The sequence below is a fragment of the Salvelinus fontinalis genome, chromosome 32 (assembly GCF_029448725.1).
Source record: "Salvelinus fontinalis isolate EN_2023a chromosome 32, ASM2944872v1, whole genome shotgun sequence".
Lineage (NCBI taxonomy): Eukaryota > Metazoa > Chordata > Actinopteri > Salmoniformes > Salmonidae > Salvelinus > Salvelinus fontinalis.
In genome coordinates, this window is record NC_074696.1 from 36,151,949 (window position 1) to 36,430,854 (window position 278,906).

Consider the following 278,906-nt stretch of genomic DNA (forward strand, 5'->3'; position numbering starts at 1 on the left):
TTTGGTCTGATGAGTCCAAATTTGATATTTTTGGTTACAACCGCTGTGTCTTTGTGAGACGCAGAGTAGGTGAACGGATGATCTCCACATGTGTGGTTCCCACTGTGAAGCATGGAGGAGGAGGTGTGATGATGCTTTTCTGGTGACACTGTCTGTGATTTATTTAGAATTCAAGGCACACTTAACCAGCATTGCTACCACAGCACTCTGTAGCGATACTCCATCCCATCTGGTTTGGGCTTAGTGTAGTGGGACTATCATTTGTTTTTCAACAGGATACACATAGGCCTATGCAGTGGGCACCCCCAACCCCCCCCCCCCCGACGCGCGGCTCCAACTGCACGTTGACGCCTCGGGAACGACCTGGAAGACGAGGCGCAGGGCGATCCGGAGGAACCTCCCGCACCTCAGACTCCTGGAGCGGACCAGCCTCCACCGGCCTGAGGAGAGACACATGGAACGAGGGGTTAGTAAGGTAATGGGGGGAAGCTGTAACCTATAACAAACCTCGTTCACTCTCCTCGGGACTTTAAATGGCCCCACAAACCACGGACTCAGCTTCCGGCAGGGCAGGTTTCGGGTCGAGAGCCAGACCCGGTCCCCCGGTGCGAACACACTGAGGTGGCAGTCTGCGTTCTTTTTTTGCCGCAGCACGGCACGCTGAAGGTGAACACGGACAGCTTCCCATGTCTCCTCCGCACGCCTGAACCAGTCATCCACCGCAGGATCCTTGGTCTGACTCTGATGCCAAGGCACCAGAACCGGCTGGTACCCCAGTACGCACTGGAAGGGAGAGAGGTTAGTGGAGGAGTGGCTAAGCGAGTTCTGTGCCATCTCGGCCCAGGGCATGAACGCCGCCCACTCCCCCGGCCGGTCCTGGCAATAAGACCGCAGAAACATGCCCACATCCTGGTTTACTCTCTCCACTTGTCCATTACTCTCGGGGTGAAACCCTGAAGTAAGGCTGACCGAGACCCCCAGACGTTCCATGAACGCCTTCCAGACCCTAGACGTGAACTGGGGACCTCGATCAGACACTATATCCTCAGGCACCCCGTAGTGCCAGAAGACATGCGTAAACAAGGCCTCCGCAGTCTGTAGGGCCGTAGGGAGACCGGGCAGAGGAAGGAGACGACAGGACTTGTGTGAGGAAGACAATACAAAAACCAATGGAAAATGAAAGGTGGATCGGCGATGGCTAGAAGGCCGGTGACGTCGACCCCCGAATGCCGCCCGAACAAGGAGAATTATATTTATTCAGCATGCGCAAGGGAACCACACCTGCAAAGCCTGTTATGCACCTTCATAAGTAAACCTTGAATAGCCAACAACTACTGAGAAGTGCGTGGGAAAGGCGTAATTTCCTAAATCTAAATCAGCCCCTAGGTGAAGATTAAGGGTATGAATAAATCACACTATTTCAAGTGGACCATGTCCAGTGAATCGTGTTTTTTTTACTTGGTCTTTTTTACATACATTCAAATTGCTTTCTTTTATAAAAATCCAAATAGCTAATTCACATGGTTAATTTAGCTTAGAACCATACCTTGCGCTGTCAGATTCTGATGTTCAAAGCATGTTCATGTGAAGTTTCTAAAACGTGTTTAAGAAAAAATCTAATAATTTTAGCCAAGTCTGATGTCCTGTGAAATGTTATGTCAAGAATTTGATTCTGATTGTATACTTGGAGATGAATGACAGCCATATTTTGTGAGGGATTCAAAAGAGGAAATGGTTCAGGTTGCAACCACATGCCCATTTTTTAAACTCCGATCTTTGGCACCCTCATGAGGTCTATTGTGCACTGTGCAGTGCAGAAAGAGATGACAGCTTCTGTATCTTTTATTGATGAGTAAGTGTAGAGCCGGGATTCAATCCGATGTCGGGTTACAGGCATTGAAGCTTTTAAAGGCAATTCCCGATAGAGCCGACATAGTGTTTATGGTGAATGGGATCTCCGCGAACACAGGAACATTGACTTAAAAATCCGCAATGCCTAGGACCTGCGATCAATTGGAATCCCGGCCTAAGAGTTTTTATGCAGACGCATTTTTGGTGTAGTGAGTCAACCACAGAGAAATTGCATTCAATAATAATGAAATTAGGAAATCTGAAATTAGGAAATCTCTCATAAGTGATTGCATGGACCCAAATAACAATTTAAACGTTACTAACAGGTCAAATAGGACAAACATATCAATAACCAATGAATAGTAAAAGTAATCAAATGTAACAATATCTAATCACTGACTAGGAAACGGTTCTAACAACCAATAATTATACAGTTCAAAACTGTACTGCTCACAAGTGTGTTGACAAGCAACATGAACACTCAGTCAGGTTATTTTGTAAGCAATCCAAAACAATAACACAAAAGCGAGGCCACATTGACTAAAAACAATAGAGTGATCAAACACCGGGTAGTGCTGAATGGATTTTCCGTTCAGACAAGTATAAAGGCGTGTTCAATAGGTTAAAGACTCGATTCAAGCCATAGTGCTGATATTACAGCGTGATTGACATTTAAAGGCACTGTTTCCGCATTCAAAGAGACTGCATTAACGTTAAACGCTGCATAAGTCGGCTCAGTCGGAAATTGCCTTTCAATTTCAACCGTATACAATTTCAAACACATATTTTGCGCTATAGATTGAATCGAGCCCTAGGATGCAGATCTGTATTCCCAAAACAAAATACGCCCACTATGAATACATTCAGTAGATCAAAGACATGACTTCCCCAAAAATGTGTCAAATGAACCTGAAGCCATTTGCCTCCTCATTGTAGGCCTTTCTTTAACAAAACTTTTTTTTAAATGTATTTATTTAACCTTTATTTAACTAGGCAAGTCAGTTAAGAGCAAATTCTTATTTACAATGACGGCCTACCAAAAGGCTGGGACGGGGGCTGGGATTAAAAATAAAAAATGTATAAATATATGAAATTTAAATATAGGACAAACACACATCACAACAAGAGAGACAACACAACACTACATAGAGACAGACCTAAGACAACAACATCACAGGGCAGCAACACATGGCAACACAGCATGGTAGCAACACAACATGGTACAAAGATTATTGGGCACAGACAACTTCACAAAGGGCGAGAAGGTAGAGACAACAATACATCACGCAAAGCAGCCACAACTGTCAGTAAGAGTGTCCATGATTGAGTCGTTGAATGAAGAGATTGAGATAAAACTGTCCAGTTTGAGTGTTTGTTGCAGCTCGTTCCAGTCGCTAGCTGCAGCGAACTGAAAAGACGAGCGACCCAGGGATGTGTTAGCTTTGGGGAACTTGGGAAGTGTTCAGAACAAGGTTAAGGGTAGAGAAATCTTGCTGGACACTAAGAAAGCTTTGTTATAGAGCATTTAACACAAAATCCGGGGAGGGGCCAGCTGAGTATAAGACTGTATCATCTGCATATAAATGCATGAGAGAGCTTCCTACTACCTGAGCTATGTTGTTGATAGCCCCCAGACTCCGAATCCTTGTGGTTTTTGGCAGGCTGGGGGTTCAAACCCCGGTTGAGTCATACCAAAGACTCTAAAAATGGGACCTGATACGCCTCTGCTTGGCACTCAGCATTAAGGAGATCAAATCAGATCAAACTTTATTTGTCACATGCACCAAATACAACACGTGTAGACCTTACAGTGAAATGCTTACTTACAAGCCCTTTACAGTGCAGTTCAAGAAAGAGTTAAGAAAATGTTTACCAAATAAAGGGTATATACAGGGGTACCAGTACTGAGTCAATATGCGGGGGTACAAGTTAGTCGAGGTAATTTGTACATGGAGGTAGGGTTGAAGGTGGGTCTGTTCGACCAGCCTTTTCCTGTAGTCCCCGATCAGCTCCTTTGTCTTGCTCACATTGAGGGAGAGGTTGTTGTCCTGGCACCACACTGCCAGGTCTCTAACCTCCTCCTTATAGGCTGTCTCATCATTGTCGGTGATCAGTCCTACCACTGTTGTGTCGTCAGCAAACGTAATGATAGTGTTGGAGTGGTGTTTGGCCATGCAGTCGTAGGTGAACAGGGAGTACAGGAGGGGACTAAGTACACACCTCTGCGGGGCCCCAGTGTTGAGGAACAGCATGGCAGACATGTTGTTGCCTACCCTTACCACCTGGGAGCTGATCCAGGATCCAGTTGCAGAGGGAGGTGTTTAGTCCCAGGGTCCTTAGCTTAGTGATTAGCTTCGTGGGCACTATGGTGTTGAACGCTGTACTGTAGTTAATGAACAGCATTCTCACATAGGTGTTCCTTTTGTCCAGATGGGAAAGAGCAGTGTGGAGTGCGATAGAGATTGCATCATATGTGGCTTTGTTTGGCCGTTATGCAAATTGGAGTGGGTCTAGGGTATCCGGGAGGATGCTGTTGATGTGAGCTATGACCAGCCTTTCAAAGCACTTCATGGATACCGACGTGAGTGCTATGGGGCGGTAATCATTTAGGCAGGTTACCTTCGCTTCCTTGGGCACAGGGACTATGGTGGTCTGCTTGAAACATGTAGGTATCACAGACTCGGTCAGGGAGAGGTTGAAAATGTCAGTGAAGACACTTGCCAGTTGATCCACGCATGCTTTGAGTACACATCCTGGTAATCCGTCGGGCCCCGTGGCTTTGTGAATGTTGACCGGTTTAAAGGTCTTGCTCACATCGGCTACCGAGAGCGTTATTACACAGTCGTCCAGAACAGTTGGTGCTCTCATGCACGCTTCAGTGTTGCTTGCCTTGAAGTGAGCATAAAAGGCATTTAGCTCATCTAGTAGGCTCGCGTCACTGGGCAGCTCGCGTCTAGTTTTCCCTTTGTAGTCCGTAATAGTTTTCAAGCCCTGCCACATCCAACGAGCATCAGAGTTGGTGTAGTAGGATTCAATCTTAATCCTGTATTGCCAATTTGCTTGTTTGATGGTTCGTCTGAGGCCATAGCGGGATTTCTTATAAGCATACGGATTAGTGTCCAACTTCTTGAAAGCGGCAGCTCTAGCCTTTAGCTCGATGCAGATGTTGCCTGTAATTCATGGCTTCTGGTTGGGATATGTACGTACGGTCACTGTGAGGGTGACGTTGTCGATGCACTTATGGATGAAGCCGATGACTGAGCTGGTATACTCCTCAATGCCATTGGATGAATCCAGGAACATATTCCATTCTGTGCTAGCATAACAGTCCTGTAGCGTAGCATCCGCATCATCTGACCACTTCCGTATTGAATTGTGATTGGGATGTAAGGCCCTGCGCATCCTGTCCAGGGGTGTACTTGGAGGACTACATCAAGCTGCCTCTCACTACAGGGCCCTTCTGACTCAGACAAGGCTTGCTTGTTCAAGGTTCTTACTTTCCCCTGCTTCCTCATATTTACAATACTCAGCTAACACAAGGTCTTTTCCCCAACAAATAGCTCCAATGCTAAACCAAATGTGATTTTTATTAAGTAAATGTTTACATCCCATCAGTAAACTTACTAAACCTTCACATAAAGCTTTGTTTGGGCATAGCCTGCCCTGCTTGTGGTTAACAATTTATCGTCACCGAGGTACGTTTATTTGCTCCAAATAAAGTATTTTTGTAGGGGGCGCTGAATGTCCATACTCTGTAGTACGCTTTCCATACTCTGTAGTAAATGTGCTCTTCTGGTCAGTTTCTCTTCAAGACAGTTTTATGCATCACTAGCACATTCAAAATACTTTTGTCCATTCAAAATACTTTTGTCCTCAGGAAAAAAAATGACAATCTGTTATTAAAATAAGATTAGCGGTTTCTCTTTTACTGCTGTCCTCCGCTCAACTCAAAAGGAGTTTAATGAAAGCAGTTTCTGTCAGGCCTGACGCAGAGTGCTACCTGGCACTGTTGGCACTTCAATCGAGATTCCATAGTGACTCCATTCTTCCTGCATTGCAGGCACCTCTTTATTACCTTTTTTACAACACCCTTTTTCTTGACAGCGATAGGCGTTTTGACAGGGACAGGTACGTGTGTAGTTCTCATCCTCAATTGTCCATTTCTCACCTGTTCTAATAGCTCAACAGACACCCCACAAATCTGGTTTGTAAGCTCTTCTATGAATGCTTGGTGGGTCATGGGTGCAGTCCCATCCTTCTTGCACAGCTCATTGAGAAGATATTTTCCCTCCTGTAAATCCATCATATTTCTAAACTTCAGCTGACCTAGGAGGATGACCATTCCAATGAAATTATAAAACTTGGTTGTACCAACGCTTTTCCTCTTTTCTCCCTTTCCGTGTTATGTTGTTTGTCTGAATCAGCTTGTTTGTTTGTGTGGAGGCAGAGGGTTCTGACAGTGTTCACACTGAAAAACAGTTTGAATAAGTCCAGAGGAGTGCTGTCAGGTGAGGGGTCTTCTGGTTAAACTCCTGGCTGCTTGGCTGGCAGGAATGTCAAATCGGCAGGAGCCTCATCAGGGTTTTTCTCAGTTTTCCACGGCTGTTTTGACAGGCTTGTTATGTCTGTTGAAGTACACTACCGGTCAAAAGTTTTAGAACAGCTACTCATTCAAGGGTTTTTCTTTATTTTTCAAATGTTTACATTGTAGAATAATAGTGAAGGCATCAAAACTATGAAATAACACATATGGAATCATATAGTAACCAAAAAAGTGTTAAACAAATCAAAATATATTTTATACTTGAGATTCTTCAAATAGCCACCCTTTGCCCTGATGACAGCTTTGCACACTCTTGGCCTTCATGGTCAAATTGCTGCAACAACAAAAAAACACTACTAAAGGACACCAATAACAAGAACTGACTTGCTTCGGTCAAGAAACATGAGCAATGGATATTATACCGGTGGAAATTTGTCCTTTGGTCGGGAGTCCGAATTGGACATTTTTGGTTCCAACCGCTGGGTCTTTGTGAGACGCGGTGTGGGTGGACGGATGATCTCCGCATGTGTATTTCCCACCGTAAAGCATGGAGGAGGTGGTGTTATGGTTCATTGCTGGTGACACTGTCTGTGATTTATTTAGAATTCAAGGCATACTTAACCAGCATGGCTAACACAGCATTCTGCAGCGATACACCATCCCAGCTGGTTTGGGCTTACACCTACAGGCTGTGTAAGGGCTATTTTACCAAGAAAAAGAGTGATGAAGTGCTGCATCAGATGACCTGGCCTCCACAATCCCTGCCTATATCTTCTGGGTTCCTGCATGAACACCACTAACCACGCTATGATCCAACTAGTGGTCAGTATGCACTACTACACCCTCTCTCACATGAACGATAACATTGTTTTCAGTTGGAAAGACGCTAAATGGCTCAGACATTAATTGGAAATATGGCAAGTTGAAACAAAAATACCCAAGATACCTGAGTCTACAATGGCAGACTCTTAATGTAGAGTACAGATAGTGAGAAGTTACATTCAAGACTGAAGCATTTGTGCCCTCTAGTGATCGACTTTATACTATACCCGCTCTTTCCATGACAAACTGACCAGGTAAATTCAGGTGAAAGCTATGATCCCTTACTGATGTCACTTGTTCAATCCACTTCAATCAGTGTAGATGAAGGGAAGGAGACAGGTCAACGAAAGACTTTCACTCATTGAGGCAATTGAGACATGGATTGTGTATGTGTGCCATTCAGAGGGTGACTGGGCAAGACAACAGATTTAAGTGCCTTTGAATGGAGTATGGTGGTAGGTGTATAAAGAATGGTCCACCACTGTGGGAAGCGTGAACATGGGCCAGCATCACTGTGGACACCTTGTAGAGTTCATGTCCCGACAAATTGAGTCTGTTCTGAGCAACTCAATATTAGGAAGGTGTTCTTAATGTTTTGTAAACTCAGTGTATGTAGGCCTACATATTTTTTTTTTAACAGTGGCCTCCTAAAGCAGACAACAAAGATTTTTAGAATTAATGTCTGGGATACTTTTCAAATATAAAATCAAAAACGTTCTGAAAATTGTACCTCAAGGATAGTCGGCACATCTGGCACATCCTCAAGGATGATAGCAGCATCCTGGACATCAAGGATGACTGGCAGCAGTGGCACATCCAACTGGACCTCATCCAGTACATTTGATTCTAAAATTAGGAACAGGAATACAAACAATCAATTGTTGGGACGTAAAACGTAGCAAGCTAGCTAGTAACGTCACTACTAGGAAAAGTGCATCACTTAGCAACAATTATTAAAGTTAACGTTAGCTTGCAAGTCTGGATTACAGAAATACACAGCATCTCACAAATTACATTTTCAAAGTTTAAAACTCCACATACCCTCTTCGAAGTCGCACAAAAACAACCCACAAATGAATTTGAACCACCTGGCGACACAGTAGGCCGCCGACGTCCTCGCACTCTCTCCATCAATCTTGAAAAGCACCCAGGCATTTGAATCAGAGAGGTGTGGGAGGCTGCCTTAATCGACAACCACGTCTTCGGCGCCCAGAGAACAGTGGATTAACTGCCTTGCTCAGGGGAAGAACGGCACTCTTGTTCACAACGTTGACATCAGCAAACCGCCAACCCATGTGACGCGGCATTCATCCTTGAAGAGCACACTTCTTCAGCGTGCCAGTAGCCATTGAAGGTGAGTATTTTCCCACTGAAGTCAGTTACGATGCCGAACTGGAGTCAGGTCAAGACCCTGGTGAGAACGACGAGCATGCAGATGGGCTTCACTGCAACGGTTTCTTACAGTTTGTGCAGAAATTCTTCAGTTGTGCAATCCCACAGTTTCTTCAGCTATTCGGGTGTCTGATCTCAGATGATACCGTAGGTGAAGAAGACAGATGTGGAGGTCCTGGGCGGGTATGGTTACACGTGGTCTGCTGTTGTGAGGCCGGTTGGATGTACTGCCAAATTCTCTAAAACAACATTGGTAGAGAAATTAACAATCAATTATTTGGCAGCAGCTCTGGTGGACATTCCAGCAGTCAGCACACCAACTGCACATTCCAGCAGTAAGCACACCAACTGCACGCTCCATCAAAACCTGAGAAAAAACTGTGCCGTTGTGTGACAAAACTGCACATTTTAGAGTGGCCTGTTATTGTCCCCAGCACAATGTGCACTTGTGTAATGATCATGCTGTTTAATCAGTTTATTAATATACCACACCTATCAGGGGGATGGATTATCTTGGCAAAGGAGAAATGCTCACTAACAGGGATTTAAACAAATTTAGCACAAAATGAGAACTTTTTGTGCATATGAAACATTTCTGGAATATTTCATTTCAGCTTATGAAACATGGGAGCAACACTTTACATGTTGTGTTTATATTTTTGTTCAGTATAATATGATGATTTTGAGTGAGAGAATGGTATATGAATAACACCCATTGCCTCCTTCATAAAGAAGGATCTTCTCATTTGACCTATAACCATAATTATCTCTTGATTAAACTATTCAAATCTACAGTAATTCAGATAATTACATCACCCTTTCTCATATATTCTATGTATCCAATCAAAGCTGTAAATTATTGTGACATAAGTGCAGTGCTACATTTCTACCCTTTTGATGGCTATGTTGTCTAGGTGATCCATGAATTCCTCATTGTTTCTTTTAAATGTACTACACATGGTTCAATTAAAAAGCAAAATATATGGACCATAAGTGCGTGGCAAAAATTAATACACATTTTTTGTTTTTTGTGCATTTCTTTAATTATACTTTTAGACAAAACAAGTTAGTAGCAATGGATTTTTTTTTTTCTTGTTGCAGTTTTTCGAAGTACAGAGGAACCAATACACATGAATGTGTCATTGGAGGACTGTTATATTTGTAATGACAATAAATATTCTAATTTATTGAGGTTGATTTGATGCAGACGTGAGAGTAAATACCAGTGAACACAGACCTCCAGAAACTGATCGACACTCTCATCCTAGACAGTGTCACCCCTCTTCAGCTACATAGCATTGCAGTGTATTGGAAATACATTTGAAAATACTTTTAAGTATGCATTTGTCTGGTATCAGTATAGACGGATTGGCGTTTAACTTGAATTTGGAAATAACACTTTTTCTACATACATAGGCATACGTATTCTCTCACACACACAAAACGTATTCACTGCTTTCCTTCAGAATGGATCAAATAGGCAGAGGAATGCTTTCATATACAGAACCAGTTAAACGATATAGTCTTTCGTTGACCTGTTTCCTTCCCTTCATCTACACTGATTGAAGTGGATTGAACAAGTGACATCAGTAAGGGATCATAGCTTTCACCTGGATTTACCTGGTCAGTGGAATTTACCTGTCATGGAATAAGTGGGTATAGTATAAAGTCGACCACTAGAGGGCACAAATGCGTCAGTCTTGAATGTAACTTCTCACTATCTGTACTCTACATTAAGAGTCTGCCATTGTAGACTCAGGTATCTTGGGTATTTTTGTTTCAAATTTGCCATATTTCCCATTAATGTCTGAGGAATTTACCGTCTTTCCAACTGAAACCAATGTTAGCGTTCATGTGAGAGAGGGTGTAGTAGTGCATACTGACCACTAGTTGGATCATAGCGGGGTTAGTGGTGTTCATGCAGGAACCCAGAGGATATAGGCATTCTCCATCACAGTAGAAGGCTTTTTATCCTTTAATTAGGCAAGTCAGTTAAGAACAAATTCTTACTTACAATGACGGCCTTCCCGGGTAACAGTGGGTTACCTCTCATGTTCAGGGGCAGAATGACAGATGTTTACCTTGTCAACTCGGGGATTGGATCCAGCATCTTTCGATTACTGGCCCAACACTAACCACTAGGCTACCTGCCGCCCCAGATTCCCGCCCCTGTCTTCATTTAAAAAGGTATCTGTGAACAACAGAGGCACATCTGTATTCACAGTCATGTGAAATCCATAGATTAGGGCCTAAAGAATGTATTTGAATTGACTGATTGCCTTATATGAACTTTAACTCAGTCAAATCGTTGAAATTGTTGCATGTTGCATTCATTTTTATGTTCAGTGTAGATACATACTATTTATCTGCTTATTGCCAGATTATTGCTTTCAACTGCTGGTTGCAAGGTATATCTTTTGGAACAATGGTAGTGAAGTTTATTAAAAAGATGTAGAATAGATGGGCCACCACAGGTGTCACAGATATACACAGGTCTTGACCACCATGTTGCGATGCTTCTTTAGGATCACATTGTTGTTGTCGTCGTAGAAGAGTCTAGAGATGGGACTGAGCTTGGTGGGTGCGCAGCACACTTTGGGAATCTCACCCGGCTTCAGAAGGTGAACCTGCCATGAAAAAGTTCAATCAGATTTATTCATACATACACTTTGACATAATCAATGATAATAATATCCTGTTTATAAAAGAGGTATAAATTATTATTATGCAGATGCTTCAGTGCTCTCCAACCTCAGTGGGCTGTGGCTTCACCCCCCTTGTCTGAATGTGGTCAATATGTTTTAACCCCGGGTTGTCTGTGCTCCACAAGTCTTTATAGCCCACTGAGCCAAAGCCTAGACTTTCAGAAGTTCAACAACAACTTCCATGAACAAGCTAAAACATTTCAATGGGCCAATGACCTAGCTAGTGACTTTAAAAAAACATTTGCTATTTTTGTTTTATATTATTCCAACAACATAGAATAGAATTACAATGATGACCAGGAATTTTATAGGATTCTAATGTTAACCATAGGGTTCCAAACTCATTTCTATGACAACACAGTGTTTAAAATTGTAAACAGCAATTTTCTAAAATATGTGTTGCCAAGAGACATCTGACCAATAAAACATATCGGCGTTCTATTTATTGAACGTTTTCTGTTCGAAAACAAGAACTTCAATTTGCTGTTTAACAACAACAAATTGACTGATTTGTGAGACCTGAGATTGAAAAATCGACTGGAAAATGCCTGGGTGCTTTTCAAGATTGATGGAGAGAGTGCGAGGACGTCGGCAGCCTACTGCGTCGACAGGTTGTTTAAATTCATTTGTGGGTTGTTTTTGTTGTCTTTTTCCGTTTCGCAGGGTTCGCGATCGTCGGGAGGTGGACAGCGACAGCGACTTCGAAGAGGGTACGTGGAGTTTTAAACTTCTTATTTTACCACTTTCAACATTGAAAATGTAATTTGTGAAATGTTGTGTATTTCTGTAATACAGACTTGCAAGCTAACGTTAACTTTAATAATTGTTGCTAAGCAAAGCACTGTTGGACTTTTACTAGTAGTGACGTTACTAGCTAGCTTGATAGGTTTTACGTCCTGACAATTGATTGTTTGTATTCCTGTTCCTAATTTTAGAATCAAATGTACTGGATGAGGTCCAGTTGGATGTGCCACTGCTGCCAGTCATCCTTGATGTCCAGGATGCTGCTATCATCCTTGAGGATGTGCCAGATGTGCCGACTATCCTTGAGGTACAATTTTCAGAACGTTTTTGGTTTTATGTTTGAAAAGAATCCCAGATATTAATTCTAAAAAATCTTTGTTGACTGCTTTAGGAGGCCACTGGTAATTGGCAGTTGATACCGATTAGGTTCAGCTCCCTGTACTGTGGGCCTGTTGTGATCAGAGTAAGAGACCCACACACACACACATCGCTGTTACAATGTTAGCTGTTTCTAACCTGAATGTATTGTAATGTCACCCCACTCCTGTGCAGAACAATGCCGGTCCGGTGGCTAAAGCTTGGAGAACTTTCCAGTTCATCAGCCCCATTATCACCTACATGCGTGGGGGATCCCAGGTATGTGTCTTTGTAACTACCTAGTCCTAATCTACATTGTCAGAGTCATGTGATCTTGATGGAAATGTGTTACAGCGATGGCTGATGTTGTTTCTCTCCACAGCAGGTGGTGGTGAGGATGCACCATGTGAGTAGGGTTCGAGGCCTGGAGACTCAACTGGTGTGGGCCATCTCCAGGGAGACAGCCATACTTAGTCCAGAGGGCATCGCCTACTGTGCCACCAAGGTGCAGTCCGTCACTTGGATCCAGGTAAGATGTAAATACTACTGAAATAGTATTAAGATTAGGCTTTTCTTCACTTATTCCATTTGGCCTTAACATATCGTCTCTCTCTGTCAGTATGTGGCTGGCAGGGTGACCCAGTATGCTTCTCACCTCCGCCATGAGACGTCTGTGGACGTGACGCTTGGCTGCTACCAGGTAAATAAACCTTTTCCAAAATGATTGGCCATTTTTCCATTAGATATGCTCTGTTTACCAATAACGTGTGTGTGTGGTAAACAAGTGTGTTGTGTGTGTTTTTGGAGCAGCAGACTGACGTCTCGGTGGTGTACGCCACTCTCCACATGGGGCTGGATGGGCTGCTCACCTCCTCGGCGTGGTCGGAGGCTGCCTCCGTCTCTACGCCCACCAATCAGCAGTTCACTGAGCCAGAGCCTGAGGGCCACAACTGCTATGAGGTCAGATGTTACACACACACCTACAGTGCACATTCTATTGACTAGTAGCATTAAGATCCTTCCATTGACCCATTGTTTGTCATGTCATTGCATTGGTCACTGATGTTGAATGTTTGTTCTGTTGTTGTAGGGCTGGGAGGAGGACCTGCTGCCTGAGGAGAGGGAGGTTCCTCTGCTAAAGTGAGTTCCTCTAAATGTCTGTGTAGTCTGGGCTTGTCAGATGCTGAAGGATAGTGGTCACCATGCTGTTATCCCCATTGACTCTAATGGTTGACATGCTCCATTCCCTCCCTCCCACAGCCTCTACCTTACCACCAAGAGAGTGGAGGACATCGCCCTGAGGCTCGTCTCCCTGCGCCAGGCCTTCACTGTGAGTGGACCTCCTTTTTCCTTTTCTCTCTGTGTCTTCTTGTTCTGTCTGTCTCACCCTAACTCTTCCCTCTTCTCTAGACCCTGCTTGGTTCCACCCTTAGCAGGAACTATCTGTTTGTGGCGGGAAAGGTCCTAATGGGCGCACTGGTTCAGGCACACCACATGGTAGCTCACTAACTCATTATTCATCCTAGGGAAAGAGAGCGTCCTCAGTGGGAAATGTGTTCTGTTCACTAACATCAATGCTCTTTGCTTTGTGATAGGACGAGGCCGAATTCGTCCGTGCCTATAACGACTTTGTGGACTACCTGAGTGACCCCTCCAAGCAGATTGACATTGAGAGGGAGCTGGCTGAGGCAAAGGTGAGTTCATTAACTCTTTCAAGTCTCACCTTGAGTTCTTCCTCATGCATGTCTTTTATACATCACAGTAGCTGATCTATTTGAAATCATTCCTATTTTCTCCAAACGTGTTTTCTTGTCCTAGATCCATCATGTTAACCTGATAGATGTCCTCTTTGAACTGGTGATGTTTGGGATGATGACAGCTCAGAAGTCCCTGATGGTGGTAAGTAGCATCTCACTGGTACATGTTTTGATGTCTCTCTATTTGTAATTTCACTTCAATTTCTCTTCTCTCCTCCTCCTGTTTCCTTTAGCACCCTGGTGGGTTCATGGAGCGTCTGTACGCTCTACTGAACTCCTTCCTGCCCGTAGCTGCCAGCATTGAGCCAAAGGCCGAGAGATACCTGCTGCTGCTCAATGTAAGATTCAAGAGTTTACTTCCCTATTCCTAGTTTTCTTCCTCTTTACTTTTTCATGAATAACAGGGTTTCAATGCCGTTTTACGTGGAGTAACTCTCATTGTCTCTCTGCTCTTGATAAGCTAGTAACTCAGAGCCATTTTCTATGTGTTGTGTGGTGTTCTCTTCAGGGCGGGCTGATGGCTCTGCTAGATGACATGTTTGGGCAGCAGCTGGCCTGGTACTTTAACCCAGTGTCTCTGGTCACTGAGCTCTCCAGCCTCCTGGAGTACCACCTGGAGAACCTCATGGCCAGCATGTAGTCCTACTGCAGAGATCTGAAACACCACACTTCTTTCTCTCTCTCAGGAATTGAGGACTTGAAGTGCTTCGTTGAACCCTGATTAGTTAACACCCATTGAATTAATGTATTCTCTTGTTTTCTCTCCCACAGGATTCTGGTGACACTTTGCCACCACACAGGGGTCTAGACACAAATGCACTACATTACTTTGCACTGAATTTTACATTTTTAAATAAAATAACTAGTAGTTCAAAAGCATTTGTCTCTGTCTTTTCATTTACTTGATTATTTCATCACTATTTCCTCTTCCTGGAGTTATGAGGCTAATATTACATTATTACATGAACAATTATGCTTTATTCTTTGCATATGGAAATGAAAAACAAAGTTTAGGTGATTTACAGGTACTACTGGCCCACACTTTATGGCTTTGAATTGTGATGTGTGATTCTGTACTATTTAAAAATATGTAGGCCTACATACACTGAGTTTACAAAACATTAAGAACACCTTCCTAATATTGAGTTGCACCCCCTGTTGCTCAGAACAGACTCAATTTGTCGGGACATGAACTCTACAAGGTGTCCACAGGGATGCTGGCCCATGTTCACTCCAATGATTCCCACAGTGGTGGGCCATTCTTTATACACCTACTACCATACCCCATTCAAAGGCACTTAAATCTGTTGTCCTGCCCATTCACCTTCTGAATGGCATACATACACAATTCATGTCTCAATTGTCTCAATGCTTAAAAATCTTTCGTTGACCTGTCTCCTTCCCTTCATCTACACTGATTTGAAGTGGATTGAACAAGTGACATCAGTAAGGGATCATAGCTTTCACCTGAATTTACCTGGTCAGTTTGTCATGGAAAGAGCGGGTATAGTATAAAGTCGACCACTAGAGGGCACAAATGCTTCTGTCTTGAATGTAACTTCTCACTATCTGTACTCTACATTAAGAGTCTGCCATTGTAAACTCAGGTATCTTGGGTATTTTTGTTTCAACTTGCCATATTTCCAATTAATGTCTGAGCCATTTAGCGTCTTTCCAACTGAAAACAATGTTAGCGTTCATGTGAGAGAAGGTGTAGTAGTGCATACTGACCACTAGTTGGATCATAGCGGGGTTAGTGGTGTTCATGCAGGAACCCAGAGGATATAGGCATTCTCCATCACAGTAGAAGGCTTTTTATCCTTTAACTAGGCAAGTCAGTTAAGAACAAATTCTTACTTACAATGACGGCCTTCCCGGGTAGCAGTGGGTTACCTCTCATGTTCAGGGGCAGAATGACAGATTTTTACCTTGTCAGCTCGGGGATTGGATCCAGCATCTTTCGATTACTGGCCCAACACTAACCACTAGGCTACCTGCCGCCCCAGATTCCCGCCCCTGTCTTCATTTAAAAAGGTATCTGTGAACAACAGAGGCACATCTGTATTCACAGTCATGTGAAATCCATAGATTAGGGCCTAAAGAATGTATTTGAATTGACTGATTGCCTTATATGAACTTTAACTCAGTCAAATCGTTGAAATTGTTGCATGTTGCATTCATTTTTATGTTCAGTGTAGATACATACTATTTATCTGCTTATTGCCAGATTATTGCTTTCAACTGCTGGTTGCAAGGTATATCTTTTGGAACAATGGTAGTGAAGTTTACTAAAATGATGTAGAATAGATGGGCCACCACAGGTGTCACAGTCATACACAGGTCTTGACCACCATGTTTTCATGCTTCTTTAGGATCACATTGTTGTTGTTGTCGTAGAAGAGTACAGAGATGGGACTGAGCTTGGTGGGTGCGCAGCACACTTTGGGAATCTCACCCGGCTTCAAAAGGTGAACCTGCCATTAAAAATTCAATCAGATTTATTCATACATACACTTTGACATAATCAATGATAATAATATCCTGTTTATAAAAGAGGTATAAATTATTATTATGCAGATCCTACAGTGCTCTCCAACCTCAGTGGGCTGTGGCTTAACCCCCCTTGTCTGAATGTGGTCAATATGTTTTAATCCCGGGTTGTCTGTGCTCCACAAGTCTTTATAGCCCACTGAGCCAAAGCCTAGACTTTCAGAAGTTCAACAACAACTTCCATGAACAAGCTAAAACATTTCAATGGGCCAATGACCTAGCTAGTGACTTTAAAAAAACATTTGCTATTTTTGTTTTATATTATTCCAACAACATAGAATAGAATTACAATGATGACCAGGAATTTTATAGGATTCTAATGTTAACCATAGGGTTCCAAACTCATTTCTATGACAACACAGTGTTTAAAATTGTAAACAGCAATTTTCTAAAATATGTGTTGCCAAGAGACATCTGACCAATAAAACATATCGGCGTTCTATTTATTGAACGTTTTCTGTTCGAAAACAAGAACTTCAATTTGCTGTTTAACAACAACAAATTGACTGATTTGTGAGACCTGAGATTGAAAAATCGACTGGAAAATGCCTGGGTGCTTTTCAAGATTGATGGAGAGAGTGCGAGGACGTCGGCAGCCTACTGCGTCGACAGGTTGTTTAAATTCATTTGTGGGTTGTTTTTGTTGTCTTTTTCCGTTTCGCAGGGTTCGCGATCGTCGGGAGGTGGACAGCGACAGCGACTTCGAAGAGGGTACGTGGAGTTTTAAACTTCTTATTTTACCACTTTCAACATTGAAAATGTAATTTGTGAAATGTTGTGTATTTCTGTAATACAGACTTGCAAGCTAACGTTAACTTTAATAATTGTTGCTAAGCGAAGCACTGTTGGACTTTTACTAGTAGTGACGTTACTAGCTAGCTTGATAGGTTTTACGTCCTGACAATTGATTGTTTGTATTCCTGTTCCTAATTTTAGAATCAAATGTACTGGATGAGGTCCAGTTGGATGTGCCACTGCTGCCAGTCATCCTTGATGTCCAGGATGCTGCTATCATCCTTGAGGATGTGCCAGATGTGCCGACTATCCTTGAGGTACAATTTTCAGAACGTTTTTGGTTTTATGTTTGAAAAGAATCCCAGATATTAATTCTAAAAAATCTTTGTTGACTGCTTTAGGAGGCCACTGGTAATTGGCAGTTGATACCGATTAGGTTCAGCTCCCTGTACTGTGGGCCTGTTGTGATCAGAGTAAGAGACCCACACACACACACATCGCTGTTACAATGTTAGCTGTTTCTAACCTGAATGTATTGTAATGTCACCCCACTCCTGTGCAGAACAATGCCGGTCCGGTGGCTAAAGCTTGGAGAACTTTCCAGTTCATCAGCCCCATTATCACCTACATGCGTGGGGGATCCCAGGTATGTGTCTTTGTAACTACCTAGTCCTAATCTACATTGTCAGAGTCATGTGATCTTGATGGAAATGTGTTACAGCGATGGCTGATGTTGTTTCTCTCCACAGCAGGTGGTGGTGAGGATGCACCATGTGAGTAGGGTTCGAGGCCTGGAGACTCAACTGGTGTGGGCCATCTCCAGGGAGACAGCCATACTTAGTCCAGAGGGCATCGCCTACTGTGCCACCAAGGTGCAGTCCGTCACTTGGATCCAGGTAAGATGTAAATACTACTGAAATAGTATTAAGATTAGGCTTTTCTTCACTTATTCCATTTGGCCTTAACATATCGTCTCTCTCTGTCAGTATGTGGCTGGCAGGGTGACCCAGTATGCTTCTCACCTCCGCCATGAGACGTCTGTGGACGTGACGCTTGGCTGCTACCAGGTAAATAAACCTTTTCCAAAATGATTGGCCATTTTTCCATTAGATATGCTCTGTTTACCAATAACGTGTGTGTGTGGTAAACAAGTGTGTTGTGTGTGTTTTTGGAGCAGCAGACTGACGTCTCGGTGGTGTACGCCACTCTCCACATGGGGCTGGATGGGCTGCTCACCTCCTCGGCGTGGTCGGAGGCTGCCTCCGTCTCTACGCCCACCAATCAGCAGTTCACTGAGCCAGAGCCTGAGGGCCACAACTGCTATGAGGTCAGATGTTACACACACACCTACAGTGCACATTCTATTGACTAGTAGCATTAAGATCCTTCCATTGACCCATTGTTTGTCATGTCATTGCATTGGTCACTGATGTTGAATGTTTGTTCTGTTGTTGTAGGGCTGGGAGGAGGACCTGCTGCCTGAGGAGAGGGAGGTTCCTCTGCTAAAGTGAGTTCCTCTAAATGTCTGTGTAGTCTGGGCTTGTCAGATGCTGAAGGATAGTGGTCACCATGCTGTTATCCCCATTGACTCTAATGGTTGACATGCTCCATTCCCTCCCTCCCACAGCCTCTACCTTACCACCAAGAGAGTGGAGGACATCGCCCTGAGGCTCGTCTCCCTGCGCCAGGCCTTCACTGTGAGTGGACCTCCTTTTTCCTTTTCTCTCTGTGTCTTCTTGTTCTGTCTGTCTCACCCTAACTCTTCCCTCTTCTCTAGACCCTGCTTGGTTCCACCCTTAGCAGGAACTATCTGTTTGTGGCGGGAAAGGTCCTAATGGGCGCACTGGTTCAGGCACACCACATGGTAGCTCACTAACTCATTATTCATTCTAGGGAAAGAGAGCGTCCTCAGTGGGAAATGTGTTCTGTTCACTAACATCAATGCTCTTTGCTTTGTGATAGGACGAGGCCGAATTCGTCCGTGCCTATAACGACTTTGTGGACTACCTGAGTGACCCCTCCAAGCAGATTGACATTGAGAGGGAGCTGGCTGAGGCAAAGGTGAGTTCATTAACTCTTTCAAGTCTCACCTTGAGTTCTTCCTCATGCATGTCTTTTATACATCACAGTAGCTGATCTATTTGAAATCATTCCTATTTTCTCCAAACGTGTTTTCTTGTCCTAGATCCATCATGTTAACCTGATAGATGTCCTCTTTGAACTGGTGATGTTTGGGATGATGACAGCTCAGAAGTCCCTGATGGTGGTAAGTAGCATCTCACTGGTACATGTTTTGATGTCTCTCTATTTGTAATTTCACTTCAATTTCTCTTCTCTCCTCCTCCTGTTTCCTTTAGCACCCTGGTGGGTTCATGGAGCGTCTGTACGCTCTACTGAACTCCTTCCTGCCCGTAGCTGCCAGCATTGAGCCAAAGGCCGAGAGATACCTGCTGCTGCTCAATGTAAGATTCAAGAGTTTACTTCCCTATTCCTAGTTTTCTTCCTCTTTACTTTTTCATGAATAACAGGGTTTCAATGCTGTTTTACGTGGAGTAACTCTCATTGTCTCTCTGCTCTTGATAAGCTAGTAACTCAGAGCCATTTTCTATGTGTTGTGTGGTGTTCTCTTCAGGGCGGGCTGATGGCTCTGCTAGATGACATGTTTGGGCAGCAGCTGGCCTGGTACTTTAACCCAGTGTCTCTGGTCACTGAGCTCTCCAGCCTCCTGGAGTACCACCTGGAGAACCTCATGGCCAGCATGTAGTCCTACTGCAGAGATCTGAAACACCACACTTCTTTCTCTCTCTCAGGAATTGAGGACTTGAAGTGCTTCGTTGAACCCTGATTAGTTAACACCCATTGAATTAATGTATTCTCTTGTTTTCTCTCCCACAGGATTCTGGTGACACTTTGCCACCACACAGGGGTCTAGACACAAATGCACTACATTACTTTGCACTGAATTTTACATTTTTAAATAAAATAACTAGTAGTTCAAAAGCATTTGTCTCTGTCTTTTCATTTACTTGATTATTTCATCACTATTTCCTCTTCCTGGAGTTATGAGGCTAATATTACATTATTACATGAACAATTATGCTTTATTCTTTGCATATGGAAATGAAAAACAAAGTTTAGGTGATTTACAGGTACTACTGGCCCACACTTTATGGCTTTGAATTGTGATGTGTGATTCTGTACTATTTAAAAATATGTAGGCCTACATACACTGAGTTTACAAAACATTAAGAACACCTTCCTAATATTGAGTTGCACCCCCTGTTGCTCAGAACAGACTCAATTTGTCGGGACATGAACTCTACAAGGTGTCCACAGGGATGCTGGCCCATGTTCACTCCAATGATTCCCACAGTGGTGGGCCATTCTTTATACACCTACTACCATACCCCATTCAAAGGCACTTAAATCTGTTGTCCTGCCCATTCACCTTCTGAATGGCATACATACACAATTCATGTCTCAATTGTCTCAATGCTTAAAAATCTTTCGTTGACCTGTCTCCTTCCCTTCATCTACACTGATTGAAGTGGATTGAACAAGTGACATCAGTAAGGGATCATAGCTTTCACCTGAATTTACCTGGTCAGTTTGTCATGGAAAGAGCGGGTATAGTATAAAGTCGACCACTAGAGGGCACAAATGCTTCTGTCTTGAATGTAACTTCTCACTATCTGTACTCTACATTAAGAGTCTGCCATTGTAAACTCAGGTATCTTGGGTATTTTTGTTTCAACTTGCCATATTTCCAATTAATGTCTGAGCCATTTAGCGTCTTTCCAACTGAAAACAATGTTAGCGTTCATGTGAGAGAAGGTGTAGTAGTGCATACTGACCACTAGTTGGATCATAGCGGGGTTAGTGGTGTTCATGCAGGAACCCAGAGGATATAGGCATTCTCCATCACAGTAGAAGGCTTTTTATCCTTTAACTAGGCAAGTCAGTTAAGAACAAATTCTTACTTACAATGACGGCCTTCCCGGGTAGCAGTGGGTTACCTCTCATGTTCAGGGGCAGAATGACAGATTTTTACCTTGTCAGCTCGGGGATTGGATCCAGCATCTTTCGATTACTGGCCCAACACTAACCACTAGGCTACCTGCCGCCCCAGATTCCCGCCCCTGTCTTCATTTAAAAAGGTATCTGTGAACAACAGAGGCACATCTGTATTCACAGTCATGTGAAATCCATAGATTAGGGCCTAAAGAATGTATTTGAATTGACTGATTGCCTTATATGAACTTTAACTCAGTCAAATCGTTGAAATTGTTGCATGTTGCATTAATTTTTATGTTCAGTGTAGATACATACTATTTATCTGCTTATTGCCAGATTATTGCTTTCAACTGCTGGTTGCAAGGTATATCTTTTGGAACAATGGTAGTGAAGTTTACTAAAATGATGTAGAATAGATGGGCCACCACAGGTGTCACAGTCATACACAGGTCTTGACCACCATGTTTTCATGCTTCTTTAGGATCACATTGTTGTTGTTGTCGTAGAAGAGTACAGAGATGGGACTGAGCTTGGTGGGTGCGCAGCACACTTTGGGAATCTCACCCGGCTTCAAAAGGTGAACCTGCCATTAAAAATTCAATCAGATTTATTCATACATACACTTTGACATAATCAATGATAATAATATCCTGTTTATAAAAGAGGTATAAATTATTATTATGCAGATCCTACAGTGCTCTCCAACCTCAGTGGGCTGTGGCTTAACCCCCCTTGTCTGAATGTGGTCAATATGTTTTAATCCCGGGTTGTCTGTGCTCCACAAGTCTTTATAGCCCACTGAGCCAAAGCCTAGACTTTCAGAAGTTCAACAACAACTTCCATGAACAAGCTAAAACATTTCAATGGGCCAATGACCTAGCTAGTGACTTTAAAAAAACATTTGCTATTTTTGTTTTATATTATTCCAACAACATAGAATAGAATTACAATGATGACCAGGAATTTTATAGGATTCTAATGTTAACCATAGGGTTCCAAACTCATTTCTATGACAACACAGTGTTTAAAATTGTAAACAGCAATTTTCTAAAATATGTGTTGCCAAGAGACATCTGACCAATAAAACATATCGGCGTTCTATTTATTGAACGTTTTCTGTTCGAAAACAAGAACTTCAATTTGCTGTTTAACAACAACAAATTGACTGATTTGTGAGACCTGAGATTGAAAAATCGACTGGAAAATGCCTGGGTGCTTTTCAAGATTGATGGAGAGAGTGCGAGGACGTCGGCAGCCTACTGCGTCGACAGGTTGTTTAAATTCATTTGTGGGTTGTTTTTGTTGTCTTTTTCCGTTTCGCAGGGTTCGCGATCGTCGGGAGGTGGACAGCGACAGCGACTTCGAAGAGGGTACGTGGAGTTTTAAACTTCTTATTTTACCACTTTCAACATTGAAAATGTAATTTGTGAAATGTTGTGTATTTCTGTAATACAGACTTGCAAGCTAACGTTAACTTTAATAATTGTTGCTAAGCGAAGCACTGTTGGACTTTTACTAGTAGTGACGTTACTAGCTAGCTTGATAGGTTTTACGTCCTGACAATTGATTGTTTGTATTCCTGTTCCTAATTTTAGAATCAAATGTACTGGATGAGGTCCAGTTGGATGTGCCACTGCTGCCAGTCATCCTTGATGTCCAGGATGCTGCTATCATCCTTGAGGATGTGCCAGATGTGCCGACTATCCTTGAGGTACAATTTTCAGAACGTTTTTGGTTTTATGTTTGAAAAGAATCCCAGATATTAATTCTAAAAAATCTTTGTTGACTGCTTTAGGAGGCCACTGGTAATTGGCAGTTGATACCGATTAGGTTCAGCTCCCTGTACTGTGGGCCTGTTGTGATCAGAGTAAGAGACCCACACACACACACATCGCTGTTACAATGTTAGCTGTTTCTAACCTGAATGTATTGTAATGTCACCCCACTCCTGTGCAGAACAATGCCGGTCCGGTGGCTAAAGCTTGGAGAACTTTCCAGTTCATCAGCCCCATTATCACCTACATGCGTGGGGGATCCCAGGTATGTGTCTTTGTAACTACCTAGTCCTAATCTACATTGTCAGAGTCATGTGATCTTGATGGAAATGTGTTACAGCGATGGCTGATGTTGTTTCTCTCCACAGCAGGTGGTGGTGAGGATGCACCATGTGAGTAGGGTTCGAGGCCTGGAGACTCAACTGGTGTGGGCCATCTCCAGGGAGACAGCCATACTTAGTCCAGAGGGCATCGCCTACTGTGCCACCAAGGTGCAGTCCGTCACTTGGATCCAGGTAAGATGTAAATACTACTGAAATAGTATTAAGATTAGGCTTTTCTTCACTTATTCCATTTGGCCTTAACATATCGTCTCTCTCTGTCAGTATGTGGCTGGCAGGGTGACCCAGTATGCTTCTCACCTCCGCCATGAGACGTCTGTGGACGTGACGCTTGGCTGCTACCAGGTAAATAAACCTTTTCCAAAATGATTGGCCATTTTTCCATTAGATATGCTCTGTTTACCAATAACGTGTGTGTGTGGTAAACAAGTGTGTTGTGTGTGTTTTTGGAGCAGCAGACTGACGTCTCGGTGGTGTACGCCACTCTCCACATGGGGCTGGATGGGCTGCTCACCTCCTCGGCGTGGTCGGAGGCTGCCTCCGTCTCTACGCCCACCAATCAGCAGTTCACTGAGCCAGAGCCTGAGGGCCACAACTGCTATGAGGTCAGATGTTACACACACACCTACAGTGCACATTCTATTGACTAGTAGCATTAAGATCCTTCCATTGACCCATTGTTTGTCATGTCATTGCATTGGTCACTGATGTTGAATGTTTGTTCTGTTGTTGTAGGGCTGGGAGGAGGACCTGCTGCCTGAGGAGAGGGAGGTTCCTCTGCTAAAGTGAGTTCCTCTAAATGTCTGTGTAGTCTGGGCTTGTCAGATGCTGAAGGATAGTGGTCACCATGCTGTTATCCCCATTGACTCTAATGGTTGACATGCTCCATTCCCTCCCTCCCACAGCCTCTACCTTACCACCAAGAGAGTGGAGGACATCACCCTGAGGCTCGTCTCCCTGCGCCAGGCCTTCACTGTGAGTGGACCTCCTTTTTCCTTTTCTCTCTGTGTCTTCTTGTTCTGTCTGTCTCACCCTAACTCTTCCCTCTTCTCTAGACCCTGCTTGGTTCCACCCTTAGCAGGAACTATCTGTTTGTGGCGGGAAAGGTCCTAATGGGCGCACTGGTTCAGGCACACCACATGGTAGCTCACTAACTCATTATTCATTCTAGGGAAAGAGAGCGTCCTCAGTGGGAAATGTGTTCTGTTCACTAACATCAATGCTCTTTGCTTTGTGATAGGACGAGGCCGAATTCGTCCGTGCCTATAACGACTTTGTGGACTACCTGAGTGACCCCTCCAAGCAGATTGACATTGAGAGGGAGCTGGCTGAGGCAAAGGTGAGTTCATTAACTCTTTCAAGTCTCACCTTGAGTTCTTCCTCATGCATGTCTTTTATACATCACAGTAGCTGATCTATTTGAAATCATTCCTATTTTCTCCAAACGTGTTTTCTTGTCCTAGATCCATCATGTTAACCTGATAGATGTCCTCTTTGAACTGGTGATGTTTGGGATGATGACAGCTCAGAAGTCCCTGATGGTGGTAAGTAGCATCTCACTGGTACATGTTTTGATGTCTCTCTATTTGTAATTTCACTTCAATTTCTCTTCTCTCCTCCTCCTGTTTCCTTTAGCACCCTGGTGGGTTCATGGAGCGTCTGTACGCTCTACTGAACTCCTTCCTGCCCGTAGCTGCCAGCATTGAGCCAAAGGCCGAGAGATACCTGCTGCTGCTCAATGTAAGATTCAAGAGTTTACTTCCCTATTCCTAGTTTTCTTCCTCTTTACTTTTTCATGAATAACAGGGTTTCAATGCCGTTTTACGTGGAGTAACTCTCATTGTCTCTCTGCTCTTGATAAGCTAGTAACTCAGAGCCATTTTCTATGTGTTGTGTGGTGTTCTCTTCAGGGCGGGCTGATGGCTCTGCTAGATGACATGTTTGGGCAGCAGCTGGCCTGGTACTTTAACCCAGTGTCTCTGGTCACTGAGCTCTCCAGCCTCCTGGAGTACCACCTGGAGAACCTCATGGCCAGCATGTAGTCCTACTGCAGAGATCTGAAACACCACACTTCTTTCTCTCTCTCAGGAATTGAGGACTTGAAGTGCTTCGTTGAACCCTGATTAGTTAACACCCATTGAATTAATGTATTCTCTTGTTTTCTCTCCCACAGGATTCTGGTGACACTTTGCCACCACACAGGGGTCTAGACACAAATGCACTACATTACTTTGCACTGAATTTTACATTTTTAAATAAAATAACTAGTAGTTCAAAAGCATTTGTCTCTGTCTTTTCATTTACTTGATTATTTCATCACTATTTCCTCTTCCTGGAGTTATGAGGCTAATATTACATTATTACATGAACAATTATGCTTTATTCTTTGCATATGGAAATGAAAAACAAAGTTTAGGTGATTTACAGGTACTACTGGCCCACACTTTATGGCTTTGAATTGTGATGTGTGATTCTGTACTATTTAAAAATATGTAGGCCTACATACACTGAGTTTACAAAACATTAAGAACACCTTCCTAATATTGAGTTGCACCCCCTGTTGCTCAGAACAGACTCAATTTGTCGGGACATGAACTCTACAAGGTGTCCACAGGGATGCTGGCCCATGTTCACTCCAATGATTCCCACAGTGGTGGGCCATTCTTTATACACCTACTACCATACCCCATTCAAAGGCACTTAAATCTGTTGTCCTGCCCATTCACCTTCTGAATGGCATACATACACAATTCATGTCTCAATTGTCTCAATGCTTAAAAATCTTTCGTTGACCTGTCTCCTTCCCTTCATCTACACTGATTGAAGTGGATTGAACAAGTGACATCAGTAAGGGATCATAGCTTTTACCTGGTCAGTTTGTCATGGAAAGAGCGGGTATAGTATAAAGTCGATCACTAGAGGGCACAAATGCTTTAGTCTTGAATGTAACTTCTCACTATCTGTACTCTACATTAAGAGTCTGCCATTGTAGACTCAGGTATCTTGGGTATTTTTGTTTCAATTTGCCATATTTCCCATTAATGTCTGAGGAATTTAGCGTCTTTCCAACTGAAAACAATGTTAGCGTTCATGTGAGAGAAGGTGTAGTAGTGCATACTGACCACTAGTTGGATCATAGCGGGCTTAGTGGTGTTGATGCAGGAACCCAGAGCGTATAGGCATTCTCCATCACAGTAGAAGGCACAGTAACCCGTAGGAGCCAGGACCCAGTCTTAACGGAGGGAAATACTATAGAAATGAAATGACAAGATTAGATGAATGACTAGAACAGACTATATTTCAATCAGAAATACTTTAAAAAACATGCAAAGAACATACACTAAAATGCACATACTACACAAATGCCTTGCTTCCCTTCAAAATACAAACTGTGTGTTACAGCAAATAAGGTGACACAATGTTAGCTCATGATATTATCTATTCAGTTACAATGAGTAGTTAAGGGAGACAGAAGCTCACCATCCAGCCTAGGTCACCAAAGCTCACATATATTTAATGTCTCTTACAAGCCAGACGCCCACTGTTGACGTGACTATGATCTGAAAGGGGCCAAAAAATATGTTATGAGGCAGGACAGGCTGTAAACCACACTTTGGATGCATTGGACTTAAAATAAAGACACAATTAAGGCAATGATGAGCATAACCATGCTAATGCAATAATTTTCGCATTAACACTTTTTGGCTGAAAAAAGTTAGGCCCAATCAATATATCCACATCACCAATTAACTATCATGGTCCAAACACACCAAGACAGTCGGAGAGAGCACGACTCAGGAGACTGAAAAGATTTGTCATGGGTCTACATAGGTCTAAAAGTGTCATGGGTCTAAAAGTTCTACAGCTGCACCATCGAGAGCATCCTGACCGATTGCATCACCCCCTGCTCGGCATCTGACCGCAAGGCGCTACAGAGGGTAGTGCGTACGGCCCAGTACATCACTGGGGCCAAGCTTCCTGACATCCAGGACCTATATACTAGGAGGTGTCAGAGGAAGTCCCAAAATATTGTCAAAGACTCCAGTCACCCAAGTCATAGACTGTTCTCTCTGCTACCGCACGGTAAGCGGTACCGGAGCGCCAAGTCTAGGACCAAAAGGCTTCTTAACAGCTTCTACCCCCAAGCCATAAGACTCCTGAACATCTTGTCAAATGGCTTCCCAGACTATTCACATTGCCCCCCCCCCACCCCCACCACTGCCAGTCTGTTTATCATCTATGCATAGTCACTTTAATTAACTCTACCTACATGTACATACTACCTCAACTAACCGGTGCCCCCGCACATTGACTCTATATACAGGGGGGTGCCAGTGCATTGTTATTTTTTACTGCTCCTCTTTAAATACTTGTTACTTTTATCTCTTATTCTTATCTGCATTTTTTGAAACTGCACTGTCGGTTAGGGGCTCGTAAGTAAGCATTTCACTGCAAGATCTACACCTGTTGTATTCGGCGCATGTGACTAATGTCGTGTCTTTGCTATCATTAAATTGAAGACTTATAGTTCATATCAAAGATTCCTGTAATTAGGGCTTACGCGATCAACTGATTAATAACGTAACTAATTAACTATGAATTTGGGGCACCAGGGAATGTATTCAGATTACAAAGTTATAATTTCCCAATATAACCTTTCAGATATTTTCAAATCTGATCAATAGTCTTCTGATTAATGATTTATTTTACCTCACGTTAGTCTCATTCCAAACGTCGTAAATTGTTGGTTATCTGCACGAACCCAGTCTTCACTATGAGTCATCGATACATCAATTGTCTTAAATCATTTATTTATTACTAACTAAGTAATTGACAGAAATGCATAAACAAATAAACAAACTTAAAATGGTTACATGAAATGATAGGAGAAATATGCCCGGCATGGCGGCTTGTTAGACGAAGGGGAAATGTGGGGGGGGGGGGGGGGGGGGTCGACTAAGAAGCCACTACAGAGTTCATAATTATAACAATTGACATGCTAATCCTTTACACATGAACGCTCACTCATTCGGGAACAACTGCAATCAATATATATATATTTACGCTCAGTGTGTCGTCTTGATCGCTGGAGAAAAGTTAGTTTCTGTTGGAGAGTTTCGTCCGTCTTTCTGTCTTGGTTATTGTGGATAGTTCAGAGTAACATTCGCTATAGAATGGATGTTTCGGCGGTTGTTGTTCTTCGCGTTCAATGATACCGAATTCCTAGCTGCAGACTAGTAGTCAATATCAAAGACTTCTTATTCGTCTAAGAGTTTAACCACGTGGTATGGTTAAAGATTCAGCAATTGTCCACAACCTTTGTCCCCTCCTAATGGAGAAAAAACATGGTCTAGTGATAATTTCTCAGAGTTGGGTTTTTATTAGGATTGCAGAAAGGGGCTGTCCCAGGATGTCTGACCCAACTGGGCTCAGGGGCGGGTCCTCGGATTTAGTTCAAATCAAAAGGAATTGTATTTTTCTTAATTAAACAGTCCAACATCATATTACACAATTATACAAACAGTATCATACTCACTCATTCATCTTACAACAATTAGATGTAAACCTCATATCTGAGGCTATTATATACACAGCGGTATGGTAATGTAGCCACACACTCTCCCATGAGTTTCCCAAGTTGTGACAAACGGACCAGTTAATAGCTGGAATCTTCACCGATCTTTTATACTTTTTCCGGAAAATGAAATCTGTTCGTACCTCAAGTTCTGTGAGGTGGAAGAAATCCCTTTGTCCTGAAAGTTTACCCTCTCTCTAATACTGTTTGGCCATGAGGAGATTCTCAGGAATTTACGACGTCTCGCTGTGACCACAGCATGGGTTGAAGGAGGAAAGGGGGAGGCAGGGAGTGGCAGGGGGAGGGGGATGGGCTTTATGTACCTAAACAGGCAACGTCATGACACTAATAAAATTTGATTTGATAAACGGACGTGAAAGTCACACTGCTTTGACTGTTGTTTCTGTTAAGGCTCTCATCAAAGAGACGTACAGTGGGGAGAAGAAGTATTTGAGCTGAAAGTCCGTATTGCCCAGCGACAGCCCCGAAACCTGAAGGATCTGGAGAAGGTCTGTATGGAGGAGTGGGCCAAAATCCCTGCTGCGGTGTGTGCAAACCTGGTCAAGAACTACAGGAAACATATGATCTCTCTAATTGCAAACAAAGGTTTCTGTACCAAATATTAAGTTCTGCTTTTCTGATGTATCAAATACTTATGTCATGCAATAAAATGCAAATGAATTACTTAAAAATCATACAATGTGTTTTTCTGGATTTTTGTTTTAGATTCTGTCTCTCACAGTTGAAGTGTACCTATGATAAAAATTACAGACCTCTACATGCTTTGTAAGTAGGAAAACCTGCAAAATTGGCAGTGTATCAAATACTTGTTCTCCCCACTGTACATAGTCCTCCTCCCCAGTAGACAATTTTTTTGGACAACAAGTGCTTGAAATGAGGAGCCAAGCCATGTGTGCACACAGCTGGACTTTGTTGCCCCGCATGCAAAGGTCTTGACTATTGCACTGTCCGGGAACATCGCTGAGAACAGCACACCTAAGAGTAAAATAAAAAAAAGATTGAAATCAAACACTTATTATTTGTTTCTAGCCTGTGTGTATCACAGAGAGAGAATATGAAATCAAACAAAATATGTTCCTAAAAATAATTTAATGTTACAGGTGATAGTTTATAAACCATGCCACACAGCCATGCCTCCACTACAGTGGAAAGAAAGAGTAGTAAGACTCCTCTTTGGGAACGCAAGTAACGACGGACTGTCTTGAGGTGGTGAATGTGGTAATTGTAGAATATTGTCTAGGTGGTGATGTAGATGACGATGACTTTTCCACATAGTTCAATAGAGTCGGAGCTGTAAGAAAATAAGTGTCCAAGTCTGATGAATGACTAGCTAGCATGCTAACGGTAGCTAGCATTAGTCATGAAACATTGTCACTAACAACTCTAGTGAACGTCCTTTAACTAAATGTAAACTTTCAGCTAACGTTAGCAAACTGTCATTTACTTTTAAAATGTTCACTGTCCAACTCTGTTTGCCGCAAGTTTACTAACGTTAGCTAGCTAGCACTATATTGCCAGGTGTGATTCTGTGGAAAAACTGACTCAGACATCTAGATAACATTAGCTAACAACAACATAGCAAACGTTAATTTGACCGAATAATTCTGTAATGTTAAAGTTCATTTACCCAAGCACGAAGAGACGGAATAATCTAGCTAAATAATTAACGTTAGCAACTAAGTATGGTTGTAGTATTCCTCTCTACATGTTACCAGGGGTAGGACCTACCTGCTTTTCATTTGTGGAGTGCCGTCCTGTGTGCAGTGTTGCCAACTCCTCAGTAAGGAAAGTAGCTATTGGCTGTCCTAAAAGTCGCAAAATGACATAATCACCTAATTTGCATAATTGGCCATGTGCATGTAATTGTGATGGACGCTGTAGGAGAGGAATAACATTGTGGGAGAGACAAAAAGTGAGTAAAAAACACCCTAAATATATGTTTAGAACTACAAATGAGCATGCTGCAGAGAGTGGCACACACAGCAAATAAGAACCACATATTTGAGGCAATACTCCTCCTTCAGCACTTTATGGACCTCATTGTTAATCCCCGTCATAACAGAGGCATTGTCAGTCCCTATCCCCAGGAGTTTCTCTTTTTAAGATGACACTTCGAGGAAAGCCACAACAGCACGGGCTATGGATTTGGCATCTCCTCCCTCCAACTCAACAAGCCCCAGAAATGTTGATACAATTGTCTGCTTGGTGTCACTAAAGTACCTTATCACAACCCCCCAGGTACTTAGAAACACTTACATCTGTGGACTCATCGAGGAGGCTGAAACGCTAGTCACCCACATCTGCGACCATCTTTTTCAGAAAGTATGGTGCTAGAACACCATTAATAATTTCTGTGCACTTTGAAGTGGGTAGCAGCAGTGGAGTCTGACAAAGCAGCTCTACATGCTTCTCCAATGTGATTACATGCCGGCATGGAACAGTGTTCAGCGATAGCTAATGGTGGCCTCACCCTTTTTTCAGTCAATTTTATTAACCACAAATGGCAGCTTGTTTTGGGTGGAACTTTGCCTGTTGAGTATGTTTTTGATTTGTCATGTGTTTTTTTACAGCACTAAGGTGCATAAGTGACTAAGGCTGTGTGAGTCAAATGCAGTGATTTTACATTTACATCCCGCCCTGAATGTAAGCCAGGGCAGGATCAGCCAGCAGCGGCTTCCCGCATGCGCGATTAATTTGCATTCTGGACGTGGAGGGGTGAACATCTCCTGCTTTGACTGCAGCTGGGAGGGACTGCTGCACGAGGACTGGGCTGCCTGCGAGTGCTTTGGGAAGGGGGGGGGGGGGGGGGGGGCACGGTAGCATCCGCTGCTCGTTGAAAAGAGTAAGAACTATACATGCTATCACGTCAGTCTCCAATAACACCTGAAAAAGTTGCTAGATTTGTCACTAGTCGATTTTTTGAAAATGTGTTGCTAGAGGGGTCTGAATACTCGTTAAATATATATAAGTCACAAAGTTGGCAACACTGCCTGTGTGATGCTCTAGCAGCATGGCTCTTCAGAGCTGCTTCGCCCATGGCGTGAACTTTTATTGATTTGCTGCAGGCTCTGCATCGGGCCATATGGATGTCCTGCGGTTCTTTAACTTCTTATGGCTGCAGGGGCAGTATTGAGTAGCTTGGATGAAAGGTGCACAGAGGTGCCCAGAGTAAACGGCCTGCTCCTCAGTCATAGTTGCTCATATTTGCATATTATTAGTAGTATTGGATAGAAAACACTCAGAAGTTTCTAAAACTGTTTGAATTGTGTCTGTGAGTATAACAGAACTCATATGGCGGGCAAAAACCTGAGAAGTTCCACTTCCTGTTTGGATTTTTTCTGAGGTGGCAGATTTTCAACCAAGCTCTCATTGAAATTAAAGCGAGATATTGATGAGTTTTCACTTCCTACGGCTTCCACTAGATGTCAATAGAACTTTGTCTGATGACTAACGTGAAGGGGGGCCGAAGGAGACAGGAATTAGTCACCACTGCCATGAGCTGACCATGCTTTGACCACGCGCGTTCACATGATAGGCAGCTCCGTTCCATCGCTCAACTGAAGTCAATCTAATTCTCCGGTTGGAATGTTATTCAAGATGTATGTTAACAACATTCTAAAGATTGATTCAGTACATCGTTTGACATGTTTCTACTGACTGTTATGGAAATTTTGGACATATCGTCACGTTATAGTGGACCCGCTTTGTGACTTTGGAATTGTTTACCAAACGCGCTAACCAAAGTAGCTAATTGGACATAAATAACGGACATTATCAAACAAATCAAGCATTTATTGTGGACCTGAGATTCCTAGGACTGCATTCTGATGAAGTTCATCAAAGGTAAGGAAACATTTATCATGTATTTTCTGGATTCTGTTGACTCCAACATGGCGGCTAATTTGGCTATTGTTCTGAGCGCCGTCGCAGATTATTGCATGATTTGTTTTTCCTGTAAAGTTTTTTTTAAATCTGACACCGCGGTTGCATTAGGGAGAGGTATATCTATAATTCCATGTGTATAACTTGTATTATCATCTACATTTATGATGAGTATTTCTGTTAAAACGATGTGGCTATGCAAAATCACTTGATGATAGTGAATGTAACACGCCAATGTAAACCCAGATTTTTTTATATAAATATGAACTTTATCAAACAAAACATGCATGTATTGTGTAACATGAAGTCCTATGAGTGTCATCTGATGAAGATCATCAAAGGTTAGTGATTAATTTTATCTCTATATCTGCTTTTTGTGACTGCTATATTTCGCTGGAAAAATGGCTGTGCTTATTGTGGTTTGGTGGTGACCTAACATAATCGTTTGTAGGGCTTTCGCTGAAAAGCATATTTGAAATCGGACACTTTGGTGGGATTAACAACAAGATCACCTTTAAAATTATATAAGACACATGTATGTTTGAGGAATTTTAATTATGAGATTTCTGTTGTTTGAATTTGGCGCCCTGCACTTTCACTGGCTGTTGTCATATCGATCCCGTTAGCGGGATGCAGCCATAAAAAGTTAACAAGACCGTTTTTGGTGAGCCAAGAGTCGAGGAATTTACATTTTTCAGGCATAGCGTATATCCCACCCCACTGTATCGGAGACAGGTAGAAAAGTTCTCTCTACAAGATAATAAGTATCCCATGTACAGTTTATTTATTTTATTTGGGCTATGGAGGGTGCGGAGTAAAAAGCCAGCAGCAGACCATGCAACACAGTCCCCCTCCAAAACTGACCATATTTGGTTAGTAAAGACCTGACTGAGTATTTCCCACCCCAATTTATGAGACCAGTAGTAAAGTGCGTTACAAGTATCCCATATAATGTACCATGTATTGCACTGCAGGGAATGGAATAAGGAGGCACCAGCAGCACACTTTATTAAACCCATTTAATACAGAGACCAATAACATTTTGCAGTATCTATTGAGTAATTCCAATAACATGTGTTTTATCAAAAGTGTATTTCTTTAAATATAGCCTACACGACATACCAGTCAGTGTTTGTGTTAACTTTTTAAAGAAATGGTATGAATTCAACAAATTATCAACTTATTTTTTCCGAAGGTGGTAGCAATGTTTTGGGAAAAACGTTCTACTGCACTGGAGTGCAAAAACATAAATAAATCGATATTCCCCAAGTATAACATGTCTTTTCAGGGGACTCTTATTTTGGAAAAAAGAAAACCGCACTTGTGCTGCCAGCATAATATCCTGCTGCTAGGAGAACGGTCATCTTGATTTCTTTGTTCCTATTTCTGTTTTCTTCGTGTGGCTTTCCTGCAGACTAGACGCGTTGTGGCATATTGCTGCCTTTCAGTTTGGAAAGTGCATTGCACATTTGTAAAATATTACATACAAGAAAAATGGGGGGGGGGGGGGGGATTGTACCACCATCTAACAGCACTTATGCACACACAATACCACTATCCCCAACACACCTCACCACCCCTTCCCACTACTTTGGCCCCAACAGATCCTACACCCTTCTCTCAAAACCACCTCTAGCTCTTCTGCACTAAAATCTCTGATACCCAAAAACTTCTCTACTGCTGCTCCTGCTACCAATTCAATCTTCTGGGATTTCCTTTCCATCTGTGTGGTACAATTAATGACCATAGCAATAAACACCAAGAAGCCAACCTTACTAAAACACAAACTGTTCCGGTCACTCTGTACCAGTGATGGCTGTACCCATACCCTCCTGCACACTTCTCACACCTCAGAATCTCCCTCCTAGCATGACTTCATCAGACAAACGTTCTGCGTCAAAACTGAAAAGGACAGACAGGGTCTCCTCTGACTCACGATCGCCACCGGGTCTTGCGTAGCACCAAACGGCGTGCATCAGACACCGGGGATTCCCAAAGGCTTACTACAAGCTTCACTCCGTTGATCTACGTGCAAGCGTGCACGTGGATAGAGTGGTATTTTGGAGTAGAACCTTTTGGTAAAACAAAATAACCATTACTACACAGTAGAAAAGGGAAACTCAACAAATAATATACAAGGTTGGTTCATCGTAGAAGTTTCTTGTAATAACTCCTCTTGCATGAAGTACATTTAAAAAAAAATATGACAGTAAAACAGAGGGAGAAAAGCTGGGTTATTTTGAGGTTGATTCTTTCACATCTGAAAATACATTGTTAGTCATTGTAGCCTCACCACATCATGAGCCATAGGGTTGCAATATGTTTAAACTCCACATCATTGACCAGTACAGTACATTTTAAAACACCTTCACTTGACTCAAATTGAGCTATTACATAAGAGTGGAAAAAGTCAGGCCATGTAATCTGATAAAGATAATTAAACGGAAGGCAATGACACAATAGAATACCAGAACACAATATTGCTGAAGCACAAGTTAATAACACAAGTTATTTACAAATAGTACATCCCAAAAACCATATATTTAACCTTTTCCCTATTGACAAATTTATGGCCTGATATCCATTATCTTGGAAAAACAACACAAAAGTTTTACTCCTATCAAAAGTCAAAATAGAAAATGAGCAGCATTTTGTTCAAATGCACAAACATTTGCAATAAGGCACAGGTCTAACAGCACTCCTCATCTGTGATGGATAGGATATAGCTGCACAAGTCTTACAGCTTTACTCAAGAGTCAGAAGACTGATACTCAACTGGGGCCATTCCCTCAAGGTTGTGCCAATCATGAAAGCAATTTCTGTCTGGAATGACACAGAGTGGTACGCCACACTCATTGCACTTCCAGGGAGTGTCTTTGGAGTGTCCCGATTTCTTGCAGAGTTCGCAGCGCTTTCGTCCTGCAGAGCTTCTCTTGCTTTTGTCTGCCACAGGCTTGATCGGGACAGGTGTATGTCCAGTGTTCGTCGGCTTGGACTGAGTCTCAATGGACACCTCGCAGAGCTGGGCCACGAGCGCTTGTGTGAATTCTTTGTGGGTCATGGGCTGCATCTTGTTCACTTTACACAGATCCTTGTGAATGATGTAGCTGTTAGTAGTTGCTATGTCCACAAAATGGTAGAACAATGTTCGGTACCACTTCATTGTTTTGCGGTGGGCTGAGAAGTAAGTAATCAGTTGGTCAGATAAGTCAACACCTCCCATGTTTTTATTGTATTCTAGAATTGGGGTGGGTACTGGAATTGACTCATGAGACCATTTGCCATCCTTATTCTTGCGTTTCCTTTTTATTGTCTCCCCTCCATACGCTTGATGAATGGTGGTACCCATCGACACTTCCCGGGCATCCTTCCACTTCACAAAGAGCAGGGAGCCCTCCCTTATCCACCGTAAAGATCCTCTTGGGGATTTCTTGGTCAGCGCATTTTCTTCTGATCTTGGGAAGCCCAATCTGCCTTCCCTCATGGTACCACACGCTCCCATTTTCATATCAAATAAGTCCTTGAATAATTTTGGGCTGGAGAAGTAGTTGTCAAGGTACACATGGTAACCTGCGCCAAGAACAGAGGGCCTTACGAGGGACATCACTGAATCGTGACAAATTCCAAAGCCAACGGGAAACGTGTTCTTGCCGATATACACAGCATAGTCCACTGTATAGCCATTGCTGGAGTCCGCTAACACAAAAATCTTAAAGCCAAATTTAGTGGGCTTTGACTTGATATATTCAATCAACCCATTTCTTGCTTTTGATGCCACCATCCTTTCATCTACAGCCAGGTTTCTATGTGGGTGGAAACAGGACATGCAGGCATGACGAATGTCATTCATTAGTGGTTTGAGCCGAAATAGCCTATCATATTCAGGTGTGCCCTTTTTACTGTCATTGACAGCGTCCTCATCAGGATCACTCATGTGAATGTTCCATGATATGATTCTGTATCTATCCCTGTTCATCACAGTAGCTGGAAACGGAATCGAGAAAATTGAGTTTGTTATCCAGTAATCACTGATAGCTTTTGTCTTAACCAGAGCAGTAAAGAAGACCAATCCAATGAATTTGTAAAACTCCTTCACAGTTATATCTATCCACTTAAACTTTTTGCCCCTACCAATGTTTCTAGCCGCTTGTCTATTTGTATTGTCGCAGAGGGTTCTGACCGTGACTTTTGTAAAAAACATTTGAAATAAGTCTAACGGTGAGTACATGGCTGAGGGATCTACTTGAGGTCCAGGAGGTCTGCTTGGACAAAATCTCAAAGGTTGAGGACCCTCATCAGGGTGTTTTTCCGTTTTCCATGGCTGATCTGACTCGGTTGTTCTGTGTGGTAAGTGAGAGGTTTTTCTTGGGGTTGAGAGACGTGGTACTTTGGACTTTAATGAGGGTGAGGCCGGCACTCTTTTACGTGGAGAATAGGTCTTTGTTGACAAATTCACTGACGGGCTACGCTGCTGGTCTGGCTGCAAGGTGCTCAGCAGTGGGGCTTCATCTTCATCAGTTTTAACACTATGAAAATAAACATTAGTAATTATCAATTCAGCAAACATGTTTTGCACAACACTTCCAATTGAGCGACAGCTATGCCATCGGTATTGGACTTATATTCACTTTAAAACTTGAAGGTTAAAAAAGACAAGAACTAGCTACACAGTGCCTATAGAAAGTCTACACCCACTAACTTTTTTCAGATTTTGTTGTGTCAGTGCCTCAGAGATTCATGCATTTAAATAGGGATTTTTCCCACTTATCTACACACAATATTCCACACTTAAGGGAACTTTTCTTTGGGGGGGGGGGGGGGATACAAAATATCATATTTGGAGAAGTCTCCACCCCCCTAAGTCAATACTTGGTGGAAGTACTTTTGGCAGCAGTTACAGCTGTGAGTCTGTTGGGAAAGGTCTCTACCAACTTTGCGCACCTAGATTTGGCAATGTATTATTTTTTAGAAAACTGTTCAAGCTCTGTCAAGGTCCTTTGGAGCATTGGTGGACAGCAAATTTTCGATTTGATTTAGGTCGGGGCTCTGACTGGGACACTCAAGGACATTTACCTTTTTATTCCTGAGCCACTCCACTGTAACTTTGGCTGTGTGCTTCAAGTCATTGTCGTGATGAAAGGTAAACTTCCGCTTTCTTGCTGAGGGCAGCAGGATTTCCTCAAGGACTTTTCTTGCTCCATTCATTTTCCTGGTGAGTAACATCCCCACAACATGATGCTGCCACCACCATGCTTCACAGTAGGGATGGTGACGTAAGGCTTTGCATTTTTTTGCACAAGTTCAATTTTAGTTTCGTCAGACAACAAAACTTTTTGCCACATGGCAACAGAAACTCCAGTGTTTTTTGCATACTTCAAATGGTATTCAATGCTTTCTTGAGTAATGGCTTCCTTCTTGTCACCCTACATGCCAGATTTGTGGGGTGCTTGGGATATTGTTGTCACATGATACATGTAAGATGGCGCCGACAGATATGGCAGCTCTGCTTCTAGCTCCTAAGCAACTTTGCAGTATTTAGTTTTGTGTTATTTTTTACAATATTATCCCAGATTTTTTTTTGTTATCCAAAACTTTTTTCCAGCTGTATGTAATATCAGAGCGGTGGTAACTCACCAGCATTACGACCAAGAATACGACTTTCCCGAATTGGATGCTTGGTTCGTACTAGAGGTTGACCGATTATGATTTTTCAACGCCGATACCGATTATTGGAGGGCCAAAAAAAGCTTATAACGATTAAAATCGGCCTATTATAAATAAAATATATATATATTAAAAAAAATATATTTGTAATAATGACAATTACAACAATACTGAATGAACACTTATTTTAACTTAATATAATACATCAATAAAATCTATTTAGCCTCAAATAAATGAAACATGTTCAATATGGTTTAAATAATGCAAAAACAAAGTGTTGAAGTAAAAGTGCAATATGTGCCATGTAAAAAAGCTAACGTTTAAGATCCTTGCTCAGAACATTAGAACATATTAAAGCTGGTGGTTCCTTTTAACATGAGTCTTCAATATTCCCAGGTAAGAAGTTTTAGGTTGTAGTTGTTATAGGAATTATAGGATTATTTCTCTCTATACGATTTGTATTTCATATACCTTTGACTATTGGATGTTCTTATAGGCACTTTAGTATTGCAAGTGTAACAGTATAGCTTCCGTCCCTCTCCTTGCCCCAACCTGGGCTCGAACCAGGAACACATCGACAACAGCCACCCTCGAAGCAGCATTACCCATGCAGAGCAAGGGGAACAACCACTCCAAGTCTCAGAGCGAGTGACGTTTGAAACGCTATTAGAGCGCACCCTGCTAACTAGCTAGCCATTTCACATCGGTTACACCAGCCTAATCTCGGGAGTTGATGGGCTTGAAGTCAAACAGCTCAATGCTTGAAGCACAGCGAAGAGCTGCTGGCAAAACACACAAAAGTGCTGTTTGAATGAATGCTTACGAGCCTGCTGCTGCCTACCACCGCTCAGTCAGACTGCTCTATCAAATCATAGACTTAATTATAACATAATAACACACAGAAATACGAGCCTTAGGTCATTAATATGGTCGAATCCGGAAACTATCATCTCGAAAACAAGACCTTTATTCTTTCAGTGAAATACGGAACCGTTACGTATTTTATCTAACGGGTGGCATCCATAAATCTAAATATTCCTGTTACATTGCACAACCTTCAATGTTATGTCATAACTACGTAAAATTCTGGCAAATTAGGCGGCCCAAATTGTTGCATATACACTGACTCTGCGTGCAATGAACGCAAGAGAAGTGACACAATTTCACCTGGTTAATATTGCCTGCTAACGTGGATTTCTTTCAGCAAAACATGCAGGTTTAAAAATATATACTTCTGTGTATTGATTTTAAGAAAGGCATTGATGTTTATGGTTAGGTACACATTGGAGCAAGACAGTCCTTTTTCGCGAATACGCACCGCATCGATTATATGCAACGCAGGACACGCTAGATAAACTAGCAATATCATCAACCATGTGTAGTTAACTAGTGATTATGATTGATTGATTGTTTTTTACAAAATAAGTTTAATGCTAGCTAGCAACTTGGCTTCTTACTGCATTCGCGTAACAGGCAGTCTCCTCGTGGAGTGCAATGTAATCAGGTGGTTAGAGCGTTGGACTAGTTAACTCTAAGGTTGCAAGATTGAATCCCGAGCTGACAAGGTAAAAAGCTGTCATTCTGCCCCTGAACAAGGCAGTTAACCCACCGTTCCTAGGCCGTCATTGAAATTAAGAATGTGTTCTTAACCTGTTGGGGATGGGGGCGCTGTTGAGACTATTTATGCTAATTGGGTAATTTTTGAAACGGCTTCCCACAAAATCCTTGATCGTACAATATGCATATTATTATTATTATTGAATAGAAAACAGTCTATAGTTTCTATAGGAGTTGAAATTTTGTCTCTAAGTGGAACAGAGCCCATTCTACAGCAATTTCCCTGACATGGAGTCAGATTTCAGAAATGTTGGCCACTGTTCTGAAGTCAGTTAAAAGGGCACTGTTATTGCTATGACTATACGGACACTTCTTACGTCTTCCCCTGGATGCCTTTACGTGATGACGATTCCAATGGGGTCGATTGCGCGTTCACAGGCCCTACAAATGAAAAAACCCTGTAGCTAGCAAGTCTTTTCTTGCTGCGTAACGCGCGTGGAGGACACCGACCCCCTCCTGTTCCAAGCGTTAGTTTAGCCTGTTATATTTCTCCGGTCATCTTTTCACTCGTTATAGGAGTTAAAAACATCATAAGGTAGTTAATTTAAAGCGTTTTATAGCAATTTATATCCGTTTAGTGCGATTTTGGGACATTTATTTTTGAAACGATGTGAATAGTTGGGCACGCTTTTCAGTTCATCCCGAATGCAGTTGGCATTTCCACATGGCAAGAGGACAGCTTTCCACCAAAAGACGATTACTCCCAAGAAAGGATCCTTTGCCCAAGATACTGATGGAAGAACAGCTCAAGGTAGGACATTTTTATTATGATAAATCGTGTTTCTGTCGAAACATTTTAGTGGCTTAGGACGCCATGTTTTTTGACGTAGCTTCGCTTGGCGCAAACTGTATTGAAAAGTAAGGATAAATTAAAAAATGTAATTCCGCAATTGTATTAAGAATTAAATTGTCTATCAATCCCTGTCCACCCTATATTTTTTAGTCACGTTTATGAGTATTTATGTATAAGAGTAGATCACTGTCTAAGTGGCGCAAGGACATATTCTGACCAGCTGAGTTACATTTCACATTGTCTAACCATGATTTTGGTGGCTAAATATAAACGTTTTCGATCAAACTCTATATGCATTGTGTAATATGATGTTACAGGAGTGTCATCTGAAGAATTCTGAGAAGGTTAGTGAAAAAATTAATATATTTTTGGCGATGTTGACGTTATCGCTCACTTTGGCTAGAATCAATGCTGGGCTGCTATGTGCTATGTGCTATGCTAATATAACGATTTATTGTGTTTTCGCTGTAAGACACTTAGAAAATCTGAAATATTGTCTGTTTTCACAGGATCTGTGTCTTTCGATTCGTGTATGCTGTGTATTTTTACGAAATGTTTGATGATTAGTAAGTAGGTAAACACGTTGCGCTAAGTAGTTTTTCTAGTCCATTTGTGACGGTGGGTGCAATTGTAACCTATGCCATCTACCTGAAATATGCACTTTTTTCTAACAAAACCTATCCCATACCATAAATATGTTATCAGACTGTCATCTGATGAGTTTTTTTGTTGGTTAGGGGCTATAAATATCTTAGTTTAGCCGAATTGGTGATGGCTACTGGTGTTGGTGGACAAATAAAAGATGGTGGATTATGCTAATGTGTTTTTAGGTAATAGATGTACATCTTTACATATTGTGTCTTCCCTGTAAAACATTTTAAAAATCGGACATGTTGACTGGATTCACAAGATCTGTGTCTTTCATTAGCTGTATTGGACTTTAATGTGTGAAAGTTAAATATTTAAAAAAAATATTTTTTTTGAATTTCGCGGCACTGGTTTTTCAGTGGGGGGGGGGGGGGGGGGGGGTGCCGCTAGCGCCACGCTGATCCTAGACAGGTTAACTGACTTGCCTAGTTAAATAAAGGTGTAAAAAACAAAATATCGGCCAAATCGGCGTCCAAAAATACAGATTTCCGATTGTTATGAAAACTTGAAAATCCGCTCTAATTAAATCGGCCATTCCGATTAATCGGTCGACCTCTAGTTCATACCCCCCATGGCAATTGAACTTATTTCAGAGGCTGCTCCAAAACACAGCCGGTGGAGAAGAGGAATTCGGAGTGGACTTCTAGTCGACTCAAGAGGCGCGCTGGACAATATACAGTTGAAGTCGGAAGTTTACATACACTTAGGTTAGAGTCATTAAAACTTGTTTTTCAACCACTCCACAAATTTCTTGTTAACAAACTTATAGTTTTGGCAAGTCGGTTAGGACATCTACTTTATGCATGACAAGACATTTTTTCCAACAATTGTTAAGACAGATTATTTCACTTATAATTCACTGTATCACAATTCCAGTGGGTCAGAAGTTTACATAAAGTTTACTGTGCCTTTAAACAACTTGGAAATTTCCAGAAAATGTCATGGCTTTAGAAACTTCTGATAAATTATGTCAATTAGCCTTAGTCAATTGGAGGTGTACCTGTGGTTGTATTTCAATGCCTACCTTCAACCTCCGTGCCTCTTTGCTTGACATCATAAGAAAATCAAATTGTAGACCTCCACAAGTCTGGTTCATCCTTGGGAGCAATTTCCAAACACCTTAAGGTACCACGTTCATAAACACCATGGGACCACGCAGCCGTCATACAGCTTAGGAAGGAGATACGTTCTGTCTCCTAGAGATGAACGTACTTTGGTGTGAAAAGTGCAAATCAATCCCAGAACAAGAGCAAAGGACCTTGTGAAGATGCTGGAGGAAACAGGTACAAAAGTATCTATATCCACAGTAAAACAAGTCCTATATCGACATAACCTGCAAGGCCGCTCAGCAAGGAAGAAGCCACTGCTCAAACCGCCATAAGAAAGCCAGACAACGGTTTGCAACTTGCACATGGGGACAAAGATCGTACTTTTTGGAGAAATGTCCTCTGCTCTGATGAAACAAAAATTGAACTGTTTGGCCATAATGACCATCGTTATGTTTGGAGGAAAAAGGGGGAGGCTTGCAAGCCGAAGAACACCATCCAACCATGAAGTACGGGGGTGGCAGCATCATGTTGTGGGGGTGCTTTGCAGCAGGAGGGACTGATGCTCTTCAAAAAATAGATGGCATCATGAGGCAGGAAAATTATGTGGATATATTGAAGCAACATCACAAGACATCAGTCAGGAAGTTAAAGCTTGGTTGCAAATGGATCTTCCAAATGGACAATGACCCCAAGCTTACTTCCAAAGTTGTGGCAAAATGGCTTAAGGACAACAAAGTCAAGGTATTGGAGTGGCCATCACAAAGCACTGACCTCAATCCTATTGAAAATTTGTGGTCAGAACTTAAAAAGCGTGTGCGAGCAAGGAGTCCTACAAACCTGACTCAGTTACACCAGCTCTGTCAGGAGGAATGGGCCAAAATTCACCCAACCTATTGTGGGAAGCTTGTGGAAGGCTACCTGAAACGTTTGACCCAGGTTAAACCATTTAAATGCAATGCTACCAAATAGTAATTGAGTATGTAAACTTCTGACCCACTGGGAATGTGATGAAAGAAATAAACGCTGAAATAAATAATTCTCTCTACTATTATTCTGACATTTCACATTCTTAAAATAAAGTGATGATCCTAACTGACCTAAGACAGGGAATTTTTACTAGGATTAAATGTCAGAAATTGTGAAAAACTTAGTTCAAATCTATTTGGCTAAGGTGTATGTAAACTTTGACTTCAACTGTATACCGTGTGACGATAGAAAAACATCTATCGTTTAGTTTGTTGTGTCGCAAATCACACTTTACGCTAATATTTTGTCAATTGGACATCGCTTTTCGTTCACGTGTGGAAGGAAATTTGCAACAGAAACAAACATGGAGGAGAGTAAACGTGGCACGTAGACCGTACCTAAAAGAGGGGCTACTTCGGTCGCATGGATGTGGTTTGGGTATGTTAAGTCTTACACGGACCAGAAAACCGTCCTCTGCAAAATATGCCGCAGGCCGGTCGCGACAACAGGCTCAAAACACCACTAACCTCTTTTACCACCTATGCAAGAATCATGTGAAACAGTACGGCGAGAGTCTACAGATGAGACCCCAAAAGTACAGTCAAGAGCTCAAAATAAACCCCCGACTCAGACGTTGCATGAGGCTTTTGCCCGCGGCACACCATATAGCAAAGAATCACGAAGATAGGAGATAACAGCTGGCGTTACAACTTACATCTGCAAAGACATGGCGGGGGTTTCGTGAGTTGGTGCTAACACTCGACCCAAGGTACCAAATTAAAATAGCTTTTATTTGTTGAATATAATTCAAAATGTAATAAGAAATAGGCCTTTACACATGGTAATTTTATATAAAACTATTTATTCATTGAATTTACAAAAAATTTGTATATCGTGATACGTGCCGTTATCGTGACATGGAATGACCTATATCGGGATATGAGATTTCGCCATATCGCCCAGGCCTAGCGCACACCATCCACCACTTCCGAGTCTATTACTCGCTAATGTTCAGTCTCTGGATAATAAAGTAGACGAGCTCAGTGTGAGGATCTCCTTCCAGGGGACAGTACTGTCCCAATCTATTCAGGCAGCTGGGTTCTCTGTACATTGCGCAGACAGGAATAAAGAACTCACCGGAAAGAAGAAAGGCAGGGGGTGTATGTTTCATGATTAACTACTCATGGTGTGTTTGTGACAACATACAGTCCTTTTGTTCACCCGACCTAGAATACCTCACAATCAAATGCCGACCATATTACCTCCCAAGAGAATTATCTTTGGTTATAGTCACAGCCGTGTATATTCCCCCTCAAGTTGATACCACGACAGCCCTCAAAGAACTCCACTGGACTTTATGCAAACTGGAAACCATATATCCTGAGGCAGCATTTATTGTAGCTGGGGATTTTAACAAAGCAAATTTGAGGAAAACACTACCGAAGTTCTACCAACACATTGACTGTAGTATTCGCTCTGGAAAAACTGCTACTCAACTTTTTTTAAATGCCTACCAAGGCCCTCCCCCGCCCTCCCTTTGGTAAATCTGATCACGACTCCATTTTACTCATCCCTTCCTATAGGCAGAAACTCAGAGGAAGTACCCGTGCTAAGGTCTATTCAACGCTGGTCTGACCAATCGGAATCCATGCATCAAGATTGTTTTGATCACGTGGACTGGGATTTGTTCTGGGTAGCCTCCGAGAATAACATCGACAGATACGAATAACATCCACAGATACGGTGACTGAGTTCCTCAGGAAGTGTATAGGTGACTGGGTACAATGTGACTATTAGAACCTACCCAAACCAGAAACCATGGATAGATGGCAGCATTCGCGTAAAATTGAAAGCGCGAACCACCGCATTTAACCATGTCAAGGTGACTGGGAATATGGCCGAATACAAACAGTGTAGTTATTCCCTTCGTAAGGCAATCAAACAGGCAAAACGTCAGTACAGAGACAAAGTGGAGTCGTAATTCAACGGCTCAGACACGAGACATATGTGGCAGGGTCTACAGACAATCATTGACTACAAAGGGGAAACCCGCCATGTTGCGAACACCGAAGTCTTGCTTCCGGACAAGCTAAACACCTTCGCCCGCTATGAGGATAACGCCGTGCAACCGCCCGCTAACAAGGACTGTGGGCTCTCCTTCTCGGTGGCCGACGTGAGTAGGACATTTAAGCGTATTAACCCTCGCAAGGCTGCCGGCCCAGACGGCATCCCAAGCCTCGTCTTCAGAGCATGCGCAGACCAGCTGGCTGGAGTGTTTACTAGTGATGCACGACATATCGGTGAACATATCGGAATTGGATGATATTAGCTAAAAATGCCAACATCGGTATCGGCCCGATGTCTAGTTTAACGCTGATGTGAAAAACCGATGTCAAAGCTGACATGCATACCTATATAAACTAGGTACATGACTAATGATGCCACGTAAAATGTAGCGCTACATGTGCAACACAGCCTTCCTAACCTAGCCCACAATGTCTTCTGTGTGGATCGAGCAGTCAACAAGTCAAGCAGTCATTTGAAAGAGTAAGAAAATTGCATCAAGACAACTCAAAGGAGAAATCCATTAATGACAAGATAATGGAAATCATTGCCCTTTCTCTGTCATGGGTGATGTTGGCCGTAGCGACTGTTCGACCACCGGTACACACTAACGTTACCAAGTGCGCTATTGTTCAGATGTTGCCCTACCGGAGTTACACAGTAAAAGCGTCACTGCTATTAGCTTCACAACATACTATGGAACGCCGTTTGGATCTTTGCGTGTCAAAAAAGATACCACTATTTGACGCGATAAATACGCTTTTAAATTTGACATATCAAATAACACTTCTATTATAGAATGTTGTGTGTTCTGAATTTGCACGTGCAAGCCAAGCCAAACGCCACCACTAATATCAGTAACACTGTCAAAGCTGTACAAAAAGAAAGAGTCTACAAACAAGCAAACACTGGCTATGTGTTTACAATACCGTGTTGGTAATAAAGCATTATTTGTTCGATCGCAATTTCTGGGGTAGCTAACTAGCTTAAGCTTGGTACCTAGATAGCACCAATACAACCAGACTGAAAACAATGACCAGTAGAAACTGCAGTCATTTTCACTATTCTTAGCAATGATTTAGGAATCCTTTTAAGTATAAGCTAGGTAGTCACTTGTTGTTCGCCTTTTGAAATTGAACAGCCAGCTACTTAACCCTGTTGCCCGAAGCTAACCTTATAAGCGGCCAGCTAGCTTCATCTGGCTAGTGAGGCTCGACCTGACCGGATTGTGTTGTGAAGCTAGCCAATAAGGATTAGGCACAATAGTGGAATTTACGGTTTGCCTTTAAAATAAAAGTACCTATTTGAAAGTGATGCAGAAGGTTACAATTGTTGGAATCACGCCATATTTTGACTAGATAATGTTAAACAGGGTTGGAATGTGAAGCAATGAAATGGGGTATCAGTCTACTTGGTGACACCCACAGAACACAACTGAAGAGTTTACGCAAATATTAGAGTTGTAGCTCTAATCGTGGGACTGTGACTGTGTGAAATCACCTACCCAGTTAGCCTTTTCTATGTATTGACATTCATATCGCACTGTACAGCTTTACCTAAGGTTTGAGGATCAATGAAATGGGGTATCAGTCTGCTCAACAGCCAATATATTTTTTCCTCTTCAGAGTTATCAGACTCCAAAACATCCATGCAGTTTTTCCTCGGGAATAGTGTTCAATACACATAGGTTGACAATGTGGCTCAATTCACAGTTGTTTCACAGTCCCGCAATAACAGCTACAATGCTGATGTTCTCGGTGTCACTGAGTAGACTGATACCCATGTCAGTGATCCACAAACCATAGGTAAGGCTGTACAGTGAAATAAGTTTGCCCACAACGCAATTCTAAAGTATAATACATCCAGTGTGATTTCAACAGGTTGTCAAATTAGAAATTACTGTCTTTTGTTGATTTTATATAACATTTCAACCTCGTTTAGCATGAAATTATGGCATGATTCTACTATTTGTATTCATTTGCATCACTGTCAATTACATACTTTTATTTTGAAGGCTAACCAAAGGCCACTATTGTGGATAATCCTTATTGTGGCTAGCTTCACATAGATGGGTCCCATCACCATTAATCAAATAAGAACTGTCTTATAAATTAGGGTTATTTTAGATGATGACACCTAGCTATACAGTTAGCTAGCTAACTATAGCTACTGAAACAGATGTCGTTTTGCTATGTTTTTCGGGAAGAACATTGTTTGCATCCATGAGCTAGCTAGCTTTTTTTATGACCAGCACAGTAGGCACGCGAAACAACTTTACCAGCATCATAGCATACATATCGATGAATCGTTGTGACAAATGAAACACGAGTGATTGTGTAATCAATGTGTAATAACTATGTAAAAAAATATTGAACACGTTCAATTATTGTGACGTGCAGTCATATTCAGGTCCTGATTGGTCAACACGCTTATTTGACACGACAAATAGTGTTATTTGACGTGTATCTTTTTTGACATGCAAAGACCCAAACGGCGTTATATAGAAATGAAACGACTGAACAACGAAACAGCACAGCAAATACGTGAAAGAAATAGGTTTTGATGATCTTTTACTGGTAATGGGGACATATGTAAATGCCAACAAAATAACATTTTGGTCAGTGTTGTGTGTGTGTAACCTTTATTTAACTAGGCAAGTCAGTTGAGAACTGATTAGGACGACGGATGTGATACAGCCTGGATTCTAACCAGAGACTGTAGTGATGCCTCTTGCACTAAGATGCAGGGCCTTAGACCACTGCATCCATGTGTGTGTTTTAACTATTTAACTGTACTAGAATGCATAAAAAGGCTGCTAAAATGTTAAATATTGGTTATCGGTACCGTTTTTTTGGGGCAAGGAAAATATTGGATATCGGTATCGGACAAAAATGTCATATCGGTGCACCACTAGTGTTTACGTACATATTCAATCTCTTCCCTATTCCAGTCCGCTGTCCCCACTTGCTTCAAGATGTCCACCATTGTTCCTGTACCCAAGAAAGCAACGGTAACTGAACTAAATGACTATTGCCCCATAGCACTCGCTTATGTCATCATGAATTGCTTTGAGAGGCTAGTTTAGGATCATATCACCTCTACCATACACCCTAGACCCACTTCAATTTGCTTACCGCCCCAATAGAGCCACAGACGATGCAATCGCCATCGCACTGGACAAGAGGACTACCTACGTAAGAATGCTGTTCATTGACTATAGCTCAGCATTCAACACCAAAGTATGCTCCAAGCTCATTATTAAGCTCCGGGCCCTGGGTTTGAACCCCGTCCTGTGCAACTGGGTCCTGAACTTCCAGACAGGCCACCCCCAGGTGGTGAAGGTAGGAAACAACGCCTCCACTTCGCTGATCCTCAACACAGGGGCCCCACAAGGGTGTGTGATTAGCCCCCTCCTGTACTCCCTGTTTACCCATGACTGCGTGGCCACGCACGCCTCCAACTCAATAATCAAGTTTGCAGACGACACAAAAGTAGTAGGCCTGATTACCAACAATGACGAGACAGCCTACAGGGAGGAGGTGAGGGCCCTGGCAGAGTGGGGCAAGGAAAATAATCTCAACATCAACAAAACAAAGGAGCTGATCGTGGACTTCAGGAAAAAGCAGAGGGAGCACCCCCCTATCCCCATCGACGGGACCGCAGTGGAGAAGGTGGAAAGTTCCTCTGCGTACACATCACAGACAGACTGAATGGTCCACCCACACAGACAGTGTGGTGAAGAAGATGCAACAGCACCTCTACAAATCACGAGGTTGAAGAAATTTGGCTAGGCCCCTAAAACTTTTACAGATGCACAATTGATAGCATCCTGTCAGGCTGAATCACCGCCTGGTACGGCAACTGCACCACCCGCAACGGATGGTGCAGTCTGCCCAACGCATCACCAGGGGCAAACTACCTGTCCTCCAGGACACCTACAGCACCAGATGTCACAGGAAGGCCAAAAAGATCATCAAGGACATCAACCACCCGAGCCACAGCCTGCTCACCCCGCTATCATCCAGAAGGTGAGGTTAGTACAGATGTATCAAAGCTGGGACCGAGAGACTGAAAAACAGCTTCTATCTCAAGGCCATCAGACTGTTAAACAGCCTTCACTTGTCGGCTTCCACCCGGTTATGCAACCCTGCACCTTAGAGGCTGCTGCCCTATATACATAGAGTTGGAATCACTGGCCACTTTAATAAATGGAACACTAGTCACTTTAATATGTTTACGTATTGCTTTACTCATCTCATATGTATATACTGTATTCTATTCTACTGTATTTTAGTCAATGCCACTGGCATTGCTCAATATAATATTTATATATTTCTTAATTACGTTATATTACTTTTAGATGTGTGTATTGTGAGATACTACTGCACTATTGGAGCTAAGAACACAAGCATTTCGCTACACCCGCAATAACATTTGCAAAATATGTGTATGTGACCAACAAAATTTGATTTGACATGCACACTGTGACCAATCTTGGCCATAAAAGCCTGTAGCTCTTTCAAAGTTGCCGTTGGACTCTTGGTAGTCTCTCTGATCAGTTTCCTACTTGCTCTGTCATCCATTTTGGAGGCATGGCCTGATCTACGCAGGGTCTTGGTGGTGCCACACACCTTCCATTTATTAATAATCGTTTTGATCGTGCTCCAAGTGATATTCAAGGAACCTGTGCCTTTCCACCACTTTGTCCTGGAGTTCTATTAAAAGCTCCTTGGTGCTCATGGTTGAGTGTTTGTTTTGCAATTCACTACCCAGCAGAAGGAACATACAGGAACTCCTGAAATAATGTGAATCCCTACAATTTAACACAGGTGGAGGCCAGTTAACTTGGTGTGTGATTTTGAAGGTGATTGGTTACGCCCAAGAAAATGTAGGATTACTATGACAAGGGGGGGACACTTATCATACTAAGCTATTTCAGTCTTTTGTTTTTTATAGATTAAAAAAATATATATATGAATATATGTTTCACTTGGAAGTTGTGGGGTGGGATGTGTAGATCAATGGGAACACTATTTTAATGTATTTTAATTCCAGGCTATTCGGCAACAAACTGTGAAATGTTGAAAGGGGGTGTAGACTTTCTATAGGCATATTGGCTCTACGACATCTAAGGCTGAATATGGTCTCAGATTTGTTAGGCTTCATTTACACAGGCAGGACATTTCAGATTTTTGGTTGTAAGTGCCGAGAATAGACATTTTACTCCTACTCTTATGGGTAAAAATAAAAACTATGCATGAAGTCTCTTTAGTCATAAGAGTCACACCTAGTCTACAGATACTTAGGACACCTCATGACCTGTCCTAACAAGTTAAGAGTTACCAGCAGGTGTCTTGATAATAGAAAAATACAGCGAGTCAAATATCGATGACTGCAGCTAAATGACTATAGCGGAAACACTGAAGGATTATGAAAGTTTGTAAATACCTTGATGTCCTTGTTGACTGTGAACCTTTGCATGGTAACCATGGTTCTTCTGGAGAATCAGAACACTTTACCCCGCTCTCAGATTGGCTTTCTTTCCTTGGTGTGACTCTGGGTGGTGTGTCGCCTGCTGATTCATTTGAGTCCTCTTCCCAATCAAGACTATGAAGATAAATATGAACATGTTTACAATAATGCAATTCACTAAGTCAACACTATTACTTAGGACTAGACAACAGAACACAATTAATTTACCATCTCCTACTGCTGTCGTCTACATGGTTCCACATTCACACATCAACATTTCATGTCACTTCAATGCGGCCGACACCCACCGTCTAACATCAATCTGTTAGGTTTACAAACTGAGAAATATGTCTGTCAAATAGTTTCTAAAAAATTTAATAAAAAATCTGAGAAATGAGAATTCATTTTTCAAGTATGTCATTTTGATTTCAGATCTTTTTAATGGAGTGGCTGCGGATCTGACTTTTCTGGACCTTTCCTCCCGACTGCTAAAGCTCCCGAAGCCTCTGCGCATGTGCAGGATCCTCTACTCCACTAGGCAAAAGATGTGCTTTGATTTAACCTAAACTAACTAAATACAGGTAGACTATGCTACAGTTTATTAAGATCATCTGGTTGATATGCAGATGCTGCATGTTTCACCAGAAAAAAAAGAATAATCATCCTTCGCAAATCACGATTGAATGAGAGAAATTAGCGAGGTTCTCTACGTATAGCGCAGAGAATATGTGCAAAGTAGAGAATCCTGCACATGCGCAAAAGCCCCAGCCGCCGGGAAGCGGGGTCCAGAAAAGTCAGATCCGCAGTCTGTCTTCTTTTAAAATGGGGCTCCCGAGTGGCGTAGCGGTTTAAGGCACTGCATCTCAGCGCTAGAGGCGTCACTACAGACCCTGGTTAAATTCCAGGCTGTATCACAACCGGCCGTGATTGGGAGTCCCATAGGGCATAAATAAATAGACTCCAGCGATGTTTTTACTTTTCCTGTTAAAGCGATATTCCAGGTATAAATACACCAAAGTACACACACTAAAGTACAAAACATATATTTGAGCAAAATATACACTACCATTCAAAAGTTTGGGGTCACTTAGAAATATCCTTGTTTTTTAAAGAAAAGTAAATTTTCCCCCCAATTGAAATAACATCAAATTGATCAGAAATACAGTGTAGACATTGTTAATGTTGTAAATGACTATTGTAGATAGAAACATCAGATTTTTTATGGAATAACTTCAGTCAAGTTTTAGACCCCATCATAGCACTGAGGCTGCACTTGAAGGTGGTAAATTACCTTTTAATGGCGTCAGACCGAGGCTCTGCATCTGTCCTCGTGCTCCTGGACCTTAGTGCTGCTTTTGATACCATCGATCACCACATTCTTTTGGAGAGATTGGAAACCCAAATTGGTCTACACGGACAAGTTCTGGCCTGGTTTAGATCTTATCTGTCGGAAAGATATCAGTTTGTCTCTGTGGATAGTTTATCCTCTGACAAATCAACTGTAAATTTCAGTGTTCCTCAAGGCTCTGTTTTAAGACCACTATTGTTTTCACTATATATTTTACCTCTTGGTGATGTCATTCAGAAACATGTTAACTTTCACTGCTTTGCGGACGACACACTGCTGTACATTTCGATGAAACATGGTGAAGCCCCAAAATTGCCCTCCCTGGAAGCCTGTGTTTCAGACATAAGGAAGTGGATGGTGGCAAATGCTCTACTTTTAAACTCGGACAAAACAGAGATGCAAGTTCTAGGTCCCAAGAAACAAAGAGATCTTCTGTTGAATCTGACAATTAATCTTGATGGTTGTACAGTCGTCTCAAATAAAACTGTGAAGGACCTCGGCGTTACTCTGGACCCTGATCTCTCTTTTGACGAACATATCAAGACTGTTTCAAGGACAGCTTTTTTCCTTCTACGTAACAATGCAAAAATCTGAAACTTTCTGTCCAAAAAATGTTACAGAAAAATGTATCCATGCTTTTGTCACTTCTAGGTTAGACTACTGCAATGCGCTGCTTTCCGGCTACCCGGATAAAGCTGTAAATAAACCTCAGTTAGTGCTAAACACGGCTGCTAGAATCCTGACTAGAGCCCAAAAAATGTGATCATATTACTCCATTGCTAGTCTCTCTACACTGGCTTCCTGTTAAGGCAAGGGCTGATTAAGGTTGTACTGCTAACCTACAAAGCATTACATGGGCTTACTCCTACCCATCTTTCCGATTTTGGTCCTGCCGTACATACCTACAGGTACGCTACGGTCACAAGACGCAGGCCTCCTTACTGTCCCTAGAATTTCTAAGTAAACAGCTGGAGGCAGGGCTTTCTCCTATAGAGCTCCATTTTTATGGAATGGTCTGCCTATCCATGTGAGAGACGCAGACTCGTTCTCGACCTTTCAAGTCTTTATTGAAGACTCATATCTTCAGTAGGTCCTATGATTGAGTGTTGTCTGGCCCAGGAGTGTGAAGGTGAACGGAAAGGCACTGGAGCAAAGAACCGCCATTACTGTCTCTGCCTGGCCGGTTCCCCTCTCTCCATTGGGATTCTCTGCCTCAAACCATATTACAGGGGCTGAGTCACTGGCTTACGGGTGCTCTTCCATGCTGTCCCTAGGAGGGGTGCGTCACTGATAAGATCTTCCTGTCCGGGTTGGCGCCCACCCCCTTGGGTGCCGTGGGGGACATCTTCGTGGGCTTTATTCAGCCTCGTCTCAGGATGGTAAGTTGGTGGTTGAAGATATCCCTCTAGTGGTGTGGGGGCTGTGCTTTGGCAAAGTGGGTGGGGTTATATCCTGCCTGTTTGGCCCTGTCCGTGGGTATGATCGGATGGGGCCACAGTGTCTCCCGACCCCTCCTGTCTCAGCCTCCAGTATTTATGCTGCAATAGTTTATGTGTCGGGGGGCTAGGGTCAGTCTGTTATATCTGGAGTATTTCTCCTGTCTTATTCGGTGTCCTGTGTGAATTTAAGTTCGCTCTCTCTCTAATTTTCTCTTTTTTTCTCTCTCGGAGGACCTGAGCCCTAGGGTAATGCCTCAGGACTACATGGCCTGATGATTCCTTGCTGTCCCCAGTCCACCTGGTCGTGCTGCTGCTCCAGTTTCAACTGTTCTGCCTGCGGCTATGGAACCCTGACCTGTTCACCGGACGTGCCACCTGTCCCAGACCTGTTGTTTTCAACTCTAGAGACCGCAGGAGGGGTAGAGATAATCAGAATAATCGGCTATGAAAAGCCAACTGACATTTACTCCTGAGGTGCTGACCTGTTGCACCCTCTACAACCACTGTGATTATTATTATTTGACCCTGCTGGTCATCTATGAACATTTTAACATCTTGGCCATGTTCTGTTATAATCTCCACCCGGCACAGCCAGAAGAGGACTGGCCACCCCTCATAGCCTGGTTCCTCTCTAGGTTTCTTCCTAGGTTCCGGCCTTTCTAGGGAGTTTTTCCTAGCCACCGTGCTTCTACACCTGCATATTGCTTGCTGTTTGGGGTTTTAGGCTGGGTTTCTGTACATAACTTTGTGACATCAGCTGATGTAAGAAGAGCTTTATAAATACGTTTGATTGATTGATTGATTGATTGGGAAGGTGTGTGCAAAATTCCTGTATAATTGCCAACCATCCTTTAGTGACAATGTAAAAAAAACATTGCCTGACAAATTGGCTAACGCTACCAAGCTATATAGATTGCTATACACACAACGACTCAAACATAAATGGTTGACTGTTGGAATTCTCTCTCCAGGTCTTCCAAGGGAAGCAAATCTCCCTTTGATGTACAGTACCAGCAAAAGATTGGACACACCTACTCAAGATGGTTTGTCGTTTCCAATGTGAACAGATTAATCCTAGTGGGCAGAACGGGCAAGGAGGTGGGCAGAGTCAAGCACGAGATAGCGAGATCCTATTGGCGCGTTCTAACAAACGTTTGCATATTTCTGTTAGGGAACGCCTACTCTGAAGTGCGCAATAACTCAATTTGCCTTTGCGCGTCTCTAAACAATGGCAAAGGGTCAAATCTACTAAACATAGTCCACACTGTTCGTAACAGATTATAGTTTTGGGAACAGAAAACTGTATTGGCATCAAATGTTTAATCGATTAGACAATGTGCAGAATGTCGGCGGCCTTATCGATCTTCTCCCACTGGCTTCCAGTGGAAATGCCAAGCGGATTCTTTCACATGTATAGATCGGGTAAAATCTCTCATTGTTCTCTCTGTGGTAAAATGGTTCTGACTGTTTCGGTGAGATTTCGGCCCCCGGGTGTGTTGACTGGGTACATACAGTATGCGCTCTGGGAGTGATTATTCCTACTTACGCGTCCTCGTGTGGATCCACCCCCTCCTGATAGTCGAAGCTGAAGTCTTCGTCTGCAAGGTAACTATCATCAGACCAATTGCTTCCCTCCTCGCTGCTATCGAAGTCCTCCATCTCGGTGTCGCTTTCCATCGTATAATCAATCAATTTCAGCTATATTGTTGTGGCCAGAGCTACGGTCTAAAACGTAGTCACAAATTCTCTGCTACTACACTATCACGTTAACAACGTGCCGCTTCTTCTTTGCGTGAGTTTTCGGCAGACGACACGGCTTCTTCTATGATATAATGGCAGTCCGCAAACAAGGCGTATGCCGACACCTACTGTGCTGGAGTGTGTGGTCAATCACGGTTTACAACATTTCTAAATCCTCCTACCTAACTCAGAAGTATAAAATAAAAAACAGCCCTACTAACTTCTAATAGACCCTCCCCCAAATCCCTTCCAACATCAATCTTTCCCTCTCTTCAACACACTTACAACAATATTGCACATGCTCCACTGTTTCAATCCACCATACACTCCAGACAAAACACATTAACATGCTTGCCAACCAGATGTAATGACAAGTTTAATGTACAATGTCCTAATCGAGCAAACACCACCTCTTCCTTCCTAATCGGACCTTTGAATATTGGTCCACTGACCTTTCTTTGGAGGGCATATAAATGCCTGCCCTTGGGCTCAGAGTCCCATCTCTTCTGCCACACATCTATCAAAATGGCTCTGATTTTACATTTGGCCTCACTTCTACACAGTGGAACATTCATGTAAATTATATCTTGTTTCAAAGCTATTTTGGCCAAATGGTCTACAACTTCATTCCCTTCCACACCTGAATGTGCTGGGACCCAGCAGAATCTCACTACTACACCCAGTCTCTCAATTCTCCATAATAAAATGAATACCTCCAATAGTAGGTAACTGCTATTAGATTTACCAGATGATAAACTATGCAAATAGGACAGAGAATCTGAGCATACTATAATTCTAACATGTTGTACATCCTCCACCCACTGGAGGGAAACTACTATCACCAACAGTTCAACTGAGTATACTGAAAGTTAATCTGTTGGTCTTCTACATATATTAACATCAATTCAAGGAATGTAAATGACTGCTCTTATGCGCCCACTATCTGGAAAAGCAGTAAAAAAAACATAACTTCTACCAATGTAATTGTCAGCCTGTTTCCTTATATCACTGACTTCTGACCATCTTTATTTTCCTCTACCGAGGTTAGATCAACAACAGGATCTGGGAGTAACCATGGAGGAACGTCCCCTATCACCACAGAAGGGCCATCTTCCAACTCCCTCAAACCACTCTCATCAGCAAGCTTTCCAACTGTCCAACCAAAACCACTGTCTTGCCTACTAGTATATTCCCAACAGTCATCTAGAACAGTAGCAGTGGGATGCACAACCTCACAGCCTTTCAACCTAACCCATTAAGCTAATGACAATTTTTTTATGCCGTACAGTACCAGTCAAAAGTTTCATTCCAGGGTTTTTCTTTATTTTTACTATTTTCTACATTGTAGATTAATAGTGAAGATATCAAAACTATGAAATAACACACATGGAGTCATGTCGTAACCAAAAAAGTGTTAAATAAATCAAAATATATTTTATATTTGAATTTCTTCAAAGTAGCCACCCTTTGACTTGATGACAGCTTTGCACACTTTTGGCATTCTACAATGTAGAAAATAGTACATGTAAAGAAAAACCCTTGAATGAGTAGGTGTGTCCAAACATGACTGGTACTGTATATCCAAAGGCATCTCACCTGCCTCCACTAGTAAGGCACATACAGATGTTGATTTAAATGCACTAATACATATCCTTAAAGCTATATACTGGATACTGGATGATGCCTCTGAAGCCATGTCTTTGCCGTTGTTCCATAAACCATACACTCAAAATCAATTGTCATCCTGATCAGAGAACTATAAATATCCATCAACGATTGTCTGTCAGCACCCCATTCATAACCAGAGACCGAGCGTATAACATTCCCCACCTCCTTACACTTTGTTTCAACATTTATAACATGATCTTTCCATGTATATCGCTCATTGAACCATAGACCCAAGTATTTGTACTCAGAAAGCCTCCCCATAGGCTGTCCATACAGAAACAACTGTATATTATCAGCAACTTTCTTCTTTGAGAAGAACATACAAGAAGACTTCGCCACAGACAATTTAAAACCCCAGTCAATTAACCATCTTTCAACATACACTATAGCTTGTTGAATAGATTTAATCACATGACATTCCTTCCCCTCTTCCAAATAGCTCCATAGGGAAGCCCCAATACCCCTACCTACATTCGAAAACACATCATTAATCATAATGTTGAACAAAATAGGACGGATAGCAATGCCTTGAGGAATAACATTGTCAACTCCATAGGCATCAGATAAAATGGGTTCTATTTTAACTCGAAAAGAGCGATTTCAATAAGAAGGCCAAAACCCAGTTATATAATCTCACACCAACACCAAGTCTTTCCATCTTAATCAGTAGACCTTCTCTCGACATAGTGTCATAAGCCTTTTCAATGGCAAAAAAAAGACAGTAACCATTCATTATTTTCTTAAACACTGTTTCCCATGCTTGTTCAATGAACCATAAACAATTAATAAACATGCACCTGTGGAACGGTCTATAAGACACTAACAGCTATTATGAAAACTTAGGACACTAAAGAGGCCTTTCTACTGACTCTGGGAAAAACACCAAAAGAAAGATGCCTAGGGTCCCTGCTCATCTGCGTGAACGTGCCTTAGGCATGCTGCAAGGAGGCATGAGGACTGCAGATGTGGCCAGGGCAATAAATTGCAATGTCCGAACTGTTAGACACCTACGACAGCCCTACAGGGAGACAGGACGGACAGCTGATCGTCCTCACAGTAGCAGACCATGTGTAACAACTCCCGCACAGGATCGGTACATCCGAACATCACACCTGCGGGACAGGTACAGGATGACAACAACAACTGCCCGAGTTACACCAGGAACGCACAATCCCTCCCTCCATCTGTGCTCAGACTGTCCGCAATAGGCTGAGAGAGGCTGGACTGAGGGCTTGTAAGCCTGTTATAAGGCAGGCCCTCACCAGACATCACCGGCAACAATGTCGCCTATGGGCACAAACCCACCGTCGCTGGACCAGACAAAACTGGCAAAAAGTGCTCTTCACTGACGAGTCATGGTTTTGTCTCACCAGGGGTGATGGTCGGATTTGCTTTTATCGTAGAAGGAATGAGTGTTACACGGAGGCCTGTACTCTGGAGTGGGATCGATTTGGAGGAGGAGGGTCCGTCATGGTGTGGGGCGGTTTGTCGCAGCATCATCAGACTGAGCCTGTTGTCATTGCAGGCAATCTCAACGCTGTGCGTTACAGGGAAGACATCCTCCTCCCTCATGTGGTACCCTTCCTACAGGCTCATCCTCACATGACCCTCCAGCATGACAATGCCACCAGCCATACTACTCGTTCTGTGCATGATTTCCTGCAAGACAGGAATGTCAGTGTTCTGCCATGGCCAGCGAAGAGCCCGGATCTCAATCCCATTGAGCACGTCTGAGACCTGTTGGATCGGAGGGTGAGGGCTAGGTCCATTCCTCCCAGAAATGTCTGGGAACTTGCAGGTGCCTTGGTGGAAGAGTGGGTAACATCTCACAGCAAGAACTGGAAAATCTGGTGCAGTCCATGAGGAGGAGATGCACTGCAGTACTTAATGCAGCTGGTGGCCACACCAGATACTGACTGTTACTTTTGATTTTGATCTTCCCTTTGTTCAGGGACACATTATTCAATTTCTATTAGTTACATGTCTGTGGAACTTGTTCAGTTTACGTCTGAGTTGTTGAATCTTATGTTAATACAAATATTTACACGTTAAGTTTGCTGAAAATAAATGCAGTTGACAGTGAGAGGACGTTTCTTTTTTTGCTGAGTTTACATCAACCGGCCTCTCTAAAGACAACTCTCCAACAGACTTTAAGAAATGATTGTAGCATCAATGTTCATGGTACACCAAATCAGGAAATGATCACTTCCAACAGTAGAATCATTAATTCCATTACCTTCACACATAGATGTAATATAGTTAGAAGCCAGTGTGAGGTGTGAAGCCATGTTACTTGAACACATATCACATCAGGTTTGATCTCTGAATCAATTGCATATTTCTTAAACTCCTAACCGTTAGCAGTAAGTCTTCTGGCATTCCACTGAAGGATAACAAAAACCATAACTCTAATTATCATCATTAGTATTATTAGGAGTCAACATATCAACAATCATGGCGACAGTAACGTGTTACTCCTAAAAAATATGTTGCTGCTTCAACAATGATCTTCAACTTGGCTGTTCTCTCCACCAACGCAGTCCGGTTGATAACCTTTCCAATGAAGGCTATAAAGTCAAGCCTTCTTTCAACACCTGTACCTTTTCTGCCGTAGAGTCTTTCACTCCCAATAACTTTTCTGATGCTGGTGCTACTACTTTTATCTTCTGCGACTTCTTTTCCATCAGTGCTATTGTTAATTACAATAGCAAAGAAACCAACCTTTCTAAAACACAAACTGTTTGGACCACTCAGTCCTGCCTACTCCTAACTCATATTCATGTGTAGCTACCTCAAATTGTAGGCCTATGTATTCTTTATTTCAAGAATTATAAAGACTTTGTGTTTCTTTATTCATGGAAAAACTGAGTAAAACAATAGTATTTAATGATTTAATGTATCAATCTTTATTTAATTTCAAACATCTGGCTAGGGCAAGGGTTCTTAAACCTTTTCAGCCTGGGACCCAAATTAGAAATGCTGTGTTTTCCTGGGACCCAAGCTTAGGAAAATATGCAACTATACATAAATATAGGTACATTTCATTGCCATTATGCTTAAAATAAATGCAATACAGACAAAAACAAATAACAATTAAATTAAATATCCATATAAATATATATTAATGTTTATTTTCCCCATTAAAAACACTCTTATATATCTGTCTAGGTTGGAACTGTTGCTGTTAAAATACAATACATATTTTTTTTATTCTGAACTGGAAAAAACTGATTGATCACATCACACAGATGTAGACCAGAAAACACACACAGTCCTGATGAGGGCGTGTCTATTCTTGACTATATTGACTATCCGTTTTTGACACTGTTTCTGTACTTGTTTTGTAAGTATGTCAGAGTTGAGAACCCTGACTCACATAGGTATGTGGTGCCAAACTGGACCAGAACATATAAAGTTACAGCTTTCTCAGTCAGGCAGGAGACCGCTTCCTGTTGTAGATGAGCAACCCAGAACTGTGTGAGTGTGTTTGGCTCAAAAAGCATCTTGCTCCAATCAGTTTATTCCAGTTAAGAATACAAATTATTATTGTATTTCAACAATCATTTCTACAGTAAGATGTACAGTAGGCCAGATTTTTTCATCTTCATCTGTACTGTTACTAGGGTTGCAATATCAGTAACTAGCTTGCTTTGGCAAATGTTAGCTATTAGCTGTGTACAAGGCCAGGGGATTGTTTGAAAGAGAAACTCACATCTACTACTATGAGAGTTAGTTAGTACTCCCTTATTTGTGCTTATCATCGCCTGTTATAAAATGACAACAATGCCTTGCTAGCTGACTTTCCTTTCCACTGTTGAAGCACTGTTTCCTGAAGCATTCTGTCCGGTTCTGATAGAACTCCATGGGTTTACCATCATGCTGTGGATGTTTGGTCAGGACGTGTCGTTTTATTAATTTGTTCATTATGAGAGACTCATTACTAAGCACTTCCACACACGAAACACATTGTGGGCGCTCCTCGTTATAAGTTTGTATGAAAGAGAGAGAAACTCTCATGAAACTCGTTTCATGACAATTGAGCTGTCAGAACTTGTGGCTAACATGACTCAATTTGATGACAGCGGCAGGTGGGAATGTCAAGTGCAGTGTTGTAAGGAAAGTAGCTATTATTGGCTGTCCTAAAAGTCGCTAAATGACGTTATCACCTAATTTGCATAATTGGCCCTGTGCATGTAATTGTGATGGACGCTGTGGGAGAGAGGAATAACGTCGTGGGAGAGACAAAAAGTGAGTAAAAAACACCCTAAATCTGTTTAGAACTACAAATGAACTCAGGCACACACACAGTGGACAAGGTGAATAAGTGACTGAGGCTGTGTGAGTCAAATGCAGTGATTTATTTTTGTGCAGTGATTTATTTTAGACAAAGAACATTTTACATTTACATCCCGCCCTGAATGTAAGCCAGGGCGGGATCAGCCAGCGGCGGCTTCCCGCATGCACGATTCATTTGCAGTCTGGATGCGGAGGGGTGAACATCTCCTGCTCTGGGCCGCCTGTGAGTGCTTTGGGGTGGAGGTGGGGCCCTCGGCAGCACCTGCTGCTCGTTGAGCTTTCACGTCAGTCTCCAATAACACCAGAAAAAGTCGCTAGATGATGTTTTGAAAATGTGTAGCTAGAGGGGTCTGAATACTTGCTAAATAAAGCGAAAAAATCGCTAAATTGGCAACACTGCGTGTGTCGCGGAGTGATCTTCAAGAAAAAGATCCGGATAAACCGGGAAGCACACGGACATCTCCCTCATATGCGCACCGCTAACAAACTGATGAGACCGCAGCTAAGCAGAGAGCGCACTAAACAGAGAGCGCAGAAGCACTTGGCCAAATCAATTCCAGTAATTCATGAAATAATTATAAATTTACTCTGACACGTCGCGACCCACCATATGTTAAGGCTGGGCTAGGGTTATTGTATGAAATCTGGTGGTTTGGGGAAATTAAGTTTTACAAAGAGTGATAGTGTCAACAAGAGTGTCCATGATTGTGTCTTTGAATGTGAGATGGAGATGATAAAACTGTACAGTTTTGAATGTTTTTTTGCAGCTTGTTCCAGTCGCTAGCTGCAGCGAACTGAAAAGACGTGGGACCCCGGAATGTGTGTGCTTTGAGAACCTTTATCAGAATGTGACTGGCAGAACGGGTGCTGTATGTGTAGGATGAGGGTTGTAGTAGGTATCTCCTACCTACTCCTGAGGTGCTGACCTGTTTCACCCTCTACAACCACTTTGATTATTATTATTTGACCCTGCTGGTCATCTATGAATGTTTGAACATCTTGGCCATGTACTGTTATAATCTCCACCCGGCACAGCCAGAAGACTGGCCACCCCTCAGAGCCTGGTTCCTCTCTAGGTTTCTTCCTAGGTTCCTGCCTTTCTAGGGAGTTGTTCCTAGCCACCATGCTTCTACATCTGCATTGCTTGCTGCTTTGGGTTTTAGGCTGTGTAGCACTTTGTGACATCGGCTGATGTAAGAAGGGCTTTATAAATACATTTGATTGATTGCTTGATTCTGACTTTACACATTGCACTCTTTTAGAGGTAGTTAGCAAACCAGGCCAAAGACCCCTCAGAGACACCAATACTCCTTGACCAACCCACAAGAATGGAATGGTCTACCATATCAAAAGCTTTGACCTAGTCAATAAAGATAGCAGCACAACATTCCTTAGAGTCAATGGCAGTTGTGACATCATTTAGGATCTTTAAAGTTGCAGTGACACATCCAGAACCAGAGCGGAAACCAGATTGCATATCAGAGAGAATACTATAGACACCAAGAAAGCCAGCCAGTTTTTTATTGAGTTTTTCCAACACTTTAGATAAACAGGGCAAGATAGAAATTGGCAAATAACAGTTAGGATCAAAGCTTTATCTCCCCTTTAAATAAAGGACGCACTGTGGCTGCCTTCGAAACACTGGGAACCTCCCCAGAGAGGAGAGAGAGGCTCGGTGGTGACATGGGCTGCAACCTTAAAGAAGAAAGGATCTAAACCATCTGACCCAGATGTTTTTATTAGGGTGAAGTTTAAGAAGCTCCTTTTGCACCTCAGACTCAGTGACCGCCTGCAGGGAGAAGCTGTGTAGCGGGGCGAGAGAAAAAGAGGGAGGAGCATCAGGACTAGTCGCATCACACCGAACCCAAACTGACTACGTGCGTGCTCTATCGTGCATACATTTATTTTGTCCCCCCACACCAAACGCGATCACGACACGCAGGTTAAAATATCAAAACAAACTATGAACCAATGACATTAATTTGGGGACAGGTCGAAAAGCATTAAAACATGTATGGCAATTTAGCTAGTTAGCTTGCACTTGTTAGCTAATTTGTCCTATTTATCTAGCTTGCTGTTGCTAGCTAATTTCTCCTGGGATATAAACATTGAGTTGTTATTTTACCTGAACTGCACAAGGTCCTCTACAAATTAATCCACACATAAAACGGCCAACCGAATCGTTTCTAGTCATCTCTCCTCCTTCCAGGCTTTTTCATCGTTGAACTTATATGGTGATCGGCATCTAAACTTTCATAGTATTACCACAACTACCGGGAAAACAGTTTGTCTTTCAATTACCCATGTGGTTATAACCAATGAGGAGATGGCACGTGGGTACTTGCTTCTATAAACCAATGAGGAGATGGGAAAGGCAGGACTTTCAGCGCGATCTGCGGCAGAAATAGAAAGGAGTTCTATTTTAGCCCTTGTCAACGCAGACGCTCGCGAGCAGTGTGGGTGCAATAATTGAATAACATGGATTTCTACATTTATTTTGCGACGCTCGTGCACGTGACGTGTCCGGTCTGGTCAGCATGTTAGAAGGGCTGGGAGATGAGGGAAGTGTTGGATGGACAAGGAGGCGTGGCTGAGTCTTAATGATGTGGTGGTTAATGAGCTCAAGCATATGCTCCTTGTCAGTAACAACCACACTGCTCTTCATGATGTTGCTAATACTGAAGCCATGTGCTCTAAGCTCACTGAAACTCTTTGGGGACAGGAGAACATCTGGCCATAGTGATGCTATATTCTGGGAGCATGGCGGTCACCCTCAACAGCTCACACTCTCCCGGCCTCAAAGCCTTTATGACTGGGGCAGCTGTGTGTGTCTGACTAGAGAACTGAACATGTGAGTGAGGAAGCAGACTTCACACAGGACTTTGCACAACGTTCAAATGGGGAACTCGTCGCAAGGATATCGCAATGGCTTTTATGCATGATCAATGTATTTACGATTGATATGTACTGTATAATAATAATAATAAATAAATAATTGATAAATGAAATATAAAAAGTGGTACTTCTTATATAGAATTTATGTAACTTCAGCCAATCCCTCTGGGTGAAGGGGTACAGAGATAGAACAGGGACAGTTTGATAAGTATTTGGGATAAGTACTTTCCCCACATTTTATTATGTTACAGACTTATTCTGAAATGGATGAAATAAAACATTTTCCTTATCAATCTACACACAATATATTACCCTATAATGACAAAGCGAAAACAGGTTTTTAGACATTTTTGACAATTTCTTAAAAATAAAAAACAGAAATACCTTATTTACATAAGTATTCAGACCGTATGCTATGAGACTCATCCTTGAGATGTTTCTACAACTAAATTGGAGTCCACCTGTGGTAAATTCAATTGATTGGACGTGATTTGGAAAAACACACCAGTCTATATAAGGTCCCACAGTTGACAGTGCATGTCAGAGCAAAAACCAAGCCATGAGGTCGAAGGAATTGTACGTAGAGCTCCGAGACAGGATTATGTCAAGGCACAGATCTGGGGAAGGGTACCAAAACATTTCTGCAGCATTGAAGTTCCCTAAGAACACAGTGGCCTCCATCATTCTTAAATGGAATGGAAGAAGTGTGGAGACTTCCTAGAGCTGGCTTCCCGGCCAAACTGAGCAATTGGGGGGAAAAGGGCCTTGGTCAGGGAGGTGACCAAGAACCCGATGGTCACTCTGACAGAGAGATCCTCGATGAAAACTTGCTCCAGAGCACTCAAGACCTCAGACTGGGGCGAAGGTTCACCTTCAAACAGGACAACGACCCTAAGCACACAGCCAAGACAACACAGGAGTGGCTTTGGGAGAAGTCTCTGAATGTCCTTGAGTGGCCCAGCCAGAGCCCGGAAGTGCCCCAGATTGTATGCATTGACAGGCTCTCCCAGCATTACAACATACAGTATGATGAGTACATTTTGCAGGATATCCTACCTTACTGTACTCAAACACCTTTCGAGGAACACATTTGTTACAGATGTACTGTAGCCTAAGTCATAGGCTATGTAACTATACAAAACATATGAACCATTATCTGCAGTGTTGGATCTTTGCGCTGTAGTTTTTTTCATTACATTCTTGTAAAGCTGACAAAAATGATTACAGTGATATATCCTCAGTAACAGTTTGGAACTTTAGTCCATCAAACCTGTGATTCTACCAACACACGCAATGCTATGGGAAACCAACGCCCTCATTGAGTGAATATTTCAGCTGCCTCTCTCACAAGGACCCATTTGCTTATTCACTGAGAGAGAGAAGCAGCATTTTACTAGAATAGGAAAAATAAAGAGCAGTGGAAACACTTTGAACACAACCCATGTGTGTTTTCACCTGAGTACACCATAGCGAAACATTTTGCAACAGAAAATGTATTGTGTTTTTTAGACATATTTTACCTCCCAGTTTTACGTTATTTTTTTACGTTATTTTGCTTTCTGAAAATGAACCTGCTTTTAGCCTACATGACTGACAGTGAATAAATCTAATCCAAATGCAATGCAAACTGTAGAACACCAAGTGAGAGATGAAACTGTAATGATTGTGTTCAGTTGGTCATAAAAGACACACATGGTTGGAGAGATCATAAGTAAAACTAATTATACTGAACAAAAATATAAACGCAACATGCAACAATTTCAAAGATTTTACTGAGTTATAGATCATAAGGAAATCAGTCAATTTAAATAAATAAACTAGGCCCTAATCTATGGATTTCACAACTGGGCAGGGGCGCAGCCATGGGAGGGCATAGGCCCACCCACTGGGGAACCAGGTCCAGCCAATCAGAATGAGTTTTCCCCACAAAAGGGCTTTATTACAGACAGAAATAAAGAAGAAGCTGGATGTGGAGGACCTGGGCTGGCGTGGTTACACGTGGTCTATGGTTGTGAGGCCGGTTGGACGTATTGCCGGATTTTCTAAATCAACGTTGGAGGTGGCTTATGGTAGAGAAATGAACATTCAATTCTCTGGCAACAGTTCTGGTGGACCTTCTTGCAGTCAGCAAGCCAATTGCACGCTGCCTCAACTTGAGACATCTGTGGCATTGTGTCGTGACAAAACTGCACCTTTTAGAGTGGCCTTTTACACAGGTGCACCTGTGTAATGATCATGCTGTTTAATCAGCTTCTTGATATGCCACACCTGTCAGGTGGATGGATTATCTTGGCAAAGGAGAAATACTCACTAACAGGGATGTAAAGAAATTTGTGTGCAAAATTTGAGAGAAATAACCTTTTTGTGTGAAAGGAACATTTCTGGAATCTTTTTTATTTCAGCTCATGAAACATGGTACCAAAACTTTACATGTTGCGGTTATATTTTTTTCAGTCTATATACCAGATACATTATTTGCATTATTACTTGCTGTTTCCCAAAGGCCATATCCTTTGATACTGGTAAATATCCATTTGGTCGCTTTCAAATGTTCATTGGTCCTGCTACATGTTCTACAAGACAGCTGAGCTTAAGTCCTTTGTAACAAGATTGAACATGATTGTTGTTATTTCTGTAGGTAATATGCTAATAAGTTATTTATACATGTTTTTGAAGTTCATGTGAGTCAATTAAATACATGTAAAACTTGCAGACTGATTTTCTTTTTTATTAGGCTATGGTTAAACGACAGGTTAAGATATATGTTCTACTAGAGTCGGCTATGTATTTACAGAATATTTGTCAATTCATTCAAAGTCTAAATGTTCAATGGATAAATGGTTGTTTAGAGCTTGAGTTTGGTCTTTTTTTTATTTTCTTGTTTAATTTTATGAAAATATAATATTGCTGTGTGTTTATCTGGTTTTAACGTGGAACTATTTTATCCATATAAGACTAATTGCCTTAAAATTACACATGTAAAAAATGTTTTTTGTGCATTTGTAATAGGTGTAATATTTTGTTCTTGTGTATCAGAACTGGATCCGTAACCACAGGAGCGTTGTGCACACTGGCACCAAAAATAAGTTGCACACCAGTAAAAGACTGACAGCCTACAATATCTTTTGGAGTGACTTCATGCAACAAGGAGGTTTGTGTTTATATCCTAAAAATGTCAAATGTTTACGAAAAGTTAACGTTCACTCAAATGACGACCACATTGAATATGAATATATTTTTTCACATTGCACATAATTGCATTGTAGTGCAGGTATTATTAATGTAGCCTACTTCAATCTCTCATGTTGCATGCCAGGAAGTCTGCAACAGATTGCAGGGAGATGGGCCACCATTTCTGAAGATAAGAGGAATTAAGAAAGGAGGCAGAGCAGTGCAACAATAGTCTGGAGTTTGATAAGGTCAGACCAATGAAAATAAAAAGACAAATGAATGTAAAAGGAATAATGAAATCAATGCATTCAAGGTGAGAAAGTGTACGACGACATATGAGACGACATATGGTGGGACTCGCATCAGGCACTGTGCAGTGAAATATTATAAAGGTCCATAGATACTTTCAATTCATTATATTTGTTCTATACACCCCATGTTTTGAAGAAAGAAGAAATACATCCATTAACTTCTGCAACCTCTCTCTTTACAACCCCAATATATTGTCTAATTCGCATTGGCTTCTATCAAGATCATGCAGCTTGAGAAATTGGGGGTGGAATCATCCATCCTTCTCTCCAACCCCCATGGACCTGGACAAGCTGGTGCATGAAATTGGTAGTAAAAGGGGAAAGGAGTTCCTGGAGGCTCAAGCGGTCATCAGGAGCTTCAGCCAACATTTGACTGGTACAGTATTTGTTTTAATTGTCTTGGAATATGCCCAACATGTACAGGATACAATACAACCCACTGGAAATGTATTTAAAGATCTTTAGATCCTCTACAAAACATTTAGTATGTTTACCTCTTTCTCGTGAAGGAGCACACATCCATTCTAGTATCGCTTATACTTCACACAGACACCATTTTGAACACCAACATTTATTGCCGTGTACTGTACATACTTGTTCAGTCTCATCCCTCCCCTGCTAATTTCTTTGTGAATTGATATTAGCAGTTGGTTGATTCTAAACTTTTCCTTCACCCAATGGGACGATTGACAGATGCGCCTGTGTTCTTGTTGGCAACACCAGTAATCAGTAATAAAAACAAAATACTAGTTGAAAGAAAAACCTGGTGACACAAGGGGGGAAATTAAGTAACTCTTGTCTAGCTGTTCAATGAACTAAAGATTGTTAGGAACTGTTAGTAAAAACAAAATACAAGTTTAAAGAAAAACTTGGTTAGCAAAGGTATATTTTTGAAGGAACACGTGTCTAGCGACCTGTTCACTTAATGTTATTACAGAAGTTAGTATTTTTATTCTGTCATTTGTATTGACTAAGCACCTGTAAAATACTGTAGAGCATTCGGGGGGTGGCCCCAAGCAGGACTAAAACTTAGGTCCAGCGACTCCCAACCCCTTAGCCATTACGCCAAATGTTCCTTAACAAGATCGCAAGGTGTTACCCCTTTAGCCTGCATTTGCACAGGCACAAAGCAGGGATGGGGGAGGCAGGACAGAACAGTTTTATAAAAAGTAATAGAACCGTAAAATATTGCTTGCATGTTTTATTAAATCATTGTTGCAAAATACAAGAGCAATCAGTCTTTTTACACAAGTATTTTCTCTTCAATGGTATAAGTATACATTTTAAAATGCAAACATGGCAGCATAGATACATTTTATGCACATGGTAGTGGGGAAGAGCATTGGATGATAAGTCCATATTTGTTTAAATGAATGCCGGTAGTTCTTTTATTAGCATGATACTTTCTTGCATGTTCATTAATGGGGACAAAGAAAAAACATGATACAAGGAGGAGAGATCTACTGCGATATCATGGTGGAGCAATAACCAATAATGGAGAGCGAAGAGTTGGATAGCAAAGACGGGGAGATGGCTGTTCAGATAATTGATGGAAATCAGGCAAAAACAAAGATTCCACAGGAGGGGAAATTGGTGCAACAAGCAAGACCAGAGAACGCCAGGAGGAATAGCAATAGGGAGAATGAGCTGAGGCAGATAAAAATGTTTCAGCCACCAGAGGGCAGAGGTGAGGAAATTGTGCATGGCGATTAGTGCTAAAGAGAAGGATGTAGAGAGATCAAGCCCAAACTGCAGAAATACTACCTCACCCACAACATTCATTGCTTTCAAACAAAAACTATCAAACCATTTGTTACACCTTGGTGCACACTTTCTTATTAGTCTGGTTGTGCTGCAACAGTGTTTTTACATCGAAGTACATTGCTGACAACAGCAATAATAGTTTAAATAATAAGGGTCATTATAAACATTCATTACAATTCATGAGGAAATACAGCAGTGTGGTGAGGGGCATTCCAGTTTAAGTACCACATTTACTGAAATCAGAAAAGGCAAACTGAGAAAACGAATACCGATATTCAAATACACAGAAAACAAAGAATATCCTTTCACACAAATATGACTAGTTTGATTACATCTATTAAAAAAAATCTGATTTTAGGCCACCATAAGTAAATGGTTGTCTCAGATAAACATTCGTAGCTATCCTACAAAAAGTCTATAATATTGGCAACAAAATAATAGGTGCAGTAATTGCATTTTAAGAAACATTGTATTGCTCGTCTTCTGTGCACATAAATCCAACCTGTTTTAGAACACATACTGTAGTGAGTGCAGATTTACGCTTAATTCTTCAGCTTTCTTCAGAAACGGTTTCCTTAATTTCGCCAAAATAAAGCAGATTAACATTTACATACTAAAAATGACGCTTTTTAGTTGTTTTTTTAAACATGAAGTTAAATACTTTCACAAAATAAAATCTGTGTGCTTGTTTTTAAAAAGGTCAAAAAATAAATACAAATAAACTTGAGGCACTTCAAAGGTTTAGGCTTTGCTAAAATAATTGTGAAGGCTAGTTAGCAATCGTTAGCATAATAGATAGCCAATTTAAGATGTTGACATCCTAGGAACCCAGGGCATTATGCATACTCAATGTACTGTGTGTATAGTACAGGTATGTTTGTAACTTTGCATCTGAAAAACTGGGTTAGTAGTGCTATAAAACAGCATTCGTGAACTGATTTTCAAATGATAAAGTAATCCCTTTTTCCTTGTTGATAAACAAAATCAATAAATCATATATTGTACAGAAAACAAAAGACGTATCCTTTGATGTACAAGCTAGTTCAACCTGTTGATGTTTCAATCAGAACAAAAATAAAATACCATTGAGGTAGCAGTTTACGTGTTCCTTGGTTTTATCTTTTGCCAAAATTGTGAAACTTGAAGACTGACAACATGATTTGTGTTTTCATTTCAGCTTCCAACAACTCCATGATAAATGTAAACCAATTGACTGCAGTGTAGTCCATCAGTGGGCCAACAGGGACGAGTCTGAGTAACTTGCAATGACTCATGATGATCACATACACTACCTGTCAAAAGTTTTAGAACACCTACTCATTCAAGGGTTTTTCTTTATTTTTACTATTTTCTACATTGTAGAATAATAGTGAAGACATCAACACTAAAGTGTTAAACAACATTTTAGATTCTTCAAAGTAACCACCCTTTTCCTTGATGACAGCTTTGCATACTTTTGGTATTCTCTCAACCAGCTTCATGAGGTTGTCACCTGGAATGCATTTAAATTAACAGGTGTGCCTTATTAAAAGTTAATTTGTGGAATTTCTTTCCTTAATGCGTTTAAGCCAATCACTTGTTGTGACAAGGTAGGGGGTTATACAGAAGATAGCCCTATTTGGTAAAAGACCAAATCCATATTATGGCAAGAACAGCTCAAATAAGCAAAGAGAAACGACAGTCCATAATTACTTTAAGACATGTAGGTCAGTCAATTACGGAAAATGTCAAGAACTGAATGTTTCTTCAAGTGCAGTCGCAAAAACCCATCAAGGGCCATCATGAAACTGTCTCCCATGAGGACCGCCACAGGAATGGAAGACCCAGTTACCTCTGCTGCAGAGGATAAGTTCATTAGAGTTACCAGCCTCAGAAATTGCAGCCCAAATAAATGCTTCACAGTCACAAGTAACAGACATCTCAACATCAAGAATTCAGAGGAGACTGTGTGAATCAGGCCTTCATGGTCAAATTGAAAAACCACTACTAAAGGACATCAATAAGAAGAATACTTGCTTGGGCCAAGAAACACGAGCAATGGACATTAGACTGGTGGAAACGTGTCCTTTGGTCTGAAGTCTAAATTGGAGATTTTTGGTTCCAACTGCTGTGTCTTTGTAAGACGCGGTGTGGGTGAACGGATGATCTCCGCATGTGTATTTTCCACCATAAAGCATGGAGGAGGAGGTGTTATAATGTGGGGGGGCTTTGATGGTGACACTGTCAGTGATTTATTTACAAATCAAGGCACACTAAATCAGCATGGCTGCCACAGCATTCTGCAGCGATACGCCATCCCATCTGGTTTGGACTTAGTGGGACTATCATTTGTTTTTCAACATGACAATGACCCAACACACCTCCAGGCTGTGTAAGGGTTATTTGACCAAGAACGAGAGTGATAGAGTGCTGCATCAGATGACCTGGTCTCCACAATCCCCCGACCTAAACCAAATTGAGATGGTTTGGGATGAGTCGGGCTGCAGAGTGAAGGAAAAGCAGCCAACACGTGCTCAGCATATCTGGGAACTCCTTCAAGACTGTGAAGCTGATTGAGAGAATGCCAAGAGTGTGCATCAAGGCAAAGGGTGGCTACTTTGAAGAATCTCAAATATAAAATATATAACACTTTTTTGATTCCATATGTGTCATTTCATAGTTTTGATGTCTTCACTCTTATTCTACAATGTAGAAAATAGTAAAAATAAAAACCTTTGAATGAGTAGGTGTTCTAAAACTTATGACCGGTAGTGTACATTGATTTAACTTAATCTCAAACAAATGTTCAACGAAATCCATCCTGCGAAAATACCTTGCCATCAAATGCAACTACTTTATAAGCCTAATGGCTCATAATAGATTTTCAGAAGATTACCTGGTAGCTCAGTTGGTAGAGCATGGAGCTTGCAATGCCAGAATTGTGGGTTTGATTACCGGGACCATCCGTACGTAAAATGTATGCACCCATGACTAAGTCACTGGATAAAAGCGTCTGGTAAATGGCATATATAATGAAATAGAGAAGGTTTTCAGAGATAGAGATCAACTAAAATCATGCTGATGATGCTTGTTGCAATTGACTCGAGACCAAAAAGATTGTTACCATGCTGTTAAGAGTTTGGGGTGTTTGTTTGTGCTTTTTTTTTCTTGTGCTCATCTTCATCATCCCCTAGGAATAGCAGGGGGAACATTCCGAGAATGCATCCGATTGTGACTCCAATGCCTTTTCCCTGAGAATAATGCATGTTTATTAGGTTATCATAACTCTTTGAACATGGATAACTAGTAACCCAGCCATCCTCTAAATATCTCAATTTATATATGGCCAGTTTCTCATAACCAGATTAAGATTTTTAGTCCAGTACTAGGCCAGCCCATAAAGATCATTTCTAAACACTCACCACGTGGGAGCTAACCCTGGTCTGCCACATGTCTGCCTGCTTGGGGGTCAAGTCAGGAACCTGCATCCCTAGCCTGGAAGCTAGGATTTCCACGTATCCTGCAAGACTGCCCACAGAAGGACAATATAAGAAACCCAGATGGTAGTCATGTACATTTTTTTTATTACCCTTCCATTTCAAGGTCAAATTTTCACAGAAAATAAATTCACACACTAATTTCATAATCATACCAGTCTACCCAGTAACGTGTGATCCCCACCCCTGAAGTACTTGCACGGCTTTGATAGTTCCATCACAGTCTAAATATTAGACCTAACGGAGGAGTGGCTGGTCCTCTTACCCAAGTCCAGCCAGGTCTGAAACCAAGTTCCCAAGAGCTGCAGCTGTAACAGAAGGGGAATAACAGAGGTTTATGCATAGTCTTTCAACCAAATGATTCTCAAAACCAGTTCAATCTTTTTCAATACAACTGCTCCTGTTCTTCTGATCTCTGTTTAAACATGCTGAGAGGCTGTTGACACTTTTTTTTTTTTTTTTTTTTTTTTTTAAGTTCAGCCACTGTCTCTACAGTTTGCAATTAGATCAGTGTACTGAATTGTATTATCACTCCGTTTCATTAGCATCAGGGAGCTCTCAAAAGTCAGCCACAATATTGACCAGCCCAAGGAACTACTTAGACCTGGCTGCTTTAAACCCTGACAGCACGTGAAAACGCAGCTTGTGCATCACACTGGGATAAGGAGCAACCATAAATTGCACTGTGGTGAGGATGTGTAGTGGCACTATATAATAGCACTTGGTAAATTATGGATGAGATGAGCCAATTTCAAGCACAATGCATTCAACTAGATCGATGTGTATTAACATGAGCCAGCATTAGACAGCGCTGACTATGAGAATTGGATTTGGCAAGAATCTATATGTTCTTGTACTCACTGATTAAACCGTTATTTCTTGGATAGTGGTGATAATGCAAAAGTGAACCCCAAGGTGCTAGAGTGGTCCAGGAATTCGGTTCCACACACTAGTGTTGCATCATGAAATTTGTTTTGGTGTACTGAAAAGTATAAGCAGAATGTGAGTATCTCAGTCTAACGAATCCAAAGCCTTGCAAAAGCAGTTGTCTGGGACTGATCAGATGTGCTCAGTGGTCAATCAGTTAAATACAGATTAATTTGGCATGAGGGAAACATATTAGTCTACTCTAAACAAAGGTATACTGCCTAAACAAAAGCATCCCACAATTCTCGGGAGATTCTTTATCCCAATTGGAATAGCTGCCGTAGCCATCAATGGAAAAAGCAGACATCAAATAAACAAAAGTATTTGTCATTTGAAGAATTCCAGTCAGGGACAGTAGCCTACATGCTTCCAAAAAAGTAGTCTACAAAATCCATCAGGCCCCATAGTGGAGGGTAAAATGAATGCCATCTACTGTCACAGGATGTGGAATTTACTAGACTGGATATACCATCATCACCTTCCAAATCAGATGGTAACCCAATATGTACTTTTGGTTTCACTCTGAAATCAGGATAGGGGTATCTTTTGATGTGGTATCCATAGCACATGGATACCACATCTAGACTGTTTATTTTGCTCTTTTGTTTATACTGTAAGATAACTGACCCCTGTAAGGCTGTTTTTTTACATTTTATTTCACCTTTATTTAACTAGGCAAGTCAGTTAAAAACAAATTCTTATTTACAATGACGGCCAAATCCGGACGATGCTGGGCCAATTGTGTGCCACCCTTTGGGACTCCCAATCATGGCCGGATGTGATACAGCCTGGATTCGAACCAGGAACAGAAGTGACGCCTCTTGCACTGAGATGCAATGCCTTACACCGCTGCACCACTCAGAATGTTGAAGTATTCCAAGTCGACCAATGTCCATTGAGGGAGCTGCTGCTACATTTGAATGTTTCAGATCACAATCAATCTTACCTGCCATGGTCGATAGTCCAAAGGTGACCCCTATAGACAACTCAATCTGGGTTCCCTAAAAGTCAAAAGCAGAAATATTACATTGACAATTGTTTCTTGGCGTTAGATATTCATGTTGACTTTCAAAAACAAAACAAAATCTCAATGCTCCCATTTATCCTCCCATAGACCATCTACAATGTGAAATACAAAATACATTTCAAATGCTAATTTAAAACTAAACAATATGTAAATTCAACCACCTAAAAAAGTCATACCACTTACTGCCGCAATCATGATGGCATTGTCCAGGAAGCCAAAACCAATGAAGGGGATTGCATTGTGTAGGAGCACTGAAAGCAAAATTGTAAATAATATTAAAAATAAAAATATTCTTATAGTTTGCTGCTAAAATCAATCTGTCTTGGGATTTGTCTCCATCATGTGAATAGGAATGTTCCTGTTGAGTGATGCGAGTGACTGACACTACCCTGTCACTAAGTGACTCCCACATGCTTGTTTGGGCCTGCGTGTACTGTATGTTTATGGGGGCAATGTACTACTGACAATTTCTATACTGTCAGACAACTTGGCAAAAACTAGCTCAGTACCACTGTTCGAATGCTGACACTGACTGTCATTTTCAATGGCTGACTCAAATATTTCCCTACACACACACACTATATTGTTGGTTATTTTAAGATAAATAGCACTAGGGTAGAGCGACTGGGAAACAGAGCTGATAAGACAATTAGAGACTCTTTTCCAAGGTGTATAATGTGGCTACGGAAGGGTAGACCTCTTTGATCCCACTGTGAAAACTTTTGAGCTATAATTATCTCTATGGTACAAAAACCATTTTATTCATAATTTTAGTGACAGCTTTTATCTTACCGTATCTGATCTGAGCTTGAGTAAGCGGTGAAGTCTCTTGCGTCTCTGAAAGGCAAGAACATCAAAAACAAACAATTATTTGCAAAATTATGTGCACTTGGAGATCTTTCAGATCCTAATTCACCCTAATTTTTTCTTCCCAAAAAGCTTGGCACAGAGGTGTTTCTGCCAACTTTCCAGCATATTATTCACTGTATAGGCCTAACGTTGAATGAACAACTCCGCTCTAGCCAAGAGGTGCCAATATTCAATGGTCTTGGGAGAAACAAATTCTTGGGTAGGATATTCAGTAAATGTGTTTAGAAGTTATTGTACTACTAGTCAGTCAACTGTTTTGTGGGAGTGAATGTGGACAGGAATGCACGTCTCCCATTACTCTTATCATATACCGGTAGTCCCCTCCCCATTCATTAGCAGTAGTCAGGTTCTGGAACCGGTTAAGGGAACAGAAAATAAAAATTATTAGAGTAACAGAATCAAAACCGTAAACGAAAGTCCCGTCCCCCAAAGGCTTAGACTTTCAGGTTAAAAAGGAACGACATAAACCAGGTACTTTTTGGGGGTTCCAACCGGTTCAGAACTTTATTTTGCTGGTCGGAACAGTGGAACAGAAACAAAAAAATAACGGTTCTGTTCATAATGAAGCGATTGAAAAATTATTTCGGTTCCAACCCCTGGTTGTGATAGTAGTAGCATGGGTCCAGAATGGAAAGGTGATTATTTCCATGTCTCATAAAAAGAGATTGAGTTTGCATTTGGTCACTAGAGCAGGTTGCACTCTGGGACAGTGGCCAGGTGCATCCTGCGTGAATTATGGGAGACAAATGCCTTTAGCCCCAATTGGGTCCTTCATTAAGAGTTCAGTTTTAAAAACAAACACACAAACCCCAGCACAGCGCTAAGCAGATTCACAACTCTATATGTGACCATGGTTGGAATAGGTCAAAGATGCTCCCTTGAGACAGAGGGGTTGGGGCGCTATTTCTGGAGGGGTAACCCAAGACTAGGGTGAGGTGACCCCCAACTGAAGCAGTTAAATGGGAATGGAAATACAATTGATGTCATGAAATAGCCTACTTATTAAATCAAAAGCAGCAGGCCAAACTGCTCATGAGTGCACAGCTGCTCATAAAAGAGAACAGGTTTTCAGTGTGGACTATAGAACCCACAAACTTATGTTGTGACTGAAAGAAAAGTGCTTGAGGGACAGTGAAAAATGAGACGTAAAAGGCTCTGGACATTCATCTTTCTAAAACCAATAATAAACATGTTGGTAGTGACTGAGGAAACAATACCATCTGGCACAACAAAGGCTTATGGTTTGATTTCATTTCTGTTGACTCATGGGGGAAAAAGACTGGGAGGATGGGAAAATATCCCAAAACTTCTATGACTCCAAAATTGATATCTGTGCAATCTGCAGCCAGTAGATATTCCATGAGAAATAGCATAAGGCTACATGTCATCTGCCACTCCAATGTCCTCCACTTCATTCATTTGAGGAATCAGTGAGACCTAGACAACATAATTTTAGAGCGATATCAACACTGCATCATTCTAAATGACCTTTCTGAAAAACTGGCACAGCAGGCAGCAGTGCTGCGATGATGGGTTTTTTCCCTCAGAGCTTAGCTGGAGTGGTGCATCTGCCTCTGCCTAATTACAGAGCTGTCTATTCATCTCGTCTGTGGCAATCGTCACCATCTGCCGGCTGTCACAGTTCTGAGGAACTGGCACTTCTCCAGCAGCCAAAACATCAGATAAGAGTAGCTGTACCTGCTGCTAGGAACCAAATTGGAGAAGAGGTGTGTTTGTGTCTAGTCTCTGTTGGCCAATTTATTCTCCATAAAATTAGTGAAAGTAAATATATCCTAAATTAAATTGGAGGGGAAGAAAATATGGAAATATGTGCCAACATGTTTTGTTTGCCAGTGAACAATGGGCAATGCAGCCAGATGCCATAGAGATTGTAAAATTACTACATAGATCAAAAGCCAGAAATCTGCTAAAACGATTTGACTGAAATTGGCGTTGCAGACAAGACTTTTGATTGCTTTTTAATGGCTTCTAAGGGAGAGAAACTGCATTTATTCAACATACTTCTGACCACTCCAACTTGTAAACCAACTTATTATTGCTATATTGGCATAAAATGCTGAGACATGGTCTTGCCATTACAGATTTGGTGCTGGGTGGACAGTCAATCATCCCTTGATCTGTTCATTATGATGCTTGGCACAGTTGCATTCTTGTTTGGATAACAGGTTTATCATTTCAAAGAGCCGATTACTACAACGCCATACTGCCTTGATATTCAATGCAATTTCTGTGTTAAAAGCTGTTTAAGCTGATGTCGTAATCACAAGGCTTACAACTAGTGACAAGATTGTCAAAAAAATACTTTAAAGTTATTTGAATCACTAAGCGACTCTCGATTTCTTGTTGAACATGAAGACAGAGTGACATGGAACAAGGCAGCAGTATCTGACATTCACATCTCATGACAGGTGACTACAGTGCATTCGGAAAGTATTCAGACCCCTCCCTTTTCCACATTTTGTTACTTTACAGCCTTATTCTAAATTACTTTTCTTTCTTTTTCTTTTTTTAATACACACAATACCCCAAGATGGCGTAGCAGTGGGATGTCTGTTCTGATTGTCTTGTCCCGTGTATATATCGTTTTTCTTCGTATACATTTTTTATATTTTTAATCTCAATTTCCATCTACGGACTGAAAATACTCTCCTGCAACCCACCTCATCCAATGTGGTATGGATCTGCTATTTTTTTTTATAGTTTAGAACCGGAACCCCCTTCAGGAGCTAGCCAGCTAACTAGCTACTAGTCAGTTATCCACTGCTAGCGGTCATCACCGTTAACTCAGACATCTGCCAGCCTCAGCCCGGTCAATTCCTGCCAGTCTGCACAGCACGATATCAACCCAGAGCATATCGGACTGCTTTTCTCTACCACATCCCCGGATTCCTACCGCAAGCTCTGAACCTTTACTCTGGATCATCACAGCTAGCTAGCTGCTATCCGAGTGGCTACTCCTGGCTAATGTCTCTGTCCCGAAGCAAGCACCAGTTAGCCTCGAGCTAGGCCCATCTCCCAACGACCCGAAGAGATCCATCAGACAATTCCTGGGCTTCAATAACTCTTTTGCAAATTGGCCTGGACCCCTTGCTGCCGACACGGAGCCCCGCCGATCCATCACGACTGGTCTGCCGACGTAACTGTCCGAGGGGGTTTCAACAGGCTCTCCCGTTGCGACGTCCCCGAGGCCCATCTGCTAGATGTCAATCGCCGTGCCTCCAGCTCGCCTAGCTACTCACTGGACCCTATGATCACTCGGCTACACATGCCTCCCCCTAATGTCAATATGACTTCTCTATTGCTGTTTTGGTTAGTGATTTTTGTCTTATTTCACTGTAAAGCCTCTAGCCCTGCTCAATATGCCTAAGCTAGCCCTTTTGTTCCACCCCCCACACATGCTGTGACCTCACCTGGCTTAAATGGTGCCTCTAGAGACAAAACCTCTCGTCACTCAATGCCTAGGCTTACCTCCACTGTACTCACTAGAGGTCGACCGATTATGATTTTTCAACGCCGATACCGATTAATCGGCCGATTTAAAAAATATATATTTGTAATAATGACAATTACAACAATACTGAATGAACACTTATTTTAACTTAATATAATACATCAATAAAATCAATTTAGCCTCAAATAAAATGAAACATGTTCAATTTGGTTTAATAATGCAAAAACAAAGTGTTGGAGAAGTAAAAGTCTTCAATATTCCCAGGTAAGAAGTTTTAGGTTGTAGTTATTATAGGAATTATAGGACAATTTCTCTCTATACGATTTGTATTTCATATACCTTTGACAATTGGATGTTCTTATAGGCACTTTAGTATTGCAAGTGTAACAGTATAGCTTCCGTCCCTCTCCTCGCCCTAACCTGGGCTCGAACCAGTACCCTCGAAGCAGCGTTACCCATCGCTCCACAAATGTGGCGGCCCTTGCAGAGCAAGGAGAACAACCACTCCAAGTCTCAGAGCGAGTGACGTTTGAAACGCTATTAGCGCGCACTCCGCTAACTAGCTAGCCATTTCACATCGGTTACACCAGCCTAATCTCGGAAGTTGATGGGCTTAAAGTCATAAACAGCTCAATGCTTGAAGAACAGCGACGAGCTGCTGGCAAAACGCACGAAAGTGCTGTTTGAATAAATGCTTTCGAGCCTGCTGGTGCCTACCATCGCTCAGTCAGACTGCTCTATCAAATCATAGACTTAATTATAACATAATAACACATAGAAATACGAGCCTTAGGTCATTAATATGGTCGAATCCGGAAACTATCATCTCGAAAACAAGACCTTTATTCTTTCAGTGAAATACGGAACCATTCCGTATTTTATCTATCGGGTGGCATCCATAAGTCTAAATATTTCTGTTACATTGCACAACCTTCAATGTTATGTCATAATTACGTAAAATTCTGGCAAATTAGGCGGCCCAAATTTTTGCATATACACTGACTCTGCGTGCAATGAACGCAAGAGAAGTGACACAATTTCACCTAGTTAATATTGCCTGCTAACGTGGATTTCTTTCAGCAAAATATGCAGGTTTAAAAATATATACTTCTGTGTATTGATTATAAGAAAGGCTTTGATGTTTATGGTTAGGTACACATTGGAGCAAGACAGTCCTTTTTCACGAATACGCACCGCAACGATTATATGCAACGCAGGACACGCTAGATAAACTAGCAATATCATCAACCATGTGTAGTTAACTAGTGATTATGATTGATTGATTGTTTTTTACAAGATCATTTTAATGCTAGCTAGCAAATTGGCTTCTTACTGCATTCGCCTAACAGGCAGTCTCCTCGTGGAGTGCAATGTAATCAGGTGGTTAGAGCGTTGGACTAGTTAACTAAGGTTGCAAGATTGAATCCCCGAGCTGACAAGGTAAAAAGCTGTCATTCTACCCCTGAACAAGGCAGTTAACCTACCGTTCCTAGGTCGTCATTGATAGCAAAACGACAATCTGTTTCAGTAACTATCATTAGCTATATAGCTAGGTGTCATCTAAAATAACCCTAATTTATAAAACAGTTCTTATTTGATTGACAATAAGGATTAGCCACAATAGTGAACTCTGCGGTTAGCCTTCAAAATAAAGGTATGGGATAATTCTATTTGTATTCATTTGCTTCACTGTCAATGACATACTTTTATCTTGAAAGCAAACCGCAAATTCCACTATTGTCCCTAATCCTTATTATGGCTAGCTTCACAACACATAACCCGGTCCGGTCGAGCCTCACTAGCCAGATGAAGCTAGCTAGCTGCTTATAAGGTTAGCTTAGGGCAAAAGGGTTAAGTAGCTGGCTAGCTATTTATTTTCATGAACTGAAGTTCAAGTTCAATAGGCCAACAACAAGTTGCAACCTAGCTAATACTTACAAGGATTCCTAAATCATTGCTAAAACTAATGAAAATGACTGCAGTTTCTACTGGTCATTGTTTTCAGGCTGGTTGTATTGGTGCTAGCTAGGTACCACGCTAAAGCTAGCTAGCTACTCCAGAAATTGCAGTCGAACAAATGATGCTTTATTACCAACGCGGTATCGTAAAAACATAGTTCGTGGCCGGTGTTTGCAGAGTTTTTTGTACAGCTTTGACAGTGCTACTATATCTTTTTTGACACGCAAAGACCCAAACAGCATTCCATAGTATGTATGCCGTGAAGCTAATAGCAGTGACGCTATTACTGTAACTCCGGTAGGGCAACATCTGAAAAAATTGTGTACCGGTGCTCGACCAGTCGGCAAAGGCCAATATCACCCACGACAGAGAACGGTTGATTGTCAAGGGCAATGAATTCTATTATCTTGGCTTTAATGGATTTCGCCTTTAAGTTGTCTTGCAGAAATGTTCTTAACTCTTTCAAATGACTGCTCGATCCACACAGCAGACAGTGTGTGGGCTAGGTTAGGAATGCTGTGTTGCACATGTAGCGCAAAATTTTACTTGGTGTCATTACGTCATGTACCTACGTTATATAGGTATGCACGGTAGCTTTGACATCGGTTTTTAATATTGCCGTTAAACTAGACATTGGGCCGAAACCGATGTTGGCATTTTTGTCTAATATCGGCCGATTCCGATATGTTCATCGATATATCATGCATCCCTAGTAGAAATGGTAAGATAAATTGGCATTCCACATGAGAAAGTTTGCCGACTACTCATGTAGCATATTACCGGTATCTTCAGGAGAGTAATGTCAGAATCTGCAAAAGCCAGCAGGGGCGGGAGGAGAATAGTTGGGTTCAGGTTAAGTTTTTTTTCCTCTTCTGCTTATCTAGATCTCTGACACCCTCGAGGCATCAAACCGTAAGCTTAAAGCATCAGACAAGCTCAATGGATATAGTTGATTTTATTAAAAGACATAGGGTGTGTCAATGTGGAAAAATAGAGTAAATTTTTTTTGTGCAATCAATTGGTTGAAAGAATAGGCAACTCTCGGTCAAACAAGTTTTTTTTAAAGTCGGGGACAGCCTTGGTATTGTAGTCAAAAGTTTGGTATATTGGCCCAAATTCTTATCACGCAATAATTACTCCAAGCTTGTTGGATGCATTTGCTTTTTATTTTGGTTGTGACACTGTGGAGCTGGCGGAGAGATATGGCTCAGAAAACATACCTCAATCCAGGCATGAGAAATGCATTGTATTCTGAATAGTCACAATATACCAAATATTACACAGAGAAGTACCGGCAATCTTCTCTGTTTAACAGTTGGGGTACGTTTTCCAAGCCATATCTCACGCAGGCTCTGCGGCATCTTAATCTAAATCTGGAATCCTATTCATCCACAGTGCAGCTGTAAACAAGTCGACTGAATCTATTCTGGTTATAGAAATGGGAGAAGGGGCAGGTTACAGGCAACGCCTTGGAAATTGGTATGAATCATAAAAGTGGCCTCCACGCTGGTGTCTCCTAACCCCACCCAAACGCCTTATGAAAATGTTGCTTTCTATTTGAAAAGGAGGAACACGCCCACCATGATTATATATTTTTTAAGCAAGCTTAAAAAGATTACCGTTTTGACTTCAATGGCCTTCTTTTAACCTTGCTTTAAATAAAACAAATGTTCAATTATGGGCCAGCGTTGCGCCTATTCCTTTTCAATGATTGCATTTTTTTGGCTGCACCCCTACTCACTCTGGTTGGGCGCCCTCCACTTATTTCTACTCATCTCTGTAAGATATGGCCTATAATTTATCTGAAACAATATCAATTAGTGACCCTTGAAATTGGACATAACTTGATTACAATAACTGTTTTTATCTTACCTTGTGCTATAGCTATGGACTCAAAGCTCTGTAGTTCTTTGAGTAAACATGTTCTTTCTTTGGGGTGAAGGCTGTAGATGAATTCTTTTGCTCTTTTTGGAGAGTTCAGGTGCTCCCGCTGCTCGTTGAGTCCGAGCGTTCCCATCCAACAGCTTTGCACGTGGGACACCTTCAAAACCTTTCCGGCAGTGACACTTTCCAGCACTGCCCTTGATGAGACTGTGTATCCTAGAGTTCTCTGAAGACAAAGCTTGAACATTGTGGCAAAAGGGGCAAATGTGTTGTTCGTACAAATAAAAAATGTGGGTGTATCCCAAAAGCCTTCAAATAGAATGGATAGGTTCTCCCCCAGTTTGACATTGAACAGCACTGCCAACCAGCCAATTCGAAAAACTAGCTAGTTTACTGTAGTAACGTAAGTAGCCAACATTGAACGAGTTAGCGTAATCATTTGAGAGCAGTCAAACTAGCCAAACCACACTAGCAAGTAAAGTTAAACTAGCTAACTATTATTGCCAAGTTGCAACGTTACTTTGTAGATAAAGTAATGCCCATGCAAAGTGAAAGTCCACTCTTCTATTATTTTGGAAATAGTAATGTAGTTAGCAAACTGCAGTCGACTCCTCTTGCATTTCTGGAATAATATATTACTAAATGTGACTGGCAAGACAGAGCAGTTCGCGAAAGGAAAACAATAGCTAGCTAGCCAACTTAAGCTAATTGCACAAAACCGCATGTCAAAGACTCTGGCATGCCTGCTAATATGAGTCGACGACCCGTAAGAAAATAATGTGGCGTTTGCGGGTCCACTCTGGCTTGAGAAATAAGCAATTTCACTGCAAACGTCCGTGCAATTCCTCAGAAAGTCTTGATATGGCCCAAAAAACTGATCTCAATGTTATGAGCCGAGTCGTCGACTGGAAGCCTTCCTCGATTACTTCCACTTGCGACCCATGTAGTTTTTCTCCCAAATACTGTATGGTTTCTCTTCTCGTGTTCTTCCTCGATCATCATTTACTACATTGAGCTGACATTTTCACATATCATAGGTATATTCATCTAGCTAGATTAATTATTCTTGCTACCACGTCTCCAGAGATATTTGTTGGTCCAAGTTTCATCATGACTGAGCTCCGCCTCGAGTAGTAGTAAACTACATCTCCCAAAATGCAACACAAAACGTATCAAATATAAAATAAAAATGTCCAATGTACATACATTCGGCTAGATGGGCAATCAAATATCCAACAACTAGTGAATCATCCCATGCTGTCTGTTTGTAAAGCAACGTTTATAAAAATGCTGTAATGTTACCACCTTGTGGTTTAAAACAGGATGCGCTACTCAAATTATTTCGAGGCATTATTACATTCGTAGCCATGTGTGATCAGAAGTACCTTTGTTTTGCCAAATAATGTGTTTTAATGGCTGCATTGTCAAGTATCTATGTGAGGATTCAGCATTTGGTTTGTAAGGTTTGAGTTTGGTTTGTGTGTTGTAGGCAGAGTTGGAAAATGTCGATCCCTTATCCCTGGTAGTTCCTCCTAGGTACTTGTCAAAACAGCTCAAAGTTCATCACTGCTCATCATGTCATGCTGTGATGAAAAGGGTGCATTCACTACAGTGTTTGAAGGTGTTATTGGGTACTTACTGACCAAACCACTATTAAAGCTGATCTAACAAATGGCTAAATGAAGTTTTACTTTTCATTAAAAAGCTAACTAAACCAATAATCAAAGTCCTTCATTGCTGAAAGAAACAAAGCACAGCTTCAATTCCTGATTAGGACAAGTGATACTTTCAGTAGTTTCAAGTTACCTTTCTTGATAATAATTAATATTGAAAATAACATTGTAAACGTTAGTTTCTCTGGAAGCTGTTGCCATTTTTAAATAATGTAATTTTTGTTCTGTTTTAAAACTGCAATAGAGTGGATAAAAGCCCCTTTATGCTTGATCCGACCTGGTATGGGGGTGTGACGCAAGAGCCAATCATCTGGAGGCATGCAGAGACCAAATCAAGCACTGTACCGCATCGACAGACGCCTCTAAAAATGTTAACAATGAGGGCTTCGTGTTGACATGATTGGTTGACGGTAGGTGGGACGATACGTCCTGTATAAACACAAACTCACTTCCTTGACAATAGCTCTGCTCCGCTAAGCGCAAGAAGTGAGGGGGTGCAATTTTTGTTGTTGTTGTTGCCCGAGTTACAGACACTATATCGGTCCACTAACACTCTTAAAGTGAACTGACAGCATTTTATATTAAAATCTGTTCACACCCCCAGGAAGAATGACACCTTTAAAAAAAAAATCTGACAAGCAAGCACGTAGATATGGTCATTTTCATAAATTCTTAGAATGTTTGGGAATTACGTATAGTAAGGCATTTGTGAAAATTCTACAGCAATAGAGCGGGAAAGCGGCCGTGCGTTTGTTCAATTAATAGACAGTTCAGTAAATAAAACATCTGTCTCGTCCAGGAGTCTACGCAGACCGGTCCACCATAGCAAATCAGAGCTACAGTAGGCATTTACGTAAACAAGCCATTTGCCACACAGGCCTGCCATCATTCACTTTGAACTGGACTGTGTTTACAGCCAGTTGCAACAACACAACCTTTAGATTAGAATGCATTCACCAGAAGCCACAAATACACCTGAATGGATTTCTGAAAATATGTAAATACCACGGGAGTCCTCTTAGATTTAGGAACTTTACAGTCTTACTGATCAAACAACCATGAAAGGGTAGTCTCTCGCTAAGTTATGTACATCAACAACAAGATAAGGGACATTAGCTAAACTATCTCAAACGTTCAGCTAGTTGCCCGTCAAAATTGCAGTGATAAACGATGGGGAATTGTAGCCTACTCATCCGTCTGCAGCTGCCTGCCAATGCATTAATTATTGTCCCAACCAAGCGCCCACGCCGTCTAAAGTTGGCTAACTTGCTAACTACTTCCAGACACAAATGAAAGAACGCCTCACTCTGACCATTTTAATCGCCCTAGTAGAGCTGGTTAGGCTGTTTACATGTTATCTAAAGCGTTCATGACTAACTTACTTTTCTTGCCTATGTTTACTGACACCGGTCATATCTAGCAGGTGTTGGGCGTTCGTAAATTCAGTTATTCTGCGCTCTGACACACGCAGACGAGAGCGCTCTGAAAATCAGTGTAGATAGCCTGAGTGAATTTGCGAATGCAAGAGATGTACTAACTGGATAACAGTTGTTCAAGTTCTTGCTAGCTAACCAAATGACATCTGCATCTCTAGCCATGTGCAGCCACCGAAAAACGATATGAGGGGAATAAGTCAGTCACTCACCCACCCACTCCTCCAATGACATGACATCCTCCTAGCAGCTAGCTATCTAGCTAGGCTCCGTGTTTTTAGCTTGGTACATAAATTTATACACTAGCCTATTAGCCACGGTAATGACTGACCTGTGATCATTGCCCTTGCTAGTTTGATTGACATTCCCAGCCTTCGTTACATTCGTCCGTTTTTGTCCAAAATATTGAGTCATTGAAACTGAGTGCATCCCGAATGGAGGTAGCAAACAATGTACCAGGCCAGCTGTGATTTACAACCCGATAGCAATATTTTGTGGACTATCAAGAAATGTATTGGTGAATTATATTAATCTGGCAGTCAACTCCATCCATCTATTCTGCCAACTATGCCTAAGTGTACATCATGGAATGTTGAGGAAAATATAACCTATTTTTAAAACCTCTTAAAGTTGGTTTTATAGCATAAACTGGGAATTTGATAATTTTTACTGATATTATGGTTGTCTGTTTCATATCTGCAAAGTAGTTAAAACCCAGTGCACTGCTTTTGTAAGGGGAAAAAACGGCACATTTTTTAGTTTTAAAATAGTTTTTATTCATATTTTTCAGGGGCAGCACCCCTACTCCCCGCGGCTATGGCTACAACTATTTGAAGTGAGCTAGTTGAAATGCAGAGATCACTTAATTAACACATGGTCTGATCAAAACATGGTGCAATTTCAGTTCCAAGGTATGACTCAAACATCTGTTGAAATCGAGTAAAGTAGAGTCAAAACACTAGTTTGAATACAACATCTTTTCTAAGGGAACGTGTATTTTTATTACATGTACAATAACGTACACAATTTAACCAAGGTCACACAAGAGACCAGTAGTAATGATAAGAGGTATATCAGTGATTACAGTAGCACGTCACGTTTTAATTAAACCTCTTCTTAGCGCGGAGCTCTTGGCGCTGCGTAACCCCTCTCGGCTCCTAGCTTACCTTCTTTCAGCAAAACAGCAAACACACGACCAACGGCATCCCTACAAAACACGAGGAATGTGGGTCTCACACTGAACTGCACCTCTTGGGACACCCAACCACCTAGGCACACTCAGTCATTGCAATTACACCTCTGCAGCTAGCCCAAAGACAAACAAGAAAGGAAACAAATCTAAAAAGAGAAAATAAATGACATCCCTGATATTGAGAAAATTGTTTTTAACTTAAATATATATATAATATATTTCTCTCTATATTCTGATCAGTCCCCATTAGAGTCTGTGTCATCATTAATATAGTCTTCCTCTATAGGCGTTTCCCTGTTCTGTGTCCCCCACTCATCCTCGTCATACTCAATACTGTCATTATCCTCCAGTAGTTCATTCTCAGGCTCAGCTCCACCTGCGGCTGCTTCGTCCTCTGCCCCGCCGGGCTCTGCAAACTGGCCCAGATCCTCACCTGGAGCCACGTAGCCGTTGTTGTTGGAGAAGGGTGCCTTGTCCCGGACCTCCTCCTCAATGTATACCTTCTGGTGGCACATGGGACATGTGTCCTGAATGTAGAGCCACTTACGGAGGCAGAGTGCGTGGAAGTAGTGTTGGCATGGGGTGATGCGCGCAGACGTGGCAAACTCCTGGTAGCATATAGCGCAGACGTCCTCAATGGCGCGCAGCTGGTCGCCCTTCACCTCCGGCAGGGAGTTTATCTTCTTGACGGCCGTACGGCGGTTGATGAAGGTCTTCCAGCCGTTCTTGGCCTGCAGGTAGATGTTGAAGTAGGCGTGGAGGCACATCATGCAGGCGCGGATCTTGCTGCCCGCCTCGAACATCATGGTGTAGGCGCCGTTTCCAAACATGATGACGCCAAAGACAAACTCAATGACGCTGCCCATGGAGCGCACGTAGTAAACGTAGTCATCCAGCTTCTCCCACAACACGTTGTAGTAGCCATCCACCATAAAGAGGCCGTAGACCGTCAGCGACACCACCACCTTGAGGCAGAGCTCCACGCAGAAGGCAGTGACGGCGAACAGCCAGGTGTTGAGGGCATAGTAGTGCCACAGGGCGTAGCTGAGCACAACAGGCAGCACAAAGAGACAGAGCGACACCAGCAGGACCGGAAAGTGGCGGCGGAAGGAAGAGACGTGCGAGGCACTCAGCGACATGAGCACGGGGTCCGTCATGCCATGGATGAAGTGCAGGATTGCAGTCAGCAGAAGGCACATGTTGCGGCTGAGCCGCACCAGCCGTTCCTCAGGGTCCAGGCCACTGAGGCCCGTTTGCAGGGCCAGGATGAAGAAGAGAACGGGTGCCACGAAGCCCAGCCGCTTGTCCTCCTCCTCAGTGGAGCCGATGAATGCTAGGATGCTGAGGCCCAGGTAGTGCGCGATGGAGGAGATGACGGCGCTCATGCCCAACACTGTCAGCATAGAGTCACAGCCGCTGATGATGAGGTTGCTGAACAGGTCCCAGAAAACGTCCCACGTCAGGTAGCTGTGGTCGCCGCTCTCGTGCCGCACCACCTTGACCACGTAGACCAGGATGATGGCCTGCACTGTCATGCGTGTGAACCAGAAGACACGCAGCACGTCCGGGAAGCGGATCCTCTTCCAGGTGTCCTCCACCAGAAGCTGCAGCCCGTAGATGCGGTACATGTGACGCACCAGCAGGTAGACGTAGCGGCAGGAGTAGTAGAACCACTTGAGCTTAAGGGCCAGGCACACAGCTGTGTTCAGAGCCAGAGCCAGGCCAGAGGCCACCGCTACCAGTTGCCGTACGTCCACGGGAAGCTCGATTATGAGCCCCAACAGCGGAATCATGATATCCAGGACCATAAGAGCAGCAAACACAGACTGAAGGTTTAGCAGCACCACATAGCCCATGCCAAAAAGGAGTTGCACCACGGCCATGCCCAGCCATAGGGTGGGCCCATTTCGTGGTAGGAGTCTGAAGCCCAGCGCTGATTTGTAGTAGGCGCTGTAGAAGTCTATGTGAGATGTGGCGTGGTAGTTGATAAGAACGGCCGCCACTCCCAGGAGCACAGCGAAGAATAGTGTGTAGACCTTGAATAGGGCCTTCTGTGATAACACCAGGACCACACTGGAGACCGTGATACCTGAAAGAAATTGAAACCAGTGTCAACATACAAATTGTTTCTGCACTGCATGCAACAACAATGTTTTACCTTCATGCCATCACGAGAAATAAACCCCCTACTGTATAACAAGTATTGATTTATGATAAGGTTTAGAACTACAGTTAGCTGGAGAAGAATCAGTCATTTGGCAGTATCTTACTGTTTAGGCAAACTATTTGCCAGAAAATACCGACCCTACCGTTAATCTTCGATGTATCAGTGTGGATAAAGGTCTAATGGAGTACAGTGGCATATCCCATCAATACATCGGTATGTTTTCCGACCCATATCTCACACCGGCTCCATGGTGTCTTAATTAATGTAACCATGATTGCGTTCCTACCACAGTGCAGCTCAGTGTAAACAATCACAACGGTAGGGTCGGTATCTTCTGGCAAGGCAAACTAAAAATGTGTCTGAAAAACATTACATAGGTCTAAATGACATGTTTGCAAGGAGAGAGTAGTATGGTACACTACATGATCAAAAGGTATGTGGACACCTACTCGAACATCTCATTCCAAAATCATGGGCATTAATATGGAGTTGGTCCCCCTTTAGCTGCTATAACAGACTCCAGTCTTCTGGGAAGGCTTTCCAATAGAAGTTGGAACATTGCTGTGGAGACTTGCTTCCATTCAGCTACAAGATGATTAGTGAGGTCAGGCATTGATATAGGGCGATTAGGACGGCTCGCAGTCGGCGTTTCAATTCATCCCAAAGGTATTCGATGGGGTTGAGGCCAGGGCTCTGTGCAGGCCAGTCAAGTTCTTCCACACAGATCTCGACAAACCATTTCTATACGGACCTCGCTTTGTGCATGAGGCATTGTCATGCTGAAACATGAAAGGGTCTTCCCAAAACTTTTGCCACAAGTTTGATAGCACACAATAATTTAGAATGTCATTGTATGCTGTAGCGTTAAGATTTCCCTTCACTGGAACTAAGTGGCCTAGCCTGAACCATGAAAAACTGCCCCAGACTATTATTCCTACTCTACCAAACTTCACAGCTGGCACTATGCGCATTGGGGCAGGTAGCGTTCTCCTGGCATCCGACAAACCCATATTTGTCCATGGGACTGCCAGATTGTGAAGGGTGATTCATTACTCCAGAGAACGCATTTCCACTGCTCCAATGGCGGCGAGCATTACAGCACTCCAGTCGACACTTGGCAATGCGGCTGCTCGGCCTAGAAACCCATTTAATGAAGCTCCCAATGAACAGTTATTGTGCTCACGTTGCTTCCAGAGGCAGTTTGGAACTCAGTAGTGAGTGTTGCAACCGAGGATAGACAATTTTTACAATAACAGAACTTACAGTTGACCAGGCAGCTCTAGCAGGGCAGAAATTCAAAGAACTGACTTGATGGAAAGGTGGCATACTATGACGGTGCCACGTTTTAAGTCACTGAGCTCTTCAGTAAGGCCATTCTACTGCCAATGTTAGTCTATTATGGAATGCCGTTTTGGTCTTTACGTGTCAAAAAAGATACCCAATAAGCTTGTTGACCAATCAGGACCTGGATATGACTGCATGTCATAATAATTTAACACTTTCATTAATTTTGTACATAGTTATTACACAGTGGTTACACTATCACTCGTATTTCATGTCACAACGATTCATCGATATGTATGCTATGATGCTGGTAAAGTTGTCTCGCGCACCTGCCCTTCCCCAAGCTCTGGACAGTGCTGGTCGTAAAAAAGCTAGCTAGCTGATGGATGCAAACAATGTTCTTCCCCAAAAACACAGCAAAACGACAATCTGTTTCAGTAGCCATATAGCTAGCTAGCTAACTATATAGCTAGGTGTCATCTAAAATGACCCTAATTTATAAGACAGTTCTTATTTGATTAATGGTGGTCGGACCCATCTATGTGAAGCTAGCCACAATAGTGGACTTTGCGGTTAGCCTTCAGAATAAAAGTATGTAATTGACAGTGATGCAATTGAATAGAAATAGATTTATGTCATAATTGAATAGATCATGCTAAACGAGTTTGGAATGTTATATAAAATCAAAATACACTTTGTTAATTTGACAAACAAAATCACACGGGATGTATTATACTTTAGAACTGCATTGGGGGCATACTTATTTCACTGGTACAGCATTACCTATGGATTGTGGATCAATGACATGGGGTATCAGTCTACTCAGTGACACCCAGAGAACATTAGCGTCGTAGCTCTTATTGCAGGACTCTGACACAACTCAATTGAGGCACATTTATTGTCAACCTATGTGTATTGAACACTATTCCAGAGGAAAAACAATACTGCGTTGATGTTTTGAAGTCTGATAACTCTGAGGAGGACATTGGGAAAAAATATTGGGTGTTGAGTAGACTGATACCCCATTTCATTGATCCCCAATCCTTAGGTAAAGCTGTACAGTGCAATATGAATGTCAATACACACAATAGGCTGACTGGGGGCTGATTTCACACACTCAGTCTCGCGATAAGAGCTACAACGCTAATATTTGCGTAAACTCTGCACAGTTGTGTTCTGTGGGTGTCACCAAGTAGACTGATACCCCATTTCATTGCTTCACATTCCAACCTTGTTTAACATCATCTAGTCTAAATATGGCATGATTCCACCAATTGTAACCTTCTGCATCACTTTCAAAAGAGGTACTTTTATTTTGAAGGCAAACCGCAAATTCCACTAATGTGCCTAATCTTTATTGTGGCTATCTTCACAGCACCTAACCCGGCCTGGTCGAGCCTCACTAGCCAGATGAAGCTAGCTGGCTGCTTATTACGTTAACTTTGGGCGGTCGAACAAATAATGCCTTATTACCAAAGCGGTATTGTAAACACATTGTTCGTGGCCAGTGTGTGTTTGTTTGCAGACTTTTTTAGTACAGTTTGACAGTGCTACTGATAGTAAAATTAAAATTTGCAAATTCAGAACACACAACATAATTCTGTTATTTGACAAAGCTTATTTAACGCGTCAACTAGTGTTATGACATGCATCTAAAGACCCAAGCGGCGTTCCATAGTCTACGGAGATTGCATGCATGTGTGCTCAATTTTATACACCTGTCAGCAACGGGTATGGCTGAAATAGCTAAATCCACTAATTTGAAGGGGTGTCCACATACTTTTCTATATATAGTGTAACTTGTATACTAGGTAGGTAGGCTGTTTGTCACGCAAACATTGTGTTGGAATTGAGGGCAGTAAGTATGCCTCAAAAAGGCGCATTGAGTTCCGCAAGCTAGTTAGACGTTTGTTTGACATCTAAACATGTTTGTCTGACAGTATTGACAGGCCAAAATGAAGGCCACACCGTTAACTATTTGTCCTTTATGGACACAGCAGGTTTAGCCTATTCTTCACAAGTTTACTAAATACTGGGCCATAAGTAAAATATCTTAAAACACCTGGCTGGCATTCATTTGTCTGATAGACAGGCATTTAACCAAAATATTAGTTAACACGTTACTTAGTTGGCTAGCTAACTGTACTAGGAAGCATACAATTCGTTGAGGTAGTTGTTAGCTACCTAGCTGGCTAACAACTGCGCAAAACAAGGTCTTCAAGTTGTTATCGCTGGTAAATCGGCTTTGGAAGGAGTGAGTGGACTGTAGTCGAGGCCCTTCGCCATTGACGTGACGCGGCTCATCCACCCTGATGTGTACAATAGTAACTAGCTAGCTATCAAGAGGGTGGTAGTTGCTCGCATGTAGGGGTCCAAAACGAATAATTATCTTACCCATGACTCGGATTAAAATCTTCCCCGCTGTCCCGGCCCATCCTGACCCAGGATCATAGTAAGAGTTAAAAATGGCGTCGATAATAAAGATGCAAGGGACGCGAAGTGCCACATCCAGCACGGTCAAGGCTTGTTGGCCGATCCGGACATTAGCTGATGCCATGGCTTACGATGTAAGTCCTTGGAGGACTCTGTCACTCCGTTTTAGAGTTTAAAAACCCCAGCTTCTGGCTTCTTTCGGTTTCAACTTCCCACACGTTATTTAACCGGGTCCGTACAATCCGCCATCTTCACCTGTTGCTATTCAAAGAACGCGGAAGTTGCTACTCTTTTTGAACCCCCTCGGACACAGATAGAACGAGACACATATTTCACCGGATGTACACATGTGAAGCATCCGGTTGGCGTTTCCTTTCCTTACCAAATATGGTGGTGAGAAGAAGCCCAGTGGCCGGCTGTGGGAAAAGATGGAGCAAGATGGATTTGGCCGACTTGTAGCAAATGTTCTCATATATGAAACATTTGATCTCGATACAGTTTTCTGTTTTCAAAACTATAATATGTTAAGAACAGAGTGGACGAAGTGTTGTAGATTTTACCCTTTGCCAAAGTTTCTTAAAGTTGCGTTTTTTAGAAGGGGTGCAAAGGGCGAATTGAGTTATTGCACACGCGAACGTCACAGAGTAGGCGTTCCCTAACGGAAATATGCAAATAAGTCATAAAACGCGGCAATAGGCTTTCGCTAGCTCGTGCTTGGCTCTGCCCACATCATTGCTTGTTCTTCCACACTAGGATTCATTTCTCCCAATTGAAACGACAGGCCGTGGCCTATCTTGAGTTATTTATAAAAAATCTTTGCCTCGGACGTGAAAAGGTGTGGCCTGTGACGTTGTCGACGTGCCGTATGGCACTTTGAAGACAACAGGGAACTCGGGGAGAAAGGAGGTCAAATCATAACGTCAGTGATATTCAGGGCTGAAGTGGGTTAACTGAACAAGGCAGTTAACCCACTGTTCCTTGGCCGTCATTGTAAATAAGAATTTGTTATTAACTTATTTGCCTAGTTTTAAAAAATCTAACCACAAGTTGGAGATTTCCGAGTTCCCAGATGTTTTGAATGAGATATTACAGCTGTTGAATATCTGGCTTTCAGCAGCTTTCAGTAAATCACTAATAACATTTTAATGTATGTTTTTGCAATCGATGATGGTTCACTTCCAACTCTCCCTGTAACATAATTAAATACATGAGGGGGTTCTTGCTCAATCTAAACACACACAGATCAGTCAAATGACACCTAGCATGTTGATTCATATAGGGGCCGATTTAGACTTAGGAAATGTACGCCTTTCCTACGCACCTCTCAGTATTTGGTATTCAGACTACCTTATCCAGTCACATAATGTGCTTTGCAGGTGTGGCTACCTTGCGTGCTCTGATCAATTTCATTCAACTACTGAAAACCCTCCCACTTGCTGGCCAACAGATTTTCTCGTGGAGTTTTCATTCAATAGGGGTTTCATCACATTTATCTTAAACCATCCCTTTAAATACATTGTACCTTATAGTAAAAATATTGTCGACAGGCTCACTAGAATATTTTGAGAGAACTGGGTTCATATTAGGGATCAATGAAAGAAAGCCATCCATCTATATGCATGTTCGTCTGTTTCATCAGATTTAAAAATACTCATCTTGTAGATTATTTAGGTTTAGGAAAGTATTTATGAATCATAAAAAACAGGTTTGGAGGGCCTGTTGCGAAATTAAAGAAAACAGTGGTTTGATTCATTCTAAAAATGGCCACATTCAGTTCTTCAACCCATGGTTATGTTGGAAGGTTAGTGTACATGGAATTACAATAGAGAGAATAGTGTACAATAGTAGGCTATACCCTTGTCTATTGCCTGCACCAACCATGGAACTGTGTGATTGATAACACAGCCAAGTATTGCGCCATGTGTTGGGTTGAAACTGTTACAGCTTGGTCTTCACTCCATAGCGATTTAATTAGCCTTTGTCTTTTTTTATATTATCAACTGTTACTAATGATCCTCGGCAACAACCACACAGCCATGACAGCGTTTACAGAGGAAGCAAATTAAGGTAAATGAAACAATGTAATTAAATGTAATGATAGTGTAAACTTTACCAACAGAAGGGAACTAACAGTAAATTGGCAGTTGAATATGTGTGGTTATTAGGCCTACTGATGGTCAATACTGATAGCGGCTAATATTTAACATATAAGAAATGAGAGTGCCCATCCCTGCAAGTTAAAAGGCCGTACAATTTAAATTCTGCATAATGGCACAGCATTTCATAAACTTTACTGTGGGAAAGTTGATATGCGTCAGTTTGCTGCCATGTGACTGTTTCACATTCGTGTCCAGCGATTATAAGGTCAAATAGATCTTAAACAAGTGTAATTTATATTTACAATTCACTTACCCAAACGGATTACTCATTTCTTATCAAGTTGTAAATTACAGTGCATGGAGAATGATGTTATTTCTCTTGGAAAAAGTTAAGTATTCTGAACAAAAATGTAAATGCAACAATTTCAACGATTTTACTGAATTACAGTTCATACTGTAGGAATTACTGTAAGGAAATCACTCAACTGAAATAAATAAATTAGACCCTTATCTATTGATTTCACATGACTGGGCAGGGGCACAACCACAGGTGGGCCTGGGAGGATATAGACCCACCCATTTGGGAGCCAGTCCACCCACTGGGGAGCCAAGCCCAGCAAATCCGAATGAAATTTTCCCCACAAAAGGGCTTTATTACACAGAGAAATACTCCTCTGTTTCATCAGCTGTCCAAGTGGCTGGTCTCAGACTATCGTGCAGGTTAATAAGCCGGATGTGGAGGTTCTGGGCTGGCGTCGTTACACGTGGTCTATGATTGTGAGGCCAGGTGGATGTACTGCCAAATTCTCTAAAACAACATTGGAGGCGGTTTATGGTAGAGAAATTAACATTACATTCTCTGGCAACAGCTCTAGTGGACATTCCTGCAGTAAGCATGCCAATTGCATGCTCCCTCAAAACTTAAGACATCTGTGGCATTGTGTTGTGTGACAAAACTGCACATTTTAGAGTGTCCTTTTATTATCCCCAGCACAAGGTACACCTGTGTAATGATCACAGTGTTTAATCATATGCCATATCTGTCAGGTGGATGGATTATCTGGGAAAAGGTGAAATGCTCACTAACAGGGATGTCAACAAATTTGTGCACAACATTTGAGAGGAATATGTTTTTTGTGCTAATTGCACATTTCTGGGAACTTTTATTTCAAATCATGAAACATGGGACCAACACTTTACATGTTGTGTTTATATTTTTTTTCAGTATAGATGCTTTTTCCACTTGGAACCGGTAGGTTCACTAGACCTTATTCATGGTTTCCTCGTGTTATAAAGGTGGTGGAATTATTAGGGAATTAAGTCAAGGTTAGAATATGCCGTATCTGTAGACACACCTCCGCCACACCTTAATTTATTCAATCTCCACCCCAAACGACTAGCGGATGAATAGCATGCTATTCTCAGAATACGCATAGAGAGAAAAGTGCATAAAAAGGGAATTACATTTAATTTACAACCATTTAACCCTGGTCGTAATTCCCCCCATACTGATTTGAGGGATGACTTAAATTCCTCATGGAAAAAAGTGTATTTAATTATGAGTATCATATTTTTGGTTTGACTCCAATTGAAAGAACTTTCTTATGCCATGCTAACTTAATTCTCCATACAAAGTTTGCGATAAAGCATTTTCTAGGACTTCACTGATTGACACCAGCAAGTGCTATTATGAGCGGTTGGAACCTGTTGGAAGATGGTGTAAACAAACTACTTTTGAAGAGTAGCATGAAATGCTCTTCCCTAGGGGAAAAGGGCATTTTCAAATGAGGTCAAGGAAAATGTATTTCAGGAAATGTAATCAGCTTCCGGTAAAGAACACTTTAATAGTGTTGTTGTAAATGGTGTTTGCGCTTTCCACCGAATCCTCATTCCTTGCAGCAGCCATGACCTCAAGCACTTGTCTGGAACAGAAAGGTAAAGAAGGGATTGATATCACAAAAATCAGATATCATCCTGAACAACAACCATACATTCAGTTATCACAGGGTTAATCAAATCAATGCAGCTGGTAATGCTCAGATTAGCATGAATGAATGAATGAATAAATCTAGTTTCAGTCATCACTATAACATACTGTATGCCAGGGTTCCCCACTTTTATTTGGCCCCCAAACTTTTCTGAACAAAAAAAATAGCTATTTCATTTTTTACATTTTCATTGAACATAAGACTGTACAAACACCAGGAAATCAGCTCCAAGTGATTTTAATTTAGAAAATCTGTTACCAATTATTCCCACGCATAATAGAGACATGATCGTATACAAATGTACGTGTTGTGCTTCTTGCCGTCAATTTGACAACTTAATTTTAATTATGTTCCGGCCCCCGTCCTTCAAATTGGCCCGCGGCTGAAGTTGATGATCCCTGCTCTAGAGCATTATCAGATATCTTTCCCATTTTATGTGCGCAACGTAAGTGTAAAACGTAATGCCAAATCGCAGACATCCAATGTCCCACAATCCTCCTCGCCGCCGAAACTGACAGCAAAAACAGTTTAGAATTATAGTGACAGGAGACATAAAATGGCCACTGCTTACCTTACTCACAATCAAAAAGTCTTGAGGCACCTTGAATCACGGTGTATTTTTTAGGTACGCCAATGTTGTTGTCGTTGGGATGATGTTCAAAGCTCGTATCGACTGCATGGAACCAACTAGAACTACAATAGCTTGCTAGGTAGGTCACCCTCTGTTTTCCCGTGGGATTAACGTTACACTCGCTGACATGCTATCCAGCTGCTGGACAAACAAAATTAGCTAGCTAGTCGTTAGCCAACTAGTTAACTATCTGTTCAAATTGGTGCTCTGTAACGTTACGCTGATAGTGTGTTTAACGTTAGTATACACACCTGACTGAGTGTAGTAGCCTGTTATTGTTGACACTAACCGAGGTACTACCCCTACGTATTTGGTTTACAGAGATAAATACCGCTTTTACGCGTGCATGTGAAGGGCACGCTTCGAGAAGGAAATGGTCAAAGCCACTATGATGCAGGAGAGGAGGAAATCTGGTCTAACCAACAACCGCAGCCTTACCTCTTCTCTGACTCTCCAGGAGGAACTTCCTATGAAAGATATGAAATGTACAAGGTAGCTAACTAAATTAGGATGTGCGTTGCGGATACATACAACTGATTCTCAAATATACCCCCAGCATGTTATTGCACCTCGTGAAAGTGACAGGCACGTTTTAATTTTCGTCAAAAACAACTCTATATTGAAGGAGTGCCTTTGATTTGACTGCACATGCGCAGTTCGGTGCGAGAGACCGTTAGACCCAAGGATGTGTTTCTGTGCATGAGTTTGCTTGCCAACGTCCCCATGACATTGCCTACCAGCGTGAACTTGGATTTCTGTTGGAGAAGTAGTGTCTTTGTGATCTTCATACGGTACGATCTTTGCTTATACTTTTTTTATTTTTTAAGTAAGATCTTCACAAGTGCCTCGTATAGTACCATACTATGTTTTCTGCCGAAGGTCTGGACCTTATGGCACAGGAGGTAATGTGCTTGCTCTAATTACTGGGCTGCTGATTCAATCCTCTTTGCTGTTGACCCTCAAATGCTGCAATAGTGAAGCCATGCATTGTCTGTTTCTGATTTATTGTATTGTTTTTGCAGGTCCCTGAATGGTGTCTAGATCACTGGCATCCCTCAGAGACGGCCATGTATTCTACTTTGCCAAGAGGGAGCAGTGGAAGAACCTGCGAGAACAGAGCTGGGACAGAGAGGTAGGTGAGGCTACAGTCCTTTTTCCATAAATGGAATTCTGTCCATTCTCATATGTTCTTGTGAAAGTAAAATTTTCTGTGCTAAACAAAGCATCAAAGTTAAAGAATGCATGGTTTGATGTTCACAATTTTTAAAAACATTTACATTTTAGTCATTTAGCAGAAGCTCTTATACAGCGCGATTTAGTGCATTCATATATCTTTGTATTTGCTGACAAGCACACTCACCAATAACCTACATCTTCCAAAAAGGGCCTGAGTGGGAAGTCTGGGAATGTTTGATTTTATGCAATTTTCTTTCAAGGCATAATCAGGCTCTTGGCATATTTTCTTTTTAAGTTCTTCAATTACTTTCTTCCTGTTGGATTAGAAATATGACAGATTAACAATGTTCATATTAATTAAATAACCCAATGAATCAATTGAGTATACTCATGTCAGACTGCCTTATTAATCAATCTACATGAATTGTTGAAATTTGCACTGTTGGTGGTGTCATCTCGATTCAGGTCCAGGAGCTGCAGGGAGTGACCCCTGCCATTGGGCCCAAGTCGGAGGCCCTACCCCCAGCCCGCAAGGACGGCGACCTGCCCCCTCTGTGGTGGCAGTACGTCACCCGCCCCAGGGAGCGCCCCGTCTAAGAGCCCCCGGATGACACTACCTGGTGATAACGCCATAACAGCACATGGCAGCTCACCACAGTACCTTCTACCACACAACAGCATGCAGATTCACCTCCTTGTGAATTACTGTCCCTCTAAAGATATTGATATAATGGAGTAGTTTTGGAAGAGGTTGCAGTATGCTTTGTCAGAAGGTATTCCACCCTGCCTGAATTTACAGTAATTATTTAGTTGTAAAAGCAGGTGACTTTCAAATGTACTGTAGCTGTTATTTTCCTGTACAAGGACATCTGTTTAAATAAATGAGTATAATTATTGGGAAATGCTTGATGTCTCTTGATATGCATTGTGCCGTATCTTGAGCAAGTGATACCGATTTTATGATCTCCATTCATTGTCAGGAAATCGTACTACAACAAATAAGACATTTAGAAAGCAGAAAATCAAAAACACTTTTAGAACCTTTTTCAACAGACTTACATTCTGCTACATCTTTATTTTTAGCTGAAACAACTGTTACATAGAAAATAGGAGACAGAATTCAGGAACTGAACAATTATCTTAGAACGCCAGTGGTACAGAAAGAGGTCAACTCTGTCCAAACATGTCTCTAGGTCATCAACAGACTTGAGTACTAAAGTGTATGTCAATCTATCCCAATCTGCGTCCCAATGCTCCTTCCTTTCATTGCCTCTTTTCCCTCTTGTCAATGGACTTCAAGATGAACAGTTTACATCATATTACTTTTACCTGTCATATATAGGCTAAGACCTCTTGCATCTGGCCATGAAGGAAATGAAACTGTTGCAGACCATTGGGACAAAACCTTGTATTTACAAGGAGTGAGTCTTTTACCATGACCAAAAACAAACTTATTACTTCTAACCATTTAGCATACATAAGATTTGGCAATGTATCGCTACATCAACGGGGGAACTACAGTATATTACAGCTAAGTTTTACATGGACTATCAGACCATTGTATAGAATAATTGAGTCAGGAGCTATACAGGATTTTTAGCGTCATGTGCATATTGTTGCATCGGCCACACTTTATTTTCCCCTGTTACCTATCTTTAGTTTCCCCTGTCTTGAATGGAAAAATAATCAGGCTTCAGTCATTATGCAGAAAGTCCAACTGCTCTTAAATGGGGGAAATGTGTTGGGATAAATAGGTTCAGTATAAAAACGAGCTTTGACACTTAAGAGTAAAAAATTGAAAATAACATGCATTACTCTATTTAGTTTAATGGGTTGTCTTGAAATTATGTTTGACAGTACCCCTGAGCTACAACTTACACACCACTAACTAAAGTATGGCGTTCGTGAAAAATAGTGGAAAAAAGAACGTTTTGGATGTCTATACATATTAGGCATTGTCATCTTGTGAAATACTTTAGGTAGTCGCTATAGTGAATTCTGACTTCATTCAGCTGACGGTGCTGAACACAAGCTAACACAAACTTGACTTTGTAACCTTTCCAACTCTTTTTTAAACATTTACTAATACTATTAGTTTATTGTGTTTGAATGAGTTGTAGTTACCAGTGATCACCACTAGAATAGCTTTCACAGAGTACTAGTATTTTCACAGCAGGACGAGCACTTTTAACGATTTCCATTTACATTTGCGTATGAATCCTCTGTATGACATTTAGCACAGCATCACTTATATTGAAATAAATGATCAATCTCAGCGTAATGGGAACTTCTCTAATAATAGAGAAAAACATTAAATTAAATAAGACTTCTATTCTATAGCCACCAATCAATGAGTGCTTCCACTGACAACTGAGTTGCATTCAAGGTAGAAACCTGTGCAACATATTACTATTGACAAATGATGTAACACCCATTGACAACCACTGAGTAGATTGTTAAGGATTGCAGGTCCTTGTGTCCTTTGTTGACTAAGAAGCTTCCTATTGACAGTGGGATGTATTTAAACATTTTTGTTCTCATTCTTTTGGAGTCTAATTTATTGGGGTGCAATTAATTGCGGTAGAACATGCAAATTTATACATTTTTCATTGGTAAAAGAAAATAGAAAATATTTGATATTACAGAAAAGTAAAATACCGCTTTCCATTGTGGTTATTTTCTTATGTACTCCTTTTCTGCACACAATCTTACCTTGTATGTATTTCTATACCTTCTATGTGTTTTCACAGAAATGATTAATCCTATTCAGTAAAATAAAGTCATTTAAGTTAATTCAGCTCGAAGCCTTTTGGCACCTTTCATGACAATGTACGGGCAAAAGGAGAAAGTACGAAGAGGAGCATCGAACGCAAAACATACAAACGCATCAAAATATAAATATGTACATACAAATAAAAGATTTTATATTTTTCGTAATTTGAAAATAGTCAAAGCAGTTGTCAGTCCGTTCCCTCCTTTCGTGCATATTTTCACACATCTAGACTCCCACCCTTTTCTTAAACCTATAGGGTGAAGACACTGAGTTACTGTATGTAGGTGATTGAATCTGCTCCATTGAGGGGAAGCCCGACCTCGCACTCTCACACTATTCGCGGCGCCGACCGGTCGTTGGACATCGTCTTCTTCAGTTTGACCCCTCGCCGTATGGCCAAGAGCACATCTTCCCCCTCACCGCAGCCAGGCTCCTCCTCCTGAACCTCTGGCAGGGCCTCACGGTCCCACTCTGACAGCCTACTACCAGGCTGAGGTGGGGGAGTGGGTGGATCGGAGGAGGCCTGAGCATCCCAGGGTGCCTTGGGAGACACCAAGCCGTTGTCCCCCGCTGAAGAGAGTGGGCTCAGCGGTCCCGCTCCCTCGCTCTCTCCTCTGAAGAACAACCTGGGGTGCTCGGGAACAGTGGGCGTCTTGACAGGGATCATGGGGGTCTTGATGGGGATGGGGCCCAGACCCAGGCCTCCGGAGGACCGCCGCAGGTTGGGCTTGGAGGACGGCGTGCGGCGGATGGTGGCCACCCCGGGGGTGACAATACTGCCGGGGGAGGGGGCCGTGGGGGGGATGCCCGCTGTGGAGGCCGGCCGCTTGGCCTGGAACATGCGGCGGTAGGACTGGCTGATGTCACTGTTGCGGGGGATGGTGGAGGACTTGTTGAAGTCGGGCTGGTCCGTCTCTTGGTCGCCACCCACGGAGAAGTAGTCGTAGTCGGACACTGGTGGGACGAGATGATATGTGGATGAGGATCATTGTCACTTACACTTTTAACACGCAGTACACTTCAAATGCACATTTTTCATCCGTATAGACGCTGATAACAAAATGCTATTAGACAGAGGTTCAGATCCTGAAGTCAAAACATGACTATTACCTACTATTGCTCACTATAATTCAAAGTGAGTGGATCCCTATCAAATATCCCATACATTGACTTTATACTGTATATATTAAGAACTGATGTTGATTACCCCTAACATGAGGTGGGAGACACACACATACACACTACAGTACCTTGTGAGGGTATGGTGTCCTCAGAGCAGCAGGGTGTGGTGTTCTGGGTGCTGTAGCCACTGGAGCACTGCAGGGAGTCCCTGCTGGAGTGCTGGATATCCAGCTGCAACCCGCGGGCCAGAGCCAGGGCCAGCTCCTCATGGGCCACCGCCTCCTCCTGCTGACACACATACATTAAGACATATAGCTTATACATACCTATGCAATATGGGCCCTATTCAGACTTGAGATAAGTTGCCTTAAAGGACAATTCCGCCACTTTTCAACCTCATGTTCATAATTTCCAACACCATACCACTGTCTACATGTCTGAAAACAGCGTGTTTCTATGATCTGTGGTTAAAAAGATAAGATGAAAGGTACTAAAAAAATGCTTCTCTATGATTTTCTAGCCAGAGGGACGGTATTTTTTGATCCCACGTCACCGCAAATCTCATAGTGTCAAATGTTCTAACTTTTAATGATGTCATCGGGTAGAACTTTTTAACTTCAAACTTAGAAATATGCCATTTTCACATATGTAGACAATGGTATTTTGCAGGAGATAACATAGACTTAATTAAGTAAAAAAACATTTTTTAAAGTACAGTAAGTCCATGTTTTATTGACTTAAGTCCATGTTAAATCTACTTATCTTATGTCAGAATTCAACCCTATATAAATTCACATAACAGCAAGCATACAGCAATATACAGTGCATTTGGAAAGTATTCAGAGCCCCTGACTTATCCACATTTTGTTACGTTACAGCCTTATTAGAGCATGTCAGAGCAAAAACCGAGACGGGATTGTGTCGAGGCACAGATCTGGGGAAGGGTATCAAAAAATGTCTGCAGCAATGAAGGTCCACAAGAACACAGTGGCCTCCATCATTCTTAAATGGAAGAAGTTTGTAACCACCAAGACTCTTCCTAGAGCTGGCCGCCCAGCCAAACTGAGCAATCGGGGGAAAGGGCCTTGGTCAGGGAGGTGACCAAGAACCCGATGGTCACTCTGACAGAGCTCCAGAGTTCCTCTGTGGAGATGGGAGAACCTTCCAGAAGGACAACCATCTCTCTGCAGCACTCCACCAATCAGGCCGTCATGGTAGACTGGCCAGACATAAGCCACTTCTCAGTAAAAGGCACATGACAGCCCGCTTGGAGTTTGCCAAAAGGCACCTACTCTCAGACCATGAGAAACAAGATTCTCTGGTCTGATGAAACCAAGATTGAACTCTCTGGCCCGAATGCCAAGCGTCATCTCTGAAGGAAACCTGGCACCATCCCTACGGTGAAGCATGGTGTTGGCAGCATCATGCTGCGGGGATGTTTTACAGCGGCAGGGACTGGGAGACTAGTCAGGATTGAGGGAAAAATGAACTGAGCAAAGTACAGAGAAATCATTGATGAAAACCTGCTCCAGAACGCTAAAGACCTCAAACTGGGGGCGAAGGTTCACCTTCCAACAGGACAATGACACTAAGCACACAGCCAAGACGATGCAGGTGTGGCTTCGGGACAAGTCTCTGAATGTCCTTGAGTGGCCCAACCAGAGCCTGGACTTGAACCCGATCAAACATCTCTGGAGAGACCTGAAAATAGCTGCGCAGCGACTCTTCCCATCCAACCTGACAAAGCTTGAGAAGATTTGTAGAGAAGAATGGGAGCAACTCCCCAAATACAGGTGTGCCAAGCTTGTAGCTTCATACCCAAGAAGACTCAAGGCTGTAATCACTGCCAAATGTGCTTCAACAAAGTACTGAGTAAAGGGTCTGAATACTTATGTAAATGTGATATATCTGTTTTTTATTTTTAATACATTTGCAAAAATGTCTAAAAACCTGTTTTTGCTTTGTCATTATGGAGTATTGTGTGTAGATTGATGAGGGGGAAAAAACAATATAATCCATTTTAGAATAAGGTTGTAACGTAACAAAATGTGGAAAAAGTCAAGGGGTCTGAAAACTTTCTGAATGCACTGTATATACTAAAAGCATATTTCACACCATACAGACAACTGCATTTAACAGTACAATAGACCTGGGTTAAATTCTACGTGAATACTATGTAAATATATTTTTTAAACTTAAGCTGTGCTTGATTGAGTTTTTCCTATAGTATACAGTAAATAAAATAAATATTTGACATGTATAGAGCCCAGGTCTGTCGTACAATATAAACACATACATCGCATTCTAATGAAACATGGTCATATATACTGTACATCTCTACATTTGGGGTATTGGTATTAGTATCCACACGTTTCTGAAATTATGGGTGTAGCTATATCTTTGTATATTTTACCTTGGCTGTTATGACTGCATTGGTTCCCTTGGCTCTCTGGGGCTCGTCCCCTGGTGTGGTGGCCTGGGGGCTGCTGGGATTTGGAGTCTCCCTCTTCTCCTTGGTCCTCCTCAGGGTGTTCACCATGGGCTGGTCGTAGGGCCCTGGCTTGGCCCAGTCCTGCACAACATAGAAAGACAAAGCTCTTGAGCAAAGCCCACAAAGAATAGCTCTGCTCTGTTGTGTTCATTAAGCAGGAAACTGAAGAAAAAGGACAAACTGATTGTATAGCATTCATGCCTTTATGAATGACATATGACTTTATGCTGTATGACTGACTCCACATATAAATACTTGCATAATGTAACCAGAGTGTTTGCAATCTCCCTGTGATTTGAAAAGTGTATCAGTGTTTGATCACCCACAGGGGAGACTGGAAGAGGAGAAAAAGAAGGAGGAAGAGGAGGAGGCGGTTGATGACAGAATGGACGCACCTTCCAGGTGGGGACCTTGGAGGAGGGGATCATGCCCGGCCCCAGGGCGCAATAGGGGGGGTAGTCCACCAGGAGGGCAGAACTTGGTCTCGACCATGCCCACACGGGGGAGGTGGGAGAGTAGGAGGGCGAGGCGAGGGGGGTGGAAGGGGAGGATGGAGGGAGGTCGGGGTAGACCTCCTGCATGCCCCCGCCTGACAGATAGAGGGCAGTGGAGGGCCCGTGATGTTGATGATCGTGCCCGTTTGACAGCTGAATGTGAGTGGAGGACAAAGTGACACAACAATGAGAAATGATAATTCAAAAGGGCGGCTGCTGGGAATGAAACAATAAGGTGAAAATAATGCACACGACTGAAATCAGATGGAATCTAATTATAATATCAAATCATGGTAGCAGACACCTGTGTCATGTTCAGTAGGCACATTTTGAACCAAAGTGAAACGGAGGAGGTAGGCTACTACCTGAACTTAAGAATGCTCCCGTATTTAAGGCCAACTGAACATGACCCTGTTGTCTATGTGACAGGAATGAGGGAGGTTTGATCAACCACCAAAACAGTGTACTTAATAATACTGCTCATGTTTAGGGGAGAATGTACGTATCTGAGTGTCTAAGCGTGTGTGTGTTCACCTGTTCCACCCTAGTGCTGGAGCAGGTCTCCTTAGAGGAGGCAGGTGAGGAGGAGGAGGAGGAGGAGCAGCTGCCCTCACTGACAGGCTGGCAAGTCTCGGAGACGGCCGAGGATGAAGAGCCAGAGGTCTACAGCAAAGCCGTGCAGCAGGACAGAGAGGGACACACACACACACACAAATATATAAAGAAGCAGTTCAAAACAGAGCAGCCACGAAAAGACGGTAAAAAAGACAAGATGCACAGACGGAAGGACAGAGAAAAAAAGAACAGAAGAAAAACGTTATGGATTTGCAACCTCGATAAGAAGGAAAACACATACTGTATCATATAAAAACTATAAGCACTACAGCAAAGCATGAAAGTAATGCATATAAGTGTGACTTGTTACACACTAAACAGCTAGCAGTACGCAGATGCAGAGATTATTATTACTAATAAAATCCATTGCATAGTCATAGGTGCTTAGCAATGTTCCCTCCAAGCTGAGCACAGTAGTCCCGAGACTGCAGCGCAGCTTCCCCAGGACTAATGCACAGAAGAAATCTTTGCCCACGGAGAGAAGCACGTGACTGAACTACACTGAACTTTTCCCCTGTTAGTTAACACTATCAACGTTTCCCTTTGCTGTGGCAATTGTGATCGAATCAACGTAATATTTGCCACTTTCAATAAAACATACCGAAACAAAACGAACTATGCAAGAGATGTTGTTGTAGGCAGAACACATCGGAGTAGGGTTCTATTACATTGACGGCATAACCTATCAGAGCTGCAGTAGACCTATATGCAAATAGACCATTGCCATACAGTTGAAGTTGGAAGTTTACATACACTTAGGTTGGATTCATTAACACTAGTTTTTCAACCACTCCACACATTTCTTGTTAACAAACTATAGTTTTGGCAAGTCGTTAGGACATCTACTTTGTGCATGACACAAGTCATTTTTCCAACAATTGTTTACAGACAGATTATTTCACTTATAATTCACTGTATCACAATTCCAGTGGATCAGAAGTTTACATACACTAAGTTGACTGTGCCTTTTAACAGCTTGGAAAATTCCAGAAAATGATGTTATGGCTTTAGAAGCTTCTGATAGGCTAATTGACATAATTTGAGCCACTTGGAGGTGTACCTGTGGAAGTATGTCACGGTCGTTAAAAGAAGAGGACCAAGGTGCAGCGTTGTGAGCGTACATTTTCCTTTTATTTAATAAAAATGACGCCGAACAAAACAATAAACACTACAAAAACAAACCGTGAAGGCAGAGTGCCATCAAACAAAGTCAACTTCCCACAAAGACAGGTGGAAAAAAGGGCTACCTAAGTATGGTTCTCAATCAGAGACAACGATAGACAGCTGCCTCTGATTGAGAACCACACACGGCCAAACACAAAGAAATAGAAAACATAGAAATAAAGAAACTAGAATGCCCACCCTAGTCACAGGGCGTGACAAAGAATTTCAAGGTCTACCTTCAAACTCAGTGCCTCTTTGCTTGACATCATCGGAAAATCAAAAGAAATCAGTCAAGACCTCAGAAAACAAATTGTAGACCTCCCATCTTTGGGAGCAATTACCAAACGCCTGAAGGTACCACGATCATATGTACAAACAATAGAACGCAAGTATAAACACCATGGGACCACGCAGCTGTCATACCGCTCAGGAAGGAGACGCGTTCTGTCTCCTAGAGATGAACGTACTTTGGTGCGAAAAGTGCAAATCAATCCCAGAACAACAGCAAAGGACCCTGTGAAGATGCTGGAGGAAACAGGTACAAAACTATCTATATTCACAGTAAAATAAGTCCTGTATCAAAATAACCTGAAAGGCCGCTGCTCCAAAACCACCATAAAAAAAGCCAGACTACTGTTTGCAATTGCTAAATGGGGACAAAGATCATACTTTTTGGAGAAATGTCCTCTGGTCTGATGAAACAAAAATAGAACAGTTTGGCCATAATGACCATCGTTATGTTTGGAGGAAAAAGGGGGAGGCTTACAAGCCAAAGAACACCATCCCAACCGTGAAGCACGGGGGTGGCAGCATCATGTTGTGGGGGTGCTTTGCTGCAGGAGGGACTGGTGCGCTTCACAAAATAGATGGCATCATGAGGAAGTAAAATAATGTGGATTTTTGAAGCAACATCTCAAAACAACAGTCAGGAAGTTAAAGCTTGGTCACAAATGGGTCTTCCAAATGGAAAATGACCCCAAGCATACTTCCAAAGTTGTGGCAAAATGGCTTAAGGACAACAAAGTCAAGGTATTGGAGTGGCCATCACAAAGGCCTGACCTCAATCCTATTGAACATTTTTGGTCAGAACTGAAAAAGCGTGTGCGAGCAAGGAGACCTACAAACCTGACTCAGTTACACCATCTCTGTCAGGAGGAATGGGCCAAAATTCACCCAATTTATTGTGTCAAGCTTGTGGAAGGCTACCCGAAACGTTTGACCCAAGTTAAACAATTTAAAGGCAATGCTACCAAATACTAATTGAGTGTATGTAAACTTCTGACCCACTGGGAATGTGAAGAAATAAATAAAAACTGAAATAAATAATTCTCTCTACTATTATTCTGACATTTCACATTCTTAAAATAAAGTGGTGATCCTAACTGACCTAAGACAGAGAATTTTTACTAGGATTAAATGTCAAGAATTGTGAAAAACTGAGTTTAAATGTATTTGGATAAGGTGTATGTAACGGTCCTGACCTGTTTTATGTTGTTTTTGTATGTGTTTATGGTCAGGGCATGTGTTTTGGGTGGGCAGTCTATGTTATCTGTTTCTATGTTGGTTTTGGTTGCCTGGTATGGCTCTTGATTAGAGGCAGGTGTTTTGCGTTTCGTGTTGCCGTCGTATTCTAATAAAAGATGGCTTATTTCCCGAATGCTGCATTTTGGTCCACTGATCCTTCTCTCCTCTCCTCATCTGAGGAAGAGGAGAACGACAGCCCTTACAGAATCACCCACCAAACTAGGACCAAGCGGCAAGGGAGTGCTCAACAGAGCAACAAGGACTCCTGGACTTGGGAGGAGATCCTGGACGGTAGAGGACCTTGGGCTCAGCCAGGGGAATATCGCCGTCCCAAGGAGGAGTTGGAAGCAGCGAAGGCTGAGAGGCGCTGGTATGAGGAGGCAGCGCGGCGACGCGGTTGGGAGCCCGTGAGTCAGACCCAAAAATTTCTTGGGGGGGGGCACACGAGGAGTGTGGCAAAGCCGGGTAGGATACCCGAGCCAACTCCCCGTGCTTACCGTGGAGGTAGAAGGCGTCGTACTGGTAAGACACCGTGTTATGCGGTAAAGCGCACGGTGTCCCCAGTACGCGTGCTTAGCCCAGTGCGGGCTATTCCACCTTGCCGCACTGGGAGGGCTAAGTTGGGCATCGAGCCGGATGTCATGAAGCCGGCCTAACGTATCTGGCCTCCAGTACGTCTCCTCGGGCCGGCGTACATGGCACCAGCCTTACAGGTGGTGTCCCCGGTTCGCCTGCATAGCCCAGTGCGGGCTATTCCACCTCGCCGCACTGGCAGGGCTACGGGGACCATTCAACCTGGTAGGGTTGGGGAGGCTCGGTGCTCAAGAGCACGTGTCCTCCTTCACGGTCCGGTAGACCCGGTGCCACCTCCATGTACCAGTCCTCCGGGGGCAGGCCCCCGTACCAGGCTGTCTCTCCGGGTTCTCTCTCCAGCTGTTTCCTCCTCTCCAGCGCAGCCAGTGCCTAGACCATGCACCAGGCTGTCTCTCCTTCTCCTCCCTACAGAGCCGTCCTGCCATGACCAGCCAGAGCCGTCCTGCCATGACCAGCCAGAGCCGTCCTGCCATGACCAGCCAGAGCCGTCCTGCCATGACCAGCCAGAGCCGTCCTGCCATGACCAGCCAGAGCCGTCCTGCCATGACCTGCCAGAGCCGTCCTGCCATGACCTGCCAGAGCCGTCCTGCCATGACCTGCCAGAGCCGTCCAGCCAGGACCTGCCAGAGCCGTCCAGCCAGGACCTGCCAAAGCCGTCCAGCCAGGGCCTGCCAGAGCCGTCCAGCCAGGGCCTGCCAGAGCCGTCCAGCCAGGACCTGCCAGAGCCGTCCAGCCAGGACCTGCCAGAGCCGTCCAGCCAGGACCTGCCAGAGCCGTCCAGCCAGGACCTGCCAGAGCCGTCCAGCCAGGACCTGCCAGAGCCGTCCAGCCAGGACCTGCCAGAGTCCCTCAGCCAGGACCTGCCAGAGTCCCTCAGCCAGGACCTGCCAGAGTCCCTCAGCCAGGACCTGCCAGAGTCCCTCAGCCAGGACCTGCCAGAGTCCCTCAGCCAGGACCTGCCAGAGTCCCTCAGCCAGGATCTGCCAGAGTATCTCAGCCGGGACCTGCCCCTTGTCCCGGTGCTGCCCCTTATCCCGGTGCTGCCCCTTATCCCGGTGCTGCCCCTTATCCCGGTGCTGCCCCTTATCCCGGTGCTGCCCCTTATCCCGGTGCTGCCCCTTATCCCGGTGCTGCCCCTTATCCTGGTGCTGCCCCTTGTCCCGGTGCTGCCCCTTGTCCCGGTGCTACCCCTTGTCCCGGTGCTGCCCCTTGTCCCGGTGCTGCCCCTTCTCCCGGTGCTGGCCGTTCATTTAGGGGATGTTAGTTTTAGGGTGGTCATTGGGAGGGGAAGACAGAAGCGGGGAGTGACTATGGTGGTGTGGGGACAGCGTCCAGAGCCGGAGCCACCACCGTGGTCAACTGCCCACCCAGACCCTCCCCTGGACTTTGTGCTGGTGCGCCCGGCGTTCGCACCTTGAGGGGGGGGTTCTGTAACGGTCCTGACCTGTTTTATGTTGTTTTTGTATGTGTTTATGGTCAGGGCGTGTGTTTTGGGTGGGCAGTCTATGTTATCTGTTTCTATGTTGGTTTTGGTTGCCTGGTATGGCTCTTGATTAGAGGCAGGTGTTTTGCGTTTTCTTCTAATTAAGAGTCATATTTAGGTAGGGTGTTCTCACTGTTTGTTGGTGGGTGATTGTCTTCCGTATCTGTGTTATGTTTTGCACCATACGGGACTGTTCGGTTGTTCGTTCGTTTATTTTGATGTAGTCTGTTTCCTGTCCGTAAGTGTTACGTTTAGTTATGTAAGTTTATGTTCAGGTTTCGTCTACTTCGTTTTCTTGTTTTGTATTTTTGAAAGTGTTTTGTTTTTCGTGTTGCCATCATCGTTTTCAAATAAAGAGATGGCTTATTTCCCTAATGCTGCATTTTGGTCTGATGATCCTTCTCTCCTCTCCTCGTCCGAGGATGAACTGTATACGGATCTGTGCCATTCACTTTGAACCGGACTGTGTTTACAGCATGAGCGGTCGTGAGTAGATGCGCTTGTTTTAAGATCAAAGCGAGAGCTGCATGTAGCCATGTGCACATTTTGTTCATATCCTTGCTAGTTAGTGAGTTATTAGCCCAGTTATATATCATTTGTAGTCAGCAATAGGGGAGTGATTGCTTCTTACAAGCACACAAAACATGTACATTTCTAGACAACTTTGAAAAGCAAGTCAGGTAAAGAGCTTCTATTTGTCTTAAAGGGGCAGTGTTGTATTTTGAGACAGGCTTGAATAAACTAAGTAGCCAATAGGCAGAGGGTAGCGTAAATTGTCAGATTTTCTGTAATAATGGTATAAAAATAATAATGCATTTTTTTGTAAAGTGGTATCTTGCATCAAATACAACAACATTTTCAGTCACCTTGTCTGAAGGGCAATTGGATAAACAGGTTAATGTCAAGCCCTGCATGATTTTTTTCAAAAGTCTCGTGGAATGTAGACCTACACTGAACACCACACATTGGCTGCTACTGTAGGATGAATGATAGAACAGCTATTTCCATGTTAAAATGTTATGGGATGCATTTTTTCCATTGTTTTTGATGGTAGGCCACTCTGGTAGGCCTACATTATAATTAAATAGCCACAGTATTCGACTTGGCCACTGTTAAAACTGTCACTTAAAACAACAACTGTACTTTTCAGCCATTAAAAGCCTTCCACATTAGCACAGCATTTGAATGGTAATTAGAACTACATAGGGCATTGTTTGAGTTGAGCAGCTACAAAGCAGGCATATCTCCAGTCACCTGAGACCACACAAGCCTTACCTTGTATTCAAGCAACACTGTAGTTATCATACATGTATACAGTACATAAGGCCTTTACATGATCTATGTACAGTGATTCTGTGGCAGGGGGCTGGAAGACGACAAATGGAGTGGGAACCTAATGAAGAGATTGAAGAGAGAGGTGTGTGTGTGTGTGTGTGTGTGTGTGTGTGTGTGTGTGTGTGTGTGTGTGTGTGTGTGTGTGTGTGTGTGTGTGTGTGTGTGTGTGTGTGTGTGTGTGTGTAATCAATCAGACCCAGCTGTCTGTTGGGCTAGCTCCCAGCTGCTCACCCCTGTGGCTCTACTGGTCTAATGTAATGTAATGGGGGTGTGACTGAGGATGACTCATCGAGATCTATCTGCACAGTCTCCGACAGCGACGCCACCACTGCTGTCTCTAATGATCCCCGTTACCTAGCAACCTGGGAGGATTCTTTCTGACCAGTAACAAAGCCCAGGTGGAGAGAGTGAAGTGTCGGTTGGAATACAATGTCTCTGTTACCGTGTGTGTGTGTGCATATGTTTTAGTTTATATGTTACTTCTTCACAGTGTGTTTAGGGTTTCTGTAATATGTCTGTTTGAGGGGTGTAGATAAAGCACTTATAACACCAAAAGGAGGGCCGAACCCACCCCCATTCACATCGACGGGGCTGAAGTGGAATGGGTCGAGAGTTTCAAGTTCCTTGGTGTCCACCTCACCAACAAACTATCATGGTCCAAACACACCAAGAAAGTCATGAAGAGGGCACGACAACGCCTATCCCCCCTCAGGAGACTGAAAAGATTTGGCATGGGTCCCCAGATCCTCAAAATGTTCTACAGCTGCACCATCGAGAGCCTCCTGACCGGTTGCGTCACCGCTTGGTATGGCAACTGCTCCGCATCCGACAGCAAGGTTCTACAGAGGGTAGTGCGTACGGCCGAGTACATCACTGGGGTTAAGCTTCCTGACATCCAGGACCTATATTCTAGGCGATGTCAGATGAAGGCCCAAAAAATTGTCAAAGACACTAGTCACCAGTCATAGACTGTTCTCTCTGCTATCGCACGGCAAACGGTACCGGAGTGTCAAGTCTAGGTCCAAAAGGCTCCTTAACAGCTTCTACCCCCAAGCCATAAGACTGCTGAACAATTAATCAAATGGCCACCCGGACTATTTACATTGACACCCCGCCCCTTTGTTTTTACACTGCTGCTACTCGCTGTTTATTATCTATGCATGGTCATTTTACCCCTACCTACATGTACAAATGACCTCGACTAACCTGTACCCCCGCACATTGACTCGGTACCGGTACCCCCTGTATATAGCCTCGTTATTGTTATTTTATTGTGTTACTTAAAAATAGAAAATATTGAGTAAATATTTTCTTTACTCTATTTCTTGAACTGCATTGTTGGTTAAGGGCTTGTAAGTAAGCATTTCACAGTACGTTCTATACCTGTAGACAAATACAATTTGATTTGATTTGAATATGATCAGAGCCATAAATATTGTCACCACAAGTTCCTGTTCTCAGGCTCGTCTCTCTGTAGTACCTGTGGGTTGGTGTCAGAGGGCATGGGCGAGGGAGACTTGGACTGGTAGGCATCCTGGGAGATGAAGCCAGAGTCATGGGAGGAGACACTGGAGAGGCGGGCGGGCCCTTGCTGAGGGAGGGCGGAGCTCCGGTAGCGGTAGTGGGAGGTGGGGGAGTGGCAGTGAGAGCCGCTGGAGCGAGAGTCGCTGCTGTTGACGCTGTTCAGACTACTGCGAGAGATGAGGAGAGAATACAGTCATTTGGTTACTACGGATATTGGTAACTGGTTCTCAACTGTCTTAACTAAGTAAATAGATAAATATTGATTCAAAGCAATATTTACAGCTTTCCGTTTTTTTATGGGTTTACAAACCAGCTAAAATGTATCCAACCTTCCAGGAGAGCCAATGGTTTTCTACTGAAAGACTGTTACTAGGCACATTGCAGCTACAGTTTGAATATGTTACAGCGCCAGCCACAAGCAGAGGTTGCTAATAAGCTTGCCTGGAAAACAAATTGGATGGTCTCTCTGGCCCTAGTACCTCACACAACAGGCCTCCTCGGAAATCATTGAGACAGTTAACTCGTTCATTTCGGAGAGGCCACTGCGGCCTCACATTTGTAAACATCCCAATTATGGCAATAAGGCAAAGCTGCAGTTCCAGCTCCAATCCATCAGATGACGGAGGAGGACTGATGCTAGGCTGATGCGTCACTCCCAGTCACTACTATCAGCTGAGAGGTTTTTAGTGTAGTGGTGATTATTGGGCATGCTCACTAACCTGCACATGCTGGACTTCCTGGATGCTATGGTGCTGGGGGAGGAAGGAGGGGTATGGTAGGACCAGCTGCTCTCAGATCCCTTCAGGTCCAGAATGACCTGGGAGGAAAAACGTCACAACAAGACAATTTATAAACCAAACATCTTGTAAAAAAAGCAATTGGCAGCCCTATTTCTAGAGGGAAATAGATGTATTTACCATTGTACCTCCAATCATGTGAATCAGTAACACAGAGACACTTACAGTTATCCAGAACACGAGTGTAACATGCAAAAAGAGGACTATTAGCCCTGTCCTGAGGGTGCGGACCGAAGCACTGACCTGCTCGCTGGCGGGGGGCAGCTTGTGCGGGTCCATGGTCAGAGCCTTCAGGTCATCAGTGAGGGTCTGCAGGTGAGTGATCTCCCCCAACATGGACATCTCCTCTTCCTGATGAACAAGAAAGGAGGGTTGGTGTAAGGGCTTGTGCTAACTTATAATTGTGGTATACACTTCAAATTTGAGCTTGTTCTCCATCGACTCAATAGTTCTACTTTTAGACTTCAGTGAATTGAAGCAGGTCATCCCTCTAATGGGATTTTTCTGAATCTCTTTGGAGAGCAACATTCAATGGCAATAGAACAACTTAGAATATGTTACATTAATCACGTTCACAGGTGCAGAGGCGCAGTAAACTGACCAGCATGGACTAGTGCAGATTGTGTATACTTACAGAATAAACATTTACTAACAAATGCAACACTTGGGTACACATACACCTTCATAAAAAAAAATCAAAATAGTTCACTTTAAAAGGATGAGATGGTTGTTTGGACCCTCGAAGTGCACTGTATATTAACACCCATAACAAAGACGCTATTGGTTGGAACTCATTTGTTAGAACAACATGATTGGTTAGAATGTGTTGAAACAATTGTGTTCGCAGATTCTACTTAATTTCTACATATTTTCTTCGGCCCAGCAAACCCTAACAAATGACCTGTGTTTGACAACACAGGCTGTTGGTGTGGACTCACCACAACGGGCCTCAGCATGGAGACGAAGGTGCAGAAGCGGCTCCTCTCCTCCACCAGGGCCTTCCTGACCGCCTGCTTCTCCGTCTCCTCCAATAGCAGGTACTTATCACTGACGTCCTGCATGGCATTGTCCAGCTGGGGCTGGATGTCCCCCCGGCCTGCGGCACACACACACACACACACACACACACACACACACACACACACACACACACACACACACACACACACACACACACACACACACACACACACACACACACACACACACACACACACACACACACACACACACACACAGCACCTTTGTTAGTTTGATCCTAATTTAGGGTTAAGACAAGGTCTATCTGAGTACACAGCAACATAAACTATTTTCAGTCTCAAGCCAGATGTTTATGACCGAATGAATTCTGAGGTGAAAACAAGACGAAAAGTCACCAATGTCTCTTAAAGATGTGTTTTAATTGAATTGTTGTGGTTTTCAGTTGTCACCATCATCCTTAGATATATAGTTATATAGATATAACTATCACCACAGTCCCAACCATCTTTGTAATTCCAATTCCAACCAATCCCTTGTACTACTTCACGCTTAATCTTTTGATCACTAATTTATATCTATGAGCACAATCCTCACAGTGCTATCTCAAGCACCAATCAAATCATGCTGTGGAACCGGTTGGTGTTTACATCAGGGTCACACCCTCACAATATTACACAAGCTCAGCATTCAGGAACACAGTGAAGAACCACAGCCCTAGGCAAGGTACACGGAGTTAAAGCAGGATATTGCCCCCCCCCCCCCCCCCCCATTGAAATGCACTTATGTAATCGCAAAACAGTGCATTGTTCTGGGTTTGGGCATTTTACCCTCTCAAAATCAACCACTTGTATCAAAACTGTCTTTGGTTTTACTGACATTCTAAAATCTAGATGAGTCATATCAATGAATTAAAAAAGTGTTGGAACTCTCTTTCTTATTGGTCTATTAACTAATGTACAACGCACAATCAAAGTAGATTAAGTATCATGGTGTGCTAAAAGAATACAACTGTTGTCTGATCTGATAGAGAAACGTTCAGTAATCTCCTCTGTAGGTTTTAGGGACGTAAACATGCAATTAAAGTTTTACATTTCTCAGAAGAGCCAGTACTATTTATGTGGTTAAGGCTAGATAGATGGAGGCCCTTCTTATTTTCCAGGGAAAGCACTGCAACGGAATTCCTTAAAGAGACATAGAACCAACATTTGGATCACATTCGGCATGTTGATGCTCTCCATTGCTCTCATTACACTCATAGGAATGCACTGGGGGAGTTTTCCTGCACTATATAATAGGCTAGGGAGACTATTGGACCAGAGTGCTCTGACCACATTTGAGGTTCCTCAGGGGTCAGTTCTCGGTCCTGTTTGTTTTGTCTTACGGGTGAGTTTGAAGGTGGAAATCAAACTATTTTGACGGTCAGGATAATATGGTCTTGTATACAATCATAACAGGAATTTTATGCAACTAAAACAGACTGGTTCATGAGGCAGATGTCTCGTTTTTCATGTGTATGGTGAATGCATGTCAGGGAGTACCATTCATAATGTTTTAGCATTCTATCACATCGAAAATAACAACATTGGAAACCACTACAAACATGAATGATATACATCTAAAATCTACAAATTCTGTAAACAGGTATATCACAATACAAGCTGTACTTGGTTTCATAACAGGCAGAATATGGTGAGGGTGAGACAGGAGTCAGATCAGAACATTACTCTAAACAACAAGAGGTTGAAAACTGCTCACAAGTCTATATCATATCAGAGCTGTCAGAGAAGAGGCCCTGATTGTTGGCTGTGACTGTGGGATACAGAAATGGCTCCTTTAAAAGTGGTTTCAGTGGAAATCTACAGGTAACTTCCAAAATAAAGCAAACACTTGAGTAAATGAGGGATACAAAGTATATTGAAAGCAGGTGCTTCCAAACAGGTGTGGTTCCTGAGGTAATTAAGCATTTAACATCCCATCATGCTTAGGGTGTATAAAAATGCTCAGTTGCCCATTATTTTGGCTACCATGGCTAGAAGAAGAGATCTCAGAGACTTTGAAAGAGAGGTCTCAAAGGAGCATAAGGTAAGGTGTGTGTGTGTCTGTGTCTGTGTCTGTGTCTGTGTGTGTGTGTGTGTGTGTGTGTGTGAGTGTGTCGGTGTGTGTGTGAGTGTGTCGGTGTGTGTCGGTGTGTGTCGGTGTGTGTCGGTGTGTCGGTGTGTGTGTGTGTGTCGGTGTGTGTGTGTGTGTGTGTCGGTGTGTGTCGGTGTGTGTGTGTCGGTGTGTGTGTGTGTGTGTGTGTCGGTGTGCAGCAGGAAATATGTCCGGAATTTTCCAAAGGTCTTCTGGATTTCAATTAGATGTAAACACACCACCACCAAAGTACTGTACAATATAAACACTGCTCACTATGTAAGATGGTGAGCGAAGGACAGTTTTGAGAATGTGTGTGTGTGTGTGTGTGTGTGTGTGTGTGTGTGTGTGTGTGTGTGTGTGTGTGTGTGTGTGTGTGTGTGTGTGTGTGTATGTGTGTGTGTATGTGTGTGTGTGTGTGTGTGTGTGTGTGTATGTGTGTGTGTGTGTATGTGTGTGTGTGTGTATGTGTGTGTGTGTGTGTGTGTGTGTGTGTGTGTGTGTGTGTCTCAGTCACCAGATCTCAACCCAATTGAACACTTATGCAATATTCTGGAGCTGCGCCTTAGACAGTTTTTCCACTACCATCAACAAAACCCCAAATGATGGAATTTCTCATGAAAGAACGTTGTCACATCCCTCCAATAGAGTTCCAGACACTTGTAGAATCTTTGCCAATGTGCATTGAAGCTGTTCAGGAGGCTTGTGGTGGCTCAACGCCCTATTAAGACACTATGTTGGTGTTTCCTTTATTTTGGCAGTTACCTGTATATTGGAGCCAAACAGATAATGAATTCCACAATTATTTAGTGATGCTGCCCCAGTCCTGATCTCCCCTGATGATACAAAATTAAGCTGCAGTGAAAAGCCAAAGGGAGTCAGTGAGGTATATTTGGAAGCAGACCAAACTCATGACACAGTGAGGGTAGTGGGTGGGGGGAGGGGACCTCAGGGGAGACCGGAAGAAGAAGAGAAGCAGGGACGAGGAACTATTTTGGGCATTCAGGAGATTTTTAACCCTTGAGTGAGGAATGTGACCTCACAATATGAAACAGACCAGTAGACAATGTGACAGGGGATGGGGACGAGACCACACACAGGTGGGAAAGGTCAACGGCGGTCAACAGGTCAACAGAGAACCGTGACACAAAGGGAGCTACAGGGGGCAGCGACTTACCGAACACGTCAGCTGGAAAGAACAGGGGCGTGATCGGATGCAACAATGGCAGTTGGAGTAGAAAGGAAAAATCTCAGTCAGTTTAGACCCAGGAAAAGGACACCTGTTCTTGAATAGCTACAGGTTGCAGAATTCTCACATATCCTTATAAACTTATGCATTGCAGAATATATTAGACTTTGGCCCAAAATCGTGAAGATATAAAGTCTGTAATAAAATCCAATGGATTGTTATTTGCACAATATAGTCCCTCCTTAAATCCAGACAGATAACTTCCCCAAAATAACTGTCTCTTCTGCCTCTCATCCCATAACTATTCTGACCCTTTGCCCTGTCACCTGGGACAGTATGAGATGTGTCTTGGTAGAATTCACTTTTGTCTCTTCCCGCCACCACCAAATCGGATTTACCTTCAAAGTCAAAGTCAAAGTCACAGAGAGCCTGGTTCCAGTCATAAGCAGTCCAAACCAGACACCAGTCATCCTCAGAGTCACCATAAGCAGTCTAAACCAGACACCAGGCATCCTCAGAGTCACCATAAGCAGTCCAAACCAGACACCAGGCATCCTCAGAGTCACCATAAGCAGTCTAAACCAGACACCAGGCATCCTCAGAGTCACCATAAGCAGTCTAAACCAGACACCAGGCATCCTCAGAGTCACCATAAGCAGTCTAAACCAGACACCAGGCATCCTCAGAGTCACCATAAGCAGTCTAAACCAGACACCAGGCATCCTCAGAGTCATCATAAGCAGTCCAAACCAGACACCAGGCATCCTCAGACTCACCATAAGCAGTCTAAACCAGACACCAGGCATCCTCAGAGTCACCATAAGCAGTCTAAACCAGACACCAGGCATCCTCAGAGTCACCATAAGCAGTCTAAACCAGACACCAGGCATCCTCAGAGTCACCATAAGCAGTCCAAACCAGACACCAGGCATCCTCAGTCACCATAAGCAGTCTAAACCAGACACCAGGCATCCTCAGTCACCATAAGCAGTCCAAACCAGACACTAGGCATCCTCAGTCACCATAAGCAGTCCAAACCAGACACTAGGCATCCTCAGTCACCCTACCTTTCTTTGCCTTCTTCTGCAGCTTGAGAGTGTCGGAGGATTTCTTTTTGATCTCCTGACGGGCTTTCTTGTACTCTGCGGAAGGAAGGGAAACACAGTGGACACAACGTGTCACACATTGCCATTGTCAGTGCTTTGAAGTGCGGCGAACAACCGAAACGAGGGCGACTCCTGAAAAGGAATAACATCTCATTGATCTTTGTTCTGAGGGACTCGCTTCCCGTCGTAACATCAGTATGATAAGTGGTGGCTGGAATCAAACCCTGCAACGAGGGACTGCTCTTTTTTTCTCTACGGGGGAGAACTGAACTCCCATGTTGGGTATTATTGAGCGGAGAGGGGGATTGGGTTTGAAGTGGTTAGCCGAAGCACATAAAAGCACTGTTGAACTACAGACTAAGTAAAGTAATTCCTTTAAACACAAGGGAGTATGAAGTGCGATATCTAGCTAACCAGAGTGCTACTGCAGTAGATGGAGGTGATGAGTGTATGCAAATTATACTGTACGACTGCAGGCAATAATGGGGTGAAGGAGTAGAGTGTAGTGTGGAGAGGTTTGAGAAAGTGTTTGTGGTAGAGGTAGTTTACTGTGTGTGTGTGTGTGTGTCTGTGTGTGTAGCCCCTACCTTTGGCGTGGTCCTTGTCCAGCGTGTTGGCCACTCTCTTCCACTCCTCCATCTGGTCTTGCAGAGGGTTAATCAAGCAGTCGATGAAAACCCTTGGGTGGGGATTACAATTCAAATCAAACAGAGTGGAGAATAACGATCTGTAGCAGAGATAATGTACACAATACATTTTTGGGGTTGTGTTCCTCTAGGCGTGTGGTGTGTGTAGATACTGTAGGCAATTTAATCTCCTCATTTCACTCTGCTTATCTTATTTCACTCTCTGCACAATATGAGCTAATGGGCGCATTCAGACAGATAGAAGGATGGAATAGAGAGAGAAAAGGCAGAATGGAGAGGCGGAGATGACGGCGACTCACATAGAGAACTGCCTGAGCTTGGCCTCGATGCTCCGGTGCCTCATACACATCCTGGTGAGGGCTGAACCGATGTCTCTGGTGCCGCCTGAAACCAGACCAACAACACAAGCTGTCAGACAGAGACTGTTGAAGAGGGATCTCATCTCACGTTATGTTTTATAACGATTTGCTATTCCCTAGACAAATGATTGAAGGTTGTTGTCGTTATTGAACAGGTTCACAAATGTATCCATGAGCAAAATCACAAACATTCTGAGGATTCGTAGAAGTGCTTTCATATTAAACTATGATATCACCATTTATTTCAAGCCTAGTCAGTGATAATATGAATATTTACTGCCGATTCCATTGTCAATCGCTTTGTGTTACAGTTTCAAAGAACTGATCAAATCAAATCAAATTGTATTTGTCACATACACATGGTTAGCAGATGTTAATGCGAGTGTAGCGAAATGCTTGTGCTTCTAGTACCGACAATGCAGTAATAACCAACGAGTAATCTAACCAAACAATTCCACAACTACTACCTTATACACACAAGTGTAAAGGGATAAAGAATATGTACATAAAGATACATGAATGAGTGATGGTACAGAACGGCATAGGCAAGATGCAGTAGATGGTATCGAGTACAGTATATACATATGAGATGAGTAATGTAGGGTATGTAAACATAAAAGTGGCATAGTTTAAAGTGGCTAGTGATACATGTATTACACAAAGATGGCGAGAGAAGTAAGAGCGCAACAGTGAAAACCGCAGTAAGCAAAATACTACAAGTATCTCATATGCTGTGTCCCTGAGGACAACATCTATGACTCATAGTGTCCTTATATGTAAATGAACAGGATAGTTAGTTTCACAGTGTAGGGCTGAAGCAACAGAGGTCCTTTTGACAGGGGTCAAAAGACAGGCAGAGCACATCACTATCCTTACCAGCAGCATACCACCCTGCATACCACTGCAGGCTTGCTTCTGAAGCTAAGCAGGGTTGGTCCTGGTCAGTCCCTGGATGGGAGACCAGATGCTGCTGGAAGTGGTGTTGGAGGGCCAGTAGGAGGCACTCTTTCCTCTGGTCTAAAAAATATCCCAATGCCCCAGGGCAGTGATTGGGGACACTGCCCTGTGTAGGGTGCCGTCTTTCGGATGGGACGTTAAACGGGTGTCCTGACTCTCTGAGGTCATTAAAGATCCCATGGCACTTATCGTAAGAGTAGGGGTGTTAACCCCGGTGTCCTGGCTAAATTCCCAATCTGGCCCTCAAACCATCATGGTCACCTAATAATCCCCAGTTTACAATTGGCTCATTCATCCCCCTCCTCTCCCCTGTAACTATTCCCCAGGTCGTTGCTGCAAATGAGAACGTGTTCTCAGTCAACTTACCTGGTAAAATAACGGTAAAAAAAAAATTAAAAAATAAATAAAAACAATAAAAAAAATCACTTAGCTAACATGGTGGTTTCTCAAAATGCTACTGCTTTTAACACACCCGTCCCATTTGGCCTGGTCTGTCTAAGTCTAGGACTATCAGGAGGAGCTTGCTGGGGGAAGAGGTAGGACACTGTTTATTGCGTCACTCACTGACACACACACAGAGCCCTAATCACTTAAGTGTGACCGTTCGTGTTTTTTGTGAAATGCAAACAAAGCCTATGACCTCACCTCTCCGGATAAAAAGGAGCGAGTAGAGGAGGAGGGTGTGAAGTGTTGAAAAATTCCTTGCAAGAAGAAAAAGTAATGTCATCTTCCACAAAGCCCCTCTGGTTTCCCGTGACATTAAAAAAGAAAAACACCTCTTCCCGACCCCCCTGTACTGACTGACTAGGACTCAACAGTAGCAGACTAGTAGTAGCTAATAGCTATACAGGCACCATGGGACAGATGGCCGCTCTCTCCCCCAGACAGAGACTCCCTCCTGGGTTATTGTTCCATAGACTTCAGGCCTTACCCAGGCTGCTCTATGGGAGGAGGAAGTTCTTCAAAAACATCCCATTATAACAAGTGGGTGTGTGATTCAATGGTGCAGTGGACAATGGAACGGCCAGATACACTGTAGCTAATTTATTGAGTTCTGTATTGTATTGCTGCACTTGCTGATGGACATCATTTCAAATCGTGGGCAATGCAGAAAAGAGCTTGTGCATTTAGTCATTACTGTAACAGAAATTCATTTTTCAACAGTATTTTACCCAATTCAGTACATGCTCTTATGATGTTTCTCAAACCAAATTCATTTCATACTCGAAATACATTTCATCGGACTGTCACTGATCGCCTAGGAAGTACCGTGATATATTTCAATATCCATAGCTGGGGTTTAAGTCGATGAATTATTAAAATACCATTCATGTCAGTTCATCCAACCATGAATTGGTGCTCACAATCATTAGTGGCCATGGTTCACATTCTAAGCTCTTTTCCACATCTTCCTCATCTATCATTCAGTAGGTTTCTGTGTATTGGTTGTCTGACTGTCGTCACCCTGTTTGCATGACCACTCCATCATCCATCTACTATTGCATTAACAGAACTGTAATAATGTGCTATGGTATGATATTTCCATATGTTATTGTATGGTGTGGTATTTCCATCTGCCGAGATTGGCCATGTAAAGCTATTAAAAATGAATGGGGGAGTTACATGTTTTAAGGGAGTTGGGGTATTGTGTTACTGTAATGAACACGAGGTGAGACAGAGAGCTGGTTTCAAGCGCAGGGCGCAGCAGGTGTTTATTGCAAAGGACCACAGGAGGAGGCAGGTAGCTGGGTCCAGGAGCAGGCAGAAGGTCATACACAGGGGGTCCAAAAGGGCAACAGTACAGACAGGGAAAAGGCTAGTAACCTAGTCCAGGAGATCAGGCAATAGGTAGATAACAGGAAATCTGATAGGCTAAAGTACAGGCAGGGAATAGGGAAAAGGCGTTGTTAGTGAGGCAGGCAAAAACTATCATACACGGGAGAAGTAAATCACGGGAAAAACAGAGCTCCGAAAGACATGTGTCACAAAACAAACAATACCTCACGGTGATGGGGTGCAAAGAACAGAACTAAAGTGTGAGATAATGACATACAGGTGTGTGAACAGGTGATTAGAATTCAGGTGATTGGGATCTGGAGAGTGAGCTGCATTAAGGGGATCTGGGTGTTTGAGAGTGTGACCTGCTTTCAGGGGATCTACGTGTTTGAGAGTGTGAACTGCGTTCAGGGGATCTACGTGTTTGAGAGTGTGAACTGCGTTCAGGGGATCTACGTGTTTGAGGGTGTGAACTGCCTTCAGGGGATCTACGTGTTTGAGAGTGTGAACTGCGTTCAGGGGATCTACGTGTTTGAGAGTGTGAACTGCGTTCAGGGGATCTACGTGTTTGAGAGTGTGAACTGCGTTCAGGGGATCTACGTGTTTGAGAGTGTGAACTGCGTTCAGGGGATCTACGTGTTTGAGAGTGTGAACTGCGTTCAGGGGATCTACGTGTTTGAGAGTGTGAACTGCGTTCAGGGGATCTACGTGTTTGAGAGTGTGAACTGCTTTCAGGGGATCTACGTGTTTGAGAGTGTGAACTGCGTTCAGGGGATCTACGTGTTTGAGAGTGTGAACTGCGTTCAGGGGATCTACGTGTTTGAGAGTGTGAACTGCGTTCAGGGGATCTACGTGTTTGAGAGTGTGAACTGCGTTCAGGGGATCTACGTGTTTGAGAGTGTGAACTGCGTTCAGGGGATCTACGTGTTTGAGGGTGTGAACTGCGTTCAGGGGATCTACGTGTTTGAGAGTGTGAACTGCGTTCAGGGGATCTACGTGTTTGAGAGTGTGAACTGCGTTCAGGGGATCTACGTGTTTGAGGGTGTGAACTGCGTTCAGGGGATCTACGTGTTTGAGAGTGTGAACTGCGTTCAGGGGATCTACGTGTTTGAGAGTGTGAACTGCATTCAGGGGATCTACGTGTTTGAGAGTGTGACCTGCATTCAGGGGATCTACGTGTTTGAGAGTGTGACCTGCATTCAGGGGATCTACGTGTTTGAGAGTGTGAACTGCGTTCAGGGGATCTACGTGTTTGAGAGTGTGAACTGCGTTCAGGGGATCTACGTGTTTGAGAGTGTGACCTGCATTCAGGGGATCTACGTGTTTGAGAGTGTGACCTGCATTCAGGGGATCTACGTGTTTGAGAGTGTGACCTGCATTCAGGGGATCTACGTGTTTGAGAGTGTGAACTGCGTTCAGGGGATCTACGTGTTTGAGAGTGTGAACTGCGTTCAGGGGATCTATGTGTTTGAGAGTGTGAACTGCGTTCAGGGGATCTACGTGTTTGAGAGTGTGACCTGCATTCAGGGGATCTACGTGTTTAAGAGTGTGAACTGCGTTCAGGGGATCTACGTGTTTGAGAGTGTGAACTGCGTTCAGGGGATCTACGTGTTTGAGAGTGTGAACTGCGTTCAGGGGATCTACGTGTTTGAGGGTGTGAGTTGGAAGCAGATGTTACAGTTACAGTATTATGTAAAGATAGGATCTTAATTTGATCCCCCTGTTGCAGGAGAACTTTTAAAACATGTAGTGTATTTGAGGTTTAAACCACTTCTGAAGTTTGTAATTTCCACTTACGAAAAAATGGATCAACGCCTATAAAAATGTCCATGAATTATAATCCACATAATAATTCACATTTCTTGTTGCTGCAGGATTATTTTCCTGCTGTAGCAAACTGGCTCAAATTAATTAATATATGTTTTTCCTAACGTAAGCTCTTCAGTGCCTTGTCAATATGACAGGTCTCCAGCGAAAGGCCAGACAGCAACGAAGGGGAAAATACAATTTTTCCACCCCAGGATGCTCGAGGGTTGCCATGGAGACCGCGGCAGTAAACATACATCTCTCTCAATCTCTCTCTCTCACTCCTTATCGCTCTCCTACATACAGAACAAATGTATCGGACTTCCTCTGCTGAATGGCATTCATCTGTAATAAAGCTCCAGCTCCTCCCTAATGCATATTACAATTCAACTCTTTCTCAACACTGTCCTTTGCTCACCATCTTACATAGTGAGCAGTGTTTATATTGTACAGTACTTTGGTGGTGGTGTGTTTACATCTAATTGAAATCCAGAAGACCTTTGGAAAATTCCGGACATATTTCCTGCTCCACGCACACAAAACACACACACACATGGGCATGCAGGCACACACACACCCCCCCCATCTCCTCACATCCCCACCACACACGCAACATACTGTCTCCTACTCCTAGTATGTGAAGTCCCGCCCCTACACTGCCAGTCTCGGAAAAATCTCCTGACCCCCAAATCTATAAATAACCTGGTTGGTTGGCGCGGGGGCTCTGGTTGCCAGGATCCCTCCTGAATAGCTGATGTATGGAATAGCACTCCTTATTAATAGCTGTGACATGGGGGCCCTGTGGCATGGTGAGCACTGCATTGCAGCAACACCTTCCCTCTTTCTCACCCTCTCTCACCCCCCCTCCCCCTTCCATCTCCCCTTCTCTCACCTTCTGTGAGTTACCTCTTCTCTCCTCCTCTCTCCTCTCCTCCTCTTTGATGCAGGAGGAAGATTGCCTCTGATGTCTCTATCTGTCAGTCTGGTCGTTGTGGTATGACAGAGCATTTCAATAGAAACATATAGACATAGCCTAAACATATAGACATAGCCTATTCCTATTGAAGACAACTAGTAACTGTCTATGCTGATGTATCATTTGTAGATGACAAATTATTCACTGAATGCTAATGAACTTGATCGACAGACACTAACAACAAACTTAAAACACAAAGCTTTTTTTATGAGCTTTGTCATTAAATATCTACAAGGGTTTGGATCTAGTTGCGGAACAATCGGCCCAGAATAGTTTGAAAGGGACCTACAGAAAGCATGACTCCAATATACTACAAACCAGAAAGGAACCTACATAGCTAGCTACAGCATAGGCTCTCAGAGTGCTTGAAATATACAGAGCAATGGAAGCTGGTAGCGTTTGTGTGAAATGGCACCCTATGTTCTATATAGTGCACTACTTTTGACCAGAGCCCTGTAGAAAGTAGTGCACTATATAGAGAATAGGGTGCCATTTAGGATGTAGTTTAGTGCTGCCACGCTGTGCTGACTTTGCAGGCTGGCCAACGCCCTCTGGCCAAACAGGCCACATCTGACACACACGTATTGATCACAGCAGAGTTGGTGGCATTTTAATGACAATCAGCCTGATCGATTCACCTCTTTGTCCAGACCAGAGCCAACAGTTTAGTGTGTTTACCAACCTGTGTCGCCATAATTCTGTCTGGTCTAGACAAGACAGCCAAATGTAGATGTCAATGTATGTTTTTGGCCCAGGGACCACAGTTGTTTAGCGTGACAGTTAGCTAACTGTGTCCGTAAAGATATGTATAGAGGTTCAGAACTTTTGTGAAACAGCAGAGTTATAAATATATGACAAATCAAAACTGGACGGTCTTCAGAGATAGATGGGAGGGGTTGAGGGTAGCTGAAGGATGGGATTAAAAACAAACAAAAGATAACTATTGTAAAAGGCATTGTGTCCGTAAAATGTATATAGTATGTATAGTTGGAAGTAGAAGCCTAAGTGTTGTTGTCCATTAGTTTACTACAATTAGGGGATGGGTGGTAGGGTGAGGGGAAAAAAGAAAAATAATTTAACAAAATCTACATAGTATGTCACTGACTACTATATCAAGATCAGTGGGACAATCAGAGGGAGTGATGCTTTACGGCACATCCTTCTTCGAGCTATTTTGAATGTTGTTCTATCTGCTGTGCATTTACTTAGGTTACTCTGAAAGCCCATTCAACCACCTGCCTCTATATGTCAGTGCATCCGCCTCCTCCTGAGTAGCTAACAGGGACGGAGCTGTTCTTTCCCTCTCCCACTGACGCTCACACAACGTGACAGGGCATGAGGAATGTGTAGTGTCTCTCGAGGATGCTGTGGTGTGGAGTGTGTGTGTGTGTGTGTGTGTGGCCTGGGACGGGCAAGGCAGGACCGCAGGCATGAAGACTCACCACACTGCTACTGGTAGTCAGACGCCCACTCAGGGAGGGAAATACAAACTGGAGATGAGAAACAGTCGTGTAGACTTTGTTTTGTCTGTGGTTTGTTTTGAATGGATTGTTGTGGGTGTACAAGTGGGAAGGCCCTGATGGGAGGGAAACTGAAACTGAGACTAAATTAACCCTAGCTCGGTTGAGCACCAGACTTAAGCTACCAACAACTCAGCTTTTCTTGATCGTGAAACACAACACTGCCTATATATCTGCTTAGATACAGCAGTGTCCTACAATGGCCCTTTCATAAGACGGGAGTCTGGGAAGGCAGGCGGAACTGTCCCTGTCCCTCTGTGTTAGCCTGTGTTAACGTGTGACGCTACGCTAGTGCTAGCGCCATCCCAGCCACAGCGCCGCAGGGGACTTTAGCGGAGGCAGAGAACTGGGACGGGGTATTGGAGCAGATGAGGACATGGCCGAGGCTGAGAGATGGGGCCAGACGAAGCCATAGACCCCATGCTTACAATGGAAATGATGAGGATGGTACAACGTGGCAGTGGTTTCATTCAGTGCACCACCATGAAGCTAACTCTTTTAGATTTTATGTGTCTGGGCTTTGACTTTGTTTTTTAAATCGAGGCAATTTGTCATGAGGCCTATTGTAGGCAGGGAAATGGATAGAGCACTGTGGTACTAATCCCTTCCTCCACAAAATCTGACATTTTATTAACTTTATTAAGAAAGTAAGGAGTATAAGCCGCTGCCTTGAAATAGAGAAAAGTCACCCAAGGTCCGATGTTCTTGGCTAAACAGAACTATTTTTCCAAAAGAAGCTCACATTTGAGGAAAAGGTTGTGGTTAGTTTGCAAATTCTACTGCAAAATCGCCAGCGACACCACTATCTTAACAGTCGTGACAACCTGTGAAGTCAACAAAAACACTTAATTGTCATCATGTCACAATTACTGCTGAGGAAGCTCTGATTGGCTGAGAGACGATGGCCAGGTCCAATCATGACACGGTGGAATATCTGAAAGCTGTCAATATCAAATCCCTCTGACAGTCTTGGATGGTGTTACGTCAGTTCGTTACAGCCGTCAAGGTCATCTTAACTCCTTTTTAAAATTCCTCACCCGTTGTGTTCCTCATCAAAACAGTGAGGGCGGAAACTAATGAACCGCACATTCCGAATAGCTTCAAGGGTGGGGGTACAGTCTTCACATTCCTCCAAGATTCTTTAAATAAGATCCCAAAGAACCCCCTAACCTCCTTCCCTCCCACTCATCCTATCACCCCATTAGCCCAGTTTATTGCCCTGTAGAGCCCTGTCAATCTTCATACCATAGCAGGTGGTGTCTGTATGACTGTGCAGACTCCACAAGATATAGTCTGCAGTGCAGTCTGTATCAGACCTGGGTTCAAATAATATAAATATTATTTCAAATATTTAAGCTGAGCTTGATTGAGCTCACCTGGCACAAGGGAACCAATGGTACTTAGCAAAATTGCAATCCCTGCCCGCAGGTTCAATCAAATCCTAAACGTATTTGAAAAGAAAACAAATATTAGGCTATTTGAACCCAGGTTTTGGTGTCTATGCAACTGTGCAGACTATCAGATTGAAGAAGGCTCTCCCTTCTATATTAGGTACATTGGCACCTGGTGGTCCTGTAGCTGCCTGGGGCTGGGGGAGGCATGGAGACTGGACTACTGACAGCTGAGAGTAGGGGTGGTAGACAGGACGGCTATAGGAATGCAGGCAGACATAAAGCCCTAGAGTAAGGGTAGGGCTGGCTGGGCCAAGGAGTTCGAGAGACATCACAGCCTCTTGGTATTTCCTCATAAGGGCTTTTGAGGATGGCTCTATTACTAAGAGACGACTGGGAGAGAGAACGTGCCTCGCAAACTGTGAGGGTAAGACAAACTGTGAGGGCACGGCTTGTGAAAACCAAAGCAGGCCACATGGAAGACTGTGGGACTAATATGAAATTCAACTGATGTTAAGTGCAGCAGTTAGGGTGTGGTTTCAAATAACATTCAGTTTGACAGGATTCTGTTTTCTTTTTCTTAACTGCAGTATAACTGGTCAACCAATCAAGACAACTTTATGTATTAATCCAGTACATCCCTCCCATCATTGTATTCCACTCCAGGGTTGTATTAATTACACATCAAATAGAAGAAAACGGACTGAAACAGGGAGGGACTACCTGAACTTGCATAATAAGACTAGTTTTTGCTTTCTGTTGCAAAACGTTTTGCTACGGTGTGGCCTGATGAATATGACCCAGTTCTTGTCACTAGTCTCTAACCAAAATCAATTCCCTCATTGAAGCAGTAATCTGTAGCTAAAGCCACCAGTGAGGACAGGAAAACACTTTTCCACTGGCAGCCTCAGTCACTACTACCCATTGGCATTACACTCATGGCTCTGTTTCCTGTGTGTGTACTGCAGCTGAATGCTAAAAGAATAAGCCCCAGAGTATCCATCACACACACACACACACACACACACACACACACACACACACACACACACACACACACACACACACACACACACACACACACACACACACACACCTCTCTCTTCAATCTCTTCATTAGGTTCCCACTCCATTTGTCGTCTTCCAGCCCCCTGCCACAGAGGCTTAGTTCTCTTCTTTTCATCCCTCAGTCTTTGACACACATATCTGGGTCCGGGTCTGGGATTATTCACCGGACTTAATGAGCGACAATGTGACACCGTCTAGTCCTAGTTGCGAGATGACCCGGACCGCGGCACAAAGACATCTAGGGCTAAAATAAATGTGGTCCTAATCCCCATTTTACTCAAGTCTTTTATGGCCTACCCACATAACCTGGCCAAATCTGAACAAGAAGGGACACCGTTATGATAAAAAGACTATGTTGAGCTATAGTCAGATAAAAGTTAATGGGCAGGAGAAAACAGAGCCGTGATGAAATGAAGGTCAAAATAAAGATTCTACAACCTTGACGACCAGGGAGTAATAGGGGTTTGAAAAAAGAGCTCTTAAAACGTAGGTTGTTCTTTTTACAACCGAGACAATTCCACTGTACTGTACCTAGCCTTCGTAATCAGCTGTGATTAGCATAGTTATTTGGTGAGGCGCCGCTCGCTTTGTTACCCACCTTATCTCCCCATTCGAGGGGCTGGTGCATGGCGCGCTTATTTTGGGTAGGCGGTTAATTGGTGTTTATTCACTTTGAAACGCGAGTGAGGTGGTGGGGATACCGGCGGGACCGCTTCCCGTACCCCACTCGCCTTTAATTATCTTTCATTTATTGAAAAAACATTGAGGTAATTCTTAGAGAGGTAGAAACGAAAAGGCCCTCCGACACAATTAAGACAACAGCCAACTCGTTTCACGCCAAAAATTATCCCAATGGAAACGATTCTATTAGAGGATCCTTTGAATGTGTCACTGTCCTCGTCCTCCTACTTCCCTCCTTCATCCTCTAGTGCAGCAAGATATCATCCTGTCTGTTTCATTCATTCCGTTGGGGCTTTGAAATTAGACAGAGAAGCAGGATGAAGGAGGATGTAGGTCACATCCTGCTATCCAGCGCTCTCTCTCTCTCTCTCTCTCTCTCTCTCTCTCTCTCTCTCTCTCTCCTCTCTCTCTCTCTCTCTCTCTCTCTCTCCTCTCTCTCTCTCTCTCTCTCTCTCTCTCTCTCTCTCTCTCTCTCTCTCTCTCTCTCTCTCTCTCTCTCTCTCTCTCTCTCTCTCTCTCTCTCTCTCTCTCTCTCTCTCTCTCTCTCTCTCTCTCCTCTCTCTCTCTCTCTCTCTCTCTCTCTCTCTCTCTCTCTCTCTCTCTCTCTCTCTCTCTCTCTCTCTCTCTCTCTCTCTCTCTCTCTCTCTCTCTCTCTCTCTCTCTCAACCAATCAGCACTGATAGATTCCTAATCAGTTTCTGCGCTATCGTCATGTTTTTGCCCATACACATGCATGTACGCATGTATGTCTGATATGGAAATATCAGGCTGGCGCATCGGGGTTGATCGTGCATCGGTATCGTGCCCTCGGGGTAGCATGGATTTAACGAGGCCCAATTTCCGGAGCGGGACTGAACTCTTCCGACCGGCTGTCTTCTGGATCCCTGGCTAGCCTCGAAAAGCAAAACGCCTACTAAACAAACCAGCCATGAATTCATCATATCAGACCAGAGAGAGAGAGAGGGGTGTTTGTATTCAAGTTATTTTATGTCTATTAAGAGAATTGGGCCACAGCCTAAGTGTGCGTGGTCTGCATGGTTGAAGCCTGTTGAGGCCATGCTCTATAACACTTTCATAAACAGTGGATAAAACTTGGAAATGAAGAACATTGGGAGGATGAAAGTGCAACATCTACGCCTTGATAGGCACAGCTACTCCCAGGATCAAATGAACTCAGTTACTCCTCTTTAGAAGTACCCAATTCATCCTACTACAGCGTTTCGGGAAGCAACAGAAAATGTTTCCGATATGTAGACCCATCAAATAAGAAAACTAAATGCGTACAAAGTAAATCAACTGATTTCTGAATTCCCAGCAACCCGAGAAAGCACTTGGATAATACTAATGCACACTGTGATTCATATTACCGTTCCATCATGTTTACCACACAGAGCCTACTTCGGGCACAGCACCACTCTCTGTTTGGGCCTCCGCTGCCTAACCTATGGCTTTGATCTGACGATAGCATCTATCGTAGCTATCTATCTATCTAGTATATATTGGATCTAGGGCAATCTCCATTATCTATAGAATGATGCTCTCTCTAGCTAGCTGCCTGAAGGTTAGCAAACATGTGAGTGGCACTGTTTGTGGAAATTGTGTTGGACGAGGTATGTGTTGTTTGTGCACCAAGTACCACAAAAGCAGTAATGGATGTATTATGATGTACTGTGGTGTGCAACAAAGCACTGAGAAAAGGTTGTCAGACAACCCTACCCCCTTCCATACAGTAACTGTGTCTCTCCCTGAGGTACTCTCATTTTAAAATGCTATACTGCAGTGTTCTAGGAACATTGTATATTTTGGATAATGTGAGACAACAACAGTGCATTTATGGAAATGGTACACCGTGAGAATTAACACAAACACTACTGAGTTTACTGTAAACTGTCCCAATGCGGGATTCGAATCCCACATCTTCTAAATGGAACATAAAGTTTCTGAGGCAGAAGAGGGTAGCCGCTCTCTTTTACACTCCACCCAAGCACTATGTTCTGTTGCTACCAACATTGGATAGCCGAGCATCCGGTTCATGTTCAATGACAACATGTTTTGGCAAAAAAGATAGGTGAAACTGGGAGTCGATCAAGAGATCAGTGACCTATCAACTTTGTTTTAACCTAAATTCAACATTATTTTTTATTGTTAATCCCGCAACTCAAAAGTCACAACCAGCGAAACGAGAAGGCCAACATGTCCACTTGTGCTTTGTGAGTCTTTGTGAGTCAGTCTTGCAGCGTGATATGAGTGTGAATTATTGAAGAGCTGTTCAACCTTTACTAGATGCTCTGCTCCCCTGGCGACCACTAAACTCTCCCTGGCATCTCCTCTCCATGTGGGCTCTCACAGTTGGACTCCACCAGTAGACTGCTGATTTGTGTGACGACATGCTTCAGACAATGAACAATAGTGTATAAACAAGTACAGTAGTATTTCATAACGTGGGCTTCACATTTCATGACAATGACAAGTGCCCTTTGGTGATTGTAAGATCTTGTAGAGAGTTGAGAGCATCCTGTCGGGTTGTATCACCGCCCACAACCGCAAGGCTCTCCAGAGGGTGGTGCGGTATGCACAACCCGTCACCGGGGGCGAATGACCTGCCCTCCAGGACACCTACAGCACCAGATGTCACAGGAAGGCCAAAAATATAATCAAGGACAATAACCACCCGATCCACTGCCTGTTCACCCCGCTACCATCCGGAAGTCAAGGTCAGTACAGGTGCATCAAAGCTGGGAGCGAGGGACTGAAAAACAGCTTCTATCTCAAGGCCATTAGACTGTGAAACAGCCATCACTAGCACAGAGTGGCTGCTGCCTACAAATGTCAAGTTTTTCAAGTTTTCATAACAATCGGTAATCGGTATTTTTGGACATCGATTTGCCGTTTTATTTTTTTACACCTTTATTTAACTAGGCAAGTCAGTTAAGAACACATTCTTATTTTCAATGACGGCCGGCGGTGGGTTCAGGGGCAGAATGACAGATTTTTACCTTGTCAGCTCGGGGATTCGTTTTTGCAACCTTCTGGTTACTAGTCCAACGCTTTAACCACCTGCCTTACATTGCACTCCACGAGGAGCCTGCATGGCAGGCTGACTACTTGTTACGCGAGGGCAGCAAGAAGCCGAGGTAAGTTGCTAGCTAACATTAAACTTATAAAAAACAATCAATCTTAACATAATCACTAGTTAACTACACATGGTTGATGATATTACTAGTTTCTCTAGCGTGTCCTGCGTTGCATATAATCGATGCGGTGCCTGTTAATTTCTCATTGAATCACAGCCTACTTCGACAAACGGGTGATTTAACAAGCGCATTTGCGAAAAAAGCACTGTTGTTGCGCCAATGTACCTAACCATAAACATCAACGCCTTTCTTAAAATCAATACACAAGTATATATTTTTAAACCTGCATATTTAGTTAATATTGCCTGCTAACATGAATTTCTTATAACTAGGGAAATTGTGTCATTTCTCTTGCGTTCCGTTCAAGCAGTCAGGGTATATGCAGCAGTTTGGGCCGCCTGGCTCATTGCGAACTGTGTGAAGTCCATTTATTCCTAACAAAGGCCGTAATTAATTTGCCAGAATTGTACATAATTATAACATAACATTGAAGGTTGTACAATGTAACAGCAATATTTAGACTTAGGGATGCCATCCGTTAGATAAAATACGGAACGGTTCTGAAAGAATAAACGTTTTGTTTTTGAAATGATAGTTTCCGGATTCTACCATTTTAATGACCTAAGGCTCGTATTTCTGTGCGTTATTATGTTATAATTAAGTCCATGATCTGATAGAGCAGTCTGACTGAGCGATGGTAGGCACCAGCAGGCTCGTAAGCATTCATTCAAACAGCACTTTCGTGCGTTTTGCCAGCAGCTCTTCGCAATGCTTCAAGCATTGCGCTGTTTATGACTTCAAGCCTATCAACTCTCGAGATTAGGCTGGTGTAACCGATGTGAAATGGCTAGCTAGTTAGCGGGGTGCTCGCTAATAGCATTTCAAACGTCACTCGCTCTGAGACTTGGAGTAGTTGTTCCCCTTGCTCTGCATGGGTAACGCTGCTTCGAGGGTGGCTGTTGTCGATGTGTTCCTGGTTCGAGTCAAGGTAGGGGCGAGGAGAGGGACGGAAGCTATACTGTTACACTGGCAATACTAAAGTGCCTATAAGAACATCCAATAGTCAAAGGTATATGAAATACAAATCGTATAGAGAGAAATAGTCCTATAATAACTACAACCTAAAACTTCTTACCTAGGAATATTGAAGGCTCATGTTAAAAGGAACCACCAGCTTTCATATGTTCTCATGTTCTGAGCAAGGAACTTAAACGTTAGCTTTTTTACATGGCACAAATTGCACTTTTACTTTCTTCTCCAACACTTTGTTTTTGTATTATTTAAACCAAATTGAACATGTTTCATTATTTATTTGAGGCTAAATTGATTTTATTGATGTATTATATTAAGTTAAAATAAGTGTTCATTCAGTATTGTTGTAATTGTCATTATTACAAATAAATAAATAAAAATCGGTTGTTGTGGAATTGTTAGATTACTGTTACATATTACTGCACGGTTGGAAATAGAAGCACAAGCATTTCGCTACAATCGCAATAACATCTGCTAATCATGTGTATGTGACAAATAAAATCAGATTTTTTATTTGATTTTTAGGAGGTTGTTACCATGGAGCTCCTCATACATCTATACCTCTAACCACAGATCAAGGATCAGATTCCCCTACACCAACCTTAACCATTAGGAACCAAAATACAATATCTGACCCTGGACCGGTTCTATCACCAACTTCTACCATCTACTCCATTGTGGCTACAACTACCGGGCTATACTGGGCCTTGGTAACAGACCAACATTTTAAAATTTACATTTTAGTCATTTAGCAGATGCTCTTATTCTATCTTAAGATAGCTAAGTGAGACAACCACATCACATTCATAGTAAATACATTTTTATAGTAGATATCAACAGACGCAAGGTCGGTAAATTATGCTGTTTGATTCACACTAACGAGCAGAGGCGAGCAGGGCTTCATAACTAATTAAACGGGGGTGGGGGGGGGTGATGTGAAGTACATGAAAGAACACAGACACTCACCTGCTGGGTGATCCTAGTTAATAATTCAAACATGTACTCTGGCTGTACGGTCAGCTGGGGGAGAACATAGCCAAACACGCTACAGGAGAAAGGGCAATGTGGATAGTTGGATGCAGGTGTTCAGCTATTTTCACTATTGGCTTGGTAACAAAAAATTACATTCGCTGTTTTATTACATAGATTGAGCGTGCTTCGCCAGCTACCCAAATCACACACTGCTTGCATGGAAATTAGATAGCAAAATGTTTGAGAATGCCACAATTGAGGGTGTTGAATGATAACAACTGGATTGGACTAAATGCATGCATGGATGAGAGAGAGAGAGAAAGTGTGTGAGAGAGAGAGTGCGAAAAGGAGTCGTTATACCACCTTCTTACAGTATATCATATGGTGCCATAAGCTATGGGTTTATGTCAACACTTCTATCTTTCATACAGGCTACAACTGACCACTTCACACATCACAGGCAGTCTGAGAATACTTGTCATTTATGCCTCAGATCCTTCTACTAGCCTAGCCAACCATGTAAATTGCATCATACACAGCACTGAATCTGCGGGAGGCATTTCATGTATGCATCTAGAGAAGCAGAGCACATTCCCTCCCCTCCAAACATACTGACAGTTGATCAAGTGCACAGTGACGTCAGGAACTCCGCCAGCTGTTGCTATGCTACAGACCACATCAGCCTGCTTGTAATTATATTATTACACACTCAATTAATGTCCGTATAATCTATATGGAGGGGGACAGGTGGGGCTTGTTGCCCTATCAACTCTGCCAGACCACACACATTGGAACACATTCGACTTTCCTTTCCTCATCTCCTTTCCTTTGTGGCCTCCGACATGTGAATGCATGGAATATGATTTTGCCTATGATTCATTCACCTATGAAGTCCTTTCAGACCAGTAGGTGTGAAGGATGGGAGATGACGGAAGGAGGATATTTGAGACAATTCGGAACAAGTCCTTTCAGATCAGTGGCACTGAAGGAGAGGGGATGAGGTTAGGAAGATATGAGATTGTTGGAACGTGGCCACTGAGTTGAGAGTAGAGTAGATACATAGCGGTCTTGTGTTTCCCAGAGTACCTTATGGGACATGGGATCAGGGGGAAAGATCCAGCAATGACACTATAGGGCAGTTTAGGCACGCAACAGGAAGAGACCTGGCCACACCATTGCCACAAACCGACTTTTCAGTGAACTGCAGGGAGAATAGACTTTTAGGTCGAGTGCAACGCCTAGGATTGATCCCTCAACCATGACTTAATTATATAATGGAATCTACTGAGGTTTCTCTAATTGAATCATTTATGACCTTGTGGCAAACAACTCATGTAAAATTATTCGGGAAGAAACATATCCTTTGCTGTAGATTTCACCCACGGGGTAGCGGTGGGTGGGTCGGGAGTAGAGCTTCATAGAGCTACAAAGGTTTGAGGTGAAGCTGTGGGCTTAGAAAGAGAGACTGCAGGGACTACAGGGAGGTTTACATTGAGGGTGAGCTGCTAGGTTGAATGTTGTTAAAATTGGACAGTGGCCAAAACTGGCAGGTAAGTCTCTGTCTAACAGGCTTAGCTACTAAGGAAAGTAGATTCAGCAAAAGCAACCCAAAAATTGAATTCATCAACATAATGTGATTTACTAAACTCAGCAAAAGTCCCTTTTTCAGGACCCTGTCTTTCAAAGATAATTTGTAAAAATCCAAATAACTCCACAGATCTTCATTGTAAAGGGTTTAAATACTGTTTCCCATGCTTGTTCAATGAACGATAAACAATTAATGAACATGCACCTGTGGAACAGCTGTTAAGACACTAACAGCTTACAGACAGTAGGCAATTAAGGTCACAGTTATGAAAAATCAGGACTGGCAAAAACCCTAAAGAGGCCTTTCTACTGACTCCGAAAAACACCAAAAGAAAGATGCCCAGGGTCCCTGCTCATCTGCATGAACGTGCCTTAGGCATGCTGCAAGGAGGCATGAGGACTGCAGATGTGGCCAGGGCAATAAATTGCAATGTCCGTATTGTGAGACGCCTAAGACAGTGCTACAGGGAGATAGGAGGTACAGCTGATCGTCCTCGCAATGGCAGACCACGTGTAACAAAACCTGCACAGGATTGGTACATCCGAACATCACACCTGCGGGACAGGTACAGGATGGCAACAACAACTGCCCGAGTTACACCAGGAACGCACAATCCCTCTATCAGTGCTCAGACTGTCCGCAATAGGCTGAGAGAGGCTGGACTGAGGGCTTGTAGGCTTGTTGTAGGACAGGTCCTCACCAGACATCACCGGCAACAACGTCGCCTATGAGCACAAACCCACCCTCGATGGACCAGACAGGACTGGCAAAAAGTGCTCTTCACTGACGAGTCGCGGTTTTGTCTCACCAGGGGTGATGGTCGGATTCGCGTTTATCATCGAAGGAATGAGCGTTACACCGAGGCCTGTACTCTGAAGCGGAATCGATTTGGAAGTGGAGGGTCCATCATGGTCTGGGGCAGTGTGTCACAGCATCATCGGACTGAGCTTGTTGTTATTGCAGGCAATCTCAACGATGTGCGTTACAGGGAAGACATCCTCCTCCATCATGTGGTACCCTTCCTGCCATGACGCTCCAGCATGACAATGCTACCAGCCATACTACTCGTTCTGTGCGTGATTTCCTGCAAGACAGGAATGTCAGTGTTCTGCCATGGCCAGCGAAGAGCCCGGATCCCATTGAGCACGTCTGAGACCTGTTGGATCGGAGGGTGAGGGCTAGGGCCATTCCCCCCAGAAATGTCCGGGAACTTGAAGGTGCCTTGGTGGAAGAGTGGGGTAACATCTCACAGCAAGAACTGGCAAATCTGGTGCAGTCCATGAGGTGGAGATGCACTGTAGTACTTAATGCAGCTGGTGGCCACACCAGATACTGCCTGTTACTTTTGATTTTGACCCCCCCCCCCCCCCCCCCCCCCCCTTGTTCAGGGACACATTATTCCATTTCTGTTAGTCACATGTCTGTGGAACTTGTTCAGTTTATGTCTCAGTTGTTGAATCTTGTTATGTTCATACAAATATTTACACATGTTAAGTTCGATGCAAATAAAAGCAGTTGACAGTGAGAGGACGTTTCTTTTTTTGCTGAGTTTAGTATGTGATTTACCAGGTCAAGATTTTCACTGATATTTTCAATAGCGCCTAAATAAAACGAACAAAAACAAAGCACAAAGCTAAAACATGAAGTTGCCTCTACTTACATTTTACCTTTAGGTCTCCGGCATTCCCTTAGTAAGCCTTTGATATTATAGTAAACCCTTTGGAAAATAATTGGTTCTACCTTTGCACTAGCACAAACAATTCAACAAATCTACCCCTTTACAGTGAAAATTTGAAAACACTGGAAATCTCTTGAGATTATAAGAACGCATTGTCTTGCACGATGCAGTAAATTTGATCTCTCTCTTTTGCAGAGATGAGATCATAAAAGCAGAAGCTATAAAAGGAGTCCATCTGTACAGTTGACGGCACCGAGGCCTTTCCCACTGACTGGCATGCCTGTCCTTCTGTCTGTGTGGGGACCCCTCACTGTGCATCCTCCGGTAATCTGCCCACTTGCATGTCCTCCAGGGGACATAAACAAAAAGGCCTTGGCCGGCCACATCAAATCAGCTTATGGGCCGGTGTTGAAACTGTGGGCCACCAATTGATCTACATAATAACTACATATCATCTGTCTGAAGGTTTTATGTATGTTGTAGTACATTTTACAATCATCAATTAGGGCCTAGCATATGGTTTGATGTGGATATTCACATTTTCATATTCTCAGTAGGCCTTGTTTTTCAATTACCATTTTTAACGGTTTTCTCTAAACCTAAGGCGGTGGAACTCCATTCCCTTCAAATTGAACCAATGCGTGTGACGTTAATGCAAGTCCTGCTGCAACAGTCATTTCTCCACACCCCCTGATCTTACAGTATATATCTAAGTGAATCCTCAAACCCTTTCACCTCTGTCACTAAAATTCTAAAAAGTGGCAATAATGGATATTAACTGAAAATGATCTTATGTAGTTTCTTGCAATAGCCCTCTGTGACTTGAAAGAATATTTATCTCAAAACTGTGATTCCTAAAAGAATTGTCCCGAGATTTGGTCAACTCTAAAATCCTAAATGAATCAGGAATGAGCAGGGTCAGCTATACAATAAGGACCCCTTATTCATGTCCTTATTACATGTAGTGCAACAAGACCACTCATGGTCTGGGAAGTTCTCCAGCTTTGATAGATTTAAACAAACAATATTGAAATCACCATGGTCACAATCCTAAACTGTCTGCCTGATAGAATATTAATTTGGATTCAAATATGTTACTTTTATTTACGTTTTAGAGCCACAAAGCAATTCAATTGCTACTGTGTATACCACTTGAATGAAGAAGAAAAATGACATTTTTGTCTGCGTAAAACATCAACTCTGTCAGATTTATGTCTAACGTCAACTTCGTCAGAGTGCTGAAAGATTTGATTAAATGGTTGTGTTTTTATTGGGGATTTTCAAATGAATAATTGGTGAATAATTTCCCATATTATACAAATGTTTGTATTGAACTTTTATTTTTTGAGTAAAAAAATTATGTTTTCCGTATCTGTTGTCAACTCTAAGAGATAATGTTTGCTTTATAAATGTTGTTTCATGTTCTAAATGTAATTAGCCCTGGAACATTTAAGAGTGCTATAAAATAAAAATATGTTTGGAGATTTCTATTACTTATTTCAATAATCTCATTTTAGAATGAAACAATCAAGGCCTTTAAACACTTGTTGGACCATTATTGTCCAAATGAAATGCCTTTCATGGTGTCTGAAGAAGTTGACAAAAATCCAGTTAGTTGCGTTTGATGAAAAATGTATAATAATTAGGAGGTTGTTCCTTTGCATGGTGTGATAGACCAAAGTATAAGCTATCAAAATATATAATTGAACATTTTGTTAATATTAAGACTAATATTTGTGGGGAAAAAGTTGAGATTGTCCCGTCTTTCAAGAATCTCTAAGCTCTAAAACAGCAACATATTCTCTTAGCCTCAGGGCAAAATGTGTAAAATAGCATGAAATAAGCTATAATACTTCACAGTTTTCTCTCTGCCCCATGGGGGGCCTTGCTTGGACCTTGCAGGGAGCCTTGCAGGGAGCCTTGCGAAAGTGAGCTACGCCACTGTCTTTGTGTTGTCTTGGCCACTCCTATAGTCTTTTTCACATGTATGAGCTGGCAAGGCAGCACAAACAGATCTGGGACCAGGCTAGCCTTTTTTACCTGCATGATCTAAACCTCTCAAAGGCAACACAGAATGGTTACTGACATCTGGCGCGGCTCCTGCCACAACACCCCGAGCACTTCAGGAAAGGAATCCTTCCTGGCAGTGGGGCGCCATGGCAACCACACCCACACAGTACATAGCAAATAGGTGGATATAGAAATAGAGCAGGCAAATGTCCATTAAATAACACAAAGGGCTTATCACATGATCTGGTGCAAACAATCATCACCTTTACAAACCTCGATGTTCAGATCCATTGGAAATTGAAATCACATTTCCATCACACTGAACAAGGGCTCATCAACATAAACAAAGTCCTATGTCAGGTGTCATAACACACTTATGTCATACACTGCACCTCATAATGGTCTACTCCTATTGCTTATGCTGCTTCCCACTGCTGAGCTACTAGGTAGTCCTGCAGCATGGCTCCAGAGGTGGGACCAGCCCTCCTGATTTCCATACTTGTTGCCATGAGCACCGGTCTGGCTGTGACTAGCTGCTGTGTGGATGGACAGGACAGGAGCCAAGCAGATATGGCCACCCGTTCGTGACGGCCTCTTTGAGACGCAGATAAATATGAAAATGAGGTGGGGGCATAGCGTAGCTTACTAAAGGAGTGTTTATCCTGGATTAAGGATAAAGGATAGAGGTGTGGACTTGAGTAGTGTGACTGTTTAAACTGGTAGTTTAGACAATCTGGGCTGGGCACTGACAATTGTAGGCCTATCCTTTAGGAACCTTATAGTTACTCAAAGGCTGTGTGACTGCGTAAGTGGATAACAGGTAATACGCATTGGAACAAATTACCCTGTAAGACGCATAAAGCACAAACAAAGGGCACAAAGAAGACAAACATTAGTGGCCCTGTGTGTCCCATAAACAAAGCCGTGACTGGATGTTGTGTTGGGCCCTGACCGTACGTGGTCATAATACGGCCTGTCTCACACCACATCCAGGCAGTCAGACCGAGTAATAAAAAAGGAGGGCAAAGCTCTGCTATTTTAGGTGTACTCCACTTTAGATTGAAAAATGGCCCTCCCTACACTCAGTCAATCTCCCCCGCCTAGGGACTCACACACAAAGACAGCCAATGGCTAATCACGGTGCTGTGGCGCATCTATGGAACCTGCCATAATGACGTTTTCATGTCTATATATGACAATGCCTGTTGACATGGAGCAAAGACAGACCTATCGTACAACAAAGACATCTGTAAACATACACATGCTGATTACACATTTGGACTACACTGTGGCAGACAATCTCATTCTTCAACCTACTCTCCTAGGCAAGTGGTTCTCAACTGGTTTTGCCTCGGGACACAAATTGAACCAGGTTGTCTCAGTCGCGACCTAAAGTTCACGTTGTGAAAAAGAATCGCCTAAATGCAATCTGGAAAACATTTTTTAATGCTATTTTGATATTATATGACAAGGGAAGAACATTCCCACCTCTCATTGTCAATAATACAATTTTGCCCATATTCTTGATGAAGAACGTTAATTAACCACAAAGACCACAAAATCACCCAAAACAGTGCTGCTAATACAATAGCTCTATTTTGAAAATACTGTGATTGAAGAGAAATTGTTCAGAGATTAAATGATCAAAAAATGTAAGTTCAATGTCTACACACTTCCCACCTAGTTTATGTAATTTCTTTACTCAGACAACCGTGACGCATTCAAAACCTTTTTTGAACCACCAGTTCAGAATCTCTCTTAGGCAATACTATATAATAGATTTGCAATAGCCTATTATAAAACTGGTTTTGAAAGAAATCAAATAGACAAACTGGATTGAGGTGCTCAGTATAAGAACATGCTTTTATTTTTTACTCGTGGCTATTTCCACTGTGACTCCTCCCTGCGCTGGGTTGATATTCCCATACACCTACACAGTTGAAAGGTATCGTCAGATGTTGACCTTTCATCCTTTGTGTTGAAAGGCCTCCAACTGTGACCTGAAAGGCCTCCAACTGTGGCCTTTGACTTGTGAGCGTCTGACTGACTAGCTGTGATAATATACAGCAGGATATACATACGTGGACATGTATAAATAGGGTTATGTAGCTTATGTAGGATTAAACTAAATCTATGGCAGCCAGAACCAATAAACATTATAGGACTGAATAAAGTGAGTGAGGTATTGAAAAGCATGTATTTGGATCGGAAGGGATGAGATCATATTACTGAAGAATCAGAGGGGTTTTAATAATGAAATTACTTATTTTACATATTGATAATAAAGGCCAATGCATTTCCTTTGTTATGGCCTAAAACCTTGGTAATCGCTGTGGGTATGAGTCTACATGTTATTGAAACAGCCTTGACTCTGACAGAGAAAGGAGGGAGAAAAAGAAGGAGAGGAGTGGAAAAGGAGGTCACCATTCACACTTCACTCAGTCCATTGTCGTGTATCCCAACTTACCACTTAAAGTGACAAAAGTCTCCAAAGGAAGTCCATTCTATTCAGGACATGCACTCCCTGTCGACTTCAACTGTAAACCCTCTCTTGAGGTGCTCAGTCTCAACACATAAAAGTGGTCTCACAACAAACCTGCACCGTCACAGAAGCGACGACAACCACAATTTGCGGTTCAACCGCCCAGGAAGGTGCGGTCGTGTTTTTGAAGCATCTTCTCGTGTTTACACTGGAAAAACAAGTGTTTGAGGGAACATGACAGTTCTAGGAACCAATTTAAGATGTGACACCCTTCACATGACATGACAACGCTCCACTGACCTACTAGCCCTTAAATTAGCTAAGTGATGAGTGACTGCCTGATTGTGGCTCGCTTTGTCACTGTGACAGTCAGTGATCATGACAGGGCTCTGTAGTGGGCAGACAGACCAACCCTGACCTAACCACAAACCACCCTTCCTGCATGTTACAACCACTCTGTCAACCACATTATAACCCCAATTCCTGCTGATGGAAGCTTGACAGTTCAGATTGTTGAAGGTGAGCGAATCTACTCCTTAAGAAGACATTCATATAGCATTCGTAAGGCTGTCATAAATGTAATACGCTAACTATTACCACATAAAAGTGTGTATGGCCAAAATATTCCTCACATCGTCAGTTAGGTAGTATCATGCCTTCAGAAATGACAAGGCAGCTCCAGTTATGTTGACATTTAGCTGTTCGTTGACGAAGACGCGTCCATAGTGTATTAGAATACTGGGTATGTACACTTCAGTTTCCAAGACATGGATATACTGTACATGCATCCATCAATGATGTGGCCAGCTCAGGGTTCAAGTGTCTGCCAGCATGTCAGGTTAGAGGTTAAGAGGTTAACAGGAGGGTGAGTGAGCATGACTATTAGTGGCTCTTTGAAGTCCAAATGAAAGGCTAAGCAGAGAGCTGGCTAAAGAGGGACATATACATTACTGTGATGTGGATCTTTGGAAATCATTCTAAATGATCAAGACAACCAGACTCTTATACATGTATAGAACATGAAAGACTACAACAGCAACACGGAGAAAACATGTCCTTAGCATTACAACCAGCCCCCACAAATACCCCACTGCCATTCGCCCTCCAAACCACACACACTTCATAGCCCCCCGGCTATGAGGCACATCTGCTTACCTCTGCTGCCGGTTGCCAGATCAGCCACTTTCTGAAAGGCATCCAGGAAGGCGGCTACCGCGACAACTGTCGTCCTGGAAGATGACAGACACAGCTGGTCACCATTCTGATTGTTATTGACAGCAGAACATACCATATGTACAATATAGGCCAACAACCATACAACACTCATATTTACCACGCTTTGAATCACTTCACTAGTAGCTCCATATGCTCAGGGAAAGGGTTAGTAGTCTGGTCATGTTTGGGTCAATGTTACCCCTACAATTGTATAGGTGGGTTGGGTCCCTCCATCTAGCTCTGTTGCCCCCCCCCCCCCCCACACACACCCCCCCACCCCACCCTAAAAGAGTATGGGTCTCTATTGGTTTCAATTTAGAATTTGATGCCAGAGAGCCAGGATGGGGGGATGCATGTTGTTTTGGAGGCCTTTTCGCCCCTCCTGGAAAATGAATTTGGGGAAAGACTGGGGTTGAATCCAATTAGATTCCCATTTTTTGCTTTACCTTTTATGAGTATTCACCATCCAACAATATGAAAATGTTAACCTTCAACCATCCCCATATTTACACAATTTCAAACCCCCTTAGGTGGTAACCAAAAGCAACCACCATGGGGGTACAAAAGTGTGGATAAAGGGGTCACGGTAGATTTAACCTAGATGATTGTTGAGGCCTTTTTACCTCTATGCCCTTGCATTTATGCATTTTGAGATTATCATGCAGCCAGAGAAACAAATCCATTAGTAAAGTGTCTGTTCCAGACATCCTTGAAATTATATCAAGTAGAGACTGACCTTTGTTGACAAGAAACTAAGCTGAAATTGAATTCAGTAGGTAGGCAAGGTATCATCATCCAATTTGATGTCATAAATCATTTCAGGAAATGCAACTGAGCCACATGCTGCATGATGGTACTCTATTGTATAATGTGCAATCGAAACGTTGCTTTTCTCTCATTCTTAATGAAGTAATGACTAATTTGAGCTCAGAAAAACACAAGGCTAAGTGGAGGCATGCATTCTTAGTTATTTAAAGCAGAGCACGGTAACCTAAAGATTAGGCTTGTATACTCTACATTCACATGAGGTACTTAAAAATAATAAACCCAATTAAAATTGTTGATGTAAATGGCAAGTTGTAGAAGGGTCCAGACACTTGTTTTTGAGAAACTAAAAAGGACATATGTGGGTGTTTTTGGAGCATTTATTCATGTTTTTCTCAGAACCTCCGTACTGCACAACGAGGATGAGGAAGTGAATCGCTAAAAAAGGGTCTGAACCCTTTTATAAGATGCCATTTAAAAAAGCAAAATTCTCCTTTAAAGCGATGTTAGGAAAACACCCAGACTAGATTGCACACAATTGGAACTGCAGAGGGTTTGGACATCTGCCCTTTGGCACGCCGGAACTCACTTCCTTTCACATGCAGTTGGTGCACTGCTACTGTTTTAGATTGCAGAGGTGTGTGTCACGTAAGCACGTACATGCATGGTGCAGTACACAGATGCAAAAAAATGGCTTCACACACAAGCTATTGTAGACACACCATTTTTGGGTTCCCGAATGGCGCAGCGGTCAAGGCACTGCACCTCAGAGCAAGAGGCGCCACTACAGTCCCTGGTTCGAATCCAGGCTGTATCACATCTGGCCGTGATCGGGAGTCCCATAGGGCAGCGCACAACTGGCCCAGCGTCGTCCGGGTCTAGCCAGGGTAGGCCGTCATTGTAAATTCTTAACTGCCTTGCCTAGTTAAATAAAGGTTAAATAAAAAAAATAACAAATAAAAATGTACCATGTGGTGAGAAAGAGCTTAAGAATATTCAACTAGAAAAATGCATGTACTGTTTGTAATATTTTGCTCTACCTGTGGAGAGTAAATGGTAGGATTTCTCAGGAACACTTTTTTTCCCACAACACCGCAGCGGGACGACGAAGTATAGACGTTTTTCAGCGGGTTAACCCAGTGTAACCCTGGGTTATAATAAAAGCTTCTGGCGTGCCGCGCTGATCTAGCGTGCTGAGATAATGACTTTATGATTTGATCATTAATCTAAGTTGATGAAAGGTTAATTTATTTTTTCACTCGCATGACCTTCAGCTGTGACTGTGCACAACTGTAAGCCGGTGCCAAGCCCAATGATCCAGAAACAGGCTGACAAGACCAGGCCGGGGTGTGTGTGACAATCTTCTAGACAGATAACAAAGAACATTTGAAGAGGGATTGGGTTTTTTTATGAGGAGGTTGGGTAAATGGAGTGTGTGTGTGCATGCGTGTGTGTATTCGGAAAAATAGAGACACACAGTATAGTATGTGTGTGTTTGTTTGTTAGTTTGTTTACCTGAGCTGTGATTGTAGCTTCCCGGCCTTGCTGATGAAGTCATCCCACACTGGGTAACTGCTCTGAGGAGATAAAAGGAGAAAGTGTGAGGATGAAGCGTCCACACACAAACACACTTATAGTGCAACATGTCCGCAAGCTCATATCTGATCAATTCTCAGATAAAAGAGCAACAATGGGAGAGATCAATAAAGTGAATCCATAGGCCCATACTGAGATTGTAGACCACACTCTCACTGTACGTAAACAATAGCCCACAGGCATATGATACAGTAAGTATCAAATTGGGTTCAATTCAAAGTCCCAGTACTGCATTGCGGTATCTCTGTTGAGAATGTAGGCTACCATGAGCGAAGTTGAACTACAGTAAACCGAAGAGTTTCTAAAAAAGTGGAATAGACTTCAAACATCATAAGAAGCCTTCAAGACGCTTCTCGTAGTTTTTCATCATCACAGAGGTTGACAGTAGGTTAGCCTGCCTGTTTAAAGACCTGTTGGCCTCCGGTTGAAGCGCATAGTCCTCTCTTCCCAGGCCTCTAACATCTAAATGCAGGGCTGTGGTGGTGAAAGGCCAGAGCGGTAGCTAGCCAGTCTGTGGGGCCATGTAGAAAACATATCACCAGGGCAGTCTGGGTCAAGCTAACAAGGCCTCACTACAGCTGGAAGGCTAGAGGCTGTGCAGGTCAACAGGTAATGAACGACCTCTATCTGGGAGTGACATGCTCGCTGAGTGGGCAAACGCAAGTGTCTTCTTAGGTGTGTGTGTGTGTGTGTGTGTGTGTGTGTGGATGTGTGTGCACACGCACGTATGTGTGTCCATAACTGATGAAGAGATCTGCACAGGACGACAGGGGTTAAACCGCTTAGGTGGGTTAATTCAATTCCAGCTCAATTTCCTCCACTCTTTGAGTAAAACATGAACATAGCGAATTTTAGATTCGAGAACAGCTTTTCAATTCATTTTCTGAATTATTCAAATAACTGCCCCCAACCCTACTGTTTAAAACATAGAAAACACAGCAGGTAATGCTTACTATGGGTCTTTTTACTGTGATCGGACAGGATAGCAACCATGAGTTGATAATGGGGCCGAACAATCAGATTATGGGGCGGTGGGGTTAACCAGATAGAACACCGTCAGACTTGTCATTGTCAAGGTGATATTTCTTGAGTGATTGATTAGTGCCCTAGCCCAACCCCCCGGAGAGGAGTAATACGTGTGACGTCTGCCGTCTCTCAGCGCCCCACTCAGACCCCGTTTGTTCCTCCACAGCACTAGCCCTCCACTGTGGTTACCGTGACAACAGGACTGAGGCAATGACGCTGCACTTCAATCTCCCTGGCACCCGCCGACATCATTTACATCACCGGGCGAGGAATACCATGAAATATGCACTGCATGAATTCACCATGCCACCCACTTAATATGGCTTCTGCAGTATGTGTTGATTTCCTACTGAGAGATCATCATTTCAGCATCGCAAATGGCATTTCAGATTCAATGCAATGCATGCATAAACGCAGTGAATTTAAATGCATGAATCATGCAAACAAAAAGATCAGGCTTTGATTCAGGCACTTCTGATGCATGGTGCTCATCTCAGAACTGAAATGGGCTCCATATTCAACAAGACTTCTCATGGATCCATCAACTTATGGTCATAAACCCTAGAGCTCTGCTTTGTATCTCTTCTATCCATTACCGTTCTATGATTCATCGAGTAATTCCCCCCCCAGTGAGAGGATTATTTTAGCCAGAGTGATTATGATGACCCATCAAATACTGATTAATAAACCAAAGTAGGCCTTCATCCAATGCTCTCAATAGCATTACCTTCAACCTCGAGCCAACAGATTAATAATGTAATGGTGCTCAAACATGTATACATTGAATGGGTAATAGAGAATAAAACATTTTGAGCTGCTGCCCTCTGGAAGGAGATTAAGGGTCCCCACTGTTCAGTAAGAATAGGAGCAGGGCAAGTTTCATTCAATCAGGCTGCTGAACAGTGGGACATAGGACAGATGTTGACCCAATGCACAGTTGGACAGTACGCTGCAGAGACTTTGAATATGTGGAAATTTTCATGTGTGACTTGTGTATTAACTTCCTAGTTTTCCGTACTGCATGTACGTATTTGCATGTGTATTTGTATGCTGACGTCAAAAAATGAATTTCCATGTAAATGGACAATAAAGTATATTGTATCGTATCATATTATGGGCTGATTTCCCAGACACGTTTTAAACCTAGTCCTAGACTAAAAATAGTCCTAGACTCTCCATTGAGTAGCTTATGTATTTTAGTCATGGAATAGGCTTCATTTGTGTCCAGAAACCAGCCCCTATGTTCAGATAAATCACAAATAAAACCTAAATGTCAACCTTTATAGAACCTTTATATTCTGACATTATTCAATAAGCACTGAATTCCATGATTTTTGTCATTCCTACTGCAGTTTTTATACTCTGTTTAAAATACGCTTGGAGCTCAGAAAAAGCATGGAAAATTGGTTCCAGTTTACCAAATGAATGGTAATATGTCTGCTTACACAAGAAGAGATGTGTTAACAGTATCTAAATTAGGTATTAACACTCACACACACACCAACCAGCACGCTGATTCAATTTAAGTACAAATATTGGCGAGCAAATACAGGCACACATAGACAATCCCCACCCACACATGTAAACATGAGCCAGCAGACAACAGTATAATTCATGGTGCCCTTTGGAAAAGCCCTCCACCTACGAAAATGGTTTATTACACAGGTCCAGAGAAACATGTCTGAAATGGCTGTAGAAGGCTATCATGAATGAACATACAGTGTATTCGGAAAGTATTCAGACACCTTGACTTTTTCCACATTTTGTTACATATCCTTATTCTAAAATGGATTCAATTGTTTTTTCCCCCCCTCAATCTACACACATCTTGTTTCTCATGGTCTGAGAGTCCTTTAGGTCCCTTTTGGCAAACTCCAAGTGGTCTGTCATGTGCCTTTTACTGACCTGTGGCTTCCGTCTGGCCAATCTACCATAAAGGCCTGATTGGTGGAGTGCTGCAGAGATGGTTGTCCTTCTGGAAGGTTCTCCCTTTTGCTCAGTTTGGCTGGGCGGCCATCTCTAGGAAGAGTCTTGGTGGTTCCAAACTTCTTAAATTTAAGAATGATGGAGGCCATTGTGTTCTTGGGGACCTTCAATGCCGCAGACATTTGTTGGTAACCTTCCACAGATCTGTGCCTCGGCACAATCCTGTCTCAAAGCTCTACTGACAATTCCTTTGACCTCATGGCGTGGTTTTTGCTCTGACATGCACTGTCAACTGTGGGACCTTATATAGACAGGTGTGTGCCTTTACAAATCATGTCCAATCAATTACATCAAGTTGTAGAAACATCTCAAGGATGATCAATTGAAACCGGATGCACCTGAGCTCAATTTCGAGTTTCATAGCAAAGGGTCTGCATACTTATGTAAATAAGGTGTTTCTGTTTTGTTTTTTTATAAATTTGAAAAAAAATCTAAAAACCTGTTTTTGCTTTGTCATTATGGGTATTGTGTGTAGATTGATGAGGAAAAACATGACTTTAATCAATTTTAGAATATGGTCTGAATTCTTCCCGAATGCACTGTATTTCAGCCTAACGTTAGACAATTGAAAAGCATTTGTTGTCATCACTATCTACAAAAGTAGCCTATTTCTCAAATGGTCTGCCGTTTATTTCTCAGAAGTAATTTTTAGTTAAGTGGACTTGGTTACATGGCTTTACAAAAAATTCTCAAACCAGATCATGGACATCATGGTTTTCAGTTGGTTGGAATCCCAATATAAAACTCTATTCTCCTACATCAAACATGTATCTACCACAAACCCAAATGGTGGCTCTCTGTTGCACTCAGCAAAACTTCACAGTTCACACCCTTTTGAAGTCATCTGCCACCATTTCCCCGCATTCCGTTATCAGAGGAACAGGTGTGAATAGGCACTCTGCCACTTTGGGGCAGACTGGGGGCACAGTCGGCAATCTGCTTATTAATACATTTTTTATCACTGATTAATAGGCTAAGTATCGAAAATACAAATTGGCATGCTTCCTTCTGAGATGACATTGTGACAAAAATATTATTTTTTTCATTTCTAACTGTTGAGTTTATGAGGAAGCTAAATAAAAGAGATGCGTAGCCTAAATGAGTTCCTGATCTCAACAGTGACACATATTTTCTTGCTTTCCCCAGAACAAGAGTCAAGGGGAAACAAACCTTCAGGACATGCATTTACTGCTACTTGCTTGAAGTGGATTAGAGCGTTCTATTCTAATCCATATCCTGGATCATTTAGCCTTTTATATGCACCCGCTCAATGTCAATGAATCAGAACACACCTACCATGCGGACGGACCTATATTCTATGCAGTCCCTCAGTGAGCGCAATTTAATAGCTAGCCTAAATGTACAATTAGCAAAGCATGCAGCCTAGGCTGTACACAATCATTTCCCAGACTGCCACTCTTTGAATGTATATGGTTATCTGCAACATCAAATGTAATTGCATGCCATTTATCTATCACAGTCAATGTCACACCGATTACAGTAGGTGTCAACATATAAGGGCACGTACTGCCATATCAACAAAACGTATTATTCTATAGAACATAAAAAGACAAACAATACCCTACGAAGCCTAAATAAATATTAAAATAAACAATTCATGAATTAGTCCCCAAGGTGTTACCTTCATGTCGCCTATCACTGTTTGAAAAAGTCCTCCGAGTGCACTGCATTCTCTTTCAATGACAGTCTCCATTTTCAGCACTGTACGGACTGTTTTTCTTGCCAAAACTGTAGTGAAAATGTGTTTTCTGTTCTCCAATACTGACTGAAAAAGAAACTCAATGATAAAGTCTCTTTTACTGGCAAATATCCTTTCAAAGACTTGCTGCAGTATCCTGTATGCAGCACTCCCGAACGATGGAACGCAAAACAGCGGTGAGATATGAACCCCACGTTAGTTTCCACACAGAGATAAATTCCATGTTTTTGCGTTTAAGACCATACTGAAAAAAATATAAAAATATGAACTCCTAGAGAAAACACCAGGTGTTTAAAAACGTGAGATAAAAACGAAAACAATTCAAGTACTATCACGGCATAGTCGAGGGTTCATGAAGTTTCTTGCCACAGCTGACATGCGAATTGCAAGTGTTTTACCCATGCGCGTGAGCATGCGAACCTTGGGCGCGCGTCCGCGTCGCCCCTCCTTTTGAGGCTAGCAGTCTACTAGGCTACTGTACTTCCATGCATGGTAGTACAGTAGATGTACAAAGGGTGTGGAAAAAACGAAACAGTATATATTTTTTTATATCACATCTTATACAGTCAGTAATCCTTAGATGTCATGTGAGATTTAGATTTCACATGTCATAAACGCATAGTAGGCCTGTCTACATCAGGGATCATGAAATACAGTAGATTAAGTCGTGCGACGATTTTTTCTTCAGCGGATGTTTAGGGGCCGGAACATAATTACAAAGAATTTGTAGACTGCAAATTGACCGCAATAAACCCCGACAGATATAATATTTGACTAAAACATAATAATTTCAACCTTGCTTAAATTTGTATAAAATCACATGCATTATATCTCTGTTATGCGTGGGAATACTTTGGAACAGATTTCCAAAATTTAAATCACTTGGAGCTGATTTGCTGGTGTTTTTACAGTCTTTTATGTCCAACAAAAACAGATATATACTGAACAAAAATATAAATGCAACATGTAAAGAGTTGGGCCCATGTTTCATGAACTGAAATAAAAATCCCAGAAATGTTCCATACACACAAAAACCTTGTTTCTCTCAAATTGTGCGCACAAATGTGTTTACCTCCTTGTTAGTGAGCATTTATCCTTTACCAAGATTATCCATCCACCTTGACAGGTGTGGCATATCAAGAAAGTGATTAAACAGCATGATCATTCATTACACAGTTGCACCTTGTGCTGGGGGCAATAAAAGGCCATTATATAATGTGCAGTTTTATCTCACAACACAAAGTCAGATGTCTGAAGTTTTGAGGAAGCCTGCATTTGGCATACTGACAGCAGGAATGTCGACAAGAGCCATTGCCAGAGAATGAAATGTTAATTTCTCTACCATAAGTCACCTCCAACATCATTTTAGACAATTTGGCAATACGTCCAACCAGCAGACCACGTGCAACCACGCCAGCCCACTTCTGGCTTCTTCAACTGCGGTATCATCTGAGACCAGCAACCCGGACAGCTGATGACACCGAGGAATACTTCTGTCTGTAATAAAGCCATTCATGGGGAAAACTCATTCTGACTGGCTGGGCCTGGCTCCGCAGTGGGTGGGCCTATGCCCTCCTAGGCCCACCAATGGCTGCGCCCCTTCCAGTCATATAAAATCCAAAGATTAGGGCCTAATTTATTTATTTCAATTGACTGATATCCTAATATGAACTGTAACTCAGTAAAATCGTTGAAATTGTTGCGTTTATATTTTTGTTCAGTATTTATACAACAATTTATACAACAATACAAGTATTTATACATGGTAGGTGTGTTCTTTTTTTTGCAGGGGGGGGGTTCTCAGAAAACTTTGGGGGAACTCTGGCCTACATCATGTCCAACAACTATGTGTATTGTGATTGAACCAGGGACAACTCTGTCAGACAGAGCCATAAACCTCTAGCTCTAGTCATCAGCAGGCTAATTTGTCAAACTAGTAGGCTCATTTGGAAGATGTGATCACTTATACTTGTAATCACTGGTGGTTCTAGCTTGTATGGCTCCCTGGGCGAACTGCCCTTCAGCCCCCCAAAAAAGCACCATTCTGCACTAACTGTAATTTTTATTCAGACATTTGGAACAACACAAATAAATAATCATAACATTTAAAACGATATACATATATATACAAAAATAAGACTAATAAATATTAAAAACAATAAAAAGGAGAATCAAATTATTACACTATTACCCCATTGCTAACAAAAATCACACAAATAAAACTAAATTGCAGAAATCCTATATCACACAAATAAACAAATACAATAACACACATATAAAGAAGAGAACCTGATTATTACACTATTGCACTTCAAACAAGAAACGCACAAACTAAATTGCATTAGTACTGTACAAAGTTAGAGGTGCGCTATTTGATAGATTCCCCTGCTCCCCCTAACCCGGGCTTCCAGTGGGGAGACCTGAGGTCAGCCTACCCCCGCCCCCTCCCCATCTTGTACTTCTGAGTGCGAGACCTTCCCAGGCAGTAGCCTGGCTAGCTCACAAACTAGAATCAGGGCGCCCACTCCTACAAGGTTAATTGACCAACAGCCCCACACGGTGACATGCTATCATTGACGTGACGTGCAAATGAGCAATAGAAAACCGATTGCGCAAATGTCACCATTCTGAATATTATGCATTTTTCTATTTTTTTTATTATTTTTTTTGTGCGGGTGCCCCATGCCGACCCCGGCAAGATGCTGCCCATGTCGTCTATGCCTAAATCCGCCACTGCTTGTAATACTGTAACATAAGCATTGTGAAGCCTATGAAGCGATGAACTGACTAGGTATCCCCCTTTCCCTTTTAATGTATGTTATTCTTGTGAGACTGGAGTGTATAACAAGTAGAAGATGATGAGCAGATCAACAGGAAAATGTAAGAAGGGATAGCTACAGGTTAGGGACAGAAGGGATAGCTACAGGTAAGGGACAGAAGGGACAGCTACAGGTTAGGGGCAGAAGGGATAGCTACAGGTTCGGGACAGGGATAGTTACAGGGATAGAAGGGATAGCTACAGGTTAGGGACAGGGATAGAAGGGGTAGCTACAGGTTAGGGACAGAAGGGATAGCTACAAGTTAGGGACAAGGAGAGAAGGAATAGCTACACGTTAGTGACAGAAGGGATATCTACAGATTAGGGACAGAATGGATAGCTACAAGTTAGGGACAAGGAGAGAAGGGATAGCTACAAGTTAGGGACAAGGAGAGAAGGGATAGCTACAGGTTAGGGACAGGGAGAGAAGGGATAGCTACAAGTTAGGGACAGAATGGATAGCTACAAGTTAGGGACAGGGAGAGAAGGGATAGCTACAAGTTAGGGACAAGGAGAGAAGGGATAGCTACAGATTAGGGACAGGGATAGAAGGGATAGCTACAGGTTAGGGACAGGGAGAGAAGGGATAGATACAGGTTAGGGATATGGAGAGAAGGGATAGCTACAAGTTAGGGACAGAATGGATAGCTACAAGTTAGGGACAAGGAGAGAAGGGATAGATACAGGTTAGGGACAGAAGGGATAGCTACAAGTTAGGGACAAGGAGAGAAGGGATAGCTACAGATTATGGACAGTGAGAGAAGGGATAGCTACAGGTTAGGGACAGGGAGAGAATGGATAGCTACAAGTTAGGCACAGAATGGATAGCTACAATTTAGGGACAGAATGGATAGCTACAAGTTAGGGACAGAATGGATAGCTACAAGTTAGGGACAGAATGGATAGCTACAAGTTAGGGACAGAATGGGTAGCTACAAGTTAGGGACAGAATGGATAGCTACAAGTTAGGGACAGAATGGATAGCTACAAGTTAGGGACAGAATGGATAGCTACAAGTTAGGGACAAGGAGAGAAGGGATAGCTACACGTTAGGGACAGGGAGAGAAGGGATAGCTACAGGTTAGGGACAGGAAGAGAAAGTATGTAAATAAATAGAATTCCATCTCCTTTCTAGACATAATTCATTGTCATTGTAAATTGACACAAAGCTAAACCAAATACCATTAACATAATACAGTGGTAAGCCAAAATGGGCAATGTTTTCATTATCCTATCTTTTTATGTTCAAATGAACTGTACCTTATAACCGATGCAGCTATGGCCACCTAGTGGTTATTCTAGTAGCACTATTTCCATCAAGTTTCAAGTTTTGTTAGTTGTACTGTATGTACAAGATACACATGGTATACACGTACTGTCCAATGAAATGCTTACTTGCAGGTTCCTTCTCGACAATGCAACAAAGATAAATGATAAAATACGAACATAAAGTCAATGTTTCAGTAAAATATAATAGAATGTTTTGCATACATGTAAGTATAATACAGGGAGGCACAATTTTTGTCCAATATTTACAGTTGTTTTGGGGAAGGGGGGATTGGCAGGCAAGTGTTTAAATTGTGCAGTATTTAGCAATACTAATATGATTCTGGTAGAGTTGTGATGTGTATGTAGCATGAATGTGTTTGTGTTTGTGTGTGTGTTTGCGAGAGTGCATGTGTGCTAAGGTGCGGAGAGTGCCATGTTGCCATGACATCAAGAGGATGAGGATCAGTGGTTAAACTGAGCCAGAGCTACCCAGAGCCAACCTCCTGTACCACATGTCAAAGGGAAAGCCAGGTAGAGCTGAGCTTCAGCACCAAAGAGAAAAGTAGGGTACAAAGTAGGTTAGAGTAAGATAAACCAAGGTTAGGGTTGGGATGGGGTTGAGGGTTAAGGTTGAACTAGGGTGTGAACATGAAGCTAGGGTTTGGGTTGTGATTGAGGAAAGGGTTGTAGTTGTGGTTGAGGCTAGGATTAGGGTTGAACTGGAATGTGGACATGAAGCTAGGGTTAAGGTTGTAGTTGAGGCTAGGGTTAGGGTTGAACCGGGATGTGGACATGAAGCTAGAGTTAAGGTTAAGGTTTGAATCTGGTTGTAATTGGTTATGAATGAGGGCAGCTACGAATAGTAGTGTACCACAGACTACCACAAGAGGTCCTCACATGATTGCAAAAATGGCATAGGCTACAAGAGCTACTGTGTTTTCATCACAATCAATCAAATTAGGCATGAAATATTGACAATAATAACACATTGAGACTGAGATATCAGATTTTTGGGGGATCTAATTGAATGTAGCTCGTTCCCTTAGGAATATGTCATTTAATAAAATTAACACTTGTGGAAAATCTCACACCATCCACATAGTAGTCTGCTATTTACTGCATCTCAGCCTCAAGGCCTGTTGAATATTCTATGACTAGAAAATAACATATTTAATTTCTTACTGGAGGTCCCATGTTTCATACCATCATGCCAGGTGTAATAATATTTACTACATTTTGTAGCTGATGATACTTTCACTCCCAGCTTTTAAAAAGTATTATTAGTACATACAGGTACTATAACTATAGTATATGACTCCGATAACTCAACTTATCTATCAGCAGGAAATGTGTCATCAATGTACACTCAAGCTACCCCCTTGGAAGTCAGTTTCCCAATATAGGGTTCTGTTCATTAACACACACTGTAGTAAAAATGTTTTGGACAAGTTTTAATGTTTTTGGAGCATCTTCGCATGCAAACAGGACCCTGGCAATAGGTCGACAACCACAGAGAATCTAAAGGCGCATCACTAGCTCCAGGCTATCAGCGAGTATTACATAGTCTTTAATTTAGCCATCAGACTCCACCAGCTCTATTTTTTATTATGTGGCGCAGCTGCAGAGCCCCCAAACAGCACCCCTATATTGGCATCCCCCTCTTTCCTCCCAACTCCAAATCCGTGCTAATAATCCTCCCATCATCCCTTGGTACAGACATCTTGATTAGAGGCTGTCTTCATTTCCTCTATGGCTGTTCTGTGTTGGCACAGGCTTCTCTGATGCATTGGAGAATGGCTTAGTCCGAAGGGGAGGCTGGCAAAACCAAAAGAGGCCCTGGATTGGCACCTTAAACACAGAGCCGGTGGAGTTAATGACAAAGAGCACACAGCGTCATTATGGTCAGTTCCAGCTGGGCTGGATGAAATAACAGGAATCAGGCGGTTGTATGGGCCAGTGGTGGAAAAAGTACCCAATTTTCATACTTGAGTAAAAGTAAAGATACCTTAATAGAAAATGACAAGTAAAAGTGAAAGTCACCCAGTTAAATAATATTTTAGTAAAAGTCTAAAAGTATTTGGGTTTTAATATACTTAAGTATTAACAGTAAATGTAATTGCAAAAATATACTTAAGTATCAAAAGTCAAAATAAAAGTTTCAATCATTTCACATTCGATTGTCTTGTTTAAAAAAAAAAAATATGGATAGCCAGTGGCACGCTCCAACACTGATATAATGTACAAACTAAACTACTTTTGGGTGCCAGGGAAAATGTATGGAGTAAAAACGACATTATCGTCTTTAGGAATGTAGTGAAGTAAAAGTAAAAGCGGTCAAAAATATAAATAGTAAAGTACAGATACCCCCAAAAACCTTTACTTAAGTACTTTACACCACTGGTATGGGGGAACCCACCTGTAACGGCAACGGGGGAGAGAGAATGGACTCACTGTGGCTGGTGGTGGAGGGATCAATGGGGAGGACGGGCCCATTGTAATGGCTGGAATGAAATGAATGTGACAGTATCAAGAACATGCAAATTAAAGTTGTGCGTACATTTATAAACACAACTTTTGGTTGTATGTTTTTGCTACCATCCTATTCATTACATTCCACCCACTACAATCTATTAAAATCTTGTCTAGCAGCGTGGTGGAAGATCTATCCAGGGAATGGATTGTGACGTTATTTTCAGGTTTCAATCTTTGGTTGCACATGCCAAACCGCTATGGGTCACCTTAAGAACAGGGCATAACCACACTTTGATTAACCAGGAGGTAATGAATGAATATATCTCAAATATCTGAACTGGATTTTTTTGTGTTCAATTGATGGCCTCTTCTCTAACAATGGCAGGGCCAGGTAACTCACACAAATTATCATGGAACCTACCAGGTACAACCCTAAATCCGTAAACATGGGCACCCTCTTAGATATCATCCTGACCAACCTGCCCTCTAAATACATCTCTGCTGGCTTTAACCAGGATCTCAGCGATCACTGCCTCACTGCCTCTGTGCGTAATGGGTCCGCGGTCAAACGACCACCCCTCATCACTGTCAAACGCTCCCTAAAACACTTCAGCGAGCAGGCCTTTCTAACCGACTTGGCCCGGGTATCCTGGAAGGATATTCTCCTCATTCCGTCAGTAGAGGATGCCTGGTTATTCTTTAAAAGTGCTTTCCTCACCATCTTAAATAAGCATATCCCATTCCAAAAATGTAGAACTAAGAACAGATAGGTCTGGAGTGAACCAAGGGCTATGACTGCCCTTGACCAGCACAAAAACATCTTGTGTCGTACTGCATTAGCATCGAATAGCCCCCACGACATGCAACTTTTCAGGGAAGTTAGGAACCAATATACACAGGCAGTTAGGAAAGCAAAGGCTTGCTTTTTTTAAACAGAAATTTGCATCCTGTAACACAAACTCCCAAAAGTTCTGGGACACTGTAAAGTCCATGGAAAATAAGAACACCTCCTCCCAGCTGCCCACTGCACCGAGGCTAGGAAACACTGTCACCACCCATAAATCTACGATAATCGAGAATTTCAATAAGCATTTTTCTACGGCTGGCCATGCTTTCCACCTGGCTACCCTTACCCCGATCAACAGCTCTGCACCCCCACAGCAACTTGCCCAAGCCTCCCCCATTTCTCCTTCACCCAAATCCAGTGAGCTGATGCTCTGAAAGAGCTGCAAAATCTGGACCCCTACAAATCAGCTGGGCTAGACAATCTGGACCCTCTCTAAAACTATCCGCCGCAATTGTTGCAACCCCTACTACTAGCCAGTTCAACCTCTCTTTCGTATCGTCTGAGATCCCTAAAGATTGGAACGCTGCCGCGGTCATCCCCTCTTCAAAGGGGGAGACACTCTAGACACAAACTGTTACAGACCTATATCTATCCTACCCTGTATTTCCAAGGTCTTCGAAAGCCAAGTTAACAAACAGATCAACGACCATTTCGAATTCCACCGTACCTTCTCCGCTATGCAATCTTGTTTCCGAGCTGGTCATGGGTGCACCTCAGCCACGCTCAAGGTTCTAAACAATATCATAACCGCCATCGATAAAAGACAATACTGTGCAGCCGTATTCATTGACCTGGCCAAGGCTTTCGACTCTGTCAATCACTGCACTCTTATCGGCAGACTCAACAGCCTTGGTTTCTCAAATGACTGCCTCGGCTGGTTCACCAACTACGTCTCAGAGTTCAGTGTGTAAAATTGGAGGGCCTGTTGTCCGGACCTCTGGCAGTCTCTATGGGGGTGCCACATAGTTCAATTCTCGGGCCCACTCTTTTCTCTGTCTACATCAACGATGTCGCTCTTGCTGCTTGCTTAGAATATGTGGACAACTGCAAATACCCAAGTGTCTGGTTAGACTGTAAACTCTCCTTCCAGACTCACATTAAGCATCTCCAATTCAAAAAGAAATCTAGAATCGGCATCCTATTTCGCGACAAAGCATCCTTCACTCATGCTTACAAAATACCCTCCAACACTCTACTCAGCAAATTGGATGCAGTCTATCACAGTGCCATCCATATTGTCACCAAAGCCCCATATACTACCCACCACTGCGACCTGTATGTTCTCGTTGGCTGGCCCTCGTTTCATATTCGTAGCCAACTCCACTGGCTCCAGGAAATCTATAAGTCTTTGCTAGGTAAAGCCCCGCCCTAGCTCACTAGTCAACATAGCAGCACCCACCCGTAGCATGCGCTCCAGCAGGTATATTTCACTGGTCACCCCCAACGCCAACTCCTCGTTTGGCCGCCTTTCCTTCCAGTTCTCTGCTGCCAATGACAATCGAATTGCACAAATCATTGAAGCTGGAGACTCATATATCCCTCACTAACTTTAAGTGTCAGCTGTCAGAGTAGCTTACAGATCATTGCACTTGTACATAGCCCACCCAACTACAGTTGAAGTCAGAAGTTTACATACACCTTAGCCAAATACATATAAACTCAGTTTTTCACAATTGGCTGGCGGCTCTGGCGGCTCCTGACTGGCTGGCGGCTCTGGCGGCTCCTGACTGGCTGGCGGCTCTGGCGGCTCCTGACTGGCTGGCGGCTCTGGCGGCTCCTGACTGACGGACGGCTCTGGCGGCTCCTGACTGACGGGCGGCTCTGGCGGCTCCTGACTGACGGGCGGCTCTGACGGCTCGGGACAGACGGGCGGCTCTGACGGCTCGGGACAGACGGGCGGCTCAGATGGCGCTGGGCAGACGGATGGCTCAGATGGCGCTAGGCAGACGGATGGCTCAGACGGCGCTGGGCAGGCAGGCAGCTCAGACGGCGCTGAGCAGGCAAGCAGTGCAGGCGGCGTTGAGCAGACGAGCAGTGCAGGCGGTGTTGGGCAGACGGCCGACTCTGACCTGCTGAGGCGCATAGTAGACCTGGTGCGTGGTGCCAGAACTGGTGGTACTGGGCTGGAGACACGCACCTCAAAGCTAGTGCGGGGAGCAGGAACAGGGCACACTGAATTCTCAAAGCGCACTATAGGCCTGGTGCGTGGTACCGGCACTGGTGGTACCGGGCTGAGGGCACGCACCTCAGGGCGAGGGCGGGGAGAAGGAACAGTGCGTACAGGGCTCTGGAGACGCACAGGAGGCTTGGTGCGTGGTGCCGGAACTGGAGGTACTGGGCTGGGGCGGGAAGGTGGCGCCGGATATACCGGACCGTGCAGGCGTACTGGCTCCCTTGAGCACCGAGCCTGTCCAACCTTACCTGGTTGTATGCTCCCCGTAGCCCGACCAGTGCGGGGAGGTGGAATAACCCGCACTGGGCTGTGTTGGCGAACGGGGACACCATGTGTAAGGCTGGTGCCATGTATGCCGGCCCGAGGAGACGCACTGGAGACCAGACGCGTTGCGCCGGCTTCATGGCACCTGGCTCAATGCCCAATCTAGCCCTACCAGTGCGGGGAGGTGGAATAACCCGCACCGGGCTAAGCACACGTACAGGAGACACCATGCGCTCTTCCGCATAACACGGTGTCTGCCCGTACTCCCGCTCTCCACGGTAATCACACACCTCAGGGCGAGTACCGTGTATCCTACGCCAAACCAACATCTCTCTCTCTTCGCTCTCCTCCAATATCACCAACAACTCATCAAATGTCTCATAATCTCCCATCCTTTCACTTTCCTCCAATCTGTCCAATAACTCCTCCACATTCTCCGACTCGTACCTCAATTTAGCCAACTGCTCCTTATGGTAAGCACGGGGAACTGGTTCAAGTCTCCCACTTGACCCAGCCACACTCCCCGTGTTCCCAAGGATGAACCAGACTTGTGGTCTTCTTCAGAAAATGGGCGTGGCTTCACAACATTTTTAGATATGAAGAAAATTGCGGAAAATATGCAGCCGAAGTCCAACGAGAGCGGATACAAATTTGTTGCTTTAACTAATTTTGACAAATGACAAGAAATTGTTGAGCAATGTAATAAAGTAAATAAGTTACGTTACATGTTATTTTTCCTGACAATTTGTTAGCTACGCTATCCTAACGAACGCATAGCATATCATTACAGTAATATGTACCGCACCAAGGTAAGGACAGATTCAGGTTGGATATTCGAAGCATATTCACCTGTAGTTTTCCTTACGTCCACCAACAGCAGTTCGTAACCATCAACATGGTGACAAATCTAATTTTTCAAATTTCAATAGTTCTTTAACTATTACTCCTAAAACTTTCAAAACTGGTTGTAGCTAACCCGATGGCATAGACACACATTACACACACTTTTTCTGCGTCGATTTACATCTCGCACTATTTTAAATTATTTATTAAAATCTTAGAATTTCAATAGGTCCTTGGTCATGTGACTTACTGACTTCCAGAATGTACACTCAGTGGACCTACACATTGCACACCCTTTAGTCGGTCCATTTTCCTTTCTCACGTTTTTACATACATTTTTCAAACTTTAAAATGTCAATAGCTCCTTGGTCATGTGACCAACTGTCTTCAAACAAGGTTCAGAATGTACACTCAGCTGGCCTACACATTGCACACTTTAGTTTGTCCATTTTCATCTGAAGCAATTTACATGAATTTTCAATGTTTTTCAATGTTTCAAATTTCAATAGTTCCTTGGTCATATGACCTACTGGACTCAAAGAAGGTTCAGAATGTCCACTGACTACCCTTCTATATTGCACACCCTTTAGTTTGTCCATTTTCATCTCACACAATTTTACATTAATTTTTCAAACTTTCAAATCTCAAAAGCTCCTTGGTCAATGTGACCTACTGACCTCAAATTACTTTTAGAAAGTCCACGGACTGGCGGAGACGGACGCCGCGAGGCATCCAGTGTGGTAACGCGACCGATCCCGGAGAAGCTGGCGGGAGCCCCGGGGTAGAGTTCTATTTTCTTTGTGAAGGGCAGGGCGCCCTGGAATGGGTTCACCCCGAGAGAGGGGCCCAAGCCATCGAGTATCCAATCTGAAACTGTCTTTACCTTGGTATGTAACAGCCGGGTATGTTAGCGACCTACTGTAATGTTAGTTGGCTACTAGTACATCAAACTTCCCAGTATATTTACTTTATGCTATTTAACTAACTACCCAACGTTTATTGACTTGATTGTCATTCATAGTTTAGCTAAGTGGTATAGTCGTTCAGGTCCATTTGTAAATTCGCTCTGGGCTATAGACTCCAATTTCAGAGCACTCTCGTCTGACTGCCAGAGGCAGAGTGCGAATAACTGATGGATTTACAAAAACTCAACACCTGTTGAATGTGACCGGTGTCAGTAAATGTCGGCAAAAAAGCATCATTAAACTACCTAACCAGCTCTGCTTGGTTGAGTAAAATGACCAGAGTGAGGTGTTCTCTCATGTGTCTGGAAGTAGCTAGCAAGTTAGCCAGTTAGTTTGGGTGTTTGACAGCAGTTGTGAGGCCAGAACGCTCGGATCAACCCTAATCCTCGGCCCGAGCCTCCAGTGTCCCCTCTGAACGCTCCGTGAGCGAAACGCTCTGAATTTATAAATAGACAATCTGACAACGCCCTGAATTGACGAACGCCCAGAGCGCACTCTGGCACTCCAGATTGAATTTACAAATACACCTGAAGTCTGGCTAGTAATTTGTTATGCTAATAAACTAGCAAGAGGTTGCATAGCAACAGCATCAACTTCGGGGAGAAGGCAAAGCGCTAGTATGCTCAGCTGAAAGGACACGGTTTGTTTACAGTATACTAAAATGAACTAATAGTATGTAGTATATACTCATTAAGTAAGTAATATACAGTTTGGGTATTGAAACACAGCTATACTGTGGTCAGGAATTTGAAGGCACAGCAAGTTTCAAAGAGGGCACAGCAAGTGACACAATAATGACGCTCTAGACTGCTGTCCTCTGTAATTTTCCTGCTCGTGAGCTGCTGTTATGTTAGAGACACTTCACTTGCCTTAGTCAGGCAGGCATCTGGTGGGGCTTTTAGCAATGACGTCAGCCTCCAACTAGACAACAGTGACAGTGCGCTATGAGCCTTGGCTTCACAGAATTACACAGCGCCCAATGGACTTATGAAAAGCTTTTAGAGCCATTCTGGTCTACTTTCTATCAACCATATTTGCTTTGTATATCTCTTTAATGGGTGCTTTGAGTTGCTGATCAATCTGTTTCCATAGCATTTTGGCTGTTGTGCCTTTGAAAAGCTCTGGTTACCAAGCATTAAAGCAATGAAACTCTGAAAATCCATTATTGCACGAAAGGACTGAGATCATGGCGAATGGAAGCCCAGACATCCTCATGTGTCAATATTTTCTTTTGTGCCTAAGGCTCACAGCATTGTCTGCTCTGATACAATGGGTATACACCAGACATGTACTATTAATCAAGTTGTGGTTATGTAAATAGTGATGATTAGTTCAATAATAGAACTGCATTAGCTTGTGTTTGCAGACTGTTGTTACAGACTGGAGAAACATACAGATGCCCAGGGACACAGAGATTGTTGTCATACTGTATTGCATTACATGTTACATTGTATTACATATTTACTTTGATAGTACATTCTCTACAAATAACATTTAAAGTAGGAGGTGAAATGTCAAACCATTAAATGGCAATTATTTTCACCATATTTTTTGCACATAAAAAAACAACACAGTTCTGACAAGTAAATGCAGCCATCATGGTAATTAAATCAATACAACCCACAAATATCCCAAAACAACTTAAATCCCAAAATACTTATTTCACCACTATATTTTTGCAAGTTATAGGCAGGCGTATGCAACGTGCATATGTAACGGATGTGAAATGGCTAGCTAGTTGTGAAATGGCTAGCTAGTTAGCCATTTCACATCCGTTACACATACAAAATAGTTCACACACACAACGTTCTCAAAGGTACTCAGAATTGTCATCAACAGATACAGTCAAACAAAATGAAGGATCACAAAACAAATTCCCCAAAAGCCCCAATGGGTCTACTCTATGCAACAACTTCCTTTCAACCAACCAACCATCATGCAATGCTCTTTGGTTGTCTAAAAGCTATGAGCTATTGCATTGCGGCATGCTATCAATGAGTTAGTGGTTAGCCTGTGGTGCTAACTAGGGTAATTAGTACTATTAACTGGAGTATTTCAGGCCGAGGCACAGGGCCAGTTCATTCTTCTGGATCTTTCCATCACCGTTCATGTCACAGTGGCCCAGCAGGACCTTGCGGAACTTGTCCAGGTCCGTTCCACTAATGGTAGGCTATGTTGGGTATAAAGGAAGCATATTCAAACCATTAGCTCAAGGCCTTCACAGTCTACTACAGTTGGACGTTCTGTTAACTTGACTCAATTCTCTTTGCTTAATCCATATAAATATATAGTAGCATGGTGTCAGAAGTGGGATCCGAACCCACGCCTACATTCGGAGACCATAATTAACAATAACGCAGAATCAATATAGGAGCATCATATATCTAAGTTAATAACATAAGTACATTTGTAGTTTAAGATTATTATTTTTTTTTTTACCGTGACCAGTTCCATCATGTCTTTGACAAAGCCATCCACCTCCGGACCCTCCAAAGCACCCGTCTTACTCTGTAAACAACAACAACAAAAATTGCTGACTTCAGAAAAAGAGATGAAGACGACCACCTGATGTGCCTTGGGAGATTATAAAGAGGACAGCATCTAAATTCTGCTTAATGGGATAATGTATAACTACATCACACATCCACAATCATGCAGCACGGAGGAGCATGACACTGCAACAGGACCACCACTTCAGTTAATAATGGTATTAGAAGCTCAATGATGAAATACATTCCTGGCACTATATCTTTGATAGGCATTACGTCCTGTGAATACATCTCTGTACTGATCCAGTGGCGTAGCCAGATATTCATTGGTGGGTGGGCCTGCAGAAATGTGGGTGCCCCCATCCCAAAAAAAGCAGCTAACTTCCTGCAGTTTTACATATTTTGCCTTGGGGCAAAGAGAATAATTTTTGTTTTACAGCTAATCACATGCTATTCTACACATTTTGCCTTGGTGCACAGGAAAATGTGCAGTTTTATAGCTCATCTAATGCTATTCTACACATTTTGCCTTGGGGCAGAGGAAAATGTGCAGTTTTATAGCTCATCTAATGCTATTCTACACATTTAGCCAGAGGGCTGGATTATGAGCTGTCTTGTTTGCTAAATGAACAAATGAAATAGGCAGTGGTATGGTGCATATAGCCATAGAAGCACAGTGGGATATGCCTCAATGCAGTCATATTCATTGCTTATTGGGGGTGTGGCTTTCAATTAGTTATTTTTGGCAACCCATCCCGTGAGAGTGAATGTCATTCCAGGTCATCTAGCCTGTTATATTTAATCAAATCTGACTAACCCAGTGACTGCTTGCTATGAATTCTATCTGATGGTGTTTGCATGTTTAGGTAAAAAGACAAATTGGAACACTGACAAGTAAAGAGCATAAACAATTATAAAGAAAACAAAAACATTGTGTTTTTTGTTGCTGCTCAATCTGAGTGGATAGGCTTGGTTCACCAGGCCCACTCGTGCCTACGCCCCTGTACTGATCCACTTCCAATACAGCTGTGTGTTCTAGCCCATTTATACTGATATTATATATTTTTTATAATTAAGGCCAATGAAGCATCAGTAAAATCACAAGAAGTCATCATAAGCAATACTGTAATTGTATTTAATATGCTTATCACCATCAACCTTACAATCCCAATTGAAGACAATTATGTTGTGGCTAAACGTAAAATGACTTACAACATCATAGTGGGCAAATATCTTCTCAAAGTCCCTCTTCCGGTCTTCTTGACTGCAAGCCTGAAACAGAGTGGTACCGCAACACCCACAATTCTGTTCCTCTAATTCAAGCCAATGATGACTACAGTAAGTAATTGAAGATGGAGCATGTATTGACAATGTCTTAAGTCTCATCTGACTGCAGGTTATCAGAAAAATTCATCGACAAATGTTATACTTACATTCATGTCAAACTTCAGCAAGAAGTTCTCTTTCAGAGCAAGGATTCTGGGAGAAGGAAAACAGTTAGGCACAATAAGAGCCACCTCGCAATGTAGGAGAACAATTGCTAAATAATTAGTACCTGGCTAGGTCATTCAAATCCAGCCTGCCATCATTGTTTTTGTTAAACATCTTCATCTGTTGGGAAAATAAACAGAATAAAGCATCAGATTCATTAGATAGTTTGTCAAAGTACATACACATCAGAATCACCTTTATTTGCCAAGAACATTTACACATACTCACAGTGGCGACGCATCATTCATGTTTTGAGCCACACCTGTTTAGTCTGTTTTGCATGTTATTGTTTTGGCATTAATACATCACACATCAGTTTGCAAACTATAAAATAATAATAATTTAGTTAATACAGCTGCATACAAAATGCTTTCTTGAGTAAGGCAGCTCCAAAATGCAGGTGTTTCAGCCTAGCTCAGAGCTTTCTGTGGTGGTGGGGCAGCCAGCGGAAAATATGGAGCGTAGGGGTTGGTAATGTTCTCTAGTTGCATCATGATTGGTTCAGTGTTCTGTCACTCATGGAGACACTACGTAACTGCAAAATCTACTGGTAGAGCTCGAAAATTCAAGCCTTTTGGGTGCTGCCATATAATGTAAGCCTAAGTGCCCATCCAAGAAGGCTCAAGATCATTGGCCACAGATAAAATGACGTCAAATCACGTTTTATCTACAGTAGCTTTGATTGGACGGATCATGTCAACATCATACTTTCAAAATCTTCATGAATCAAGTCGACAATCTACTGGCAAATCCTTTTCAATCCTTGTCATATGAAAAGCAATTATAGATTAAACGTATCGGTGCTCATCGGCCATTGGACAAACATTACACAACAAGTTGGAAATCGCAAATTCATCAATGAGTGCAAAGGCGCCACTGCAGCCACGGGTTCAATCTCAGGCTGTGTCACAGCCGGCCTTAACCGCACATTTGGCCCAGCGTCGTCCATTTAGGGGAGGGTTTGGCCGGCCCGGGATGTTCTTGTCTCATCTTACTCTAGTGACTCCATGAGGCGGGCCGGGCTCCTGCAAGCTGACCTCGGTCATCAGGTCAAGTGTTATCTCCGGCACATTGGTGCGGCTGGCTTCCGGGTTAAGCGGGCAGTGTGTCAAGAAGAGGTGCGGCTTGACACTCGAACTTTGTCGAGTCCGTAGGGGAGTTGCAGTGATGAGACAAGATCGTAACTACCTATTGGATATCACGAAAAGGTGGGTAACGACATGGGCCAGAAAAGTTTGAATACATTGGCCGTGCTTTCAATGCAGAATGAATTCAGCCGCATTCAAAACAACTGGAAACTCGGAACTGGGAAATCTCAGACATCAGGTAGTTCAAGACAACTGGGAATTAGCTGTGACTGGGAAAACAAGAAAACAATTTAAATGTTCATCCAACTCGGAATTCCAAGTCGGGATGTCGGGCTTCTTTCTAGAGCCCACAAGATGGACCGCCGCGCCACCTTCCTGTTCAAGTGAGCACAGCACAACAAAGTGACTCCAAAAATGTCTTCTATGCTGCTGCATAAATTACGTAATATGCCAGGGAGATATGTATACTGTAGCCAAGAAAGTAACACTAAGTGTATGTTGTGTAGTAAGCTGTTAGCCCATGTGCCTCACCCTAATAATTTGGTCCCGTCCATCCCTCATAACTTAACATACTGTTCTGACTTGGTGTGCAGACAATGAGAATACTGTAAGAATGGCCCATGTTCTGAATTCTGTCGCTGTACATTTCGAAAGTGCTGAACGAATAGTAATATTGACAACGTCCATCCTAGCTCGCTCATTAATGTCTTCATCGAAATTATGAATTGCCTCTTATCCGCTTGTCATCCCCTTATGCTATATTTTGTACATCTCAATTGTCAGTAAAAAACACATTTGTTTAAGCAAGTCAGCCACAGTATGTTTCTTTAACAGGCAGGAAAATGAGGCTGAATGAACTGTTTCGCTGCCAGACAAGCAGGGGTAAGGTGTTTGGACAGCTTTATGTACTGTAGGGCCTTACAGTTTGTGGGCACCGTTATAGTGCGATGAATGTATTGTTTAGTGTTGTGGCTTTGCTGGCATGCATCCCACTTTTTTTTTTTTTGCCCCACCAAGATTTACATGATAAAATCACCACTGCATACTCTGAATTTTACTTGTAAATACACATGACACCAAGTCAAATTAACACTGTACAACAATACCAAAGAGAACCTAATTCAAATGATGCCAGTGTATTTCCCATGCTGTGCACCATATTTTACTCAACATTGATATATAAAAACGCACGCACACACACACAGTAATTCATTAAATGGTCCACAATTAATGACAATGGCTAAACAGTAAAAAAAAATATCACTTCTGAAAATCTTTAAATAGCTGATCACCCTCCATCACAGTACCATCCAATTACTAATACTAGAGGGGAGTGAATACCAAGGGTATTACCGCCAATTACATACTTCAATGAGAAATAATCCCTTTAGTGCACTCCTTATTACATTGAATGGCATAGTAGCATTACTATGTATAGCTCTCCCCCAATCATCCAAATTGAATTGCCCATTGAATAGGGTATAGTATACTCATTTAAGAGACAACAGATAACCGTCTACATCCTTTTGATTATTTTCAACCTCTTCAAAGCAGTCTGTGATGAGACAACTGTGTTTGGGTCACACAACACATCAGACCCAGGAGAGGAAAACGATTGGCTGTAAGGTTGACTACTTTTTACACTTCTTGACCAAGAGCCCTCAAATGGAGACAGAGTAAAGGAGCTGGGGCTTGTTGTTACCAAGGTGTCAGTGTACTCCTCCAGTTTGTTGGGGGAGATGGTCTTCTTGTGCTGGAGGAACAGGTCCTGCAGGAAACCCTGTTAGGAGGACACAGAGGAAGACAGCCAACTAGATGATCTGGGCCCATATTTATCAAGTGTCTCAGAGTAGGAGTGCTGATCTAAGATCAGGTTTTTATCTTGATCTAGGATACATTTATTATAATCTAAAACTGGTCCTAGATCAGTACTCCTACTATTCAGACACTTGATAAACATGGGCCTTGGTCTCGAGTGAAAAAAGGTGGTCTCTTAATGTGACGTCCCAGGTCAAATAAAGGAGAAATACATACATAATAAAAAAGGCATAGACTGCAAATCTGTACGCAACCGCTCTTGTCCCGCCCCCGGATCCCTTGTCCCCAGAGCTGAAGATCTGAATCACATTTTGTTCATGTGTTTCTTTACCTCTACTTTACACACAAATGTTGGTTGGAACCCTCCCTTCACATTTCTCACTGTCAATCGTCCATTCAGCATCTGCATGCCAACCATTTGATCTCAATAAGTTTCATGGAGATATGCATTAGATCTAGATCTTGAGTTATACAGTGTTGTTCTGTACTAGCCTTCAGTTTTGAATTATGTACAATGAGTGCATTTTAGAGCAGGTGGTGTTAAACTGTAGCATACCTGTCCTTAGTTTCAATTAAAGCACATACACTGTGTACAAAACATTAAGAACACCTTCCTAATATTGAGTTGCACCCCCTTTTGCCCTCAAAACAGCCTCAATTCCTTGGGGCATGTACTATACAAGGTGTCAAAAGCGTTCCACAGGGATGCTGACCCATGTTGACGCCAATGCTTCCCACAGCTGTGTCAAGTTGACTGGATGTTCTTTGGGTGGTGGAACATTCTTGATACACACGGGAAACTGTTGAGTGTGAAAAACGCTGCAGCGTTGCAGTTCTTGACACAAACCGATGCGCCTGGCACCTACTACCATACCCCGTTCAAAGCCACTTAAATCGTTTGTCTTACCCATTCACCCTCTGAACTGCACATATACACAACCTATGTCTGAAAACTTTAAAATCCTTCTTTAACCGGTCTCCTCCCCTTCATCTACACAGATTGAAGTGGATTCAACAAGTGACATCAATAAGGGATCATAGCTTCACCTGGTCAGTCTATGTCATGGAAAGAGCAGGTGTTCTTAATGTTTTGTACTGTACACTCAGTGTATTTTGCCTGGTGGCGCACACTTAAGTTTTGGCCACATGAGAGAAAAATGCGACAATCATCCTAAAATCTCTTAACTTCATATGGCTAGCGTCCCACCTCGACAACTTCCGGTGAAATTGCAGAGCGCCAAATTAAAATTAAATTACTATAAATATAGAATTTTCATGAAATCACAAGTGCAATATATCAAAATAAAGCTTAACTTGTTGTTAATCCAGCCAAGGTGTCAGATTTCAAAAAGGCTTTACGGCGAAAGCAAACCATGCGATTATCTGAGGACAGCGCTCAGCACACAAAACATTACAAACAGTTAGCAGCCAAGTAGATTAGTCACGAAAGTCAGAAATAGCAATAAAATTAATCACTTACCTTTGATGATCTTCGTATGGTTGCACTCAAGACTCCATGTTACACAATAAATGTTCGTTTTGTTCGATAAAGTCCCTCTTTATATCCAAAAACCTCAATTTTGTTGGCGCGTATTGTTCAGTAATCCAATGGCTCGTTGTGACCCTATGGTCACAACGGGCAGATGAAAATTCCAAATAGTATCCGTAAAGTTCGTAGAAACATGTCAAACGATGTTTATAATCAATCCTCAGGTTGTTTTTTTTTGCCTAAATAATCGATAGTATTTCAACTGGACAATAGCATCATCAATATAAAAGAAAAACAAGAAAGGTGCGCTCTCGGTCATGCGCAGTAACCAGCTCTGGTGACATCCCAGGGTTCACTCACTCAATGTTGTCATTCTCCCTCATTTTTCAGAATAAAAGTCTGAAACAATGTCTAAAGACTGTTCTCAACTAGTGGAAGCCATAGGGAACACAATCTGGGTCATAACCATTTATATGGTGGATAGGCTTTCAATGGAACAACACCCATTTCAAAATAATGGCACTTCCGGGATGGATTTTCCTCAGGTTTTCGCCTGCCATATCAGTTCTGTTATACTCAGACATTATTTTAACAGTTTTGGAAACTTTCGAGTGTTTTCTATCCAAATCTACCAATTATATGCATATCCTAGGTTCTGGGCCTGAGTAACAAGCAGTTTACTTTGGGCACGCTTTTCATCCAAAATTCAAAATGCTGCCCCCTATCCTAAAAAGTTAAACAAATTAGCTTTTTTTTGTCTTATAGTAACGTTATACTAAGCTATTATATTCGGTTCTGTTATGTAGAATACTATCATTATGTGATCTTGCAGACATTGATTCAGCTTTGATCTAACTTTATTAAACAAGCAGAGATTATGTGCAAAGTAGAGAATCCTGCACATGTGCAGAAGCTTTGGACCTTTAGCTGTCAGGAAGAGGGAGGAGTCCGGAGAACTCGGTTCCTAAGCCACTCCGAACAAAAAAAGGAGAGAAAAGTGTGCCATAACACTTTTGTCCCTCATTCTGAATCAAAGTGTTCATAAATAGTACAATTCCTCTTCAGTAAATGTACTGTGGGTGAACTATAAACCATCAAGTGTTTGGAAATTGGAAGAAAAGTACTTCTGTCTTGCCTTGTAGGGCTGGGCGATATTTGGGGACACTTCAACGATATGTTACTCCAAATATCGCGACATCCAATATAATAATTTTGCGCCGTTAATGACTACATCATTCCAGACAGTGCAATTATTTTGCTTATTTACAATATTATAGCCGCATTCTAATGAACTATTCTTAGCATTGGTAAACAATAAGGCTTATTTAATTCATTTAGACTTAATTTAACATATTGATACAGCCTGATAAAACTGCAGTTTTGATTTGAAAAGTTCAAATAGAGTATAGCCTTACACATCATGATATATCATTTTGCACGTCATGATAATGTCAAATATCACCATATTCGATTTAATCATATATCAGCCCTACCCTATTGATCTGTCCACATAAGAGGATAATGCTCCAGAACCAAGTGGAGAACATGTCTGTCAACGATTCTTAGACACTATCATCATTCCTATCCTATCCTTCCAAAAGACCCTTAAAGCAACACGTGTCAACAGAGACCTAGAGCAACTATGTAAACAATAACAACTTTGGCCACTCATTGATTCTTACTTAGAAAGTAGACAACTAGCTAAGACAATATCTCTGAGCGGGCCATGGCAGTGATCTCACTGAAAGCATGGCAATTAGTAGAAGGGCATTCTTTGAATGTACCTTGAGCTCTATAGCTGATATGTATCCACTGCTGTCAGCATCATAGTTTCTCCAGATCTGTTGGGGGAGTGAGAGGCACATTTAACTATGATGAAAGTGCTCAAGAGAATATAGGACACACTACCCAACCAATAATAGGATTGTATTTTTTGTGCATATATGTCAATCACTGTATGTGATCTTTGATCTTACCCTCATGAACTCTACACTGTTGTCCAATGGTGTTTCTCTGCGGAACAGTAGGAGGAAGTTCTCCTCCTCCGGTAGCATCATGGTGGCCAACTGGAACATTTATGTTCAATCAAATTAGTTAACAATCACAGGCAGGCATAATTCAATCCCTGATGGGTAATTTTGTGTAAAATAAACTAAATCTTGTATAATTTCTTCCTACAATTTAAGGGGTAAGTGTCCCCTCAGCTTCAACAGGCATAATTCCTCTTTCAACATAAAATGTATGGAAATACAGTCTATGGACAAAGAAAACTAAATGTCACAGCCGAAATGAGTTGCAAAATTAGACGCAATTTAATTTGACAAACTCATAATTAATTGCAAGACATACAAAGATGAAGCAAGGCAATAACATTATGCAAATGACAGAGCAATTAGGTGGTTTCAAGGCTGCTTCACAAAAAAAATGTGCTGTTAGGAGATTTTGATCACAATCCAATTACCCCCCATCTCTCTCTGGGTTGTAAGTATACTTAATAATAAATGACCTATAGACAAATAAAAAGGGGAAGAAGGTATGTATGAATAAGTACAAGTAAACATACCTCTTGGATTTGCAGGCGACCATCCGCTGTGGTGTCATAAGCTGACATGAACCTTTCTTTCACTCTTCTAATTTTGTCATCTGTTATTTCATCCTTTAGGAACAACAGTGACATTTGAACACATTCCACATATGGGCTCACCAATTAATTAGTTGTACTTGTTTGAGTATTTCATTCAGTGTTACCTGTACAATTATCACTTCGACAGAATTCACGTCATTTCAGTGAATGACAAAATGTGGACTAATGATTGGATTCAGAGGTTATCTAATGTTGACATCGCATGAATGCCCCCAACAAAACAGAGCAAAGTAGGTCTAATTAGGATATTCTAGGATGTTAGTAGCCAAAGCTTACTGTAGTTATTTTTAGGAATATGTACACAGTATGCATTGGGTATGACAAGGAAAGAAGAAACGTGGAGTCCTACAATTGCCTACTTACACTCATCCCAAGTTTCTTCATCATGTGTCGAAAAAAGTCGTCCAATTCCTTTCCTTCAATATAACCATTATCTAAAACAAATAAATGTACAACATAAGATGAATTAAACCCTAATTCTGTATTGTTTTATCTCCACGACATGGTGTAAAGTCCAGATTGAGTTTGCGCATGGACTTTCGATTAAAACATTGCCTGATATACGTACACAGATTAAATATCAATAGTAATTAAAAGACAACATACAGTTCGAATTATTCAAGAGTAAGATCCTACCATCAACATCGAAATGTTGCCAAATTTGTAGGAAGCCGACAGCATCCAGGTTGTCAAAAGCATTGTCCATGGTACCTCGTGCCCAATACACCGGCGCGAATCCAAGATGTTAACGTTGTGAAAATAAATAATGAAGTTTTGACTGTGTGGATTTGAAATAAGAGATTGATGAGGTTTTCTATACTATTGATCGTTTCCTTCACTGTAGTTCAGTCTAAACTCCACCAAATGCAAACGAGGGAGACCAACTTAACTACGACATTCAACCAGGTGCGCAATAGGGGTTGCCCCCAAAAAATTGGAGACAACGTCCGCAAGGAAAGCATGGTAAAATGAATACAATTAAATAGTTATATTAGGCAATACGATGCAAGTTAATGCATGTCTACGTGGCAGTATACCAGTACACATATGATTTATTGGTACAAATATTCAAATGCAGGAGTATTGACAACTACATTAAAGGTTTTTATTTGATGTATTTAGCACAAATCAATTTAACCAATAAAACTGGAAACCATCACCAAGCCCCACAATAAATGTATTTCATATAAATCATGATAAATCAAAGTTATATTATGCCTATCATTAATAAAGGTTTACTAGATCAAATGTGCCCATGGTTACAATGTAAATACCACACACACACTACCAGTCAACATTTTACACACCTACTCATTCAAGGGTTCTTTATTTGTACTATTTTCTACATTGTAATAATAATGAAGACATCAAAACTATGAAATAACACATATGGAATCATGTAGTAACCAAAAAAAGTGTTAACCTCTTTCAGCTAGGGGCACTATTTTTATGTTTGAAAAAATAACATTCAAGGTAAACGGACTATTTCTCACGCCCAGATGCTAGAACATGCATAACATTGACAGATTAGGATAGAAAACACTCTAAAGTTTCCAAAACTGTCAAAATATTGTCTGTGAGTAAAACAGAACTGATTTTGCAGGCGAAAACCTGAGGAAATCCAACCCGGAAGTGCCTTTTATTTGGAAAAATCCCTGTTCCATTGCTTGCCCATCCTCCATTTAAAGGGGTATCAACCATATTCCTTTTCCAATGGCTTCCTCAGGCTGTGACCAGGCTTTAGACACAGTTTCAAGCTTTTATTTTGAAAAATTAGCGAGATTTATCAAAACGCTTCAGGTGTCCTTTGATTAGTTCATGCGCACGAGAGTTGTAGCTCGACATTTTCTTTCTCTGTAGCATTGGATAGTTTACCGTCCGGTTGAAATATTATCGATTATGTATGTTAAAAACAACCTGAGGATTGATTATAAAAAAACTTTTGACATGTTTCTACGAACATTACGGATACTTTTTGGAATTTTCGTCTGCCCTTCAGGACCGGCACGAGCCTGTGGTTTTCTGAACATAACGCGCAAACCAAATGGAGGTTTTTGGTTATAAAAAGAATCTTTATCGAACAAAAATAACTTTTATTGTATAACTGGGAGTCTCGTGAGTGCAAACATCCGAAGATCAAAGGTAAGCGATTCATTTTATTGCTTTTCTGACTTGCGTGACCAAGCTAATTTGCGGCTAGCTGTTCTTACTGTTTTGTCTAGTGATTGATAAACTCACAAACGCTTGGATTGCTTTCGCTGTAAAGCATATTTTCAAAATCTGACACGATAGGTGGATTAACAACAAGCTACGCTGTGTTTTGGTATATTTCACTTGTGATTTCATGATTATAAATATATATATATATATATTTTATTTGGCGCTCTGCAATTCAGCGGTTGTTTACGAAAATTATCCCGCTAAAGGGATCCGTGCGTCATTAAACAAATCAAAATATATTTTATATTTGAGATTCTTCAAAGTAACCACCTTTTGCCTTGACAGCTTTGCACACACACTTGGCATTCTCTCAACCAGATTCACGAGGTAGTCATCTGGAATGCATTTCAATTAACAGGTGTGCCTTGTTAAAAGGTCATTTGTGGAATTTCCTTCTTAATGCATTTAAGCCAATCCGTTGTGACAAGGTATACAGAAGATAGCCCTATTTGGTAAAAGACCAAGTCCATATTATGAGGAGAGGAGACTGCGTGAATCAGGCCTTCATGGTCGAATTGCTGCAAAGAAAACCCTACTAAAAGGACACCAATACGAAGAAGAGACTTGCTTGAGCCAAGAAACATGAACAATGGACATTAGACCGATGGAAATCTGTCCTTTGATCTGATGAGTCCCAAAAATTTGAATTTTGGTTCCAACTTCTGTGTCTTTGTGAGATGCAGAGTAGGTGAACGGATGATCTCCACATGTGTGGTTCCCATCGTGAAGCATGGAGGAGGTGTGATGGTGCTTTGCTGGTGACACTGTCGTGATTTATTTAGAATTCAAGGCACACTTAACCAGCATGGCTACCACAGCATTCTGCAGCGATATGCCATCTCATCTGGTTTCGCTGTGGGACGATCATTTGCTTTCCAACAGGACAATGACCCAACATACCTCCAGGCTGTGTAAGGGTTATTTGACCAAGAATGAGATGGTGGAGTGCTGCATCAGATGACGTGGCCTCAAAAAAAAAAAAAGCCAACCTCAACCCAATTGAGATCATTTGGGATGAGTTGGACCAAAGAGTGAAGGAAAAGCAGCCAACAAGTTCTCAGCATATGTGGGAACCTATTCAAGACTGTTGGAAAAGCATTTCAGGTGAAGCTGGTTAAGAGAATGCCAAGAGTGTGCAAAGCTGTCATCACGGAAAAGGGTGGCTACTTTGAAGAATCAAATATATTAAATATATTTTGATTTGTTTAACACTTTTTTGGTTACTACATGATTCCATGTGTCATTTCATAGTTTGGATGTCTTCACTATTATTCTACAATGTAGAAAATAGTAAAAATAAAGAAAAACCCTGGAATGAGTAGGTTGTGTCCAAACGTGTGACTCGTACTGTACGTACATACACGTATGTGGAGTTCCTTTCAAATTAGTGGATTTGGCTATTTCAGCCACACCGTTGCGGACAGGTGTATAAAAACCGAGCACACCGCCATGCAATCTCCATAGACAAACATTGGCAGTCGAATGGCCTTACTGAAGAGATGTGACTTTCAACGTGGCACCGTCATAGGACTTTCCGGTCATAGGATTCCACCAAGTCAGTTCGTCAAATTTCTGTCCTGCTGGAGCTTCCCCGGTCAACTGTAAGTGCTGTTATTGTGAAGTGGAAACATCTAGGTGAAACAACGGCTCAGCCGCGAAGTGGTAGGTCACACAAGCTCACAGAACAGGACTGCCTAAGCGCGTAAAAATAGTCTGTCCTCGGTTGCAACACTCAACACCGAGTTCCAAACTGCCTCTTGAAGCAACATCAGCACAAGAACTGTTCGTCGGGAGCTTCATGAAATGGGTTTCCATGGCCGAGCTGCAGCACACAAGCCTATTATCACCATGAGCAAAGGCAAGTGTCGGCTGGAGTGGTGTAAAGCATGCCGCCATTGAACTCCGGAGCAGTGGAAACGCATTCTCTGGAGTGATGATTCACGCTTCACCATCTGTCAGTCCAATGGATACATCTGGGATTGGCAGATGGCAGGAGAACGCTTCCTGCCCCAATGCATAGTACCAACTGTAAAGTTTGGAGGAGGAATCATGGACTGGGGCTGTTTTTCATGGTTCAGGCTAGGACCCTTAGTTCCAGTGGAGGGAAATCTTAATGCTATAGCATACAATGCCATTCTAAATTATTGTGTGCTTTCAACCTTGTGGCAACGCCCTTTCCTGTTTCAATATGACAATGCCCCCGTGCACAAAGCGAGGTCCAGACAGAAATGGTTTGTCGAGATCAGTGTGGAAGAACTTGACTATCGAACACCTTTGGGATGAATTGGAACGCTGACTGCGAACCAGGCCTAATCGCCCAACATCAGTGCCCGACCTCACTAATGCTTTCGTGGCTGAATGGAATCAAGTCCCCACAGCAATGTTCCAACATCTAGTGGAAAGCCTTCCCAGAAGAGTGGAGGCTGTTATAGCAGCAAAGGGATGACCAACTCCATATTAATGCCCATGATTTTGGAATGAGATGTTTCATTGAGCATACTTTTTTTTTCATACTTTTGATCATGTAGTGTACTTTTCAACACATCCATGTCTCTTTCAGTGTGTTAATACATAAATACATAACATGCAAATTAGACATAGGAACACAGCAGTGCTTATTGGTTGATTGAATAAGCCAATCAACAGTCTTTGTTTAGAGTAAGATAATTCAGAGTAAGGTATTGGCATGGTTTTGTCCATAAGCTTTTTTTTGTTCTTTGCTCTTTGGCTACATTACAATTCTCCACACTTGGACACTACATGGAACACTTTGGAGAAAGTAGAGAGAATCTAGATGTAGCTTTTCTTTCTACACTGGGATGTCGTCATGGTGTCCTCCTCCACGTTGTCAGGCCTGAGATCCTGTCTTTGGTCCGTGTCAGGGGTAGGAGGGAAGTCCTCTTCGGTGTTGTCTTTTTCAAACACCCCAGGGCTTTGGCAGTGGACAAGGTCCACCATAGATGAAGGTCTCACTGCAAGAGAGTGGTGTGTGAGCTGATATGGTACTAAACAATGAGGAAGCTACAACTGGTGGCCTACAACCATAACTACTGGTACTACAGAGACTACAAACAATGTCACAGCTGTGTGAGTACTAATAAACCAACACATATAGCTACCGGAGCTCCTGGAGAAACCCCTACAACTACTATTACTGCGAACGGCCAGTAACACCGCATGTTATTCAAAAGGTACGGCCACTTTTGGAACTGCCAAAATGTACTTTACTATTTTTAGTTGATACACACAACACTGTACATGTTGTAAGTAAAAAATAGAGCTGAAGGTAATAGGTCTAACCAGATGCAGGGAGGGACTTGGTGCGTTCTCGACCTTCTACTTCCTGTACCACAGAAGTGGAGCGCTTCAGGGAGGACCACTGTCTCCCACCAATAGCAGACCTGTCCATCTCTTGGTCCAAGTCAAATGGGCTGGAGTCTCTTGTGAGTTCAACTGATGGAGAGAGTGATGAGGGTGAAAGATGATTTTATGCTTCAATCATACCAGGTGTCTATTCAATTCTATCAAACTCACATAGTGACTATTTCTAATTCATACTATGTTCTCAGTGAATTGACATAAATCTCTCTGTCTTTACATGAAGCAAAACAGCTTTGTTTATTCGATTTACTCTCAATATCAACACTTTGGACTGTGGGGCGCTGTTCCTAAATCAATTATTCTGGATGGAGGGCACACGGGGAATAGATAAACCTACCATTAATGTGGCTACTCTCCTCCTCCCTCTCATAGTCTGAGGGCGCTCTCTTCAGGCGAGGGGCGGGCAGTGGTCCTTTTGGGGATACATTTCCTAGACAGGGGTCAGGGGTGTCATCTGAGGGTGAAAAATAGACAAAATAAAGAATGGTTACAGACAATAGGACAAATTAAGGCAAGACAAAATCACAATAAACTAAGTAATCTTCATCTATTTTGGCTTCTGGTGCCCTTATTTGCCATCTGAGTATCACTATCAATAAAGTATACTTAGTCATATGCCTACCTGGGCTGTGGCTGCTGCTGGCGCGAGGGCTCAGGGGTCCCAAAGTGTGTGGTCCCATGTGGGGCTTGATGCTCTGTGGTGCTGGGGGTCTGGGTGTAACACTGGAGGGTTTAGACCCGGGCGCTTTCGACGACAAGTCTATCAACGATGCTGGACCCTTTGGCTTTCCTACAGAGAGACATAACAAAGAATACCCATATTGGACACAGCAACAGTGTGGATGGTTCGTAGAGCTTCTACAAGGGACTGTCTAAACAAAGTGTTACCTAGCGCTTGATTTTAATTAAACATGTTGTTCACTTTTATTGTACAACATGGCAGCTGGCAAGCTGAATGGCAAGACAGACGTAGCATAATTAAGTTGAGCCATCCTTCTGTACATAAAGATGTCATTCAAAAAATCGAATTATCTGATTGGGATAGAAGCCAACTCACCTTGTTTATCATCTGCCTTGTCTGAAGAGTCAGACTGTAAAAAGAACAAACTTTCAGTATGGCCAATGTCTTTAGTCCTAAACCTGATTTTAGAGGCACAATTGTGTTTTCCACTGCATGGTTCTGTATTCAACAGTCTGAATCAAGCTGAGACATGGATGTTCCATATAAAGCCACTATAGGGCGGCACCTTCACAGTTATCCACTCATGACAATCTGTAGCTTTCCAAATGACTGGTAGATCTACAGCTGAAGACAGGAAATAGTGTAACTTTAAAAGAACAAACATATTACTATCTCCCTGCTTCTTCCTTACTATCTTGGACTTTTTCAGAAGAGGTTGTGTGTTACCCTGCAAGAAGGTCATTATTCAGTAGTTCAATGAGGCTAAGGCAGGGTTTCCCAAACTCGATCCTCAGGACTCCAAGGGGTCACGTTGCCCTAGCACTACACATCTGATTCAAATAAATCAACTAATCATCAAGCTTTGCTCATTTGAAACAGCTGTGTAGTGTTAAGGGAAAAACCAAAACATGCACCAAGTTTGGAAAACGCTGTGCTAAAGGGTGCTACTGGCTCATACACTTAACAGAGTCAAAAATTTGCGAATTCTGGTCAGTTTACCCACCTTATGAGCGACTATTTTCTCATGCATTTTTTTCATCTCCGCCAGGAGGTCCATTCCCATTATGGGGACCCCAAAGTGCCGTCCACCATGAGGACTACCCTTACTGTCACTCTCGGAGTGCTGTTCCTCAGTGGGTTCAGGGATTGGCAGCTTTTGTGAGTGGTCAGGGGAGATTTCAGAGTGGTCCCACAACGGAGCCTTGGGGGACAAGGGCCCCTCTGTCAGAGTGCTGACAGTCGCAGAAGACGGGGTGATGGTGGCAGCTGTTCCATGGCTCTTCTCAGACTTCGAGGTGCGAGACTTGATGAGGTTAAGGAAGCCGCTTTTCCGGGATTCCCGTTTCTTCTCCGACCCCTCCTGGATGTTGGAGGAGCCCCTCAGGGAGGCTCGTCTGAAAATGTTAGAGAATGCTTTTGCTGAACAGTACACACTCACAACTTCTATAAATAACAACTTCTAAATACAGAAATTAAAAAGGTACAGGTAAACAACCAAAATAAAGCAAACACTTGAGTAAATGAGGAACAAAGTATATTGAAAGCAGGTGCTTCCAAACAGGTGTGGCTCTGGAGTTAATTAAGCAATTATTATCCCATGATGCTTAGGGTCATGTATAAAAATGACCAGTTGCCCATTATTTTGGCTACCATAGCTAGAAGAGATCTCAGCAACTTTGAAAGAGGGGTCTCAAAGGAGCATAGGTGATTTAAAGGGTGTGTGTGTGTGTGTGTGTGTGTGTGTGTGTGTGTGTGTGTGTGTGTGTGTGTGTGTGTGTGTGTGTGTGTGTGTGTGTGTGTGTGTCTCAGTCAGTCACCAGATCTCAACCCAATTGAACACTTATGGGGATGGCAGATATCCTAGTGGTTAGAGCGTTGGGCCAGTAACCCAAAGGTTGCTGGATTGAATCCTAGAGCTGACAAAAGGAAAAATCTGTCATTCTGCCCCTGAACAAGGCATTTGACCCACTGTCCACCGGTAGGCTGTCATTGTAAATACGAATTTGTTCTTAACTGACTTGCCTAGTTAAATAAAGGTTAAATATATATTTTTTTTAAATTATGCGAGATTGTGGAGCGGCGCCTGAGACAGGGTTTTCCGCCACCATCAACAACTCCAATAGATTCTACAAGTGTCTGGAACTCTATGCCAATGTTCACTGAAGCTGTTCTGGTCCAACACCTTAAGACACTTTGGTGTTTCCTCTATTTTGGCATTTACCCGTAGCTAGTTAGCCTGCAAACAATCTAGCCATTGTTAGCTTACTGCTGCATGCGTTAACACAAAACACAGAGTTATTTCAATCTTATGGAAACTAGAATAATTTATTCTAAAACGTCCGTAATGTCATTTACTTTTTGGGAAGAGTTCAGCATAATAGGAATTAAAACTCACTTAAAACTAAGTTTGGTGATTTTCTTGTAGAAGAATTCATCAACACCCTCATCCACTTTTCCCAGGAGGTCATTCTGCTCCACTTCTGGTGGTGGAGAGGTGCAGATTGGTTCCCGCTGAAAACCCCCAAAATATTTAGGCCTACATCAACCAACACAGAATAGTAGGTAGACAAAGAAAGAGGCCCGAAAGAGTTGAAGAGGGAGAAAGAGAAGGGGAATTGGAGAGAGGGGGCAGGTGGAAGGCTTCTTACTGGTGCTCGGCTAGGTTTGGTCCTCTTTTTCGGTTTGGGGCGGAGCTTGGTGTGGTGCTCTAGCTTCCGGGCCTCCATAGTGGGCAGCTCGCCAAAGTACGTCGGCTTCTTGTCCAATGGGGGAGGAGGGGGCAGATCCTCCTCATATATAGGCACTTCTTCCAGGGCCTTGTCCAAGTCAAACTCCATTTCTGATGAACAACCAACGAGGCAAAACCAAACCTCTCATTCCAAGTTGCGGAAATACTACTGTACTGTAATCTAAATGTATTTGACCAGATCTACTGTACCTGGGATGTAGAACATAAACTCACCAAAGGCCACAGATACAGGCCGCAGCATCCTGCAGAGAATGCTCTTCCTCTTGGACTTGGGTGTCATCCCAAGGTCACAAACACAGTAGAGAAAAAAAACAGTCAGCCAGTGAGTCATGCTTCAGTACAGCAGATAGGGATCACAAAACTTCACAGGGACTAGTCTTAGTTACCACATAGGTATCCATCACCTCCAGCCTCTCAGCATGGTGAGGACTCTGCTCCTGGGTCTGGGCCTCAGGCTGGAGGACCGTCTCCTCCAGCACCTCCATCTTGTTGGGCTCCTGGTGGATAAGAGGTTGAGGTTTTCTGGTCAGGTGTTCTGCCTGGATGGGAAGAGAGGAAAAGGCATACACGATCAGTGTTTCTTCACCAGTATTTGTTTTGATGTGGTGCCGAGGGGGCCCTAATCAGGATTACAAGTAATTTAAGCAAAAATGCATTATTTTTTATTTATTTATTTATTTAACCTTTATTTAACCAGGTAGGCAAATTGAGAACACGTTCTCATTTACAATTGCGACCTGGCCAAGATAAAGCAAAGCAGTTCGACACATACAACAACACATAGTTACACATGGAGTAAAAACAAACATATAGTCAATAATACAGTGAAAAAGATTAAAAAAATAAGTCTATATACAATGTGAGCAAGTGAGGTGAGATAAGGGAGGTGAAGGCAAACAGATATATGTATAAATAAATAAAAATATAAAAAGGCCATGGAGGCGAAGTGAGTACAACACAGCAAGTAAAATAAAAACTAAAAAAAACACTGGAATGGTTGGTTTGCATTGGAAGAAAGTGCAAAGTAGAGACAGAAATAATGGGGTGCAAAGGAGCAAAATAAATTAATAAATAAATACAGTAGGTAAAGAGGTAGTTGTTTGGGCTAAATTGTAGATGGGTTATGTACAGGTGCAGTAATCTATGAGCTGCTCTGACAGCTGGTGCTTAAAGCTAGTGAGGGAGATAAGTGTTTCCAGTTTCAGAGATTTTTGTAGTTCGTTCCAGTCATTGGCAGCAGAGAACTGGAAGGAGAGGCGTCCAAAGGAAGAATTGGTTTTGGGGGTGACTAGAGAGATATACCTGCTGGAGCGCGTGCTACGGGTAGGTGCTGCTATGGTGACCAGCGAGCTGAGATAAGGGGGGACTTTACCTAGCAGGGTCTTGTAGATGACCTGGAACCAATGGGTTTGGCGACGAGTATGAAGCGAGGGCCAGCCAACGAGAGTGTACAGGTCGCAGTGGTGGGTAGTATATGGGGCTTTGGTGACAAAACGGATGGCACTGTGATAGACTGCATCCAATTTATTGAGTAGGGTTTTGGAGGCTATTTTGTAAATGACATCACCGAAGTCGAGGATTGGTAGGATGGTCAGTTTTACAAGGGTATGTTTGGCAGCATGAGTAAAGGATGCTTTGTTGCGGAATAGGAAGCCAATTCTAGATTTGACTTTGGATTGGAGATGTTTGATGTGGGTCTGGAAGGAGAGTTTACAGTCTAACCAGACACCTAGGTATTTGTAGTTGTCCACATATTCTAAGTCAGAGCCGTCCAAAGTAGTGATGTTGGACAGGCGGGCCGGAGCAGGCAGCGATCGGTTGAAGAGCATGCATTTGGTTTTACTTGTATTTAAGAGCAGTTGGAGGCCACGGAAGGAGAGTTGTATGGCATTGAAGCTCGCCTGGAGGGTTGTTAACACAGTGTCAAAAGAAGGGCCAGAAGTATACAGAATAGTGTCGTCTGCGTAGAGGTGGATCAGAGAATCACCAGCAGCAAGAGCGACATCATTGATGTAAACAGAGAAGAGAGTCGGTCCAAGAATTGAACCCTGTGGCACCCCCATAGAGACTGCCAGAGGCCCGGACAACAGACCCTCCGATTTGACACACTGAACTCTATCAGAGAAGTAGTTGGTGAACCAGGCGAGGCAATCATTAGAGAAACCAAGGCTGTCGAGTCTGCCAATGAGGATGTGGTGATTGACAGAGTCAAAAGCCTTGGCCAGGTCAATGAATACGGCTGCACAGTATTGTTTCCTATCGATGGCGGTTACGATATCGTTTATGACCTTGAGCGTGGCTGAGGTGCACCCATGACCAGCTCTGAAACCAGATTGCATAGCGGAGAAGGTGTGGTGTGATTCGAAATGGTCGGTAATCTGTTTGTTGACTTGGCTTTCGAAGACCTTAGAAAGGCAGGGTAGGATAGATATAGGTCTGTAGCAGTTAGGGTCAAGGGTGTCCCCCCCTTTGAAGAGGGGGATAACCGCAGCTGCTTTCCAATCTTTGGGTATCTCAGACGACACGAAAGAGAGGTTGAAGAGGCTAGTAATAGGGGTGGCAACAATTTCAGCAGATAGTTTTAGAAAGGGTCCAGATTATCTAGCCCGGCTGATTTGTAAGGGTCCAGATTTTGCAGCTCATTAAGAACATCAGCTGACTGTATTTGGGAGAAAGAGAAATGGGGAAGGCTTGGGCGAGTAGCAGAGGGGAGGGCAGTGCTGTTGTCCCGGGTAGGGGTAGCCAGGTGGAAAGCATGGCCAGCCGTAGAAAAATGCTTATTGAAATTCTCAATTATAGTGGATTTGTCGGTGGTGACAGTGTTTCCTATCTTCAGGGCGGTTGGAAGCTGGGAGGAGGTGTTCTTATTCTCCATGGACTTTACGGTGTCCCAGAACTTTTTTGAATTTGTGTTGCAGGAAGCAAATTTCTGCTTGAAAAAGCTAGCCTTGGCTGTTCTAACTGCCTGTGTATATTGGTTTCTGGCTTCCCTGAAAAGTTGCATATCACGGGGGCTGTTCGATGCTAATGCAGAACGCCATAGGATGTTTTTCTGTTGGTTAAGGGCAGTCAGGTCAGGAGAGAACCAAGGGCTATATCTGTTCCTGGTTCTAAATTTCTTGAATGGGGCATGCTTATTCAAGATGGTGAGGAAGGCATTTTTAAAAAATGACCAGGCATCCTCTACTGACGGGATGAGATCAATATCCTTCCAGGATACCCCGGCCAGGTCAATTAGGAAGGCCTGCTCGCTGAAGTGTTTCAGGGAGCGTTTGACAGTGATGAGTGGAGGTCGTTTGACCGCTGACCCATTACGGATGCAGGCAATGAGGCAGTGATCGCTGAGATCTTGGTTAAAAACAGCAGAGGTGTATTTGGAGGGCAAGTTTGTTAGGATGATATCTATGGAGGGTACCCGTGTTTACGGAATTGGGGTGGTACCTGGTAGGTTCATTAATAATTTGTGTGAGATTGAGGGCATCAAGCTTAGATTGTAGGGTGGCTGGGGTGTTGAGCATGTTCAAATTTAGGTCGCCTAGCAGCACGAGCTCTGAAGATAGATGGGGGGCAATCAGTTCACATATAGTGTCCAGAGCACAGCTGGGGGCAGAGGGTGGTCTATAGCAGGCGGCAACGGTGAGAGACTTGTTTTTAGAGAGGTGGATTTTTAAAAGTAGAAGTTCAAATTGTTTGGGAACAGACCTGGATAGTATAACAGAACTCTGCAGGCAGTCTTTGCAGTAGATTGCAACACCGCCCCCTTTGGCCGTTCTATCTTGTCTGAAAATATTGTAATTGGGGATAAAAATGTCTGAATTTTTGGTGGTCTTTCTAAGCCAGGATTCAGACACGGCTAAAACATCTGGGTTGGCAGAGTGTGCTAAAGCAGTGAACAAAACAAACTTAGGGAGGAGGCTCCTAATGTTAACATGCATGAAGCCAAGGCTATTACGGTTACAGAAGTCATCAAAAGAGAGCGCCTGGGGAATAGGAGTGGAGCCAGGTACTGCAGGGCCTGGATTCACCTCTACATCACCAGAGGAACAGAGGAGAAGTAGGATAATAGTACGGCTAAAAGCTATGAGAATTGGTCGTCTAGAGCTACCAGAGCAGAGAGTAAAAGGAAGTTTCTGGGGGCGATAAAATAGTTTAAAGGAATAATGTACAGACAAAGGTATGGTAGGATGTGAATACAGTGGAGGTAAACCTAGGTATTGAGTGATGATGAGAGAGATCTTGTCTCTAGAAACATCATTGAAACCAGGTGATGTCATCGCATATGTGGGTGGTGGAACTGCAGGGTTGGATATGGTATAGAGAGCAGGGCTAGAATCTCTACAGTGAAATAAGCCAATAAACACTAACCAGAACAGCAATGGACAAGGCATATTTACATTAAGGAGAGGCAAGCTTAATCGAGTGATAAATAAGGGTCCAGTGAGTAGAGGTTGGTTGGGGTCGTGGCGATCCAGACAGCTGGCCGGGTATATGGCTATCGGTAGCAGCATAGGATGGAGGTCTGTTTGTAGATACCTCGTGCGTTTCCGTCGGTAGGTTCCGTGTAGTGGGGTTTTGTTCAGATAGCAGCCGATAAGACAGCTAACGATTAGCGGGCCTCAGATGAGCGTTCAGGTAACGCCGGGACGGAGGTGCCGGTTGGATAAATCCCTCGGGCAGATAACGTCGGCAGTCAGTCGTGAAGGCCCGGTGGGGTTCCGTATCTGCAGCAGCAACAAAGAAGCGGGTCCGGATGGTGATGGAACTCCTCAGCTGGCTAGCTCCAGCATGATTTGAGTTAGCTCCGGGGTCGACGTAAGCCAATAGTCACACGGTATGCAGCTAGCTAGCTGCGAAATCAAGGTGCAAAATAGAGGCTGAGGCTGCGGTTGGAATCCGGGGAAACTGAGAGAAAAAAAGTCCCGGAATGCTCCGGTCCGAGTCGCGTTGCACTAAAGTGCCGGTAGATTATCGAGCTAGAGGAATAGCTGATGACCGCAAAACGTGGGCAGCTGAAACACCAACGCTAGCCAGCAAACCGGCTAATTTCGGGGCAGCTACAGATTAGCTTCTGGCTAGCTATCGGAGTAGCTTCTGGATTAGCTTTCAGGCTAGCTTCTGAATTAGCCCCTGGCTATCTTCCACGATGGATTTTCAGATTGAGGTGAATAGTACTTATTGTAATTGGTGAAGCGGGTTGCAGGAAAGCTTTTGCAGGAAAGCTTTTGTAGTTGAGTTCTTGGATAATAAAATAAATAAAAGATATGTGAAGAAAAGGTGTAAATATATATATATACAGGACACGACACGACAACACGGAAAAATACGTCTGAACTGCTAAGCTACCTTGGTAACAATTATTGTGTCTGTGTATGTGTGCGTGCATGTGTGCAGAAGAGAAATAATCTATTTTAGTATACAGTACTGACCAGAGTGTTTTGGGAACTGGACAGGGATTCCAAGATCTCATCTACGATACGGTCTGAGAGGAAGGACGCCATACTGAGCTTCACTTCACTGTGTGACGGAGAGGAGAACATGAGCCAGATACTACCTCTACTACCTGCACTGTATCAAGACTGGGCTGCATATATTTACAGACTGTTACAGTAGTTTTCTGAGAGTGACGTTTACGTACATTGCAAGGTTTTATCAGCTAAGGCTATGTGACATAATCAGAATTATTTCACTAGGTCTATGATGTCATACACAGATCAGATCACAAGGAACTGATTCAGTTTGAATTCACATTAACTGATACCATCTACACTTGAAATGATTTACTGATTAGGTCTCAAAAGGGCTCCTCCAATCCAGCCCCCCAGTGTTTCTGTTGAAGGTCACTTGTGATGGGCACAAAGCAGGCAATGCGTAGTCCGGGTTCAGCAGGACTACCATTGGACCAGACCACAGCATAAATCTTTGAACTGTTTTTGGAGATACTATTGTTTTGTTGTTGTTTTCCTCTCCTTAGCTGAACGCACTTGTTGTTAGTCACTCTGTATGAGAACATCTGCTAGCGATCTTGACCAGGCCATGTGGTGATCACCTGATCTTGTTGATGATGTCGACTCCTGACTGTTCCAGTAGTGTGGTGGTGATGAAGCTATGTGGGACGGTCATTCTGCCTGCACCGGCCTTCATCAGCTCCTGGTGCAGGTTGCTCCTCTTCATCACATGGGGACAGAGGCCCTCAGCGGTGTCAACCATAGACTGCAACAATGTCTGGGAGTGGGAGAGAGAGAGAAGCGGGGTTGGCAAGTTAATTGCGCTAGCTTATGTTATCTTGTCATTCCTTTAAAATAAAAAAAATATTAACTAGGAAGGACTCATTGAGATTTGAAATCTCTTTTTCAAAAGAGTCCTGGCCAAGAGAGACAGCACCAAGTCGTTACACAATTAGACAGACAACATGAAAAACTGCAATTAATCTAGTAAAAAAAAACATAGAATTCACAAGAGTATAACAAAATCATAAAACAGCAAATTAAAAACATTGACAGGTTAGGGAATCAGTCTCAAAATCCTTCATCAGGATTCACAGTTGCTGCAAGGACTAGGGCAGTGTCTCAGGTTGCATAGTTTTGTTCAAGCCCAATCACACACACACACACACACACACACACACACACCTGATTCAACTACTCAATCAAGCACATGACCAAGGAGGGCACTTGTGCAGGACAAAAACACCCAATTTCAAGGACTGGACTACGTTATTCACTAAGATAAATCAACACCCAAAATATCTGGCTCGAAAAAGAAAATACATTTTTCATTTACTGCTGTGTTGACTGTTGCATACCTGTAGCTGCCCATCCATGACCCTGGCCATCTCTCCTGCCATGGACTCTAGCTTGTCCTGAATGGGGCCACCCATGTCAGGGGGGCCGCCCATGCCACCAGGAGATCCCCTCACGTGGTACAGGTTGGGCAGCAGCTAGATAGATGAGCAGGGAATGGAAGGAGGGGCAGACAGAGAAAAAGAAAAAGAGGAAGAGGCAAAAATAAAAACATTGGAGTTTGAGGCTCTTTTTGTATCCTTGTTTTTCTAAATGTTATTTAACCAGGATGTCCCATGTAGAGTTTGAGGTTAATGTTAACCCTGTCATTTTTGTCTCTCTTAGATCAAAGTTTGAAATCCACGCTCTATCACTTCTGCGTTCATACTGTATGTTCTACCGATTCTATAAGAACAATATGTCTGGTTCTCAGCTCACTCTTTTGGAGTTCCTGGCGTCCTTCATGAGGTTCTTGGCCACCTTCATGTCCTCCTGGACGACGTCGGTCTCTGTATACCTCAGAGAGTTCAGGTGGTCCTGCACCTTTACACAGATCATGTCCATCATCTGGATCAGCAGAAGGCAGGAGGGGTCAGAGGTTATCAGAGGACGTAATGTAATGGTTTATGGTCATTCAACACTTAATGTATTACGTAACTTTACATTTCTCCAGTGGAAACTCAATGTACTACTAACATTTATCCAAAAAGTGCCGAGACAAATGAAAGAAATTTACAACTATAAGATGGTGGGAGCTGTACTGTTAGATTTCAGTGCAGCCTTTGATATTATTGACCATAACCTGTTGTTGAAAAAAAAAACGTATGCGTTATGGCTTTTCCACCTCAGCTTTGAATACACAAAATGGTAATCTAATAGAACTCAAAGGGTTTTCTTTAATGGAAGCTTCTCTAATGTCAAACATGTAAAGTGTGGTGTACCGCAGGGCAGCTCTCCAATCCTTCTCCTCTTTTCTATTTTTACCAATGACCTGCCACTGGCATTAAAACAAAGCATGTGTGTCCATGTATGCTGATGACTTAACCATACACGCATCAGCAACCACAATTAATGAATTCACTGAAACCCTTAACAAAGAGTTTGTTTTGGAATGGGTGGCCAGTAATAAACTGGTCCTGAACATCTCTAAAACTAAGAGCATTGTATTTGGTACAAATCATTCCTTAAGTTCTAGACCTCAGCTGAATCTGGTAATGAATGGTGTGGCTGTTGAACAATTTGAGGAGAATAAATTACTTGGCGTTACCTTAGATTGTAAACTGTCATGGTAAAAACATAGGTTCAATGGATGGGGAGAGGTCTGGCCGTAATAAAGAGGTGCTCTGCTTTTTTGACACCACACTCCAAAAAGCAAGTTCTGCAGGCTCTAGTTTTGTCTAATTTTGATTATTGTCCAGTCGTGTGGCCCAGTGCTGCAAGGAAAGATCTAGTTAAGCTGCAGCTGGTCCAGAACAGAGCGGCACATTTTGTGCTTCATTGTAATCAGAGGGCTGATATAAATACTATGCATGCCAGTCTCTCTTGGCTGAGGTTTATGGAGAGACTAATGTTTCTTATAAAAAGTGATGCAGCCAATGTATTGAAAGTCCCAAATTGTTTGCATCGTCAACTTACACACAGCTCTGATACACGCACTTATCCCACCAGGGATCTTTTCACAGTCCCCAAATCCAGAACAAATTCAAGAAAGCATTCAGTATTGTATAGAGCCCTTACTGCATGAAACTTCCGTCCATCTCATATTGTTCAAATAAACAGCAAACCTGGTTTCAAAATACAGATAAAGCAACACCTCGCGGCACAACACCTCTCCCCTACTTGACCTAGATAGTTTGTGTGTATGCATTGATATGTAGGCTACGTATGCCTTTTTAAATAAAATATGTAGTTCTGTCCTTGAGCTGTTCTTGTCTAGTGATGCTCTGTATTATGTTTCATGTTGTGTGGACCCCAGGAAGAGTAGCTGCTGCTGCTTTTGCAACAGCTGATGGGGATTCAAATAAAATACCAAAGTTAAATATCAAACAACCACCTGTTGTGTGGTTGTCGTGACAATGCCTTGCTGGAGCCGGTAAGCTTGCTCTTGGAGGTATTTTCGAGTCTCGTGGTTCCTTAGGAGATACTGCTCCATCTGCAGGGGAATTGATTTGTAGAGATTGATATAAAAAATAAAATATATAAAAAATGTTTTAAAATTCATGTAGATGGAAATGTGAACATTTGCTATCGATGCCTTCTTATCAATGACAATTGACATCAATTCTGTCATCCGTTAAAATCCACCATGCAGACAAATGTGAACTTTGACCTTTAGTAGGGCGTCCTCTGTTTTCTCAGGGCTGGCCTTGAGGGCCTGGGCAGCATCGATGATGGGGATAGGCATGAAGCGAATGGTGTGGTTCCTGAAAGAAATAGAGAGGGTAACAGTACTGTATATGTAACTAAGTGTATGCCTACTCACATATCCTAACCAAAACATCAATGGGAAGATGTGCAGAGGAGTGTAAATAAATATAAAATCGTGGCACACACACACAGATACATACTTTTCTAACGCAGCTGCCACATCCTGGAGGCCTTGTAGGCTGACATTGTTTTTGTCCCACATAACTGTCCTGTACAAACGCATAAGAGATGACTGTACAGAACAATAGAATATAGTAGAATCCATATTATGCAGTATTGGAACTTGGCACAGTTGACCCTTGTGGACCTCTTCTTGAGTCTTGACCTCTTACCGGAGCTTGGTGTTGATCTGTAGGGCCTTGGCCAGCATCTTGGCCCCCATGTCTCCCATGCCGTTGCCACTGATGTCCACCCGGCTCAGGCTGGTGTTGCTGCCCAGAGCGTTCAGCACGATGGACAGATCTCCCTTCAGCTTGGAGTCAGCCAGGGAGAGGGACGTCAGGGGCTAAGTGACAAAGAGGTTAGTTGAACAATGGTAATGAATGGTTTAGACACATTTTTATGCTAAGCTGTTTTGGCTAAGCATCACCATAAGAGTCGACTCACCGATTCCTCCTCCTGTATCATGTGCACCAGGTTGTCCAAGACTTGAGACAAATTTCTGTGGGAAGACATGCACACTTCGTTACATTCCAGACAGAGAGGACAATACAAACAGAAGGATATTAAGTGACAGGCTAATTAAAAAATATATCAAATTCCAATGTAAGTAAGTCTCGTACTTGGACTTAATGTTATTGAAGTTCTTGCCCAGTGAGAGGTGGCGGATGGAGCGATTTTTGGCCAGCCACACCAAGAGAGTGGTCAGGTCTGAATCCAAACCTGAGCATCACATTTAACACAATATCAAGTAAAACAATCAAGGTACACAACGTTCACAATCAATGTACATACAGTGTCTACTCAGGCCTCACCGTTGTCTGAGATGTCCAGGCTGGAGATGTTGGGAATCTCAGCTATGCAGCCCTCCAGAATCTGAGAGCCTCCAGATCTTAGCTGAAGTAAAACAAACAAAACATTAAGAGAAAGGATAGCAAGTGTATTTTGGTGCTGTATTTGATTGTCATTGAGTACACAAGTAAATAAAGTTAAGTAATTCAAAATCAGAATATTCAGAGCATCAGCTCAAATAAAAGGGGTGTCAAGACAACATTTTATTTTTGAATTTTATTTCAGAGTAGACCTTTAATTTCTCCCTCAGGAGATTCAGGTAACTGTGCCAGGGCCAAGGCAGTAGTTCAGCCTCTTACCTCAGAGCTGCTGAGATCCAGTGATACTTCACTGAGATTAGGATTGCAGCCAAGCCCTAGTAAAAGTGCTCTGAGGAGAAAGAAATGAATTCAAACTCAACGGTTTCTTTTCTATTCAGTTAAATCATCAACGCATACTGAAATATGCAGTAATTAAATAATTGGTGTGATTAGATTGCTTTCTTGTTCACTGCAACTTTAAGGAATGTTTCTATACTACCTACTTTTTCATTTTAAAATGAAGCAAAAATAAATGTATAACTATGACATCCTGTCTAAAAGATACATCACTGACTATTTATAGACATGTACATTTTCTCCAGGAATATTCTCCAATTTTCTAGATCATATTTTCATTCTTGGTGTAATAGTTAAATGGAGCAAATGACATAAATGGAGCAGACTGCAAGCTCACTTGAGTGCCTCCAGGGGGAGCTTGGTTCCAGACAGGTTGACACTGCTCAGCGCCAGTGCAGTGCCAAAGAACTGCTTGAAGGAATGCGGGACATCTTTACTTCTCCTGTGGGTTAAAAAGAATGCCAACACACTTGGGTTATTTGTTCTGAAGTTCTCACTTTGACAAACTGAGCAGTATGACACATGGACATAGAAGACAACAGCAACTTATTTTAGCATAAGAAAGTCATTTTGTTGTTGTATGGCTCACCTGTGAGAGAAAACGCTCTTCGACATGTTGAGCACTGAGAGGTGCCTGAGTGAACCTCTTAAAAGTGAAGTGCAGACCTGGAAGACAGGTGTTGAGCATCTGAATAACATGGACTAGTCAAGTGACATCACAGCTTTTATCCAAGCTCAGACTCTTGGGAAGTACAGACAGTATTTGGACTGGCCATTTGCATAGCAACAAATATAACAACAAGATCCATAAATATAACTATATAAAAAGCAAAAAATATTTTTAAATTAATAAGTGATATCAAAAGCAGACAGCACGCTACTTATGAACAGTGCTCACATGATATCCAAATATGACATGTTCACTGTCATTGCATACTATCATTTTTTGTTGTATTTTTTCTTTCCGATTTTGTGATATCCAATTGGTAGTTACAGTCTTGACCCATTGCGGCAACTCCCGTACGGACTCGGGAGAGGCGAAGGTCAAGAGCCATGAGTCCTCCGAAACACAACTCTGCCAAACCGCACTGCTTATTGACACACTGCTCGCTTAACCAGGAAGCCAGTCGCACCAATGTGTCAGAGGAAAAACTGTACAACTGGCAAACAAAGTCAGCATGCATGCACCCGGCCCGCCACAAGGAGTCGCTAGCGCGCCATGGGACAAGGACATCCCGGCCAGCCAAACCCTCCACTAACCCGGACGACACTGGGCCAATTGTGCGCCGCCTCATGGGTCTCCCAGTCGCAGTCAGCTACAACACAGCCTGGGATCAGACCCAGGTCTGTAGTGACGCCTCAAGCACTGCGACACAGCCTGGGATCAGACCCAGGTCTGTAGTGACGCCTCTAGCACTGCGACACAGTGCCTTAGACCACTGCGTCACTCGGGAGGCCAATTGCATATTATTACAATTAAACTAATCTACTTAATTATAGATTCGGTTTAGAATAGCTATGTAATATGCCCATAAAAAGGGTTAAAGTCCAGTTGTCCAATCATTGCCTAGCTATAGCAGTGCGAATTCTTGTTAGGATTGGATAAGGGTTCACTCACTTGGTCCAGACAGCAGTCACTGCTGGACAGATCCAGAGTTACTAGACTGTTATGTTGACCCAGGAAATTGTACAGATTCTGTGAAAAGAGTCAGAGAAATTATGAAGAAAACAACATCAAATACTGAGTACAATGAAGGGGGAATTATGACTAGGTCTTTCACTTAATATTTCAAATTCTATTTCACACCATTTCTGTGGCCTGTGTGAAAAATAAATGAAAGCCAGGACAGAACATCAGTTCTGCACTCCCTCCCCTTATGATTAAGAGTGGCGTGTTAGCTGATCCTAGATCTGTGCCTAGCAACTTCTACCAGGAGATGTACATACTGAGAGGTCGTCTCCTCGGAGTGAGTTCCCACAGAGGTCCAGGTGTGTGAGGGTAGTGGGGACAACAGGGTTGGCACTCAGCCCCTGGGCAAGACTGTTAACCCCTGACAACACATACACAGGAAGTTCAGAGGAAATGACTTAACACATGATATTTGTCCAGGAAATTGGTTATGAATTTCAATACCCTTTTGCGATATGGAGGTCTTTGAAAGGTTCAAATGCTTGAGACCCATTGGGAGTTTGGCTAGCTGTGCACTGAGAGCAGATACACCTAGAAAAAAAATAAAGTGCATTACAAACTTATGAACAGACTTAAACCTCTCATGAACTTGAAGCTTTGAGACACACATTTGGCCATTGAGACGATCCATGCCAATGTAGGACAGAATACTAGAAGCTAGAATTCTAGATCTGTGCAGTATCCTATATATCTAAATCATTGAATATCACTGAATATCATAAAAAAAATGAAAGAGGGGAGTTTGTTGTACCCTTGTCCTCCAGGGAGTTGTTTGTGAGGTTGAGGGTGTGAAGTGCAGAGGCAGGGTTGCAGGTCAGAGCGTTGGCTAGCTTCTGTGCGAAATCACTGAAAATATCAAGAAAAGACAAGGCTCTACATAATCCAAAAACATTCCTCACCCCAGGACACCGGTGCCTATCTGGGAGAATAAAGAAAAACAACATGCTTAAGTTTTGGCATGAATTGCCTTCATCAGAGCCTATTGTTTGTTTGTCCCGTCAATAAATGGATCAGATTGACGCAGAAACAGAGAGCTCTTTATTCTCCCGGATAGTGACCAGTTGAAGTATCCAGGGGAAAAGGAGTGTTTTGGGGATTTTCAAGCCCCTCAGTCGAGCACCTGATTCCCCTTTTTCGTTTGGGCTGGGCTGAAGCTCAATTGGAATACTTTTTTCCACAGCGCTACATAAGTTCTCAGGATTTTCTACATCAAGTATATTTCTGATAATAGTGAGTCATGGGTGTAACTAGTGTGTGAGCTTGTAGCTTCCTACTGAACAGCATGCATGGAAGGTGGCTGCGTTCGAGAGCGTGATTCATTCTGAAACTGTGTGTGTGCGTTTTGTGTTTGCACCAGCATCTGTGTGTGTGCTGGATAAAATAAAGCCAGTATAGCTTATTACCAGTGCTTAGTGCTCACCTTCTGAGACCTGCATTCTCTAAAACCAGCTCCTCTAAGCGACTGGAGCGGGCCACAACTCGCAGAATTTGTTCACACACATCTGTGGACTGCAAGCAAACACTTCAGTGTGAAAAGTAACAAGCTCAGGCTTGTGTAAACACAGATGCATAACTTACTGTACAAAAACGTAAAACCTTTAATTAAATGCATAAACACACACAAGAACGCAAACACACAATAACGCAAACACACACAAGGACACATTCACCAAAACAAACACACACACACCTCCTATGACTAAGTATCAGCAGCAGTCACACCATCCCTGACTAATAAGCGCTTGTTGACATCTCATCCTCATGCCTCTCTGCCTGCCACCACCAGAACACACACTCCTTTATACACACACAGCTGTCCTCTTCCTGCTGTGGACAGTGTGCCCTTTACAACGCGTGTTTAGCCACTCTCAGAGGATAGTGGAAGTTATATAATAGAGAATGGTTTCAATACAAAATAAGCACTTAATGAAAGTCTTACAATGCATTTTAACTGCATCCTAAATTAGTGCTGAGCTATTAGCGTTTGAGGTTATTTCGGTATGATTATTAAACATTTAGGGTTTTCGATTTAAATCAATTTTTAAAACATTAGACGCACTACAGTATGCTTTATGTGGGTTGAATGCTGTAACACAGAATAAAACAATTGATAAAAGTCCCATGATGGTAGTGACTGCCCATTATTGCTTATCACTTATTAACCATCATTTATCACCTTACTTTAATAAAATGTTTAATTTGTTGTGTATATTACATTTGTTTTATTTGATGACTTATTTAATTAAAGTCATCTCATCTCTATGCTGTCTGACAAAATCCCTATTTTAGTAGTTCTTCAAAAAGGGAACAAAAAAAAATGCAACATGTAAAGTATTGGTCACATGTTTCATGAGCTGAAATTAAAAGATCCCTAAAAGATCCACAACATTTTCAATACGCACCAAAAGCTGAGTTCTTTCATATTTTGTGCAAATTGTTTTGTTTACATCCTTGTTAGTGAGCATTTCTCCTTTGCCAAGATAATCCACCCACCTGACAGGTGTGGCATACCAAGAAGCTGATTAAACAGCATGATCATTACACAGGTTGCACCATCTGCTGGAGATAATAAAAGGCCACTCCAAAATGTGCAGTTTTGCCACTTCTATGACTGCTGAATACAAACTATCAAATCACTGAGATCATGTATTTTCCGGTAGAGATCCCTTGTGAAGCAACCATTTCTCTATTCTTATGTTTCTCCTCCATGTCTACCCCATACTAACCTAACATAGCAGGCGTAAAAGAAACCCCAAACAACCCCTCACAGACCAGAGTAGATAATTATGACATTTTCTGTGCCAAACTATGTAGAATATTGGCCTGTTAAAAACTACAACTCCCTTCTACATCACACAGTTCGGGCTTGATCGGATTTATCTCTAGAGAAACTTTGCAAAAAACCCAGAACAAAATGGAATTCAAATAATTGAACCGACGTTGGTCAATTAGTTAAAAAAAATTATAATAACCGAAATTTCAGTTAAATCGCCCAGCACTAATCATAATGCATATACCTACAGTACAGGCTTAATGTAAAGTGTTACCACAATTTATTTAACTTCCACCTCTCTTCAAGAGTAGCATGATGCTCGTTTCTCCAATTTATTTACTTCAGTTGAACTAAGATTTTTTCCCTTCATAAGTGTAACAGAACATGGAAAATGGTCACCAGCAGAGTTCAGAATAAAATGTACCAGTTTGTAGTCCTTTGTGGAGAGCTTGGTGAACCATTGGTTATACTCCAGGACCACAATGATGGCCACCAAATCTCTGGAGGAGAAGTAAATAGCATTGATTATCAAAAACAGAATGGTATAAAAAGACAGTTGTTCACGCAATGTGTACATTTGACAGCAGTAAAATAAGGAAGTGAAGTTACCGGTTATCAAGATGTACAAAATCCTGCAGGTTCAGTTCTCTGGTGTCCTGGGTCTGATAGATTGTGTCCACATCCTGTTGGGCAACATGGAGAGACGTGACCAAGATGGGAATAACTCAAACAATTGCAAAATCTGCACTGATATAGCTAAAACAACCCACAGGATGTAAAGCCAGGTCAGCATACATGCATTTCAAGAAAGACAATGTTAGAAACTTTAGCACAGATGCCTATCTACACGAACAGGATATTCAGGCTACTGGACCTCCATAAACTGCCCCCGTTACACTATGATCAATTAGCAATATTAAATTAAACGGAAGGAGACAAATCTACTAACCCACTGCACCTCCTCTCTGAATGGCAGACCCAGCTGGTCACAGAGACACCAGTACATGTGGGAGAAACCACCTACGAGAGAATGAGGGAGGTGAATACAGAAAGTCAACTATGTTATAGTTGGGATTTTTGTGAAATATGTTCTATAATATAACGTTACCACATGGCCCTAGGTCTGTGGTGGCCTGGTCCTCCCAGAGAGACTGTAGGACGGCCGTCCTCTCAGGAGGCTTCAGGGTCAACTTCTTCATCGCCTTCCTTTCACAGTACAGGGGACACACCACAAACTGTCACTATCAGTCAGCCCAGAGGACAAAACACACACTGTCACTTTATCATGTCGGACATGTGTAAAGTGAGAGTGGGTGACAGTCTGACTGAGGAAGTGAATGAGCACACAAGCGAGTGAATGAGCACACAAGCAAGTGAATGAGTACTCAAGCAGATGAATGAGTGACTCACTAATGTAAGTGTTTGTATGAGTAAAAGAATAATGAAGTGACAATAAAGAAAGTAACAAAAGAGAGTGACAAAGTAGAGGGGACCTACGCTGGGGAGAGGCCTGGACAGATTCTGTGTAGACAGCTCCCAATGTGGGCCACCACCTCATCCACATCCTCCACAGAGCCAAGCTTCAGGGACAGCTGGCCTCGGTCATACTCCAACAACAACTGTAGGGGGCGCAACACAGTCAACTGATACTGTCTGTAACATGTTTGGTTTCAACAGAAGTTTAATGTTTAAAGCCAGGACTATCTTACCTGAGTGGGCTTGTTACTAGTGATCCCCTCTATATCTAGGTAATTGAAGGTGTGTTCAATCTGAAACCACACAACAAAAATTTCACTATACTCTAAAAATTAAAAAGGTATGGAATCAAAATGTTGGAAAACATATTGATAAAATCAAAAACATGTGAGGCACACAAGGACATATGTCCACTTTCTCTTTCACAGCTATAAAGGCCAACACAAACAAAAACAGACACTGAGATACAACATGACCAAAAGTATGTGGACATCTCATTCCAAAGTCATGGCCATTAATATGGAGTTGGTCCACCCTTTGCTGCTATAACAGACTCCACTCTTCTGGGAAGGCTTTCCACTAGTTGGAACAATGGAAGCAAGTCCCCGCAGCATTTAGCCACAAGAGCATTAGTGAGGTTGGGCACTGATGTCGGGTGATTAGGCCTGGCTCACTGTCAGTATTCAAATTCATCCCAAAGGGGTTCGATGGCGTTGAGGTCAGGGCTCTGTGCAGGCCAGTCACGTTCTTCCACACTGATCTCGACAAACCATTTCTGTGTGTACCTCGGCTTTGTGCACGGGGGCATTCTCATGCTGAAACAGGAAAGGGCGTTCCCCAAGCTGTCGCTACAATGTGGGAAGCACAGAATCGTCTAGAATGTATTTTATGCTGTAGCATTAAGATTTCCCTTTACTGGAACTAGGTGGCCTACTCCAAACCATGAAAAACAGCCCCAGACCATTTTTTCTCCTCCACCAAACTTTACAGTTGGCATTATGCATTGGGGCAGATTCTCCTGGCGCCCGCCAAATCCAGATTCGTCCGTCGGACTGCCAGATGGTGAAGCATGATTCATCCCTCCAGAGAACACGTTCCCACTGTTAGAGTCCAATGGCAGCGAGCATTACACCACTCGAGCCGTCGCCTGGCATTGCGATCTTAGGCTTGTGCGCGGCTGCTCGGCCTTGGAAACCCATTTCATGAAGCTCTCAACGAACAGTTCTTGTGCTGACGTTGCTTCCAGAGGCAGTTAGGAACTCATCCTAGGACGGTGTCAAGTTGAAAGTCACGGAGCACTTCAGTAAGACTATTCTACTGCCAGTGTTTGTCTATGGAGATTGCATGGCTGTGTGCTCAATTTTATACACGTCAGCAATGGGTGTGACTGAAATAGCCAAATCCACTCATTTGAATGTGTCCACATACTTTTGTATATATAGTGTAGATAGACAAACCCCAATAACCCCCCCCCCCCCCCCCACACACACACAATTGGCAGGATGACAGGGGAGAGAGGGAGAGCGAGTGGATGAAGTCAAACTAATCCAGAGCTGCTATCTTTCTGACACTAGAGGCCCACGTTGAAGGAGGAAAGAAAAACCTCCCCCTCCAGCTGTTAAATCCCTCCAATGTCTTTGCTCGGCACACAAAACTCCAAGGGCAAGATTTACTCCCAGGAACAACTGAGCCTCTGTCGTACACAGAGCGTATAATAATCCAAACACCATCATACAATGACTTCTTTCCAGGATACAGGAAAACTAAATGCTAAAACTTTAGCCTGCAGCTATAATGCTTTATGTATAACTTGTAATAAGCATGTAGCCTAGTGTTACCAAAAATCACTTCCTCAGGGTTTGTACCTTTCCAGAGGATACGAGTAGAAGACTAAAATACACCCAAAAGAGGAATTAGCATGAATACTTGTAAGGCTCTGTAAATAGTGTAACTTTAAGTTTTTTTAAGTGCATGGGTTTTAATGACTAGCAATTGAAGTACAGTAGCTTCAGAAAGTATTCACACCCCTTGATTTTTTCCACATTTTGTTGTTACACTGCCTGAATTGAAAATTGATTACATTTAGATGTGTCAATGGCCTACATCCACATTAAAATGATGGGGTATTATTGTGTAATGATGTTTTTAGAAATTGTTACAAATTAATTAAAAATGAAAAGCTGAAATGTCTTGAGTCAGTAAGTACTCAACCCTTTTGTTATGGCAAGCCTAAATAAGTTCAGGAGTAAACATTTGCTCAACTAGTCACATAAGATGGATGGAGTCACGTTGTGTAATAATAGTGTTTTACAAAAATGTTGAATGACTACATAATCTCTGTACCCCACACACACAACTAATTTTAAGGTCCCTCAGTCAAGCAGTGAATTTCAAACACAGATTCAACCACAAAGACCAGGGAGCTTTTCCAATCCCTCAAAGAAGAGCACCTAGATCAGATCAGTAAAAAAAAAAAAACTTATTACAAAAGTTATTACACTTTGGATGGTGTATCAAGACACCCAGTCTCAAAGATACAGGCGTCCTTCCAAACTCAGTTGCCCGGGAGGAAGGAAACTGCTCCGGGATTCCACCATGAGGACAATGATGACCTAACAGTTAGAGTTTAAGAGCTGTGATAGGAGAAAACTGAGGATGGATCACAACATTGTAGCTACTCCACAATACTAACCTAAATGACATAGTGAAAAGAAAGATGTCTGTACAGCAGTGGTCTCCAAAACATTTCTACTTGATCGCAAAACATTTCTGTAAAAAACCTAATGATAAAGCCTTGCGTTCCCATATCTACCGCTGCTGGCGGTAGGTGCACCCGATTCATCTGCCCTGCACGCCAGATAGAAGTGTTCCAATTTTTAACCATTTCATGTGTCTGAATGGTCTTTCCAGTGGGCCCGGAGAGCAAATCAAGTGCACTATCAGCCTACCGCTGGCCAATCGGATGGCTCAGATTACTGTGTATGCAGTAACGTAGCAGGCGTAAAAGAAAGCTACAGCAAAGTTGAAGATGTTAATCAGAGTAAAAACATGAATTTGTGCATGAGGCAGAAATAAAGCGGGGGCGACTCGAGTTTCGCCATCAGCTGGAAGACGGTGTCCCTTTTTGGTCAGCGTAGGAAAGGGATCGACGGGACGTTGAGAGGCCCTCAGACCCTCAGTCTGCTGCTCTCTCCCTCCGCTGAGACTGAACATCAGATGCAGGTGCCATTAGCCCAGTAAAATAAAAAGCAAATTATTTAAATGCGTGTTCACTCAGCTGTGTCTCGCAAGTAATACACCAACTGTTCTATTACCAGTGTGGTCATAGCCTACACCTAAATATATGTTTAAAATGGCCTGAACAACAACGCATTGGCACGGCATATCATGCAAAGCTAATATGCGGTGATAATGTATTGGTCCTATAGCCCACTGCACAAACCTCATTGCTACAGTACTATTTTTAATAGGTTGCATAGGCTTACGCTTTTTAAGTCATGCAAAAACATCTGAGTGGTAGATCTTGGCTTGCATTTTGATCAGAAAGTGATCTTGACTCAGAAAAGGTTGGTGACCACTACCGTACAGAATAAAAAATAAATATGCAGCAAAAAATTTTACTTTCTGTCCTGAATACAAAGTGTTATGTTTGTGTCAAATCCAACACGTCACTGAGTACCACTTCATATTTTCAAGCATGGTGGTGGCTGCATCATGTTATGGGTATGCTTGTCATCGACAAGGACTAGGGATTTTTTTAATGATAAAAATAAACGGAAGAGAGCTAAGCACAGGCAAAATCCAAGAGGAAAACCTGGTTCAGTCTGCTTTCCAACAGACACACTGGGAGACAAATTCACCTTTCAGCAGGTCAAAAACAGTACTGCTTACCAAGATTAAATGGAATTTTCCCGATTGGCCTAGTTACAGTTTGGATTTAAACGGCTTGAAAATCTACGGCAAGACTTGAAAATGGCTGTCTAGTAATGATCAACAAGTAACTTGACAGAGCTTGAAGAATTTTTTAAGAATCATGTGCAAATATTGTACAATCCAGTTGTGCAAAGCTCTTAGAGACTTACCCAGAAAGACTCACAGCTGTAATTGCTGCCAAAGGTGATTCTAACATGTATTGACTCAGGGGTTTGAATACTTATCTAATCAAGATAGTGTTTTATTTTTCATAAATTCTTTACAAATGTTAGAATTTTTCATCCACTTTCACATTACTGAGACTTTTGTGTAGATCGTTGACAAAAAACTGTTTTAATCCCACTTTGCACACAACAAAATGTGGGTAAAGTCAAGGGGTGTGAATACTTTCTGAAGGCACTGTATTTGTAATTCACCACATTCATGAAATGCACAGTCCAAAGATTGCAGTGAAGAAGTTGCAGTTACTGGTATTCGTTAACCAGTACATTACCGCCTGGCACAAGTGAGCAGGTCCCACCATATGCCATGACATCTGATATGTTTACCCACAATGCAGCTGTGAACACAGCCTGTGGGAAAGAAAAACAGTCAATGCTTTCTGAAAAACCTAAAACCTTAAAAGGGAGAGAGAGTCAAAAAAGTTAAACAGAAATAGGGGAGAGATCTGCAGAGACTTGCTCCTTGGGCCAGCAACTGTACCAGAGAGAATTCCAGGAGCGCTCCTCCAAAACAAGCAGGAGCATGCTCGGAGATAGACTAACCAAACATTCCCAAGGAGGACCATCTGGGATGACTGGGGGCGGGAGGAAGACAGTCAGTCTAATTGAATTTCCTCAATTCATCCAGAAAGAAGTCATCCCACTCACTCAAACCTCTACTTACTACGTGTCGTAATGGAGTGAATTCCCTGTCTGTCATCATTACATAGTACATAAAAGTGAGTTGCAGCGATTTCAACTTCACAAGAACTTAATTGGGCCTGAGTAATATTGATGTTAACTCCCGTAGCACTATGCACAAATGTAGCACCATGCAGTACACTAGTAAACTAATGTTTAAGCTTCTGTGGGACGCAGCTATTTGAGGCATAGGAAGATCAGGATATACACTAACACACATTCAAAACACTCAGTGTCTCACATGTGCATGTATGCCGTCTCACCTCGCACACACGGCACACTTCTCCTTACCTTGGTGGGGACCCTTGCAGTAAGCAGAAAGACCCGATGGGATGCCAAAGCCTGTAGGAGAGCGAGACAGATCAGAGAGACGTAACGGAAGTCAACAACTGTACAACTAGAACTGGACAGTTACAGTACTAAGCCTTTCCACCAGCGGTTTGCAGCTGTTATTGTCTAGAAGGAATTTAAATATCAACTGTAGAGCCAAGTGAAAGAGACCTGGAGATGGGACATACGTAAAGAACATGGTCTCGTTTTTACTATAGTTTCTGTGTGTTAAACCCTTTATTCTTAAAAACACTGGAGCAAACTCAATTGAAATCACACTGTGGTAGCTAACTCATTTCTAGAGACATGCAAAAGTATCATGCTACAGGTGAATACACAGTTATAGTCAAAAGGAGAAAGAGAGAACTGTCTGTGGATCAGATAGCTGTGGTATGTGGGTTTTTGGAGTGAAGTCACTCAAGGCCAAATATGAGCATTGATAGTGGCTTAGTGAGCCAATGGCTGGGTGAGGCAGGAGACCCCGCCCCTCTCTGCTCTGGACAACCTGTTTCAGATTTGTATTTTATTTTCAAGTATCTCAGGTGTAAAAAGAGGGGGAGGGGTATTGCATGTTCACACACACACACACACTAATCATGCACATGTAGACACACACATACATTTCACAATCCCATAATAATTCTTACAGGTAAGACCCACTTATCCATTGTGTCTTAAAAGAAAAAGACAGCTCAACCAAATGTTGACCACCGAGTTTGGCAGAAGAATTTACAGTCCCAATTCTAGCAAGGCCTAGGAATGTGCCGGGCTATGTTAATCAGTGTCTGATGCGCTCAGTCAGTGTCCTGTGGGGAAGTGGTGTCAAGTCAAGACAGTGAACATACATGCCACCAAATTGTGGAACTTTACAAAGAAAATAAGGCCCCAGAGCCTACACCGTGTCCAATAGGCCCCCAGAGCCTACACCGTGTCCAATGGGCCCCCAGAACCTACAATGGGCCCATTTCACACTAAACTCTAAGGAAGGACAACTTTCCAGAAAATGATATGCCTTCAAATGTGAAAATGGTATAGAGTTTCATGAGTTGAGGATGCGTATTTAGAGTAACGAGTCAGTTATATCCTCATTATACTATGCGTTTAAAATCAGTTGCCAACATTTGTCCTTTTAATGAACTAGGAAACACATAGGTGTTTCAGAGTATCTCCCAAAGCTAGTCAGCTGCACATGTTCTACAATTAAAACAGAACCTTGTTTCTGTCTGTTAACTCATGGGTGGTGCAGCAAACATTAGCATGCCAAGAAACTTCGTTTTTTAAATCCACACTTATACGTTGTCTGCTGAGTAACACACACTGGGGGTCTAGAGACATGCAGTTACATGAAACAAGAAAGGCCCATATCCAATAGTAGGCCTACTCCCACATAACTTTATCCATTGTTCTTCCTCTTACACAATAATACACTGAGACTAAGGGCTCAAATGTATTTTGAAAGTTGGGTCTGATGCTTTTCATGTCTTTGCTGGCCCACGGCTTAAAGGAAAGGGTTAAAGGATGATGAAGTTGCCAAGTATGAGGTGAGACTGAATAGTGTCTGTATACAGGGCTGTGTTCATTAGGGCATGCATTGGAAAACGTTTTACAACGGAAAATGAAAACGAGTGTTTCTTATTCTGTAAGTGTTCTTGGGTATTTTGAAAGGCGCAAATAAAATGTATTAGTCTGTTTTCTTCCATTCGATGCCTAATGAACACGGCCCAGGGCTTAGGATTAAAGAAGATCAGCTTGCAACACCTTATAAAGAATTTTGTTTGGAAAGAGGCCGAAGCATCTCTGGTCTTCCTTAGGTTTGATGGAGGCAACTGATATTCCAGTTGAAACACAATACGTTTTGGCGCTATTTTGAAAGTGCTCTGAAGTTGCTAACAAAAATTTGACAGTTGTGGAGGTTCATCCTGTAACATTTCAAATGTAACATTTAACCATCAAAATCCAATATTCTGCATACAAAGTAACAAGAATATTACACCGCAGACAAAATTCTTTCTCAGTCTGTCAAGTCCACAGAAAGTGGTGAGGTTGTGTTTCAAACGTTCTGTGGTCAAACAGTCGACTGCAGGCCTGCTGTGAATGAGGCACAGGAACAAGGTTTTGCTGAGAAACATGTAAACCTTGAGAGAATGAGGAAAATTACAAACACTGGGGTGCTCAGAAAGACAAGTTGATGTTCTCCTACATAGAAGGGTTGTGTTGTGTCTACACATTTAACGCTACATTTAGAGAACTGCACAATGAGAAACCAATTATATGGGGGCCTAGAATGCAGGCCTGATGTCTTACCAGAACTCGGTTCTCCAGTTTGTCACCTTTGACCTCCAGTTTCAACCTCTTCTTCAGGGTGAGCTTGATCTTCCTTCCCACGGCATCTCTCAGACTCTCTAGGAGGAACAATTGGAAGATTGATACGATCACGCTATCGTTTCCTCTACTGCATGTTCAGGGCTAGGCTTATTGGAGGCCTTTATAAAATCAAAAATAACTCATGCTTGGCCTGGGAAATCATGAATAACAGAAGCAGAAATGCTTTTTGATAGGAAAACAACCCACTTTGCCTGCATTGAGCAGTTTTTTAACAGTTGTATCAACAGTGGACCTAATGTCAGTTTCGTAACCACTACACTCAAAAAGAAACTCATAAGTATTGAAAATACCACACAGTCCATAGACAGGCCATAGGGCAGTGCTAGGGAGGTTAGTAATTCAACATTGGTGCACTTTTTTCTCCCACATAATAGCAGTCAGAGTAATATTATTGCTTAATTTTGTACCAAACACAGCTTTAACCAGCATCAGCCTCTTACAGGTTTCATGATTCCGTTGTCAAATTTATATTAAGAGGGAAGCCAGATGCCAACCAGGAAACCAGCTGAGTGAGGGACTGATCTGTTTTGGTGAGGCACCTCAATTTTTTTGTAGTCTTGTTTTTCTTCAGGGAATCCTGGCAAGAGTGGGGGAAACTCTTGATTACATCACTCTCTGGACATGAGGTCATCAACTCAGATCAACTGCCATTTTTGGACATCTATTTATGTATCCAGTTCTCTGAAAGGAATGTCTGAAAACAGTTTTTGCAGTTGTTTTCGTGATGATTCCATAACTTGATCAGTGTCCATTCTCAAAAGAAAAATGTAACATTTTGAAAGAACTGTGAGGAAAACTGAGGAAGAAATCTCATATGGCTGTCTGGGCTTGTTGTATGTCCTGTGCTTTGCGTAGTATGACAATGGTTTATCCATACATTGGTCTATCCTAGAGGAGGCATGCGTCATGGTGTCATCACACTCTGGGGGAATTTCTCAAGAGAAGAGAAGAACAGCTCCAGTTCTTCTCTCCAACTTTGTGTACAAATGTATGTGGCAATCAGGTGGAGCTCGAACACTTGAGAAACAGCTGACATATCATGTTTATCCCCCATAGTCGTTACGCAATTTAAAATGAACAATTTCAATGCAAGAGTAGTAACGTTCATTTTAGGCCAAATAAATTACATTACTGTTAAAGTTTCTTACCCAGTAGTTCGTTAGGAAAACCCGTATCTTCTTCAGACATGTTTAAGAATTAGGAGAGTTGTGGAGTTAAAAAAGCACAACGACAAAGACTTGTGCGACATGGATTAAAATGTAAAGTTATCCACCGACGAGTAGCCTAGTCCAGTTTCTTGAGTACCTGGGGTCGTTTTGCTTACTTTCTCCATTCATCCTCGAGTGCGTCAGAGCAATGTACCTTTTAGCGCTCGAGAGACGAAATTAACGAATAAAATGACATGAGTAAATTGAAGACAACGTTAAGATGCTTGGACTAGCCTACTCTGCGAGTCTGTTGCAAAAAATAATCACATACTTTCAGTCAACTCGTGAATGATCCCTCCCTCCTCAACAAAAGGTAGGCTACTCACCGAAGTCAAGTAGGGAAAATGTGACACCTGGTGGCAGGGCCGGCCCGCTCATTAGGCAGGAGGAGGCTGCCTATCACCGCAGGTTGACGAGGGCGGCATTTTCTGAGCTAACTTACTGTCGAAGGCGTACCTCCAACAACACAAAACCTCACACAATACTGCCCCAAAACAATGACAATTTCTCTCTCAACTATTGGCATATGGGCTTTTTAGGTGACTGCTGATGCCGCCCTGTGATAAGCTTTGTCAAAGGCAGGGATGCAAAATATTTATCTTGTCCATTCCCAGCGCGCCTCTCCAGGGTGCTGTTGGAGAGATGAATCGCTGCGGCACTCCACCAACATTCTGTCAAAAAAATTCCTCCAACATAAATCATGTAGTAGAAATAGTATGTGGCCTTTTCTGTAGCCTACAAGCTGGATATAAAATGTAAGACAGTGTAATGATATGGAAAGTTTTTACATCGTGCATTTTTCTCCGATCAAATAGCCTAACCTAAATGGCGCACAATCAAATACAAAATGCGCCGACATGTTAACAAACCAAATATCCTAAAAACAGGACAGGTCAAAGTAAAATGGACAATATGGAATGGACAATCAGGCTACACCTGCTATCCAGGAGTTTAATCCAGTGGGATAAATTGTCATGATCAGTGTTTCAAGTTTGTATACTGATCATAACGAAAAATAAAATGCTTCTGCATTTCCCACTGTGTAAATGCATTGCAAATAGGCTCAGGATAACTCCTGATTAAGTTGGGTAGCTGATATTCTGAATTTAAATAGACAAATGTATTAGACTACACTGGGCGCTGCTCTACGTGACTCCCAATCACAGCCAGATGTGATACAGCCTGGAATCAAACCAGGGACTGTAGTGATGCCTCTTGCACTGAGATGCAGTGCCTTAGACCGCTGCGCAACTCGGGAGCCCACATGGATGGGCATTCATAAAATTACATTTCAGGTGACACTATAGGCTATACTTCAGTAAGCACGGGACGACGCTGACGCCTTTTGGACATCTTTTTTTGGTGCAGATGTGGCCGATGTGAAATGGCTAGCTAGTTAGCGGTGGTGCGCGCTAATAGTGTTTCAATCGGTGACGTCACTCGCTCTGAGACCTAGAAGTAGTGGTTCCCCTTGCTCTGCGATGGGTAACGATGCTTCGTGAGTGCCTGTGGTTGATGTGTGCAGAGGGACGAGGAGAGGGACGGAAGCTTAACTGTTACACATGTTTAGTTCAGATATTGACCGGTCTGGACCAGCCTTGATTTGGCCAAAACATAGATGTCTAGAAATTATATAGTTTCAACTTTAATTCAAGAGCCTAAAATGAACCTGATTTCAACGCCTGGAAAATAAGTATTTTAGACGTCTTTTCAACGTCATTTTGCTTACTGGGACTTCTTGTAGGGGCAGCATTTTTTGTTGTTGTCTAGCCTAGGGTGGCAGAATGGCCAGATCCTGCCTGGTGGCATTATGCAACATCTTTCTGACTCTGTGCAGGTAAAGAACCTATAAAGAGTAGGCCTAGGCTACCATAAGTACAGCAAAGTCATATCAGTAGGTTAATACAGCTGCTGATTACTACTTCAACAACTTCAATTAATGGTTTCCTAAGTTTAGTTATTAAGCAGGTAATAATTCTCAAAACACAATATGTATGTCATATGCAGCCAACATTTTAATGCGTCTTTGAAGTTCTAGGCTACAGTTGCTGACTATAGCTAAACAGAACTTTTGCCTCTTGGAGTGCTTTGAGCCAAAACTATTATAACCATACAACATTCAAGACAAATTTTTGACATAAGTAAATACAGTAAATACACTTCCATAGTGTATCTAAAGGAAGGTCCTTGGGGGATTCCATGCCAGCGTAGCCCGAATATATATTTTTATATCTCAGATTGTTCTGTCAATTCTCACATAGAAACTTCATTAGGAGGAAGGATGTTTGACATGCTTTTTACCTTTGTATCACAAACCATTTTTGAGAAAAACATGATAAACGCTGACCCTCAACATTCCTTGTTCACCAATGACTGCATGACTTTAACACCATCATTAAGTTTACTGACAACACGACGGTGGTAGGCCTGATCACTGATGACGATGAGGCAGCCTATAGGGATAAAGTCAGTGACCTGGCAGTGTGGTGCCAGGACATGACCTGGCAGTGTGGTGCTAGGACAACAACCTCTCCCTCAACGTCAGCTAGACAACGGAGCTGATCGTAGACTATAGAAAACAGAGGGGCGAGCATGCCCCCATCCACATTTATGCGGATGTAGTGGAGCGGGTTGAGAGCTTTAAGTGCCTCGGTGTCCACATCACAAGCGGTACCGACGAACCAAGTATGGAACCAGCAGGACCCTGAACAGCTTCTACCCCCAAGCCATAAGACTGCTAAATAGTTAACCAGAAAGCTACCCGGACTATCTGCATTGACCCTTTTTGCAATAACTCTTTTGGCTCGTCACATACGCTGCTGCTACTGTTTATTATCTATCCTGTTGCCTAGTCACTTTACCCCTACCTATATATACATACAGTATCTACCTGAATTACAGTGGCAAGAAAAAGTATGTGAACCCTTCGGAATTACCTGGATTTCTGCATAAATTCGTCATAAAATTTGATCTGATCTTCATCTAAGTCACAACAATAGACAAACATAGTGTGCTTAAACTAATTATTGTATTTTTCTTGTTTATATTCAATACGTCATTTAAACATTCACAGTGTAAGTTGGGAAAAGTATGTGAACCCCTAGGCTAATGACTTCTCCAAAAGCTAATTGGAGTCAGGAGTCAGTTAACCTGGAATCCAATCAATGAGATGAGATTGGAGCTGTTGGTTAGAGCTGCCTTGTCCTATAAAAACCACTAACAAAATTAGAGTTTGCTATTCACAAGAAGCATTGCCTGATGTGAACATGTCTCGAACAAAAGAGATCTCAGAAGACCTAAGATTAAGAATTGTTGACTTGCATAAAGCTGGAAAGGGTTACAAAAGTATCTCTAAAAGCCTTGATGTTCATCAGTAAGACAAATTGCCTATAAATGGAGAAAGTTCAGCACTGTTGCTACTCTCCTTAGCAGTGGCCATCCTGCAAAGATGACTGCAAGAGCACAGCGCAGAAGGCTCAATGAGGTTAAGAAGAATCCTAGGGTGTCAGTTAAAGACTTATAGAAATCTCTGGAACATGCTAACATCTCCGTTGACGAGTCTACAATACGTAAAACACTAAACAAGAATGGTGTTCATGGGAGGACACAATGGAAGAAGCCACTGCTGTCCAAAAAAAACATTGCTGCATGTCTGAAGTTTGCAAAAGTGCTCCTGGATGTTCCACAGCACTACTTGCAAAATATTCTGTGGACAGATGAAACTACAGTTTTTTATTTATTTAACCAGGCAAGTCAGTTAAGAACAAATTCTTATTTACAATGACGGCCTAGGAACAGTGGGTTAAGTGCCTTGTTCAGGGGCAGAACGACAGATTTTTACCTTGTCAGCTCTGGGATTCAATCTAGCAACCTTTCAGTGACTGGCCCAACGCTCTAACCACTAGTCTACCTTCCACCCCAGTTGAGTTGTTTGGAAGGAACACACAACACTATGTGTGGAGAAAAAAAGGCACAGCACACCAACATCAAAACCTCATCCCAACTGTAAAGTATGGTGGAGGGAGCATCATGGTTTGGGGCTGCTTTTCTGCCTCAGGGCCTGAACAGCTTGCTATCATTGACAGAAAAATGTATTCCCAAGTTTATCAAGATATTTTGCAGGAGAATGTTAGCCTGTCTGTCCGCCAATTGAAGCTCAACAGAAGCTGGGTGATGCAACAGGACAAAGACCCAAAACACAGAACTAAATCAACAACAGAATGGCTTCAACAGAAGAAAATACGCCTTCTGGAGTGGCCCAGTCAGAGTCCTGACCTCAACCTGATTGAGATGCTGTGGCATGACCTCAAGAGAGCGGTTCACACCAGACAACCCAATAATATAACTGAACTGAAACAGTTTTGTAAAGAGGAATGGTCCAAAATTCCTCCTGACCGTTGTGCAGGTCTGATCCGTAACTACAGAAAACGTTTGGTTGAGATTATTGCTGCCAAAGGATGGTCAACCAGTTATTAAATCAAGGGTTCACATACTTTTCCCACCCTGCACTGTGAATGTTTACATGGTGTGTTCAATAAAGATATGAAAACGTTTAATTGTTTGTGTGTTATTAGTTTAAGCACACTGTGTTTGTTTATTGTTGTGACCTAGATGAAGGCCATATCTACATTTATGCAGAAATCCAGGTATTTTCAAAGGGTTCACATACTTTTTCTTGCCACTGTACAGTACCTTGTACTCCTGCACATCGACTCGGTACTGGTACCATGTGTATATAGCCAAGTTAACATTACTCATTGTGTATTTATGCCTTGTGTAAAACATTTCTATGATTTCTCTTTTTCTCTCTCTGCGTTGTTGGGAAGGCCGCACAGGTTAGCTCTTCACTGTTAGTCTACACCTGTTGCTCATGAAGCATGTAACAAATAACATTTGATTTTGATTCATGTAAGTGGCCATTTTAGGCCCTTTTTAGACTTACAATGCATTCTGAAAGTATTCAGACCAGTTGACTTTTTCCACATTTTGTTACGTTACAGCTTTAATCCGAAGAACACAGTGGCCTCCATCATTCTTAAATGGAAGAAGTTTGGAACCACCAAGACTCTTCCTAGAGCTGGCCAAACTTAGCAATCAGGGGAGAAGGGCCTTGGTAAGAGAGGTGACCAAGAACCCGATGGCCACTCTGACAGAGCTCCAGTGTTCCTCTGTGGAGATGGGAGAACCTTCCAGAAGGACAACCATCTCTGCAGCACTCCACCAATCAGGCCTTTATGGTAGAGGGGCCAGACGGAAGCCACTCTTCAGTAAAAGGCACATGACAGCCCACTAGGAGTTTGCCAAAAGGCACCTAAAGGACTCTCAGACCATGAGAAACAAGATTCTCTGGTCTGATGAAACCAAGATTGAACTCTTTGGCCTGAATGCCAAGCATCCCGCCTGGAGGAAACTTGGCACCATCTCTATGGTGAAGCATGGTTGTGGCAGCATCAGGTTGAGGGGATGTTTTTCAGCGGCAGGGACTTGGAGACCAGTCAGGGTTGAGGGAAAGATGAACAGAGCAAAGTACAGAAAAATCTTTGATAAAAAGATGCGCTCAGGATGCTCAGGACCTCAGACAGTGGCGAAGGTTCACCTTCTAACAGGAAAATGGCCCTATGCACACAGCCAAGATAAGGTAGGAGTGGCTTCGGGACAAGGCTCTGAATGTCCTTGAGTGGCCCAGCCAGAGCCCAGACTTGAACCTGATCAAACATCTCTGGAGACCTGAAAATAGCTGTGCAGTGACACTCCCCTTCCAACCTGACAGAGCTTGAGAGGATCTGCAGAGAAGAATGGGAGAAACTCACCAAATACAGGTGTGTCAAGCTTGTAGCGTCATACACAAGAAGACTCAAGACTGTAATCGCTGCCTAAGGCGCTTCAACAGAGTACTGAGTAAAGGGTCTGAATACTTATGTAAATATGGTATACCAATTTTTTATTATACATTTGAAATAAATTTTTAAAAAAAAGATAAGATACTAATATTAATATCTCAAAAGTACCCTTTTTAATGTTGTTCAATTTAAGACATATTGTTTGTAACAATATCTCTAGAAGTACATCACATTTCCAGAGTGGGCTCTCTGCTAATTCTGAAGTATACATTATGAGCACCACCAACACAGTGAATCGGAAAATGTTTTCAAAGGGAACTCCCTCTGCTGGTGATTTGCTGAATGTGCACTCCTAAAGGAAAGCTGTGATTGGTTAATTACCTATATTTCAATTTCTATGTTTACAATGGGTCATATAATTAAAAGTACCAGAGAGCCCACTCTGGAAATGTTATGTGTTTGAAGAGTATATTGTTACAAACAATATTAAAAAAACAAGGAAAACCTAAGGGTAATTTTTTTATATTAATATAAGTATTTGTTATGTTGAATAAATGAATGTGAAACATTTTATTTCAAAATCTAGACATACTCCATATTTGAGAGAAAACTATAAGAAGTAAAATGACACCAAGATGTCTGAATCATCTACAGTTCACAGATAATAGGGTCATGAGCAGATCTAAAAGGGCCTAAAATGGACACTTTCACCCCCTCCCCATTTTTTTTTTCGACACTTAGTTCATATTCATAAAGGGAAGTGAACGAGGGCAGAAGGGAGGGAGGAAGCAATTTGCCTTTGCTGGCACAGCAAGCGCTTCCTTGCTTTGTCCAACGTTTTACTATTTTCACCCCTTTGACTGTCTTGTGCTTCCACACTCAAATAGGTCATTTGATTGTTGTTCATTTTGTGGCCACAAGATGGCAACAGATCCTTATAGTGTTTTAAGATAATCAAATTTCACTGCAGTCAATTTCCTGGCAATCCCCCCCAAAAGCCATACATGAGTCTCAGCATTTAGGAGTATTCAATATAGAGATATTTTTTTACTTAACGAGGCAAGTCAGTTAAAAAAAAATATTTCTCACGATGACGGCCTACACCGGCCGATGCCAATTGTGCGCCACCCTATGGGATTCCCAATCACACCCGGTTGTGATACAGCCTAGATTCAAACTAGGGTGTCTGTAGTGGCGCCTCTAGCACTGAGATGCAGTGCCTTAGACTGCTGCACCACTCGGGAGACCAAAAGTGCAATGACACAGTGGGTCTCATTACAACTTTCTTGATACTTTCTGGTGCGCTAATGAACAACTCTGTAGATTTGATGACAGGAGGCCCATGTGGTTTGAAGAATTCCAGTGAATTTGAAGTTTACTTTGTAGTCTCTTAATAATTAACATCATTAGGCACATGGCCTTTCCTGGTCTGGTTTTAATGAACAACTCTCTGGAACAGACAGTAGTTGGATTCAGCACATAGAAGTGAAGCTATCCTGTGCTCTTTCCCAGAAAATACTTTCCTTTGTTGACCACCAAAATGAACAGTCATTACAATGGTATTTGACTTGGCAAACGTTGCTGGTTAAGATACAATGTTCTTTAATTTTTTATATGTGGGTAAGTTTATGTGTAGCAGCCTACGCTTGAACTAAAGTGACCAAGTCAGCCTTGACTCAAAGACATCGCTCAGGACCATGATGACGTACATAAACAGTAGCAGTGCGTGGGTAAAATTACTGAGGAAGCCAAGCCTGAAAAAAAAGCCATATTTGTTACGGCTGTCACTCTCCTCATCCTCGGACGAGGTGAGGAGAGAAGGATCTTCAGACCAAAATGCAGCTTCAGGGAAATAAGCCATCTTTATTATGAATACGACGATGGCAACACGAAACACAAAACACTTTCAAATTTACAAAACAAGAAAACGACGTTGACGAAACCTGAACATAAACTTACATAACTACACGTAAACTCACGGACAGGAAACAGACGACATCGAAACGAAAACGAACAGCCAAACAGTCCCGTATGGTACATACATCGACACGACACAGGAGACAATCACCCACAAACAAACAGTGAGAACGCCCTACCTAAATATGACTCTTAATTAGAGGAAAACGCAAACCACCTGCCTCTAATCAAGAGCCATACCAGGCAACCCAAAACCAACATAGAAACAGATAACATAGACTGCCCACCCAAAACACATGCCCTGACCATAAACACATAAAAAACAACATAAAACAGGTCAGGACCGTTACAGAACCCCCCCCTCAAAGTGCGAACGCCGGGCGCACCAGCACAAAGTCCAGGGGAGGGTCTGGGTGGGCAGTTGACCACGGTGGTGGCTCCGGCTCAGGACGCTGTCCCCACACCACCATAGTCACTCCCTGCTTCTGTCTTCCCCTCCCAATGACCACCCTAAAACTCACATCCCCTAAATAAACGGCCAGCACCGGGACAAGGGGCAGCACCGGGACAAGGGGCAGCACCGGGACAAGGGGCTGGTCTATGCAGGCTGACGGCTCTCGACGCTCATGGCAGGCTGACGGCTCTCGACGCTCATGGCAGGCTGACGGCTCTCGACGCTCATGGCAGGCTGACGGCTCTCGACGCTCATGGCAGGCTGACGGCTCTCGACGCTCATGGCAGGCTGACGGCTCTCGACGCTCATGGCAGGCTGACGGCTCTCGACGCTCATGGCAGGCTGACGGCTCTCGACGCTCATGGCAGGCTGACGGCTCTCGACGCTCATGGCAGGCTGACGGCTCTCGACGCTCATGGCAGGCTGACGGCTCTCGACGCTCATGGCAGGCTGACGGCTCTCGACGCTCATGGCAGGCTGACGGCTCTCGACGCTCATGGCAGGCTGACGGCTCTCGACGCTCATGGCTCTCTGACGGCTCTCGACGCTCATGGCTCTCTGACGGCTCTGGCTGCTCATGGCTCTCTGACGGCTCTGGCAGATCCTGTCTGGTTGGCGGCTCTGGCAGACCCTGTCTGGTTGGCGGCTCTGGCAGACCCTGTCTGGTTGGCGGCTCTGGCAGACCCTGTCTGGTTGGCGGCTCTGGCAGACCCTGTCTGGTTGGCGGCTCTGGCAGATCCTGTCTGGTTGGCGGCTCTGGCAGATCCTGTCTGGTTGACGGCTCTGGCAGATCCTGTCTGGCTGACGGCTCTAGCGGCTCCTGTCTGGCTGACGGCTCTGTAGGCTCATGGCGGCTTTGCAGGCTCATGGCAGACGGGCGGCTTTGCAGGCTCCTGGCAGACGGATGGCTCAGACGGCGCTGGGGAGACGGATGGCTCAGACGGCGCTGGGGAGACGGATGGCTCAGACGGCGCTGGGGAGACGGATGGCTCAGACGGCGCTGGGGAGACGGATGGCTCAGATGGCGCTGGGGAGACGGATGGCTCAGATGGCGCTGGGGAGACGGATGGCTCTGGCCGGATACGGCGCACTGTAGACCTGGTGCGTGGTGCCGGAACTGGAGGCACCGTGCTAATGATAAGCACCTTCCTACTAGTGCGGGGAGCAGGGACAGGGCACACTGTATTCTCAAAGCCCACTCTATAACCGATGCATGGTACCGGCACTGGTGACGCCGGGCTGAGGACAAGCACATCAGGATTAGTAGGGGGAGAAGATACAGTGTGTACAGGGCTCTGAAGACGCACTGGTAGCTTAGTGCGTGGGGCCGGAACTGGAGGCACCGGGCTAGATACATGCACTACAGGGAGAGTGCGTGGAGGAGGAACAGGGCTCAGGATACGCACTGGTAGCCTAGTGCGTAGTGTAGACACTGTAGGTACTAGGCTGGGGCGGGGAGGTGGTGCCGGAAATACCGGACCGTGGAGGCGTACTGGCTCTCTTGAGCATTGAGCCTGCCCAACCTTACCTGGTTGAATGCTCCCGGTTGCCCGACCAGTGCGGGGAGGTGGAATAACCCGCACCGGGCTATGTAGGCGAACCGGGGAAACCATGCGTAAGGCCGGTGCCATGTATGCCGGCCCGAGGAGACGCACTGGAGACCAGACGCGTTGAGCCGGCCTCATGACACCTGGCTCAATACCCAATCTAGCCCTACCAGTGCGAGGAGGTGGAATAACCCGCACTGGGCTATGCACTCGTACAGGAGACACCGTGCGCTCTACTGCGTAACACGGCGCCTGCCCGTACTCCCGCTCTCCACGGTAAGCCTGGGAAGTGGGCGCAGGTCTCCTACCTGCCCTTGGCCCACTACCTCCTAGCCCCCCCCCCAAGAAATTTTTGGGAATTACTTACGGGCTTTTTGGGCTTCCGTGCCAGACGCGTTCCCTCATAGCTCCGGTTCCTCTCTCCGGTAGCCTCTGCTCTCCTCAGTGCCTCCAGCTGTTCCCATGGGAGGCGATCTCTACCAGCCAGGATCTCCTCCCATGTGTAGACACCTTTTCCATCCAATAAATCGTCCCATGTCCATTGCTCCTTCTTCTCCTGTTCCCTACTCCGTTTATTTTTCCCTTGCCGCTTGGTCTTAGCGTGGTGGGTGATTCTGTTACGGCTGTCGCTCTCCTCATCCTCGGACGAGGTGAGGAGAGAAGGATCTTCAGACCAAAATGCAGCTTCAGGGAAATAAGCCATCTTTATTATGAATACGACGATGGCAACACGAAACACAAAACACTTTCAAATTTACAAAACAAGAAAACGACGTTGACGAAACCTGAACATAAACTTACATAACTACACGTAAACTCACGGACAGGAAACAGACGACATCGAAACGAAAACGAACAGCCAAACAGTCCCGTATGGTACATACATCGACACGACACAGGAGACAATCACCCACAAACAAACAGTGAGAACGCCCTACCTAAATATGACTCTTAATTAGAGGAAAACGCAAACCACCTGCCTCTAATCAAGAGCCATACCAGGCAACCCAAAACCAACATAGAAACAGATAACATAGACTGCCCACCCAAAACACATGCCCTGACCATAAACACATAAAAAACAACATAAAACAGGTCAGGACCGTTACAATATTACAACCTATGTGTTGTGATAATTGTGTTGTTTGCTCTATAACCCATTAGTTCATATACCTTGCGACTGTGATATATAGGCCTAAATCCGAGACAATAAGAAGACACAGTGGCAGAATAGAAATCCTTGCTCGCTAGCCTAATTTCTTTTCATGGGCAACTTTAGCTATTTAACATTCGCCTTCTACATCTAGCTACATATTGAACTTCCATTCCCTCAGGCCAGGGGCACAATGTATTCATTTATGGTTAGATCAGACATGGCCGTTATACTCACTGGCCAGTACTGAGAATTAAGTAAAACCACAAGTCCAAATCCCTATTTCTATCCATGGTTAATTTAGGAAAGGGACTATTTTAGCCAGCTAGCCACCAGAGGACAACAACACAATGAGACGCAACATTTCAAGTTGTTTCTGTCAATGACGTAATTCTCTTGATGCGATGTGATAGGGGAGAATCCAAACTGGCTTCCCTTAACACATTTTTTGGTACGCCAGGACCATTCACAGTTGAGTTCACTCAGTTTAGCATGTCAGAATATTTTTTATATTTTACTCTGCTAACATTAGAAGAGAGCATGTTTTTTTTAAACGTGAAGACGAAAAGTTTTATACAATAAATGAATGTTCAGCTGTCACGCCCTGGCCTTAGTATTCTTTGTTTTCTTCATGTTTTTTAGTTAGGTCAGGGTGTGACATGGGGAATGTATGTGTTTTTGTAGTGTCTAGGGGTGTTGTATGTGTATGGGGCAGTGTCTAGTATAGTTGTCTAGTTATTTCTATGGCTGCCTAGATTGCTTCTCAATTAGAGGCAGCTGTGGTTCATTGTCTCTGATTGAGAGCCATATTTAAGGCAGTCATAGGCATTGGGGTTTTGTGGGTAATTGTCTATGTTGAACGTTTGTTGCTTGTCATTGCACTTATGTCATTTAGCTTCACGGTCGTTTGTTTAGTTTGTATTCAGTGTTTGTTTCGTGTTTTTCCTTTCTCTAAATAAAAGAGAATGTTTTTTGCACACGCTGCGCCTTGGTCCTCTCTCACCCATAGACGATCGTGACAGAATTACCCACCAGAATCGGACCAAGCGGCGTGTGAAACAGCAACAGGACCCACCTACACAGGATTTATCAAAGCGGGTATTGACAATGGTGGAGTGAGGGCCACGTCCCGCACCCGAGCCGCCGCCATGATGGGGCCCACCCCGGACCCTCCCCTTTCTATGTCAGGTTGTGCGGTCGGAGTCCGCACCTTTGGGGGGGGGGGGGTACTGTCACGCCCTGGCCTTAGTATTCTTTGTTTTCTTTATGTTTTTTAGTTAGGTCAGGGTGTGACATGGGGAATGTATGTGTTTTTGTAGTGTCTAGGGGTGTTGTATGTGTATGGGGCAGTGTCTAGTGTAGTTGTCTAGTTATGTCTATGGCTGCCTAGATTGGTTCTCAATTAGAGGCAGCTGTGGTTCATTGTCTCTGAGAGCCATATTTAAGGCAGTCATAGGCATTAGGGTTTTGTGGGTAATTGTCTATGTTGAACGTTTGTTGCTTGTCATTGCACTTACGTCGTTTGTTGTTTTGTTTAGTTTGTATTCAATGTTCGTTTCGTGTTTTTTCCATTCTCTAAATAAAAGAGAATGTTTTTTGCACACGCTGCGCCTTGATCCTCTCTCTCACCCATAGACGATTGTGACATCAGCGCCTCATATTGACCTAGATATGGCACCCAAGCCTCTAAGTTACTGACAGAGTCAATCAATACTGAAGTGAATGAACATATCAATTATTATAAATGACTATGAGTCCATCTCCTTAACATACAAGGTGTTTGTAATATGATGTAATACTTTTTGGACTGAGAGCCATATACAGTGCCTTCAGAAATTATTCATAGCGTTGACTTATTCCACATTTGTTGTGTTACATCCTGAATTCAAAATATATATTTTTTATATTCTCACCCATCTACACGCAATAGCCCATAATGACAAAGTGAAAACGTGTATTTTTTGGTGCAAATGTATTGAAAATGAAATACATAAATGTCATTTACATAAGTATTCACACCCATGAGTCAATACTTTCTAGGTGCACCTTTGGTAGCGATTACAGCTGTGAGTCTTTCTGGGTAAGTCTCTAATCCACACCTGGATTGTGCAACAACTGCTCATTATTCTTTTCAAAATTCTTTAAGCTGTCAAATTGGTTGTTGATCATTGCTAGACAATCTTTTTCAGGTCTTTCCATAGATGTTCAAGTAGATTTAGGTCAACTGTAACTCGGCCACTCAGGAACATTCACTGTCTTCTTGGTAAGCAAATCCAGTGTAGATTTGGCCTTGTGTTTTAGGTTTTTCTCCTACTGAAAGGTGAATTAATGTCCCAGTGTCTGGTGGAAAGCAGACTGAACCAGGTTTTCGCCTAGGATTTAGCCTGTGCTTAGCTACATTCTGTTTATTGTGTATCCTGAAAAACTTCCCAGTCCTTAACGATACCGATAGCATACCGATAACATGATGCCGCCACTACTATGCTTGAAAATATGGAGAGTGGTACTCAGTAATGTGTTGTATTGGATTTACCCCAAACGTAACACTTTGTATTCAGGACAAAAAGTGAATTACTTTGCCACATTATTTGCAGTATTACTTTAGTGCCTTGTTGCAAACAGGGTGCATGTTTTGGAATATTTTTTATTCTGTACAGGCTTTCTTCTAGTCACTCTGTCAATTGGGTTAGTATTGTATCCAGTTTTTTGAAGCAAACCACTTGATTTCGTCCCTACGTTATTTCGGCATCAAACATGTCACCCTCCCTAGGAGAGGGGGTTACCTCGACAATTTATTAAAACGAGAGGCTGCCTGGATCTCTAATTTAAAGACCCTTGCTCCCTTCGGTCTCAACGTAGACTTTGATCTGAAGCCATTCTTGTGATTATTGTGATTTTGCCATTGTAAATGTTTGTAGGCCAATGTAGCCAAGTTGTGTCTATGATCGTATGCTACCCATTCATGTTTTTGGTATGTTATTAAAAAAATGTAATATCTGAGAATTAACCAATGATATCAGACCATGATTACAGACATGTGTGTCTGTCATTTGACACTATATAAACTAGTCACACCGCAGTGTTTGTCATTATATCCTGATGAAGACAGGTTGTCTGTCAAAACGTTGGATATTAGGTTATTAAATTATTGCATCTGAGCTCCTAGAGTGTGCGGCTTTCCTTGAACTTTTCTAGTATTGTGGAGTAACTACAATGTTGTTGATCCATCCTCAGTTTTCTCCTATCACAGCCATTAAGCTCTGTAACTGTTTTCAAGTTACCACTGGCCACATGGTGACATCCCTGAGCGGTTTCCTTCCTCATCGGCAACTGAGTTAGGAAGGATGCCTGTATCTTTGTAGTGACTGGGTGTATTGATACACCATCCAAAATGTAATTAATAACTTCACCATGTTCAAAGGGATTTTCAATGTCTTACCCATCTACATAATTGTATGTGTGGGGTACAGGGATGAGGTAGTCATTCAAAAATCACGTTAAACATTATTATTGTACACAGAGTGAGTCCATGCAACTTATTATGTGACTTGTTTAGCTAATTTTACTCCTGAACTTATTTAAGCTTGCCATAACAAAGGAGTTTAATACTTATTATGTCATGCCTGCTCCCGCTCTCTCCCCCTGGCGCTCGAGGATCCCCAGCATTACGCACACCTGCCTTCCCCCCCGTCACGCGCATCAGAGATCATTGGACTCACGTGGACTGAATTACTTGTGTCATTACCTTCCCTGTATCTGTCTGTCCCAAGCTCTGTTCCCTGCTTCGGGATTAATTGTCTCATGTCCGTTTTACCCGTGTTCCGACGCTGTTCCTGTCTTGTTTCCTTGTCTGTTCCCGAATAAATGTCTGACTCCCCGTACCTGCTTCTCCTGTCCGGCATCGGCCGTTACATATTAGCTCAAGACATTTCAGCTTTTAATTTTTAATTCATTTGTAAAAAGTTCGAAAAACATAATTCCGCTTCAACATTATGGGGTATTGTGTGTAGGCCAGTGACCAAAAATCTAAACTTTATCCATTTGAAATTCAGGCTGTAACACGAAAAAAATGTGGAACAATTCAAGGGGTGTGAATACTTTCAGAATGCACTGTATCTCTAGGGCGTTGGTTGGTTGAATAGCCATTGACATAAGCATACGCAACAGTCAAATCAGATGGGATAATTTTAGCCCATATGATTTTTCTATTCAAATTGGCACAATACACCAGTCTGTAGTACTGTACACAACTGAGTGACTCTATTTCCTGCTAGGCCAAGGTGGTCTTGAATTTCTCAAAGATCATTGACCACCAGATTGTAGGATCAGACAATCAATTCACATGCAGAATAACACTTTTTTTCAATATTATTCTGTTTAGTACAGCATCTTCAAATTGAGAAACTCAAGATGGTAAAAACACTGAGTTTTAAATAGTTTTATAGAATTTCTACATAAGCAAAGCCAAGCAAAGCATGCTATTTGCTTAGAAGGTTATGGTTTGTGCTTTGTATGGGCTGCAGGTGAGTTGATACTGTATTTAGATCACATTGGTATAATGTACTGTTTATTAGGGTGCTTTCTATATTTGAGTTGACGTCTAGTCAGTATGTCCCTCTACTCAGCACGTACCTCTAGTGAAATTTCCTTTTATAAAGTAATTTGCATACACTGAATGCACTGTCAGTTATGCGCTGAGAAACCAGACAACCCCATTCAGGGAAAAAGCTTTCGTGACAGCAGCATGCATATCATACTGTACTATCTGTGTACATATAGTGAAAACATCCTCATCATATGTTTACAAAACAAATGTATGGTAGGCTATGTGCTGTGTCTGTTTTCAGAACTAGACATAGCTGATAAAACAAAATTGCACAAGGCTATGTAATAGCTACATTAACAAAATGCAAAATAGAACACTGCATGATACACTTGTGTGTTTCTTTCTGGACACACACTTTGCAGCACTTTAAGGCACTCAGTATGGAGTCAATTCCATATCAGTGCAGTCAATTCCTGGAGTGAAACTCAATTTTAGGAACAGACAAATAAATAAATGAATGAATATCCTCATAAAAAGTGACCCTTTCATTTACTGAAACTAAATATAATCAACCCCAACCCTGTAGGGCGCCATTCATTTTACATGCCTAAATTATAACCCATATTAACGTGTTTTTCTTCAAAAGGTATTGATGTGGGATCTAGACATCAAACTGAGGAATCTAGACATCAAACTGAGGAATCTAGACATCAAACTGAGAAATCTAGACATCAAACTGAGAAATCTAGACATCAAACTGAGAAATCTAGACATCAAACTGAGGAATCTAGACATCAAACTGAGGAATCTAGACATCAAACTGAGGAATCTAGACATCAAACTGAGGAATCTAGACATCAAACTGAGGAATACTGCTATTGGGAAAGGAATGGTTTCCACCTTATACAAGGTGGTTGGCCTCTTCCCCAAACAGCAACACCCCTACTCAGTTATGTTGGGAACAGGAAATTGGGAAGAGGACATGGGTGTATCTCTCACCACAGTTCAGTGGGATGGGATGGAATATGTAAAAACACAACTTTGTAAGGTATACAATTATTCAAATGAAGGTCTTGCACAGGGCTTATATCAAATCAAATTGTATTCGTCACAGGCACCGAATTCAACAGGTGTAGACCTAACAATGAAATGCTTACTTACAAGCCCTTAACTAACAATGCTGCAGTTAAAAAAATAAATATATATATATATATACACACTACCGGTCAAAAGTTTTAGAACACCTACTCATTAAAGGGTTTTTCTTTATTTCTACTATTTTCTACATTGTAGAATAACAGTGAAGACATCAAAACTATGAAATAACACATATGGAATCATGTAGCAACCAAAAAAGTGATAAACAAATCAAAATAAATTTTATATTTGAGATTCTTCAAATAGCCAGCCTTTGCCTTGATGACAGCTTTGCACACTCTTGGCATTCTCTCAACCAACTTCATGAGGTAGTCACCTGGAATGCATTTCAATTAACAGGTGTGCCTTGAATTTCTTTCCTTCTTAATGCATTTGAGCCATTTTTTGTTGTTGTGACAAGTTAGGTGTGGGGGTATAGAGATGATAGCCCTATTTGATAAAAGACCAAGTCCATATTATGGCAAGAACAGCTGAAATAAGTAAAGAGAAACGACAGTCCATCGTTACTTTAAGACATGAAGGTCAGCCAATATGGAACATTTCAAGAACTTTGAAAGTTTCTTCAAGTGCAGTCACAAAAACCATCAAGCGCTATGAGTAAACTGGCTCTCATGAGGACCGCCACAGGAATGGAAGATCCAGAGTTACCTCTGCTGCAAAGGATAAATTCATTAGAATTAGCAGCCTCAGAAATTGCAGCCCAAATAAATGCTTCACAGAGTTCAAGTAACAGACACGTCTCAACATCAACTGTCCAAAGGAGACTGTGTGAATCAGGGCTTCATGGATAGGAGTAGCATAGTAGCACCATTAGGTGCAAAAACTTGACTTACCCAGTTGCGGCTCACTTTTTGGAGGCAGGCCACTCAATTTCGTCTCCGCGTTATATTGGCATCGAACATGTCACCCTCCCTAGGAGAGGAGGTGCCCTTGATAATTTAATGTTACAATGAGAGGCTGCCTGGATCTTTAACTTAAAGACCCTTGCTCCCTTCGGTCTCAACATAGACTTTGATCTGAAGCCATTCTTGTGATTATTGTGACTTTGCCATTGTAATGGTTTGTAAGCTTGTGTAGTCTAAAATGAATCTATGATCGTATGCTATCTTTTTGTTTTTTGTATGCTGCTCTTTGTATGCCATTTTAATATTTGAGAATTAACCAATGATATTAGGTCACTCTGGCAGTGAATGGTGCCTGGGAGCAGAGAACATACTTTTATCGCCCGGCCCTGGGCTTGAACCTTCCAGCTACTGGTCCGCCTCTCTACTCTAACTTCCATGCTAGCCACGGTCCGGATCCAGACTCAGAACGGGGCCAATACGGATCCCAGGTCCCTACAAGGTATGTATCCTGAAACACAACAGCTGTTTTGTCACTTCTCAGCAGGGGATAATCCAATTTTACTGTACTTTCCCAGAGCCAGCTGCTATGCATTGAAGTGAATACTTCTATGCTGTTTATCAAATTCCCCTTCAGCTACTATTTCCTTTTTCCTTCTACTCATAAAAGGCCTTCAGTGTTTTGCTGTGTTTACATAATGAGAAAGTATCTGAAGGTCATCTGCCTTAAAAACAAGGGTGGTGTGACACACTGCTTGCCTAACATACGCTCCCTAATCGTTCATCAGACAAGTATGTCTTCCAGCAGCATCTGTCAGTATCACTGCGATAACCAGACAAAAAGGCTGTGTAACGTGGATGACATTGTGCACAGTCAGTGATGATGATGGCCATGACTGTGCATTTAAGGGGTGAAAACGTGGTGTACTTCCTTAAAAGTGTGGACATGTACTATATGTGGTATATCACATGAAAAGGGGTTGTGATGAAGCCTGATAAAATGTCAAATGTACTGATGAGTATGTGATGACTAAGCAAATAGTACAACACTGTGCTGAGTCTGTATTTCCTAGGTGATGATGACTGGGGAGAACACAGAGGAGTAGTTCTTTAAAACATTCAGACGCAGACGTCTTTAGATCTAGATCTCAGTTTTATTGTCTGTAGCCTAAAAGTAAGCGATGACCTATAGATCACACAAAGATTTTGCTATTGACTGGATTATTTCATTGCAGATTATTTGTGTAAATTGAGAGTTTGTGTTATTTGAGTGGATACAGCAGTGCTTATGTCAAGCTATTAAATTGAAAACTTTCAGCTGAAATAATCATTTAAAGTCTTCACGATGCAGGGCAAGCAAGTCAAGTGTGTATGTTGAATTGTTTTAATTGACTATTGAACTGATTACACATTCCATGGGTAACACTCAGTGAAAAATGGCTCTAGCAGATCAGAAACTTGTACTGTGTAGTATATCTACGTGTACGAAAGATAGTCTATTTGGTTCTGGGTGCCAAGATTACTGCAAACACATGTGCCGTGTAAAGTCTAAAGCAAAATAAAAAAAGACAACTTTTCACAAATAAAATAAAATGCTACTTTGAAGTGTAGAGAGACATTTATGTAAGAGTAGTCCAAAGTCCTTGTGTCTCACATGAAAAAGTACATGAAAAGGAAGAAACATTATTGCAAAAAGCATTTCAGGACAGTTTTATGGATTCTATCTTATACTATATTAGAACATTTTCCATATCCAAAAACTGTGCCTTAAATAAATAAAAATATATTTTACTTAAATCTTGAAATCCTTCTTAAAACGCAACAAAATCACAAAACATGTTTGCATAACAGCAACATTTTGTGTGTGTGTGTGTGTGTGTGTGTGTTTGAAGGCGTAACCATTGATTGCAGAGGTAGGAACGTGATACATTTAAGTAAAACAATCAATGAAACAATAGATCTAGACAAGGGGTCCCCAGTTACATTCAGCCTTGGGAGGATTTTTCCTTGAGTGCATGGTCGGGGGGCCGGAACATAGTTATAAATAATGGAAAAAAAGGTATACCCAAACACGCTTCAGCCCAGCTTAAAAGAAAAACCTGGTTTGTCCCATCAAGAAATCTATCAGATTTATGCAGAAACTGAGTGCTCCTTTTTCTTTATTCTGCCGGATAGTCACCAGTTGAAATATCCTGGGGTAAGGAATGTTTTTTGAATAGTTATAAATAATTTGTACACTGCAAATTGACCGCAAGAATCCCAAACAGATATAGTGTTTGACAAAAACAGAATAATTTCAAACCTTGATCACATTGGGATACAATCACATATACCTCTATGTATGTGTAGGAATACCTGGGAACAGATTTCCTAAATTAAAATGACTTTGAGGTGATTCCCTGGTGATTTTACAGTCTTTTATGTCCAACAAAGAAAAGTATATAGGCCTATAAAAAAACATATACTGTACATTATAATTGTTTTGCCCAGAAAACTTGTGTGGCCAAATAAAATACCCAAGGGCAGAATTTGGCCCACAGGTCACCTATTGGGGAACCCTGGTCTAGACTGTATAGCCCACATACCCTATATGGACCATTTTAAAATGAATGGACACCTGTTGAAATGAATAACTTTTTGCTGTCCTGCTCAAGATGTTATTCAGAAGATGGGGATGACAGGCTACTTTAACTAATTTTGGGCTACTTCAACTAACTCTTCACAGAGTTTGGATTGCTGGTCGATATATGCCAGTTTACGCTCTAGTTTGTCTCCCATGTTGAAGGCCCCTATCTTCCTCAACACCTCAGGAAGTTTCCTAACCTGATCGTTCCCTGCACCTTGGTCCCAACTGTTCATAAAGTCGTGAAGACCCCTTCTATTAAGCTTCATGACCGCTCCTATGAGCGGTTTCTTGCCTCCCTCTTGTGGCAGCCTCATTGCTAACCGACGCATTCTTTTGATTCCCATCGTCTGGTGAAGTTGAATGAAGAACGTAGGAAGGATTTCATGCAGATATTCAGCTCCATCTGAAAATAAAAAAACAAGGTTGGGGAACTTAAACTCAGCTGAGGCCAAAAATTATTAGTTAATTATAAATATTGTTATTCAAAATGTGTTTTACCACGAGTTTTGAGGTCATAGCATGAGGCGCACAGTGTATTGTGCCAGTCCTGGCCTTTCAGAACCACGCGAAGTCCACCAACTTTGCAGTTTGATTGCGCTAGACAGGTCGCTTTTGCGGAGGAAACTTCAGAATAGAATCCGGCCTGACACTGCACACATTCTGTATCTTGGTGTGGTGTACCTGAGGAAATATTTTGAAATGTGTGCCAAATTATTTATCTCAAAATCATTTTTCACCAATTCAATGAGGAACACAATCCATTTAAGATTTTATTTGGGTTTGACATTCGATACATGCTAAACGGGGGGGATTGATTTACATGTTTGCTAATTGTTTGCGTGGCTAGTTTAACTAAACATTAGTGTGTATTGCATTCAGTATAATGTCTATAGACTGCTTTCATGGTAATAAACCATATCTACATAAATGAAATAATTGAAGTATCCCTTTAATTCACCTTAATTCGCAGATTTGTTATTGATGCCAAATGTCATTTTTACAATCCAAACCAAGAGAAACACAATCAGGAGAGACTGAGACATCTGAACATGCAACCTACGCATATGGAACTATAGACTGTAAACCGTGATGATAAGAAAGTGTTGAAATCAAATAGATTAAGTGGAAATAGTCATTTCGCGTATAACATTTTCTTTATGTAAAACGCGGGCTCTATTTTAGCCATACCTGTAGTATTTGCTCCATACCCGGGGGGACATTCTTTATGTTTGATACATGCTTCGTATTTCTTGTTGAAGTAGTAACCCTCCTTGCACTCGCACTCGCAGTTGTTGGATGGAGAACACTCCTGCTTGACAACCTGGTTCTCGGCGCACATGCTGCAGCGCAGGCACTTGGAGATGTGGTTCCAAAATTCAGTGTATGCCCCATTGGGACATTCCGCACAGTCGCTCTTTCGCATGGCACTGCAGGGCGCGCGGAGGTAAGTTCCAGGTGGACAGCGGTCACACACTATCGAAAGACCAGAGTAGCGATCATCGTTTTTGAAAGTTCGGGCGTGAAGTGCCATACTGGCATCAGCACTGACTAGCATCAACATAAAAAAGAGCTGTAGGGATAGAACAGACAGGTTGTCATTCAATTTGTTTGTACAGCATTTGGTTCACAGCATTTGGTTCATATTCAGTTAATTGCAATGAAGTAAAAAGACAGTTTTCATACAGGCTAAGCATATGTTTCTACATACCGTCATTGTGTAGGCTAATGCACCTCTCCTTGGATTCAAATAGATGCTTTATTTATTTGGTCCAGAAAGAAGACCGCCTATTTAAGTGCGCGCAAATGCAAGCGCATTGGGCGTCACTGAGGTTGGTTTTAACATAGCCTATTAGTCAGTTAAACGTGTTGACGTTGGTATGAGTAACCAATTTTAACCAAGCGGAAACGTTACAAATTCCGATAAAGATAATTTCCTGATTGAGCCGACATGTGCAGCGTTTACTGTGAATGCAGTCTCTGCTAAAGCAGGAACATTAGTCTCCGCGAAGGAGATTGAATTGAGCCCCTATTCTACTGAATTGACAATTTCTATCCGTCAATAGTATATGCATTTTATGCTGAGTTCTTCTCATATTAATTGACTGTTAGAAATGCCTGATGTTAGGCTATTCATGGAATCATGTATTAATTGCACTGATAATAAATACTAGTTATTGTTCCCGTTAGTCTATTCATAGGAGGAAATGTCACTAAAATACTAGGAACCCTTGGGGAAGGACATATCAAATAATATATTAATTAGCTTCCTGAACCTCTCACCATGCATAATTGCTATTAGCCTACAAACAGGATTGGGTGGGTTACTTTCTAAATGTAATCGGTTATAGTTGCTAGTTGCATAATCTGATTACTTTACCCCTTAAGAAGCATTTGAAGAAGACAAAATGGATCCATCAAGAACATTTGGTGCGTCATAATAATGGTCTGTGACTTGGTCAGACTTGCTCAGGTGGAACAAACTTAAAATTGCAACTTAGTTCAGTGCTGAATTGAATGTCATTGAGAAAACAGAAAGGTGTCATAATGTATTTTTTCACAAAAATCCTTTCTGATTTAAAAGTAATCCAATAAGTAATCATCTAGTTTTTTAAAAGTATCTTTCATCTGATTACAATATTTTAGCTGGTAACGACTGATTACAGTTATTTTTTTGCAATCAGAATACACGTAATCAGTTACTCACCAAACCTGTAAATTACTCACCAAAATAATTATTCACCCATATGCAAAATTTCTACCTTTGAAGATGTCAATGTGTAAATGTATGTTCAATTCAATCTCAAAGCCAATGACCAGCATGACAATATGAAAATCCCCTGTGGATGTCTTCCTTGCCTGACCCCTCGACAGGAAGTGCTTCACAGCTCTCTGGTCCATCTGGGTGATGCAACTGATGTTGCCCAGGCTGCTATACTTGGGCTGCATCCTCTTACAGTGGGCCATGAGACATCCAAAATCGGTCTTCTCACAAAAACGTCTGTGGCATCTGAACAAATAATATGACCACTCTATGGAACGATGAGACTCTCATGAACACAATGGTTTTTCTCGCCAACTTCTATCTGTAGCATCTGAACCGTTTGGTCGACAAGCTAATATGACCCAACTGTCATAAAATTCTAAATCAAATAGCTAAATGATCCATAGTATTACCATCTTAAAACAATTCCATATTTGGCAAAACAATTGTCACACCCTGACCTTAGAGATCCTTTTTATGTCTCTATTTTGGTTTGGTCAGGGCGTGAGTTGGGGTGGGCATTCTATGTCTGGTGTTCTATGTTTTCTTTTCTGTGTGTTTGGCCGGGTATGGTTCTCAATCAGAGGCAGCTGTCTATCGTTGTCTCTGATTGAGAACCATACTTAGGTAGCCTTTTTCCACCTGTGTGTTGTGGGTAGTTGTTTTGTGTTGTTGCACCAGACAGAACTGTTTTGTTTCGTTCACTCTCTTTGTTGTTTTTGTTGTTTCAGTGTTCAGTTTATTAAATTACAATGAACACTTACAACGCTGCGTTTTGGTCTCCTTCTTTCCAGGACGATCGTTACAACAAAACAAACACCATGGCAATGCCTGACCATTTGAAGTTCCAGACAGTATGACTGTGCTAAGTTCTCATATTGAAATTGTTTTAAATAATCTGTTGCTGTATATATTTAACAAAGTGCTGATGTACATTTCCGCTGTGAAAGGAAACAATTATTCGCTCATTCCTTTGGCATGGGATAATTAACAAATCATTCCTCAAGTATGCCCAACAGACTTTCCTATTGCAAAAATACCTTTGTGTACGCAACTATATTTGATTCCATTGGTGACTCAGGAAAAGACCTTCTCAGGTACTCAACCGTTAACGTTATTTGATTACACCCACATGTGCATTGCCCTAATTTGGATAACAAACTGACCAATTAAATAAGAAGCCTGTATAACGAGGTTTACAAGAAACCTGGAAGGTGCTGGAAAGTTTATGAAGAACCCCTGTAAGCACGGCTGGTGAAAATACCATTAGTATTTTCAGTCTCATCCCTCAGGCATCTCTGTCTCGTAATTTCCGGTCACAACTTGTAGACTTGTTCACGTGCTGCTTGTTGCTAACCTTACTTTGCTACCTGCCAACTTTACGGTTTTTACTTTATAATTACCGTTTATATTTTTTGTTTTTCCCTCAACTTTTTCACCCTGGGCGCTTTCTCTGGATGTGGTTCGTGAGGACCTCCACCAGCCGAAGCTAAGTAGTAACATTAACATTATGCCTTCTAATTGCAGTCGCTGTACTCATACTATACAGGAGAACGATCGCCTTATAGCGAGGATAGCTGTGCTGCAAGCCCAGCTTCAGACACAATCGTTAGGCAAGGGGAATTTAAGTGTATGAAAGAATGAAACAGCGACTCTGCCACCAATAAGTAGATAGTAGTATAAATCCCCTCGCACAGTCCCCGCAGCCGGACAACTTTCTCATGGCTTCTGGAAGGAAATGTTGTAGGAATGCTTAACCGGTGTCACTCATTCAGCCTACAGGAACTTTCAACCGGTTTTCCCCATTAAGCAGCGAGTCGGAGTCAGAGGCTGAGCCTTCTCTGGTCTCTCCTCCTCCCGTTACGGGGTCTGTGACGCCGAAGCCTCCCACCATTAGCTCTGACAAATTGAAAACCCTAGTCATTGGCGACTCCATTGCCCGCAGTATTAGACTTAAAACGAATCATCCAGCGATCATACACTGTTTACCAGGGGACAGGGCTACCGACGTTAAGACTAATCTGAAGATGGTGCTGGCTGAAGCTAAAACTGGTGAGTATAGGGTTATTGTTTTCCACGTCGGCACCAACGATGTTAGGATGAAACAGCCAGATCACCAAGTGCAACATAGCCTCAGCGTGTAAATCAGCTAGAAAGACGTGTCGGCGTTGAGTAATTGTCTCTGGCCCCCTCCCAGTTAGGGGGAGTGATGAACTCACAACTCAATCGCTAGTTGAAAACTGTTTTCTACCCCTCCCAAAATGTAGAATTTGTAGATAATTTGCCATCTTTCTGGGATTCACACACAAACAGGACCAACCCTGGCCTGCTGAGGAGTGACGGACTCCATCCTAGCTGGAGGGCTGTTAGCCACTAGCACAGTCAGTGTAGTCAGCTCAGCTATCCCCATTGAGACTGTGTTTGCCTCGATCTAGGTTGGGCAAAACTAAACATGGCGGTGATCGCCTTAGCAATCTCACTGGAAAAAATACCTCCTCCATTTCTGTCATTATTGAAAGAGATTGTGATATCTCACATCTCAAAATAGGTTAGATCCTTCACTTCCAAGGCAGTTATAGTCAATTAACTAATCACTGATCATAATCTTGATGTGATTGGCCTGACTGAAACATGGCTTAAGCCTGATGAATTTACTGTGTTAAATGAGGCCTCCCCTCCTGGTTACACTTGTGACCATATCCCCCGCGCATCCCGCAAAGGTGGAGGTGTTGCTAGCATTCATGATAGCAAATTTCAATTGACAAAAAAACTGCAGAGTTTTTGTCTTTTGAGCTTCTAGTCATGAAATCTATGTAGCCTACTCAATCACTTTTTATAGCTACTGTTTACAGGCCTCCTGGGCCATATACAGCGTTCCTCACTGAGTTCCCTGAATTCCTATCGGACCTTGAGGTCATGGCAGATAATATTCACATTTTTGGTGACTTTAATATTCACATGGAAAAGTCCACAGACCCACTCCAAAAGGATTTCGGAGCCATCATCGACTCAGTGGGTTTTGTCCAACATGTCTCCGGACCTACTCACTGCCAAAGTCATACTCTGGACCTAGTTTTGTCCCGTGGAATATATGTTGTGGATCTTAATGTTTTTCTTCATAATCCTGGACTATCGGACCACCAATTTATTACGTTTGCAATCACAACAAATAATCTGCTCAGACCCCAACCAAGGAGAATCAAAAGCCGTGCTATAAATTCTCGGACAACCCAAAGATTCCTAGATGCCCTTCCAGACTCCCTCCACCTACCCAAGGACGTCAGAGGACAAAAATCAGTTAACCACCTAACTGAGGAACTCAATTTAACCTTGCGTAATACCCTAGATGCAGTCGCGCCCCTAAAAACAAAAACATTTGTCATAAGAAACTAGCTCCCTGGTATACAGAAAATTCCCGAGCTCTGAAGCAAGTTTCCAGAAAATTGGAACGGAAATGGCACTACACCAAACTGGAAGTTCCGACTAGCTTGGAAAGACAGTACCGTGCAGTATCGAAGAGCCCTCACTGCTGCTCGATCATCCAATTTTTACAACTTAATTGAGGAGAATAAGAACAATCCCACATTTATTTTTGATACTGTTGCAAAGTTAACTAATAAGCAGCATTCCCCAAGAGAGGATGGCTTTCACTTCAGCAGTAATAAATTCATGAACTTCTTTGACGAAAAGATCATGATCATTAGAAAGCATATTTCGGACTCCTCTTTAAATCTGCACATTCCTCCAAAGCTCAGTTGTCCTGAGTCTGCACAACTCTGCCAGGACCTAGGATCAAGGGAGACACTCAAGTAAAAAAAAAAATACTATATCTCTTGACACATTGATGAAAATAATCATGGCCTCTAAACCTTCAAGCTGCATACTGGACCCTATTCCAACTAAACTACTGAAAGAGCTGCTTCCTGTGCTTGGCCCTCCTATGTTGAAGATAATAAATGGCTCTCTATCCACCGGATGTGTACCAAACACACTAAAAGTGGCAGTAATAAAGCCTCGATTGAAAAAGCCAAACCTTGACCCATAAAATATTTAAAAACTATCGGCCTATATCGAATCTCCCATTCCTCTCAAAAATGTTAGAAAAGCTGTTGCGCAGCAACTCACTGCCTACCTGAAGACAAACAATGTATACGAAATGCTTCAGTCTGGTTTAGAACCCATCATAGCACTGAGACAGCACTTGTGAAGGTGGTAAATTACCTTTTAATGGCGTCAGACCAAGGCTCTGCATCTGTCCTCGTGCTCCTAGACCTTAGTGCAATTTCCCCAGAGGGTTCTACATGGAACTGATGGGTTCGACCTATAAACTTCAAACATCCTTAATCATGTCACAGAGGGAGAGAGAGGAAAGCAGGATGTGTAAATACTGTCAGAACATGTTATTGTTAGACATCGGGATACTATGGGAAGGAGGGGGGCCACGGACTGGTACAAGTCAACAGGACAGGACCCCATCATAGAGACTGCACTTGTGAAGGCGGTAACTGACCTTTTAATGGCGTCAGACCGAGGCTCTGCATCTGTCCTCATGCCCCTAGACCACATATGTCAGAGTCAAGGCCCGCGGGCCACATCCGGCCCGCGAGAAGGTTTTTTACGGCCCCTGGGATGATCTTGATTTATTATTAGAACCGGCCCGCAGACCGCAGCAAGCCGGCAGCCCGCAGATCTTTTACACGCACCAATACTACATTTCCCACAATGCAACGGTGACGCACCGAGCAGTAGGCTGCTTCATTTCAATATTTATTGGCACAGCAGTCGTCAGCATCACAGTAAAATTAACTTTCAGATACCCATCAAAAATGGCAAAACGGAAGGTGGACACTGAGAACCGGGGGTTTCAAACAAGGTGGGAGTCGGAGTATATGTTCACGGAGGTAGCTGGAAAACCTGTGTGTCTTCTGTGTGGAGAAAGTGTGGCGGTACTGAAAGAGTATAATCTGAGACGACATTATGAAACGAAACACGCGGACAAAAACAAGAATATGGACATGGAACAAAGGCTACAAAAGGCAGAGGAATTAAAACGAGGCCTCAAATCTCGACAGGCTCTGTTCAAAAAAGCCAAATCACAAGGCCAGGCTGCTGTCAAGGCCAGTTTTATTTTGGCAGAAGAGATCGCTAAATCAGCCCGGCCATTTACGGAGGGGGATTTCATCAAAAACTGCATGATTAAAGTTTGTGACGAAGTTTGCCCAGAAAAAAGGCAACTCTTTTTAAATGTGAGTCTGAGCAGAAACACCATTGCCGAGAGAGTAGACCAGTTGTCCATCAATCTAAAAGAGCAGCTTGTGAAAAAGGGAAAAGATTTCATTGCATATTCCTTGGCTGTGGATGAGAGCACCGACATTTCTGACATTGCCCAGTTGTCAATTTTCATCCGCGGAGTGGACTCCAGCCTAAGCGTGACAGAGGAGTTTTTGGCTTTACGTCCTATGCATGGCACAACTACGGGGCATGATTTGTATGAAGAGGTGTCAAGATGTGTAAATGAGATGGAGCTGCCTTGGGAAAAACTTGTGGGTTTGACAACCGACGGAGCACCTGCGATGTGTGGACACAGGAGCGGACTGGTGGCGAAGATACGGGAAAAGATGCAAGAGGAAAACGCGACAGGTGAGCTGACAGCTTATCATTGTATCATACACCAGGAAGCGTTGTGCGGTAAAGCCTTGAAAATGGAGCATGTAATGAGCATCATCACGCGCACAGTTAACTTTATCAGAGCCAAAGGTTTGAATCACCGCCAGTTCAAGGCATTTCTGACGGAGTTAGAAACGGAGCATGGTGATTTGCCTTATCACACAGAGGTGCGATGGCTAAGCCAGGGAAAGGTGCTTCAAAGATGTTTCGAGCTTCGTGAGGAGATTTGTCTGTTCTTGGACAGCAAAGGGAAAGACACAACACAACTCCGAGACGAAATGTTTCTGTGTGAAATGGCTTTTCTGTGTGACATTACGAGTCATCTGAATGCAATGAACTTGCAGCTGCAGGGTCGGGATCATGTCATCTCTGATATGTACAGTACAGTGAAGGCATTTAAAACCAAACTGACTCTGTGGGAGACGCAGATGCGGAAAGAAAATTTGAGCCACTTCCCAGCTGCCAGACCATGAAAGAGAAGCTCTCTACCAGTGCGTTCCCGAGCGCACAGTTGGCTGATAAAATAGGTATGCTTGCCGCTGACTTTCGACGCCGATTTGCTGACTTTGAAGCACAAAAAAGCAGGTTGGAACTGCTCGGTAACCCATTTGCTGTTGACGTGGAAAGCTCACCACCAAACCTCCAAATGGAGTTGATTGACCTCCAATGCAATGATGCACTGAGGGCAAAATATGCGGCAGTGGGTGCTGCGGAGTTCGCCCGTTTCCTCCCCGACACAATGCCCCAGCTGCGCATCCAGGCTGCTCAAACGTTGTCTATGTTTGGCAGCACATACCTGTGTGAACAACTGTTTTCTTTGATGAACCTGAACAAAACATCACACAGAAGTCGACTTACTGCTGAACACCTCCACTCAATTCTGAGGATTTCCTCAGCTCAGAGCCTTACCCCGAACATTGATGAACTTGTGGAAAAGATGGGACACCACCAAGTATCACCCTCAACCTCAAACAAGTGAACATTACTGTGCAATCACATATTTAGAGTTTTTACTCAGTTCAAGTTTAAAAGTTAAAGTTTAATATTTGTTTTCACTGCATGTTACTTCTCCTTAAACAAAGTGTTGTTTTTGATTAATAGATTTTTGCACTTTATTTTATTGTATTTCAATCCAATTATATTTTAAAAATATTTCAGTTGAGTGGATGATAGAAAATTGCTATTATTGTTTTTTTCTTTGAAGTAAATTTAGCCCACTTTTGCTAAAATAGAAAATATAGGCTACTGATGGTGCCTTGAATACCGGTTTCTTTCATTTAATGTTCATGTTATGGGGATTTTTATATAAAGGAAATTTGTCTTTTGTGTCTGTTGAAAATTAAAGATTACTGACAGAGCCATAAGAAAATATTGCTTTATTTATCTGATCATATTGGAATATATTTGTTAGGTTTTCAGTAGGTTCAATTAGGTTCACTAGACTATATGCGTCATTTAAAAAAATTTCAATGAACATTCGAACAGTCCGGCCCTCGGCTTGTAGCTACATTTTTTATTTGGCCCTCCGTCCATTTGACTTTGACACCCCTGCCCTAGACCTTAGTGCTGCTTTTGATACCATCGATCACCACATTCTTTAGGAGAGATTGGAAACCCAAATTGGTTTACACGGACAAGTTCTGGCCTGGTTTAGATCTTATCTGTCGGAAAGATATCAGTTTGTCTCTGTGAATGGTTTGTCCTCTGACAAATCAACTGTAAATTTCGGTGTTCCTCAAGGCTCTGTTTTAGGATTACTATTGTTTTCACTATATAGTTTACCTCTTGGTGATGTCATTCGGAAATATAAATGTTAACTTTCACTGCTATGCGGACGACACACAGTTCTATATTTCGATAAAACATGGTGAATCCCCAAAATTGCCCTTCCTGGAAGCCTATGTTTCAGGCATAAGGAAGTGGATGGCGGCAAATTTTCAACTTTTAAAAACTTGGACAAAACAGAGATGCTAGTTCTAGATCCCAAGAAACAAAGAGATCTTCTGTTGAATCTGACAATTAATCTTGATGGTTGTACAGTCGTCTCAAATAAAACTGTGAAGGACCTCGGCGTTACTCTGGACCCTGATCTTTCTTTTGACAAACATATCAAGACTGTTTCAAAGACAGCTTTTTCCATCTTGTCACGCCCTGACCTTAGAGAGCCTTTTTATGTCTATGTGGTTTGGTCAGGGTGTGATTTGGTGGGCATTCTATGTTTTGTTTTCTATGATTTTGTGGTTCTATGTTTTGGGCAGGTATGGTTCTCAATCAGGGACAGCTGTCTATCGTTGTCTCTGATTGGGAACCATACTTAGGTAGCCCTTTTTCCCTCCTTTGGTTGTGGGTAGTTGACTTGTGTTTGTGGCACTATGCCCTCGTAAGCTTCATGGTTGTTTATTTGTGTTTCTTGTTTTGTTGGCGTCATTCCAAAATAAAGGATAATGTACGCTCACCACGCTGCACTTTGGTCCACTTCCTTTGACGGCCGTGACAGAACTACCCACCACAAACGGACCAAGCAGCATGGTCAGGAGGAGAGGACAGAAACCCGAGAGGCAGCCCCCAATTTTTTGGGGAAGGGGGGAGTGAGGGGTGAGTCCGAGACCGAGGAGGGATTCTTGGACCGTTTGAGCGAGGAGTGGTTGGCAGTGAAGAGGGCAGAAAAAGTTTTGAGGGGTTGGAGTCTGGAGCAAGATAGTCACTTTGAGGAGCGTGGTACTGGTACTGGTGGTACTGGTACTGGTCAGGCACCGTGTTATGCGTGAAGCGCAAAGTGTCTCCAGTGCGCATCCACAGCCCAGTACGTCCTGTGCCAGCACCCCGCAGTTGCCGGGCTAGGGTGAGCATCCAGCCAGGAAGGGTTGTGCCAGCCCTGCTCTCCAGAACTCCAGTGCGCCTCCTCGGCCCAGTATATCCTGCGCCTTCTCTACGCACAGTGTCTCCGGTGCGTCTGCACAGCCCAGTGCGTCCTTTGCCAGGACCCCGCATGTGCAGGGCGAAGATAACCATCCAGCCAGGACGGGTTGTGCAGGCTCTACGCTCGAGACCTCCAGTGCGCCTCTACGGCCCAGTGTATCTGGTGCCTCCGCCAAGAACCAAGCCTCCAGTATGTCTCCCCAGCCTGGTGAGTCCTGTACCTGCTGTCAGAACCAGGCCTCCTGTATGTCTCTCCAGCCTGGTGAGCCCTGTGGCAGCTCCATGTACCAGACTGCCCATACGTCTCCTCACTCCAGTGATCATCCATGGCACGAAGCCTTCAGTGATCATCCATGACACGAAGCCTCCAGTGATGATCCATGGCACGAAGCCTCCAGTGATGATCCATGGCACGAAGCCTCCAGTGATGATCCATGGCACGAAGCCTCCAGTGATGATCCATGGCACGAAGCCTCCAGCGATGATCCATGGCACGAAGCCTCCAGCGATGATCCATGGCACGAAGCCTCCAGCGATGATCCATGGCACGAAGCCTCCAGCGACGATCCATGGCACGAAGCCTCCCGCGGCGATCCATGGCACGAAGCCTCCAGCGACGATCCATGGCACGAAGCCTCCAGCGACGATCCATGGCACGAAGCCTCCAGCGACGATCCATGGCACGAAGCCTCCAGCGACGATCCATGGCACGAAGCCTCCAGCAACGATCCATGGCACGAAGCCTCCAGCGACGATTCATGGCACGAAGCCTCCAGCGACGTTCCCCGGCACGAAGCCTCCAGCGACGTTCCCCGGCACGAAGCCTCCAGCGACGGTCTCCAGTCCGGAGCCTCCAGAAGAGGCCTACAAACCTGACTCAGTTACACCAGCTCTGTCAGGAGGAATGGACCAAAATTCACTCAACTTATTGTATATAGTATTGTATACTGTAGCTTAGAAAGTAATACTAAGTGTATGTTGTGTAGTAATATGTTAGTATACCATGTGCTTCACCCTAATAATTTGGTCTATTTACCCCTCTTTATTTCGCCTACTGTTCTGACTTGGTGGTGTACATGTAGCCTATAACCTGTTTTAGAGAAATGTAATCATTGAATATTGTAAGAGCTTTTATTGCCTGCGTATATGCCCCCTTTATTTATTCTACAGTTCTGACTTGATGTACAGGGAGAACACTGTAAGAATGGCCCATGTGTTGAATTCTGTCGCTGTATATTTCAAAAGTGCTAAACAAATAGTTATTGACTAACGTTACGTCCGTCCTAGCTAGCTCATTGTCTTAATCGAGATTACGGATTGCCTCTTATCCAGCCATATCAGCTGACTTTTTTTTATTTTGTAAAGGCAGTAAATAAGGCTGAATGAACTGTTTCGCTGCCTGACAAGGCTCCGCTGATAGCCAGTGGTAAGATATTGGGACTGCTATTGGGACAGCTTTATGTGGGCCCAAACAGTTTGTGGCCACCATTTGTCACCGTTATAGTGCAATCAATGTATTATTTAGTGTTGTGTTGTGGCTTTGCTGGCATGCATCCCACATAAGAGGCCGTCTACACTCTTTTAAGGTCCTTACTACCTAATAGTGTCCCAGGTGAGTAGGAGTCAAAATAAGAATACTGGAAGAGATGGAGATTATTATAAATCTAAATTTGAGGCTTGAATGCAAAATAAAGATGTTTATTAAAACATCATGGTGCATAAATGAAAGGTGAAAACAAAACAAACGTTTCGGCATCAGGCCATCATCAGTGTAAACGTCAGCACACACACCTGGCTTCTATTTCATGGATAATTCCATGTCACATGATCAAGCATTATCTGGATTATATACAAAAGAGAACTATAAGTATAACGTATACGCTGGGAGTCAGGAAGCAGGTGAGTTTAATCATAAGAAAAAGGCAGATCAACAAAACAGGAGAAGCGTTCTGATAACTGAGGCTACTGAGGGTTAAATAAAGGGAGAGTTATCAAGGTAATGATGGGGAGCAGGTGTGCGTAATGATGGTTGCCAGACCGGTTGTTATTCGACTGGTGCCATCGAACACTGGAGCGGGAGTAGGTGTGACCGTAAGAGCATGCATATCTGTTACACATCTCAGTGCAGCCATTTTGGCTGTTTACCATATTATTGTACAAGAACCAACTGTCCTGTGAAATCCGGTTCATGTTAAGTTGACAGAAAATGTTTTCCACAAGGTAGTGTAACTTAAACTTGTCACAAAGAAAATATATTTTAGTTTTCTGTTGCAAAACATTTGCCAAGCTGTGCCCTTCTAAACAACCCTGGTGAATGGACTCCATAGCCAATCATCCCAGCAGCAGAGAATGAAAGATATCCTAAAATCAATTACAGTACACATATGTACCATACATTATTTCTGTGTAATGCAAAGAAAATTGACTAATGTCCCTACGTTGATCAAACTGTTCAACCTACTTCTTGACTGTCCTTTTCCCCATATGGAGGGAATGTTTGGCGTGACACCTTCCCCATTTTAGGTAACCAGAATACCACAGTATTCGGTCATTGGATTTCAAGCACAGGTCAAGTCACATCCCCACATCTGTTCTCAATTTATTAACATTCCCTCTACTCAGTTTTCCCACATTGTCAAAAGCGCTGAACAAGTCCATTACACAAAGATGTCTCACGTGACAACAGATTTACCTCATTCTCATGAATGCCTCGAAGAGATTGAGCCCACTTTCTCTGTGTCATTTGAATTACATTATCTTCAGTCACTCTAGTTGTGGATATAACATATACAATGGTACACCCTAGAGGGAACAAATGATGATGCACTGACTAACTTCCCAGGTTAAACACATTGGTTGAGTCAATTTTGTTTCCACGTTATTTCAATTAAATTGCGTTGCATTGATGTCTGTGCCTAGTGGGTCGATTGACCAAAATTATTCATGATTATACGTGGATAAACAACTGATTTATGTGACTATGACTTCCGTCATGCATTCAATGACATGATGTTTGGGAGTTAAGTCTGATACAACCGAATTGTTTTGTAATTACTTTATTCAGGATGTTCTTCATCAGAGGAACTAAGCAAATACCTACACATGACGTTTAGAGTATGAGCAATGTACTCTGGATAATGTTGGTACATATTTACCTGTCTGACACCATTGATGAGGATTGAGGCAGTCCGAGGTGAGGCTTCTGCCCATTCTCCTACACAGTGCGTTCTGGTTGGTGTCCGTAACAGGGCCAGTTGTCAGGCCCAATCTGGTACAATTGTTGTGGGGAAGTCAAACTGGAGAAAATAGCCCTCTGTACACTCTTCCTTGACACACTGTCACTTAGCTATATGCCTATATTCTCTAGCCAAGATGGCTTAGCAGTTCAGACGTCATTTTTGTCCTCGTACTGTCTTGTCCTGTATATATATATTTACACCTTCTTCGCATATCTTTTATATTTTTTTATTATCCAAGAACTCAACTACAAAAGCTTTCCTGCAACCCGCCTCACCAATTACAACAAAAAAGTATTATTTACCTCAAATCTGAAAATCCACAGTGAAGCTAACCAGGGGCTAATCAGAAGTTAGCCAGAAAGCTAACCAGAAGTTAGCCAAAAGCTAGCCGAAAGCTAATTTGAAGCTGCCCAGAAGTTAGCCGGCTTGCTGGCTAGCGTTGGTGTTTCAGCTGCCCACGTTTTGTGGTCATCAGCTATTCCTTTAGCTCGATAATCTACCGGCACTTTTGTGCAACGCGACTCGGACCGGAGCATACCGGGCCTTTTTTTTCTCTCAGTTTCCCAGGATTTCAGCCGCAGGCTCTGGACATTTGCACCTTGATTTCGCAGCTAGCTAGCTGCAAACCGTGTGACTATTGGCTTACGTCGATCCCGGAGCAAACTTAAATTATTCCGGAGCTAGCCAGCTGAGGAGTTCCATCAGCCATTCCTGGGCTACAGTCACCTATCCGGACCCGGGTTTTTTTTTTTGCTGCAGATACGGAGCCCCACCGGGCCTTCACGATTGACTGCCGACGTTATCTGCCCGAGGGAGTTATCCAACTGGCACCTCCGTCGCGACGTTACCTGAACGCTCACCTGGGGCCCGCTAATCGTTAGCTGTCTTATCGGCTGCTATCTTAATAAGTATTTCGGACAATTTATTATTATTTTTTTCTTGGGTCACTATATCTATTTTGCCAATTGGATTGATCCCCTCTACAAGACACGGAACCCCACTAATCTACCGACGGAAACGCACGAGGTGTCTAAAAATAGACCTCCATCCTGTGCTATCTTGCTACCGATAGCCATCTACCCGGCCAGCTGTCTGGATCGCCGTGACCCCAACCAACCTCTACTCACTGGACCCTTATTGATCACTCGATTAAGCATGCCTCTCCTTAATGTAAATATGCCCTGTCCACTGCTGTTCTGGTTAGTGTTTATTGGCTTATTTCACTGTAGGGCCTCTAGCCCTGCTCACTATACCATATCCAACCTTTCATTTCCACCACCCACATATGCGATGACATCACCTGGTTTCAATGATGTTTCTAGAGACAATATCTCTCTCATCATCACTCAATACCTAGGTTTACCTCCACTGTATTCACATCCTACCATACCTTTGTCTGTACATTATTCCTTGAAGCTATTTTATCGCCCCCAGAAACGTCCTTTTACTCTCTGTTCTAGATGCTCTAGACGACCAATTCTCATAGCTCTTAGCCGTACCCTTATCCTACTCCTCCTCTGTTCCTCTAGTGATGTAGAGGTGAATCCAGGCCCTGCAGTACCTAGCTCCACTCCTATTCCCCAGGCGCTCTCTTTTGATGACTTCTGTAACCGTAATAGCCTTGGTTTCATGCATGTTAACATTAGAAGCCTCCTCCCTAAGTTTGTTTTGTTCACTGCCTTAGCTCACTCTGCCAACCCAGATGTTTTAGCCGTGTCTGAATCCTGGCTTAGAAAGACCACCAAAAATTCTGACATTTTCATCCCCAACTACAAGATTTTCAGACAAGATAGAACGGCCAAAGGGGGCGGTGTTGCAATCTACTGCAAAGATTGCCTGCAGAGTTCTGTTTTACTATCCAGGTCTGTTCCCAAACAATTTGAACTTCTACTTTTAAAAATCCACCTCTCTAAAAACAAGTCTCTCACCGTTGCCGCCTGCTATAGACCACCCTCTGCCCCCAGCTGTGCTCTGGACACCATATGTGAACTGATTGCCCCCCATCTATCTTCAGAGCTCGTGCTGCTAGGCGACCTAAATTGGAACATGCTTAACACCCCAGCCATCCTACAATCTAAGCTTGATGCCCTCAATCTCACACAAATTATCAATGAACCTACCAGGTACCACCCCAATTCCGTAAACACGGGCACCCTCATAGATATCATCCTAACCAACTTGCCCTCCAAATACACCTCTGCTGTTTTCAACCAAGATCTCAGCGATCACTGCCTCATTGCCTACATCCGTAATGGGTCAGCGGTCAAACGACCTCCACTCATCACTATCAAACGCTCCCTGAAACACTTCAGCGAGCAGGCCTTTCTGATCGACCTGGCCGATGTATCCTGGAAGGATATTGATCTCATCCCGTCAGTAGAGGATGCCTGGATATTTTTTTTAAATGCCTTCCTCACCATCTTGAATAAGCATGCCCCATTCAAGAAATTTAGAACCAGGAACAGATATAGCCCTTGGTTCTCTCATGACCTGACTGCCCTTAACCAACAGAAAAACATCCTATGGCGTTCTGCATTAGCATCGAACAGCCCCCGTGATATGCAACTTTTCAGGGAAGCTAGAAACCAATATACACAGGCAGTTAGAAAAGCCAAGGCTAGCTTTTTCAAGCAGAAATTTGCTTCCTGCAACACAAATTCAAAAAAGTTCTGGGACACTGTAAAGTCCATGGAGAATAAGAACACCTCCTCCCAGCTTCCAACTGCACTGAAGATAGGAAACACTGTCACCACCGACAAATCCACTATAATTGAGAATTTCAATAAGCATTTTTCTACGGCTGGCCATGCTTTCCACCTGGCTGCCCCTACCCCGGTCAACAGCACTGCCCTCCCCTCTGCTACTCGCCCAAGCCTTCCCCATTTCTCTTTCTCCCAAATACAGTCAGCTGATGTTCTGAAAGAGCTGCAAAATCTGGACCCTTACAAATCAGCCGGGCTAGATAATCTGGACCCTTTCTTTCTAAAACTATCTGCTGAAATTGTTGCCACCCCTATTACTAGCCTTTTCAACCTCTCTTTCGTGTCGTCTGAGATTCCCAAAGATTGGAAAGCAGCTGCGGTTATCCCCCTCTTCAAAGGGGGGGACACTCTTGACCCTAACAGCTACAGACCTATATCTATCCTACCCTGCCTTTCTAAGGTCTTCGAAAGCCAAGTCAACAAACAGATTACCGACCATTTCGAATCCCACCATACCTTCTCCACTATGCAATCTGGTTTCAGAGCTGGCCATGGGTGCACCTCAGCCACGCTCAAGGTCATAAACGATATCTTAACCGCCATCGATAGGAAACAATACTGTGCAGCCGTATTCATTGACCTGGCCAAGGCTTTTGACTCTGTCAATCACCACATCCTCATCGGCAGACTCGACAGCCTTGGTTTCTCTAATGATTGCCTCGCCTGGTTCACCAACTACTTCTCTGATCGAGTTCAGTGTGTCAAATCGGAGGGTCTGTTGTCCGGGCCTCTGGCAGTCTCTATGGGGGTGCCACAGGGTTCAATTCTTGGACCGACTCTCTTCTCTGTATACATCAATGATGTCGCTCTTGCTGCTGGTGATTCTCTGATCCATCTCTACGCAGACGACACTATTCTGTATACTTCTGGCCCTTCTTTTGACACTGTGTTAACAACCCTCCAGGCGAGCTTCAATGCCATACAACTCTCCTTCCGTGGCCTCCAATTGCTCTTAAATACAAGTAAAACTAAATGCATGCTCTTCAACCGATCGCTGCCTGCACCTGCCCGCCTGTCCAACATCACTACTCTGGACGGCTCTAACTTAGAATATGTGGACAACTACAAATACCTAGGTGTCTGGTTAGACTGTAAACTCTCCTTCCAGACTCACATCAAACATCTCCAATCCAAAGTTAAATCTAGAATTGGCTTCCTATTCCGCAACAAAGCATCCTTCACTCATGCTGCCAAATATACCCTTGTAAAACTGACCATCCTACCAATCCTCGACTTCGGTGATGTCATTTACAAAATAGCCTCCAAAACCCTACTCAATAAATTGGATGCAGTCTATCACAGTGCCATCTGTTTTGTCACCAAAGCCCCATATACTACCCACCACTGCGACCTGTACACTCTCGTTGGCTGGCCCTCGCTTCATACTCGTCGTCAAACCCACTGGCTCCAGGTCATCTACAAGACCCTGCTAGGTAAAGTCCCCCCTTATCTCAGCTCGCTGGTCACCATAGCAGCACCTACCTGTAGCACGCGCTCCAGCAGGTATATCTCTCTGGTCACCCCCAAAACCAATTCTTCCTTTGGCCGCCTCTCCTTCCACTTCTCTGCTGCCAATGACTGGAACGAACTACAAAAATCTCTGAAACTGGAAACACTTATCTCCCTCACTAGCTTTAAGCACCAGCTGTCAGAGCAGCTCATAGATTACTGCACCTGTACATAGCCCATCTATAATTTATCCCAAACAACTACCTCTTTACCTACTGTATTTATTTATTTATTTATTTTGCTCCTTTGCACCCCATTATTTCTATCTCTACTTTTTTCTATCTCTACTATCTCTACTTTTTTTACTTGCTATATTGTATTTACTTCGCCACCATGGCCTTTTTATATTTTTATTTATTTATATATATATTTTGTTTGCCTTCACCTCCCTTATCTCACCTCACTTGCTCATATTGTATATAGACTTATTTTTCACTGTATTATTGACTGTATGTTTGTTTTACTCCATGTGTAACTATGTGTTGTTGTATGTGTCGAACTGCTTTGCTTTATCTTGGCCAGGTCGCAATTGTAAATGAGAACGTGTTCTCAATTTGCCTACCTGGTTAAATAAAGGTGAAATAAATAAAATAAAATAAATAAAAAAATATGTAAGAAATACAAATCATTACAAGGATTGATACAGAACTGTTTATACACGCATAGGACATGTGCCTAGATATCGGTTATTGTGATGTTTTTTTGTTTTGTAAAGACAGCACAGCCAACCATTTGTAATCACTGCACCTCCACCACAGGTCAGTTCACTCCTGTGACTTTCGATTTACGGAATACAACTCAATCTTCACCTGCTAGTTGTATCTATCCACATGCAATACCTTGAACTTCTGTCCCTGAACAAATTGGATCCAACGTGTACACTTTAGAATAATGGAGGATGACCGAAGGACTTTATGGATTACCTGTTGCATAATCAACTGACTGAATCACTTTGCCTCAAAACATTAATTGAGAAATTCACAAGAAAACTTGCAAAGTTGTCAAGAATATAAAGAAACAGTCATAAGAACTGGTGACACACAGTTACCCAACTCCAGTCCTCGAGTACCCCCAACAGAACACATTTTTGTTGTAGCTCCAGACAAGCACACATGATTCTACTTGTCAAATAATTATCAAGCCCTCAATCAGGTGTTTTTGTCCCGGGCTTCAACTAAAATGTGTGCTGTTGAGGGTACTCGAGGACCAGAGTAGGGAAACACTGGCCTTGAAGGTGCTAAAAGTGCTTGTTGTTTTCCTCAGAGGTTGTCACTAGCTATGTTTCCATTAACTTGTCCAGTAATTTTTTATTTTTTTTGGCATTTGGAAATGTGGCATAGAAATAGATGCAATAATTGCCTGCTACGGTGCATTTCCATTAAACTGTCTTGTGTCGATAAAAACGGCTGGACGTAATAATGTCACACCAAAAAAAATAACAGTAGGATAAAAATGAAATGGTTTAATGTTTCCATTATCCATTTAGGCAAATTAATTGTGCATTAATAAATTGGCGACAATTTGGTTGTTGATCATTAATAGACAGACAGTTTCAGTTCTTGCCATAGATTGTCAAGTCGATTTAAATCAAAACTGTAAGTAGGCCACTCAAGAACTTTCAACGTCTTCGTGGTTAGCAACTCCAGTGTAGATTTGGCCTTGTGATTTAGATTATTGTCCAGCTCAAAGTTGAATTCATCTCCCAGTGCCTGTTGGAAAGCAGACTGAACCAGGTTCTTGCAAGATTTTACCTGTGCTTAGCTGTATTCCATTAATTTTTTTCCTAAAAAACGCCCTAGTCCTTGCCGATGACAAGTATCCCCATAACATGATGCAGCCACCACCATGCTTGAAAATATGAAGAGTGGTACTCAGTGATGTGTTGTGTTGGATTTGCCCCAAACTTAACGCTTTATATCCAGGAAAAAACATTCATTTATTTGCAGCAATATTTAAGTGCCTTAACAGGATGCATGTTTTGGAGAAAAAAATGATTCTGTACAGGCTTCCTTCTTTTCACTCTGTTGTCTGGTTAGTATTGTGGAATAACTGCAATGTTGTTGAAATCTCTTAGCAGTTTCCTTCCTCTCCTGCAACTAAGTTAAAAAGGACACCTGTATCTTTGTAGTGACTGGATGTATCATGGGCAGATTGGCCGTCTGGCAATTTTGGCAAATGCCAGAAGGGCCGGACCATCTTTTACTGGGGTGGGCTTTTCGAAAATCACATAAAAAAAATACATATACACAGTACCAGTCAAAAGTTTGGACACACCTACTCATTCAAGGGTTTTTCTTTATTTTTACTATTTTCTACATTGTAGAATAATAGTGAAGACGTCAAAACTATGAAATAACACATGTAGTAACCAAAACAGTGTTAAACAAATCAAAATAGATTTTAGATTCTTCAAAGTAGCCACGCTTTGTCTTGATGACAGCCTTACACTCATGGTATTCTCTGGAGAAGCGTGCTGAGATCAATGGACAAGATAAATATTTTGCGTCCCTGCCTTTGACAAAGCGGCATCAGCGCTCACCTAAAAAGCCCATAATAATGCCACTGTTTGAGAGAAATTGTCCTTGTTTTTGGCCAGAATTATGCAAGATTTTATGTGCTGTTGGCGGTGCGTCTTGGTCAGTTTAGCCATAGGCGGACGGTTTTCTGATTGGCTGAGGTGGTGCAAATTCACATTCAAAGTCAAATGCACATTATCAGCGAGAGTGATGGTGCTTTCAATACAAATGGGAACTACAAGGTCAAATCATGACATCAGTGATCTTCAGGTTGGAAAGTCGGAGCTCTAGAAAGAGGCCCAAGATTCTGAGTTGGAATTCTGAGTTGGACGACCGAATGTTGTATTTATTTATTTATTTCCCCCCCCAGTCAGAGCTTGTTTATTTCCGAGTTCCCAGGAGTCTTGAACGCACTGCAGTTGGAAATTTGAGATTTCCCAGTTGATTTGAACGTGGCATGTGACCCGCTCTTACTCTCTGTCAGTCACTCAGTCGAAACAGAAAAACGGAAAGGTGATGCCATAAAAAGGGCTCTTGAGGGCTACGCTGTTAAATGTGTGAAATTACCCTACTTATTTGCTAAAAGTTCTGGTTCTGCTGGTCCAAGTGCTGGTTCTGTGATAAATGACAGATCAGCTGCTGTGGTGCTGTTGAGATAGGAAGTAAACAGAGATAGACACACTCACGCACACTGACACAAGTCATGTAGCATACCAGTGGCGTGTATTCATGAATGCCAATGGAAGCTGTATATTGTATGAAATGTATTTCATACCTACTACAGTAGGCTAATTAGGGAAGGGGGATTCGGGGAAATATTTAGACACGACTACTTCTAATATAGCCTAACAAGATGTTAGATTGGCTTTAATAACACATTGCTAAGGCAATAGACATCTACTAGATATTTATACAGTGCTATTTACTAAACACAAGTCATCATATATTTAAATAAAGGTCAATGTATTTTAATTGTCTGTCTCTTCAGCCAAGTGAGTGGATTTATGAGCTGTAGTAACAAGGGATTCTGGTGTTGGATTACATTACATAGTTACTGCAACTGAAGGCTGGAATGTCCGCCTATCTCCCGTTTATTTCATTCTCTGAAAGGCCCATCACTTCTTGGCAGAAAGATACGCATACGGGAGCAGCATTGTCAAACGAAGCACAACACTGTAAATCTATCCGCATCCACATAAACTAGTCCCAGCATTGTTCTTTGACAAACCCAAAAGGTTGTATACTGAATTCAATAGAAGAAAACAGAGAGAGAGGGAGACTGCCAGTTCCTTAATTTAGCAATTGACTGTATTATACAGTCCAGACATTAAGGTCTCTTTCTCTTTCTTTGAATTATATATAGCCTAATATTGAAACATGGTTTCCATGTGTTTTGATGTCATTCCATTCACTCCGTTCCAGGCATTATTATGAGCCGTCTTCTCCTCAGCAGCCTCCACTGCCTTCCAAAGTCTAATTAATAACTTCACCATGCTCAAAGGGATATTTGGTGTCTGCTTTTTTATTGTTGTACACATCTAACAATTGGTGCCTTTTGCAAGGTGTTGGAAAACCTCCCTGGTCTTTGTGGTTGAATCTGTGCTTGAAATTCATTACTCGATTAAGGGACCTTACAGATAATTGTATATGTGGGGTACAGAGATGGGGTAGTCATTAAAAAATAATGTTAACCACTATTATTGAACTCAGAATGAGTCCATGCAACTTATTATGTGATTTGTTAAGCACATTGTTACTTATTTAGGCTTGCCATAACTCGGTTAAATACTTTATTTGTAAAAAATTCGAAAAACTACATTTCACTTTGACATTATGTGTAACGTCCTGACCAGAGTTCTTATGTGTTTTGCTTGTTTAGTGTTGGTCAGGACGTGAGCTGGGTGGGAATTCTATGGTGTGTGTCTAGTTCGTCTGTTTCTGTGTCCAGCCTAATATGGTTCTCAATCAGAGGCCGCTGTCAATCGTTGTCCCTGATTGAGAATCATATATAGGTGGCTTGTTTTGTGTTGGGGATTGTGGGTGGTTGTTTCCTGTCTTTGTGTTTTGTCTGCACCAGCTAGGACTGTGACGTTTTGTCATTTTATATAGTGTCTTGTTTTGTGTTAATTAAATCATGGAAAATTACCACGCTGCACATTGGTCCTCAGATCCTTCTCGACTTAGACTGCCGTTACATTATGGGGTATTGTGTTTAGATCAGGGACACAATTTCCTTTCCTCTACCTTATAGGTATGACAGTTATGACAGCTACCGTTTAGCTCAAATTCTGAACATTTATTTTAAAAAATTGTGGCTTTGTTAAAACAGAAGCATCTTTGTACCATGACAACTCCATACACATGCCATAACGGTATTGACTAAACATTAACCCATTAGAAATCCAGCCTATTTAGGCCTGTCGTCCATCAGTGTCCTGCTACTGTAATACTCACTTATTAACTGCTAAATATATCCAGTCATGGAGCACAAATACTAAGTACATACGAAACACCACTAAAGTCAAGGTCATGTTGTTTGGTAGACAGGACCCTGCTTGATACTGCTCTACAGTATCATTCTCTGCAGCACTTAACCTAACTACAAGCTAAGATCAAGTCTAAGACTTTTTCACTCCCTCCAAACTGACAAAGTTCATAGCTTCTTTTTTGCTCATTTTTTAAAAAGATGATTATATTAGTCCTATGTCATAATAATACCAATAACAGAATATTGACATACATTAACTTCAAGTGTATGATTTTTGAAATTGCATGACTAAGTACACATTTTCTTTTTAAGTATATCATTTCACCAGTTGTTTATCTGAATGATTGTGTCCAGTCTAAATGAGAGCACTGCAATCCAGCTCTTTCAAGTGCAATGTGTCAAGTTGACATATGGCAAGCATCCACAATGCCACAAATTCCCATCTGCTCAGCATGACTAGATGGAAGTTATCACATGGAGTTTCTCTAATCAGCATTTGGAGACAGGGCCAAGGAACTGACCCCCGCATAAACTCAAGGTTTTATCAACATTTAGATAACCTTCATAAAAACTGGGAGTGAACTGCCGATCTAAGAATGTTATGGCTAGGATCATTCACAAGTGGAATGAGTTAGAATACCCTTTCCACTGACCTGACATCAGTTCATTCCAGTACAGCCAAGATTAGAACCATTTACTGATGATACATCACACCCAGCTTTAAACTTGTTGGGAACCTGCCTGAAAGAAGCACACCAATCTCTGCCAAACGGTTTACCTCTTTTGGCATGAACAAGAGAACAACCTAGTACCAAGCCATGGGGTACCGACATAGCTCCTGCCATATGACATGGAGAGGGGTCAATCTGCCATCTAGGACAGCAAACCAGGAGAGTGAAGAGCCTAAGACAAGTGTACCCAAACTTTTGTGCTTTGTGAGGTTTCTGTTGATTTGCGACCGACCATAAGGGTTTGGTATTTTATTAGGATCCCCATTAGCTATTGCAAAAGTAAGATGGTGCCGGAGGAGATGGCAGACGTTTTACGTGCCCCCAGCCGATTGTTTTTTTTGTTTGTTTATTTGCATTGTTTGTAACTTATTTTGTACATAATTTTGCCGCTACCGTCTCTTATGACTGAAAATAACTTCTAGACATCAGGACTGCGATTACTCACCACGGATGAACAGAATCCTCTTTTTCCTTTCAAGACGCGAAGGATACACTGCTTCCTCCGGAACAGGGCTTGACTGTAACGGCTTTCGTTGGTGGAAGGAGAGGAGGACCAAAATGCAGCGTGGTACGTATCCATAATATCATTTAATCGAGAATGAATACAAAATACAAAATAACAAGAGAATAAATGAAAACCGAAACAGTACCGTATGGTGCAAACACTAACACAGGAAACAGGAAACAATCACCCACAAAACACAATGAAAAACGGGCTACCTAAATATGGCTCCCAATCAGAGACAACAACTGACACCTGCCTCTGAGAACCATACTAGGCCAAACACATAGAAATACAACGAACAGAACAAGACATAGAAAAACAACATAGAATGCCCACCCCAACTCACGCCCTGACCAAACTAAAATAAAGACATAAAAAAGGAACTAAGGTCAGAACGTGACACCGACCCCTGTGATCTGCGTGAAGAAAAGGCGGAGAAAGAGGGGGCAAAGGTCGGGCTGCCTTCTGAGAATTCGTAGGTGATCGAATAAACCCCCACTTCCCTCCATTCTGCTAGAAAACTTGCAAACCTTGGACAATAAAATCGCAGATTTACGCGGAAATTTAAACTACCAATGGGACATAAAAAACTAACATCTTATGCTTCACGGAGTCGTGGCTAAACGACGACAACATCAACATACAGCTGGCTGGTTATACGATGTCCCGGCAGGATAGAACAGCGGCGTCTGGTAAGAAAAGGGGCGGCGGTCTATGTGTTTTTGTAAACAACAGCTGGTGCACGATATCTAAGGAAGTCTCGAGCTATCGCTCGCCTGAGGTAGTGTAATCTACAGCTTATCATGAGATACTCTATCTACCGAGAGAGTTTATCTGTATTCTTTGTAGCTGTTTACATACCACCACAGACTGAGGCTGGCACTAAGACAGCATTGAATGAGCTGTATTCCGCCATAAGCAAACAAGAAAACGCTCACCCAGGCAGTTTTCCTAGTAGCCGGGGACTTTAATGCAGGGAAACTTAAATCAGTTTTACCAAATTTCTATCAGCATGTTAAATGTGCAACCAGAGGAAAAAGAACTCTGGACCACCTATACTCCAAACACAGAGACGCATACAAAGCTCTCCCTCGCCCTCCATTTGGAAAATCTGAACATAATTCTATCCTCCTGATTCCTGCTTACAAGCCAAAATTTAAGCAGGAAGCACCAGTCACTAGATCAATAAAAAAGTGGTCAGAGGAAGCAGATGCTAAGCTACAAGACTGTTCACAAGGCCGCAGACAGGTTACCAGAACATGTACTGTGAGCATGCACTGACCAACTGGCAAGTGTCTTCACTGACATTTTCAACCTCTCCCTGTCGGAGTCTGTAATACATGTTTTAAAACTTCTTTGTGATGGGGGGCAGTATTTATCACGTCCGGATGAAAAGCGTGCCCAGAGTAAACTGCCTGCTACTCAGGCCCAGAAGATAGGATATGCATATTATTAGTGGGATAGAACACACTCTGAAGTGTCTAAAACTGTTTGAATGATGTCTGTGAGTATAACAGAACTCATATGGCAGGCGAAAACCTGAGAAAAATCCAACCAGGAAGTGGGAAATCTGAGGTTTGTAGTTTTTCAAGTGATTGCCTATCTAATTTACAGTGTAAATGGGGTCAGATTGCACTTCCTAAGGCTTCCGCTAGATGTCAACAGTCTTTAGAACGTTGTTTCAGGCTTCTATTGTGAAAAGGGAGAGAATAAGACCAGTCACAGTAGATGGCTCAGCTGAAAGCCTTTAGTTGTTGATCGAGCACGAGCTCCGTTCCCTTTCCTTTCTAATGACAAAGGAATTGTCTGGTTGAAACATTATTGAAGATTTATGATAAACATCCTAAAAATTGATTATATACATCGTTTGACATGTTTCTACGACCTGTAATGGAACTTTTTGACTTTTCGTCTGGACTTTGTGCCCACACCTTGTGCATTTGGATTAGTGAACTAAACGCGCTAACAAAAAGGAGGTATTTGGACATAAAGATGGACTTTATTTTAACAAAACAAACATTTATTGTGGAACTGGGATTCCTGGGAGTGCATTCCGATGAAGATCATCAAAGGTAAGTGAATATTTATAACGCTATTTCTGACTTTTGTTGACTCCACAACATGGCGGGTATCTGTATGGCTTGTTTTGGTGGCTGAGCGCTGTACTCAGATAATAGCATGGTGTGCTTTAGCTGTTAAGCTTTTTTGAAATCTGACAGTGGTTGCATTAAGGAGAAGTTTATCTTTAATTCTATGTAAAACACTTGTATCTTTCATCAGTATTTCTGTAAATTGATGCGGCTCTCTGCAAAATCACCGGATGTTTTGGAAGCAAAACATTGCTGAACATAACACGCCAATGTAAACTGAGATTTTTGGATATATATATGAACTTTATCGAACAAAACATACATGTATTGTGTAACATGAAGTCCTATGAGTGCCATCTGATGAAGATCATCAAAGGTTAGTGATTAATATTATCTCTATTTATGCTTTTTGTGACTCTCTTTGGCTGGAAAATGGCTTTATGTTTTTTTTGTGACTAGGCGCTGTCCTCAGACAATCGCATGGTATGCTTTCGCCGTAAAGCCTTTTGAAATCGGACACTGTGGTTGGATTAACAAGAAGATTATCTTTAAAATGGTTTATAATACTTGTATGTTTGAGGAATTTCTATTATGAGATTTCTGTTTGAATTTGGCGCCCTTGCAATTTCACTGGCTGTTGGCGAGGTAGCATCCCACATATCCCAGAGAGGTTTTAAGCAGACCACCATTGTCCCTGTGCCCAAGATCACTAAGGTAACCTGCCTAAAAGACTACTGACCCATAGCACTCACGTCTGTAGCCATGAAGTCCCTTGAAAAGCTGGTCATGGCTCACGTCAACACCATCTTCCCAGAAACGCTAGACCCACTCCAATTTGCATACCGCCCCAACAGATTCACAGATGATGCAATCGCCGTTGCACTCCACACTGCCCTTTCCCACGTGGACAAAAGGAACACATATGTGAGAATGCTATTCATTGACTACAGCTCAGCATTCAACACCATAGTGCCCTCAAAGCTCATCAATAAGCTAAGGTCCCTGGGACTAAACACCTCCCTCTGCAACTGGATCCTGGACTTCCTGATGGGCCGTCCCCAGGCGGTAAGGGTAGTTAACAACACATTCATCACTCTGATCCTCAACACAGGAGCCCCTCAGGGGTGTGTGCTCAGTCCCTTCCTGTACTCCATGTCCACTCATGACTGCACGGCCAGGCACGACTCCAACACCATCATTAAATTTGCCGATGACACAACAGTGGTAGGGCCTGATCACCGACAATGACGAGACAGCCTATCAGAGACCTGGCCGTGTGGTGCTAGGACAACAACCCCTTCTTCAACGTAATCAAGACGAAGAAGATGATTGTGGACTACAGGAAAAAGAGGACCGAGCACGCCCCCATTCTCATCGACGGGACTGCAGTGGAGCAGTTTGAGAGTTTCAAGTTCCTTGGTGTCCACATCACCAACAAACTAACATGGTCCAAGCACACCAAGACAGTCGAGAAGAGGACACGACAAAACCTATTCCCCCTCAGGAGACTGAAAAGATTTGTCATGGATCCTCAAGGTTCTACAGCTGCACCATTGAGAGCATCCAGACTGGTTGCATCACTGCCTGGTATGGCAACTGCTCGGCCTCCGACAGCAAGGCACTAGAGAGGGTAATGCGAACAGCCCAGTACATCACTGGGGCCAAGCTTCCTGCCATCCAGGACCTCTTTACCAGGCGGTGTCAGAAGAAGGCCCTAAAAATTGTCAGACTCCAGCCACCCTAGTCATAGACTGTTCTCTCTGCTACCAAGTCTAGGTCCAAGAGGCTTCTAAACAGCTTCTACCCCCAAGCCATAAGACTCCTGATCATCTAGTCAAATGGCTACCCAGGCTATTTTCAATGCCCCCCCTTCTTTACACCACTGCTACTCTCTGTTGTCATCTATGCATAGTCACTTTAATAACTCTACCTACATGTACATACTACCTCAAATAACCGGTACCCTGCACATTGACTCTGTATCGGTACCCCCCTGTATATAGTCTCGCTATTGTTATTTCACTGCTGCTCTTTAATTACTTGTTACTTTTTTATCTTTTTTTAACTGCATTGTTGGTTAGGGGCTTGTAAGTAAGCATTTCACTGTAAGGTCTACACCTGTTGTATTTGGCGCATGTGACTAGTACGATTTGATTTGAAAAGCAGCAGCTACTCTTGCTGGGGTCCACACTTAACATGAAACATGACATAATACAAAACATTAATAGACAAGAACAGCTCAAAGACAGAACTACATATATTTTCTTTTAAATGCACACATAGCCTACGTATGAATGCATACACACAAACTATCTAGGTCAAATAGGGGAGGTTGTGCCGTGAGGTATAGCATTATCTGTTTTTTGAAACCAGGTTTGTTGTTTATTTGTGCATTACAATATGAGATGGAATGGAGTTCCATGCAATAATGGCTCTATATAATACTGAATGCTTTCTTGAATTTGTTCTGGATTTGGGGACTGTGAAAAGACCCCTAGTGGCATGTCTGGTGGGGTAAGTGTGTGTATCAGAGCTGTGTGTAAGTTGAATATGCAAACAATTTGTAATTTTCAACACATGAATGTTTCTTATAAAACGAAGAAGTCATGCAGTCAGTCTCTCCACAACTCTAAGCCAAGAGAGACTGGCATGTATAGTATTTATATCATCCCTCTGATTACAATGAAGAGCAAGACATGTCGCTATGTTCTGGGCCAGCTGCAGGTTAACTTTCCTTCAATCAAATGTTATTCGTCACACACATGGTTAGCAGATGTTACTGTGAGTGTAGCGAAATGCTTATGCTTATAGATCCGACAGTGCAGCGGTATCTAACAGGTAATATCTAACAATTCCACAACAAAACCTAATATCTAACAAAACCTAATACACACAATCTAGTAAAGGAATGAGATGAGAATATATAAGTATAAAATATATGGATGAGCAGTGACAGAGCGGCTAAGATGCAATAGATAGTAAAGGATACAGTATACCGTATATAGTACATATGAGATGAGTAATGCGAGATATGTAAACATTCTTAGTGGCATTATTAAAGTGACTAGTGTTCCATTTATTCAAGTGGCCAATGATATCAAGTCTGTAGGTAGGCAGCCGCCTCACTGTGCTAGTGGTGGCTGTTTAACAATCTGATGGCATTGAGATTGAAAAACAGCTTCTATCTCTCTGTCCCAGCTTTGATGCACCTGTACTGACCTCGCCTTCTGGATGGAAGCGGGGTGAACAGGTAGTGGCTCGGGTGGTTATTGTCCTTGATGATCTTTTTTGCCTTACTGTGACATCGGTGTTGTAGGTGTCCTGGAGGCCAGGTAGTTTGCCCCCGGTGATGCGTTGTGCAGACCGCACCACCCTCTGGAGAGCCTTGCGGTTGAGGATGGTGCAGTTGCCGTACCGGGCAGCCCGACAGGATGCTCTCGATTGTGCACCTGTAAAAGTTAGTATGGGTTTTCGGTGACAAGCCACATTTTTTCAGCCTCTTGAGGTTGAAGAGGCGGTGTCGCGCCTTCCTCACACTGTCTGTGTGCGTGGACCATTTCCGTTTGTCAGTGATATGTACACCGAGGAACTTAAAACTTTCCAACTTCTCCACTGCTGTCCCGTCGATGTGGATAGGTAGGTGCTCCCTCTGCTGTTTCCTGAAGTCCACGATCATCTCTTTTGTTTTGCTGACATTGAGTGAGAGGTTATTTTCCTGACACCACACTCCGAGGGCCCTCACCTCCTCCCTGTAGGCTGTCTCGTCGTTGTTGGTAATCAAGCCTACCACTAGTGTCATCTGCAAACTTGATGATTCAGTTAGAGGCGTGCATGGCCACGCAGTCGTAGGTGAACAGGGAGTACACGAGAGGGCTGAGAACGCACCCTTGTGGGGCCCCAGTGTTGTGGATCAGCGGAGTGGAGATATTGTTACCTACCTTTACCACCTGGGGGTGGCCCGTCAGGACGTCCAGGACCCAGTTGCACAGGACGGGGTCGAGACCCAGGGTCTCAAGCTTAATGATGAGTTAGGAGGGTACTATCATTGCCCTGTTCGGAGAGGTTTATGACCCCCCCTATAAATACCTTTCCCCCTTCTCTCTCCACTCTACAGAATGGACTCTTGGAAATCCCTTTGTTACCACAGAGAAAGTATGGTAACATCAAAAGATTGGGAAATGGAACAATATTTCCCTTTCTCAACCAGTTGAAAGTGTCCATTGGTACTTAAAGACATAAATTGTATGTTGGAAAGTCGACACACTCTAGTTATCAGATTCACATGGAACTGTTGTGCAATTTAAATGTCTAAATATGAAACTATTTGAGAAAAGATTAAATGTAATTTTAGCCTCCTAAATAAAATAAATGTTTCCTAAGTAAACTTGTGCTCAATCAGTAACCCCACCCACAGGAGCACAGACATTGGTTAGAAGGATGATACACGCCCCTTCTCCTCCCTAGTACAAAGCTCCTGTAACGATCATTAACATATAGTTCCAGAAATGTGAGGACTACTGTCCTAACGTTTAGAAGGGCGAATTTCAACGTGCAGGTGACGATCACCACGCTGGAATGGTGAATTTCGACTACACCAGCCAGAATACAGCACGAGTTGATTTTGGTAACTTGGTATGAACTTTGAACTTTTATTCACTAAAGAAGTGATACATCCTAGACGTCGAGTTATCAGCTGTAAATGTATGTGGCCTAGGAAAGGACAGACAATCTCCTAAGAACTGAGGGTACTTAAACATGTCCGCTCTACAACACGACGACCAGAAAGATTCTTCAAAGGACAATGGCGATCTCTCAGAAGACAGCAGCTCTATGAACACTCTTCCGTGGTGCCCCAGGTTACGAATGAGTTAATTGTTTCATAGTATAATTCAGTTACGTAATCAATTAAACAGTAGGTAATCAATTTGATAAAATAGCCTGTCATCTCATTTAATCATAGTCAGAGACACAACAGTACTATGGTGTGGAATGCTGAGCTGTAGTCAACGAACAGCATTCTTACATAGGTATTCATCTTGTTCAGATGGGATAGGGCAGGGTGCAGTGTGATGGCGAGTGCATCGTCGGTGGACCTATTGGGGCGGTAGGCAAATTGAAGTGGGTCTAAGATAACAGTTAGGCTGGAGGTGATATGATCCTTGACTAGTCTCTCAAAGCACTAAATGATGACAGAAGTGAGTTGTGGGGGTGCTTTGCTGCAGGAGGGACTGGTTCACCTCACAAAATAGATGGCGTCATGAGGAATTAAAATGATGTGGATATATTGAAGCAACATCTCAAGACATCAAGCTTGGTCACAAATTGGTCTTCCAAATGGACAATAGCCCCAAGCATACTTCCAAAGTTGTGGCAAAATGGCTTAAGGACAACAAAGTCAATGTATTGGAGTGGCCATGACATTGTCCTGACCTCAATCCTACAGAAAATGTGTGGGCTGAACTGAAAAAGATTGCAAGCAAGGAAGCTTACAAACCTGACTCAGTTACACTAGCTCTGTAAAGAGGAATGTGCCAAAATTCACCCAACTTATTGTTGGGTTGTGGAAGGCTACCTGAAACATTTGACCCAAGTTAAACCATTTAAAGGCCATACTAAATACTAATTGAGTGAATGTAAACTTCTGACCCACTGGGAATGTGATGAAAGAAATAAAAGCTGAAATAAATTATTCTCTGCACTATTATTCTGACATTTCACATTCTTAAAATAAAGTGGTGATCCTAACTGACCTAAAACAGGGAATTTTTACTTGGGATTAAATGTCAGGAATTGTGAAAAACTGAGTTTAAATGTATTTGGCTAAGGTGTATGTAAACTTCCGACTTCAACTGTATCTTCACACACACACTTATTATGTCTACTGTATTGCTGTCACATTCGTGATCATTAGTAACTGTAGTTGACTTACACCAAATGAGATTTGGCAAGACTAAATATAACTTTTGGCTCAACATCCACCAGATCAAGCTATAATTCCACAAGCTTCATACTATCCCTTTCTTACACACACACACACACACACACACACACACACACACACACACACACACACACACACACACACACACACACACTAGATTGTTCCAACTTTCCTTGCTTTGGCAATGGTATATGAATCACATCCAAATAAATAATCTAAAAGCTGGAGTTGGAAGAATAAGTGTTGCTTGGAAGGAAATTCCCCCCACAGCCTCCTTTCCACAGTATTGAGCCATTAAAAACCCATTTTGTATGAATGGTGATGAATTGATAACAATTTGTTGCTCAGCCTTCTACATGCGCATAAAGTACATTGGGTAAATTTATTTTCTGGAAATGTGATGTCAGGAGTATGAGTAAAAAGGAAAATCGATATATCCTCGATAGAATAGTCAATATGTTACACTGCACTTCCAATAACCAATGATCCACAATGCTACTGAACAACTTATTACCCACCAGAGTGACTGGGGGACATAAGGCCAAATGCTCATTACTTAGGAGAACCACACCTTTTCATGAAGACATTTTGCAGTAATACATATCAATCATGCTGCATTATTAATATCTCAAATAAAAAAGAGGAAGAGGTCAGAAGATCTCCTGTTATCTGCTGTCTCTATGCCAGCAGATAACAGTAAAGCCATGGGAAGATTTGGCTGAGTGGAAATACTGCATTAGCTCATACGCTTCCTGTAATTGTCAAACAGGTTTTTCTGTTGCCAGTGTGGCTCAGTTGGTAGAGCATGGCGCTTGCAACAAGGTTGTGGATTTGATTCCCACTGGGGAGCAGTATGAAAAGAAGTATGAAGATGTATGCACACACTACTGTACTGTAAGTCACTCTGGATACGAGAGCTGCTAAATTACTAAAATGTAAGATTAGGGGATCATCTCTGCACTGGAATTTATTAATGGGGAGAAGACTTATGGTGATACTGCTCTTCAGCATCATTCGAAAATGTTATGGCAGTATTACACAAATATATAGCTCATCATTACACATATTTCTTACAGGACAGAACCAGCATTAATTAATAGATTTAAAAAACTCCTTGCATTGATTTTTAATCATAAATAGCCACACTAGACCAAAAAAATATAAAATCCTGTTTTTGTTTCTCTAATGCTTCCCCAAAGTTGACTGAATGTCCTTTGCGTGTTGGACCATTCTTGATACACACGGCAAACTGTTGATAAACTGTTGATCGTGAAAAACTCAGCAGCGTTGTGGTTCTTGACACAAACCGGTGCGCCTGGCACCTACTACCATAACCCGTTTGAAGGTACTTAAATCTTTTGTTTTGCCCATTCACCTTCTGAATGGCACACATACACAATCCATGTCTCAATTGTCTCAAGGCTTAAAAATCCTTCTTTAACCTGTCTCCTTCCCGTCAAATACACTGATTGAAGTGGATTTAACAAGTGACATCAATAAGGGATCATAGCTTTCACCTGGTCAGTCTGTCATGGATAGAGTTCTTAATGTTTTGTACACTCAATGTATATACATATATTATACAAAACATGTCCATCATAATTATCAAATGCCTTTATCAATACAGGTATATTTCAAAAGATCATTAATTTCAATGCCTTCTGTGAATGGTAGTAGTTGGGCGAGTCTTTATTCTTAGAAGTTCCGGAATAGGTCTTGTGTTACCTTGACAACAATCCAGTCCTGTGATCCCCTCTACATCTCTGACACGTGATTGGTGGAACCACGGGTGGTGTTCAACCCATAGAGATGCCGTGTCACCATTCTATGGAAGTATAAGAATAAGCAGATCAGTGACACAGACCCTAATTATGACTACAGAGGTGTAGACACAACAAGACTGAGGTACAGACAAAAACAATGTGAATTCCACACAAGTTACGAACCAGGGGTTTTCCACCAAAACATCATGATAGTTGACAGGTATTAGGAAAGGGTCATGCCAAAATGTTACTCTGTCTTCAAAACACATGAAAGTATAGATGTTTTCTCAACTATATAACACTTTTTTAGCTAACGTTAGCATAGCTACCTCATTACACCTTAGTTAGTTATCATAGTTCATACAAGTGTATTGTGTATTTTCTAGATACTTCTGGTTGTGCAAAGTTATCATTTGATGAGGCTAGCGAGGCAGGCTCGCTAATTACAGGCTAGGTGATGTTAGCCTACAAGTCGGATTTGCAAGTTAGTTCGTAGATCATACAAGTGTATTCCGTATTGTCTAAAGCAAAACTAAATAATGGATGCAGCTATGGTGGTACTCATGTCTGAGTCTGATTAGCACAATGAACTAGGAACAACAAACCGTTATGGCGTCACCGGCCTAAATCTAATCCAATCTGCAGTACAAACTAAACACAATCCACATCAAGGTGTGAACCAGGGGTATCCACCAAAATTGTTGACAAGTGTTGGGAAAGGGTCTTGCAAAAGGTGATACTGTCTTCAAAACACATTAAAATATAGGTGTTTTCTCAATGTTATAATACTTTTTTTTGTATTTCCCTATGTGTTTGTCAGTGGTAAGAGAAAGAGAATACAGAATCTACATCATTCCAAAACTCTCTGTACTTTCAATTCTTTGACCTGTACAGTTTTTCTTGTATTTTGCTGTTTTTACAAATAAATAGTCCAGTGCTTTGGAAGTGATATGGTTGCTTTACAATACAGCTCTCTGAGTTGTCTGCTTTGTGTGGTATCATGAAGGAAACGGTCTATAGCTCATTGTTACAGCTGCTCACTGGTTGCCGTACAGCTCTTGAGCACAGATTAATGGGTTGGGATTGGAATCTGTGTACCTGTTACAAACCTTAATGAAAGCAAGAAATAAAACACGGGTTAAGACTGAACAATATGATTTCACTGCAATCCTCTGTGCCCCACCCAAAGCGCTCTGCTACACTGTGTTTCATGATTCCCTTTTGTGAGATTTCTAAGATTTTCTTGTATGATAGAGAAAAGCTCACATACAGTGCATACGGAAAGTATTCAGACCACTTCACTTTTTCCACATTTTGTTACATTACAGCCTTAATCTAAAATTGATTCAATTGTTTTTTCCCCCTCATCAATCTACAGACAATACCCCATAATGACAAAGAAAAAACAGGTTATTATAAATTCACATTTACATAAATATTCAGACCCTTTACTCAGTACTTTGTTGAAGCACCTTTGGCAGCGATTATAGCCTCAAGTCTTCTTGAGTATGACGCTACAAGCTTGGCACACCTATATTTGGGGAGTTTCTACAATTCTTCTCTGCAGATCCTCTCAAGCTCTGTCAGGTTGGATGGGGAGCGTCGCGCTGTCCAGCTAATTTCAGGTGTCTCCAGAGATGTTCGATCGGGTTCAAGTCCTGGCTCTGGCTGGGCCATTCCAGGAAATTCAGAGGCTTGTCCCGAAGCCACTCCTGCGTTGTCTTGGCTGTGTGCTTAGAGTCGTTGTCATGTTGGAAGGTGAATCTTTGCCCCAGTCTGAGGTCGGTGCGCTCTGGAGTAGTTTTTCATCAAGGACCTCTCTGTACTTTGCTCTGTTCATATTTCCCTCGATTCTGACTAGTCTCCCAGTTTCCTCCAGATGTGACGCTTGGAAATCAGGCCAAATAGTTAAATCTTGGTTTCATCAGACCAGAGAATCTTGTTTGTCATGGTCTGAGAGTCCTTTAGGTGCCTTTTGGCAAACTCCAACCGGGCTGTCATGTGCCTGTTACTGAGGTGTGGCTTCCGTCTGGCCGCTCTACCATAAAGGCCTGGTTGGTGGAGTGCTGCGGAGATGTTTGTCCTTCTGGAAGGTTCTCCCATCTCCACAGAGGAATTCTGGAGCTCTGTCAGGGTGACCATCGGGTTCTTGGTCACCTCCCAGACCAAGGCTCTTCTCACCCGATTAGTTAGGCTGGGCAGCCAGCCCTAGGAAGAGCCTTGGTGGTTCCAAACGTCTTCCATTTAAGAATGATGGAGGCCACTGTGTTCTTCGGGACCTTCAATGCTGCATAAATGTTTTGGTACCCTTTCCCAGATCTGTGCCTCAACACAATCCTGTCTTGGAGCTCTACGGACAATTCCTTCGACCTCATGGTTTTGTTTTTGCTCTGACATGCACTGTCAACTGTGGGACCTTATATAGACGGGTGTGTGCCTTTCCAAATCATGTCCAGTCAATTGAATTTACCCCAAGTGGACTCCAATCAAGATGTAGAACCATCTCAAAGATGATCAATGGAAACAGGATGAACCTGAGCTCAACTTTGTGTCTCATAGCAAAGGGTCTGAATACTTATGTAAATAAGGTACTTATGTTTTATAAATTTGCTAAAATTTATAAAAACCTGTTTTCACTTCGTCATTATGAGGTATTGTGTGTAGAGTGATGAGGATTTTATTTTATCCAATTTAAAATAATGCTAACGTAACAAAAAGGGGAAGGGGTCTGAATACTTTCCGAATGCACAATATACAAAGACCTGCTAAATTAAGAATGCAGTGAGTGAACTAGAGAGGAAAAACATGTTTAAAAGGAAGCAAGAGAGAGTTGTCTCAGACTGTGAAGTGTGTACGCACTCTTAAACTCATACTCCTCTGACGTATTGATGAGATCTGAAATAACATAAACAATGACGTACATCAGTAAGACTATATTCCTCATTATTTTGACAGTTGGATTCCTGGAAGAAGTAGATTGTTATTTTAGTGAGGGGATTCATCGCCCCCAATGCTTTCAAAGAAGAATCATGGCCATATATGGATTGACCATGCCCCCAGAGCCAAAATTATGCAGTTTGCATGCCCTGCGGAATGATCGGAATAGGAGCTTGGAGCTTGTCGTGTCCAAGTTTGTACCAGTAACGCTAGCATTGTGTGTGTGCAACAACCGGTGGTGGTGAGTATAACCAGATATATTGGAATATATTGACCTCTCTGGTATAATTTAGTTAACGATGTGGTTATGTACGTTAGCTAGGTAGCTATCTTTTAATAAAGCGAGGCAGGCTAGCTAACGTTTTCTCCCTAGATAATGACAAAGATACTGCTGATTATGTAACATTCTAATTAGATAATGCTAGCGAGGCAGGCTAGCCAGATGCAGGCTAACTAACGTTAGTTTACACGTCGAATTTGCAAGTTAATGTTAGTACAAAGCTCATACAAGTGTATTCTGTATTGTCTAGGGCAGTGGTTCCCAACTCCGGTCCTCAAGTACACTCAACAGCACACATTTTTGTTCTAGTCTCGGACAAACAATCCTGATTCAACTAATTGAAGGCCTGATGATTAGCTGACAAATTGAATTAGGGGTACTTGTCTGGGGCTACAATAAAAATGTGTACTGTTGGGCCTCCCGGGTGGCGCAGACGGGAGTTGTAGCGATGAGACAAGATAGTAATTACTAGCAATTGGATACCACGAAAATTGGGGAGAAAAGGGGTTAAAATTAAATGTAAAAAAGTTTACTGTGGAGGGTACTCGAGGACCAGAGTTGGGAACCATTGGTCTAGGGCAAAACTAAATAGGTGCAGATATGGTGGTAGCTAATTTATGTCTGAGTCTGACTAATAGTGAACTATGAGCAACAAAATGTAACGGCGTCATCGGCCTAAATCTAATCCAATCTGGAGCCACAGTCAATCTTCATATGTAAAACACAGAATTAGGGGTTTCCACTAGTTACCACAGCCACAAAGTCAAAATTGGTTATATTGTAAAAATGTATGAAAACAAAAACTTGTGAAAACAAACATGTACTTAATTTAGGTGTTAGGCATAAGGTTAGCAGTGTGGTTAAGGCAAGGGTTATGTTTATAATCACATTTAAGAAGGGAAATTGTAGAAATCGGCGGCCTTTGTTTTTGTGGTAACTAGTGGAGGTATTCTGCCCTTGAGTTGCGTTCCCATGCAAAACTAGACAGATAGCTAACAACTAAGTCTTCAATAAAACTCCCAAGGCGTGACTTTTCTTGAATGAATATATTGAAAACGTTTGTTGTAAAACTGCAAAATACAGAAAATATACGTTAGTATTCAATTCAGACCGACATACTGTAGCTGTACATTATACATTTGAAGTGCCATGAATACAAAGCACGTGCTAAGGTACCATGCATCTGGCATGATGCCAAACCATATAGCTAATTGTTACTCATATTGTAATTGACTAACTCCTTTCATTACTCTAATGTACAACCATCTATATAGAATAACAAAGCATATTACACTAGAATCGGTAACAAAACTACAGTATTGTATATTTTACAATTCGTTTGCATGACGCACGAGCAAAGTAATACAGCTAACGGCATACATTTAAGGCATTGCAATTTGTGTGAGTAAATGCAACCAACCAACATTGATATGTAAGCAACTCTATTAATAACAAGATTATCATCACTAGCTAAATGCTTGAATCGAACTTACAAACAAATATTTTCCAAGGCTGAAGCGTGACAAGAAATAACTACACTGAAAGACCTGCACCGTAGCGTTGTTTTTAGCTGATTCTATGGTGCAGAACGAATTCTCTACTTCGTTTGCGTTCAGTCTAAGTACCAGAAAGCTCCACTAGGGGGTGAATAACACCATGGAACACAATGAAAATCCATTTTAACCATTTGTAATAAAATAATCTGTTACCTTCTAACAGGATGGCAGCACAGACGACCTAGTATTAGCTTGACCCGAGTTACTACCTGAATGACACAGACGTCTTCATCGACAACGGTAATGTGAAAAGTTGTGTAAAACAAATACCTGGTTTGATAAACTAGTAGGGTAATTACCCAGACAAGCAGATACAAGTGATAGTCATTTTGGTTGTGATGTGCATTATCAAAACGCTTTGTCCTTTTTATAATAAAATTGTATCACCCTGTCACCGCCTCAGTCAACACCACCTCATCAGATGAGGAAGTACATTTGTTTATGAGGATTGCCTGCTGCAGTTGATCGAGATGTCCAGTTTGAAGCTAAACATGCAACATAGAGAAGACCAGCAAGGGGACCCTTAGCATCAAGCAGACATGCCTCGCTGTGAGAATTTCTATAAATTGAACAGGGAGGACACTTGAATCAGGTTGGTGACATTTGACCTGGTCTAAGGTCAAAACAGTTTTGAGTTTTGTCCCAATTCACCTTCATAACCAGGCTGGTGGAACTAGCCTGAACACTGCATTTACCATTCTATTTCACTTCACATTTCGTGGTATCTGAAGTGAAATAAAGGCGAATGCAGCGATCATGTTGGTTCCACCATACTAATCCTAACCACCATTGATAATGTAATCTGTGCTCTGTGTGTGACCGACCTGTATCTTTGATGAGGGGCCAGGAGCTGATCTATGCTGCCATGCCCATCAACGGCGCACAGGCTAAAACCTCACCCCCAGCCTCTCCTTTTGCCTGCACACCAACGGTCGTCGATGGGGAGACCAGAATAAAGTAAGTTTAGTCTCACCTGTTCAAACTTCAACATAGTATATGTTTCTTTGTCAGATACTGTTTAACCTATTCTAACTACCATTGGTAATAGAACAGTGGAACAGTGACTGTATGTGTTCATAGATGCATCTATGGAGCCGGGCACTTGGAGACTTGCAAGATGATGTGATGGAGTCCTGAACGACAGACAGGCTTTATACTGATGTTTCTAAATGGAGAGAGACCTGTCACTCGGCATTAACATTTTAGTAGACACAACTTGTACTTGTAATGTGTTTTTTATTTTTATTAAATTGAATGGTATCAGTCAATATTGGGAGGGGGAAACCCTGTGTATTATGCACCAGGATCTGGGAACTGCTCTTGTATACAAGACACCACACAGGAAGGTATGACCACGCTGACATGTTTGCCAAGGTAGCCCCATTACCACCAGAAACCTCTGGCATCTCACCTGTAGTTATTGAACTCAACCTGTGGGAGGTTTTTGTTGTAATTGAGTGGGGGGAAACGGCTGCAGGCAACATTCTGACAGATGGCTGTTTCCTTGCCACCACCAAGACACACCCAAGAAACATCCACATTAAACCTCACCCCCAAGTCAACTCACATTTGGCATCTGTCATGCAGTGAGAGACTTCAATCAAAGTTGATTTCTGAGAGGCGTTGTTTACTCATCATAACTCATGTAAAGAATAGATCATGTAAACACTTGTGGGTGCACAAATATCATGACATTCACATAAATTTAGACCTTCTAACCGAGAGTTCAAATGAATGTCAAACAAATTACACTTGATCAGTTACACTTGATTTGTAAAAATTATGGCCTTGAGATGAAATGACATGGAACTCTTACAGGTTTGTCCACAGTGAATGAGTTCCACACTGGCATGCATGAGGGATCTCTTGCTATTGCATTGACAAAGACTGGATGATACAGTAGTCATTGCTGGGTTACAGCATTTTTGGTCTCCCCAACAATGTGTGCTTCTGCTCAACAGCGGTCACCGAAAGTGAGTTGACAGACAGACGACATCATTTAACTTTTTCAGATTTTTGTGGTGTTACAGCATGAATTTCAAATGGATTAAATTAATATGTTTTGGTCACTGGCCTACACACAGTATACCATAATGTCAAAGTGGAATTATGTTTTTAGAAATGTAAAAAAATAAATGCTGAAATGTCTTGAGTCAAGTATTCAAACCCTTTGTTATGGAAAGCCTAAAAAAGTTCACGAGTAAAAATGTGCTTAACAAGTCACATAATAAATTGCATGCAATAAGTGTTTAACATGATTTTTGAATTACATAATCTCTGTACCCCACACATACAAATATCTGTAAGGTCCCTCAAAGTCCAGGGAGATTTTCCAATGCCTCGCAAAGAAGGGCACCCATTGGTATATGGGTAAAAAGAAAATATTAAATATCCCTTTGAGCATGATGAGGTTATTAATTGCAGTTTGGATGGTGCATCAATACACCCAGTCACTATAAAGATACAACAGTCCTTCCTAACTGAGTTGCCGTAGAGGAAGGAAACTGCTTAGCGATTTCAACATGAGGCCAATGGTGACGTTACAGAGTTCAACCTAAAACACAAGGCCAAATCTACACTGGAGTTGCTTACCAAGAAGACAGTGGATGTTACCGAGTGTCCAAGTTAAAAATATATGGCTTGACCTGAAAATGGTTGTCTAGCAATGATCAACAACCAATTTGACAGAGCTTGAATAATTTTTGAAAATAATGATCCAGGTGTGGAAAGCTCTTAGAGATGTACACAGAAAGACTCACAGCTGTAATTGCTGCCAAAGGTGGTTCTACAAACTATTGACTCAGGGGTGTGAAAACTTATGTAAATTTGATATTAATGTATTTAATTTTCAATAAAATTGCAAAAGAAATAAACATGTTTTCACTTTATCATTGTGAGTGTTGATGGGTCTTTCTGTACATTTGTTAGTTTTCCATTTTTTATATTATTTGGAAAGAATTTCTTACCATAATATTCATTCAGTGGGAGAGGATGAGACGGAAAAGAGAACATCTGCCTAATTTATTTATTTTTATTTCACCTTTATTTAACCAGGTAGGCAAATTGAGAACACGTTCTCATTTACAATTGCGACCTGGCCAAGATAAAGCAAAGCAGTTCGACACATACAACAACACATAGTTACACATGGAGTAAAACAAACATACAGTCAATAATACAGTGAAAAATAAGTCTATATACAATATGAGCAAGTGAGGTGAGATAAGGGAGGTGAAGGCAAACAAAATATATATATAAATAAATAAAAATATAAAAAGGCCATGGTGGCGAAGAAAATACAATATAGCAAGTAAAAAATAACACTGGAATGGTTGGTTTGCAGTGGAAGAAGGTGCAAAGTAGAGATAGAAATAATGGGGTGCAAAGGAGCTAAATAAATAAATACAGTAGGTAAAGAGGTAGTTGTTTGGGCTAAATTATAGATGGGCTATGTACAGGTGCAGTAATCTATGAGCTGCTCTGACAGCTGGTGCTTAAAGCTAGTGAGGGAGATAAGTGTTTCCAGTTTCAGAGATTTTTGTAGTTCGTTCCAGTCATTGGCAGCAGAGAACTGGAAGGAGAGGCGGCCAAAGGAAGAATTGGTTTTGGGGGTGACCAGAGAGATATACCTGCTGGAGCGCGTGCTACGGGTGGGCGTTGCTATGGTGACCAGCGAGCTGAGATAAGGGGGGACTTTACCTAGCAGGGTCTTGTAGATGACCTGGAGCCAGTGGGTTTGGCGACGAGTGTGAAGCGAGGGCCAGCCAACGAGAGCGTACAGGTCGCAGTGGTGGGTAGTATATGGGGCTTTGGTGACAAAACGGATGGCACTGTGATAGACTGCATCCAATTTATTGAGTAGGGTTTTGGAGGCTATTTTGTAAATGACATCACCGAAGTCGAGGATTGGTAGGATGGTCAGTTTTACAAGGGTATGTTTGGCAGCATGAGTGAAGGATGCCTTGTTGCGGAATAGGAAGCCGATTCTAGATTTAACTTTGGATTGGAGATGCTTGATGTGAGTCTGGAAGGAGAGTTTACAGTCTAACCAGACACCTAGGTATTTGTAGTTGTCCACATATTCTAAGTCAGAGCCGTCCAGAGTAGTGATGCTGGACAGGCGGGCAGGTGCAGGCAGCGATCGGTTGAAGAGCATGCATTTAGTTTTACTTGTATTTAAGAGCAATTGGAGGCCACGGAAGGAGAGTTGTATGGCATTGAAGCTCGCCTGGAGGGTTGTTAACACAGTGTCAAGAGAAGGGCCAGAAGTATACAGAATAGTGTCGTCTGCGTAGAGGTGGATCAGAGACTCACCAGCAGCAAGAGCGACATCATTGATGTATACAGAGAAGAGAGTCGGTCCAAGAATTGAACCCTGTGGCACCCCCATAGAGACTGCCAGAGGTCCGGACAACAGACCCTCCGATTTGACACACTGAACTCGATCAGAGAAGTAGTTGGTGAACCAGGCGAGGCAATCATTAGAGAAACCAAGGCTGTCGAGTCTGCCGATGAGGATGTGGTGATTGACAGAGTCAAAAGCCTTGGCCAGGTCAATGAATATGGCTGCAAAGTACTGTTTCCTATCGATAGCGGTTAAGATATCGTTTATGACCTTGAGCGTGGCTGAGGTGCACCCATGACCAGCTCTGAAACCAGATTGCATAGCGGAGAAGGTATGGTGGGATTCGAGATGGTCGGTAATCTGTTTGTTGACTTGGCTTTCGAAGACCTTAGAAAGGCAGGGTAGGATAGATATAGGTCTGTAGCAGTTTGGGTCTAGAGTGTCTCCCCCTTTGAAGAGGGGGATAACCGCAGCTGCTTTCCAATCTTTGGGAATCTCAGACGACACGAAAGAGAGGTTGAAAAGGCTGGTAATAGGGGTGGCAACAATTTCAGCAGATAGTTTTAGAAAGAAAGGGTCCAGATTATCTAGCCCGGCTGATTTGTAAGGGTCCAGATTTTGCAGCTCTTTCAGAACATCAGCTGACTGTATTTGGGAGAAAGAGAAATGGGGAAGGCTTGGGCGAGTAGCAGAGGGGAGGGAAGTGCTGTTGACCGGGGTAGGGGTAGCCAGGTGGAAAGCATGGCCAGCCATAGAAAATGCTTATTGAAATTCTCAATTATGATGGATTTGTCGGTGGTGACAGTATTTCCTATCTTCAGTGCAGTTGGAAGCTGGGAGGAGGTGTTCTTATTCTCCATGGACTTTACAGTGTCCCAGAACTTTTTTGAGTTTGTGTTGCAGGAAGCAAATTTCTGCTTGAAAAAGCTAGCCTTGGCTTTTCTAACTGCCTGTGTATACTGGTTTCTAGCTTCCCTGAAAAGTTGCATATCACGGGGGCTGTTCGATGCTAATGCAGAACGCCATAGGATGTTTTTCTGTTGGTTAAGGGCAGTCAGGTCAGGAGAGAACCAAGGGCTATATCTGTTCCTGGTTCTAAATTTCTTGAATGGGGCATGCTTATTCAAGATGGTGAGGAAGGCATTTTTTTAAAATATCCAGGCATCCTCTACTGACGGGATGAGATCAATATCCTTCCAGGATACCTCGGCCAGGTCGATTAGAAAGGCCTGCTCGCTGAAGTGTTTCAGGGAGCGTTTGACAGTGATGAGTGGAGGTCGTTTGATCGCTGACCCATTACGGATACAGGCAATGAGGCAGTGATCGCTGAGATCTTGGTTGAAAACAGCAGAGGTGTATTTGGAGGGCAAGTTGGTTAGGATGATGTCTATGAGGGTACCCGTGTTTACGGAATTGGGGTGATACCTGGTAGGTTCATTGATAATTTGTGTGAGATTGAGGGCATCAAGCTTAGATTGTAGGATGGCTAGGGTGTTAAGCATGTTCCAATTTAGGTCGCCTAGCACCACAAGCTCTGAAGATAGATGGGGGGCAATCAGTTCACATATGGTGTCCAGAGCACAGCTGGGGGCAGAGGGTGGTCTATAGCAGGCGGCAACAGTGAGAGACTTGTTTTTAGAGAGGTGGATTTTTAAAAGTAGGAGTTCAAATTGTTTCGGAACAGACCTGGATAGTAAAACAGAACTCTGCAGGCAATCCTTGCAGTAGATTGCAACACCGCCCCCTTTGGCCGTTCTATCTTGTCTGAAAATCTTGTAGTTAGGGATGAAAATGTCAGAATTTTTGGTGGTCTTCCTAAGCCAGGATTCAGACACGGCTAAAACATCTGGGTTGGCAGAGTGTGCTAAAGCAGTGAACAAAACAAACTTAGGGAGGAGGCTTCTAATGTTAACATGCATGAAACCAAGGCTATTACGGTTACAGAAGTCATCAAAAGAGAGCGCCTGGGGAATAGGAGTGGAGCTAGGTACTGCAGGGCCTGGATTCACCTCTACATCACCAGAGGAACAGAGGAGGAGTAGGATAAGGGTACGGCTAAAAGCTATGAGAATTGGTCGTTTAGAACGTCTAGAACAGAGAGTAAAAGGAAGTTTCTGGGGGCGATAAAATAGCTTCAAGGAATAATGTACAGACAAAGGTATGGTAGGATGTGAATACAGTGGAGGTAAACCTAGGTAATGGGTGATGATGAGAGAGATATAGTCTCTAGAAACATCATTGAAACCAGGTGATGTCATCGCATATGTGGGTGGTGGAACTGAGAGGTTGGATATATAGTGAGCAGGGCTAGAGGCTCTACAGTGAAATAAGCCAATAAACACTAACCAGAACAGCAATGGACAAGGCATATTTACATTAAGGAGAGGCATGCTTAATCGAGTGATCATAAGGGTCCAGTGAGTAGAGGTTGGTTGGGGTCACGGCGATCCAGACAGCTGGCCGGGTAGCTGGCTATCGGTAGCAAGATAACATAGGATGGAGGTCTGTTTTTTTTTTTTTTTTGTCACCTCGTTCGTTTCCGTCGGTAGATTAGTGGGGTTCCGTGTGGTAGAGGGGATCGATCCAATTGGCAAAATAGATATAGTGACCCAGGAAAAAAAGAAAAAAAAAAATTGTCCGATATATTTATTTAGATAGCAGCCGATAAGAAAGCTAATAATTAGCAGATGGGTATTCAGAAACGTCGCAATGGAAAAGCCTGTTGAAACCACCTCGGACAATTACGTCGGCAGACCAGTCGTGATGGATCGGCGGGGCTCCGTGTCGGCAATAAAGGGTCCAGTCCAATTGGCAAAAGAGGTATTGTAGCCCAAGAATTCGATGGTAGGCCTCTTCGGCTAGCCGGCAGATGGGCCTAGCTCGAGGCTAGCTCAAGGCTAACTGGTGCTTGTTTCGGGACAGAGGTATTAGCCAGTAGTAGCCACTTGGTTGCAGCTAGCTAGCGACGATGATCCGGTGTAATTGTCCAGAGCTTGCGTCAGGAATCCGGTGATGTGGTAGAGAAAAAGCAGTCCTATATTCTCTGGGTTGATATCGCGCCTGCAGACTGGCAGGTATTGGCCCGAGCTGAAGCTGGCTGGTGTCCGAGTTAAGGGTGAAGACCGCAGCAGTGGCTAACTGACTACTAGCTAGTAGCTAGTTATCTGGCTAGCTTCTGATTGGGGTTACGGTTCTAAAGTATAAAAAATAGCAGATCCGTACCACATTGGGTGAGGCGGGTTGCGGGAATGTATATTCAGTTCCAAGATGGAAAGTGAAATTAAAATATATACGAAATGTATACAACAAATACGAGGACTATTTACGCGGGACAAGACGGGACAAGACAAGAGAAACACACGTCCGACTGCTACGCCATCTTGGAATATATAAAATATATAAAATAATTAGCCTCTTTTAAAATATAATTTGGAGAATAATAGATGACTCCGTCTTCAGTAACGAGTTTCTGCAAATTCTTTTTGTTAGCGTTCCTGTATTGGAGATTCAGGAATAATGTTTAGTATTTTTCTGCATATTCCATCCAATTTGCTTTATTTTTGTAATAGATTACATTAGATCGTTCTTGGATAAGTTCCTCAAGTTCTTTTTGTTTTCCCTCTAACATATTTTGTATCTCTGTAGTATCGTTTTTATTGCTTTCTTCCTGTACTATTAGTTCATGGATTTCCCTTGTTAGTCTTGTCTCTTTAGCCAGAAACTGCTTTTTTATTATTGATGAATATTGAATTGAATGACCCCTAAAGGTACATTTAAAGGTATCCCAAACAATAAGGGTATTTGCTGAACCTATATTATACTGGAAAAAGTATAAAAAAAAAGTTTTTTTTTAACCTTTGATGCAAGAGAGAAAGAGACAAGGAAGTAGTCAAGACGACTAGCTTGATTAAGTCTCCTCCATGTATATCTCACTAGGTCAGGGTTTTCTAGTATCCAAATATCCACTATTTCTAATGTGTCCATAATATTTGGGATTTCCTTAAGGGCACGGTGATGATAGTTTCTAGAGTGATTACCTTTACGGCCCATTGACGTACTTAACACTGTGTTATAGTCTCCTACCATAATTATTAGATAATTTGTTGCCTGTAAGTTCAATAAATTGGTATAAATGTTTTCGAATAAGTATGGATCATCCTGATTTGGACCATATAGATTAATGAGCCAAATCTCTTTTTCGTCCACTTTCATATTCAAAAGTATCCACCTTCCTTGTGAATCATTCCTGACTATTTGCACATTCAGATCAACATTTTTGTTAATTAATATCATCACACCCTTTGAGTTCCTTTGTCTATGACAGAAAATTGTCGGACCATTCTTGATACACACAGGAAACTGTTTAGTGTGTGAAACCCAGCAGCATTGCAGTTCTTGACACCCTCAAACCAATGCGCTTGACACCTACTACCATAACCTGTTCAAAGTCACTT

The 278,906-nt window shown here is 42.5% G+C and overlaps 10 protein-coding genes, 1 long non-coding RNA gene and 1 pseudogene across 26 annotated transcripts; 4 read left to right on the top strand and 8 right to left on the bottom strand.

Moving 5' to 3' along the window:
• Positions 1–11,021: 11,021 nt before the first annotated feature.
• Positions 11,022–16,839, bottom strand: LOC129831198 (uncharacterized). The gene is made up of 2 exons (XR_008755685.1): positions 15,903–16,839; positions 11,022–11,235 (listed from the first exon to the last, which is right to left on the bottom strand). It is a non-coding gene; the product is annotated as an uncharacterized LOC129831198 (long non-coding RNA).
• Positions 11,295–15,092, top strand: LOC129831195 (uncharacterized). 2 transcript variants are annotated; one of them, XM_055894308.1, is made up of 14 exons: positions 11,295–12,023; positions 12,249–12,364; positions 12,449–12,520; positions 12,610–12,693; positions 12,797–12,943; positions 13,034–13,114; positions 13,225–13,374; positions 13,505–13,554; positions 13,675–13,744; positions 13,825–13,911; positions 14,010–14,108; positions 14,233–14,313; positions 14,405–14,509; positions 14,943–15,092. In XM_055894308.1, exons 1-14 carry the CDS (start codon positions 11,858–11,860, stop codon positions 15,075–15,077), a joined length of 1,443 nt encoding a protein of 480 aa, XP_055750283.1. In that variant the 5' UTR covers positions 11,295–11,857; the 3' UTR covers positions 15,078–15,092. The 2 variants fall into 2 exon arrangements, with proteins under 2 accessions (XP_055750283.1, XP_055750284.1); XM_055894309.1 differs by lacking the exon at positions 13,825–13,911 and having other exon boundaries at positions 11,297–12,023.
• Positions 16,840–16,879: 40 nt separating the features above from the next.
• On the top strand, positions 16,880–20,582 carry LOC129831196 (uncharacterized). Of its 2 annotated transcripts, XM_055894311.1 has the most exons (14): positions 16,880–17,432; positions 17,658–17,773; positions 17,858–17,929; positions 18,019–18,102; positions 18,206–18,352; positions 18,443–18,523; positions 18,634–18,783; positions 18,914–18,963; positions 19,084–19,153; positions 19,234–19,320; positions 19,419–19,517; positions 19,642–19,722; positions 19,814–19,918; positions 20,352–20,582. In XM_055894311.1, the coding sequence occupies exons 1-14, from the start codon at positions 17,267–17,269 to the stop codon at positions 20,484–20,486; spliced, it is 1,443 nt and encodes a 480-aa protein (XP_055750286.1). In that variant the 5' UTR covers positions 16,880–17,266; the 3' UTR covers positions 20,487–20,582. The 2 variants fall into 2 exon arrangements, with proteins under 2 accessions (XP_055750286.1, XP_055750287.1); XM_055894312.1 differs by lacking the exon at positions 19,234–19,320 and having other exon boundaries at positions 16,881–17,432.
• A 443-nt stretch (positions 20,583–21,025) lies between these two features.
• Positions 21,026–55,955, bottom strand: LOC129831193 (piggyBac transposable element-derived protein 4-like). Of its 4 annotated transcripts, XR_008755682.1 has the most exons (5): positions 55,671–55,955; positions 51,314–51,472; positions 27,067–27,146; positions 26,709–26,835; positions 21,026–22,053 (listed from the first exon to the last, which is right to left on the bottom strand). XR_008755682.1 is itself a non-coding variant. In XM_055894307.1 (4 exons), exons 2-4 carry the CDS (start codon positions 52,700–52,702, stop codon positions 35,814–35,816), a joined length of 2,010 nt encoding a protein of 669 aa, XP_055750282.1. In that variant the 5' UTR covers positions 52,703–52,715; positions 55,671–55,952; the 3' UTR covers positions 34,070–35,813. The 4 variants fall into 4 exon arrangements, 3 of the variants coding, with proteins under 3 accessions (XP_055750282.1, XP_055750281.1, XP_055750279.1); XM_055894307.1 differs by lacking the exons at positions 21,026–22,053; positions 26,709–26,835; positions 27,067–27,146 and adding exons at positions 34,070–37,590; positions 52,629–52,715 and having other exon boundaries at positions 55,671–55,952; XM_055894306.1 differs by lacking the exons at positions 21,026–22,053; positions 26,709–26,835; positions 27,067–27,146 and adding exons at positions 34,070–37,590; positions 52,629–52,781 and having other exon boundaries at positions 55,671–55,952.
• On the top strand, positions 22,240–25,981 carry LOC129831197 (uncharacterized). Of its 3 annotated transcripts, XR_008755684.1 has the most exons (13): positions 22,240–22,840; positions 23,066–23,181; positions 23,266–23,337; positions 23,427–23,510; positions 23,614–23,760; positions 23,851–23,931; positions 24,042–24,191; positions 24,322–24,371; positions 24,492–24,728; positions 24,827–24,925; positions 25,050–25,130; positions 25,222–25,326; positions 25,760–25,980. XR_008755684.1 is itself a non-coding variant. In XM_055894313.1 (10 exons), the coding sequence occupies exons 1-9, from the start codon at positions 22,675–22,677 to the stop codon at positions 24,697–24,699; spliced, it is 1,074 nt and encodes a 357-aa protein (XP_055750288.1). In that variant the 5' UTR covers positions 22,240–22,674; the 3' UTR covers positions 24,700–24,728; positions 24,827–25,981. The 3 variants fall into 3 exon arrangements, 1 of the variants encoding a protein (XP_055750288.1); XR_008755683.1 differs by having other exon boundaries at positions 25,222–25,977; XM_055894313.1 differs by having other exon boundaries at positions 24,827–25,981.
• Positions 55,956–69,391: 13,436 nt separating the features above from the next.
• Positions 69,392–85,126, bottom strand: LOC129831201 (transmembrane protein 65-like). The gene is made up of 7 exons (XM_055894323.1): positions 83,573–85,126; positions 76,192–76,236; positions 75,583–75,650; positions 75,319–75,373; positions 73,711–73,753; positions 73,371–73,476; positions 69,392–73,199 (listed from the first exon to the last, which is right to left on the bottom strand). The coding sequence occupies exons 1-7, from the start codon at positions 83,829–83,831 to the stop codon at positions 73,080–73,082; spliced, it is 696 nt and encodes a 231-aa protein (XP_055750298.1). The 5' UTR covers positions 83,832–85,126; the 3' UTR covers positions 69,392–73,079.
• Positions 85,127–87,649: 2,523 nt separating this feature from the next.
• LOC129831200 (E3 ubiquitin-protein ligase RNF139-like) lies at positions 87,650–94,104 on the bottom strand. The gene is made up of 2 exons (XM_055894322.1): positions 93,728–94,104; positions 87,650–89,971 (listed from the first exon to the last, which is right to left on the bottom strand). The coding sequence occupies exons 1-2, from the start codon at positions 93,888–93,890 to the stop codon at positions 88,119–88,121; spliced, it is 2,016 nt and encodes a 671-aa protein (XP_055750297.1). The 5' UTR covers positions 93,891–94,104; the 3' UTR covers positions 87,650–88,118.
• A 613-nt stretch (positions 94,105–94,717) lies between these two features.
• On the top strand, positions 94,718–100,562 carry LOC129831202 (NADH dehydrogenase [ubiquinone] 1 beta subcomplex subunit 9-like; annotated as a pseudogene).
• Positions 100,563–100,700: 138 nt separating this feature from the next.
• LOC129831199 (protein MTSS 1-like) lies at positions 100,701–153,556 on the bottom strand. Of its 7 annotated transcripts, none has more exons than XM_055894320.1 (16): positions 153,290–153,556; positions 148,555–148,616; positions 146,215–146,288; positions 121,929–122,013; positions 121,570–121,661; positions 120,944–121,018; positions 119,865–119,876; positions 116,515–116,672; positions 115,820–115,927; positions 115,499–115,596; positions 114,736–114,946; positions 107,075–107,203; positions 106,442–106,693; positions 105,969–106,127; positions 103,684–103,843; positions 100,701–103,387 (listed from the first exon to the last, which is right to left on the bottom strand). In XM_055894320.1, the coding sequence occupies exons 1-16, from the start codon at positions 153,359–153,361 to the stop codon at positions 102,762–102,764; spliced, it is 2,373 nt and encodes a 790-aa protein (XP_055750295.1). In that variant the 5' UTR covers positions 153,362–153,556; the 3' UTR covers positions 100,701–102,761. The 7 variants fall into 7 exon arrangements, with proteins under 7 accessions (XP_055750295.1, XP_055750289.1, XP_055750296.1 ...); XM_055894314.1 differs by having other exon boundaries at positions 103,684–103,840; positions 153,290–153,454; XM_055894321.1 differs by lacking the exon at positions 119,865–119,876.
• Positions 153,557–166,433: 12,877 nt separating this feature from the next.
• On the bottom strand, positions 166,434–176,990 carry LOC129831204 (secretagogin-like). Its single transcript, XM_055894328.1, has 11 exons — positions 176,674–176,990; positions 176,401–176,471; positions 175,957–176,049; positions 175,370–175,459; positions 175,178–175,234; positions 171,789–171,866; positions 169,063–169,118; positions 168,941–168,986; positions 168,720–168,779; positions 167,458–167,526; positions 166,434–167,188 (listed from the first exon to the last, which is right to left on the bottom strand). The coding sequence occupies exons 1-11, from the start codon at positions 176,741–176,743 to the stop codon at positions 167,060–167,062; spliced, it is 819 nt and encodes a 272-aa protein (XP_055750303.1). The 5' UTR covers positions 176,744–176,990; the 3' UTR covers positions 166,434–167,059.
• Positions 176,991–177,128: 138 nt separating this feature from the next.
• Positions 177,129–210,934, bottom strand: LOC129831203 (F-actin-uncapping protein LRRC16A-like). 3 transcript variants are annotated; one of them, XM_055894327.1, is made up of 38 exons: positions 210,687–210,934; positions 209,072–209,169; positions 206,729–206,779; positions 201,836–201,895; positions 201,624–201,745; positions 201,235–201,332; positions 201,076–201,146; positions 200,736–200,809; positions 200,551–200,626; positions 198,774–198,862; positions 198,105–198,199; positions 197,798–197,884; positions 197,611–197,714; positions 197,282–197,359; positions 196,253–196,329; positions 196,001–196,105; positions 195,586–195,655; positions 195,250–195,331; positions 195,058–195,157; positions 194,882–194,936; positions 194,608–194,780; positions 194,416–194,484; positions 194,178–194,271; positions 193,902–194,000; positions 192,287–192,415; positions 191,872–192,006; positions 191,116–191,291; positions 190,496–190,583; positions 185,474–185,608; positions 185,283–185,337; positions 184,969–185,159; positions 184,716–184,831; positions 183,324–183,714; positions 182,696–182,729; positions 182,261–182,428; positions 181,976–182,092; positions 181,558–181,710; positions 177,129–181,229 (listed from the first exon to the last, which is right to left on the bottom strand). In XM_055894327.1, exons 1-38 carry the CDS (start codon positions 210,736–210,738, stop codon positions 181,048–181,050), a joined length of 4,149 nt encoding a protein of 1,382 aa, XP_055750302.1. In that variant the 5' UTR covers positions 210,739–210,934; the 3' UTR covers positions 177,129–181,047. The 3 variants fall into 3 exon arrangements, with proteins under 3 accessions (XP_055750302.1, XP_055750299.1, XP_055750301.1); XM_055894324.1 differs by having other exon boundaries at positions 185,456–185,608; positions 210,687–210,933; XM_055894326.1 differs by lacking the exon at positions 210,687–210,934 and adding an exon at positions 210,301–210,671 and having other exon boundaries at positions 185,456–185,608.
• Positions 210,935–229,187: 18,253 nt separating this feature from the next.
• LOC129830592 (tumor necrosis factor receptor superfamily member 6B-like) lies at positions 229,188–233,407 on the bottom strand. Its single transcript, XM_055893153.1, has 4 exons — positions 233,300–233,407; positions 231,632–232,013; positions 230,942–231,124; positions 229,188–230,846 (listed from the first exon to the last, which is right to left on the bottom strand). The coding sequence occupies exons 1-4, from the start codon at positions 233,405–233,407 to the stop codon at positions 230,509–230,511; spliced, it is 1,011 nt and encodes a 336-aa protein (XP_055749128.1). The 3' UTR covers positions 229,188–230,508.
• Between the last annotated feature and the right edge of the window lie 45,499 nt (positions 233,408–278,906).

Bases quoted from the DNA above. Each gene is read 5' to 3' on its own strand.
- LOC129831195 (XM_055894308.1), top strand. From the start codon at position 11,858: ATGCCTGGGTGCTTTTCAAGATTGATGGAGAGAGTGCGAGGACGTCGG. The intron at 14,314-14,404 runs GTAAGTAGCATC...TGTTTCCTTTAG, and splicing joins CTCAGAAGTCCCTGATGGTG to CACCCTGGTGGGTTCATGGA. The intron at 14,510-14,942 runs GTAAGATTCAAG...TCTCTCCCACAG, and splicing joins GATACCTGCTGCTGCTCAAT to GATTCTGGTGACACTTTGCC.
- LOC129831196 (XM_055894311.1), top strand. From the start codon at position 17,267: ATGCCTGGGTGCTTTTCAAGATTGATGGAGAGAGTGCGAGGACGTCGG. The intron at 18,524-18,633 runs GTAAATAAACCT...TTTTTGGAGCAG, and splicing joins TGACGCTTGGCTGCTACCAG to CAGACTGACGTCTCGGTGGT. The intron at 19,723-19,813 runs GTAAGTAGCATC...TGTTTCCTTTAG, and splicing joins CTCAGAAGTCCCTGATGGTG to CACCCTGGTGGGTTCATGGA.
- LOC129831197 (XM_055894313.1), top strand. From the start codon at position 22,675: ATGCCTGGGTGCTTTTCAAGATTGATGGAGAGAGTGCGAGGACGTCGG. The intron at 23,511-23,613 runs GTATGTGTCTTT...TTCTCTCCACAG, and splicing joins ACATGCGTGGGGGATCCCAG to CAGGTGGTGGTGAGGATGCA. The intron at 23,761-23,850 runs GTAAGATGTAAA...TCTCTCTGTCAG, and splicing joins AGTCCGTCACTTGGATCCAG to TATGTGGCTGGCAGGGTGAC.
- LOC129831193 (XM_055894304.1), bottom strand. From the start codon at position 55,801: ATGGAAAGCGACACCGAGATGGAGGACTTCGATAGCAGCGAGGAGGGA. The intron at 51,473-55,670 runs GTAAGTAGGAAT...TTATCTTCATAG, and splicing joins GTGGATCCACACGAGGACGC to TCTTGATTGGGAAGAGGACT. The intron at 37,591-51,313 runs GTATTTACAAAC...TTATTTTCATAG, and splicing joins CAGTCAACAAGGACATCAAG to TGTTAAAACTGATGAAGATG.
- LOC129831201 (XM_055894323.1), bottom strand. From the start codon at position 83,831: ATGTTCAAGCTTTGTCTTCAGAGAACTCTAGGATACACAGTCTCATCA. The intron at 75,651-76,191 runs GTAAGATAAAAG...TTTTGCTTTCAG, and splicing joins TCAAGCTCAGATCAGATACG to TGCTCCTACACAATGCAATC. The intron at 73,477-73,710 runs GTAAGAGGACCA...TTCTGTGGGCAG, and splicing joins TCAGACCTGGCTGGACTTGG to TCTTGCAGGATACGTGGAAA.
- LOC129831200 (XM_055894322.1), bottom strand. From the start codon at position 93,890: ATGGCATCAGCTAATGTCCGGATCGGCCAACAAGCCTTGACCGTGCTG. The intron at 89,972-93,727 runs GTAAGATAATTA...AATTTCTTTCAG, and splicing joins GATTTTAATCCGAGTCATGG to GTATCACGGTCTCCAGTGTG.
- LOC129831199 (XM_055894320.1), bottom strand. From the start codon at position 153,361: ATGGAGACTGTCATTGAAAGAGAATGCAGTGCACTCGGAGGACTTTTT. The intron at 115,928-116,514 runs GTGAGTCCACAC...CTTGTTCATCAG, and splicing joins CCATGCTGAGGCCCGTTGTG to GAAGAGGAGATGTCCATGTT. The intron at 103,844-105,968 runs GTAAAATATACA...TATGTGTGTCAG, and splicing joins ATGCAGTCATAACAGCCAAG to CAGGAGGAGGCGGTGGCCCA.
- LOC129831204 (XM_055894328.1), bottom strand. From the start codon at position 176,743: ATGGACAATGCTTTTGACAACCTGGATGCTGTCGGCTTCCTACAAATT. The intron at 176,472-176,673 runs GTAGGATCTTAC...TATTTGTTTTAG, and splicing joins GCAACATTTCGATGTTGATG to ATAATGGTTATATTGAAGGA. The intron at 175,460-175,956 runs GTATGTTTACTT...TAAATGTTCCAG, and splicing joins GTCGCCTGCAAATCCAAGAG to TTGGCCACCATGATGCTACC.
- LOC129831203 (XM_055894324.1), bottom strand. From the start codon at position 210,738: ATGAGCGGGCCGGCCCTGCCACCAGGTGTCACATTTTCCCTACTTGAC. The intron at 201,147-201,234 runs GTAACGTTATAT...ATTCTCTCGTAG, and splicing joins CACAGACCTAGGGCCATGTG to GTGGTTTCTCCCACATGTAC. The intron at 197,360-197,610 runs GTATGTACATCT...CTCTTTTCACAG, and splicing joins TCCGAGGAGACGACCTCTCA to AATCTGTACAATTTCCTGGG.
- LOC129830592 (XM_055893153.1), bottom strand. From the start codon at position 233,407: ATGGCCCACTGTAAGAGGATGCAGCCCAAGTATAGCAGCCTGGGCAAC. The intron at 232,014-233,299 runs GCAAGGAAGACA...CTATCCCTACAG, and splicing joins ACTTCCTGTCGAGGGGTCAG to CTCTTTTTTATGTTGATGCT. The intron at 230,847-230,941 runs GTAAAACACATT...TTTTATTTTCAG, and splicing joins CTATGACCTCAAAACTCGTG to ATGGAGCTGAATATCTGCAT.